The sequence below is a fragment of the Panthera tigris genome, chromosome F3 (genome assembly GCF_018350195.1).
Source record: "Panthera tigris isolate Pti1 chromosome F3, P.tigris_Pti1_mat1.1, whole genome shotgun sequence".
Lineage (NCBI taxonomy): Eukaryota > Metazoa > Chordata > Mammalia > Carnivora > Felidae > Panthera > Panthera tigris.
Genome location: NC_056678.1, coordinates 31,345,279 through 31,596,995, shown reverse-complemented (window position 1 = coordinate 31,596,995; position 251,717 = coordinate 31,345,279). Strand labels below are relative to the sequence as shown.

General features: G+C 40.4%; 2 protein-coding genes and 2 long non-coding RNA genes across 11 annotated transcripts; 3 read left to right on the top strand and 1 right to left on the bottom strand.

Moving 5' to 3' along the window:
- Positions 1-30,970: 30,970 nt before the first annotated feature.
- Positions 30,971-62,016, top strand: LOC122235941. Of its 2 annotated transcripts, none has more exons than XR_006214085.1 (5): positions 30,971-31,048; positions 31,819-31,912; positions 32,499-32,566; positions 58,795-58,882; positions 61,028-62,016. It is a non-coding gene; the product is annotated as an uncharacterized LOC122235941 (long non-coding RNA). The 2 variants fall into 2 exon arrangements; XR_006214084.1 differs by having other exon boundaries at positions 32,499-32,570.
- A 12,802-nt stretch (positions 62,017-74,818) lies between these two features.
- On the bottom strand, positions 74,819-166,481 carry INTS7 (integrator complex subunit 7). The gene is made up of 20 exons (XM_007096162.3): positions 166,264-166,481; positions 154,638-154,767; positions 153,674-153,820; positions 146,199-146,336; positions 138,811-138,857; positions 135,067-135,266; positions 134,238-134,360; positions 117,288-117,405; positions 112,503-112,637; positions 109,428-109,525; positions 106,662-106,901; positions 104,958-105,095; positions 103,679-103,885; positions 93,546-93,740; positions 92,944-93,047; positions 91,828-91,896; positions 84,384-84,516; positions 80,653-80,751; positions 79,186-79,371; positions 74,819-76,094 (listed from the first exon to the last, which is right to left on the bottom strand). The coding sequence occupies exons 1-20, from the start codon at positions 166,355-166,357 to the stop codon at positions 75,807-75,809; spliced, it is 2,889 nt and encodes a 962-aa protein (XP_007096224.1). The 5' UTR covers positions 166,358-166,481; the 3' UTR covers positions 74,819-75,806.
- LOC122235786 lies at positions 136,171-141,253 on the top strand. The gene is made up of 3 exons (XR_006213828.1): positions 136,171-136,340; positions 137,906-138,001; positions 141,130-141,253. It is a non-coding gene; the product is annotated as an uncharacterized LOC122235786 (long non-coding RNA).
- Positions 166,482-166,632: 151 nt separating the features above from the next.
- Positions 166,633-215,218, top strand: DTL (denticleless E3 ubiquitin protein ligase homolog). 7 transcript variants are annotated; one of them, XR_006213827.1, is made up of 16 exons: positions 166,633-166,860; positions 171,661-171,786; positions 172,812-172,910; positions 174,171-174,232; positions 174,317-174,437; positions 177,325-177,390; positions 178,574-178,686; positions 179,910-179,983; positions 181,525-181,628; positions 181,915-182,019; positions 185,202-185,314; positions 191,752-191,841; positions 194,428-194,563; positions 204,005-204,837; positions 206,745-207,050; positions 214,945-215,218. XR_006213827.1 is itself a non-coding variant. In XM_007096164.3 (16 exons), the coding sequence occupies exons 1-15, from the start codon at positions 166,809-166,811 to the stop codon at positions 206,841-206,843; spliced, it is 2,193 nt and encodes a 730-aa protein (XP_007096226.1). In that variant the 5' UTR covers positions 166,633-166,808; the 3' UTR covers positions 206,844-206,855; positions 214,945-215,218. The 7 variants fall into 7 exon arrangements, 6 of the variants coding, with proteins under 6 accessions (XP_007096226.1, XP_015399348.1, XP_042831757.1 ...); XM_007096164.3 differs by having other exon boundaries at positions 206,745-206,855; XM_015543862.2 differs by lacking the exon at positions 214,945-215,218 and having other exon boundaries at positions 206,745-206,855; positions 206,958-208,778.
- The last annotated feature ends 36,499 nt before the right edge of the window (positions 215,219-251,717 follow it).

Sequence of the window (251,717 nt, the reverse complement as noted above, 5' to 3'; positions counted from 1 at the left end):
AAATCAATTCATCTTAAGGGTCAGAATTCCTGTTTCTAGAGAACACCCAGAACAGTAATGACAGTTCCAATCGCCCATCCACGTCCCCACCCCCATCCCCCTAAAGAAAAAAAAAAAAATAGGAATCCAGTGGGAATGAGTGAGTGGTCTACCCAGAGACACTGAAATTTAGTTAGTCAAGGAGGGAAAAGCACTTAGGCAGAGCCTGCCACTGAATAAGTGCTCAAAAAATAGTGGCCATAGGTACCCCTGGGCAGACCAGGTCACTCCTGGGACACTGGAGCTGCATTCTGTTTCAAATTCTGGACGGCCATAAGGAGAGTAGACAAAATGACCCAATGACCTGCCCACTTGAACATTCTCAAATGGCCTACCTAAATTTCAGCTTAAAAAAAAAAGGGATGATATCCCTTAATCAAATTTGTTAATGGGTGGGGAGCAGTTTTTACATGTCCCTAAGTGAACTGCCACGTTTAAATCAGAATGCCACCTATTCTATTTTGATGATATTTGTTACTGTGTTTGCTTGGGACTCTCAACTATTTCTAATTCCCTCCTTGGTCCACAAATGAAAGAAAGAAAATTCACTTTTATGCCATATGAAAGAATGCCTTCTATTCCCATTCCCTCCATTCTATTCCCTCTATTCCCATGCATGAAAGCACAGAGCCTGGCTGAAAGAATTGATTAGAATTCCTTTCCACCTATTATTAATTTGTTTTTATTTATAGATGTTATTTATCTCTTTCACTAATATATACAGTTGTGTGGGGCATAAAAAGGGGTAGACCCTATCAGAGAACTTTCCGTATAATTTCAACTAATGTGTAGCAAAGAAAAGTTAGATATGCCCTTTCTATTCCTTTGTATTTTCTCTGAGAATATAGGTACCAACATAGTAACATCTTTAAATAAATCTCGTGAAAGAAAAAATATTCATACTGTAGATTATTGTTGTTCAAAAGATACCATTATATTCTTTTTTATTCAAGTATAGTTAACATACAGTGTTATATTAGTTACAGGTGCACAATATAATGATTCAACAATTCTATACATTACTCATCCCAGTAAGGGTATTCTTTTTTTTTTTTTTTTAATTTCTTTTTTAACATTTATTTATTTTTGAGACAGAGAGAGACAGAGCATGAACAGGGGAGGGTCAGAGAAAGAGGGAGACGCAGGATCTGAAACAGGCTCCAGGCTCTGAGCTGTCAGCACAGAGCCCGACGCGGGGTTTGAACCCACAGACCGCGAGATCATGACCTGAGCCGAAGTCGGACGCTTAACCGACTGAGCCACCCAGGCGCCCCCAGTAAGGGTATTCTTAATCCCCTTCACCTATTTCCCCCATCTCCCCACCCACCTCCCCTCAGCAACCACCAGTTTCTTCTCTGTAGTTAAGAATCTGGGGTTTGTTTGTTTGTTTGTTTGTTTATTCCTCTGTTTTGTTCCTTAAATTCCACATATGAGTGAAATCATATGGTATTTGTCTTTCTCTGATTTATTTTACTTAGCATTATATCCTCTAGATCATTCATGTTTTCGCAAATGGCAAGAGTTCACTTTTTTATGGCTGAGTAATATTCCACTATAATATATATCTTCTTCATCCATTCATCTATGGATGGACATATGGTTGCTTGCTTCCATATCATGGCTCTTGTAAACAATGCTGCAATAAACATGGGGGTGCATAGATCTTTTTGAATTAGTGTCTTTGTTTTCTTTATACCCAGTAGTGGAATTGCTGGATCATATATGGTAGTTCTATTTTTAGTTTTTCTAGAAACTTCCATACTGTTTTCCACAGTGGCTGCACCAGCTTGCATTCCTACCAACAATGCATGAGGGCTCCTTTTTCTCCACAGCCTTGCCCGCGCTCATTATTTCCTATGTTTTTTAGTTTAGCTATTCTGACAGGTATGAGGTGATATCTTACTGTTTTGATTTGCATTTCTCTGTTGATTAGTGATGTTGAGCATCCTATCATGTGTCTGTTGGTCATCCGTATGGCTTCTTTGGAAAAATATCTACTCATGTGCTCTGCCCATTTTTTAATTGGACTCTTGGTTTTCTTGGTGTTGGGTTGTATAAGTTCTTTTTTATATATCATTATATTCTTAAGTGAATAAGATAGGTGAGGCATGGATTCTATTTGATCTATCCCATTCAGGATTCCTCATATGCTGGTAAACACTGGCTGACACTTAATATGTACAATGGGATTTATACTTGGTTCCTGGATCACTGAGAATCTGCCAGAGCACAGATACACCAGCACTTGCTACTATGTAATTAGTACTAGCCAGCCAGGCCCAGAAAAGGTCCAGAGGTTGAGCAGGACCTTGAATAGTGGGTCTCAAACTTTAGTATGCAAAATACCTTGGGATGTCTATTCAAAGGATAGATTCTTGGACCTCACCCCAGAACATGTTAGTACTTCCAGAGGGGCCTGGAGCCTGCATTTTGAAAAGTATCATAGGTAATTCTGATGTGGGTAATATGCAGACCTTACTTTAAGAAAACCTGGCCTAGAGGTATCCTGAGATAATTACATTCTTTTCTAGACCCTTCATAATTCTACATTATTTGATCATATCTGTTCTGATCTGTATGAGTCAGCTTTGGCTGCTATAACAACGTACCACAGACTGCGGAGCTTAGACAACAGAAATCTATTTTCTCACAATTCCGGAGGCTAGGAGGTTAAGATCAAGGTATTGGCAGGGCCACACTCTCTCTGAACTCTCTAAGGAAGTTCCTTCCCAACAGGGTTGCTTTCTCCTGAGGCCCTTCTCTCTGGTTTGTAGATAGCTGCCTACTTCCTATGTCTTAACATGGTTGTTGCTGTGTGTGCACATGTGTCTGATGTCGGTCTCTTTCTGTGTATCTCAATCTCTTCTTATAAGGACACCAGTCACATTGGATTAGGGCCCACCCTAATGACTCCCATTTTAACTTAATTACCTCTTTAAAGGCCCTCTCTCCAAATGCAGTCACATTCTGAGGTCCTGAGGGCTAGGGCTTCGATATATGAGCTTTAGGGGACACAGTTCAGTCATAGCTGTGTCAGTTCAGTCATAACATCATCCTTCTACTGTTTACACTGCAGAATTTTGCTGTTTAAGTAGCTCCTTATGGAAGGGATGTAGAAGCCCTAATTCTGATTATTTTAGCTGTTCTCCTCTTGACTGGCTCCTGCCTCATTAGACTTTTCTTGAAGTTAAGCAAACAAAGCAATACACCATATTCCAAGTGTAGATATACCCTGGTCTTTTGTTGTCCAGGGTGAATCAAAGGGCTTATTTTTCTAATCGCAGCACATTCAGTTTCAAGCCAATTCAGTACCTACAATGGTTAGGAATCTGCATTTGAGCTGACTTCAGGGAACAATATCAGATGATGCTTTATTTATTGTATTTCAGAGTTCATTCTAGATATAAAATACCTACCTACGTAAACCTTTTCTTTCCCCTGTCGCCTTTCAACCCACTTAGGTACCCTCCTGAGATGTTTTTTGGGTTTGTTTTTTTTTTGGTAGCTTATTTCCAAAACAGCACAGGCAGCCAGATGTATAAATGCTTTGAATGACTGTAACAAGAAGTTTGAGAAAGCCAGTTTTTCTAGAGAGATCTGTAGAAAGCAAGGACCTTCCTCAATAGCTCCCTGCTACCTTAGAGCTATGTTTATCAAAACACAAACATTAAGTCAAGAATTTGAGAGCCTTCATATATCCTCCAATAGGGGATAGGGGAGAACAGACGCCACCCTATATGTGGCTATAGCCACAGGCCTTATAGTTTCGGTTTCAAAAGCCCACATTTGGACCACAAGAAGATGGTCCGTTGGAGGAGAAATATGACTTCTTACATTTCCAGGAGTCTCCAGACACTTTAAAACAATCTAACCACAACATCTCAGAAGGTTTGATTCCACCCATCTGGTCCACATACACCTAACAAACTAGGTTATAACCAGGAAGGGACTCCCTTGGGCAGAAGAATCCCCCCGGGCTCTCTCTTTTCCTAGTAGCAATTACAAAAACATTTCACCTTCCCCGGGCTGCTCTCTGCACTGGAGCCCCTGTGACTATTTCCTGTCTAAGGGGAAGCCCCGTCGGCAGTGTTATAAGTGTAGGATGACTTCGCATGGTTCCTCCCCATCACCAGAGTTGTAAACCAGGCATTAGCACCCCAAGAGAATCAAATTCTGACAGCTGTCGGCTTTAACTTCAAATCAAAAGGGAAATATATATATATTATATTAATATATATATTAATATACATATAAAATATATTTTTTCTTTTATATTAGTGTCAGTAATCATTTTATATAAAATGTATTAGGGATTATAGCCTTAATATTTTTTAGACAAGTTGGGTCAAATCATCAAGACTTGACTACAGTTTGATGTAAGTCATTTCAGCAACTTTTTATTAACAAGGTTGGCCCTAAACAATATTGTGAAGTAAACAATTCTCTCTTCTTGTCTGCACCCCTCTCCTTTTCAACTTCCTTCCCTTTTCCCCTGTTAATACTAAAATGGTCCCTAGTTTCCAGAAGGCACTGAAGACCCTGCCTAAGAACCCCCATACACACATACACCAGACAACCCTCCAAGCTGGAACTTTCTTTCTTACCTGTCCAACATTGCATTTCCTTGTTTCAGCCCTGTCGTTCCTACCTCATGTGGTAAACTAATCCCTGCTGAGCTGCTCGTGGCTACATGTTCCCTCTTCCTAAAGTCTGAACACTTTATAAAGGCCCTCCTAAAATCCCCTGAGCCTTAATTCATGTGCAGTGGTAGATTCTCAGGTACTGTAGTAGATGAGTATTCTTGTAAGATATTTTGGAGAAGGCGATTTCAGCAAGTTCTTATCCTGACAAGACCTAGGAAGTCATATAGTACATCTATGAATAAGACAGATTCAGATTTAAAATCGTATTTTCCTGGGGCGCCTGGGTGGCTCAGTCAGTTAAGTGTCTGACTCTTGATTTCGGCTCAGCCCCGCCTCCTGCTCAGCACTGGGTGTGGAGTCTGCTTACGATTCTCTCTCTCCCTCTGCCCCTCCTCTGCTCACATGCTTTCTCTCTCTCTCTCTCTCTCTCTCTTAAATAAATAATTTATAAAATTGTATTTTCCTAACATAAGAGCCAAAATAATGATGTTATTGCTGATTATGTTAGAATGGTAATAATAGCTGATGTATCGATCACTTTCTACATTCCAGGCCCCGTTCTCAATGGCGTACCTGAATTAATTCATTCAGTCTTCACAAAGACCTTATAAGGACCGTATTGTTAGACATATTTTATGGATGGAGAGAACAGACGGTCTGCTTGGCAGGTGGCAGGGCTGAGACTTGATTTCCAGTTCTCTTGATGGGTTCTCAGGCTCCAGAGCCCATGCTTCTGACCACACACTATACTGCCTCTCTGAGAGAGATCGGTGGAAAATCTCTTCTCCACTGAGAGAGGGAGAGGAAGTTTCAGAGATGCTACTCTTTTCCAGTCCCACCTCTTATCACTCCCTTCTGAGCCCTCCCCTGTTTTGTGTCCCCCCGCCCCCGCCCACCGTACTCTATTATTCTAGCCATGCTAAGGTTCTCACCCTCTTGAAAGGATGCGCAGTGCAACTTCGCACATACAAGTTCATGCATTTTTTTTGTTCACGCTCTTCCCTTCTCTGCATCCATTTGATTATATTCATCCCTTGTGGTCCAGCTAAGATATCAAACAGTCTCCCACCACTTCAGAATTCATTTCCTCTTCCTCCATATGTATGCTTCTGCCTCAGTGCTTACTACCTTCTAACAAGCCTGGATATGTTATATTTCAGGATCTCTGCTCAGGTTAGGAGTTCTACATCATCTTTCTTATTATTTTCCTGGTGTCTAGCTTAGTGCCTTATATATGGTAGGAAATGAATTTAAAAAATTATTTTTAATTGGGGAGGAGAGGGACAGAGAGAGAGAGAGAGAGAGAGAGAGAGAGAGAGAGAGAGAATCTCAAGAAGGCTCCATGCTCAGCACAGAGCACGATACAGGGCTTGATCCCATGACCCTGGGATCGTGACCTGAGCTGAAATCAAGGGTTGTTCGCTCAACCAACTGAGCCGCCCAGGCATCCTGGAAACAAATTTTTTAACTCAATGTTTGTTTGATTTATTCATATTAAATACTTTCTTTTAGGGGGGTGCCTGGGTGGCTCACTTGGTTGAGGATCTGACTCTTGATTTCAGCTCAGGTCACAATCCCAGGGTCTTTGGATCGAGCCTCTCATCAGGCTCCATGCTTAGCATGGAGACTGCTTGAGATTCTCTCTCTCTCTCTCTCTCTCTCTCCCTCTGCCCCACTCCTCATCTCCCCTACTTATGCGTGCTCTCTCTAAAAAAAAAAGTTTAAATAATTTCTTTTCTTTTAATCGACAAATAGGATGGTGACATCATCATTATCATCCAAACCAAGCCAGAAGAAATAAGATTGCTAATACTTCATTCCAAAATGTATTTCAATCTTTTAAACATGATTGTTTCAGTAATATTTAGTAACTACAAGTACTTCAACTGAATCACGGACTATGCAAAAGAATATTATTTCTTTTATTCTAAAATAGCATCCTTTCTCTATTCTCAAACTATCACCTATTCCCAATGCATCCTACATTATGTGGTCGTAGTGTTTTCCTTAAAGTACCATATTTAACATTGCATTTTCCCTTTCAAGTTTTGACAATGTCTCCCAGCGTCATAACAAATCTAGTCTGAATGTCTCTATCTGATTTACTTCAGGGCCTTCAATACCCAGTCCCTCACTCCTTCTAGACTTTATCAGCCGACGGGTTACGCACACCAGTGGGTTTCACTTAGGTTCACGTGGCAGAGCCTGGTGCTGCGAGGGCGGCCTCCGTTTACCCTACATTATTATGACCGTTTTTAATGAGTGCCATACAGTTAAAGGTTGGGAAACACTGTCAGATTCCACTTCAATTCTCGTTTACTTCCACCCAGCCTGCTCTGCTTTTAAACGAGCACATCCCGTAGCTTCACTTCGTGGCTGCTCTTCATACCTAGAATACCGTCCTTCTTTCTTTCGGACCATCTTCGAACAACCACGGGGAGTTTGTCTTCTTGTCCAGGACTCCAGAGTCCCTTCTCTGATTTCCTACTGCATTCACCCAGAGCACTTCACGGTTTTGACTCAATTCTTTGCTTTCACACGTTCCTTCTGCACACGTGTCACAGTGGATAGCCACAATTAACCGCCCACTTGGGAGCCTGCACTTGAAAGAGGTCTCAGCGTTCAAACCGCACAGAGTCGAGAAGTTCCAGGTGCAAGGTCTTGTGGTGTTCCGCCTCAGAGTGCCAACGAGTACCAGCTGCTCCAACTCATCTCTGCTGGTCCTCGTAGCTGTATCCTTTCAATCCCTCTGTCCTTCCAAGCTCCGCCTTCCCCTGTAAAGCCAGATCCACTTTCTTCAGCCTCTCTAGACCCTTCCAAAAGCTGAGTCTTCTCAATGTCCTGGGTTCCCCTTAGTTTCCGCAGAAGACTTCTTTCTCCACGGTTACCTGAATCCCAGCTTGGCAATTTCCCAGGACTCTGTGCACAGAATTTCCCAGCACTGACTTATTTCTGGAAACAGAATCCTGACTAGCTGCTCTGAACTACCTTCTTCTCCCTTCCTCTGCCCTCACCTCCATCCTCAGGAGACCCCCTTGAATCTCATCTCTCGCTTCCTTTCACAACTCCAAGACCTACCACGGACAAGAAGCCCCTAACTTGTTCTGGAATCTTTGATCCCATAAATACCCAATGTTTCTGGGCTTTCCCATAAATTAAAAAAAAACAAAAAAACCAAAAACCCACTGGAGCATCTACATTCTGGTGTGTGTGTGGGGTAGAATTTAGTGATGTCTGATAAGGAAGAGGAATTTCCCTGTAGAAAAGGAACACAGGATAATTTCACTTATGAACAGGGGAAATAAGGTGTGGAGAAATGATGTGGCTTGTTCATCATAGAGTGTATCAGAAATAGAGCTAGGGTGTCCTTATGGGGACTAGTTTCTCCTGGTTGACCCAGGACTTTCATGATTTTACCAAAGTCCACATCCCAGGAAACTACTCAGTCCTGGCAAATGGCTGATGACCATATGTCGTCTCCTGACCCCTGGGTCCCCAAGCAGTCCCTTTAGCAGGTTACAGAGGCCCAGCTTCCCTACCCACCCTACCTTTTCTCTATTATACCTGCTCCCTGATGAGCTGATACACCAGAGGTTAGTTAACAAGCCATTCAGGGCTGATAGTGTGTTTAATGTTTCCTTGAAAGCATATTACTTGTCCTTACCAGGGTTAAATTTCCCTCTCTTAGCCAAGTCTTCTGCGATGTAGCTTGGCTCTTTCTGTGGTTCTCATCAGCTTAAATCCTAAGGGGTTTGAACAAAAAATTTCACTCTGCTGATAATCCAGCTGTGTGTTTAAAGTTAATTTGTTATCTTGAGGACTAAGCCTGTTGGCTGAGACCCTGTTGTAATGAAAATTATGCCGCCTTGAATTTCTCCAGTGCTTTGTAGTCAACAAAGTTCTTTCTCTCTCCCCGCCCCCCCACCTCTCATTCTCTCTCTCTCTCCCTCTGTCTCTCTCTCTCTTTCTCACACACACACACACACACACACGCACACACATGCACATACATCTTATTGAATGCTAACAATAACCCCTTGAGGATAGGCAGGTACTTATTGGTTGAAAGAAGTAAGAAGGGTAAGGAAAGAATTTCCTTACAAGTAGTTTCCTCTTGAAATGTTTTTAAGAAACATTTTATAAAACACACTTTCAAATCCTTTGTTTCTTTCAAACTTCATCTTCTAAGCATAAACCAAAATGGAGATCTAAATTGTTTGCAATCATTACGTAGAATAGCCAAACGATGGAAGCAGCCCAAGTGTCCAATGACAGATGAATAGATAAAGAAGATGAATGGATAAAAAAGAATGAAATCACGCCATTTGCAAAACCATGGATGGATCTAGAGGGTACAGGACATAATGCTAAGTGAAATAAATCAGTCAGAGAAAGACAAATACCCTATGATTTCACTCATATGTGAAATATAAGAAACAAAACAAATGAGCAAAAGAGAAAAAGAGAGAGGCAAACCAAGAAACACACTCTTAATTGTAGAGAACAAACTGATGGTTACCAGAAAGGAAGTGGATGCAGAATGGGGGAGATAAATGATGGTGATTTAAGAGTACGCTTATCATGATAACAAACCAACAAAATTTTACAAATGAGTAGAAACACTTTTCTCTGCTCATGAATTGTTTGACTAGTTCCCCTAGAAAAAATGAAAAAATAATTTTAAAACATTGTCTGGAATCAGTTGTTGGCCACCACACAACTTTGAGAAAGCCCAGAGTAGGGCTGGGGGTTGGGATCCTGGACCAGCTTCTCCCTCCCAACACAGCCACCAACAGGCCCTGGAGTTAGGGTCGCACCCTCTGTCACCAAAGCCTGGTAGGCCCTGCTTCTGTACCCCTTCCCTCCCGGAATATTGCTTCTGTGGGGAAACGCAAACTGATAAACCTTCCCCTGAAATACTACCTGGCTGTAAATTAGGAACTGTCAATAAAGAACATCTCATCTTTTGGTTTCTATTGTGTAATCTTGTAGACACAGGTTCCTGTTTTAAGTACCATGAATCAAACAAAGCTCTGGGCAAAAGTGACGCTAAAATGCTGCCTCTTCAAGTATGAGATTTTAAACATTTAGTGCTGTTCAATTCATATTAATTATATAGTTTAAATTCTTACATGAGGCTTTGGTAAAGTTTCAGTAAGTCTCTGTTACACTGAATTAAATGACATTCAACCACCAGCTTATTCTCCTCAGGGGATTTTGTATACAGTAAAGTCTGGAATTAAAAAGAGCCCCAGGAGATTCTTATGGTTGGGCACGTTTAAGAAACACTGAAAGAGAGTAGGTACCATTTTGGAAGAATCTCATCCTTAGACTAAAACCCTTTATAATGGCATATGAGGCTCTGTAAGACCAGCCTCTCCAGCCTGTCCCATGCAAGGCCCCCCCTGGGACTCACCAATCCAGGTACACTGGCTTCATCTTATTTACTGGAACCCATTAAGCACCTTTCCACCTCAGAGTCTTTGCTTTTCATTTCCCTGTGGGGAAAGTACTTTCTGCTTCTTTTCCCTTAGTCAAATCAGGTTCATCTTTCATATCTCAGCTTAATCCTACGTCATTACGTTAGGACCCCCACCCTGACACAAGTCTCTAAACATTCTGTTCCTCTCCCTCATAGTACTTAACCACAGTTTGTCATATAATTGCTCACTAGTAGCTTAATGTCTGATTCTCACACCAGGCTGTAAATTCTGTGAGTGCAAGAATCATGTGTGTTTTGTTTATCATTGTGGCTTTAACCCCCAGAATGTGCCTGGGACAGAAAAATGGGCTCAGTAAGTAGCCGCTTCAGTTCCATTGTTCATGCCATTGGCTGGATTTGAGATTTTTGAAGCATTTCTCTGTTTCTAGTCTATTCATCTTCCAAGCCATGAGGTCCACTACTGCCATGCTAACCTTCTAGATGTGGATAACCTCTGAATGTCCACAGCTGTCCCCGTGTCCCATATTGGCCTGTCAAAATCCCCAGATATAATTAGACAGAGTACATTTATTAAGAATGTACTGTGCACAGTGCTAGATACTTTATATAGTCCATCTAATTTGCTCCTCACAACCACCCTTGAGGAATGTTGTCTTGATTCCACATGTGAGAAGGGAAAGGCTTAGAAAGATTAGGTAACTAATCTACTGGGGTCATAGGGCTTACAAGAAGTGAAACCAAGATGGCAACCTGATGTCTAAACTCTTGCATTCTTGACTTTCAAGCACATGTTTTATTCATTAGAATCAGGTTTGGCTGTGCATGACAGAAAAGCCCAAAGTGCAGTAATGGTAACTTAAGGAAGACATAAAATTACTTCTTTCTCATGTTAAAGAGACCAGGAGAAAGTAGGCTGGGGTTGTCACCCTAGTAGTTACATGATCTCATTTTTCTCTAAGGCTCACATACTGGCTGCTGTATGGAAAACTAAGTGTAGGAAGATAGACCTGGAGTCAAAAAACCAGTAAGATTATTGGGGTATCCAGGTGAGAGAGGATGGTAGCTTGGGTTCAGGTGGTGGCTACAGAGTTGAGAAGAAGAGACATTTCAGAGAAGTTTAGGAGGTAAAGTTGGCAGGGCATAGTGAGAGGTTGGAAATGCTATTTCCAAGACTACATGGATTAACTCAAGTGTAAAAGTCAAATCTGAACTTTAAATTCCGCATAGGACTAGTCTAATGACACTGTTCTAAGCACTGAAACACTAAGGTAGACCCAGAGGATATCATCCCAGCCAAAGTGTAAACTATCTGGCCTGGGCCTTTGTTACAAGAATCAAAGACTATAAAGAAAAAATTATAGCTCCTTAACTTGCTGCCTTAAGCGAGAGCCTTCAGTCAAGGTGTTCCACAAGGAAAACAGTCTTCTTTATAGCCTATGAACCACACCTCATCCCAAATAGACTTGCTGTCAGTGAAGCCAGGAGCTCTCATACCTGGAGTTGCTCTAAAATGTTTTCCTCCTACTAAAAAGTGGTCTAATAGTTACCATGAACTACTTACCTAGGTTTTGTTGGTATGGAGCCGTGCCTCTCGTGGTATTTCCAAATAATCATTTGCTTCTGTCTCCTTTCTTAATACATATTTCTTTTTTTTTTAATTCCCCATGCCCCTCCCTGCTTTCTTAACTCATATTTCTAAACTGAAGATATCTAAGCAAATTATTATCAGGATTGTCATTGTGGCTTTATGATAATTTTAACATCCTTTGCAAATTGTCCCATCTTTTTAGGAGCAAGAGGAAACAGTATATAAAACTTATTTGTTGCTGCTCTCCTTTTTGCACCAGAAAAAGAATTGATGGCTTTAGAAATAAGAGGTGAGGACTGTGAACGGAGCAAACAATGATGAAACAAGCTTGATGTCATAGAATCAAAATTTACACTTAAACACAGCTCTGCTATGTCTTTTTCTCATTTATATTTAACCTCAAGTCTCTAATAAACCTGCAGAAACTTCTTTTTATACATGTAAAGTACATAAGTGTTTTCTTTGCAAAGTAATAATTAGCATACCTTAATATTATTAAAGTATACCCTCTAGGAATTACTAGATAAATACCCAATTATAGCCAAAATTATACCCAAATATTATACCCAAATTTATACCCAAAATAATACCCAATTATGTTACTTGGCTATATTTAGCAGTTTTAACTTAATTTCATTACAAAAGCACTAAAAATAAGGTTAATGAAAAAACTCTGAAATCTTACAAAGGTGGCCAAGATGAGTTTAGATGATCTGGGGGTCAATTGTGTGTGTGGAAGAGGCAGGGATGTTATTCTCTCTCTCTTTTAAAGGTAACAATGAATTCTGCCTCTATCCCCAATGTTGATTGATTCAGTCAGAAAAGCTAAAAGGCAGCCTTAGCATTTAGCAGCTCCAAGGATGCATATTTAGGGATTCTGTAGCACCTACCCACCACCAACGCACTCTCAGGCTCTCCTTGGACCTTGTCAACACCCAAAACTGCTTCAGTTATGATATCTTAAGCTCCATTGTTCCAGGCTCTGATCATGACCTCCTGTCCTTCCAGCTCTGTCCATCCCTCCCAACTTGGAACCCCCCACTCTTCCCTTGTCCCCCACTCCCTCTCTCACTGAGCATCTCTCACCTCATTTATCACTCCAACTAGTACCCTCAACTTGCCCTCCTGGTCATATTCTTATTACACCTGCCCTGCAAAACCAGGGATGGGCCCTAAATCCATTTTTTGTCCAACCCATATTGACGATATTGGGCTCAGTGGAAAAAAAAGCACACAGCCCAGTACAATATGGCATCTGGACTCAATCTGAGCCACTTGGAAATCCTTTCGTATATCCATGATCAGCTTCCGTACCATCTGTTTCATTTCTTTTTTTTTTTTTAATATATATTTATTTTGAGGGAGAGAGAGGCTGTGGAGGAGGGGTAGAGAGACAGGGGGAGAATCCCAAACAGGCTACTTGCTGTCAGCTCAGAGCCCAATGCGGGGCTTGATCCCAAGCACTGTGAGATCAGGAGCTGAGCCAAAGTCAGGAAGGAGTCCAATGCTTAACTGACTGAGCCCCCTGGGCGCCTCCATCTGTTTCATTTCAAACACAATATCCTCTTTACCTTAAACTTCTAATTTGCATTCTCTCCCCTGAGTCTCAGCAGAAGGCCTTGTCGTCTCTTTACACCCCAACTGGAAACCTATCTGCAGCCACCTTCAAGCGCTTTTGATCTACAGAGCTTTTAATTCATGTTTCTCCGGCTCAATAAGTGAAAGAGTTACTAGGAATTTCCTCATTTTGTGTTACTATTTTTAAAACATTAAACTTATAAGCAGTGAAGAGTACCTACCGAGCAACTGCTCTTACTGAGAGGAAAGGAAGAAAAAACACAGACCTGAGGTCCTTTATGAATGTAGGGATATAAATATATGGTCATATATACAAATATATGGGTATATATAGGCACATATATATGTTAAACAGCTTCATTGACTGCAAGTCACATACCATATAATTCACCCATTTAAAGTGTTGAACAGTTTTTAGTATATTCACAGAGTTGTGCAACTATCATCAAAATCAATTTTAGAACATTGCATCACCCCAACAATAAACCCTATATCTATTAGCGGTCATTCCCTCATTTCCCTCCAAACTATCAGCCCTAGGAAATGGCTCTTCTATTTATGTCTCTATGGAGTTGCCTCTTCTAGGCATTTTATATAAATGGAATCACATAGTGCATGGCCTTTTGTGTTTGGCTTCTATCACTTAGCAGAATGTTTTAAGGTTCATCCATGTTGTAGAATGGATTGGAACTGTGTTTCTTTTTATCGCCAAGTAATATTCTATTGTCTAAGTAATACCACATTGTATTTACCAGTTCATTAGCCCGTGGATGTTTGGGTTGTTTCTGCTTTGGGGCTATTATGAATCATTGCTGCTATCGCCATTCATGCACAAGTTTTTGCATGGACATGTGTTTTCTGTTCTCTTGGTTATGTTCCTGGGGGTGGAATTGCTAGGTCATATGGTAACTCTGTGTTTACCCTTTTGAGGAACTATCAGTCTGTTTTTCAAAATGGCTACACCGTTTCACATTCCCATCAGCAATGAATGTGTAAAGGTTCCAGTTTTTCCACATTCTCATCAAAACTTGCTATTTTCCCTCTTTCTGCTCCTAGGCATCCTAATGGGCGTGAGGTAATATCTCATTGTGGTTTTGATTTGCATTTTCCTGATGTTTAATGATATTGGGTATCTTTTCATACACTTATTGGCCACTAGTATCTATTCAGACACTTTACCCTTTTTACATTGGGTTGTCTTGTTATATTCAGGTTGTAAGAGTACTTTACATATTCTAAATACAAGTCCCCTACCTGATAATATGATTTGCAAGTATTCTCTACCGTCCTGTGGATTTTCTTTTCGCTTGCTTGATGGCAAAGAACAAAAATGTCTAATTTTGATGATGTGATATTTATCTATTTTTTACTGTTGTTGCTTGTTCTTTTGGTGTCATATCTATGAAACCATGGCTTAATCCAAGATCTCAAAGATTTACACCTATGTTTTCTTCTAAGAGTTTGAGCTCTAGCTTCTCCAGTTTGAGCTAACTTTTGTATGAGATGTGAGGTGGGGCGTCCAACCTCATTCTTTTGCATGTGGCTCTCCAGTTGTCCCAGACTATTCTTTCTCCAGTGGATGGCCTTGGCACCCTTGTCAGAATCAACTGATTATAAATGTGAGGGTGTACTTCTGGACCTTCAATTCTATCTATTGAAATATATGTCTCTACTTATGCTAGTACCATATTGTCTTGATGACTATAGCTTTGTAGTAAGTTTTGAAATTGGGAAGTGTGAATCTTTCATCTTCACTTGTCTGTTTCAATATTGTTTTGATTATTTTGGGTCTCTTGAATTTCCAGAAGAATTTTAGGATCAGCTTGTTGATTTCTGAAAAAACAACAACTGGGATTTTGATAAGGATTGTGTTGCATCCAAGGTGTCCTGGGGAGTGTACAATATATATTTTTTAATGTTTTATTTATTTTTGAGAGAGAGACAGAGCATGAGCAGGGGAGGGGCAGAGAAAGAGGGAGACACAGAATCTGAAGCAGGCTCCAGGCTCTGAGCTGTCAGCACAGAGCCCAACATGGGGCTCGAACTCACGAACTGCAAAGTTATGACCTGAGCCGAAGTCGGACACTTAACCAACTGAGCCACCCAGGCACCCTGGGACTTGGTGGGGGGGCAGTGTCCATATTAAGTCTCTATTTGTTTAGATCTTCTTGAATTTCTTTCAACGGTATTTTGTAGTTTTCAGAGTATAGGTTTTATATGTCTTTATTAAATTTATTCCTAAGTATTTTGTTATTTTTGATGCTATTGTAAATAGAAATGGTTTCCTAATTTCATTTTCAGATTTTTTTTCATTGTGACTATATAGAAAACGTTTTTGTGTGTGTATTAATCTTGTATCCTGGGACCTTGATGAAATCATGTATTAGCTGTAATAGTTTCTTTGTGTGGATTCCTTAGGGTTTTCAGTAGATAAGATCACGGTCACCTGCCACCTGAAGGTTCTTAGGGATGACAACAACTGCACAATGTTAGGAATAAGCTGGAGGTGGATCTTCAATCCCTTCAAAATAGAGATGTGTTTTTCGCTGGAGGTTCTTCATTATTCCAGTTAGAAAGGATGAGTCCTCAATTACAAAATTCACCACTAATTCTTTACACATTACATTTCAATTAATGCAGCTGAGAAACACAGTTTTGTTTTCTGACCACAAGGGTTGCACTTATCCATCTATGAAAATACATGAGATCATGACTGCAAACAACTGTCAGTGTTTATCTTTTTCATTCAGAACGCAGCCTGATTTCATGGAAAGACCTCCTTGGATTTAGAATTGGAAGGCTGGTTTTTAGTCCAGCTCTGTCCATATAAGCAGTGCTGTTACAGGGTTATTGTTGAGAGTCCAGGGAGGGGCCAGCTGCTTCCTGGGGCTTTCTTCTGTAGGCTGGCTGTTTCCCCTATAGAGGATTGAGCCTTAGCGAGGTGGCAGTGCCCTGGACCAGAGGAGGCAGGGCCGGCTGTGCAGTTTCCTTGGGAAATACCTACCTCTTTTTAGTCACGGCATTTCCCTGGTTTCATCAGGGATAATTCCTGATGATAATTTTTCTTAGTCTAAAACTATTATTGGGGCACCTGGGTGACTCAGTCAGCTGAGCGTCCAACTTCGGCTCAGGTCATGATCTCATAGTCCATGAGTTCGGCCCCGCGTTGGGCCCTGTGCTGGCAGCTCAGAGCCTGCTTTGGATTCTGTGTCTCCCTCTATTTCTCTGCCCCTCCCTCACCCTCTCTCTCTCTCTCTCTCTCTCTCAAAAATAAAAAAAAATAAAAAAAGTTTTAAACTATTATGGCATTTCACCTCATTGAGGAAATCCTCTCAAGCTGAGAGTGGATCTGTTTTTGGTGAAGGTATTTCCAGACCTTCCCTGGCCTGGTACCTGTGGACTGAAGAAGATCTACAAAATGGATGGGAAAGTCACAATAGTGATCTGGAAGAACAAACAGGCTGTGGCCTTATCTTAATCACAGAGCCAAGGCTTGTCACCAGGATGGAGAACTGGCAGGGGAACTTCCATGCCTTATCATAAGGCTCATTGCTTTGGCTGCATCACTGCGTCCTTCCTTAATATGCAATTAAGGACTGAATTTATAGGAGACAAACAACATGTCAGTTTTATGATAGCCAAAGCCTATAATCTGAACATGTGTTTTCCCAGCTGGGCTCAATAGCGTAGTGGCAAGAACGTGGCCCTAAAGACAGTTTGTCCTTAGATTTTAAATCCTGGCTCCCTCTCTTAACAGCATGTGACCTTGGCAATTTACTTAGCCTTTCTATGCCCCTACTTCCTCATCTGTAAAGAGAGCAAATAGTAGTTCACAGAAATGATTGTGAGAATTGGAGAAAATATATACAGTCCTCACCATATGATAAGCACATAATACATTTTGGCTATTAGGTGCAGGAAGAGGAATATTCTTCTTCAAGGCATTTTGTTGATGAAGCTAAGAAAACTATTTCAAGTCCGTTCCAGTGGTGTTCAAACGAACAGTCACCAAGAATCACTTTTTTCAATGAAAATTCCCAGGCTCTACCCCCAGACTTTCCACTTCAGAAGTCAGTGGCAGGGCCCATGCGTCTGCATCTTTAATGACACCTGTACTCCATCCAGTATTCTGATTCAGGTGATCCATGGGCACTTTTTAAAATTACCTTTAACTTTTAAAATATTTTTTTAAATGTTTATTCACTTTTTTGAGAGACAGAGACAGAGTGTGAGCAGAGCAGGGGCAGAGAGAGAGGGAGACGCAGAATCCGAAGCAGGCTCCAGGCTCTGAACCGTCAGCACACAGCCCCATGCGGGGCCCGAACTCACAAACCATGAGATCATGACCTGAGCCCAAGTCGGACGCTCAACCGACTTTACCTTTAATTTTGATGTAACTTTAAGTTTACAGAAAAGTTGCAAAAACAGCACAAAGAACTCATATATGCTTTACAAAGATTCATCAATTTTTATTTTGCTACCTTTACACTATTACTCTCTTTTTTCCTCTATTTGTCTCTATCTAGAAAATTTTTCTCTAAATCATTTGATAGTGGGTTATATATCATACCTTTTTGACTCTTTAAAACTTCAGTGTGTATTTCCTAAAAAAAAGAATATTCTTGGGGCACCTGAGTGGCTCAGGTGGGTAAGCAACCGACTAAAGCTCAGGCCATGATCTCATGGTTCATGAGTTTGAGCCCCACATCGGGCTCTCTGCTATTGGTACAGAGCTGGCTTGTATCCTCTGTCTCCCTCTCTCACTGCCCCTCCCCAACAGCTCTCTCAAAAATAAATAAACATAAAAAAATTTTTTTTTGATGTTCTCTCTACGTAAGCACTGGTCAGTTAACAAATTCAGGAAATTTAACATTGATAAGATACTTTTATCTAATATACAATCCATATTCCAATTTTATCAATTGCCTCAATATGCCTTTTATCACAACTTTTTCTCCCCATACAGGATCCACTCCAGGGGCCACATACATATTGTATTTAGTGTGACATCTCTTTTGTCTCCTTCCACCTGGAACAGTGCCTGAGCCCATCTTTGTTTTTTTATGACATTGACATTTTTAAGCCAATTATTTTACAGAATATCCCTTATTGTGGGTTTGACTGATGTTTTCTAGTGATTAGATTTGGGTTATGTATTTTTGGCTAGAATCCTACATAGCTGATGTGTCCTTTTCAGAATATCTCCTCTAGAGGCGATACATGATACCCATTTGCTTCTTATTGGTGAGATAGACCACACTTACAGTAGCCACCTTCTGTTTCAAAGAGGCTTCAGAACCTAAAGTGGTCAGAGAAGGGATCAGGACTTTTACTGTTCTGAATTTTCTGATTGTGGGTTTGTTAAAGGGCTTATCTGTCCATTGCCTAGGAACTTCAGAAGATCATATATTAAACACACTGCTGTTACATTCAAAACCAAATCCTATCTTTATGTTTAAACTTATACAGTTCCCTACCTCTCCTTTCCATTTCTTTGATTTTTGTTGTTGTTGTTGTTGTTGTTTGTTTAAGTAAGCTCTATGCCCAACTTGGGGCTTGAACTCACGACCCTGAGATCAAGAGCCACGTGCTCTATCAACTGAGCCAGCCAGGCACTACTGCACCCATTTAACTCTGGATCATGACTTCTGTGTTAATGCAGGTAATCTATGTGATGTATCATTTAACATAACGGGACACACCCGTGCTGGTGATGGTAGTTTGAGGCTAGTAGAGATAAGTTAGTTTCTTGCATCACACGTTTTACAATGACATATCAGCTTCCTCTTCGATGGTGTGCTTGAAAGTGCTCACTTATCCTTCCATTACCTCTAAAACACACTTAGGCATGACCTCTAACTGCTGTTTTACTCTATTACTTATGCTTTCATGTAAAAATCCCTGGGCTGCTCCCTCAGTATATCTACTTCATTGTAGACAATATAATTCTCTTGGCATGCATGCATGCATGCATTCCTTCATTAATTCATTCGTTCATTCTACAAGTAGTTTGAAGACTAAGAAAGACTATGCTTTAAGTCTTTAAAAAGCTGGCATTTCTTGAGACCAGCTCCACGTCAGTCACCACGAAGTGCCTCACAGCCAGAGAGGAATCTCTTTGTTGCTACCACTTTACGGACAAAGAAACAGAATTAAATAACTTACTTGACACCAAGCCACTAAAAAGTGATAGAACTAGGATTTAATCCTAGGTCTAATAAGCTCTAAACATACTGTATATGGGCACCACCAATAGAATTGCAATGGTAGGGGCGCCTGGGTGGCTCAGTCGGTTAAGTTTCCGACTTCAGCTCAGGTCATGATCTCACAGCTCGTGAGTTCGAGCCCCGCATCGGACTCTGTGCTGACAGCTCAGAGCCTGCAGCCTGCTTCAGATTCTGTCTCCGGCTCTCTCTGCCCCTCCCCAGCTTGTGCTCTGTCTCTCTGTCTCTAAAATAAATAAACATTAAAAATTGTTTTTAAATAAAAAAAAAAATTTTTAAATGATAAAATTGCAATGGTAAAGATAGAATGAGCAAATGAAGTTCACAAATTTCAGAATGTCAGAATTAGGTATGCCTGTCAACATTGAAAGGGCAACTTCATGTCAGATGAGAGCATTACCTTCCAAAATGTCCAGGAAACTTAAGGAACTATTACCCCGCAGGACCCTTCAGGAGAAAACCAGAAGTATCATAAAAGATTCTTTTGAAAAATTTGAAAATAAAGTTGAAGTCTCAGTGTTCTTGCCCCGATCCCACCCACCCTCCTTCTTCCTTTCCCATAGGTTACTATTATTGTGTTTTTATACTTTGCATAAATGATGTCATTAAAAATATAAATAAATACAAATGTATGCAAAAATAGCATACTATATACAATAATGTACACTTGATGTTGCCACTAACCATGTTTTCAAGACCTAGCACTTCTTTTTAAAAAAAATTTTTTTTCCAACGTTTTTTATTTATTTTTGGGACAGAGAGAGACAGAGCATGAACGGGGGAGGGGCAGAGAGAGAGGGAGACACAGAATCAGAAACAGGCTCCAGGCTCCAAGCCATCAGCCCAGAGACCGACGCGGGGCTTGAACTCACGGACCGCGAGATCGTGACCTGGCGGAAGTCGGACGCTTAACCAACTGCGCCACCCAGGCGCCCCTCAAGACCTAGCACTTCTAGTAATCATGTAATCTAGTAATCGTGTAATCTAGTAATCATCTAACACACAATGTCTAAATATACATTTTAAATGCACTTATTTTTTTATGTTTATTTATTTTGAGAGAGAGTGAGAGAGAGAGCATGCATGCGTGCAGGGGTGGGGCAGAGAGAGAGGGAGAGGGAGAATCCCAAGTAGGCTCCATGCTGTCAGCACAGAGCCCGACGTGGGGCTCAATCTCACAATCCATGAGATCATGACCTGACCTAAAATCGAGAGTCAGATGCTTAACCAACTTAGCCACCCAGGCGCCCCAATGAATTTATTTTAATGACCATATAGTATGTGTATACCATGTGGAATGAATTCTCACATTTATTTATGTGTTCTCCTAATGAAACATATTTGGCTTATAATGGGTTCTCAGGGAACCTAAGATTGATTGAAAAATGCCTTTAATGTTTGAGATTAGCATTGTGAATAAAGCCCTAAAAGCCAAAGAGGATAAAAGTTGTCTGGAGTTGCATTTAGCATTAGGAAGACCGTTTGGCTTGAGCCTTAAGGTTTCAAAAAGACACACCTTATTTCAATAACTACTATGTATTAGGAAACAAGAGACAAATGTAAAGGAGAAGCTATATTAAATACTAATTAATGTTATATGTATTCTCATATGTGCACATTGTCCTTGTTTGTTTGTTTGTTTGTTTGTTTAATAAGCTTTATTTTTTAGAACAGGTTTAGGTTCACAGCAAAATTGAACCTATAACCTATAACCCCCCACCCCCTCACACATGCACAGCCTCCTACACTATTAATATCATGCACCAGAGTGGTACATTTGTTATAATCAATGAATGTATGCTGATACATCATTAATCATCCAAAGTCCATAGTTTATATTGGGGTTCACTTTTAGTGTTGTATATTCCATAGGTTTTGATAAATGTATGATGATACATATCCGCCACTGTGGTATCAGACAGAATAGTTTCACTGCCATAAAAATCCCCTGTTCTCTGCCTGTACATTCCTCCCTCTTCCCAAATCCTGGCATTCACTAATCTTTTCACTATGTCCATTGTTTTGCCTTTTCCAGAACGCCACATAATTGGAATCATACAGTATGTATGTAGCCTTTTCAGATTGGCTTCTTTCATTTAGTAATACCCATTTAAGTTTTCTCCATGTTTACATGACTTGATAGCTCATTTCTCTTTAAGTGCTGAATAATATTCCATAATTGTCTAGATGTACTACAGTTTGTTGATTCACCTACTGAAGGACATCGTGTGTCTTCCAAGTTAGGGCAATTATGAATAAAGTCTCTATAAATACCTGTGTGTAGGGTTTCCGGTGTACATACGTTTGCAACTGCTTTCAGTCAATACCAAGGAGCATGATCTCTGGATTGTATGGTGAGAATGTATTTAGTTTTAAGAAACTGTCAAACTGTCTTCCAAAGTGGCTGTGCCATTTTACATTCTTACCATCAGTGGATGAGAGTTTCTGTTTATCCCCATCCTCACCCGCGTTTGGTGCTGTCAGTGTTTTGGATTGTGGTACCTCTGATAGGTATTAGTGGCTGTCATTGTTTTAGTTTGCAAATCCATAATGCACATGATATTTAGTATATTTTCATATGCTTACTAACATCTGCATATCTACTTTGGTGAGATATCTGCTCCAGTCTTTTGCCCAATTTTTAATTTGGTTGTTTGTTTTCTTTTTGCTGAGTTTTAAAGTTCTTTGCATATTTTGGATAGCAATCTTTTATCAGATGTGTTGTTTGTAAATATTTTCTCCCAGTCTGGCTTGTCTTCTCTTTCTCTTTACATTGTCATTCACAGAGCATGAGTTTTTAGTTTTAAACATTTAAAAAAAATTTTTTAATGTTTTTATTTTTATTTTTGAGACAGAGAGACAGAGCATGAGCAAGGGAGGGGCAGTGAGAGAGGGAGACACAGAATCCAAAGCAGGCTCCAGGCTCTGAGCTGTCAGCACAGAGCCTGAGGTGGGGCTCTAACTCACAGACTGTGAGATCATGACCTGAGCTGAAGGCGGATGCTTAACTGACTAAGCCACCCAGGCACCCTGAGTTTTTAGTTTTAATGAGGTCCAGCGTATCAATTATTTTTTCAGGGATGGTGCCTTTGTGTTGTACCTGAAAAGTCATCGCCAAACCCAAGGTCATCTGGATTTTTTTTCCTATGTTATCTTCTAGAAATTTTATAACTTTGTGTTATACATATAGGTCTTCGATCTATTTTGAATTAATTTTTGTGAAGGGTGTAAGGTCTGTGTCTAGATTCACTTTTCTGTACCTAGATGTTCTGTTGTTCCACATTTATGGAAGAGACTATCTTTGTTCCATTGCATTGTCTTTATTCCTTTGTCAAAGATCAATGTATGTCTACTTGTATAGGGTGTCTATTTTGCTTCATTGATCTATCTCACTATTCTTTTACCAATACCACATTGTCTTGATTACTATAGCTTTATCATAAGCCTTGAAGTTGAGTAGTGCCAGTCTTCTGACTTTCTTCTTCTCCTTCAATATTGGGTTGATTATTCTGGGTCTTTTGCCTCTCTACATAAACTTTAGATTCAGATTGTTGATATTCATAAGATAACTTGCTGAGATTTTGATTGGGATTTTTTTTCTTGTCTAATTGCTTTGGCTAGGACTTCCTCTCTACTAAGCCACTTATCATCACCTATCCACTTTCCATCAACAATAAAATGTTGTTGACATCCCTCATTTGCTGTGGTCCCCATTCTTTTCTTTTTCTTTGTGGATTTGTATCTTTTTTAAATCCCCCCCCTTAACATTTTAGTGATATTTCAGAAGAAACAGAAATAAATAAATATGATTAATTCGTTAGGTTACCCAGAAGTGTATTTATTTTTCATATATCATCACTTTAAAAATTATGGCTAAGGGACCAAAAAAGCTGCAAGCTGTAGGGCTTCTTTCAACTTTTAGGTAGGTCTGATAGCTACAATCTTCATAAACTCTTCCTAGAGACAGAATCCCAAATGAATAATAGGTCTGACACAATATCCACATTTTCACATTTTTATGTACAAACACAAATTAGTGGATGATTATGTGCTTTGCAAAAGGATTTACTATGGGACATAGTTAGCTCCCCTAGGATATCTAGAGTAAAATTTTATGTGCAAAATCTCAATTTATAGCTAATGAGAATATAATCATTATATATAATATAGTGTACTTCTATCTTTCTGCTAGCCATGTCACTAAGCGTATTCTTTAATTTGGAAGCTGGAGTTTAGTAAATGGCGCCAACATTTAAATCACATTCTCATAGACCACAAAGAAGTGGAAACTGTAAAGAAGAGGACACACAGAGAGAAAACAGGCTTTGAGAAGGATTGGACAACAAGGTAGGATGACAGCCACAGGTGACAGAAGGCCATCTGAGTACCTGTACCTGCGGAAAGGTACCACTAAGATAATGTAAAAACAATGCTGAGTTCTCACTCATTGTAATGGAGATGGTAATGGAGAGATTAAGGGCAGGGAGGTGGGAGGTTGGAGCAAACAACTGTTGCAGACATGAACCTAGTGTCAAGGGCATGACTGTTGTGAAACCAAGAGTTTCCAAGTTATAAGATGTACTGGCTTTGAATAATGGGTTGTGTATCAAGAGTGTTCTAAATTAACAATAACGGCCAAGAGAGGCGACCTAGAGAATTGAAAGGGAAAAAAAGTAAAGAAAAAAGACTCAGTGAGGATCAGAAGGAAGGAATCTTTCCAAGTCGATTTCAGAATGTCAAAAATATTGATATTCCAAAAGAGGGGGAGAGGGAAGACATGTGGCCTAATTAACAAGGAAACAGTATATGTGATGACATCAGGGACAAACCAAACAAAAACATAGTGAAGAGGGCCTCATAAAGCATTAATATAATAACCAACGTATATTCAGCATTTACTACATAAGAAGCACAATGCTAAATATCATAGCATTATCACATTTAATCTTCACAGCAGCGCTATGAAGTAAGAACTGTTGCCTGATTGATAGATGAGGAAACTGAGGTTTTGTAACTTTAAATACTTGCTCAAGGTCTCATGAACTCAAGTCTGCCTGGCTCAAAGTTGGAGCATGTGTTTCTAATTCATAGCATCAGTAATAATTACTATTTCATAAATATCACTTATGTGTCAGGCACATTATATACTTATCTTTATTCCTCACTTCAGCTCTGAAGTAGATTTAAATAATCATGAAGTTTTAATAAGGTATCATGCCTTATTAAATATTAATGGTAGCCTTAAACCAGTCCTGTGAGGTAACTGTACAGATATTTATAGGATATTATCTTATCAATTATTAATAATATTTTGATGGAGATTTACATTCAAAAGTATGAAAAGCTGATATTGAATTCCCTCAAAAGCAAACCACCTTTAGCCTCTGTGTCCTCCTCCTCCTCCTCTTCCTCCCCAGTTCCTAGCACATCTTAGCTTACTCCTGTACCCAGTTCTAGCTGCTGCTCCTCACACCCAGGCTGGAGCCCATCCTAACTGAGGCCGGGAGTCTGTCTTAGTTTATTCCAGCTGCTATAACAGAGTACCATAACAGGGAAGTCCAAGATCAAGGTGCCAGCAGGCTCAGTGTCTGGTGAGAGCCTGCTTCCTGGTTCGTTGAAAAGCCATCTTTTCCCTGTGTCCTCACAGTGATGGGCAAGGTTGCTCTCTGGGATCTCTTTCATAAGAGCACTAATCCCATTTGTGAGAGTGGAGCCTAGAACCTCCCAAAGGTTCCACCTCCTAATACCGTCACATTAGGAATTTAGGATTTCAACATGAATTTGAGGGGTGGGGGGTGGGGAAGGACACAAACATTCAGTACATAGCAGGTTTCGGTATTTACAGGCTTAGCCTGTCCCCATAACCTCATCTCATGGAGTTCAGAAGTAAGTCTAGTCTCTAACACCTGGAGTCGGACTCCCTAATTATGGCTGCTGGGTAACCACTGCCCTGTTTCTTTAGTTTCTGGGAAGACCTGGGATTCAGTGTTCCTGAGGAATGCACAGAGGGTGATCGTGTTGATCTGTGAGGCACATGTCTCACTGCTTGGCCCTCGGCACACCTAGTCCTGAATTTTGACATGTATCCTGACCAGGACCTCGGTGCTGAGGCTGCAAATCAAAGGTCAGCGGGTTGGAACTATGCATTTCATGGCCAGGGTCACTGTTCTCCAGACTTTGAGTTGTTTTTTGCTGCAATCTCAATTTCATTTAGCTGTACTCCCTGCCCACCTCCAACCTACCTTCCAGTGCCAAGTTTTCTGAAATTGTGATTAAGGTAACTAGGCCTCATGGGCTTTGTGCCTTCTCTGCCCAGCCGGGCCCCTATCCAAAGCAGTATGCTGCAGCAAGGAAAGACCTGGAGACAGATTTTCCATAGCACTTGCTCAAGATGCTTAAACTTGAGGGTGTCTGTTAGCAGTGGGAGGTGTAGAGTATTCTAGGTGGGGAGAGAAAGCAGGTTGTCATAGAGAATTTTTTGCTGGTAACTTGTCTACTGTGATCTCAAAAGAAAGGTGTATGGGGCGGGGGGCTGGGTGGCTCAGTCGGTTAAGCGTCCAACTCTTGATTTTGGCTCATGATCTCATGGTTCGTGGATTTGAGCCCTGAACTAAGTGCAGGGCCTTCTTGAGATTCTCTCTCTCCCTCTCTCTCTTCCCCTTCCCTGCTCGTGCACGTGCATGTGTGTGTACTCTTTCTCTCTCAAAATAAATAAATGAATAGACTCAAATAAAAAAAAAAGAAAGGGATATGAATCTCCAAGACACAAGTATTTTGTTGTAAATTATTTACTCATTCTAAATGAATATTCACTTCCAGATCTAATTTTTAAATTTTTATTATTTTTCTAAAAGAAGGGCCCCCAAATTTTATAAGCTTCAAGCCCACAAAACCTGGATCTGCCTTTGGGAAGACTCATACCCAAGCCTCATCTCCAGAGACTGTGATTTCATTGATCTGGGGCAGTAGATCTCAGCTGAGGTAAAATTATCCCGCCATGTGGATATCTAGCAATGTCTAGAGACATTTTTGGTTATCACAACTGAGAATGGGGGAGGTTTGCTATTGGCATTAACAGATAAATGCCAGAGATGCTGCTAAAGATCCTACAAGGACAGGACCGCTCCACAACAAAAAATTATCTGACCAAAAATGTCAATGGTGTTGCTCTGAGCATTGGCGTTCTTCAAAATCTTCCCAATTAATTTGAATATGCAAATGGGGTTGAGAACAACAGTTCTAGAGATAACAATAGCTAACCTTTATTACTGAGTACTGTGTGCCAGCCACTGTTCTAAATGAATTAACTTATTTAGTCTCTGGAGTAAGCCTATGAAATAAGTACTATTACTATTCCCATTTTACAGCTGTGGAAACTGAGGTACACATATTAAAAACACATCCTAAAATTCAATCCCAGACAGTTGGGTTCCAAAGTCTGAGCAGTTGACTAGTATTGCACACCTGAGCCTCCTTGACTGACTTATTTCATCCAGCTAGAGCTCTCTAGGGGAAAAGGAGGGAGAGTGCCTGGTGGCTCCCATAGCCATAATCCTGCCTACCCCCAACACTCAGAAATGAAAAGGAGCAAAGGTCTCAAAGTAGATACAGCTGAGGAGGCAGGGGGTGGGGGCGGTCTAGATCCACTCTGAAGTTTATGTCAACAGAGAGCAGTTGGGGGTATGGGTATTTGTTCCAGTTTCTCACATATGCCTGTGCCTTGTTCAATTTGATGAAATTTCTTAAAATGAAAGTTTAATCTAGATATGGTAGACCCTTGCTCGGGTACGAAAAAAAAAAGGTGCCTTGGCCCATTAGACGGTAAATAAGTAATAGTAATTGTTGCTCCCATCACCATCTCTTGTACAGTAATGAGCTGTGTGGCAGTGTACCTTTCACAGATGGCCATATTTAATTGAAAGCCGGGTCCAGCAGCTGCCAGAAATGCTGGCTACCAGACTGGGAAAAGGGCTGCCAAATGAGAGGACTGCAGACAAGTTCTGTGGCAAAATGGTAGAAATATATAACGTGAAATGACTCTCTCTTTATTCACTGTTACAAAATGCTCAAGCAGAAAAGGAAAGTACCAGCACACTTGGACATTGTCGTTGAATTCCATAACACCGGGATGATGAAGACAGCTGCTGCCTTCAGGGCAGGGGCTGTGGTGGGGATAAGGCAAAAATGCAAGTATTTCTAAAATAAAACGGGCTATGGAAAGAGGGCTAGCCCATGCTTGGAAGAGAACGCCAAGCCCCACATGGGAACTACAGCGATGGCCAACTCCTTGATTTCAGCCCAGTGAGACCCTGAGCAGAGGATCTAATTGTGCCATGTTTGGACTTGTGATTTATAGAAACTGTGAGATAATAAATCTGCATCGTTGTGAACTGCTAAGTTTGTGATAATTTTATACACAATAACAGGAAACAAATACAATGCATTCTAATGGTTGATTTTTCAACGCCAAACCAACTTTACATTCCTGGCATGAGCCTTATTTGGTCATGATGTGTTGTCCTTTTATATACTGTTAGATTTGATTTGCTAAAATTTTGGTCAGAATTGTTTATATCTGTTTATGAGAGACATGGCTTGAAGTGAAAGTGAGAAGAAATTTGAAAGAGGAAGAAATGGAAGTAAGCTGAGAAAGGAAGACATGACAGATGGGAGAACAATGAGCAGAGGTGGGAAAATGTCGGAATAGGTTTTGAAAACAGTCCAGCAATTCATCTGGCTGGATAGCCACATACAGGAAGTCAAGTGGTGGGGAATGCAGCTGGAAACCTAGGGAAGAGAATGCACACTTAATTTGGGAGATGAAGTCAAAAGCCGCTGAAAGTCATTGTTGGACATAACGGGATGAGCGAGCCAGAAGCAGTGTGTCATTTGAAGTGTACCAAACAGAACCTAGAGAGCAGTAGGGAGGCCCTTGCAATCGTCTGGTTAGAGGTCACTAGAGCCTAAGCCTGCACGTGGTCAGGGGGAGGAGAGGAAGCAAGGGACAGAGGAGGAGATCCAGCCCAGATGTTAGATTATCTCCACCTCCTCTTTGGACACCTGAAGAACACCAGCAGGACTTATTCTATCAACTGGTGATTGGAACCGAGTGCTGAAGGCAAATCTGAAAACTACTGGTCGTCTGCAGGTTCAGCTCCCTGTGTTCCCGCTGGATCCAGGCCTGGCTGGTTGGCCCCAGACAGTACACAGCTATTAGCGGGGCACAGGAGGACTCCAAGCATCTGGTTTGAGTCTGATGTCTACTCTGGGATGGGAGGTGGTTCAGCTTAACAGAGGAAACGTGGGAGAGGGCCAAGGGGGTTCAGGGAGCAGAACTGTGCTCACTCAGTAGGGGCTTGAGGCATCTCTTTTGGGTTTGTGGTCGCAATGCGGGATCAGAAGCAGAAGCTGACAGGAAGGACCTTCCTGGAAGGAGCCATTGCCGGACCGGAAGCTTATCCCACCACAGAGGTTAGAAGGGAACGGAGAAGGCTTGAGGAAACATGGCATGTTGGACATTTATTCTTGGTCCTTTGCCTCACACCGGCTCCCCAGGTGTGTGAGAGGCCCTATATTCGTGAGTACACCGGGCAGTCGCCCACAATGTCCTCCTGGGAGTTGCCCCTCTAAATTCATTCTTCCTCCAAGAAGACAGCTTTTACTTTCACAGCAGAGGCAGGTGGCTCTAATGAGATGCTGGCATTCCCTGGGAGAGGATTAGTACGTCAGCGTACCTGACCATCTTGACAGGGGCACGGATATCTCTGGGAAGAGATAACGTAGTGCATGGGACGGACTGACGAGGGGAGGAGAGACTACATCTGAGACATTGGGCCAAGGAAGTGAGGATGGGTGTCGTGAGAGCACTGGGGTGGGTGGCATTGGCAACAGAAGGAGCCCCCAGTTCACAGCTTCGCTCCAGCCTCACCCTGTAGCTTCGTACAACTCTCCTCCACGTTCCCTTCTGTGGTGGCTTTCAGTTAGGTCCACTAATTCTTTGATCAACCACCGTTCAGTCGGCGAAGGGGGTTTGATTCTCTTCCCCTTGGTTATGGGCCAAACTTAGTGACTACTAATGGACAGCGTATGGCAAAAATAACTGTGTTACTTCCAGGACTAAGTCATAGGGCTTTCCTCTTGGTTGCTCTCTCTTGGGTCCGTTGCTCTGGGGGAAGCCAGCTGCCATGTCACGAGGAGAGGTCCACGTGTCATGGAGCAGGGACCTCCTGCCAACAGCTCTGTGAGTTCAGCCACCGTACGAGTGTACCCTCCAACCCCAGGCAAGCCTTAAAATGACTGCAGCCCCTGCCGACACCGGGCTAACCCTGAGTAGAACCCTCCTGCTAAGCTGCTCTCAAATTCCTGACCTAAAGAAACCGAGATAATATGCATTTGTTATTTTAAGCCACTGGACGTTGTAGTAACTTGTTATTCAGCAAGAGATGACTGTTACACCTTCCAGTATACAGTCTCAATCAGCTGCTTCAGCAAATATGATTCAGTGGCCCTTAGCATGGAAAGGCCTAGCAAATAAAGATTGTTGCGTGAGACCAATCTCTGTATTTTACACAGTTAAGGAAAACGAGGCCCTATCTGGAATAGGGGCTAGAGTGCTTTGCTTTGTTTAATTTTGCCTACTTGAAGTGATACTTTTGAACTGTGGCATGGAAAGTTGTATGTTGGAGTGTACCGATTTATGCACAGCCTGAGACAGAATTCATTATTCGGCTTATAAACACCAGCTTTTGGCCTTGCCTATGATGGAGAATTTAAAGGGGCATAACACCAGAATTATAAAGTGCGCCATGAGACACGCTGACTGGGGAGTAAATCCATGGAAAAGCTGTTTCCGTCAGCCTGGAGGTGTCTCAACGAGAGGATAAATCTCAAAACTGGTAACAATCCCCACCGACTCGCCAGGGTGGAGCAGTGTACCCTTTCTCCATCTATTCTGATCCCAGGAAGGTGGCTCTAGGTCCACTGACCTGACCCCCCACCCCGCCTGAAGAAGGGAAGAACAGTCTGGCTTGATAGGAACGAAAACGAGTGAAAACGGAAGGCACAGTCTGAGGAATTCTCGGATGCTCAGAATTCTCGGATGACCTGGACCAAACAGGGATAGCTAGGGCGGGATAATCAAGTCCATCAGGGCAGTCCGTGGACATATCTGAGAGGTCCCTGAGGGCAGCCCTCACCAGTGCTGTCAGGGGCTTCCTAACCTGAGCCCGTTGAACGTTGGAGCTAGAAGCGATTGAGAATTAGGACAGCAGCTCCGAAAGTGCTGGGGAAGGAGGCAATTGCGGACATCTCTTCTCTCACCTGCTCTCTTCTTCCCCAGCAGCTGGGAGCATGCGAGTCTATCACCTCTGCTCTTCTAAGGCAAGGGTAGGAGGCTGGCACAGACCCAGAGACCTCAACTTCCTCAGGCAGCTTTCCCTTTTCCCTGTTTCAGATGTGATCCCTCCACCTTCTGAGAGCTCACTCTACTGCACCTGTACCTGCCTTCCAGCACCATGGTGTCACATCACACTTGGTATTTTTTTTTAAGTTGTTCGTTTATTTATTTAAGTAATCTCTACACCCAACGTGGGCCTCCAACTCATGACCCTGAGATCAAGAGCCACATGCTTCTCCACCTGAGCCAGCCAGGCGCCCGCCGGATTTTGTGTTACTGTGTTATATTCCCTCATAGCGGATACTGTGGTGTGCCACCCAGATCCCCACCTCCGGGGCTGAGGAACAAATCCCCCCAACTTCTGGGGAGGTCGCCTGCCGAAAGCTCATCGCTGAGTCCCTCCCCAGGAATTTCCCTCCCCCGAAGGGAACCGTCTTGCCCGAGTATTCTCCCTCCCAGGAGGGGGAGGCCCACACCCAATGACATTCTACAAAGGCACATCTCCCTCGCCTCAATTCTGGACCTCTCTGAAGGGCCTTCTCACTTCAGAGCTTCCTATGGAATCACATTCCACTTCAGCTCCCTCTTCTAAGTGATTTTTAGTGGCAGTGTCTATAGCCTTATTGGAGCTGTGTTTCTGCTCTAATGGGTCCCAGTCAACTTTCCCAGCAAGAGGTTGTGAGGCAGGTCCTCCAGTGGGTTGGCATTTTACTCTTCCAACAACCTTCTGCTCTGCTTGATCAGCCTTGTAGCCACCCCTCCCCTCCCCCCGCCATGTTATAGCCGCCTTCCTAACCCCCTGGGGAATACCAGAGGACATCTGCGGCATTGGGTTCTAGATTACACAAATCCAGGAGGTCAAAGTTCTTAGCTGGGCTCCTTGTTAACATTTATTTTTGTATCCCCAGAATCTAGCACCAAGTCTGGCTCGAAAATGTTTGCATGAAAGAATGAATGGACAAAATGATGACTCTCACTCGCTGGGATGGTGAAAGCCCACAGGTGGGTTAATCTGGCAAGCATGTGCCTTTGGTCATTCTCTGCAGACAAGAAGCATCAGCCTGAGATCCTTAATTCTTCACCCAGAGCACAGCGACCTTTATAGATTTTTCTCTCCTGTACTTTTTCCCTTTCAAATGCAAACACCAACACCATGCTTCCAGGAGCGGAGGATTCCTACCCTGAATGACTCTATTATGTTTGAGCCCCACATCGGCACTAGAGCAGGTCACACAGAGCCCTCCCATTCTCCCAGGTGGGCCCTGCCCCCACCCCTGGGGTTTAGTTCCCATCAAAACCTCCCAGGAAAGGCCCATCTTCACCCCCAGTGCGGGCACTCTCTAAGCCAGGCTCGGCTGACAAAGGCCCCTCAGTTTTCCCTTTCCTAACCAAAGTGTCTAGGGTGACAACCCCCACTCTCCACCCCAGCCCCAGGGGAATTCATTCCGTATTCAGTTACGTTCGTATATTCATCAGATGAGACTCCTGTTCTGTAAATCCAGGAGATATTCATTTTTTTGATTGATTTAAAGTGACTGCCTATCTCTTCTCTGCTTAACTGATTTTAATTTCATTTCTTTTATTTCAGATCCATGATGCCCTCCTCATGGCTCATCTCACTGTTAACTTCTCGCTTCCTCTGGGGCCCCCAAAACAGTATGTAAGGATGGCTTTCCTTTTAAATGCTCAGTACTGTTGACCGCTCACGGGGCACAGCCTAGGCTACAAGGTAGCTAGCGAGCCACTGCTTTTTTTGTTGTTGGTTTCAGCTTTATTGATATATGGTTGAAGTACAACATTGGAAGTTTAGGGTGCACAGTGAGATGATTTGATACATGTAAATACTGTGACGTGATTACCACGAGATTAGTTAACTCATCTATCACCGGACACTATCGCCATTTTGTTGTTATGTTTGTAGTAAGAACATTTAAGATTTGGTCTCCTAGCAACTTTCAAATATAGAATACACTTTTGTTAACTAGAGTCACAATGCCATACAGTAGGTTTCCAGAACTTCTTCATCTCATGGCTAAAAGTTTGTGCCCTGACCTACATTTTCCCCATTCCCCAGCACCCCCACCATCGTACTCTGTTTCCATGAGTTTGGCTTTTTAGGATTCTACCTATAAATGAAAATATGCGGTATTTGTCTTTCTCTGTCTAGATTATTGCACTTAGCATAACACCCTCTAGGTTCATCCGGGTCACAAATGGCAAGATTTCCTTCTTTTTTATAACTGAGTGATATTTCAGTGTGTGTGTGTGTGTGTGTGTGTGTGTATGTGTGTATACAGTATCTTATTTATCCATTCATCCATAGACACTTAAAGCTGTTTTCATATCCTAGCTGTTGTTTTTTTAAGCTCTTTAAAACATTTTTTTCTGTTTATGTATTTTTGAGAGTGAGAGAGAGCGTGCATGCGTGCATGAGTAGGGGAGGGGCAGAGAGCAGGCTCCAGGCTCCACGCTGTCATCACAGAGCCCAACGCAGGGCTTGAACTCACAAACCGAGAGATCACCACCTGAGCCAAAGCCGGACACTTTGCCAACTGAGCCATTCAGGTGCCCCTCATAACCTGGCTATTATAAATAAAGCTACAATGAACATGAGAGAGAAGATATCTCTTCAACATAGTGATTTCATCTCCTTTGGATATATACCCAGAAGTAGGATGGCTGGACGATATGATATGGTACTTCTATTTTTAATTTCTTGAGGAGGCTTCACATTGCTTTCCATAGTGGTGGCACCAAGTAACATTCTCACCAACAGTGCTCCCTTTCCTCCAGATCCTCACCAGCACTTGCTATCCTAGTGAGCCAATTCTGATCCTTCTCTGCCCTTCCCTTTTCCCCAGTTACTGGCTCATTCAATAATCAAGTATGGAGCACCCACCAAGGTTCAGGTTCAGAGCCATCTGCTTGGGATACAGGATACATATGTCTTGGTGGACCCTACCTTCAAGAACCCACAGTGAGGGAGGCATGGAAGTGTGATGTGGTCAGGGCAATGAGGGAACAACCCATTTAAGAGGATGGAAGAGGATAGTGACCTTGGGAGGTTTCCTAAGGGAGGAGATACCCATTTGTCATAAAAGATTAGTAGGTGATGGCCTCATGGAGAGGAGAAGATGTGAATATCCATTTATGATTCGATCACTAAGTGTGTTTTGGGACCTGCCACCTACCAGGCAAAGTTCTAGGTGCTGGAGAGATAGCAATGAACAAAATAGAAAGTTCACACTCCTGGGAAGAAACAGACAATAAGCAACATAAATAAGTAAAATATATACTATGTCATAAGGTGATAAGAGTTATATAGAGGAAAATAAATCAGGGAAGGGGATTTAAGTATGCATGTGTGTAAGGGGGTGACTTTTAAAAATGGTAGTTTTGGGGCACTTGGGTGGCTCAGTTAGTTAAGCATCCTAATTCTTGATTTTGACTCAGGTCATGATTTGAAGTTCGTGGGTCTAAGCCCTGCATTGGGCCCCACACTGACAGCATGGAGCCTGCTTGGGATCCTCTCTCCCTCTCTCTCTGTCCCCCTCCCCCAAAATACATAAATAAACTTCAAACAAAATGGTAGTTTAAAATACGGTAGCTAGGGAATGCTACTCTATTTTTACCAATCCCTTTTGTCTTCATGGTGGTTTAAACTATTTGCAAAGTGCTCTTACATCTATTAGCTTATTCAGTTCTGAAAATAATCCCACAAAGGGGTAGGAAAAATTGGTCTCCTTGTCTCTGTTGCTCCCTGTATTTGTTTGCTAGGGCTGCTGTAAAAAGCACCACTTAGTGGCTTAAACAATAGAAATGTACTTTCTTATAGCTTTGGAGGCTGGAAGTCCGAGGTCACGGTGTGGGCTGGGTTGGCTCCTTCCGGGAGCTATGAGGGAAGCACTGCTCTGGGCCTCTCCCTTTGGCTTGTACATGGCTGCCTTCCTCTTGTATCTCTTAACCTAGTTGTCCCTCTATTTGTGTCTCTGTGTCCAGATTTCTTGTTGCTATGATGACTCCAGTCATATAGGATCAGGTCCCACCCTAATGCCCTGATTTCGACTTGATTACCTCTTTAAAGGCCCTATCTCCAAATCAGGCTACATTCTGAAGGACTGTGGGGTTAAGATCCAACACGTGAATTGTGATGGAGGTAGGAGGTGAGGGACACAGGTCAACCCATATCACTCCTCAAATTACTGACCTTTGCATTTCACAAGATACATGGAAGCTCTTATCGAGCTGGTTAGCTCGAGGCTAGAGGTACAAGACAGCCTACGCTATGCATGATCACTCTCAATTCATAAGCCTACTTACCTAAGACCATTTATCCAGGAGTGAAGTCACTTTACATGAAGGGTTCTACTTGACTCATTTGGAAAGCCAAAAAAAAATTTTTTTAAAGGACCCAACAGATCTAGGTTGAATTAGATTTTGATTCCGGGATCAGCCACCTCTTTTAACTCTGAGTAACCCTGAAAAATCCAGACTAAGCAGGGCCTTGAGTGAGCTGCTAAAGCTAAGAAAGCCAGCAGAAAGAACAAGAGAGAAAGGACTGATTAAAAGGGATATGAACCCAAGAAGGAAGGAGAATATTGAACAAAGGGGAAGTAAAGAGGTCAGGGAGCTGCAAACCCTCTGGTCACGTCAGAAATTATACCTCTTCGCTGGAGATTAAGTAACATACGCGAATGTATTTTGAAAGGTTGAAAGTGTTACAATTGTAAGGCATTCTCTTCTGAGGTAGAAAAACAGGGCATTGTCCCCTCTGGAGACTGGTACAGCCAGATTTTTCTGGCAGACTGCCTCCTAGTCTTGCCTTCATTTAATTTCTTCATCACAAATAGAATATCATAAATCTGGGAGTTGCCAGCATCCCTCGTCATTGCTTTGAGGAGGTTGCTCTTTTTAATTAACAAGTGTGAAAATTTCCAAGTCACGCTGACCTCCATGCTAACTTAACTGGGAGTGTCAGGTTGGAACACTCTGCTTTCTCCTGAGGTCCTGGCTTAACTCTTACTGTAGAAGTCAAGGGAGTTGGAATTAATGTCCCTGGCTCTCATATCTCACTCCTGCCTTGTCTAAGACCCCGGCAAATAGCAATTAGCTGTGTTGCAGAGCCTTGCTCCCAGTGATTCTCAAAAGCAACCCAAGGCACACCTGATGGACCTCAAACTGACCTGAGAAAGTTCACCTTCTCGTTAGTCCTTTGGGACAAACTATTTATAAATGCATATGATTGCTTTTATGTACATCTAAGACCTACTTAGTAATAGCATGCTAAGTGAATTATGAAAGGTTAATCTAATTTGGAATTCATAAACCAGAATCAACGAGCTACTAAATTCTATTGAGGATTCTAATTTAATATTCCACCAAGAAGTCTGGCTCTCAGAGAAAGTTCTGGTGGACCCTTGCCCACTTCCTCTGGATGGCGCTTTGTCATTACTCCATACTGCCCTGTGTGAGTTGAGGTCTTCAAATGCTGCCATTCTTGCTTCTAATTATAATTACTGTTAACTTTGCTTCATCATTATCAAGTTAGTTGTGATGTGTTTGGTTAAAGCGACTAGCGTTGCATAGTTGTTTCAACTGTATTTTTTGGCTTTTAATTTTCCAGTAATTAGACTCAAAGACCATCATGCGTTGCTGTTTGAATATGAATCATTTATGCCCTAATTGCTAAAGCATGTGTACACTTAATCTCCCAAAACATACTTTGTAATGGCCCCTCAATAGTATTCTTGAATTATTTTTCCATTAGTACATGGGAAAGGAAGAGATTGATTAGCTATGGACTACTTTCCCGGCTTAGAGTGGGCTCAAGGAGGAAAAAGACAAGATTGAAAACCACTGTTTTAGACTCTGGGAATAATCAACTAAATTTACTGCATGTTTTGCAAGTAGCTTGTAAATGGCACGTGCAAACTCATTTCCCTTGGTAAATGCCTGGGAAATAAATATCCACACTTACCTTTCTCCAACCGCTACTCGGCTGCAGGCTCACTGTGGCTGGAGCAGGAAGTACTGCCGTCCAACAGATCAGGCGGCAGAGTGGTGATCGGCAGTGGGGTGGGGCCGACTTCAGAGCAAAGGTTTCGGGGCAACTGTAAATATGATTGGCAGAGTCACAAACAACGCTGAGCTCTACAAACAGTGGCCACTGCTCGAAGCAATAAGTTTCTGTTCAAGTTTGTGATAATTGCTGGTTGCACATCAATGAATGGCCAGTGCCCGTACAAGTCCAAAGTGACTTGAGGAGACCACTCTGGGGTTAATCTGGGCATCCAAGTATTCGGAATCCCCCAAAGCTGGCCCCGGGCTGACTTGAGGCATAATCACTCCCCTGTCCATCCCACTGAATGTTACTTGTATCTACGTTATAGCGCTGTGTTCTGCTTTGCTTTGTAGTGGTTTATAAGGGTCTAACTTCCTTGCAGACTTTGTTTCTTTGGAGCAGGACCAAGTTTTACCCACCTTTAGGAGGCAGCTTGGCAGAGGGCCAGCAGCAGAGGGCCAGGGGATCAGAGAAACCTGGAGCGAATCTTGGCTCACCAGTGACTGACTAAATAAATGACTTATACAAGGAGTGATACCCAAAGGTGTTGCCAGTTTACATTTATGACTTAACCCAGAGACTAAAATAGTTTCAGATTACTTCCCTACCCGCTCTCATAAATAGATAGATGGCTGGCTGGCTAGATGGCTAGATGGCTGGCTGGCTGGCTGGCTAGATAAAGATATCTATCTCAATCATTCTTTCTTTACACACACACACACACACACACACACACACACACACACAATCAGCTCTGCTTCTTTCTGTAATTGCCCTCATTTTCTCCTACTATAAATGAGCTTCCTCCATACAAGTGGTGGCAGTGGTTTCAAATACTTTGATTTCTTTAATTTCTGCTCAGCAACTCAGAGGGAAAGAGGACTTCTCTTTCTCCATATTAGTATATATGAGCCCAAAGAAGTCTCTGATTAGCCATATCTGGGTTATATGACCACCCTTGGGAGGGGAGAAGGGCTTTGTATTGGCAGTCCCACCAGAATCTACTGGTGCAATGGGGAGAGGAAACTCCCTAGAGGAAAGGGTCTTTGTAAATGCTGTTAACAAAAATAAGAATTGAGGTGTGTGTGCGGGAGGGGTGGGGGGGGAGGGGGGAAGGTGCTGAATTTGGTCAGACAAAATAGCAGCCATCTATTTCAATCAACAGGATGCTATATGTAAGGCAACAGGGCCTGGTACCAAAATAGACATTAAACTGAGCCACCCATGTCTTCCATTTTTGGCAGCTTCCAGTCCCTCTGTTCTTGGTGTCTCCTACCTCCTTTCTTAAGTATTTTTGTCCCAGGCACACCCAAAGTTACTTCTGGGACTGTAGGGAAACTGCAGCCAAAGGGGACACAGAGGACCCTGCCCCGCTTGACTCCATCCAGGAGCAGGAGAGAAAATATGCTTTCATTCTGGAATAGAAGGAAGGCTCACAGGGAAATCTGAAAGCTGCAATGGTAAAGGAAAGTGAGCAGAGAGGCCATTATCAGGCCTATTCTCTTAGTGCTTGAGGAATCGTGAGCCGGGGCACAGCAAGTCCCATCAAAATTAGTGGCAGGATGGGGTGCCTGGGTGGCACAGTCAGTTGAGCGGCTGACTCTTGATTCAGGCTCAGGTCATGGTCTCACGGTTCTGGGGATTAAGCCCCGTGCTGGGCTCTGTGCTGGCAGCACAGAGCCTGCTTGAGATTCTCTGTCTCTCTCTGTCCACCCCTCCCTTGCTCACTCTCACCCTCTCTCTAAAAAATCAGTAAATATGGGCGCCTGGGTGGCTCAGTTGGTTGAGTGTCTGACTTCGGCTCAGGTCATGACCTCACGGCTTGTGAGTTCGAGCCCCGCGTCGGGTTCTGTGCTGACAGCTCAGAGCCTGGAGCCTGCTTTGCTTCTGTGTCTCCCTCTCTCTCTGCCCTCCCCTGCTTGTGCTCTGTCTTTCTTTCTCTCTTTCAAAAATAAACATTAAAAAAATCAATAAATAAACTTTTTTTTTTTTAATTACAGGAAAAAAAGAATTAGTGGCAGGGTTCAGGGAAGGGCCAATAGACTGATAGGTGGGGTTTCCTTTCTCCTTCCCCTCCTCCCTCTCCTCCTGCTTCTTCTCTTCTCTGCGGTTTTTCCACCGTATCAGGGAACTCAAGGCAGTGTTTCTCCCCTTGCCAGAGGCTCGGCACAAAGAGTGCCCCACTCAAGGGCTGAGGTGTTTAATCAGGAAGCAGAGAGTGATTTAACTCAGGCCCAGATAAGGCCTGGGGGTGGAGGGCATGCCAGGTTTCAATCCAGTAACCTGCATGGTGGGGCTTTGCTCTGAGTCCGTGACAGAGAAGACACCTGTGGAGGAGGGGTTGCTGACAGACCCAGGCTTGGGTTTGAGCAAGTTGACCCTGGTGACAGACGCAGAGCCAATGGGAACCATTTCCCCAGCACTAGGAAGAGTCAACACCTACACAAGGGTTTGTACTGAGTCCTTGATGATTTTCTGTTTCTGGTTTTGTTTTTGTTTTTCTGTCGGAAGCACACTCCAATAAGACTGGAAGTGCAGAGAGAAAGAGATAATATATGGTTTCCCCAGTTCTCGGTCATAGCTGGGGGCTGAGTGATGCAGGAGGTTGGGGACAGGAGAAAGTAAATGATGGAAGTTTTGGGGCGCCTGGGTGGCGCAGTCGGTTAAGCGTCCAACTTCAGCCAGGTCACGATCTCGCGGTCCGTGAGTTCGAGCCCCGCGTCAGGCTCTGGGCTGATGGCTCGGAGCCTGGAGCCTGTTTCAGATTCTGTGTCTCCCTCTTTCTCTGCCCCTCCCCCGTTCATGCTCTGTCTCTCTCTGTCCCAAAAATAAAATAAAAAACGTTGAAAAAAAAAAAAAAAAATGATGGAAGTTTAAGGACCCCCTCCCAGGCAGCTGTGATGTACAGAAAAGAGAAGGGATGTGGAATCAGGAGATCTGAATTTAAAGTCCGATTCAACTTCTTACTCACTGGGTGATCTTGGACAAGTTACTTGGCTCCTCTGTGCCTCAGTTTCCTCATTGGAAAGAATAGAGACAATAATATTTCAAAGGGTTGTTGTCAGGACGAAAAGAGTAAATACTGCTAATGTATTATTCCATTTCTCTGGGTCTACTAACTTCCTCAGGAAGCTGGAGAATGTAGTTGTTAAGGGCTTCGACGGTGGAATTTGACAGAGCTGAGTTTAAATGCCCATTTTGAATCACAAATAGAGGTATTTACGTCTGGAATGATCAAATACCTGGGATTTGCTTCAAAATAATGCAGGAAGTGGAGAGCCGGCGGGGTCTCACAGAAACCAGGCTGGCCAGAGGTTGATAATTATTGAGGCCGGGTGATGATGGATACATGGGGGTTTATCAGAGAATCGCCCTACCTTGTATCTACAGGCGGTCTTCACTTTGCAGGGTTCTGATATGCATGGATTGCGGTTGCCATGGTTTAGTTAGATAACAACAGTCCATCCACAACACAGTTCAAATTTCAGTTACCGCGGTATATTAACCGTGAGTAATTGCGTAGAGCACACGTTCTGCTGCCAGCTCTTCAGTGCTCAAATCACTGCATAAAAAACCGACGCATGTCACGATCAGTGAGCTGTCACATCACTTCTTTTAAAGGCTGTCGCTTGGTTGTTGGTCACCGCCCATCTGCTGTTGGGCTCATTGGCAGACAGGGAAGCATGTGCTGAGTTGCCTGCCTGTCCCCCAGGAATAAACCCACACGACACTGTACAAAAATGGATGATCGAAAGAGAGCATTGGCCGACAGAGATGGACATGCACCAGAGACATGGAAAGTGATAATACTGAAAGTGAAATGGGAGATCACGACTGTGGGTATGTTGGTGTTCCCGCCACCCGAGACTACAGATACAGCTGGAGGATGTCGGCAAAGGCAAGCTCAGGGACATACGTGCTTGTGACGAAAAGGATGATGGTGTCTGAGAGGAAGTGACACCAGGAAAATGTTCACATGGAAGGCACTCTGGGAGGTGTTTCACAAAATGGAAAGTCCAAATGATAAAATGTTGGAAACTGATCCAATCTTAGAAAGGAAGTTGACAGTTTGCCAAGGCATTAAAAAAATGCTCAGTCGGTGTTGTATGTTACATGAGGAGAAGGCAAACACTGTTCAAACTACTCCTGATATGTTTTTTTTTTTTTTTAGAAAGACATAAAATACTTTTCTTTGTGATGTGTCTAATGTTTTTAAGTTGCAGGGTACTAAATAAACATTAGCATTGCTTTTTTTTTTTTCATGTCCCGATACATTTACAACTGACAGAGAATTTTAAATGTTTTGACAAAAATATTTGAAGGTCAGGGCACCTGGGTGGCTCAGTCGGTTAAGCGTCCCAACTTCGGCTCAGGTCATGATCCCACAGTCCATGAGTTCGAGCCCTGCATCAGGCTCTGTTCTGACGGCTTAGAGCCTGGAGCCTGCTTCAGATTCTGTGTCTCCATCTCTCTCTCTCTCTCTCTCTCTCTCTCTCTCTCTCCGCCCCTCCCCCACTGGTGCTCTCTCTCAAAAATAAATAAACATTTAAAAAAATATTTGAAGGTCACCAAACAATTGTAATTTTTCTCATTGTTTACAAACATCCCTTTGCACGGTTTCAGCTCTCAGGGCCGTTTTAACAGTCCTGCGCACTGCCATGAGTGAGCACGTTTTCCATTTAGACATTTTTCAATACTGAATAGTTTTTTTCTCATCCCTATTACCCACTTTTTAATGCAAACTAACTTTCCTGTGCCTCATCTGTCAAATGGGAACAGTAAGAGTAATCACTTTGCTGTGTTGCTGTGAAGTTTTAACAAGTTAACGCCTGTCGGATACTCAGCGGAGTGAACGACGTCAGTAAAGCATTTAATGCATGTCGGCCGCTGTTCTGTTTATTCGCCTGGACCAGAGACAGATAAAAGACACTGAGAGATCACCAAGTATCACTGTGTTATAATAATCACCGCTGCTACCGTCAGATGTCTCTCAGTCGTTTCCTGTTTACCTACTTCCTTAAAATGCTGCCCGGAGTACTACGCAGGAGATTTCAGACATTTTCATTTGGATGTTTGAATGTTACTATAGACCTAACTAATTTCCTGCCTCCTTCCTCTGAACTGCATTTCCCCTCCTGTGCTCTGGATCCAACACTCTTAGCCTCTGTATCTTTCAAAAATGCATCTGTCATGATTCAGCTCCTTGACCCTCAGGTACCACAAGTGGCCTTCTCCTCTAGTCTCCTGTAGTATTTTGAATCTCTCCTGTCACTCTTTGCTTATTTGTTTGTTTAATTACTTATTTGTTTAGAAAGAGAGAGTGCCTGCACATAAGCACAAGCGGGGGAGGTCAGAGAGAGAGAGAGAGAGAGAGAGAGAGATAATCCTAAATAAGCTCTGCGATCTTAGTAGAGCCCGACGTGGGGCTCGAACTCAGGAACCGTGAAATCATGACCTGAGCCGAAATCAAGAGTGGGACGCAGAGCCGACTGAGCCACCCAGGCTCCCCCCTGCCCCCCGCCTCCTGTCACTTTTCATTATGAGCAGATTACAACCCTGTCTCCCCCTTTCAACTGTAAACTCCTTGCAGAGGGAGACTGTAATAGGAAAATGGCACCGCATCCTTTGTGCGATTCCCTGACACCACCCTGATTTTCACTCAGGTATTTACTTTCTGGCCTATTAGCTTTGGGGAAGGATGACTCTACTCCCCCACCCCAACGAAAAAGATGGGATTTTATTGCCTAGAGGTAGTTCCTGTTGTGCCGAGGCAATTGGTTTAGGCTTAGGTTTCTGAACCAGTCAATGCATGACATTTCTTTGGATGTGGGGATTGGTTTTGAAAGGAGCACATGGTCCAGTTGGACCAATGAAAAATGGAGTTAACTTTGCTAGGTGCTTCTGGGAAAAAAGTGTCTTTGCTTTTAAAAGTGAACCTCCAGGGGCCCCTGGAGGACAGTGGCTCAGTCGGTTAAGCATTCGACTCTTGATTTTGGCTCTGGTCATCATCTCACAGTTCTGTTTGTGAGCTCAAGCCCCGCATCTGGCTCTGCACTGACAGTGTGGAGCCTCCTTGGGATTCTCTCTCTCCTTCTCTCTGTTCCTCCCCCACTTCTCTCTCTCTCTCTCTCTCTCAAAATAAATAAATAAACTTTAAAAAAAATTAAAAAAGAAAAAGTGAACCTCCATGGAAAGCTTTCCTCTCTTTGGGAAATCCTGGCCTTTAGAAGAGCTGTGTCACAACGTGGGAAGCCAACCTGAAGATGAGGTCAGTACGCAGAGGGAAGATGACCCAGGAGCCACTGAATTAGTCCAACACTGAAGCCTGAACTTCTGTAGACATGAGCCAAAAAAACATTACTTATTAATTGGAGCCTCATTCTCTGGAACTTGCCACGCAAGGATACTGAACTGAACTTTATCTTCAACTTTGTATCCACTATAGCGTCTGTGATATGGCAGGCAAGAAATGCTTGTTGGGTTGGATAAACTCCTGATCCTCGTACAGTTCCCTTCTGGCTCTCTGCATCTTGTCTGTAGAGCAATTCTCCTCACACAGGTCTCTGAAATCTCCCCTCCTCACCTGAGCTTCTGATTTGAATAGTTGATTTTTCTAAAACTGAAACAGAGCTGCCTGAAGTGATGGGAACGTTCTTGTGTATCCAGTCCTGCTCTCTCTTGGAAGTTCCTTGATGAACACTGGCAAATCTGAACTCATGGACTCTCCTTTTTTAGACTCTGGTCTGCCACTTTTTAGATTGCAATTGTAGTCACTTCAAAATACTTTCATGAAACGTTAACTGTATTACTTCCCAGCACTAACTTTGCAATCACCAGAATCTAATCAATCAGCTGTCTGCAAATTGCATTTTAGGGTAGGTTGTTGTTGTTAAGTATTCAATCACCAAACACTTGAGTTGCAAAATCCCACACTATGGAATGACATAATTTTTAGAAAGTTTTCTGTTTATTTTCTTCATCTCTGGATATGGATTATTAAGAGCTTTGTTGTTATTAAGTAACATTTCTTAACTTAAATATATTGTCCTTTGTCGAATTTATACCTGTCCCATCAGTTATTGTTTTATTTAATTTTTTTAATTTAAGTTTATTTAAGTAATCTCTATACCCAACATGAGGCTTAAACTCACAACTCTGAGAACAAGAGATACATGCTCTTCCAATTGAGCCAGCCAGGCACGCCTCATTTTTTTTTTTTAAATGGTACTCCCCTACCTTAGGGATAGTAAATAGGCCCAGAGATTAGCACTGATCCTAACACAGACACCTGTAGGCCACCTAGAAATGGTTTTGCGTGAGAGTATCATCCAATCACATTGTCCTATACTATGCTTGGGCAGATAATTAGATCATCTCTCAGACATTCTGAGTATGAACCATAGATAGGGAAATGCACACTGAGGAATTAAAGAAATTAAGCTTAATCACATTAAAATTAAGTACTTCTCATCACCATCAGGAGACCAGATAGTGAGTGAAAAGATGAGCCCCAAAGTGGGAGAAAATATTTGCAACATTATGTAGTAATTAATTGTTACATAAAAGAATTCCTAAAAGTTAATATGAAAGAGATAGACAACCCAATAGTTCTACTCAAAAGTTTTGAATAGGCACAAAAGGGCAAGTCCAGATGGCCAATAAATAATATAAAAAGATAGTTAACCTCATTAGAAGTTGGGAAATGTGAATTAAACCCCAACAACACAACGTCATGCCTCTACCAGTTAGACAATATTAGAAGATCCAGAAATAACACATCAGACAAGGGTATGGGACAAAGGGAACACAAATACACTGTAGGAGGGGCTGTAATTGGCACAATCACTATGAGAGTTTGACATTACTGAGTAATTAATGACCCTTTAATTGTACCCCTAAGAATCTACCCTAGAGAACTCTGTCCACTTGTGCACCAAGAAATATGTAAAAGAATGTTCATAACATGGTAACAAAAAAACCCAGAAACAACCTAAATATCTATAAAAGATGGAATGGCTAAATTATGGTGTGTTCTTACAAAGGAATACCATCACCCAATGAAAATGACCAATAGCTACATGCAAACAACGTGATTAATCCCAGCTGGCAAGAAGTGGTAAAGAGTATGGAAGAGGTATGTCCATTGACCTTCGTGGATGATGGCTTTGCCTTCTTGAGGTTATTCTGCCATCTATTTTTCTTCCTGGCAGCATTTGAAGTGAGCTCTGGATTAAGCCCTCTTTGGTGCCATGCAAATTTCACAGCTGGCTTCCTACTGGGGCATATGTCAGAGACTCAAGGCCAAGGGTTTCTTTATGCCTTGAAGACTTAGAGACTTTTTTTTTTTCTGGATGAGGCTTGTTTCTTTGGCAATGTAGAAGTCTAAAAACCGTAAAAGCTTCAGTCAGTTCCATGAACCAGTCACCATTCCCAAAGTTCTTTTCTGAACATCGTTCGTAAAGCTGCTTTATTTCTTTGCTTCCTTGATTGATCAATAACTCTCTCTCTCTCTCTCTCTCTCTCTCCCTCTCTCTCTCTCTCTCTCATTTTAATAGTGGCTACCTTGAGTCCATCTGAAATGATAGGCTTCAGGGTAAATTCCTAGACCCTTAGTCTCACCTTTGCCACAGGCCTGGCTCTTGGTTCGGCTAAGAAGTATTAACTGACCTTTGAAAAATGCTCTAGACAACTATAGTTTTATCTCTTCTTGTTTTGGGTAGAGAGGCAATTGACTTTAAAGATCCCTATTTCTGGGTTCGTGGCGGTCTGACCAGTGTTTGCCAGCACTCTGTTGCAGTGTATTACTGAAAAACAGGAAGGAGCAGCCAGTATATACTAACAATGTGGTTTTATGCAACGACTTCATGTAGATTTAGGGGCTTAGGCAATTGGTCTGTCCTTCAAATAATGGCAGGTGACAATCTTGACAAGTTTTTGCCCCAGCATAACAAAGACACTGTCTCTCTAGTAAACCACATCAATTATCTTATCTCCCAACTGCTAAGCCAATGCCACATATTTTTGGTTTTTATAATAACAATACCATACTTTTGGTACCAATTTCTGTATTCATTAGGGTGAGGTTAGTTTGCTCTAACAAAGAGACCCATCAAAAATCCCATGCCTTAGAGAAGACAGAAGTTTAGTTCTTTGTCAGGTGACAGTCCCAGGTGAGTGCTCCAGGCAGTGGGGGGCTCTGATCTACCTGACATTTAAGGATCGAAGTTTCTTCCATTTTGTGGCTTCTCCATCGCCTAGGCCTTGATGTTGTCTGCATGGTCAAAGTTAAGTCATGACCTTATTTGGATCCCCGTGTGTGGGAAGAGGGGAAAGAATAAGAACGAGGCACAGCCTGTTCACAGGTAGAGGCCTATGGCATACGGCCCTTCTGCTCACAGTTTTGGTTTTTTTGGAAGAAATTTAGCCACGTGGCCATTATACCAAGGAAGGCTGGGAGATGTGGCAAGGATAAAGGAGAGAACAGATATCAGTAGGCAATTGAAGTTATATTATCCCCAAAATTTCCATCTGGAGCCTTCAAGTTACTTTTCAGCTCTGAGAATAGAATGAGATTACAGATATTGATCATACACTCAGAGCTACATAGAAGATCAGAAAAACAAAAGGAAATTCCCTCGTGTATATTATTAGCTGAAAAGCTGAACAATGTCACAAGCATTTTGCTGAAATGCTGGGCCATTGAGATTTTGAATAATATCTAGCAAGCCAGACATAGTAAAAGAAAATAATTAATTCATTATTAGTAATTGAAGGTACCTAAAATTTCATAGATAGGCTCTTAGAAAGTTGTATTCCAAGAAAGAAAGAAAGAAGAAAAAGAAAGGGAGAAAGAGAGAAAGAAGGAAAGAAAGAGGAAGGAAGGAAGGAAGAGAAAGAAAGAAGAGAAAGAAAGGGAGAAAGAAAGAAGGAAAGAAAGGAAGGAAGGAAGAGAAAGAAAGAAAGAAAGAAAGAAAGAAAGAAAGAAAGAAAAGAAAGAAACAAAGAAAGAAAGAAAAAGAGAGAAAGAAAAGAAAAAAGAGGGAGGGAGGGAAGAAGGGAAAGGAGAGAGAAAGGAAGAGCCTACAACAGTGCCTGGTATAAAGTAGGTCCTTAAATGTCAGTTTCCCTCTCTTCTGTCATATTTATTCCTCTCCGGCGGCTGCCTCGGTTCACCTAAAAAGAAGGTGATGTGATGCAGAGGGGGCTGTTGCCTCCCAGAGAACCCAAAGACTCAGAGGGCAAGGCAGCAGCACCGAAGTTGCATTCAGGGTTGCCCACCGGGGACCAGTAGCCTGGCCACCATGAGGTGGGGGTGGCCAATATAACCCCCACGGAGCTGCTTCTCACTCATGGAGGCCTCTGCTGGCTGGCAAGCCTCTCCCCTCTCCTGTTCTCCCCCGTCTGCTCCAATTCCATCTTCTCAAGCCACTGTCTCTGCCTTGTTGTGAAAGACCTTCAGCAGCTGGGGCCAGAGGCGGGGGAGCTCGCCTAGTGCGCTGTGCGCAGCCGCGGCCTGACTGGTGGGGACGGTGGCGATCTCCCAGTGGCCACTTGGGAGGTTCTTGTTTGCTCTGTCAAAAAGTTCAGGAACGTGATGCGATAGATTTTTCCAAGCTCAATGAGGCCAATTAAATAGATATCTCTATTCCTGGACGTTTGAGTAAATTCCTGTCTGGTTGTGTAATGGATTCATTCACGTTGAATCCAAAGCCCTGTGTTGAACTATGTCCACTGTCAGGAGGGAGCCGGCCACAAGGAGAGGAGGGAAAAGGACAGGACAGTGAAGAAACTGCCATCAGAGAAACTACCTGTGAAAGCATAAGCACGGTATCATTATTTTGAGCTCTGTAAAGCAAACACAAAACATACACCCCAAAACCCCCACGAATCGACACCAGTTGTTCGTAAAGCCTTGTGCTAGGGATGAGAAAGAGAGCGAGAGGAAGGCCTTCGCTTTACAGCCCGTCAGGCAGACAAGGACAAAACAGGGAAGAAAAACTTATCCCAAAAGAAATGATATTAGTGAAGTAAAACAGCATTGCTGGTGTGCCAGCACATCCGTGTGAAGAGACCGTGAATGAAATGAGTCCAGGAGAGAAATGCGTTGGTTTAATGATTCGTCCACAAACGCTTATTAAGTACCAACCATGTGCCATCCACTGTGACAGGGGCTAGAGACACAAAAACAAATAGGACGCAGACCCTGCCCCAAGGCCCTTCCAAGACAGGTAGCTTGGAAGACGAAGCAGGAATATGTCATCAGAGCTCTCACCGACATTGGTACAGGTTCAGGCGAGTCCAATGAGGTGGGGAGTCTGTGGGCAGAGCCAAGAAGAGGCTTTCGAGAAGGTCTAGCAAGGGTGACAGCAGCAGTGTATAGGGAGCAGGTCCAGGGCGAGATGCTGCGGTAGCTGCTAGCGGCTTAGGAACCCAAGTTCCCAAAGCAACTGTTTCTGTGGCGTGCCGTTGAAACCTGGAGAGCGACAACACCATGGGAAAGGTGCACGTTCTGGGGGCGAAGTGATGTGGGGAACTATTAAACGGTCTGAGCGAGTTGAGCAGCTGCTGCACAGCCCTCTCCCCTCATCAGCGCAGCTGGTTATGAGACAGATGACACCTGACGGGCACAGAAACCACCTTGATGAAGCAGAGAGCAAGCCGTCCCGCCAAACCTCCTTTTAGGAAGTGTTACCCTAAAACTGCCACTCTGGAGCAGACAGAAAGGGGCTGGGAGATCCCCATGGACGAACCTAAGTTGGAAGACTGGCCCCTTGGTTAACAGATGGACAAAACACCGTATTAGTTCAAAACTTACTGGTTGCCAGGAATAGACGCTCAAGCTAGTGTATGCAAAAAGGGTCAACTTAACTTAAAGACAGAGGGCTGTCTCTTAATACTGGAGGGCAGGAAGGCATCCAGGTCCCAGGAAAGAGCGGAGCCGTGGAAGTGGTGACTGCTTACCAGGTAGCACGTGGTGCACTCTCCTTGTCTCTTTTTCTCTGCGTATCTGATTTCTCTGTCTGTCTTTCTGTCTCTTCTGTTCTCTGTCTCAGCATAACAGAATATGGCCACACAGTGTCCTTGTGTCTGTTTTACAGTTCACGGGAAGCTTAGATCTCTCCTTGGACACAGTTCCGGATGCCTGGGGGGAGAGCTCGGACTCAGCTGAGGGCAGGAGAGCAGGGTTCATGCTAAACAGATGGCTGCTGAGGCAAGGGGCAGTTCCAAGGTTCGTGGGAGTGAGGCAGGCACGCCAAAGGAGGTCGGCCGTTGCTCCTCCTTCCTCTGGACCCTGATCCCTGAAAATAATAGGCATTGCTCTACCTGGTTACTGACTAGATATGTGAAGCAACTACCATATAGTAGATCCTTAGTAAATGGAAGTGGTTACAATTATAGTAAATATAGAATGTGATCTATTTTTAGGAAAGCCCAACCCAGGAGACTGGCACGCAGCCTTCTTTCCTTCACCAGGGCTGTTCACATTAACACGAAGCTATGGAGCAAGGCCTCTCTTCCTTTGCCTCCCCCCCAACTGTGCCCCCCAGCCTCTCATTTCTCATCTCTTAGTTGCAACTGGAAGGTCTCCCCAACTCAAGCTCTCTTTGCTGTTACAAATCAATCATTTACATTTTGGGCCCCTGCCAGGCCCACAGGTACTCATCTGTAATGACAGTATTTAAGAATGTTAAGTTTATACAGTGATTATATGTCTTTCCTCTTTTATTAAACTTTAAACCTGTGGTCTGAGGGGCACCTGGGTGGCCCAGTCGGTCGAGCAACCGACTTCGGATCAGGTCCTGATCTCACCGTTGGTGGGTTCAAGCCCCGCGTCGGGCTCTGTGCTGACAGCTCGGAGCCTGGAGCCTGCTTCGGATTCTGTGTCTCCCTCTCTCTCTGCCCCTCCCCCGCTCACGCTCTGTCTCTGTCTCAGAAATAAATAAGCATTAAAAAAAAAACCAACTTTAAACCTGTGGTCCGAGAGACCACATCTTAATACTCCAGATATTGTCGTGTATCTATTGTTCACTTGATGATATTTGTTGACTTATCATGTTTTCGCAGCAAGGGCAATATCCACTTATAGGCTCATTAGAGGAATCTCAAGAACTCATTTATTTTGGGCCACTGCCTTTAGCCAAGACAAGGCTGAAGCTTCCTAAATAAATGGTCATATGTTTTATTTTCACTCCCATGTAAGCCTACGGTCATACAGCCTGGGATTTGGAAGGGATTTGGGAAGGGTCTTAGGTCAGGCACCTCCCCAAGGCAGAATTTCTCTCTCTAGGAACCCTGAGACATGGGCATCGGGTCTCTACTTGCACAGGGAGTTTATTACCTTGCTGGGAAGCTCATTCCAGCTTTATTCTTTTACAACCTAGAAAGTTCTTCTTTGTTGAAGAATCTCACATCTGCCTTTGTGTCACTTCCATAAAATGTTCCTACTTCTTTAGGACTAATACTAATGCCTCTTCCCCATGGCACCTCTCCTTGCATTTGGAATGAGGGCTCAGGTCACTGTATCATGACTCCTCTAAGCCTCTTCAACCCAAGTATACTTAAATTCTTCTCCACGAGAAACAGTTTAGAGACCCTTTGTCTCCCCGTTCACGCCTTCATATGTTGTGTTTCCCTTTGTGAATCTTTCTTAGAGTTCAGAATCCAGCACCGCATGTAACACTTCAGTGTGGTCTGATTGCTGAGGGGAGTAGGATTAGGACCTTTGTTCTACATGTAGCTGCTGTGATTTTATTAATGCTGTGTAGATTTGAGCTAGTGTTTTTCTTTCTTCACCTTCTTCTTCTTCTTCTTCTTCTTCTTTTGGTAGAACTATCACAATTTTAGCTCATATTCATTTTAAATCTTCATATATTTTTTCAAAATATGGAAATTACTGGGGCGTCTGGCTGGCTCAGTCAGTGGAGCATGTAACTCTTGATCTCGAGGTTGTGAGTTCGAGCCCCACGTGGGACGCAGAGGTTACTTAAAAATGAAATCTTTTTAAAAAATATGGAAATTACTCTTTTTTATAAATGTAACATACGTTATTCTGGAAAATTCAGGGAGAAAAAAGCAACACGTGAAAGGATAAATAAGAGAATAACAACCATATTGTAACCATCCTCTTAAAGATAACCATCATTTACATCTTGGTATGTACTCTTCCACACATCATTCTCTATGCATAAACATGCATACGCATACATGTGCATGCATGAGCGTGCACACACACACACACACACACTGACAGACATGGAGGTAAACCTCTGTGGTCAATTAGAGATGGCTGCAAATTCTTTGCCGCTCCTCTCATTGATAGGTGAGGTCTATTTCCTCTCCTCTGTGTCTGGGCTGGGCCTGAGTCTGTTTTTTGGTTTTTTTTTTTTAAGTTTATTTATTTTGAGAGAGAGAAAGCAAGAAGGGGAGGGGCAGAGAAAGAGAGGGAGAGAGAGTATCCCAAGCAGGCTCTGTTTGACATGGGGCCCAAACCCACGAACAGTGAGATCATGACCTGAGCCGAAACCAAGAGCTGGATGCTTTTTTTTTTTTTTAACGTTTATTTATTTTTGAGACAGAGAGAGACAGAGCATGAACAGGGGAGGGGCAGAGAGAGAGGGAGACACAGAATCCGAAACGGGCTCCAGGCTCTGAGCTGTCAGCACAGAGCCTGACGCGGGGCTCGAACTCACGGACTGTGAGATCATGACCTGAGCCAAAGCTTAACCTCAGGTTAAGCCTGAGCTTAACCCTGAGCTTAACCAACCGAGCCACCCAAGCGCCCCAGCCAAGAGCTGGATGCTTAACCGGCTGAGCCACCCAGGCGCCCCAAGGGATAGTTTTTTGGGTTTTTTTTTTAACAGCAATAGATAACTGAAACAATTACATATAATGACAGCAAATGTTTCTACAGTATTTTCTATGTGCCAGGCACAGTTATAAATCCTTTATACATATTCACTCACATAATCCTCACAGTAACCCTATGAGACAAGTACTATAATTACATAGCACTGTTCCCATTTTACAGATGAGGAAACTGGGGCACAGGGAAAGAAGAAGCTTGCTCAGGACCACATAGTGAGTAAACGGTAAGGCTGGGATTCGAACCCATGCAGTCCATTAGGTTCCAATGTCTGTGCTCTAATCCACCATACCCGCTGCCTCTCTGTTGCTTTCTCTCATTTTAGATACTGTGAACAACTTTCAGTGTCAATAAATATCAATCTGTAAAATCATACTTAAGGGCCACATGTTGAAATCTGTTGAAATCTCAATTTGAGCATCTAAAGTATCAGTAATCTCTTGCAATTCTGGGGTCCTCTTTGTTGGATATATATGCTACTGAAGTCTTCAGGTTGATAAAATTTGTTGACTAAATCAGAGTTCAGGAGTGAGCCCTCTTGAACCCAGATGAGATCTCCTTCCAGGATAACATCATTTGACAATACTTTGTCCAGATTATTCAACAATGTTTTGTTGTCTCATACACCGGCTCCCAGGCGCAGGCTGGGAGATGTGCCGCATAAAATCATGTGGGCGCTTGTTAAAATGCAGATTCTCAGGCTTTGTGCCAGACTCCCTCATAAGAGACTCTCTGAAAATGGAGCCCAGGAATCTGCCTTCTAGTAACCCTTCGCACATGATGCTGGTAACAGCTAGATTTGGCAACCATTCATCTAACCTCCCTTTCTCCTTTTCATGCACATTGGTAGCTCCATCAAATCCCATGCCAAATTCCACGTACACTAGGCCTGTGGGAACACTCTAATAACTACTTTGAGAGATGTCCCAGCTTGGCTGTTAACCGGCTATATGATTTCATCTCTGGACTTTTTTCGCCTGTAAAATAAGGAGGTGGGATTAATTATTTGTGGGTGCCATGGTGTGCCCACACATTCTTTCTTCAAGACTGAGTCACTCATTCCCTCAGCTCTTGGGAGTGTTGGCTGCTGACAGTTCACAGGTGGTCCAAGGTCACACCTCGTCCGGGAGCAGAGCCTATATCCCTGACTGGTTGATGAGGTAGACAGACCCAGCCCCCTAGCCTCAGGGTGAGCCAACTCTAAAGAGCCAGTCTATGGGGCGGACCTGAGATTTTTTGCATCTGCATTACAGTTCAATCCTGTTTCTATCCCCTTCGCTCGCCCAGTCGCCATCTCAGTCTGTTTCCTACGGAGCTGATTACCACAGTGAACTTTTGCTCCTGATTTGGATTGAATTGATAGCACAGACTCTTTTCTCACACTTTTTCAAACATCCTGGGCTCTCTGTTGAACTCCAAGGGCACTCTCCTCTTTATCCTCCTCCCATTCATTCTCCATTCCCTGAAGAAATTTTTATTGTACTCCTACTGTGTGCCAGATCCTGAGCTCAGCCTGAGCATTCAGAGACCTGGTTGTGTCTCCAATAGAGGAAAGAGAGCAAGTACTTAGGACCTTAGTCTCTCTTCTGTCTCTTTGTCACTTGTTAACACTGTGCTGTTTCCCAAACTGTGGGTCTAGCCCATCTTCTGGCTCTGAACATGACCCAGTGGGCCTTTTTATTGCCCTGGTCATGATTGGCAAGGCCCACCTTTGTAGGAGCTTTAACCTTCCTGACACCATTCTTCTGGGTTTGTGTCTCTCTTTGTATTACCTTCTTTGCTTTTGGGTTCCTCGTTCCAGCTCTTGGCAAGGGCCAACAGAGATATTTCGTTCATTTAAGATACTAGTGTCTATTTCATGGTTACTGGGATTGGGATAGTGAAGGATCTGAGGGGGAAGGATCTTAAGGTCTTCCAGAAGGGCTAGGGTAAAAGTAAGGGAGCAGAGTTTAAACTGGCATCCAATAATCCATCTAGGACCTCCCTACCTCAGGCAAAATAAATCAGCCACGTTTGCTGCTGCCACCCTTCTCTTTTATCACCTCCAGCAATTTCTCCCCACTCCTCTTCATGGATTTACAGCCTCCCTGCTTTCTGTTCTGCACACTCCCCCCTCCCTATGCTGTCAGTCGTTTTCATTTTTCACTTGAAAAATGCATGAGACTGAGTCGTAATGCATCTTGTCTAGGGTTTATCACATTTTAAGCGTGTTCTTATACCACATTGCAACATAGGGACAAAGAATCAATAGACATTAAGAAAATAGAGGGCTCTTTTCAGCCCTTGCAATCACATCATGTCCAAGGGCTATTCAGTGAACAGATATAATAATCTAGAAAGAAAGTAGAAGATGGGGCGCCTGGGTGGCTCAGTCGGTTAAGCGTCCGACTTCAGCTCAGGTCACAATCTCGCGGTCCGTGAGTTCGAGCCCCGCATCGGGCTCTGGGCTGATGGCTCAGAGCCTGGAGCCTGCTTCCGATTCTGTGTCTCCCTCTCTCTCTGCCCTTCCCCCGTTCATGCTCTGTCTCTCTCTGTCTCAAAAATAAAAATTAAAACGTTAAAAAAAAATTTTTTTTTTAAAAAAAGAAAGAAAGTAGAAAGAACCCAAACCCACCATTCTCATTGTATAGATGAAGAAACCAATGAACAGTGAGGTCAAGCAGATTTTCAAACATCCCACAGCAGTAATCACCAGAGCAGGAAAAGTTAATGGATGGTACATTTGGGGAAGGGCTTTGCCTGTAGGAGGTACTCATTTATGGATACTGCCTAAGAGTATTACTTTGATTACATACGGAAGTAGACCTATTCTTAGTCAGGCCTCTTTTCTCTGCTGCTTCTCCATCGTAGGTCAAGACCAAGCCCTAGATGCCCTTTTTGATTGGGTCAGGAGCAAAAGAACCCAGGTTCCAGCCCACCTGGTTCCAGCCTGTACAAGCTGTCTGACCTTAAAAACAACATTTAACCACCATATCCTTAGTTTCCCAGCCTGGTCTTGCCCTGGGTATCAGGCAAGACGAAGCACACAAAATCTCTCTGAAGGATGGAGAGCACTTTACAGCACGAAGAGCTGTTTTCCATTCTGCCTGTGCACTGGAATCCTTCATGGAACTTGAAATAGGGAGTGGGGGGTACTGGGGCTGGGAACTCTTTAAAAAGCTCCATAAGTAATTTTGATGCACAGCCAAGCATGGAAACCACTGACAAAGTATAAAAGACAAATAGGAGAGGAGAAATAAATGATATTAGCCAAAAAGAAGTCTTAGATTATCTGATTAAGGTGGTTAACAGATAACCTAAAGAACATTGAAATTGCCTGCCTTTTTCAGAGCCCCCGGAACCCTAATCTCAGATTCCTTTCCTCCTCCTAGAAAAGATGTCTGTTACTTCAGTGACACTCCTTTTACCTCAAAGTACACACACACACACACACACACACACACACACACATCATGAGTCATCTCAACCCACCTCCATGCTGAAGTCAGATTCCAAGTAATGTCTTATATTCTTTGACCTCTGAGTAACCACGCTGCCCCTGTTCTGTCCTTTCAGGTCCAGGAAAACCATCTGATTAGGCCATGGAGAGAGTAACCCAAATCTCCACAGGGCGATCTATAAACCAGCCTGCTAATGTGTTCCCTGGGGAATATTCTGTCAGAGTCCTAGTTCCTCTTTGAAAGTAATTGAATGGCTCTGAGCAAACTGTCCAATCGCTAGGTCTCTCAGATAATTGTTGTCACCTGATCGTCACCCTCACCAAGCATTTCCTTCCCTGGAGCAGTTCTCTTTGGAATACCAGTTAAGTGTGGTCAGAAACTGGCTGCAGCAGCTATAACATTAAAGAAAATGAACCAGAAGGAGAAGAATGAATTTGGGGGAACACTTCATTCAGTCCCTGAGACACCAATGGAGACAGTTGGTACTTTTGTCTGCCCAGCACATCTCTCCCCTCTTCTGGGAATGGAGCTTCATTCCTTGGGAGAAAGCCTTTCTTCCTCTGCATGGTTCTGGGTGGCTGACCAAAGTACCCTGGCTTGTTCCTCTGAGGCCACAAGGGTGGACCTGTCCCCTGACTTATTTAACCATAATAACATCCTACTCACCTGGTCACAACAATTGGTCTGGGGATTATCCAAGGACTGATCAAAAAAATAATAATAATAATAATAATAATCAGGGATTAAAAAAAATAAAGCTGGTGGCGAAACTGTCTTTTCTTTCTGGTCAAGTGGCTGTATAACTGTGACACCAGAGCTGCCACATGAGAAGGCGGAAAGGATGAGGCTGCCATCCAGAGATGAGGTTGTGAGAGAGAGAAGGAAATGAAAGAGTATGTTTTTATGGGGTCAAGTTTTGTCTGACTTGGCATCATCTGGCAACTATTCTTTTGATTCTTTGAGTTGCCCCAAGATTTTTGCCCAAAGCCTCTTTTTTTTTTTTTTTTTTTTTTTACCTAAGCCAGTTTGTATTAGAATTTCTGTCACTTGCAACCCAGAGTCTTGATGGACAGAAACACTGACAGCATTCCTCTCTACCATCGACTTTTCTGAAACTTCAAAAATGTGTCTGTGAATCTCAGAACTGAGTGTGTTCCTGTCTTTCCCAGATCAGAGTGTGGGATTGCTGGATGGTCACCTTGATTATTCTGGGAACTGTGTTTCCCAGCACCCCCTTCCCTGAATGACTCTGGTTAGGGTGGCTAGAAGTGAAGTGGCATGAGATGGTGAGGGCAGCAGTGAAGCAGCCGCCATCTTGTGCTGAAGGCCACTGTTGGCTGGAGCTGGTGAGGGGCACAGAGATTCAGCCAGGCTCCTGTGTGTCCCTGTTCTTCCCTGCCCCTCTGGGACTGCCAGCCCTGCTGACCAACAGTGACCCCATGCCCACTCTCAGACATTTTGCTGCAAACTCACAGAGGCAAGAGCTGCAAAGAGCCAATCAACTCCAAAGAGTCAATCCTTCCAAAGATTCTGCATGAGCCCTGGAAGGCACCATTCCACAGCTCGACCTGCCTTGCTTTCTGTAAGCTCCACTTGGTTCAGCCACACCAAGGCTGGTTAGTGACTTCCGTGATCTTTTAGATTTTTACTCTCCCAGCTCCACACCCCCATTGTGAAAGAGCTTATTTATTATGATAAATTCCGTATTCTGTACTAGTCATAGTAGTTCTGCTTCCAGAGTTCAATTCTGACTCATACAAGTGGCATCGGGTGGACCCAGACACAGAAGCTTCCCGATTCCTTTCTTTGCTTGGTACCTACACTCAGTCCATCCATCTTTGTAATTCTCCTCCTCTCTGTTCACTACAACTCCTTCATCTTCTCCCGGCTCGCCCATGTGTTCGTGGGAAGACCTGACTCTGTTCCTGATCACCTTACCATTGTGCTATTTGCTGTCTCATGCCAATTTCCCCCCAACCTCTCTCTGACTCACTTTCACACTATTTCCTGCTCTCCCTTCCAATCACAAGACTGCAGGCAGTCTAGAGGTTTAACACACACTGACATCCAGTTAAGGCAAAGGCCAGGACGTCCTACCCAGAGGCTCCCACTCCTGATTTCCATCTAGGAAATGTCATTAAAGAACAAAAAAAGAGAACTTAATGGGTACTGTGTGTTGTCGATAAATCTTTTTAAAATGAATTAATATAGTAAAAACTATTTGAGTTGAAAATTACCAAGCAATATTTAAAAAATCAACATGGCATACTATTGGCCCATTGAACGCTGCAGGCATGGGTTTGAAATTTCCACTGTGATGGGCTCAAGGTCTCTTCCAGCTTTGTGATAATAGCTCAAAGTCCAGAACCACTAATCCCTGCCCAGCCATTGCTCAATGTGCAACCTCTGTTGAGTCAGCTGGCCTCTCTAGGCTTTGGCAAGTCTATCTGGATCCATGAAGTCAACAGAGAAAAATCTTAAAACTGTGGTGTATCAGGCTTGGAAGCAACCTTAGGGGTTACCCGTAATTTGGAAGCTGCTTCTTGCTTATTTCCATCCAGTCCCTCTGGCAGTGTTAACCCTTCCAGCTGGAGCCATGTGGCCATGGGGCACTGTGCCACCATTGTAGGAGGAAGCCGGGGATGGTGGTTTGTGCCTCTGTTGGGACTCTGTCCAAGAGAAGAACAAGTCTAACAGCAGAATTTTCTTCATATAGAATTAGGCATCCTAAATTTTAAAAAGGATACTGTTACCCACTTGACATGGGACATGAACAGCAAGTGAGTACTGAGGGAACTTGGACCATGCGAGAGGAAGAATAATTTATTACAAGCAAGAATAAAGCAAGTAGCTACCAGTATTGAGCATCTACAACGGGGTGTGTTAACATTTAATCTTCACAACGACCCATGAGTGAGGCTGTGCTGCCTCAAACTTACAAATTTACAAATGAGATCCAGCAATTTTGAGTAACGTGCCTCAGGTGGCACAGCTGGTAAGTGGCAGATTTGGGATACCAGACACTTTGGAGTGACCCCAACCTCTGTTCTCTTCCCGTATATAACCCTGTACCTCTATACCTGTCTCTCAGTCATAGTTGATTCAGGGTCCTTTCTAGTTTTTTGGTAAGAAAGGAATTAGAAGCCAACACATTGTATCATTATATTTTATAAATATATATATATATATACATATATATATATATATATATATATATATATATACACACATATATCATATCATATTATATCATATCAGTGGTTGGTTGGGTAAATTTATAATTAAACAATGAAATGCTCTTTCAGTCATTCAGATTTGGTTATTCTTCCCTCTTCCTTCTTTTTGTCTATATACACTCCCCACTGTAAAACTCCTCTGGCTTTTTGGGCTACTAGGTGGATTCTGCCAGGTCATTGAAATCAAGATTGGATATCCCGACCAGGTGAGCAGGGATCTTTATTTAACTGAGGTTGGTTTGACAATATTTGCTTGGTTCACATCCATTCGTATCTGTCCTCAGGACCTCCTGGAGTGCTATGGGCAGGCCAGCAGAGCCCTGACTGCAGCCCAGAGAGGAAAATGACTTGCCCCAGTCAGTAAGTGGCAAAGTGAGTACCAAAGGCCAAGTTCCTTGACTCTTGTGTGCATGTTTTGATGTTTCTTTCATACATGTAGGATGCATTTTTACCCAGGCCTAATGCGGAGCAGGGTTGGGAGATGTTAGCCACCCTCTCTTCAACTCTATCACCACCCGGTCCCTCCACACACTCACCTTTTACTTGGCCATGAACAGCTGATGTTCCCCTAGTTCAGGTAAATTCTGTGCAAAGACGACAAGCTGGGTCCTCAAGCCCACCCTTTCCCAACCAATGAGGGGCCTAAGTCCTTCCTGTATCGAAATTCTGGAGCCACCAGTACATAACTGCCTCTTCTAGGAGACTGTCAGCTTCTTCCCAAGGACAGGAAATAGAACCCCTCCCCCCACCGCTTTCTCTGATGTCCCCAGAAGTATAATGTGAGCTCTGCATAGTGTAGACTTACAATGAATATTTGCTCCCGGGCCTGCTGCTGGAGTGGCCAACTATGCTCAGTCCCAATTAAGGAAGCTTGCGTATTTGAAAACCAGGATTCCTTGCATAGTCTCTCTAGGACAAGCCAGGAGTTAAATAATAAGATGAATTTCAATTTTTCATGGCTCATATCACTTCGATGCTATATATCATGGATTCCTACCCTACGCTGTGGATTCCTCAAGCAAAGCCGCCATGGGTCAGCACCTAGTTGCTACTCCGTGTTTGCTAAGTGAATGACTCAGAATCTGGATACGTGCTCCTTATAGTACCTAATAGCGTACCTAAGGGCAGCACACCTTACTTGAAAAGACGTCCGACTGTACTATCAAATAACAGTGAGTGATTACATAATGCTTTTTACCATCAGAGAGAGATAAACAAATGGAATTTACAACACAGTGTAAAATCTGAAGGCGATCACTGGTCACCTCTGTGCCTTCTGCTTTTCACATTGTAGCGAGGTGACTCTTATAAGAAAGGATGGTACACATTTCAGGACGGCTGTAGACATACACTGGGTTATCTGCTCAGTTGTTATCTTCTCGGGGTACAGTTCAACCTGCCCCAACCCCCTCCAAACACATCCGCTCACCACACCCCTCGGTGTGGTCCAGGCAGCCATGTTTATGCAGTGACCTGCTCGGGTTCTCTCTCCTAAGAATTTGGAATTTGAAATATAGAGACACAAAGAAAGGAGGCTGTCTGGAGAGGCAGACCCATTAGTGGCAGCCCCCCTGGAGGGGAGGTTCACACACACACACACACACACACACACACACACACAGAATTGAAATGGAATCAGAAAACTTGGTAGTTCTCAGGATTCAGTACATAGAATCTGAAAGTGAATTAATCTTTTCTCCCTGTTGCTTTCTACACCTCCATGGTAAAAATAACAATAAAAGCTTGTATTTTATTTCATATTTCGAATGATTCTAGAAGCCCATGGAGGGCAAGAATGCACTTACCTTTCTACTTCCCATAGGCTTAACGAATCCCTGACCCTCCTCAGGCACTCAGTGAACATTGATGTAGCTGAAGTAATTTGATTGACCGTATTGACAAAAACAGTGAATTTGCACGTTTCTGGGGTAAACAGTATTAAGACATTACTCACGTTTAATCACCTATCTGCTTTAACAACGACACCACAAGGATGAAAGGGAAATTCCTGTGGGATGTTTTAGTGGCTTTCTCTGCCCTCAGGCTTCCCCACTGCCTGTGTCCCCAGGGACCCCACAGGGGACACACCGTTGGGAAAGGGTACAGAGAGCAATCGGGGCCTGCAGTCCGTGGATACACCCTGAGCAGACTCTCTCCAGGCCCAGGCTGACCTTGTGAACTTTGGAACCAGCTCTTTGGGCACAGAGAGTCCAGACGCTCTGGAGAGAGTTGAGAATGAGCTGGGGGCGTGGAGCCTGGACAGAAGGTGGGTGGGTGTGGAGGGTAACAGCTCGCCCCTGAGGACACAGTTGGCAGAGACCTTCAGTGGTTGCCTACAGGTGAGTAGCCTCCTGTCTGAAGAGTTTGTTAGTTCACTGCACTGGCCGCCTAAAGTCACTCATGAAAGACTGGGGGATGGTCTTGGTGAGGTGGGGAAGGGTGCAGAGTCAAGGCCGGCAGTCCCAGGGATCAAAGCATTCAGGGTGTGGAAACCTATCCCCCCCCACTCCACATCAGGTGTCCTTCAGTCGGTGCCCTCGTTCCTGCCCTCTGGGAGGCCCTGCCCTGATAAACAGCTATGGAATGCCGACACACATGTGAATGTGCTTGCAGCTGAAGCTCTTGAACATTCAAACGCCTTCCCTGCTGGATAATCTCTGAAAGAAGTTGGACAAAGGAGAGGGGAATGGACCCAGGGAGCTTAAGAAATGTTTTTGTAAACCTGTATCCGGCCACACTAAATATGTATGCAATGTAGGTGGGCCTTGCACTCCGGGGGTTTCCATTCATGTGTTAGGATTTCAGTGATAAGAAAATATATTTTTAAGTTCTTTTTCCATGCCTGTTATGTATCTTGGAAAGTTAGCAGCTGGGGAGATTTTTTTTTCCTACTGCGTCCTATTTAAAAAAAAAAAATGAAAACAAACCTTTTGATTTTTTAAAGTAATTATGCGTACCATTTAGAAAAAGCTACCTTATTAATATTTTGATAGACTTCCCAGGCTCTTACTTACACACCTATACATGAAAAGATACAGCTTTAAGAATATGAGATCATACCATACTGTTTCATAACCTGACTTTTTTTTTATGCAAGAATCTATAGTGAACCTGTGTCCATGGACATCAAAAGATGTACATCATCATCATCAATCTTAATAGTTACATAGTATTCTATTTTATGGAGTTAGTGTAATTTGATCAATTCCTATTGACAAAACTTTATATTGTTTCCAATTTTTGTCTTACTAAACCACGTTTGATGTTCTTTTATAATATCTTTGCTCTGTCTCTATCTTAGGGAAACTTCTTAGAAGAAGTATAATTTTTACATGGATAGGAGAGACATTCTCCTTTCTAGAAAAGTTGTATTGATGTATATCAATACATTAATTGGCAGGGGCCAATGCATTGGCAGGGGCCTTCCAACAGCAGTTGTGTCAAAGTCTTTTAAAAATAATTTTAAGGATGCCTGGGTGGCTCAGCCAGTTAAGCGTCTGACTTCTGCTCAGATCATGATCTCATGGTTTGTGGCTTTGAGTCCTGCATCAGGCTCTGTGCTGACAGCCCAAGAGCCTGGAGCCTGCTTTAGATTCTCTGTCTCCCTCTCTTTCTGCCCCTTTCAAGCTTGTGCTCTCTCTCTCTCTCTAAAAAAAAAAAAAAAAAAAAAAAAATTTAAAAACAATTTTAATTTTGTTTCCATTAAATACATGAAAATGATATTTCTAACATGTGAAGGACATAAAGACTGATAAAACATCTGTGAATTTACCATCTAGCTTAAGAGCTAAAAGATCATAACCATCCAAAGCCCCCATCCTGCTCCTCAGAAGAATCTACCTTCCTGAATTGAGTCTCTACCAGCCCCTTGCTTTTCTTTAGTTTCACCACATATGCTCATATTCTTTAACAATATATGACTTAGTTTTGCATGCTTTTTCCTCATGTAAATGAAATAATGCTTTGTGTGTGTATTCTTTGAGGACTTGCTTTTAAAAAACATTTACAAGTGAAGTATATCATGCATACAAAAAAGTGCACTTATCATGAAGGTTTAGCTTGATGAATTTTCTCAGAATGAACACATCCCTAGATCAAGACACAACATTGTTAGTGTCATAGAAATGCACCTCAGCCCTGACCCGGTTACTACGCCCTTCCAAAGGGAACCAATATTCTGACTTGGAACACCATAACATTTATATAAATGGAATCAGAGTGACTAACTTCATACACTCAACTTCATGCATGTTGCTACCTGTATCTGTAATCATTTGTTGTTAGCATTGTATAGTGTTCTATTGTGAATATATCATAATTTATATATCTACCTATTGATGGATATTTGGGTTCATTCCAGTGTTTGCTATTACAAATAAAGATATTACAAACATTCTCCCATGTGTCTACTTATGCCCAGATGCAAAGTTTCCTTGAGGAGGAATAAGGAATGGAATTGTAGGGTCATAGAATATAATTATAGTTACCCTTACTAGGTAACATTAAATGTGAGTTCACCATATCGCTAAAAATAAAAATCTATGCCAATCTAATAGCTGAAAACAATGAAATCTTTTTGCTTAAATTTGCATTTCTTTCATTACATTTATTTCATTATAACGTTTTTAAAAGCTGTTCATTAGCCATTTGTAATTTTTATTTTGTGGATTCTCTGGATCCTCAACCCATTTTTCTGTTGGGTGCTATTATTTTTCGTAATGATTTTCAAAGACTTTTATATATTAAGGATAGTACTCATTAGTCTATTATGAATATTGCAAATATATCCCCTACCATTTGTTCTTTTTATCTTATAGTTTGGGTTATGGTGTTTTTTTTTTTTTTTCATTCAGGAGTTTAAAATTTTTGTGCAACCAGAGCCACCATTCTTTGCAGATCCTGTCCTTTCTTCTGTCAGAGCAATGCTTCAACATATTTTTCCATGTTGGATGATCTGTTTGTTAAGGGAGCTTTATTTTTCACAGATACAGTGCATCTGGGTGGTTTTCTAAAGTTGCTGCCCAGCGGTAGCAATGGCTGGGTCAAGATGTGACCCAGATGGGACTTCTGCTATGCAGAGTTTAGAAGCAAAAGTGGTGATGAATTTTCCAGTATCTGGAGACCCATCTTCGTCATACAGAGAATGAAAAGTAACCTGAACTGTGCTAAGGCCAATTCTTTGCATCTTATGCAAGGGAAGTGGAAGTAATGGTTGTTTCTCTCCAGAACCCAGCAAATAGGCTAGGCTCATTAGAGCAGGGAAATGTCACCCAAGTGAGAACACCTGAGGGACAAAACTGGGCCGCCTACAATGACCGAATCAACTCTCCAGCAATAGCCTGGCATGGGCTCCCCTCCCACAGGGGTTGTTGACTGCTCAGGCTTTTACAATTCTCAAGCCCTGTTCCAAGGAGCTTTTGTGGTTTAAATCAATGTGCTTCTGGGAATAAGTGCCCTTATTATTCCTAGTTTCCATTATTTGCCGTGCTCTTATACCACTGTGACATAATATCCTTTGTGCAGCTGAACAATAACAGTCCTTTCAGGAATCCCTAAGAGCTTTCTAATTAAGACCCACAACCACATGACAGATGCAGAAACTGAAGCCCAGGGACAGGGATGACAGAGCTTCACCTTGGTCACAAAGGGGCCAAGCCCATGTCTGGCTCCTACCGGAGACTGCAGGGCCCGGGCCACACTACTCATGGAGGAAATGCACCTCTGCAGCAGTGACTGCAGTAATTATCAGGTTGCCCAAGTGCATGGCCGGGACCGTTGGGCCCTTTTAGTACTGCTTAGGCTTCCCCGGGCAGTTGAACTATTGAGTAGAGGACTGAGAACTAGAAATGCCCATTGGGCTGGGCAAGAGCTCTTGAGTTTGCAATCTGTTCTCAGTGGCTTGGCTCCCAGGACCACAAACTGTACCATGGCTAGGTCATTTGAATTCTCAAGAAAGTAAACTTGACCGATGGCCTACCATGTGTCAGGCACCAGGAATGCAAAGATGAACTTCCAATCCCCCCCTTGGATGTTCACAACCTAGACAGAAGAGGAGACAGGTATGTAAGTGGGGAGTTACAAGAAGCTGAGGGCTTTAATGGAGAGTAGACCAGAAGCTAGGGTGGTGTCCAGCTCTGTGGGGCTTTCAGGGAAAGCTTTATGGAGAGGCAAACTCTCCATCTGGGTAAATCTTTAGAGGTGATCTGAACTTGCTAGGCAGAGCCATAGGGAAGAGAGCAGTGCATGCTGAAAGCCAAGTGTGCGCACAGGCTTAATATGTGAAATGCATGGAGGTTCAGGGAACGGTTAGAATGCCAACATGTCTAAAGTGGGGCAAGGTAATCCTATTGTTCTTCCTCTCTTCTATGTTAATGCTTTTTTTTTTTTTTTTTTTTTTGAGAGAGAGAGAGAGATTGGCTAAGCGTGGAGCCTGAGCCTGATGTGGGGCTTGAACTCATGACAGTGAGATCATGACCTGAGCTGAAATCAAGAGGCCATGCTTAACTGACTGAGCCACGCAGGCTCCCCTTTCTCTTCTATTAAAAAAAAAATTTTTTTTTAATGTTTAATTTTGAGAGAGAGACAGAACATGAGCAGCGGAAGGGCAGAGAGAGAGGGAAAAACAGGCTCCAGGCTCCGAGCTGTCAGCACAGAGCCTGATGTGGGGTTTGAACCCACGAACTGTGAGATCATGACCTGAGCTGAAGTCAGACACTTAATTGCCTGAGCCACCCAGGCGCCCCTTTCTCTTCTATTTTTATTGGCCGAACTCTATCTTTTTTTATTCTTGATTATCTTCCCTATGGATGTTAAAAAGACTAAACATGGGTTTTTTGTTTTTGGGTTTGTCTTTGCATTATTGCTTTAACCCATCACTCTTCAGGGCATTGTGGATGCCTCTGACTAGGGAAAGATCAAGTATTGGGGAGTGCCCAGATGAAAAGCACAAAGATAAATGTTTTCCTGAATTATAAGGACACAAGGGCGGCTTACGGAACCTTGGACAGGAAGTCAGCTGGGCTGTCTTCTTTTATATAGCCAAAAACATGGCCCTGGACAGCTCCTGAGGTTACCTGCTCCAGGCTCTGTCACCCAGAGGGAGGTTCCATTTGTGGAGTAGAAGCTGGCAAGAGCACATGGGGATGTGAGGGGGAAACGCGAGATGGCCAGCAATGTAATAGAAGACCCGTACGGGAGTGAAAGCATCAGATTTGAACTGTCGGAGTCTGATTTGTAGCTGGCTCTGGAGTCAGGCTGGATTGGGGTGGCGAGAAACCAAAAGCCACCTCCGCTTCCTCTCCTTCCCCTTTCTTCCTTGGTGCCCTCCATTGCCCATTTCACCTCCCACGGGCTCTTCTGGACGGCACTTTATATACCTCCTGAGTCAATGAGAATAATGATGCAGAGTGCTTCTCAGTGTCCCCCTCTGTGCACGCTTGGCACCTCAGCTAGCCCTCAGCACCACGGACAAACACTGTCACCCTGACGTATGTGACGACTACCCACCAAAGCTTCCTGAGAGCACGGACTCTACCCAGGCAGTGCCCTGCATAGAACAAGCACTCAATCAGTCCACGGAGACGAAAGGCAGGGAGAGAGCAAGGGATGAAGAGAGGATGCACCGGGAAGAACCCGGCCAGAAACCAAAGCTCGCAAAGTATCAACGCATTCTAAGTTCTGACCAATTCCAGCTGCTGCTGGAGGAGAGTGAAGAGGACTCCAAGGAAAGAGCCGAATAAATGATCTTTAAAATTTTTTTTTTACTTGGGGTACGTGGGTGGCTCAGTCAGTTAAGGGTCCGACTTTTGATTTCGGCTCGGGTCATGATCTCATGTTTGTGAGTTCAAGCCCTGCATTGGGCTCTGCACTGATAGCATGGAGCCTACTTAGGATTATCTATTTCTCAATCTCTCTCTCAAAAATAAATAAACATTAAAAACAATTTTTTTTTTTCTCATGAGCTCTAGGCACTGGTCCTCTCCCTCCTGCCTCAGGCCTTAGATCAGAACCTGAGCTGTACTCTGGACCTCTGCTGGGCCCCGTGATACCTGTAGGCTGTGCTCCCACCATTACACGGCTCAGAGCTCAGAAACAGCAGAAAGCTGGTTCCACACCTCTGATCTCTAAGGTGAACAGCGGGCCGGCGGGCAGATCAGACAGGGCCGCTCCTTGCAGGGATGAGTGAGGGCTGGAGGCCAGGGAATAGCCACAGGCCAGTGGGGTGGGGGCGGACAGTGGAGGGAGCCATTTGTTCTCATCAGCAGGACATGGTAACGTTAGCTACGACGTGTCCTCCTTTATGCCTGCCCAAGGGCCAAGCAGCCTGACTGCTTCACACCATATTGAATAGGATACGGGCCATGCAGGAATCCTGCACCTGGCTGGAGAATCTGCCCACGGAGGGATGAACAGACTTTTCAGTGATGCCGAGAGGAGCATTCAAGTGGAGGGAAGATATGAACAAAACCATGGCGGTGAAAAAGTGCAGACTGAGCTCTGGGGATGTCCAAGAAGCCAGTTTTCCCACAGACTGGGCTATCCACGCAAGTGTGGCCAGAGGTGAGGCCCTCCCGGCCGCTAGGCTGACGTCTCATTGGCCGGCGGGGGGCGGGGGGGGGGGTCTTCAATGACACACTGACGAATTGGGGCTGTTTCGAGAACCCAGTGGGAATGAAAGTTTTGGTCCAGACGAGTGAATTGGGAAGCAATGGGAAGTACGGATTCCTGAGGAGACAGAGACTGGCAGCAAGGAAAACAGGAAGTGAAGGTGATATCCAGGAAGACATAATGAGGTTGCGAGCAAGCATGATGGTAGTAGGGACAGAAGGAGAGAACGTTGTGAAGGCCAGTCTCCCTCCCTCAAAAGTAGGGCAGCTCCTCCCTTTGGCTAGACACATATCTCATATACACACACACAGACACTCACTGAGGAGGTGAGAGGAAACATAACCTCTTCGCCACCCCTCTCTTCTCAGCCGTCAAGCCTGACCCCCACCCCCCAGCCCTCCTCCCACCTCGGTTCCCTTGTCCTTCTGGGCAGTGTCCAGAGGCATTTACCCTAAAGCCAGAAAGAGTCAAGCAGGGGTTATTAATATCTGCAGCCGCAGTGCCCGAGTACTGTCTGGAGGGCACGTGCCTGGTGGGGAGGAGGGCCACACCCCGTCTCCCAGGCAGAGCCCTCAGCTGGGGACGCTGCGGCCGCCAAGAGCTCCTGCTGATGGAATGGGCCAGGAGGTCCGACGGTCCATCCTTCTGCCTCCAGAGAGGTAACTGGCAAACACATCCTTCTGTTTGGACCGAATAGCTCACACAGTCCAAATGCCTCCTTCCTTTAGTATTTAATTATTTTCACAGTTCACGAAGTGCTTCCTTCTAGCCAACCTAAACATCTCAATCTTCAGCCTCTGTGCCTCATGGTCCGAGTTTGGGGGTAATGGCAAACTCTGATCAGTAGGAAAATAGTTACGTTCTGTCAGAAAGTGTCCATTGAATCCTGGGGCTTCTGTCCAGTAGATTTGATGGCAAAGAACTAAGTCTGGATATAAGCCCACTTCTTTTGCAGCTGTTAAATAACTCCGAATGACAGAGAAGCCTGGGTTGGCTCATTGCACTGGTGACATTTCTCTATTTTTCCCTCTCCACCAGGCCCAAAGATGATGCTGACAAGGATGCCGATAAATGTAAATGCCCTCCTCCCCAGAGAGAATAATAAATTTCTAGTGAGTCTAAGACATTTTAGTACTTTTAGGTCCTCAAATGCCCTGGGACGTCATCTTCCTTTAAGGTGGAGATGAGATGATCTGAGACAAACATCGCTGTTCCAGAAGGCTGGTTTCTCTTCTTGTTGTTCTCTGGGCCACCAGGCCACGCTGGCCACTTGACCAGAGAGGCCAAAGGCAACATTTGGTGGGTCCTTGCCAAGGAGCAGGCTTGGTACATGTATCATTACATTTAATACTGACAACTCTTCAAAGGGCAGTCATCAGCCCCATTTCACAGATGAAGCACCCAGGGCTCCCAGAGGCAGTATGAAAGGAAACAGAGACCCTGAAAATAGCCAAACGGCTGATGTGGGGCATGGGACAGCACAGGGAGCTGCCTGTTCCTATGAACGGGACGTGGCAACTTTAGCCACCATTTGTCCACGTTTGTGCCAACCCTGAAGGCTGGGCAGCAGACCGTACCCAAGACTGGGTTGGGTACCGGTCACACAAGGGGACCAGCTCTCGTATCTGGCTGAAGGGTCAGGGCAAGGGGGTTTCTGCCGGGTCTGGAGGGTCTGGGATAGCTGGGGTCAGGGGAGACTGTTTTGATTAGAGCTATTTCCCTATGACCGTGGTTTTGGGGAGTTTTCCATTTCCCTCAAACACAGAGAAGCAGGAGGCTGACTGCCATGAGGGGCTTAAGTTGGACAGAAGGAAGAACTTAGCGAGGCGTGAAGACGACAGATACACAAGGAGCCGCATCAGGCTAAGCACTTTACCGAAGGGCCTCCCTGGAAACCTCGAGGACTCTAGCCTCGACAGTCCTGTCCAGACATCCTTTTCCCCTTTCACTGGAGCAAATGATCAGAAGCTCAGATCCACCAGCATAAATCAAGAGCACGGTGGGTTTCTCACAGCCTTCCCTCCCGCGGTCTGCGCAAACACAAGTGTCAGGGCCATAAACCCAAGGAGCTTGTCCATCATAAGCCCAGTTCCGGGTACCCTGGACGCATCCGATAAACATTTATTTGGTGAATGAATAAAAAAGGTCACCCGTTCTCAGAATTGTTTGTGTCCTTGTTGGCTGTGCCTTTGGCACAGATCGGGGGAATCTGTCCAAATTCACAAACTCCAGCTCAGACGAATGTTGCTGACTGAGCTACAGAGCCCTGTGATGTCAGCTGAGGTAGCTTTAGTGCTCAGGAGGAAGGAAAAGTGCTTTCCATCAGCTACTCCTGGCCCCAGCCGCTTGAGGGAGGAAGGAGAGGTACTGCTTAGGACAGACTCATGGGCCCTCTCCTGTGTCAAGGGCCCTCAAGGAGAGATTCCTGATGAGCTCACTCCCTGAGAGACGATTCTAGCCAGGGCCAATATGCTTTTGAGCATCCCAGGGGACACTGTAACCACTAAGTAGGATAGATCTGATGTTGCTTAAGTGATTCTGTGATGACAGATTTCTCCCTAAGGCCCTGATACCTTGGAATGTGACATTGGGGGTTTGTGTCATTGAACAGCCTGGCTAGAAGCAGCAGTGGTTTCTGCAACATGAGACAATATTTAATTCTTTTTGAGTGTAAGCTCCTATCTCCTTGAGGCCAAATACTGACTTTACACTTTAGGAGTGTATCTTTTTTCCCAATGCTCTTGCGTTCCTCTCTGGCTTCCAAGGAATAGGTACCCAATAGGTACCCAATAGGTCTCTGATTATGTCAAGAAGCTGTCTGAGGAGGAAGGGACACTTGCATTTCCAAGTGCTGCAAAAGGAGAAAATGCCAAATGATGGCCACTTTCTAATCGCCTAAGAGCCAGTCCTGTTGCATACAAGGGGAGACACTATTAGAATTTCAGGAATGGCATCTTTTGGGCTCTCTCGATAGCTTTTTTTTTTTTTTAATTAAAAAAATTTTTTTTTAATATTTATTCATTTTTTAAGAGACAGAGACAGTGCAAATGGGGGAAGGACAGAAAGAGGAAGACACAGAATCCGAAGCAGGCTCCAGGCTCTGCGTTGTCAGCACAGAGCCCTACGCGGGGCTCAAACTCACAAACTGTGAGATCACGACCTGGGCCGAAGTCGGACGCTTACCCGACTGAGCCACCCAGGCGCCCCTCTCACTAGCTTTTATAAAGCCCTCTCCACGTTCTGTAGAAATACAAGTCTCCTTCTGTCAAGAGACTACAAGTTGCTTGAGGGCTGTCCCTGTCAGTTTTTTGCATTTCCCACGCCCAGCTCAGAGCCTGGTATAGCGTGGAGCTCACAGGGAGGCCCTTCTCCCCAGGTCCCCCGCTTGCATTTGCACAGTAGGCTTTTCATCTACTCTTGTCCTATGTGTGGGTGTTGGGAGGGTTCAGAACTGACCTTCCTAACACATGACATCTGCCTTTGTTACTGGCTGGGGTGGGAAGGGAAAGCCAGGTGGGGGACACAAGTCTTAGCAATGCGTCATCACTTTGCTCATCTCCCCAGAGTGAGAGGACGAATAAGGCAAAAAGCATCATTAGCGTCACTGCTTCCAGGGATGGGGGTCGACTTGGGGCAGTACTGCCTGTCTTCACCTTCCATGACACACAACTAGACATTGCTATCTTCTCGCGATTCCTCAGCCTAATTTAGCTCTATGATGTCTTGGTTTTCCATTTGAAATATTTTTGCTTCTTGCCACAAAGAACCTTCATCAAAACCCACCCATGAATCTCCCAAGAAAACCAAAAGGTGAGGTAGAGAATATTTTCTCTCTGTAAAACAATCTGATTTTCTTTAATTCATCCTGACTTCTGAGGGTAGAGATGTTCATTTTGCTGACTGATTCATTTCCTAATGCCAAATGAGTTAGTATTATTTTACCTTTATAATTTGCTAAAAATAACTGCAAACAACAATAAAAATATTTTTAGTCTCCGTTTGCCAGCTAAGTACAAGACGAAAGCTAGCCCTTGTAGACAGGATCTGAGAGGAGAACAGTCCCTCAACTCGTTTCATCAAGTTTCAATCTTTAACCAAGCCTAAACAGAGGACAGTTATTGCACAACAAACTTGACTGGACATGACAGAATTGCTTTGGGGGAGATTAGCAAGGAAGCAGGAAGGGAAAAGATATAGACTGAAAAATGTTTTGTACCTGCAGTAGATTTGAAAAAAGTAAATTTACAACATTTAGCATTCTACATTAGAATGTGGAAATCAATGGCTCCAGGCCTTCATATATTAGTTAAGGAGAAAAACATGTCTCATTCTGTTTAAATCCCAACTGCAATTAAAAATTAAACTGCTCATAGAATGAATACGTTAGACCAGGAGATACTACGGGGTAATAATGGCCGAGGTGCACTCAAGCTAATAAAATACACAGCCCATACAGTTAAAGGTCTTTGTGTTCTTGAGCAAGAAGTGAAAAGGGAGACCATGACCTCTGGCTGTTGGGAGGAGATCTAAGCCCACTCACCAGACTTTTGGACCTCATACTTTGAATGTTGATGATTGACAAAGGCTAAATCCAAGGGTTAACTACAGAAAGAACAGGGCTGGGTGTCTGAGCAGCACAGTATTCCTAGGAGCAAAGCACACCCACAAACCCCGAGTACCTTCCTTGTCGTTTACAGTCTTCCATGTGAAACCTTCAGGACATCAAAAAATTCCAATGTAGACAGACCTCTTATCTAGAAATCTATTTAAGAGTTATCTAGGCCCTAAGGGAATAGAGAATTTTTTTTCTTCGCACTCTTGCACGGTCCCAATTCTGCAGGCAGTAGCCATGTGAGGCTCTTTAAATTTAACTGAACTAAAAGCAAATAAAAGATTCAGTCACAGTAGCCATATTTTAGATGTTCAATAACTACATATGGCTAGTGGCTATATTGGAAGGCCAGACTTAGAACATTTCCCTCATCACGGAACCTTCTATCCGACAAGCGCTCCGTATACGCTACATACCAAGTGGCAGGATCCTCTCACTCCCAATGCTGGCCATTGTTGGCACAGAAAGACCAAGGGACGAATCTAAGGATCCATGGCAAGGGAGTCTTACAAATACAACTCAAACTGGCATCTCTGGGACTCTCGTCTGGGCATCTTGGTTTCTTCTTCTAGGAACTATACCACAAGGTGAAAAGTCACTTAGTGCCTCTAGCTGCAAATTACCTGCCACCTTGGTTAGTCTGTGCTAGAAAGGTCATTATCACAAGACCTCTTAGGTCAAGCTGGAATATAACAGTACTTTAATTTCTAAATGGTCAATATACTATTGCTGTCACCATTGAAGACAATCAGCAGCTTTGGAAAGGATTTTCATGATCTTCTTCATACATGTCTTTAAATATTTTAATTAATAGGATTTATAGTATTGGTTGTAGACAGGAATTCCGTTTTGTTGAGGTCAACATTATTTTGTTATTACCCCACATACCCGAATTGAGAATGTGGGAAGATAAGCTTAAATGTGTATTTAGTAGCAGAGGAAGGTAACTTTTATTATGAATAAATAAAATGCTAAAAATAAGAATGGATCTTATGAAAGATCAAATACTGTGAAAAATAGTATTCGGGAGGGTATAATAATAGAAGTAACAATGCTAGTGAACCTGTATATCTGCTTACTATATGCTATAGGGTTGTTCTAATTGCTTTCCTATACTACGTCTATGTTAACTCACTTAATCCTCACACCTATCCCATGAAGCACTATTAAACTTCTCAATTTTAGGAGTAAGGAAACTGAGACAGAGAGATATCAAGTATCAAGTAGCCTGTGCAAGGTCACAAAGTTAGGTACGTAGGATTTGGACCCAGACGGTGTAGCTCCAAAGGCTGTGCTCCGACCCCCCAGGTTATAATGCAAAATGACTAAACACAGAAAAATCAGCCCTGTCTTCCCTAGAATCGATTGGCCAATACCCTTTTTTATCCGTATTTGTAAATTCACAGAACACGCTCACTTCACAATCAGTATACATGTATCTTTCGTTCCTTCATCTTTCTTTTTCATTTATAATTATAGTGTAGAAATTATAAACACAATTTCCCCTTACTTCAAATAATTGTTTAACAGTTGATGCCAGAAATGCAGTAGACATGGTACCAAACACAAAATCAGAATTCTAACCCTGGGTCTAACGGACACACTCAATTAAAATAGCCACCTTTTTTGCTTCAGAGTTATTTTCATACTTTGAACTATTTGGATTTGTTTTTATTAATAATTCCTACAGTGCACCAAATCAAAGAGTTTATAACTACAGCTATCAAAAGCTGGTCTTTTAAGAACATAAAATTTGGGGGGCATCTGGGTGGCTCAGTCGGTTGAGCGTCTGACTCCACCTCAGGTCATGATCTCATGGTTTTTGAGTTCGAGCCCCACGTCGGGCCTTGTGCTGATAGCTTGGAGCCTGGAGCTGCCTCGAATTCTGTGTCTCCCTCTCTCTCTGCCCCTCCCTTGTTCGTGTCCTGTCTCTCTCTCTCTCAAAAAAAAAAAAAACAATAAACAGTTTAAAAAAAAAAAAAAAGAACATAAAATTTGGGCAGGTCTCAAGGGAACTGGGGAGGGCTGGAGGCTTACAAGATTTGCCTCTTGAGAATTCTGCTTCAAAACAGTACCAGAAACCTGACAGCGACATTATAAAATTTCATTCTGAAAATAGACACTTAATTAAAAAAAAAAATTTCTCCCTAATTTAAGAGTCTTTTTTTTTTTTGGTCTTTTAGTCTTTCAGTCACCTGATAAAAACTCTAGATTGACTTGAAGAGATCCAGTCTAATTCAGTCATTTTAGAGACAAGGAAACTAGCCTAGAGAGATTGAGTAACTTGCCCAAGGTAACTCAGCTAATTCATCAGAGCTAAAAGGACAACCTGTGCTTGCTGAGTCAGCTCTTTCCACGCCTGGCAGGTCAAGGGGTCCGTAGCCTCCTCCACACCCCTCTGGCGGTTCTTCCTAAGGCCTGTGCCCTCAGATGCTATCACAACTGTGCACACCGTGCACTGTGTACAACGGGGCTGAACATAAAGGGATGCCATCCACAGTCAACACTGGAGATTCGTACGTTTTGCCATGATGTTCTGGCTGGCCAATGGCGAAGAGGGACAATAGCTCACCTGAGCCTGGCAATCTCAGAGGGACCCGAATCGCCAATCACTTCTCATCCCTGGAGGCAACATGACAAGGGAAAAAGAAATACCAACTCATTTTTTTTTTCTTTGAGCCAATGTTGACTTTAAAGGGAAAAAAAGTGCAAAACACAAACAAAGAAAATGGGAGATTTATTTAAAAAGGGAACCTCTATGAGGGTTGACGGGGGGGTGGGAGGGAGGGGAGGGTGGGTGATGGGTATTGAGGAGGGCACCTTTTGGGATGAGCACTGGGTGTTGTATGGAAACCAATTTGACAATAAACTTCATATATTGAAAAAAAAAAAAGAAAAAGAAAAAGAAATAAATAAAAAGGGAACCTCTAGGGAAGGTGCCCAGCTCCATCTCGGGAACTGCTTCCAGCCCAACTGCCCCACACACGTCATGAACATGCGCAACCCTACGATCCCTGATGTTTGGAAACCATGATCCCAAGCACTGAATGATCCCAAACCGAGAACGAACAGGTAAAATACATCCAGTATACTGTGTTAAGACAAGAAAGTTTATTATTATTATATTTTATATAATGGTTTTCAACCAGTATTGAGATAGAAAAAAAGGGATTTTCTGGCTAACCAGAAAATTTCTATTCCCTGAGCATCCCAACTAATTGAGGTTGTGCTATAGATTGTTCTTTCTAGACAATCAAGTCTAGCATTACATAACTTAAGAAACCAAACCAATCAAAAGATCTGCCCTCCTAATTTAAAAGATTAAGATATTACATGTGAGTGATTTTTTTCACTCTTGGAAATAATGTAAAAACTCTATAATATAAACAAATATTAGAAAACACAAATGATTACTTGCCAATCTTTGTAACTGTTAGCTGGTTTTGGGGGGGGGGTCAATTAAATACTAAAACAATAAATTAAGATTGCTTTAGCACAGAGAAATATAGGTGAATAGTTGAAATAATGTAGCAGGATGTTTCAATTCTGCTAGACTGCTTCCTCTCAAAATCCAGAAAACTGGATGTTTCAGGGGACACACTGAAGTCAGTCTAGGGGAGAACTCAGTTTCTACTCCCACAGACTCCTCCGTACCAACTAGTCAGCACTTCCCAATGCCTAGCTCAGAATGAGAGGTCTGTGCCAGGTAGTGAGTGATGTGTTTTGGTGGACAAATCAGTCAAATATATGAATTCAGTGATCCCAACACATGACTTTTCTTGAAAGAGAAAGAAAGGCTCAGCAACAGAAAAACAATGAAAATGTCAAACAGAAGATAAAGGACATGGTTTGAGAAGGAACAAGGGGAAAGCGTCTTTCTGGCTAGGAATCCAATTATTTCTCAAATTAAATTTTTAAAGAAAAACCAACTCTTTTTTTTCGCCAGAGTATGACATTATAGAAACCAATGAATAGATGGACTCCACATTCTTTTATATCTTAATCCATATGAAAAATCAAATTATTTTTGCCCATTTGATCAATTCCTGTAAAGTCTGTAGTGCATTCATCATGTGGCTAAAACCGTGAGTAGGCATTTCGTTGTTGCTGCTGTTGTAATGGTTGTTGGGCCTGCTGTTGTTGTAGGCGAATTTGCTGGGAATAAGGGTCTTCCAGGGATTTTACAAATATGGTAGTTCTGGGACCCGTCTTCCATACAATACCATTGGCATCTTTCACAGAAGATTCCACTGTAATGTTGTGTGTTCCAAGGATAGCAAAGTTCAACAGAAATTGAGTACTGAAGTAATCATTATGAGGTTCAACCCTCTGCTCCATCTCATTGGTCATATTGTCAATGGGTATCTGGAACGAAAAAATTGTTAAATAATAGTAATAGCTAATATGTACTGAGTGCTTACTGTGAGGTAGGCCCTGTACTAAGCGCTTACTTAATCCCTGCAAACAACCAAGAGGTGTAGGTACTATTATTATCCTTGTTTTACAGATAAAAACACTGAGGCAGAGAGGTTAAGTCATTTCTCCAAGGTCACACAGCTAATGAGTAGTGGAACTGGCATCTGAACCAAGGCAGGTGAACTCCAGAGCCTACACTCTCTATCACTAAGTGATACTACCTCCTCACTACCAGAACAAGCTCCCAGAGCCTGTCTCGACCCCTTCATATGCTGCCTTTCCTCCTTGTGAAGGAGCTCAGGACACGCCTCTTCAAAACAATGCTGCTTTGGCACATTGATTCTTTTCAACTAAAGGCACTTGCGAAACAGAGGATGTAGGAAGGGTCTCTGACCTTGCCATTTTTACCTAAAACAGGCCATAAAACCTCCCATGAGAAAGGTGCCTTCTCTGTACCAAGAGAAGGAGAACATCCTTATCACCAGAGACTGGGAATCAAGGTTGAAATGCACGGACTGCCGCCCCATCTCTCTCCCAGTCACTCCCCACCTCTTTACTGCCCATTTGTCTTAAGTCTCCACAAATTTACTGTTTCTTTGTCTAAAAGTTACATAAGCTTTCTGCTCTGGTCACTTCTCTGGGTTTCCATTGTCTGTGAAGACTCCCATGTATGTGTACAATTCTAACAGACTTGTATGCTTTTCTCCTGTTAATGTGCCTTAATGTTAGTTTAATCGTAGGCCCAGCCGGAGACCTTAAGAGGGTGGAAAAGAATATTCCCCTCTTACACTTGCTTACCCAACCCCAACTCTGATTCCCATCTTTCTTTAGTCTGTAAAGAGAAATTCTGAAGAAACAGGGTACAATCACCTGTTTCAGGGAGTTTAAAATCTAAGAGACTGAAAAAGAACATAACTCTAAGTAAATACAAGTTAGAGTTCCTCCTCCTAGCCAGTCTGATTTTGTATTACTTAATACAGTCAACCCTCCCTCTTTAAAACAAATTAACTTTATAACTTGTACAGTGCTCATTTAATAATCAGTGTCTTGTTCAGATGGGCAGCACAATATATTCTAAAACAGATTTATGGGCTTGTTCACTTATGTAGCTAGACACTCATGCCTTTGTCCTTCAAAGAACAGAGTAACACTTGCTGGTATACCCTGACCTGTACCTAAGATGAAGTATGTTAAGAGAGACACTTATTCTGAGAATGCATACACAGGTAACCTTAATGAATATTTGGCCAGATTGTTCTACATTTATGTGTGTGTTTCTGTTGTATAATTAATGATATAAATGTGCCCTGAAGCTTTGCGACTCAGGGAACAGGTTAATCTTTCCGTAACAGCAATGGAATGAAGTCACTGACCAATTCAAGATCTTAGATTTATAAGCCCGGTTTTGTTTGTTTGCACAACTTCTATAGGGGTTTTATGTCCCTAAACAACATGCCTACCAAACAAGAACTTCCTTAAAAGGACCAGAAATAGGCCAAGGCAACCTGATCGCTCTGAATGGATGATGCATTTCAAGTTGAGAACTCACTGCATGTAACACAACAGAGCAATCCTGTCCTATATAACTTATATCAGCTTCCGGGCATTAAGCAATGCCTCCAGAGGGAAGTCAATAAGCAGAAGACTGGTTTGAAGGTTTTTTTCTTAAGAGTGGAAATCATATACAAGGAACAATAAGAATCATCGTTACTGTTCTCTCAAACTCAAAGTGAGGAGACAGCTGTTGAAAGGGGTAAGTTAACTATGTAAATTCTCACTAGGATCTTCTGTGACAACAGGGATCACCCACGAACATAGCAGTTGTACTCCAAATACAGTAAATGATTTTTTTTTCATCATTCATCAAATATTTGCTACATAAGGCACCATGCTCCGTGTTGTGGGAGTCAGAGAGGAAGAGAAGAGAATAAAGGCTGAGCCATATCAGAGTGGGCAAAGAAGAAGGAGAAAGTTACCAAAGTAAAGAAAGTAAAAACGGCCTAAGCCACACCTTCTCTTGGGTTTTTAGCCTAAAACCACCAAAGAGAATAAAATGCTCTCTTTTTATATTTCTACTAATACTCCTTTCCTTGCTATGGAGCTCAGTTCAAGCGTGCCCACAATAAACCCGGATACAACCAATGTGGGCATCTGAACAACTCCGTCCCTACAACTGTGTACTTGTTCCCTTGTTCCATTTACTGTGAATAAACCATCAAGGAACCAGAAAGAGATGTCCATAGAAAGGAACACTCTGCATTTGGAATACTGGTATTCCACGGTACTCAGCATCCCGGTCTCAGCTAACAAAGCAAGCATGATTTTTGGTTACCTACCTCGTGATTTCTCAAAGCAGCCAATTCCTAGGGTTACACCCTTGAGGAAAGATTTTACTTTATCTGACCATGCCTGTCAATGTTGTATAGCCTTTTTGGGGGAAAATGCTACAATTCCCTTAAAATAGAGAAAAATAATTCGATGTGTGCTTTTTGGGGGAAAGGGAGCACTTATTCCCTCAGTCCTGAGGTTTCCCTCCATGTGGAGGGACTTTTCATTAGATAGGCAGTACTGGTCTCCAGGGAAGGAGGTAAATCCTACTGATGGGGAGTTTCTGGGTAGGAACTGAGCACGGGGAGCTAAGATCTTCTCTTTGCCTTCTCTGGGACTCAGGGCGCTCCTTCCTACCATCAGTTTTACAGGGGCAGGCTCTTGTGTGTGCGGGCTGAGGCTGGTGGGAAAATTCAGTGGTACAAAGCTAGAAGTCCCTGTTGCCAGATACCTGAGCGGGGTTTCCCGACAGCTATAATAATAAAACTCGTATCTGATTACTGTCTGCCTGGATGTTTCTCCATCAGCTGGCTCAGGCAGGGAAAAGAGAAGGGCTGTTCACGAGCCCCCTCAAGCCTGAGAACATACTTTTAACTTGTGTCCGTATCTCATCTGTTAGGAGGTGTAACTGCAGTCTGCTTAGCACTAGAAAACTTCCATTAATGTAAGTTGATAAAATCCACATCATAACTCTGCCTCTTTTCTAAATTACCTTGTAGTCTTGTCCAGATTTACTCTGTAGTGTAGAAGAAACATTCAGACAGACGGACTGAATTTTGCGGAAGAGTCCTGGTTTTGATCCATGTTGAACCACTCCCTCTACCTTTAGTGCCAGCTGCTGGTTATTCTGGACCGCGATGGGCTCTGCAGGGTTCCGGGGGGACGGCGACAGAGCAAGCTAGAATACCAACATTAAAATAAATGCTAACAAGCAAGAGCAAGCTCTCTCCTGACAGACAAGTTTGTGCTAATTATTATTTACAGGTTACAACGTTACACATACAACTAACGACCTGGCTATGCCAGGACAAGCAGGCAGATGTACCTTTAAGGTCAAGGGTTCCTTCTCCTAATGCTTCCTTTTAAATACCACTGTGTTTTCTACGTCAAACCCCAGTTCTGTGTGAGGGTAAAAGAGGATTAGAAAAAAGTGAAGGCACTATTCTTGCCCATTTCTGTGGTGGGGCCTTTCTTTGACAAGGAACCAATTCCAGTACAGAAATGCATCATGTAAATTTTCATATCTAGAGGCTGTCCTCTGGTCTTTCGTAATTTTAAATACACTAAATTCAAAGGCAAACGTACTTAATATTCTAGGATTACACATAAAATCAAGTCACAATGGTATAAAAGTCAATTTCAAACCTCTCATTAGAGTAGTTTTTTATTTAAAAACATATTTAAAATCCCCAATACACTTAAACTACCGAAAGCCCAAATTCTGCTAAATGAAGAGATGGAAGAAATTGGGTCTTTCTGATAATGTTGAGCATTGCCTCAATCAACCCTGCACACATCTTACCTAAGGTAATCAATTTTCCTTATTATTCACGTCATTCTGAAATGCAACCCAAAACATTCGAATGGATATGCAAAGTGCACGGAAGACATTTACTGCCAGGGATAACCTAGAAAACCTCTTGCGGGTGACAGTTTTCCTCCTTTCCCAAAAATTCCATTCTCTGAATCAAAAATACATTTTTGAATGTTGAGTGGCTTACATATTTTCAAATACTAGCTCTTCTCATTGGCCAGCTCCTCAAAATTGGATATTCACAGACAAAAGTGCCCTGGAGGTAGGACTGGTGATGTTTTTATTGGACCTGATTTATTCTGGGTCTGGAAAGTCCAATCACACACGGACTCAGCTCAAGATCCTTGTAGGTGACTATCATGAAACCTCTCAAATTATTCTTGGAGACAAGGGACAGAGCTCCAGGTACCCAAACACCCGTCTCACTGCATCTGGCACTGACAGGTCACAAGGGAGAGGGTTTAATCCCCAAATCCCGTTCCTTTCAGCAAACCACTCAGTAAAGGGAGAAGAAATTCACAACTAAAGGCTGTAAGTTTCATCAAAACCAAAGGTAAGATCCTGAAGCAGAGCTCTATCCCACATATTCTTCAAAAGGTAACTGGGTTTTTAATCAGTATTAACCTCTATTCTTGCTATTATTACCTTGATGCTGGTAGACTGCAGTTTCTGGAAAAAATATCTCTGAAATGAAAGAGGAACTTTCAGCAAGGAAATGATGGCATTGCAGAGGCATGCTGTATGCTGGGGGGAAGAAAAGAAACTAAGTCAAATAAAAATAAATTTCCAAATTTCATCAACAAATGGTACTTTAAGGAAGAAGTTTAAAAAGTAGAAATGGTTGGGGCACCTGGGTGGCTCAGTTGGTTAAGCGTCTGACTTTGGCTCAGGTCATGATCTCGCAATCTGTGAGTTCAAGCCCCACGTCGGGCTCTGTGCTGACAGCTCAGAGCCTGGAGCCTGCTTCCGATTCTGTGTTTCCCTCTCTCTCTCTCTCTGCCCCTCCCCCACTCATGCTCTGTCTCTTTCCATCTCTCAAAAATGAATAAACGTTAAAAAAAATTTTTTTTTAAAGTACAAATGGTCCTATGATTATTGCAAAGGTACATACCTATCAGGAAATAGGCATAACACCCAAATGTTTGCCAAATCTCTCATGTCAAGGAATACAATTGCAGATTTTTACTTTACTTTGAAGTATATTCGATAAAATAAAAAGTAAATGTAGAAGAAAATCCTCAAGGCAAAATAACGCACAAACTTTGCATTTCCATAACACTTAGAACTATTAGATATATTATTATATAATGATTTTAGTTACTACAACATAGAGTAACTATTGTATGTTAAAGTAGGATAAAGAAAATATGGTAAAGAAGCCAGAGCAGTATATCGATGACCGAGGCCAGACACCAAATCCCACGAACCCTGACGTCCTCATTCTTCCATCCCATCTCCATCTCCATCTCCACATGGTGGCTTCCCTGCCCCTATAGCCCCAGAGTGAGCAATGGGGGAAACTTACTGGAATTCAGATGAAGAATGACAATACAGTCCAACTCTATGGAATTCTGAAATTTTAATAGAATACTTTATTTCAAATATCTATTTCACAAATTTAACTGAGTTTTGAAAATCCCAGCATAGCTGAAGAGAATCACTACAATGAATCCTTTGAGTCTTAGTAAGAGGAGCCACACAACTAGAACTTAAAAGAGTTCTGAGATATTATATGTATGTATGTATGTATGTATTTAAAACCACTTTATTGAGGTATGACCGACATACAAAAAACTGTACGTATTTAATGTATCCAACTTGGTGAGTTTGGAGATGAACATACAACTGTGACACCGTCAAAGATACTGCAAAGATCACCCAGTCTAATCCTCAATTCTGCTGATAACACAGGTCACCCAGACAGGTAATGGGACAAGCTGGGACTAGAACCTGGGTTGCTTGACTCTTAGTTCAGTGATGTTTTCTATTTCACCAATGGTTTGCAAACTTAAGAGAAAAAAAAAAATTACAGCACCATCAGAACACTTGTAACTTGAGGTGACCTAGAACTGCTCCTGTTGGTGTACCCTCCCCTCCCCTCCTCAGTCTACTTCCCCACCAATGGCCTGAAGCTGCAAGCCACTCTACTGTGCTGTCTGCCCTTCTGAGCTGCTGATTCTAAGCACAGTGCCGCCTAGTTGCCTATGTTTGTGAACAATTTTAAACAGCTGGGCATTAAGGCTCTAGGCCAGAAGAATCCACTCCTTATTGGTTTCAGGCTGTTGAACATTTCGTGCCCAAGAGACTCCTAATACAAATGCCAGGTCTATTACTTGAGAAAACCACAACACAGATTCAAACACATTGGGTCTATTTCTTCAGGTTTAACTGCTAAGGCAACATTATTCACCTTCCTGCAACGAGGAATCTGGGAAGCACTTGCAGGGACATCCTACTGGTGGTGGAAGTCTGATGCCAACAGTATTTTAGGAGAGAAACCTCTTTAAAGGCTGGACTTAGGGGACCCAAGTGCCCTCAGGCTGTTCTGGGGCAAAAAGGCACCATTCTCTCTTTTAAAAGAATGGAGGCAGATTTTGCAATTCCCCATATGGAGAGTGTAGAGTGCCTCTGAGGCCGATGGCCCCTTGGGCACATGTGCATAGGTGTGTTAGGAGCAGATTACCATTATAGTTAACAGTCTGGAAATATGGAGGCACGTAGTGTAGTTAGTAAGCCAGAAGGAGGACTAGCATAGCACCAACACGCTCTTCTTTGTTGAGTCTGATACTTTACAGCCTTTGTATTTTTTTTAAAGTTTATTTGAGAGAGAGAGAGAGAGAGAGAGAGGGCATGTGCAAGAGTAGGGGGAGGGGCAGAGAGAGAATCCCAAGCTGTGGGGCTTGAACACACGAACCGTGAGAGCATGACCCAAGCTGAAACCAAGAGTAGGATGCTCAACCGAATGAACCACCCAGGTGCCCCCAGCCTTTATATTTTTTGACATCTAATCAATGTCTTGCATGGATGTGTGTATTTCCTTCAAAGAGAATCTTTACTCTGTCCCTTAGCAACCAAGTCTCTGTCAAACAACCACCCAGGTCAATTCAACTCAGCAAATACGTATTGACGATCTTATGTCAGGGAATGTATCTGTCCTGAAAATCTAATCTAACTCTTCAACAACATACCTTACCAATTTCTTCTTAAACACCTGATAACGGGTGAGAGTACAGAGCGAGAAGAGCGGGAGCCAGAAAAGAGCTACAGGGAATGTCAGCATCTAATGGGTAGCCAAGGCAAGGGAAACTCTCCAAGGTATAAGGTCACAGATGGGGTGTTATGGGCTGAATGTGTGACTTCCCCAAACTCCTGCATTGAAGCCCTATCTCCCAATATGTTGGTAATTGGAGACATGGCTTTTGGGAGGGTATGAGGGTTGGATGAGGTCATGAGGATGGGGCCCCATGATGCGATTAGTGTCCTTACAAGAAAAAAAGAGACCAGAGCTCCCTTTCTCTTCCACGTGTGAGGGCACAGTGAGAAGGTGGCTGTCCACAAGCCAGCAAGAGGGTTGTCACCAGGAACCAAACTGGCTGCCACCTTTGTTCTGGACTTTCCAGCCCCTACAACCATGAGAGAGAAGTGCCTGTTGTTTAAGCCAGCCTGTCTACAGGTATTTTGATACGGGAGCCTGAGCTGACTAAGACACTTGGGGAATGGCCAGACAGGGAGGAGAAAATCTGGGTGAAGGTGTGTCAGTCTGTCCTGTGATGGAGGAAACTGAAGGAAGAGGAAGAGCTGAACAGGGCCAAAGGCAATAGATTCAGCAGGCTAAAAGGACATCAGTGGCATCATCTGGCAGGAAGTGATTCACTGCCTTGTAGATGACGAGCACAGTTCTGTTTCAATTGGCCAGTGGTTCTCAACCCTGGTGGCAGGACAGAATCAATCACCTGGGAGCTTTTTATAAATACTAATGCCTGGGCCTCAACTGCAGAGATTCAAAGTTACTTGGTCTGGAGTGGGGCCTGGGTAGTGATTTATTTTTTTAAAAAAACTCCCAAAGCGATTCTAACGTGTAGCCAGGGTTGAGAACTATTGCAACTTCAGTTCAATTGTTAAAAGGAAAAAAAAAGTGCATTCTGGTAGAGCAGATTTGGCACATTAACGTAACTCTATAGCAGTGAGAGATGTGCTAAGTGCTCCATGGATTAGCTCATTTCATCCTCACAGCAATTATTAACCCTTACAAAATAGGCACACAGCAGAAAACAGGCAGAGAGGGGAATTCGATGAATTCACATGGTTAGTAAGTGTTGGATAAAAACCCACTTCTATCTATGTAATGAAAACTCAATAAAACAAATGTCACTTGCCATGTAAGAAACAGGGGTATATTTCCGATTGAGTGATTCCACTTCCTCCAAGACATGATTATACACAGACATCATTCTCCTCTCATATTCACTGTCAGCATGGGCCGCTCCAGTAGATCCATATTCCTGGAAACTGAGGTCAAATCAGTATCAATTAATCAACCAAAATAGTCACTACTTCAATGTCTACATGTGTCAGGCACTTTGCACATGTTCTCATTTAATTTGTAAAATAACGACGTAGGCACGGTTGTTCCATTTTACAGGTGGGGGGAAACTGAGGCTTGGAGAGGTTAAGTAATAAGCCTGGAATTCAAACCCAGACCTGACTTCAAATTCTCTAAGTCTAATCACTTTGGTGTTAGGTAGTAGAAAAATGTTTAAACCCTGTCTGTGCCATGAGGGGAAGGAGACCTAAGACATTTGAAAAGGTAATTATCCATAAGTGCCAAATAACCAGTGAGGATCTATAAATAACAGATCAGCACATGGAGGGAGGGGAGGAATGCCACAGAAGAGACAGGTCCTGAGCAAATTAGCGGGCTAGCAGGATGGAGATGTGGAGAGGTGGAAGTGTGGAGGGCATTTGTGGCTGTGGAAACGGCATGGATCCACAGCATGGATGTGAAAGGCACAGGCATGTTCAGGGGAGAGCTAGTATATAGAGCATGCTGGAAAGTTTTACCGAGATTCCTTCTTTCTTCCTCTACTGCCTCAGACCTAAAAGTGTTTTTGAAAGTCTTCCTAAGTGAAAAAAGAAAGCAAACCTTTTGTATTCCAACTAAACTTCAAGGCGGTTATTTGAAAATGCAACATAGGTAATTCGGCCACACTGGGCATAACTGTTATTATTTCCTTATTATCCTTTTTAAAAAATGTTTATTTGTTTAGAGAGAAAGTGTGAACATGCAAGTGAGCAGGGGAGGGGCAGAGACAGAGAGAGGTAGAGAATCCCAAGCAGGCTCCACGCTGTCAGCACAGAGCCCAACGTGGGACTCAATGTCACAAACCATGAGATCATGACCTGAGCCAAAACTAAGAGTCAGACACTCAACTCACGGAGCCACCCAGGCGCCCCTCTCTTATTATCCTCTTAACATCAAGTGGTGTGTTAAAGGCATAACTAAAGCACTTCCCTTAGGTACTTTAGACAGGTTATTTCAGTTAACCACCACAACCACTCTAGGAGACAGGCATCACAAGTTACCTATAGTTCATGCATATGCGGCTCAATGTGATGAAATCACATGCACATATTTATACAGCTAGGAGTGAATGACAAGGGATTCATGTTTGTATTGGCCTGGCTCCAAAGCTTTGTTTCCTGCTCTGTACTATATCTTAAGTTCCAATAAGACAAGAACTGAACCTCATTTATAGGACTCTAAGGAAAACTATACACAAAAAGCATAAAGAAACTAAAGTCTTTTACGGAGTTACCTGCTACCAAAAGGGTCTAAATTCAGAATATACTGCTCTACCTCCTACTAAAGCATTCATTTACTTAAGAAATGAACTTCATTAAGATGTAAGTTGAAGGACCTTGGTACCTTTGTCAAAAATCAAATGATTACATATGTGAGTGGTCTCTCCATTCTACCATCAAACAAATATCATATAGTCTTAATTACTATAGCTTCATAGTAAGACTTGAAATGTTTATTAAGCTCTCCGCTTCAGCTTTTCTCCTTTATTATGCAATATGGTAAATTACACCGTTTGGTCTTCTATTGTTAACCTGGTATTCCTGGGATAAAACCTACTTAGTTCTGATGCATTATCTTTTGGATATTGCTGGATTCAATCTGCACATGTCTTGTTAAAAGTTTTTGTGTCTGTGTTCATGAAAACTGTTATTCCCTTATTATGGCTTTTAATAGCTATAGGACTTGGTCTGGTGTTTTTGATTTCTGGTATCGGTAATTTGTGTTCCTTTACCACTCAGACTAACTGGTTTTATCAGTTTCATTGTCTTTTCAAAGAGCCAGCTTTTGGTTTCATTGATTTTCTCCACTATTTATTTCTAATTCATTTATCAGTGCTCATATTTTTGTTACTTCTTTCCTTCAAATTATTTTGAGTTTAATTTGCTTTCTTTTTGTAGCATCAGATAAGGTAGAAACTTAGATCACTGATTCTAAACTTTTTATGTTATACAAAAACATTTAAAGCTGTCAATTTCCCTCTAGGCTCTGCATTCGCTGCATCCCACAAGTTTTGATATGTGTTCTCATTTTCATCCTGTTTTAACATATTTTCTAATTTTTCTTCTGATTTCTTGACCAGTTAGGTTATTCAGAAGTCTTATTTAATATTTAAATGTGTGGGGATTTTCCGGAGATCGTTTTTGTTAGTCAATTCTAACTTAATTGTCAGATACCATATTCTGTATGATTTCAACGCTTTTAAAAGTTCATTGAGATTTGTTTTCTAGCCCAGTGTATGGTTTATCTCATTAAATGTTCCAAATGCACTTGAAAAGAACATATACGCTGCTTTTGGTACATGTCAATTAGGTCAAGATGATTGATAGAGTTGTTCAAGTCTTCTACATCCTAAGAAATTTTCTGACAAGCTGTTCTTTACTCACAGAGGAAGTGTTGAAAACTTGATAATTGTGGATTTATTTCTCCTTTCAGTTCTGCCAGTTTTTGCTTCATGTTTCTTTGTACATATTTAGAACTATGTCTTCTTGATGGATGGAATCCTTTATTATGATGAAATGTACCTTGTACTGAGGTCTATTTTGTATGATATTAATATGGTCACTTCAGCTTTTAGAGTTTCAGGATATATACTTTTCTGTCCTTATGTTTACTTTTATCTGTGTCTTTATAATGGGTTACTTGTGGTGAGCAGACAGTTGGGTTTGCTTTTGTATTCAGTAGGGTAATCTCTGATTTTATTTAGAGTAAGACTACATTTACTGTAATAACTGGTATGATTGGGTTTATGGCTACCATCTTGTAATTTGTTTTCTACTTTTCCATCTGTTCACGGTTTCTTTTTATCCTGTCTTCCCCATCTTCTTTTGGATTAACTGGGTTTGTTTCTGTTGTTGTTTTTAGTATTTCATTTTACCTCATCTCCTGGCTTGTTTTATTTTTTAGTGGTTGCTCTAGAGTTTATTCGTCCTTAGTTTATCACAAGTTATCTTCAAATAATTTTCTATATGCTACTTCATGTAAAACATAAAAATCATACAGCAATCCCCTCCCTGTCATGTCTTATTTCCTACATTTTACTTCCACATGTTATAAACTCCCATAGTTATTATTGTTTTGAATGATCAACACTTTAAAAAAATGAAAGAAGTCTTTTATATTTAGTGACATATTTACCATTTCCAGTGCCCTTCACTCTGTTTTGTGGCTCTAAGTTTACAGTGGAAATGGTTTCACTTCAGCCTGAAGAACTTAACATTTCTAGTAGTGCACATCTGGTGGTAACAAGTTTTCTCAGATTTTGTCTGAAAAGGCCTTTATTTAGTCTTAATTACTGAAGGGTAATTTTTACTGAATATAGAATACTGGGTTACCTTTTTCACTTTCATAACTTTAACGATGTTCTAATTGTCTTCTGGCTTGCATTATTTCTGATGAGAAATCAGTGGATTTCTGATCTTTCTTCCCTTCTATGCACTCCCTTTCTCCATTTAAATTTTTTCTCTTCATCATTGGTTTTCAGCAATTTGATTACAATGTATGGCTTGTTATGGTTTTCTTTGTTTACCTTACTTGTGGTTTGTTAAGCTTCTTGAATCTGTGGGTTTACATTTTTAATTAAACATTTAAAAACTTCAGCCATTTAAATATTTCCCTTTCCTTCATTCCCCTCTTTCTAGGATTTGTGGTTACATGTATATATTAGTACAAATGATACTGTTCCACAGGCTAGTTTTGACTCTGTTGTTTTTCAGGCTGTTTCTTATTTCACTGTCCGGTCTGGGTAGTTTTTATTGTTATGTCTTCCAAGTTCACTGAACTTTTCTCTTGCAATATCGAATGTACCATTAAACCTAACCCAAAGTTGAATTCTATATCCATCAAAATTATCTTTCAAAAATAAAGGCAAAATCAAGATACTGTATTTTTTAGCTCTAGAAATTCCATTTGGTCCTTTTTACATCTTTAATTTTTCTCCTAATTATGTTATCTTTTACCTTTAAATCTCTGAAAATATTAGTAATAGCTATTCTAGAGTCCAACTCTGTAAATTCCATCATCTGTCATTTGTTGAGTCTTTTTCCTAAATGACTTAATTTTCTCCTGGTTATGTCACATTTTCCTGCTTCCTCTCATGTCTAATAATTCTTGATCTGATGCTACAAGTGTGGATTTTATACTGTTGAACTTTTTATTTTATTGTCTTTAGAGAATGTTAATTTTGTTTTGGTAGACAGTCAAGTTACTTGTATATAATCCTGATTCATTTAAAGCTTATCTGAAAGACTGCTCTAGACTTAGTTTAGCCCCACTGCTAAGGTGGTGTGACCCTTCTGGTGTTTCTTCTGAATGCTCTCAGTGTTCAATAAGGTCTCTCCATTTGGCTAGGTGGAACTCAAAACATTTCTCAGACATGTGTGAACTCTAGGAATTGTTCAGCTTATAACTTCTGGTCATCATTCTTCCCCCAGTAGTTGTTTTTTGCCTGGCCTTGTGCAGTTTCCCTTACATATGTGTATCTTAGTACACATATGCTAATCTTCAGCCAAAGAATCACAGCCTATGAAATTTCTGGAGCTCTTTCCCTGGAAAGCTGCTTTCTCTCCCCTGTATTCTGTCCTGCAAGTTCTAGCTTCTTCTGGTTCCCTGAGCCCTGATTCCTATCTCTTCAACTAAGCAAGACCACTGTGTTCTGCTGAGTGCTTCCAGGGAAAAGAAAGGAAAGACTATGGTAGGGTTTACCTTATTTGTGTCCCTTCACCAAGGGATGACATTCTTGAATTTCCTATTGTCCAATGTCTGTAAACAGTTAACTGTTTACAGTTTTACATAAAACTTTTATGTTTTATCCAGGTTTTAGTTGTTCGCAGTAAAAGGAAAAGTCCAGTCTATTTATTCTGTCATAGCCAGGAACTGTTCGCTTATCTTTTAGGCAGTAACATAAAGATTAAGTGCAAAGGACTTATTACAAATAAAAAGTCAGAATAGAAAAATGCAATGAACCACCATCTCAAAATATTTCTTCTTGATAATTCTAAAAAGTTGGAATGAGGTAGACAATTCATAATTATAAACATCTACCCTGTCATAATCCATATTTACTGTTATTGGTTCAGGCACTATATTAGGTGCTAGAGATACAAAGCTGAATAGTAAGACAAGATGCCTTCTTCCAAAAAAGCTTCTAGGCTATGAAAAAGATAGACACATTTTTGTAAAAACTACAGTGAAATACCAATGTTATGCCTCCTTTTCTTGAGTTTTTTTAAAATTAACCTTAAAGTTTATATCCAAGTGAGTTAGCATGTAGGGCAATAATGATTTCAAGAGTAGATTCCAATGATTCATCCCCTATGTATAACACCCAGTGCTCATCCCAACAAGGGTCTTCCTTAATGTCCCTTGCCCCATTTAGCCCATTCCCCCACTCACAACTCCTCTGGCAACCCTCAGTTTGCTCTCCATATTTAAGAGTCTCTTCTGTTTTGTTCCCCCCCCCCCTTTTTATATTATTTTTGCTTCCTTTCCTTATTTTCATCTGTTTTGTATCTTAAATTCCACATATCAATGAAGTCATATGATATCTGTCTTTCTCTAATTTTGCTTAGGATAATACCTTCTAGTTCCATCCACGTAGTTGCAAATGGTAAGATTCATTCTTTTTGATTGTCGAGTAATACTCCATTGTATATATATACCATACCTTCTTTACCTATTCATCAGTCGATGGGCATTTGGGCTTTTTCCATACTTTGGCTATTGTCGATAGTGCTGTTATGAACATTAGGGTGCATGTGTCCCTTCAAAACAGCACACCTGTATCCCTTGGATAAATACCTAGTAGAGCAATTGCTGGTAACAGGGTAGTTCTATTTTTAATTTTTTGAGGAACCTCCATACTGATTTCCAGAGTGGCTGTGCCAGTTTGCATTCCCACCAGCAGTGCAAAAGAGGTCCTCTTGAGGTTCTTTTTTAGCTGCAAGTCCTTCTTTACTTGGAAGGCACAGAATATATAATATCGAGAACAGAAGTTTTAGGAGGAAGCCACTCTTAGCAGTTGTATACTATTGAGAATGAAACCCAAAGAACCCTACTTCAAGGTACAAGCTTTCTTTTCCAACTTTTCCCTGCTATGAAGGGCAGAGGCTAGGAGAACTGGTTTGGAGAGTGAGAGGGGGCGGAGAAGAGTGAGAAAGAGAGTAGCAGCATGAGTAAGCTGGCTGGATAACTCCCTTCACCCCATCCCTGCTGACAGTGCACTCAATCTCTGTTAAAAAGTCAATCAAGAGAAAAACATGCCTATCATACCAGTCAACAGTACAACGATATCTGGGTGCTAAGAGGTAAAATGAGTATGGCACAATAAAAAATGGTGTGATGTGAGTCTTGAATCAGCAATTAATTGGCAAAGACTCTGTAAAGTACATGAAAGTGTAAGCACACTTTGAAACTTAAAAGGAAGGGGTTTGTTTTTTTAAAAACAAGCACTGCAGGTCTGAAGGGAAAATGAACACTGGTGAGAACAGGATAAAAGGAAAAATAAGCAAATATTAGTATGTTATGAAAATATTAAAATGGATCAGATGAATGGGGAAAAAGATAGCCAAGCGGCCTAGTCTAGGAGTAGGCAGAATTTTAAGACAGAAGCAAGGACTTTGCTATTGTCCGGAAAGGAAATGGTGAGTGAATGCTTCAGGGTAGAGAAATTTTACCCTGCTTTGTTGATTGTATTCTTTGAGAAAGCTGATCCTGGAATCACAGGCCTTATTAGATTGGAAATTACAGACACCTGAAAATGCACATTCCAAAACAGAATAGTATAATGGGAAAAAAAACAAAAAAACAAACAAAAAAACCAGTGGAACATTCCTGAATAATTAGTTAATGGAAGAGGAGAGAAGAATATTAATGAAGCAAAAATAGGAATATCTTTTTGTTTAGGAAACCAAAGAATAAAAATGTCAAGCTTAATTATATTATTAACCCAGTTTTCCATACCAAAATTTAGTTACAGTATACAAGAAGAAAATATTCAAATTTCAAAGAATTTCTTCTTAGTTATTTTTCCAGGTCAGTGTTTTAAAAATAGGAGGCAGGAGGTAAATAAACAATGGAGTCGGAAAATCCATGTTTTGTCAGTAGCTGTGACCTCAGGTAAATACTGGAGAAGTCCCTGTTCTTTGTTCTTCTGTAAAACCTCTTCCAAAACACTGTTGTGATGACTAGGTAAGATAACATATTTGAAAATGCACTTCAATGTAAACTATTATTAGAAATACCTTGCTGATTCTGGGTCCAAAATGAGGGCTTCTATTGCATGAGATATCAATAAACAGCTCTGCTGCTGTCTGGATGGACGTTAAGGTTATACATGAAAAGAGAGAAATCCACATAGACTTTATATTCTCTGAAGTTCAAGTCGAGATGAGGACCACATTTTAAGTGAGGCAACAATAATGTTATCAAATCAAATAGTTTGGGACTCTATTTTTTCCCCCTTTTATTGTTTATAATAGTGACTCTCACATTCTGTTCCAGGAAGAGTACTTCAGAGGCCGCCTAATGTGGGGTTGGGGTAGGGGGTGGGAACCAAGCAACAGGCCCTGTGATTCAATCACAGAAATGGTTTTCTTCTGCTTAGATGTAGAAGTTTCACTGATAAAAGTTAAAAACAGCAACAACCAAAATGGTCTCTAGATACCCCAGAGGTTCCTAAGCTGGGGCTCAAGGGATCTGTTAACCCTACTGCAACTTTACAAATCTGCTGGGGGGTGTGCATAAATGCATTCTGGAGAGGAGAGGGTCCACAGCATTCATAAGGTTTTTACTTAGAAACCCAAAAGGCCCAGAACTACTGGTTTATAGGCCCTACAACTTAAAATCAATTTATCTCTGCCCTCCTTTCAAAAAGGGTTTGAGGCTGCTAATAAGAAAATAGGGAAAACCCAAGGAAGGCTTAGGGAACAAAAGGGACAATGAAGATTATGGAATAATAGATCATTAGTAAAGGTGATGGGAACCAGGGTTGTTCACCATGAAGAAAACAGAAGTGATGCAAAAGAGAAAATGGTTTTCTGGTGGGAAAATGTGTTACGTTTTCCGCTGCAGCTCAAGTGAGCACCAAGTATGTGACACTGGGGGACCCGGGTTTTGGATGCTCTTCTTAGCGGTGGAGAAAGGCCACCACTGAGTCACTATTAATTTTTAAAGCCTGGCTGAAGTTAAAAAGTACAACTGTACTGCTCATACTAGATTTCAAAAGAGAAGTTATTAATTATAATAAATTTGTAGGCTTATCTACTATATATTTTTTAGTCAAGCACATCTGAAGCATTAACTCTACATTTAAAAGAATACTTCCAGAGAACAAGAAATAACAAGGTGGTTTAGGATATAGTTCCACATTCCTCAAAGTTGCTGAATCAGCATCAAAAGATGCCTGATAAAGATCCCCATATCGGGAAGCAAGGCTTCGGAATTCTTCCATGGACTGTTTCATCTGAAAAGAAGGAAAAGTATCCATTACCAGAAACAAACATGCTATCATTATTGTATAATAACAGACCACAAAAAAAAAAAAAAAAACAACAAAACCTCCTCAAACAAACAAATCCAAAAGTAGTTCAACTCTTTTCATTTCCATTCCATTCATTCTTACAAACGTTGTTAAATAAAATTAACAAAGATGGTAAACGTTCAAGGAAGTATAATAATACATATAATACACAGAAACAAAAAACATTGCTTTTTTAGCTTCCAGTTCCACTAAAACAATTTATACAGTTATAAACATGCAGCACCTACTGAGACATCTTCAATCATTTTGCCACTAAAAAAATGTCAGCCTATTTTGGGCAAGACAGATGAGTTAATAAGCATTTGATAGTTAATGTCTTTTAGTCAAACCGCTGATTTCAGAATTTTTCATCTCACAACTAACCTCAAAAACCTCTAAAGTATAAATAAACACTGCACTGAAAATAAAGTTAAGACACACCTGATTGGAGATGCGACCACACCTCTGAAGGTCATTCCCTAAGGTCATGGCAATGGTTGTGGCAATTGCAGGTGGAGGGCTTGTCTTTAGGCTATTGCAAGTACAGATAAGTTGAGAGAAGGCTTGTAGAAGGTCAATCCTGAGTTTTACAAATTCACACTGAAAACTTAAAGGATTCAGTGGTGTACTGGCAGCCTGGGGGGAAAAAGATATATAAGACAAAATAAACATAAGAGCAAGATGGGGCCAGACAAAAAGTATTCGGCACCGTTTGTGCATAAGAGCAGGAGCTCTAACACTGATGGATAAACAAACACCTACATTATAAGAGGAATGATGTAATATTAGAAAGAAAAACTTAGCATACTTAGCATCAGCTCTGAAAAACTGTATGTTTCATCAGCATTCAGGTTCCTTACTTCCTACATTCACAGTCTCTACAGCATGTGGGTTGGTTCGATCATGACCGGTAGGTTATCATTTGAGGGACACTTCAAGGACATTATCATTCTTCCAAAACCCCCTTATCACCACCTTACTTTCTTTTAAAAGAAAAATTTTTTTTAGGGGCGCCTGGGTGGCTCAGTCGGTTGGGCGTCCGACTTCGGCTCAGGTCATGATCTCGTGGTCCGTGGGTTCGAGCCCCATGTCGGGCTCTGTGCTGACAGCTCAGAGCCTGGAGCCTGTTTCAGATTCTGTGTCTCCCTCTCTCTCTGACCCTCTCCCATTCATGCTCTGTCTCTCTCTGTCTCAAAAATAAATAAATGTTAAAAAAAACATTAAAAAAAATTTTTTTTTAACGTTTATTTATTTCTGACAAATGGAGCAGAAGCAGGGGAGGGGTAAAGAGAGAAGGAGACACAGAATTCCAAGCAGGTTCCATGTTGTCAGCACAGAGCTCGACGTGGGGCTCAAACCCACGAACCGTGAGATCATGACCTGAGCCAAAGTCAGAGGCTTAACCAACTGAGCCACCCCAGGCACCCCACCACCTTCCTACCTTACTAACCTGAAATTCTCATCACTGGAATCATTAATAGGATTTTTAAAAGTTGGGAGGTGAAGGAGGAAAGAAAGATAAGGGCAGAAGAAACATGGTGCTAGACAGTCACTGTTAAAAAAACATGTTGTCTCATAGCTGCATTTTCCCACTGTGAGCCCAGATTAATACTAAAAAGAATTTCTGAGTAGACATGTTTAGAATGCAGAGAGAGGCTAATGGAAGGAAGAACAGTTCAAAACAGACAAATAAGTTTCAACGAAGATGGAGAAATATCAGGGTACTTATCCAGGGTCCTGGATAGTAAAAGCAACATTTGCTATGTAGAGGGGGCAAAAAATGTTAAGTCAAGCCAGAGACTCATTGGCAACGAACCAGGACAACTTTTAACTACTCAGCAACTACTCTAGCAGAGAACTGAGCATGGTGCTTTCAACACAAGGCATACCAAAAATATGCTAAATTAACAATAAATGGAGGCATAGTGAAAATAATTTTCCTCTGATATGACTAGCTTAAAACATGCTGATGCTGTTTGCTCCTTAGATACTACCTCACTTAACACTATCCTTTCAGCAGGAGAGCAACGCATTTGACTTAGGGAAGTCAGGTACAATATTACCATCTAGCCAAGTATCACATATTGACCTTAGTGTACTTCTCTCTACTTTTAACGTCAAATAGTAAGTTTTGTTATTTGGTAGTATTCATATTTTACTCTAGGACTTAGCCACTCCCTAGAACACACACCTGCTCTAGTATCCTTCTTAAATTCCAAGGTCCTTGATGATATTTAAAAGCTACATATAAATAGAGCTCTAGTAGTTAGAGGTAATAATTGTACTCAATATAGTGAATTCTGTGGTTTTCATGCTTTTGGGATGTCTGTTCTAATCATGACACAGCATAGATTAGGAGATCAAACAGATCAGTTCAATTGTTTTTAATTCCTTAGAGATTTAATTTGCTCTTATAAGACCTCCTCTGCTCCTTAAACTACTACCTGCTATTTTTAACTTACTGCTTGTCAATAACTTTACAATGGTCAGGAATATAAGTAGGTGTATATGATACTTTTATATAAATACAGACCATCTGACCAGACAAAAAACACTGGCAATCTTGTCCCAACATGCATTATAAAAATGAAAGAGAAGCAAGATGTAGTTACAATGAGGGAGATTTACCGCAATTCTGGATTTATTTTTGAATATTTTATTGATGATATAAGATGGTCACCTTGAAAGTGACTGTGCATCTTGGATTGTGTTAAACTGAAGGAAAGCAATGCTAGATATAACACATGTTCAAAAGAACATAGAAAAGATAGGTTTGTCATAGAGGTCAGAGGCTTTACGGTAAGATCACCCATGAAAGACAGAAAATGTGTAAGAAATAAAACTTAGATTTATAGCAGTATGCATAATGCTAATAAGGAATATAAAGGATATTATTTACTTTTCTTTGTATTGAAACTAAAGCTTAAACAGAAGTTGGGAATCTAAGGTTAACAGGTAAAGCAAAAATTATATGTAACTAATATTACCCTTGCAACTTCCTCAAGGAGGAATGATATTCAGTGAATTCAACACATGCCAATGAAGGAACAACAGACTCAGAGCTCTCCCTACGGCTTACTCTGAGGCATCAGCTAATTGGGAAGAGCTATCCCCACTATTTGGATTGCTATTTTACTTCCCCGTTAAATAACTATTTTTCTCCTTCCTTGCTTTTTTCCCCTTCCTTCTTTCTTTTCCCCTAAACATTTACAGTTAAATCTTTGTTAGGTATGCAAATAACACTACTTAACTGTTGACTTGTAGTACTTACCCAATTTTCTTTTTTTATTTTTAAAGTTTATTTCCTTTGAGAGACAGAGAGACAGAGAGACAGACAGAGAGAGAGAGAGAGAGACAGAGCATGAGTCGGGGAGAGGCAGAGAGGGAGACACAGAATTCAAAGCAGGTTCCGGGCTCCAGCACAAAGCCCTACGCAGGGCTTGAACCCATGAACCGTGAGATCATGACCTGAGCCAAAGTTAGATGCTTAACTGACTGAGCCACCCAGGTGCCCCCGGGGCCACCCAATTTTCTAAATGGAGCTACCTAAAGAAACCAACATGGCTTAAAAGAAAGCTATCTGATGAGCCCAGTTAAAAAACAGGGTGTGTGTGTGTATGTGTAAGCCATAATGCAGACTTTGGACCTGGCAACCACCATTGTACTTTTGTTCCTATAAATCCAACTTCTTTACATATCTCGTACAAGTGGAATCACGTATCATGTGTCTTTTTGTGTCTGGCTTATTTTGCTTACTATAAGCTCAGATTTTGAAAGAATAAGCCAAGCATAAAGCAATCATGGCCTAGACTGTTTTAGACCAGGCCTCCTGCTAACAACAGCAGTGAAGACTGGATACAGTATTAAGAACATCTATTTGAAAGCGCTGAAGAGCTTAAGGCAAAAAAGGATTTTGAAGTAAAAAATCATGGAGAGATGGAAAATGCAAGGAGGTGAGACTGACATTTGGTAACATTTTCTCCCTTGAGATATTTGCTAACTTGCAAGCTGCTCCTGAGAGTCGGAGAAGCTGAGCAGAATTGCTGGCAATCTCCTAGGACCAAGGGGGTGCTGGGAAGAACATTTCAGGCTTTTGGCTATAACCTCAAAGGGCTACGCCCCAGGAGTCAGGAGAACCCAAAAATGTACTGGCTCTCTCCAGGACTGAAGCCTAGCTTTGAATCAGTTCAGTCCTTGGTTGGATTAAGGTGATCTTACCCTAACTGCCTGCCAAGGGCAAAGAAAGAGATGTAAGGCTCTGGATGATGTAATTGGATACTTTTTCATCCACAGTGTCCAAAACCAAATAAAAAATTACCTAGCATACAAAAAAGACAAAATTCTCCAAACCAAGAGGCAGAAAAATCAGTCTAAGACACAAGCCACAATGGATCCGGAAAACAGAACATCAGACATGAATTAGTTAAAAGAAAGTAAATGGCAAGACAGAGTCCTGGCAGAGAACTGGAAAATATAAAATAGCCAAATGGAAATTCTGGAACTGAAAAAAAAAAAACACAACAAATGAAATTAAGGACCTAATGAATAGGTCTGACAGCAGATTAGACACAATGTAAGAATCACTGAATTGGAAGATAGGTCAGAAGAACATACACAGAGCTAAGAATAGAGAGATAAAAAGATGGAAAATGCAGAAGAGAATGTAAGAGAAAAATGAAACATGGTGAAAAGAGTTATTGTAGATATCTGGAGTCCTAAATGAAAGAGAAAGGGACAGAAGCTATAGCTGAAGAGACAATGGCCAAATGTTTGAAAATGATCAAAGTCATCAAGCCATAAATTCAAGAAACACTATGAACCCCAAAAAGCATTTATACTGGTAAGAGTCTGAGCTGGAAACCACCATGGGAAACTTTTGGTGGTATTTATTAAAGCTGAATCTCAGTATATCTTATGACACAGCACTACCATTCAGAAGAAATGCACATGTCTACCAAAAGATGTACATTAGAATATTCATATCAAATTACTCTTAATAGTCCCAAACTGGAAATAATCCAAATGTTCCCCAGTGATATCAAAGATAAACAAATTGCTTTAACAGTCACCAAAAGAATATCACAGAGCAATGAAAATGAATGAATTACCACAATGTGTAAAAACAATAAAATGAATGAATAAACATAAAGCTGAGCAAAACAAGCTACAAAGGTAAAGGAAGCATGAACTGGGGAAAAAAATTTTAAAACAAAAACCATAAAGGAAGAAGGACCAATAACTTAGACCATTAAGTCTTAGACTACTAAGAACTACTGTTCATCAAAAGATAGAAAGTGGGGAATAAAAGCTACAAAATAAGATATTTGCAACTCGTATCACCTATAAAAAAACTAGTATCCAGAACATATAAGGAACTCTGACAAATCAATAAGATAACCAGCCTGCTAGGAAAATGAACAAAAAACTTCAACTTTCACTTCTGTGAAACATCTTTTCTCTCTCTCTCTCTCTCTCTCTTTCTCACACACACACACACACACACACACACACACGCATGCACGCACGCACGTGTGAGCGCGTGCACACACACACACACACACACAAAATACAAGTGGCCAAATATGAAACAAATGTTCAATTGTTTCAAGAAAATAGAAAGGTAACTACTGAATGGGAGAAAAGATGTGCAAATCCTATATCTGACAAGGGGCTAATATCCAAAATATATAAAGAATTCTTATTAACCCAATAACAAAACAAAACAAAACAAAACAATCTGATTACAAAATTAGTAGATCTGACTAGACATTTTCCCAAAGAAGACATAAAGATGGCCAAGAGGTACATGAAAAGATGCTCATCATCACTAATCATCAGGGAAATGCAAATCAAAACCACAAGATATCACTTCATATCTGTTAGAATAACCATCATCAAAAAGATAAGAAATAAATATTATCAAGGATGTGGAGAGAAGGAAACTCTGATATACTGTTAGTGGGAATGTAAACTGGTGTTAGCCACTATGGAAAACGGTATGGAAGGTTTCTCAAAAAACTAAAAACAGAACTACCATATAATCCAGCAATTCCACATCTGGGTATTCATCTGAAGAAAACAAAAACATTATCTCATATATGCACCCCCATGTTCATTACAGCATTATTTACAATAGATATGGCAACAACCCAAACGTCCATCAACAGATGAATGGATACAGGAAATGTGGTGCATATATATAATGGAATATTATTCAGTCATAAAAAAGTGAAATTTTGCCATCTGCAATAACACCGGTGGACCATGAGGGCATTATGCTAAGTGAAATAAGTCAGACAAAGACCAATGTTGTATGATCTCATTTATATGTGGAATACAAAACAAAAAACAAACAAAAAAACCCCAAGCTCATAAATACAGGGAATAGATTTGTGGTTGCCAGAGGTGGGGAGGTGGGGTGGGGGGGTGGCAGGTAGGTGGGTGAAATGGGTGAAGGGGGTCAAAAGTATAAACTCCCAGGTATAAAATAAATAAATCATGGGGATATTGTGTATAGTATGGTGAGTATAGTTAATAATACTGTATTGCATGTTTGAAAGGTGCTAAGAGAGTAGATCTTAAGTTGTCAGCACGAGAAAAATTTTTATAACTATGTATGCTGATGATGGATATTAACTAACTACACTTACTGTAGTGATCATCTTACAATATATACAAATATTGAATCATTGTGTTATATACCTGAAACCAGTATGTTACATGTCATTTATAGCTAATAAATAAGAAAATAAGTAAGTAAAATGTTTAATTGAATTAATGACTTGAGAAATGTCAATCAGAACTTCTAGAATATACCAAGTCAGGAGAACAATGCAGAGCAACAGAACTCTTATACCCTGCTGGGAGGACTAGAAGTTTGTAAACCACTGTAGAGAGGCTCCTGGTATTAGTTAGTCAGTTGAAGGTACACATAACCTTGCCATTATCCTCCTAGGAAATATATCAGAGCAGTATTTCTTAGCAGAGGCAGGAGTGTCCTGGGCATTTCAGGATTAAAGCCAGTAGCAGTCCCCCTTACCCTATGACAAAGAGAAACATCCCCACACACTTTGGAGCAGGGGACAGATACACCGCTTCAATTGAGGTCTACTGCCCCAGAAGAGGGTTTTCAACCTCAGTGTACCAGCCACATTTTGAACCGAGTAATTCTTTGTTGAGGGGACTTGTCCTGTGGATTGTTGGATGTTTAGCAGCATCTCTGGCCTGTGCTCGCTATAAATGCCAGAAATACCATGACAAATCACGATGACCAAAAATGTCTCTAGACATTGCCAAATGTCCTCTGGAAGGATGAAATCATCCCCAACTGAGAATGACTGTCCTAGAGAAAGCTTTACATAGGTGTATCGAAAGACATGTACAAGCATGTTCACAGCAGTACTGTTATACTAGCAAAAAATTGGAAAAATGAAAATTTCTATCAACACTAGAAGGGGCAAAAATATTCATATGATATAAGAATATACAGCAGTAAAACTGACCTAGAGCTTCACACGACAAGATGAATAAATCTTAAGAACATCATCTAGATGGGGGAGCCTGGGTGGCTCAGTCGGTTGAGCATCCAGCTCTTGATTTCAGCTCAGGTCACGATCTCATGGTACATGGGATCAAGGCCCGAGCCAGGCTCTGTGCTGACAGCGCGAAGCCTGCTTGGGCTTCTCTCAACCTCTCACTCTGCCCCTCATGCACACTGTCCCTTGCACACACTCTCTCTCTCTCAAAATCAATAAAACTTTAAAAAAAAAAAAAAGAACATAATTTAGATAAAGCAAGTTGAATACAAATATGTAGGATTCCTTTTTATATAAAATTCAAAAACAACATAAAATGGTACCTTGTCTAGAATTACAAAAAAGCACATTAAAATTATAAAGAAGGGCGAGGGAACGGTACACACAAGATGCAGGATGGTGGTTACCTTTGTAGGGTAGGAAATGGTCTGCAAACATGGAGGAATATGCATGAATTTTAGAAGCTATGGTAATGTCCCATTTCCTGAAGATGACAGGTATACTTGGATATTTGTTACATTTTTATATACCCTCTACAATGCATATGGAGATGTTATACATATTCACTCTTTTAAAATAGATAAAGTTAACAATCCACCATCGTAGGCAGAATGCTAAGATGGCTCCTCTGGTTCATATCCCTTGGTATCCACATCTTCAGTAATCTCTGAGTGTGAATGAAACCTGTTACTTGTTTCTAACTAATGCAATATGACAAAGGTGATGAATTGGGGGGATGTAATTTAGATTCTTAATGAAGTTACTTTGTATCAATCAAAAGAGAGATTCGTATATTCTAGATGGATCTCCCCTAATCAGGTGAGCCCATTAAAAGACAGTCTTGAAGGTGAGAGATCTTCCTGCTGGACTTGAAGCTTCCACAGATTCTACAGCTGTGAGGAAATGAATTCTGCAAACGTGAGTTCTGAAGAGAACCCTGCGCTTCCTTGAGCCTCAGACAAGACTGGCCCTGGCAGACACCATGACTGCAACCAGGTCAATATGAGCCGAGGACCCAGCTAAGCCATGTCTGGATTTCTGGCTCATGGACACAGTGAAATAATAAATGAGTGTTGTCTTAAGTCACTAAATTTGTGGTGATTTGTTACACAGCACAGAAAACTAAAATACTTTTTACAATTTTTATTCTTAAGTAGCAAGATAACTGTATCATTAATCACTGTGTTGGGAAATTAGCTACCCAGCGTCGCTGTAGGGTCCCCATAAGCACAGAATGTTGAGCTTCTCTTGTTTAGTTTGGCTGAAGGAGGTAATTCACAGAGCTGTACAATCTCACATCAGCTCATTCACGTGGCAGGAGTAGAAGGGCGTCTGTGCTCATATCTTCTCAGTTACAAAGATGCAAAGCTAGTATCAAATCCACACTTGCCCAATGAATGATAAAAATAAAATCTTTACAAAAACCCTGATGGTATAGTACAGTAAGAAATGTGGAAAGTTCCAAATGACTGTAAGGATCATACTGCTTTCTTCTCTAACCTGTTATCAAGAAGAGAATCATTTCCTGATTTTTTTTTTTTTTAACCTCAAAGCAGCGTCTGGCACATAGTAAGTGCTTATGGTCTGTTGAATAAAAGAACTCCATTTCAAAAGGAGATGATGTGAGGCCCAATAACCTGCCTTAGGTCATAATATGTTAACGGCAGAGCGGAGATGAAGACAGGGGCTTTCTGTCTGTCAACTGAGTACTTTCTGTCTATGTCAGAATTCAATCCTTAATTACTGCCAAGCCTCATTAAATACACATACCACACAAATCATTAAAAGACTATTAAATATTCAACAGGATTTTCATAATATTAATTCTGTCTGCTTCACTGTTCTCTGAGCTTCTTTCACGGATGGAACCATTTTCTGTGCTGAATAAACAAGCCCCATGTGAACTAGAAAATGAAATAATTTTACTGATCGCAACCAATAACCATACCTTTTGATTTTCTGAGGCATTTATTAGCCTGATATAGGTAACAACACTCTTTTCCTGGAATAATCAAGAGGAAAGAATCACAGTAGTCCCTGCTACTGGGAGCACCATGAGCCAGAGAGAAGCCATTTGTGTGTTCCTGTTTTTAAAACAGCTGCTGATTAATCCTAGCTAAAAAAGAAATTATACTTCAAAAGATATGTACCACAAGAGTCTGAATATTCTGTCTCTTTTGTGACATCTGTTTACTCTTTATTCTACTTCGGAGCATCTCTTTTGGGATGGCCCACCATTAAGAATAGTTTAGATTATGTGATAAACATATGTAAACAGGTACCAAAAGTTTTATGGTTCCATGTAAATATATACAATCTTAAAAGTTGGGTGACAATACTTACAAATTGTCTAATTTTGATTATATAAACTCTTTACTCTTGAGGGGAAAAAAATCTTTGCATTAATACAGAACACGCTCCTCTTGGATATAGGTTCTTACTTTGGAATACGACTCATTTCAAGGAAATGTAAGAAATGTTAATGGTCTGCCCTTCCTGCAACCCCTTTACTCTCCTGGCAGAGAAAACAAAAAACAGTAGCTGGCTGACTATTAATTTGAATAGGAGGATATCACAAAGGGGTAAAAAATGGGACGCTAGCATCCTTGATAATTCCTTCTTTGTCTACAAAGTAAGAAACTCTAGTTTCTTAGTGAGCAGCTTCCAGGCATGAAATAGGGGGCAGGGAGTTACATGTGATGGTTGGTACTGAGCCAGTACGTCTTATTACTAGGAGTCTAGAGAGGAAATACCTATCTCCATGTGTCCTTTCTGCATGGATTCAGTAATCCTTCTTCTCTGTGGTACCTAGTACTTGGCAAAAACAAAATGATAAACTTCCATCAACTTATGAATATTAAAAAGTGGGGGAGGGGTTAAGGATTTACTACCACGTCCTATTTATTGTTTTAATATTGCTAAATCTATTTATCAGCAGATTTTTCAAGGTAGTTAGAACAGAATAACCCAAAAAGAAAAGGGAGACCATTCTCACACGAATCAAGTTATCACCACCAAAGGAGAATTAAGAGTACTTACTGTTAAGGAAGCAATCCCTTTGTGGTAGAATTTTAAAGACTCAGCAATGCAAGAAAGTGCTGAACTATAGTTCTCCTCTTGCAACCCGGTGAGGCACTGTTCTGCATGTGAGAACTCCTTCAGACTATTCAGCCAGAAGTAGAAATGTTCTGAGGCAACCTGAGTCAGCAAACTCTGATAAAGCTCTCTGGCCATGTCATGGTTACCCTAAAAAGGGGGGGGGGGGGTGTGCACATGATGAGATTCTTACACTTGAATTAGGTAGTGAGGCAGCTAAAAGACTAACTCAAACCTTGGATAAGTTTTAACAACCATTCTTCACATTATATAATTCTTTGAGACTCAGTCTAAGTATTTCTTCAGAGAAAATATGCTGAGCTGCTTTTATATAACAGAATGCCTGAAGTTCTTTTCTAAAACAGTTCCAAAGAGAAAATAAATGGAATGAACTATAACTCACATCTAGAATTTTAGTTCAAACTATAGAAAGTATGAACACCTACTGTATGTCATTCTGTATGAGCTAGTTAGTGCAGTGGGGAGGTGGGGTGTGAACTCCAGGAAGTTCCCTGAAGTGATTATTAGCAGCACCGTGAATGCCTCTCGAAATGACCGAGGGAGGGGAGCTGTTGGGGGAAACGTGAGCTCGGTATCCTGCAGTGCCTGGATGCTTGGGGGTATTGACTATAACAAAGAATTGTTCTCTCGATAGAGCTCCTCCCCACATTTGAGAAACACCGTAAAATGAGAACATGTGTTACAGTATCTAGGATAACACTTCTCAAACTTGCTCTCTGGTCTTATCCCCAAAGGATTTCTATACTGTCCAAGCTCTATATTTCTCTCAAACAAAATAAAAATTGTTAGGCTTTTCATATGGCCGAGAAGGGAACAGCCTACTAAAACGTGCCCCTATCTCCAAATAAGAATGACAAGGTTGGAGAGAGAGAAGGAAGAAAGATCTGGTGTATTGATGATGGAGGATGAAAGTGGTGGGTGGGAGGCAGCTGTGGTTATGAGAATACAGGGCAAAATGAAGTGGCTGAAACTCTTCAGCCAAAAAGAGTTCATATTTTTGGAATTCCCGTGGAACTTTCCCCATCACAACACACGAGAAAAGGTATAAACTAGGTCCTTTCCATTATCATCTTTCAATCCCGTGACTAAAACATACTTCCATATTTACTTTCCATCTTGACTAGGGGTGACAATCACACAATCAAAGGTTTGTAACCTGTCACTTTCACCAACCCAGTTCACACAGAAGGATAACACGTACCATTCTGGATGCCTGTCTGGCAATTCGGTAAACAGTCCATCCATTGGAGACACTTTCGAGCTGCTGCTTAATTACTGCCTTTACTTCAGCGGATAGTGCTTTCTGACTTGCTACGAATATCACAGTGGCCAAACTCACCTAACGTTGAGAAAGAAGTAAGAAAAATAAGGAAGAAAACATGTAATTCTATCCAATGTCATAGATAACTTTAACCAAAAGGGAGAAGAATTAGAACCCATCAAAAAAGAACAAAATTTGTTTTCCTTTGACATTTATTAATTTTCCACTTCGAAGTCATTAAGCAATTTATCCCACTGCTCAGAGTATTGTTTGTAATAGCAAATAATCAGAAACAATGCCCATAAATACGGATTAGGAGATTATGATATCACACAGTGAAATACCATATAGTAGTGAAAGGGGTAAACCAGAGATACCCTTATCTATTAGATGGCTCCCACCAAACAGGCAAAGAGACAACATGCAAAAGATTTCATGTAGCAAGATAACCTTTATATAAAGTTAAAAATATGAAAAGAATATTGTTTATTACTTAGGATATATACCAAGGTAGTAAATGTATAACATGCATGGGAACGATGAACACCAAATGCAGGACAGTGGTTAGCTCTGGGAGAAGGAAGAAGATACTATTAGGGAGGTACATAGGGAAGTACAATTCAACTGTACTGGTAAGATTTTTTTTCTTAAGCTAGGTGACGGATGCAACTGTTTTCATATTATTCCTTATGCTTTAATATTATGTTTCATAATTTAAAACTGTCTCACAGTAGTACTAACAAAAAAGGGACAAAGAACATTAGTTGAAAATGCTGCTTCAATAAAAAATAAACTTGGCTAACTGTGTCTTAGTATTCTGAAGCTGATATATACAAAGGTCCACATAAGCTGGGATAACTGTATGATGTCATTCCCATGGCTACTGCCACTTGGTCATCAAGGGTAACTTTTCCTGGTAGGAATGAAATGGGGGTAATCTTTTACACAATTTTCCCCGGAGGATTAAATATAAAATGAGCTTGAGTAAGAAATCTCATTACACTTTTCTCCAAGCCCTAAATTCAGATGACCACAATATGAAGCAGCCAACTTAAGGCTTACATCTCATTTATGCTTATTTAGAGCGAAGCCTACTCTCAGCCCTGGAGAACTTCCAACTACACGTTATTATATAGCTTCCCTGTCTTCTGTTTCTAAGCATGCACCTTTCCCAACCCCAGGACTATACTGAAACCTAAATAGGATTCTAAACAGCTACAGAGGTCCTGAATTGGAAAAGAGGAATTTGAGCTAATTTATGGTCACTGTTATCATTACGTCCTTAACTTACATTTTTGAAAGTACAAAATAGGGTTTAGTTCATTACTGCTTTGCATTAGAAAGGAAAAAAAATTATTTTCACTTTGAAATAAAACAAAAATATCAGACTGGAGGCTTGGCTACACTAAGCAACTTGACAGGGCTTGGGAAGAATGCGGTTTTAGATTTGAACTAAACAGAGCTTTGTAAATCAAAAGTGGAAATAGTCAAAAGCTCACAGTTCCAATTCTGTTCTGACTTCAGCAGACTCTTGGTCTTACATAATTAATCTAAGTAGAGTCAAACAGTAACGCTGACTTCCTAAAGTAATTCCCACTACACCAGATCTATTCATCCCTGGCAGTTTCAAAGGTGGCTCTTTACCAGAAGTTCCTGTTGCTTGTCTGTGGCTGACCGTCCGATCACCTTGTAGAGCTCCATGAGGTCCCCAAGCATTCCGTCGCCCAGCACTGGCAGCTGCATGGCAATGGCCGCCAGGCAATGGCACATCAGGATCCGCGCGGCATCCTGAGCACTGTGCAGCTGGGTCAACAAGGTCTCAACCACTGACTGGCTAAGATGAGGCCTGCCCTTGGCTAGCTTCACCATACAATTCAGAGCAATCTGCACATTGAATAGAAGATGGACCAGTTACATGCTGAAGGTATTAACTGAAGCTTTAAAGAAAAGAACTTCGTACAAGTGATTAGGAAATATCAAGGAAAAGGTTTTCTGTGGGCATAACATTTTCCTGCCTAAGAAACACACGGCATACTGAATCTTATTATCAGGATCTGAAAGTGAGCCATGTTTAAATGAGAGTAAGTCGGGACTGTATATTAACCACTCATTTCAATGTAGGCCTATTTAAAAAAAAGACTTGAGATGAAAATCACAACAAGGAAGAGGCCATATACATGCCAAATGGGATATCACCATGCTGCACTTTCGTTACTTTTCAAATACTGCTTCTGAAGTATGGTTTGTAAACTTCCCTATACCAGCATCACCCAGGATGCTAACGAAAATACAGATTTCCGAACCCCACCTGTCCCAAACTTAATAGATTAACTTTTTTTAGTATTTGGGTTACTAGGAGTTTAAAGTTCAAAAAAGGTGTCCTAAATGACACTGAGGCACACTGAAGTGGGAAGAGACTTCTAATTTTCTTTCTTTCTTACTTCTAACCTGAAATCCAAAAATCAATTGGCTTTAGAACTTCCATTCGGTCCAGTTAATGGCATCGACTAATATCCCAGCCACCAAAACCAGAAACCAGAAGTCCTCTCATTTTTATGTAGCCAAATGACTGCTACATTTAGTCATTTCCATTTTCGCCAAATCTTCAATATCCACCTCCTTTCCATTCTCTCTACCACAACGTAAATCTCTTCCTAATTTCCATCTCTTGAAAGCATGGGCCCGTTAACCCACCTTCACACTACAACCATGTAGCTTTCAGTACGTGTTAGGAAGACACAATGAGGTCTTCAGAACCAGACAGGTCCAAAGTTGAAGATCAGCCTGCCCTTGATCAGCTAGGTATCTTTCAACAAGTTATTTTATCTTTATGAATCTTAATTTCCTCGTGAGCATTAAAGAGGGACAAATTTCACTAGATTGGTTTTTTGTAAAGAAAAAAATATATATACAAGTTGTCAACAAAGTATGGCACATAGCAGACATATTTAAATAACAATAATAACTACAACAAATGTTACAGCATGTCCATTACTTTAGAAATTTTAATATTCCCTCAACTACCTTGAGAATCAAGACAAAGTTCCTTGGCATCAGGTCTGGTAACCTGCTTGACAGAGCAGATCTTCCAGATCTCCTAATTGTGTCATGTAGCCACAGGGGGCTATTCACCCATCTTCCAACATGAGAGGCAGATTGCTGTTTTCATAACTTCTATAACAGTCATCACTTGGATTCAAATGATCTTTCCTCAATACCGAAATTCTACCCCATCTTTCAAGGTTTAACTCACAAGACAGCTACTCGTTCAAATCTTCCCTAACATCCTTAGTTCAACTGAATCACTCTTAACTCTGTCCTCTCATTAGAACTGCACTTTGATTCGTACTACCAGGGAACTTAGTGCATTCTGTTTGGTATTATTGTCCCTTAGATAAATGTCAGTGTGTTCTAGATGGGGAACTCCTCTAATACAGAGACCTTTCTTGACCATCTATGTATGTCCCATGGTGCTGAGGCCAGTGTTTTATTGACACCTACAACTGGTAAGAAAAGGATTTGGTTTGTTTTCTTTCTCTCTTTTTTAAAACTTTTATGTAAATGTATTGTGGCTCCAAAGGGATTCTGGGGATGAATCATTTGCCAAACACATTTTTATTTAACTAATATCTTCACTGTTCATCACTGTGACATACCTTTTCTTAACATTCTAAACTAAGTTATGACTTACTTCGAACTGAATCATAACTTAGACAAGCTATCATTCTTATATTCTCTAATATCTACCTAATAGCCTTTTACTTCTATTAGCCCCACCTTTCTTAATTTTGTACCATCACAAATTGTATTTCATATTTCACTCCAATAAGAGTAGGCTCATTTCACATCTTAAAAGCCTTAAAAATCTCCAGTGTCATAATAAATTTTAAATATCTCTTTTAAAATCTCTTATCACTGTTACCTCAGATTATAAACTTCTGTAAGTACAGGGGCTCTGCCTATTTAATTTTGCCTTATGTTGCCTAGGACCTTCATATGTATTTGCTTCAACTAAATAAACACTGTCAACTGAAGGCAAAATAGGCCAAAGTTTGGGTTTTTACTTTGTCTATTCTTTGGAATAACAATGGTCAAAGCGATAATTTTGAAAGTGAAGATCAAGGGCAAATTGTGTGTTTAAGCCAGAGTTGACAAACTACTGCCCTTTGGCCAACACCTGCTTGGTTTTGTAAATAAAGTTTTACTGCCGTACCACCACACTTTCTTTCTTCCCCTTATGCACACCATCCATGGCTGCTTTGTCCTATAACTGTAGAACTGAGTAGTTGTGACAAGAGTGTATAGCTTGCAAAACTTAAAATATTTACTATTTGGCCCTTTATAGAGACTGCCAATCCCTAGTTGAGGCAATAAAAACAGGCATTATATTAAAATAAATGATATTTTCACCTTTAACGTGGCTTGAGCACCTGGACTATCATCTTGACTACAAAGTACCAAAAGGGATTCCAGGCCAAAGACAGCATCTTGTTCCAGTGCCAAAAGGTCTAGAGGAAAAACACTAAGTTTTACAATGGTCAAATGGAGAAGATTAAATACACACACACACACACACACACACACACACACACACACACACTTAGAAGAAAAAACATTAAGGACTGAAAGATATAGGAAACACTGTCATGTGTAAAGCTAACCTTCCTGAAAAAGTACATGCACCATTACTTATGAAATGTAAAGGCTATCTTTAGACTTCCACTTTCCACTACTTTACTAATGATTATAAAAATATATACATTACATCAAACTAAAAACTTTCTGCACAGCAAAGGAAACCATTAACAAAATGAAAAGGCATCCTGCTGAATGGGATAAAATATGTGCAAATCATGTATGTGGTAAGGGGTTAATATCCAAAATATATAAAGAACTCATATGCAGCAGTAAAAAACAAACTATCCGATTAAAAACTGGGTAGAGGACCTGAAAAATCATTTTTCTGAAGGACACATCCAGAGGGCCAACAAGTACACGAAAAGAGGCTCAACATCACCAATCACCAGGGAAATGCAAATCAAAACGACCATGAGAGATCGCCTCACACCTGTTAGAATGGCTACTGTCGAAAAGACAAGAAAGAACAAGCTGGTGAGGATGTGGAGAAAAAGGAACCCTTGTGCACTGCTGGTGAGAATGCATATTGATGCAACTGCTCTGGAAGGCAGCATGGAGGTTCTTTAGAAAACTGAAAACAGAACTAGTATATGATCCAGCAATTCCATTTCTGGATATTTACTCACAGAAAATAAAACTGATAACTCAAAAAGACATATGCACCTTCATGTTCGTTACAGCATTATTTATAACAGCCGAGATATGGAAACAACCAATAAGATGATGGATAAAGAAAATGTGGTATTGATACACAAAGGGTCATTATTCAGCCACAAAAAGAAGGAAAACCTGACATTTGAGACAACATGGATCGATACTGAAGGCATAATGTTAAGTGAAATAAGTCAGAAAAAGACATATGATCATATGATTTCACTTATACGTGGAATCTAAAACAAACAAATACACAAGCAAAAAGCAAAAGCAAAAGCAAACAAAAACCGAGCTCGTAAGTACAAAGAACAGACTGGTGGTTGCCAGAGGCAGGTGGTAGGTAAAAATGGGAGAAGAGAGTTGAAAGGTGCAAACCTCTAGCTATAAGATGAGTAAGTCATGGGATGTATTGTATAGCATGGTTAGTATAGTTAATAACGCTATATTGCATATTTGAAAGTTGTTAAAAGGGTAGATCTTAAAAATTCTCATCACAAGAAGAAATTTTATAACTGTATATAGTGACTGACATTAAACAGACTAACTGTGGTGATCATTTCACAATATATGCAAATATCAAATCACTCTGTCATACACCTGAAACTAATATTTAAAAAAAGATATATATACCCACATTAAATCAAGAGCTAAAGCCGTAAAGGTATAAATAAAGCATAACTGAAACAGGGTCACCAGCTTCGCTGAGGAAAATACTAGGAACGGCAAACCATGTCTTCCTAACTAGACATAAATCTTTAATCTTCTTTCCTAACTGGACAGATTATGCTTGTCTATTTTCACCTACAAGGTAACTTTCTAATGAAAACTGCACCCCTTTTAGGAAGTAATGAAGATGCCACATAATCTTATTAATGTTATAAGTCAGACCACAAAGAACAAATTCCTTAAGATGTCTCATGTAATAGAGTACTACAGCATCTTTCCACTGCCATGGGGCTAAAATTTCTCTAGAAGTTCTAGAAAGTTCTGAATATATTAGTTAACCATATTTAGGTTAATATGTATGAGCTTTGAGAACGCACAGTTTTCTATGTTACATGGTAGAAAACACTCATAACTATTTAAAAAATAAAACAGGTTTAATTATTCAAATAAGAACAACATTTAAAGAACAATTTAAAGAAATGTTATCTGAATTAGTATAAGGCTTGACAAACAGTGTTAAGACTACTGAAGGTCAGGATGCTAGAGAAAAAAAATAGGTACTAAGAATGAGCAGTGCTGACGTTTTGTGGGGCTAAGATTTCTATTTATGATCCTTAATAAAGATCAAAATAAACACTGTAATAGAAGAAATATCCAAAATGCATTTCTGGTTTTGAACACCAGCATGAACTTATTCAAGCCTTTATTTAGATCAAAGATGTTAGGAATATAATAAAATGTAAACATTTTCTTTCTTTCTTTCTTTCTTTCTTTCTTTCCTTTCTTTTTCTTTTCTTTTCCTTTTTTTTTTTTTTTTCTGAGAGAGAGAAAGAGCTCCAGCAGGGAAGAGGGGCAGGGGGAGAGATCTAGAGTGAACCTTAACCAGGCTCTACGGTCCACAGAACCCCAAGTGGGGCTCAATCTCAGAACCCTGGGATTACGACCTGGGTCCAAATCAAGAGTCTGCCAACCACTTAACCAATTGAGCCACCCAGGCACCCCTAAGCATTTTCTATTCATATCTTAAATTATGCAAATCAGTTTAACTTTAAATACCCAGAGACAAATTCTATGCCAATTTAATTCATATTACTCTGTTAACTCATTTGCCCCTAGGTGAAAACTATTTGTTACTTAAGCCCCTTGTTAACTTAAAGTATTTTTTCCTAAATTTCTCAGGCTTTTGTACAGGTGAACAAACTGTCATACCACAGGGCAGTCATAAGCGATTCCTACCCACAGCACCATCCACACAAAGTTCAGCACTGAGAGGAAATGGGCAATGCTCCATGAAACCTTTCAGTTTCACAATCTCAATCCCAAGGTCCTCATTTTCATATTTTTATTTTTCATGGGATTAAGTAGTCTTGAGAAAACCTGCTCTAAGAACACTTCAGGAGGCAACCAGTAGGTAAAAGCACAAGTGCTAAAAATAATAAGGGATTAAAAAACCAAAGACACATACACAATTCCACCAAAACTTCAATTTGAAAGTTTATATAGAGTATCAGTCCTGATCAAACTGACCTTTTTCTTGACAGGAGACAGTTATATTAGTTAGGACTCGCACTCCATGAGCTGCAATGCCCCTGTTGTTATGGTAACAGCATTCTTGGGCTAATTGGACCAAGTCAGAAGATCTGGGGGAAGAACCCACGTTTCCTAAACAAGAAGAGAAAAGCAGCACCGATTTAATTCACTCATATAGTCCAAAAGCAATTCAATGTCTAGGTTCATTTTTCTCATTTTCAAAGGAAAATTTCTACTCCATCTACTTCTACTCCATCATCAATAAAAACAATCATTCCTGCTTCTCCTGTCAAGGTACTTAGAACAGGTATATGCGATAGTCTGTAATGATTAGGATCTAAAATAATATAGGACTTTCCCACAAAAATATTAATAAAAACTGACTAAGGAGCACAGCAAAAGCCAAAACAACTAAAGATTGGTTCTGGGGAACCAATTGGTTCTCATTAAAATTAGGATGTCAATACAGGCTTCTAATCAGGTAAACCTGACCTTTAAGAGAGGAAAGAAAAAGAGAAGCAAAACTTTTAAAGTTTGATTTTCTTACCTCAATGGCTGGCATAGAGTTAAGGTTTACACAGAATTCATGATTTTAGAACTGGAAAGGATTCTGACATCACATAATTCGATGCTTTTTACAGAAGAAACTGAAGCCCAAAGATTTTAAGCATCTTGCCCCTGAGATCATAAAATCTGTTACTTATGTCCTACCCCTGTGCTTTATACCTTATGCTCTCTGCTGTAGATTGCAGTGACTTTTAAAATTCACACTTGAAATTCTGTAACGTAAAATCCGTTACTTATGTCCTACCCCTGTGCTTTATACCTCACGCTCTATGCTGTAGACTGCAGTCACCTTTAAAATTCACACTTGAAATTCTGTAACGTAAGGCTTATGTTGCAAATATTTTTACATACAGTAGAGAAGCTCTCAGGTATAAGTGAGTGAGCTTCAAGAAGATTAAAGCTTTTCAACTTTTTAGCAGTCTCTTGTTTCTGCCTTCCTTTTTCCATTCTTGCTTATTTTCCATGATTCCTATCAACTTCAACCTTGCCTCTCCTACCAAGGTTGATCATATCTTTTGAGGCTGAAGGGGGACATCATTACTACTTACAACAGGCATAAACCAAGACTACCTCAGGCAGTGTGGGACATATGTCGCCTTACTGATTCGCAGTTTAACATAAAAATACTAGCTCAGGTAAAGCCTCAGTGTTTTTAAAATATTTGAAAAGCTTTTCAAAACTATGGCACTTGTATTTCCTCCATTCTTTTTCTTTCCTATGTGATTTGGACAAAACAGACTCATTTATAAATTTACAGATGTGTTCTGCAACTTACATTTTTCCTTTTTTTCTATGAAGCGTCATCATAGGACATTTGGCAAAAAAACATAAAGATCCAAAAAAAAAACCAAAAATCATCCCAAATCCCACAAATGAGTGTGGCATTATTTCATTAGCTTTCTAGAGTGTTTCCTTTAAATAAATTTTTTTCCCTTTACGCACATCAACACAATTTAAAAATTCACATATACTCATGATAAGTAGATAGTGGCCAATACTCTGCCTTTAAAATATAGTATTTTGTGGCATTTTTCTGTTAACTGTTTCAGGGAAAATATTACTTTTAAATTTAATTTTTTTATTTACTTAGAAATTATTTGCTAAGATAAATCCAACTGGTTCAAAAGGTTCAACAAATATTAGAAAAATGTATAAAGTCAGTGAATGAGAAGTCTTCTTCATGCACCCAATGCTATCAGTTCCTTGTGTATCATTCCAGGCTCTATAAATTTGCAAGTGCACATATTTTGCTATTGCTTTCTCCTTTCATACACTTTTGCATCTTGCTTTTTCTTTAAACATTGTATCATGGAGATTATTCCATGCCATACATTCTTTTTAATAAATTACACTGACTTCTATTGCCGTTGTATAACATTATTTCTTTAATGCGGTCCCTACTGACGGATTTTTTTATGCTCTTACACCCCTGCTGATGGATAGTATTTTGCTATTACATATAATGATGCTATGAATACCCTTGTACATCTGTCATTTGTCAAATATGTGACTATACTAGTAGGATAAATTCCTAGAAGTGAAATTTCTGGCTCATTTATAATTTTGATGAGTATTTCCAAATCACCTATGCAGACTAATAATTCACAACCCATGAGCAATGAATGAGAGTCGTGGTTCACCCACACCCCTGCTATCAAACTTCTGAATCTATGCCAATCTGATGGACTGGTAAAGTATTTCAGTGTGGCTTTGTTTGGCATTCTTCTTAGGTATGTGCGACACTGAACATCTTACATGCTTACGAGCCATTTGTTAGTGATTTAGATGCAAAATTTAATTTTGTTTTACAAACTATCCTGCTTACGTTGAAAAAATCTAAGCAATGAAAACATACTTAAACATTTACCATTGCTTACGGGAATAGTCCAATTTTGTAAAATCCCTGACTTTTAATTTCCTATAAGCATTACCTAATGTGGTTATTTAAACCTTTTGCTTAATTCCATATAGAAACTGCAATTTAATAAAATTCAACATTCAATAAAAGGACAAAGCTCAAGAAGTGCTTGAATACTATAACCTGACAAAGCTTATACATGACTTTTAAAAAATAAAGAAAAAGAAAGTCATTTTACATCTAGGTCATTTAGTATAAAACTGCACCCTAAGTCAGAACTTTTGGGTTCTGGCCCAGGCTAAGGCTCTTTATAATGTGTGCCTTTGGACATATCACTGCAAATCTGTAAGCCTCGATTTTAATACTTATAAACTCCTCTGCATGTGCCTTACTTGAAAGGCTACTTGTACAGAAGCAATGAGACCTTGCATGGGAAGGCACTTGTAAGTTATAAGACACAATTAATACTCTGCTTACCACAGCTTTCTTCAGGAAGGATGTCGGTCAAGGATAGTAAGTATCAGCTGAGAAACTGAGACTGGCTGACTCATGTAGAAAAAGAACTTAGGGAAAGCATAATGGGCATGTGATTGTTGATAAAAAAGGCTGTAATAATACATCCCTTGCAGGCAAGCCCCTTTGCAATGCAATTTTCTAATTCCTTGCCTCAAGAGGTGTTTATTTCTCCACTTATTTAGACTTGGCTGTGTGACTTGCCCTGGCTACCGAGACATGAAGAAACATGTGCAAGCGCAACGCGAAGAAGTGCTTATGTGCTGGTGGCCTGCCTCCTTTTGGCAGCTGTGAGGACCCTGAGGACACGATGTTAACAAAGCTAAGCTGGCCTGCTGAGAGTCCCATGCAGGAGAACCATGGTGCCTCTGCTGAAAGCCTTTCACGCTCCAGCTGGTGAATGAGACTACCTTAGACCGTCCAGTCTGGTCCAGGTTCCAGAGGACTGCAGTTTTCTGAGTAAAAGCCAATCAAAATTGCTGATATACAGAATCAGAGCAAACACGATGGTTTTAAGCCACTAAGTTTTGAGGTGATTTATTTTGTAGCAATGGATAACTGACATAGAAATACCTCACAGAATGGGGCGCTTGGGTGGCTCAGTCAGTTGGGCGTCTGACTGAGGCTCAAGGTCTGTGAGTTTGAGCCCCATGTCGGGCTCTGTGCTGACAGCTCATGGCTTGGAACCTGCTTCTGATTCTGTGTCTCCCTCGCTCTCTACCCCTCCCCCAGTCACGCTCTATCTCTGACTCTATCAAAAATAAACAAACATTAAAAAGAAAACTTTTTTAAAAAGAAATACCTCACAGAATTACTGGAAAGGCTAGAAAACTAAGCTTAGAAAATAGGAAACAGGCAAGGCTAGAGACCAACCAAGATCACTGCCCAAATCATGCACAGAATGAGTTCAGTGAAGATATTGCCACCACTGGCACTGATTCCTCAATGTCACAACTTACACTGCTGCCAAAGGGACCATGCATGACACAGCAAACGCCCACTGCCTACGGCAGATCCTAGAAACTGGTTGTGGCCGTGGTCACCGCTGTATCACTAGTATGTATTCTCCCACTTCCCAACTTTTTTTTTTTTAATTTTTTTAAATGTTTATTTAATTTTGAGAGACAGAGGCAGAGACAGAGCACAAGTAGGGGAGGGGGAGGAGGGAGACAGAGAGAGAGAGAGAGAGAGAGAGAGAGAGAGAGAGAGAGAGAGAGAACCCGAAGCAGGCTCCAGGCTCTGAGCGGTCCGCACAAAGCCCAATGGGGGGCTCGAACCCACGAACTATGAGATCATGACCTGAGCTAAAGTCAGGTGTTTAACTGACTGAGCCACCCAAGCACCCCAATAAAGGCATTCTGAAGTTAAATCATCTGGAATAGGCAACTAGGAAATCATTATTGAACTGGGGTAAAGTTTTTATTTTAATCATTTTCCAGAGGGATGACATATACCTAAAAGAGGGCATGTGACATTTGCTTTTAAACATCACCACCATTTGGCCTTTGAAATGTACTTAAATCCAAAGGGCACTTTGAGTCAGAGGCATACAAAAGCAAACAAGCTATGTTAAGTACCTGCAAAAATACTGTTTCACCTACATATAATTCAAAACAGGGCAAATCTAGAAAACCAATATCCTTGAATTATAATCAAAGGTGCAAGATTTTATGACAACAGACATTAGTTAAGAAATCCTTTTCAAATCAATCACTAGCATATAACAGAGTATGAGATTGGAACCGTCCTGGATTCTAAGGCTTTACAGAAGAAGCAACATGACCCATCAGCATGAAAAAGGGATTACCACATTGTCCGTATGCTCTCCCCTGTCTTCGCCTTACCTGAAGCTATGCTGAAGTAATGTTTGATGGCAATGGTCCCTGACAGTGTGGAAAGGACAGACAACATCCCAAGTTTCAGGCTGTCATAAGGAGTCTGGAGGGCACATTCACAGAGTGCCTGAAATACAGAGGAGTAAAGAACGCAGAAGTTGAAATGCCAATATACTTTAAAATTGTCTAGTTGTTTTAAATGTCCTAGCTTTTAGAAAAATTGTATCTTTTCCCCCCCCATGATAAAAACTTAAGTCAAACTGCCACAGCCAAGAGGACCCTAAGGAAACATGTTAGCTAAATATAATGTCGTTTCCTAGATGGGCTCCTGGAACAGAAAAAGGACACCAAGTAACAACTAAAGGAACCAGAATAAGGAATGAACTTTGATTAATAATAGTAATGTATCAGGGCGCCTGGGTGGCTCAGTCGGTTGAGCGTCCGACTTCGGCTCAGGTCACGATCTCACGGTACGTGAGTTCGAGCCCCGTGTCGGGCTCTGGACTGACGGCTCAGAGCCTGGAGCCTGCTTCTGATTCTGTGTCTCCCTCTCTCTCTGCCCCTCCCCCGTTCATGCTCTGTCTCTCTCTGTCTCAAAAATAAATAAACGTTAAAAAAAAATTTTTTTTAATTAAAAAAAAATAATGTATCAACAGTTTATTAATTTTAACAAATGTGCCATACTAATGTTAATTACCAATAATAGGGGTTAACTGGATGTGGGGTGTGTGGCGATCCTCTGTATTGTCTTTCCCATTTTTCTGTAAATCTACACCTATTATGAAGAATAAAGTCTATTTAAAAAAAAAGGTCATCATGACTGATTTTTTATTAAGCCCAGTGTATAAATTACGTACTATTTGGTCCTCACAAGCAGAACCTCTACCACACTCTGCTTACTTGAGAGATACCTATGTTAGTTCATGTATGTATATTTTAAAAAAAATAGAATGTGGCAATTCTATCTACTATACAAGTGAATGAGCTGTCTCTTCTCCATTTCGGGTCATCTACTCTATGCCTGAGATGATCTGAAGAATTACGAAAAAGAAGATGCTTTTCTTTCAGCACAGTCAGCTATAAATATAAGCTTATACTACAGGGACTCCTGCCTCATCCTGTATATTTACTCTTGGGACATGTCTTGTAAGTAGTCAAATAACTGCCCTGCTAAATTCAACTAATTCCCATTCTCCAACAAGGGCAAAGGTTCAGAAAATGGCAAAACTTAAAGACCGGGGGAAAAATAAAAAATAAAATTCCAGAAAGGGTTAATAAACTTTACAAAATATAAAATCAACTTAGTATGTCCCAGATAAAAATATCAAAATCTTGGGAATGGGGAGATTTAGATCTGTTTCTAAAGATAATATGGAAAAATAAAAATCAGAAAATATCCAGAAAAATTCTGATAAAGTATAATGATGGACAAAAATAAGCCCTACCAAATATAAAATGTATAATAAACCTGTAGAAGTCAAAGTTTTTCATACTCATGGACAGAGAAATCAATCAGAGAGAACTGGTCCCAGAAATGGATTCAAATACACATAGAATTTAATATACGATAATGGCATTTCAAATCAGAGGGGCTTTTAAATCAACAGTTCAAGGACAATTGGCGAGTCATTTGGGTAAGATAAAACTAAACTCTTGTTTCTTTTTTGTCACAAATAAAAACCAAAACTGTAAAAACTGCTAAGGGATCAACATGGGAAAAGAAAAAGTAAAAAGATAATTGACAAACCTGGGAAAAAAAATATTCCCATCATGTAAGGTCAATGAAGGCCCAATAACCTCAATATATAAAAAGTTCTTACTAATAAATAGACAACCCAATAGAAAAATGAGTAGTTCACAGATAGTATTTATACAAAATGGTTTTTGTATACAAAATGGCTTTTAAATAAATATAAGAAGTTAAACCTCACTCATAATTTGAAAAATTTAAATTAAGAGACTTTTTTTCACCAGATTAGACAAGTTTAATAAAATACAATACTGAAAACAGTGTGGGATACAGGTGTTCTCATGCATTGCTGATAGAATGGTAAAATGGCGTAAACTTCACTGGTGGGTAAGTGGCATTAAATATAAAAATTTTAAATGTACATATCATTGGACCCAAGGACTCCTTTTTTAGAAATGGTACATTCATAAAGGTGATTTTTTTTTTTTAAACCAACTAGTCAATGTAGCAATGTAATCAGTAACAGTAAAAGTACTAAAAACAACTCTAACGTCCGTCCGTCCGTGGGACTGGAAATATAAAGGGAGTACCACACAGCTGGTAAAAGAACGCAGTAGATCTAAGTGCTAACATGAGATGTTTCCCAAGATGTACTATTGATAAAAGGTTCAGAACATGTATATACTGTATTTCCATTTTCGTACAGAAAGAAGACGGGACATACACATGCTTGCATATGGATGACAAATGACAAAATTCAGAAGGATATGTAAGAAAATAGTAACGCTGACCACCTCTGTGGGCGAGGGCTGGGGGAAGAGATGATTTGTATCTCATTCACTGTGCACTTTGAACTCTGAATTTTTTATCATGTGCACATGTACTTTTTCAACTGAAACAAAAACCTAGTTAATAAGAAAAGCAGCAGCAGCAGAAGCAAATAATCCCGGGAGAAATGCAAATGGACTTGAAAGATAAAGTAGTTTCTGGTCATGGAAGGGAAGACTGTGATTAAGATGAAGCAAACAAGAACTGTGGCAATTAGATCTGAATATGGAGTATTTATTTGTGACCTATGAGGAGGTATGACCAAAAGAGATGAAGGCTAAGAGAGAGAAACACTGCATAAGGAAGATTAGGTCAGATTAAGGATGACGTTGAAAGTTAGGCAGAGTAATTTAGACTTAATGAGAAAGGTAAAAGGAAGCCACTGGAGAGGAATAACTTATCAAAAGCATTAGGGAAGATTATTCTGGCAATGATAAACACAGTTGAGAGCCAAGGAGCCAACCTACAGACTATGGCAGTAATCCAGGCAGGTGGTGATGGACAATAGCCTGAACCACAGCTTGGTGGTGGGAATGGAGAGTGGAGTGTGAATATGAAAGACGTTTTGAAACAGATTATGTATGAGGGAATCAACAAGGACTCAATGACTACTACAAAATTTCAAACCTGATGACAAGAGCATGTTGATTCCATTTTTGAAGATTGAGAATTTACAGGAATAAGCTAATTTCAGAGGAAAGACGGAAATAGGAAGAGATATGAAGTCCAAGGAGAAATATCTACCAAGCATTTGGAATCTGACAAGAAACAGATTTTTAACTGGAAGATTCACACTGGAATTCTGGCCCTGCCACTTACCATCTCTGTGATCTGAGCCAATTACTGAAATCTTTGAGTCTCAACTTCTTTGTCTGCAAAATGGGGGTAAAGATGTATACCAAATTGCTTTCATGTAAAACATCTCTGGAAAAACATACAAGAAATTAGGCATTGGTTGCCATTGGGCAAAGGAGCTGAGGGGATGGCAGAAGAGTAAGTGGGAAATATTTTACATATACATATAGATAATACATATATATATATATATACACGTGTGTGTATATATCTATATCTATATCTATGGATCCTTTTGCAGCTTTTGAATTTTCACACACGAATGTATTGGCATAAAAAGAAGTAAATGTTAAAATAAAAGGGGGGTGATGTTTATTGTCTATAATAATAGAAAGTCCAAGAATTCTGTAAGCTCTACAAGCTATGATGCTGGAGAGTAGTTCAGCTCCAGGAGAAGGACTAGAATGCCCAGGCTGATGTGAAGGGGAGCAGTCAGACTGGCACAAAATAAGTGGGAGGAAGCACCCAGCTTCAACTCAACCCAAAGACTCAACTCCAAAGAAAAGGAGGGGTGAAGAATGCAAAGATGATACAGTTTCAAGGGTGGAAAAACTGAGTGAGGGCAGTTCAGTGCAAAGAAGCCAAGAGAAGGGGCAGGCTGAAGGGGCCATGACGAAGGCAGAAAAGCCTCCGGATTTAGCATTAAGAACACTGGCGACGTTTTTAAGTGCCTAAGCAGAAGCAATAGGGAAACATCTAAATGCAAGTGTATGAAAGAAAGAGTGAAGGATTAAGAAATAAGAGAAGACACAGACGCTGTTTTTGAAGTACAGAAGAAAGCAGTTTTTAAAAAAGTGATTGTGGTTAGGTAATACCACAGTCTTTTTTTATTTATTCAAATACTTAAGCCATTTCCACTTATCTATGTCTTATTCCCTAAACTGTCCTGCCTTGTGCTATTAACTTACTTGTGCTTAAGAATAAAACCCTCAGCCAAATAGCCCCAGAAGTTAAGGATTATGTCTTCTATTTCTATGTATTAAAAATTATGCCTTGTAGAGTGCTCTGTGTATTAGGAGACATTTAACCTTTCGGGACGATCAAGAAGGCATATGTGAGACATTTATGAAAACAATATTAATGATTTTTAAAAAGCAAGAAGAATTTTACCATTTAAAAAATTGAGGGAAAATATTAGAAAATTAATGTTATCTTCTAATTTCTGTCATTCAGCACAGTACTGGGTACTAAAATGCTCCCAGTAAATACATACTGATTTCAAGGTTCATTAATTCAGATCAGTAAGCTTAACAGAGCACATCACGAAGTTCCCCAGGGATGGCACATCAATCCTATGTCAGTGATGAAGTCTGGCTCAAGTTTCGGTTCCAAGGACATAGCCTATTACAAACTGTTCTTACCAGGGCCATTTTCACATTGACAAAAAGGAAAACTAACTCTTCAAACAGAGCGCCCTTTCTCACTCACCACGACAATCTTCTTCACTATTTGGTCTGAATTTCTCTCTCTAGGCTGGCTTACCTCACTTCTCAACTGAAGCTCTGTCCTGAATTACCGTTTTCTGGGTCAGTTCCTAAATAGGGGCTTCTCCTCTACCCTAGAATGGGACTGGCCACCAGGGATGTGTTCCAGAAAAGCATGGCAAAAATTTTATAATCTTTAAGGTACAGAAAAACATTATGTTTCAAAGTACTCTGCCAGAGACATAATCTCTCAAAATGTCTCCATTCTACTAACCACAAAGAAAAAGATGTAAAAGAACTAATTCTCAGGCTTAACTTATCATTCCTCCTAGTATCAGATAAGGTACAAATCAGAGCTCTCAGGAGATATAAAACCAAAAATAAAATTATGTCTTTGAAAATATCCAGAATTATCTTTTGCTTCGTAACAGACAGGTTGTATAAATCAACTTCTTCAGATAAGATTATAACATCAAAATAAGTGTAAGCTATTAACATAAATTAACACCAACTAAAATGGATATTTATATTAGCAAGCATACAAAATCCAAACAAAAATATAAACACATGAAAAAATATTTTTGTTCTTATGAAATTAATTCTGTTTTTGGCTATATTAATAAAAATACACTATATTAGGCCTTCATTTTGTGTTTTTAAAACATTTAGAATGAAAGGATTTCCTTTAAATCTGGAATATATGATTCCATATGTTAATTATAATACCTACCATCACACCAGCAAAAGTAGCAATGAAACAGACACAATCACTCTTGAAGTACCAAAACCCAAAAATTAATCAGTGGTGGATGCGACTGGATGAGAGGCAGGAAAAAAGGAGGGAGGGAAGGGGGGGAAGAAGGAAGCCCTAGAAAAAATATAATTACTCTTGGTAATTGGGAGTAAAACTCAAATTTGAAACCAACAAATATCATTATCACTGTTTTCCTCTGTTCTATTTCAATATTTTCAAAAATATATCTAGGCTGTGAGGTAGTGATTATTTGACCATATCTATTTAATTAAGATCAATATGCTCAGGTTTCAGGCACAGGAAAAAATTCTTTGTGAGAGAAACAAATATTAAAAAATACATATTTTCAATTAAAATTAATCAAAGAAAAAAGTTAGTTAATCAAAGAAAAAAGAAAGATAAATCAGAATTAAAAACTCAAGGGAAGATGTGGTAAAATGAAGAAATACTAGCAAGCTGTGAAATCAACAAACTAGTTAACATTTAAGTGACTGTTCATGTGGCTGTGAAGTTCAGTGCATATATTATGAAAAAACTTATTACAAAAAAAAACCCACTGTATAGCATTAAAAAAAAAAAAGATTGATCATTAAATTCCAGATTATTTTAATAAGATATAGGAAAGAGTGAAGGGGAGGAAAAAAGAGAATTCAAGTCTGCTAAAATTTGCAACATTTCAATGACCACACTTTTCATTCTTAACAGACACACATGTTCTTACATTAATATATACTGAGTACAGACATAAGTAAAAACAAATGTTTAATTAGCATCTAAAAATCTTTTTAATTCACTAGAACATAAAGGAATAAAGAAAACAATCAAAGTAACAAAGGAAAGTAATGGAGAAAGGAAACAAGAAAGAATGTATAAGAACAATAGGAAGATGGGGAAAGTAAGCAAAAACATCAGGTATATCAATAAATGCAAATAATTTATATTACACTATTTAAAAAGACTCAGATTAAGTCTAAAGAGGTAAATTTAACTATGTGCTATTTATAAGGATTAAACCCAAATGACGGAGAAAAGTCAATAATAAAATTGACAGACTAATGAATACATGCAAAGAAAAACAAGTAGCAATGTTAATGATATATAAAGAATCAGAGACAAAAAGCTTTAATGTTTTATTTATTTTTGAGAGACAGGGACAGACAGAGCATGAGCAGGGGAGGGGCAGAGAGAGAGGGAGACATAGAATCCAAAGTAGGCTCCAAGCTCTGAGCTGTCAGCACAGAGCCCCATGCGGGGCTCAAACTCACAAACTGTGAGATCAGGCCCTGAGCTGAAGTCAGACACCTAACCAACTGAGCCACCCAGCCCCTAGAGGCAAAAAGCTTTAAATAGGATAGAGGATCCCTTTACATTAATAAGTTCTATTTGTGCAATAAGAGCATTAAGATAAAAAAAATTCTTTTGTTACCGTTTATTTACTTTTAAAGAGAGAGAGTGAGAGTGCACACGTGAGCAGGGAAGGGGCAGAGAGAGGGGGAGACCCAAAATCCAAAGCAGGCTCCAGGCTCTGAGCTGTCAGCACAGAGCCCAACGCGGGGCTTGAACTCACAGACCATGAGATCATGACCTGAGCTGAAGTCGGACACTCAACAGTCTGAGCCACCCAGGCGCCCCTAAGATTTTTAAATTAAAATACAAATGGGTGTGAGAAGAGAATAAATATCAAAACTCCATAGATCAAAAGAAAAAAAAACTAATTTAAGATGGTATACTTGAGTACTATCAATAAAGTAGATTCAATATAGCTTTATACTAAAACGCTATATTAGTAATATATATAGTATATAGTATACATATACAATATGTAACATTACATGTAATATGTAATATTAACGCAATACATATATATAACACGTAACATTATATACTATATATTTGTCTACATATTTTACTACAAATAACATATCTGGTATAATTAATATAGAAAATATACCTTCTTTTTAAATCCTTTGAACTACAGTTGACACAGGGGTGAGGGTGCTGACTCCCTACACAGTAGAACATGGTAGTCTGACAGATCTATACATAAAATCCATGTATAAGTGGACCCATGCAGTTCAAACACATGTTGTTCAATGGTCAACCATATTTATAAAAAGTGATCCTACACTGGGTCTCAAAGAAACTTTAAAATTAGACATTAATAACAGAAGGTTGGCAACAACAAAAATTCCATGAATACAAAAAACTGATAACTTCAAAAACAGAAACTTCCAGTTATAAGATCAGTTAGTATCAGGTGTGGAACATACAACATGACTACAGTCAACACTGCTGTGTGATGTATATGAAAATTGTTAAGAGAGTAAAGCGTAAGAGCTCTCATCGTAAGAAAACTTTTTTCTATTGTTCCTGCATGAGATGACGGACACTAAGTAAACTTACTTCGGTCATTATTTCACAATAAATGTAAGTGAAAGCATGCTGCACGCCTTCAACTTATACAGTGATGTGTGTCAAGTATATCTCAATAAAACTGGAAAAAAACAATATGAATAAAGAAAAAAATTAATTTCAGGGTCACAGAAGAAATCAAAATTGCTCTCTTGGAAATCTAAGAAAACAATCATTTATAATACCACCAAAACCCACGAACTACTTAGGAATAAATCTAACAGAATGTTACAAGATTTGGATGCTTTAAACTAAGAACTGCTGATGATAAACTAAAACCTAAATAAACAGAGAGAGATATTTTGTTCGTGGATCAGAAAACTCAATACTATTAAGATGTCAGCTCTTTTCAAACTGATTTATAGATGCAAATACCAATCAAAATCCTAGCAAGGTTTTTTGCAGAGACTGACAAATTGATTCTAAATTTTATATGAAAAGGCAAAGGACCTAGAACACCGAAAATAATTTTGATACATACAAAGGTAGAGGACTCACACCACCTGATTCCAAGACTTACTATAAAGGTACAGTAATCAAGATAGTGTGCTATTGGGGTGCCTGGCTGGCTCAGTCGGAAGAGCCTGGGACTCTTGCTCTCAGGGTCGTGAGTTGGAGCCCCACATTGGGTGTAGAGATTACTTAAATAAATAAAACTAAAAAAACCCCCAAGACAGTGTGCTATTCATTTAAGGATAGACACATAGATCAAAGAAACAGAACCCAGAAACAGACTTATGTCAACATGGTAAAAGAATTTTTAACAAAGATGCTAAGGTAAGCCAATGAAGAAAGGACAGTCTTTTCAACAAAAGGTGTGGGATGATTGCCTATCTAAATGCATATCAATCCCTACCTTGTACCTGAGTAGACAACAGTCAACTCAAAATGGATCACACAGAGCTAAATATAAAACCACAGTTATAAAACTTCTAGAAAAAAACACAGGGCAAAATCTCTGTGACCTTGGATCAGGTAAAGATTTCCTAGATAAAACAAAAAACACAACCTAAAAAAGTGAAAAAAAAATTGATAAACTAAATTTCATCAAAGTAAATAACTTCTACTCTCTAGAAGATACTGTAAAGACACATACTGGCAGGAAATACTTGTAAAATACATATCTGATCAAGTATCTGTATTCAGAATATATAAAAACCTCAGTAACAAGAACACCATCTTTAAAAAATGCATAAAAGATTAAAATAGGTACTTCACCAAAGAGATATAGATGACAAGCCTGTAAGATACTCATCATTAGTCATTAGGAAAATGCAAATTAAAACCATGATGCGATACCACTGCATACCTAATAAAATGGCTAAAATTACAAAGCCCTATGATAGAAAGTGCTAGCAAAGATAGAGAACTAGAACTCTTACATACTGCTGGTGGGAATGTAAAATGGTACAGTCAGCATGGAAAACAGTTTGGCAGTATCTTACAAAGTTAGTAATATATTTACCACACAACCCACCAGTTCAAGTCCTAGGTATTTACCTCAGAAATGTCTCCCAAAGACCTGTACAATAGTAGCTTGATTTATAATAACAAAAACTGGAAACAATCCAAGTGTCCCTCAACCTGTGAATGAATAAGCAAATTGTGGTACGTCCATACACTGGGATGCTACTTAGCAATAAAAAGGAACAAATTACTGCTTAATGCAGCAACATGAATGAATATCAAAAGCATTATGCTAAGTAAAAAAAAGTCATATCCAGAAGGCTACATACTGTGTGATTGCATTTATATTCTAGAAAGGCAAAATTATAGGGACAGAAATCAGATTGGTGGTTGTTAGGAGTTGGGGGAAGGACTGACTACAGAGGAGCCTGAAGGAACTTTTGGGGTGATGAAAATGTTCTATATGTCAATTGTGGTGGTGGTTATATAACTATACACACTTATTAGAACTCATTGATCAGTATACCTAGAAAGGTTTCTGTAAATAAATTATACCACAATAAACCTGACTTCTAAAAAATGCTTTTCAAATTAATGGCAATGAGAGCACTAGAAGCCATAATTTATAGAATTTAGGCAATCTGCACTACGGGGAAAATTAATAGCCTTAACTGCTTTCATTATTAAACAAGAATAAAAATAAGTGTTCTAAGCCCTTGAAAAAGATAAGAAAGCCATGCCTCTGCAAAGTCAAATCAAGAAAAGGGGGATATAAACACAAAGAGTAAGAAAAAATAAAGATAAAATTTCAAATACAAGAACACTAAAAATTATAAAGGTTCTCTATATTGATACTAATGAATCTGAGAAGTGAATTAAATGGAAAACATCAAAACTGGTTGAAGAAAAGGTAGAAAAGATAGGGCAATACCTATATAAATAATTGGAAGTATTCTCAAAATACTATCCCTGGAGAAAGTTCCAGGTTCAGATGGGTTTCTGATACCTTTTAAGCAGTATCCTTAGGAGACAGAAAATTTCTGTCATAGCTATTCACCATTCCAGAATAAAGAAAGATAAAGATCCCAATTCATTTTATTAAGACAGCACCACCCGAACCCTACAATCTGTCAAAGTATACAGGAAGAAAATGATAGAAAAATCTTACCTTTTAATATAGTTTTTTAGAGCTACTCTTACAATAGCATTTTTTTTCTTTTTTTTTTTTAGACAGAGTACAAATGGTAGAGGGAAAGAGAATCCTAAGCAGGCTCAATGCCCAGCAAGGAGCCTGACACAGAGCTGGACGCCACAACCCCCAAGGTCACAACCTGAGCTGAAACCAAGTCAGATGCCCAACCGACTGAGCCACCCAGGCGCCTCTTAAAAAAGCACTTATATATATATGCCAGAAACCATATGTATATACACTGCTTTGCTCAAATATCTTATCTGGCAATCCTCTATTACCCTAGCTTAATGGCACTTCTGTTTCTTTAAACTCCTCCCATGATAAAAACAAAAAGCAGACAACATACACTTTAGCAGTACAGTCTCAATTCTTTGCTCTTTAAAGCAGAACTCCTGTATTTTTTATTTAGTTTTTAGTTTTTATGTAAATTCCAGTTAGTTAACATACAGTGTAATACTAGTTTCAGGAGTACAATTTAGTGACTCAACACTTGGTGCTCATCACAAGTACGTTCCTAAATCTCCATCACCTATTTAACTCATGTGCCCCCCGCCATCCTCTCCACCGACCCCCTGATAACCATCATTTGGTCTTTATAGTTCAGAGTCTGTCTCTTGGTTTGCCTCTCCCCATTTTCCCCCTATGATTATTTGTTTCTTAAATTCCACCTGAGTGAAATCATATGGGATTTGTTTTACTCTGACTGACCTATTTTGTAAAGCAGAACTCCTTTAAAAGAACCTTCTAGGGGCACCTGGGTGGCTCAGTTGGTTGAACATCCAACTCTTGATTTCAGCTGAGGTCATGATCTCCCGGTCCTGAGTTCAAGCTCCACTCCACACTGAATGTGGAGCCTGCTTAAGATTCTCTCTCTCCCCCTTTCCCCTCCCCCATGCTCGTTCTCTTGTTTTCTCTCTCTCCCTCTGAAATTAAAAACAAAACAAAAACCTCAAACTTAAAAAAGAAATAAAAAATAGGGGCAGCTGGGTGGCTCAGTAGGTTAAGTGTCCAACCCTTGATGCGGGCTCAGGTCAAGATCTCATGGTTCGTGGGTTCAAGCCCCACAATGGGCTCTCTGCTGTGTCAGCTCGGATCCTGCTTGGAATTCTCTTTCCCTCTCTCTCTCTGCCCCTCCCCCACTCGTGCACATGCAAGCACTCTCTCTCAAAATAAATAAACTTAAAAAATTTTTAAATAAAAAATTTTTAAAAACCCACTTTCTATATTCACAGTCTGTATTTTTCCTGTTTTCCTCCAACCAGTCTTGTGCCCACAATACTCCAATAAAACTGCTCTCATGCAGGTCATTAATGACTTCGTTTTGCTAACTGCAAAGGTAAATTATCAGTCCTATATCCTGAAGAATACAAATATAGTACAGTATCCCTCATGGTTGATTATAACCTTCTTCCTATAAAATAATACTATCTTGACTTATCTCCTGCCTCACAGACTGCATATCAGGTTGCTTTGCTGGTTCTTTCTTATTTCATCGTTCCCTGAATCTCATCTATACTCTCTCCCTAGGTGACTCATCTGGTCTCATGAGTTTAAATACCATCTATAAATTGATGACTCCCATATTTACAACTTCAGGTAGATCTGTTCACTAAACTCCCAACTCCTTGACATCTCTACTTGGATGTCTGACACTGTAAACGTCATTTGTTCAGAACTGAACTCCTGATCTTCAAGAAAAAAGCCTCCCGGAATCTTACTCAATCCAAGTAAATTTGTTGAAGCCAAAAACCTTGAGTCATTCTTTCTTTCTCTTACACTCTACGTATAATTTGCCAGTAAATCCGTCAGCTTTGCCTTTAAAATATATCCAGAATATTACCACTTCTCACTGCTATCTCCACTGCTCCCCCAGGTTCAGATAACCACAGTATTTTCTAACTGGAATATTTACAACTACCTCCTAAATGTTCTCCCTGCTTCTGCCCTTGTGTCCCTATAATCTAGTCTCGATATATCTAAGTCAGAGAGAGTCTCTTAGAACAAGTATACTAATGTCCTCTGCACCCCACCCCCATCACCCTGGTAACCACTGTTTTAGTTTTCCTAAGTTTGGCCTTTTCAGATTCCACAAATAAGTGACATCATAGAGTATTTGTCTCTCTCTGTCTAACCTGGGGGTGGGAGGATAGGACAGATGTTGTGTAAGGGTACAAATTTATGAGTAAATAAGTCCTAGAGATCTAATGTATCATACAGTGAATATGGAAAACAATGTTGTATGATCATCATCAAGCTTGCTAAGACTCTAGAACTTAACTATTCCAAACACTAAAATTAAGAAATGATAATTATGTAATGTGATGGTGCTAATTATCACAACAATGGCAATCGTATTACAATATGGAAGTGTCCCATAATAACATGCTTAAATTAACACAATGTGATATGTCAAATATATTTCAATGAAAAAATAATAATGGCCTGTGCTAAAGTCCTTCCTTACAAAGGACTCAAAGGCCCTAAATGATCTGCTACCCCCTCCACCCATCTTACACTGTATGTACAGCCACACTGATCTCACACTTATGAATGCTCTCACATCAGGACCTTTTTCTTGCTGTTCTCCCTGCTGGTAATGTTCTTCTTTCAGAGGCTCACAAAGTTGGGATCCCTCCTTTACGTCCTTGCTAAAGTGTCAGCTTCTCAGTGAGAGCTCCCCTGACCACCCTACATAAAACTAGAACCTCCCTCTTCCTCACTCACTGATCTTCTTCCCTGACTTTATTTTCCCCACAACATGAATCACTACCTGGTCTCTCCACCCAGCAGAAGCAAACGCAAACCTTCTCTAGAGAAATTATTCTTTAGAAGATTCCCACACACACTTCTCCAAAGAAAATGAGGAGCTCAAAGTAAAAAACAGCCAAGTATATAAGGAAAAAGGGTACTACAAAAGAGGGCCAAGAGAAATAGAGAGCAGAGACAGGTCTGAAAAGACCTTAGATAAGCTGGAGAGATAATTACTGGACTAAAACATGGACGGGAGAAATTATTCAGAGCACGGCACAGAGAGTTAAAGAGGCGGAAAAAAGATATAAGATTACGGGGGGGATTACGAGAAGGGCTAACATACATTTAACTGGAGATCTGGGAGGAAAGGCAAGATAGACTGGCAACATCTGCAAAAATGATGGCTGACAATTTCCCAAGAGTGTTGAAAAACACCATTCTTATGTTTCAAGAAAATCAATAGCCGAGACAGTTTAAACAGAAGAAATCCACAGATGGTTCACTGTGCAGACCGTCAAATTAAACAGAGAAAATTTAAAGCAGGAAAAAAGTTCCTTCCAAAGAGTACTGCCATTCTCAGCAGTAATAATGAAAATCAGTAGACGGCAGAATGGTATCCTCAAGGCCCTGGGCATTATTCTACCCCCAGAGAAAGTATCTTTCAAGATGGAGGGCAAAATAAAGACATTTTCAGACAAGCAAATACTGGGAGAGCTTACCACCACAGACCCTCACTAAAGGGCTTCCCAATCAATCAATCAATCAACCAACCAAAAAAAATCAATCAATCAATCAATCAATAAAGGACTTTCCAAAGGCAGGAAAAAAAAGTGTCCCAGAGAGAAAGCCTGAAGAGCAAAGACAGTGGAAGGTCCAAATGATCAATGAATTGATAAGACAGAATTAAGACACATGACAACAATACGTAAGAGTTTAGAGGAATATAAATGAGTAGTGTGTTGTAAAGTCTTTGTAGCAGAATTAACATAAGATATATCTGAAACATACAGATAAAGACTAGAAGTAAAAAGATGATACTCTACCATGTAGGTACATCCTGAAGAAAACTGAAATAATATATTAGTATCAGACAAAACAGACTAAGGTAAAAGATAAACTGCAGAAAACTAAATAAATGCAATGTATTTATTCATGTATTAGAAGACATAACACTGTAAAAACATCAATTTCTTACAAATTGATCTTTCCATTCAATGTAATCCCAATGAAATGATCAGCTTTTTTTTCAAGTTTTATTTATTTTGAGAGAGAGAGAGAGAGAAAGAGGGGGGGGGGGAAGGGGGGAGGGGCAGAAAGAGGGAGAGAGGGAGAGAATCCCATGCAGGTTCCACACTGTCAGTGCAGAGTCCCACGCATGGGGCTAAACTCACAAATCATGAGATCGTGACCTGAGATGAAATCGAGTCAGATGCTTAACTGACCAAGGCACCCAGGCGCCCCTCTCAGCATTTTTTTTTTTTTTAACCTGGAACTTGATCAGCTGCTTCTGAAATTTATATAGAATGCCAAGGACCAATAAAGTACAAGTATCCAGAATATACAAAGAATGACTACAAATCAACAGAAAAGTAATCAAGACTTGAATAGCTGTGTCACAAAAGAGGAAATCCAAATGATCAATAAACATATTAAAAGGATGTTCAACTTCTTTAGTAATCAAGGAATTACAAATTAAAACTACAACTTCTAAACTGGTAAAAATGTAAAGGTCTGGTAATTCTAAGTGTTGGCAAGGAAGTGTACCAATGGGCACTCACCTTATTAGGAATGTAAACTGGCTCAATCAATTTGGAACACAGTTTGACATTAACTGGTAGAGCTGAAGATCTACATATTCTAGAAGTCAGCAGTTTCACTCTTAAGTATACAAAGAAAGCCCAGCACATATGTGCCAGGAGATAAAGAATGCCCATAGCAGCACTGTTTGCAAGTGCCCCGTGTTGGAAATAACCCATCAAAAGCAAATAAACTGTGGTCCATTCGTATAATGGAAAACTACACAGCCATTAAAGGGAAAAAAAAACAAACATGCAAACACATGGATGAGTCTCATCAGTACGATGTTAAGCAAAAGAAATAAAAACAAAAACTAAACATTATTTTTCAGGGAAGCATATATAGGTGGTAAAACAATAAAGAGTGAAGAAACGATTATCACAAAAGTCAAAATAGCAGTTTCCTCTGGGTAGGTGTTCTGGTTCTGATCAGGGAGGACTGTGTGAGGGAAGGTGGCAGGAGTCTGTGAGCCTGCAGTCCTCTATTTCTAGCTGGATGGTGGCTACATTGCTTTCATTTACAATTATTTAAACCATTAAGCCATATTTTACATACTTTTTTGTACGTGTGATGTGTCATACAATAAAGAGGCAAATGTGAAGGAATAATACAACACTTTCACTGGGTTTGCTTCCCTGCTGTAGCCGAGTACATTCTCTTCTTGGAAAGACAGTATTATTTAGTGGAAAAAGCATTAGAGGACAGAGCTCTCTTAATTAAAATCTCAATTAAGTCCCCTTAAGAAGCCCTCTTAAGCATATTAAGTCTCTCTGAACCCTAATTTGTTCACCCCCTAAATGCAAATACTAACACCTGCCCTTATCTCTTGGAATAGTCGGGCCTACCAATCACAACATACGGAAACGTGTTTAGAAAACTGCAAACAAAAAACCCAAATTAACGCGGCACCTTAGCTTCATGATCTGAAATTCAAAGGTTTTTGTTGCACTGTAGCTATGATGACACCAAAAGATAATAAAATCCATGAAAATAAAGGTTACATTCTAATAATCCTCCATTTCACTTCAAACATTTTTTAGAAAATGGTGCATCTGTTAACAGTAATGAATAAACAAATTTCTTCTTTTGAGAAGAAATATAAAACATTAACTTGACCTAAAAAATGTTATAAAAGATGCCACATTAAAAGTCTAGAGATTGACTGGGGCGCCTGGGTGGCTCAGTCCGTTAAGTCTGACTCTTGATCTCAACTCAGGTCATGATCTCACGGTTCAGGGGATCGAGCCCTGAGTCAGGCTCTGCACTGATGGTGTGGAGCCTGCTTGGGATTCTCTCTTTCCCTCTCTCTCTCTGTCCCTTCCCTGCTCTCTCTCTTGCCCTCAAAATAAGCAAGTAACCTTAATAAAAGTCTAGAGATTGAGACCTGCTCCTGCATTTACAAAATAAAACTTAAGAATGTCCTTCCTCTCTATAAAGAGGAAAAATATACTTTGCTGAGTTACGCTTCCAGTACCTTCTCCCTAATAAATCACAGCTGGCACCAACTGTTCTCCCTAAAGTGAGTAAAGGAGACAGGAATTAAATAAATGATTTTACTGGGCTTCTCATGTAGCCTTAGTGCTGCTATGGGAAAAGTAACAGGAAACTTAGGGGCAAGGTCTAACTCACTAAAACAAACAATGCACAAAAGGATAAAAGTTTCAGGTATTTATTTTGCCACTTAAAAAATAACTTCTGCCATACGTATCGACACTGCTCTTAATTTTTTTTTTCAAATTCAAACATTTAAAAGATGACAAAGATGGTACAAAAATGCAAAGCAGAACAATTTATGACAATGTTGCATTATTTTTCTATATAAAATATTAATGTTGAAAGTTCTACATACCTGAATATTTTCCCTACTCCAAGTGTGTGGTGTTTTATTGGCAAGTAATTTCAGATCTTGAATAGCAAGTCTCTTTACTGCCTTCCTAGGGTCATTCTTCAAATACTGCAATAGTAGCTGAATCTATGAAAGAAAGGTCATTCATGAACAACACTGCCACCGAAATTACCATTAGGGATGTACTACCGTTTAGTGAAGCTTTTAGATCTGAGACAGGACTCATTTCAGATTGCAGCCCTATCATTAGCTATGGGTCCATGTTTGGGCCAGTTTCTCCTCGTGCATAAAAGTATACTTATATTGGGGCGCCTGGGTGGCTCAGTCGGTTAAGCGTCTGACTTCGGCTCAGGTCATGATCTCACGGTCTGTGGGTTTGAGCCCCGCATCGGGCTCTGTGCTGACAGCTCAGAGCCTGGAGCCTGTTTCAGATTCTGTGTCTCCTTCTCTCTGTGACCCTCCCCCGTTCATGCTCTGTCTCTCTCTGTCTCAAAAATAAATAAACGTTAAAAAAAAAAAAAAGTTTAAAAAAAAGTATACTTATAATCCTTTAACTCGTAAGATTCTAGCACAGGACCTGGCCTTTTAATCTTTACTGCCAACTCCATGCTCTGCCAAGTGCCCTCACTTCTACTTCATGTTCTTAAAGGGCTCCCAAGAATTACTACTGTGGATGCAGAAAGAAAAAAGCAAGCAAAAGGAAATTAAGTCATCTTTATCAGAGAAAGGGACCTTAATATTATCAAAGCTTAGGGGTTACTTAAATTTCTTGGTTTATACTTAATAGGAAAGTTTACTGAAGAAAAGGCAGTTTAAAGAAAACTGAAATTACCTGCTTAGGCGTATCAACCAAAGATGAAGCGGCAAGCAGAGTAAAAGTGTGCAAAGAAACAATCACCATCTTGGTGGAGGGATAGGATGTGACCAGCTGCTGTAAAAGCTGACGTGCGCTGGACGCCAGGATCGCATCATGGTGCATGTGCTGAAGGATGGGGATTAACTTCAGCTTCAAGTCAACTGGTGTGGCTAACCCTGGATGCAAAAGGAATCGTTAGGGACAGATTTCTGATTATCATCCTTGATAATATTTCACATTTAAAAGGTCTGATTCGGGGCTCCTGGGTGGCTCAGTCGGTTGAGCATCCAACTTCAGATCAGGTCATGATCTCGGGGTTCAGGAGTTCGAGCCCCACATCTGTCTCTGTGCTGACAGCTCGGAGCCTGGAACCTGCTTCAGATTCTGTCTCCCTCTCTCTCTCTGCCCCTCCCCTACTTGTGATCTGTCTCTGTCTCTCTCTCTCTCTCAAAAATAAACATTAAAAAAAAATTAAAAGAAAAAAAGGTCTGATTCACTTAGCAAAATGACCATTTAAAAACAAATGGTATACTAATGTTATGTTTACGACATCAAAGATAATTATAGTAAAGCTAACCCCCAATTAAGTTTGATAGTTTTCTTTCAAAGCATTTATCTTAACATTAATTTTTTGGTGAGTATGAAACTACATGCTGACAGTAGAAAATGCCTTTAAAAGGCACAGCAGAAAGCAAAGTTTATTATTTGCTGTCTATTTCTTCCCACAGCATACTAAAAAGATATATGCATGCAGGTACATATACATATGTACACACATACTTAATGGCTACAATTTAATTATATTTACAGTTTTAATTATTTCCTTCAACACTAAGTCAAGACCTGGATGTGAACAGACTGTGTGTGGAGGGGTTCTGAAGTTCTCTGAACTTAGTGTGGCAATGCCTTTTTTTTACCTCCTCCACGGCAGGCATTCCATGAGGATTAAGTCCAGCATATCTTTTGCTGTCAACACTGTAGCTACACAAAAGCATGTTTTCTTCTGCAGCATGGCTTTGTGATGATAAAGAACAAAAACCTGTAGATCATAATTCACCACATATATGCCAAAAGCTAATTCATACTCTGCGGAACACTGTTTTCCCATTGTGAAGTCACCGTTAGTGGGAATATATAAGAACATTCCAACATCCAGGGGTGCCTTCCATCGACAACTCCCTTGCTGTGTGGCCTCTGTTTAGGTCTGGCCAAAGCAGAGAGCCCCAGGAGATGGAGGGGAGAAAAATGAGGTCAGAGTATGGACTCCCTGGTTTCCTTTCTGTAGCCATAACCTGCTTATGTTATTAATGTTTTGATCCTTATAGCACCAAATGCGTTTGACACTGCTGGCCATTCTGTCTTTGAAACTCTTCTCTCTTGAAGGCATACTCTTCCTGGCTTTTGTCCTTCTTCTGGCTATTCCTTCTCAATCTCTCTGTATTCATCTCTTTTAGCCACACTTTAATTTCTGGTATTCCTTGGGGTTGGTTAAGACACTTTTCTTCTCACCCTCAGTACTTTCCTTGAGTGAGGTGATATAATCCCATGGCTTCCATTATCAGCTATATGCTAAAGACTACCTCCTCCTACCCCTCCACCCTGCCCCTGAACTTCAGATACATGAATCCCATTACCTCCTGTCACCTCCACTGGGATGTCTGGTCAGAAGCATTTTGTACTTACTGGGGTGCAGAGAACTTCTGGTCTTCCCCACAAAAAAATGGGAAAATTTTTCCCATTTTAGTATATGACAGGTGCATCATTATAGAGCCTTTCTTGATTCTCTTACTTCTCTCACACCCCACATCCAAATTTATTAGCAAATCCTATTGATCGTAGCTTTAAAATACAAGCCACATCTGACAATGCCATTCTGTTCCCATTGCTGTCCCTCTGGCCGACTTCCACCACCATCTCCAGACTGAATTACTGCAAAGTTCTCCTAAGTATTTTCCCTACTTACACCTTTCCCCATGGCAGACTCCTATCTCATATCCCTCCCTCCTTCCTCTGCAAATCTATGCTCAACCCAGCAGTCAGTGGAATTTTTCGCATTGATAGACATTTTTACTGGTTTAGGGACACTCAAGAGGTTTTCCTTGGCAGAAACACAAGCAACTTAAACTTAAATGTAAGGATGCTTTTATTACTAAGACTCCCCTGCCATTTCCCTATCTTGGGCTCCAGCCTTCCTCCACCCTACTCCTGTGCTTTTTTTCCCTCTTTCTCTTTCAACCCCCTAGAGTTCCTGTTCTTTTGCTTAAATTTTTTTATAGATAAAACTTGAGAAACAATAATGAATCTTAAGTGTGCAAACTAGTGGGTTTCTACATGTGAATAAACCCAAAAAACTATCACCCAAATACACACAATACTCCCGCACCGGCATAGGAAGGTCATGGGCATAGCTTCCACCAACTCCCTTGCTATTTGCCCGCTGTCTGAGTTTAGCCAGTGTAGAGCCCCAGCAGGGTATAGGAGGAAGAAGAAAGACGTCAGGGTATTTATTCCCTGAGTCCCTCTCCACAGGGCCACATCAGGTCAAGCACACTGAAGGTCAGTTTTTCAAAGTGGCCCTCTTGACATGACTTCACGCTTCTGGTAATCACTCCCTCTTTGCACCCTTGGGTGCAGGACTACATTATCCCCTACAGTTCCTCCTGCCCACAACTTTATAAATCGCTGCTTCCTTAAACCCTCCTTGGATTATTTTAATTCAAGTGTGATATCTGTTCCCTGCTGAGCTCCTGTCTGACAGAGCAAGCGTTTGATAAAAACTACTCAACAAATGAGTGACGCATCCTTTTAATGATAGCTTTCTGCAGTAGAGCCCTTTTCTGGCAGTGAGAAAAAACCACAAAGGAATAAAGGAGAACAGGACAAAGCTCAACCATTGTATCCTGGTCTTCAGGTAATTTTAACGTGGCTCCATTTCCTTTTCTGTAAAAGAGACCTAACAGCATTACCTGTCGACGTCTGCCAAGTTGTACAACTCAAAGGAACGTCACTTAGAAAAATACAAAGGACGTGGTGCTCTCTAGAGCTGTGCAGTGCTGGAGCCCCAGAGCCCCCTTTAATGAGCAGGAGGGTAAATGGGGTTAATACACATGAAGCGTAATATGGAAGATGAGATTAGAAAACTAGGGCCTTGTAGGCCATGGTAAGGAATCTGGATTTGAGTTTAGCTGCAACTGGAAGAAGACACTGGAGGAACATGAACAGAGTAAGAAACGAACTCCAGAACTTCTAACAGCCCTCCGCTCCCCAGATCAGACTGTTCTTCCCCTAAATATCTGCATCTCTCACACAAGTATCACTCCACTAGTGGCCTTCCTTGACCAGCATATACAAAATATAAAGCACCCCCTTCCACCCTGGGGTGGGGACTCTACTCTGGGAGCTCCCTGTCCCTACCCTGCTTTTTTTTCCATAGCAACTGTTATATTTTATTTTTATTTGTCTATTGCCACCACCCCCCCGCCCCCCACTTCTGCCACTAGAATGTAGGTTACAGGAGGGCAAGGACTTTGTTTTGTTCATTACTGTATCCTAAGCACCCAGAACAGCTCTGGCATTTAGAAGACACTTAATAAATATTATTTAAATGAATAAGTAAATGAATGGTGACAAGCACACAGTAAGTACTTAATAAATGGTAGCAGCTATTATTAATACAAATCCCAGTAAGTCACTTCATAATACTAAATGAAGCACACATACCTTGAATCATTTCACTGATTTTGTTACAGATTCCTACAGCAAAATCCCTTTGAAAAAAGAGAGAACAGCAACAACTTTAAAACCAAGAAAAATTACATTTGCTGACGTTTTCTTTTTTTTTTCCAATTTAATACATTATTTATTTTATTGTATTCATTATTGATTTTTTTTAAATATATGAAATTTATTGTCAAATTGGTTTCCATACAACACCCAGTGCTCATCCCAACAGGTGCCCTCCTCAATATCCATCCCCCACCCTCCCCTCCCTCCCACCCCCCATCAGCCCTCAGTTTGTTCTCAGTTTTTAAGAGTCTCTTAGGCTTTGCTGACGTTTTCTAAGGACTTAAAGAGAACAAAATCAACACAATATTACAAATCGTAACAAGGGTCTGGTACAGGGGGTGGGGTGAGAACTGCAACTGACACCTAAACTTCCACCAGCAAACGGCTCTGTCAACACTATTCACCAGCGAACGGCTCTGTCAACACTATTCTCAAGTGGCGTTCAAGGAACGATGCTCTGACATACGAGTGCTGCTGCACGCATCCTGCATCACCAAGCCCCACTGTCTAAAAGATTCGAGGTCACCATCTCAGTTTGCAATGTTTTAGGAAAAACTTTTAATTATGAAAAGCTTTTAATACCATAAGCTGACTATACAAGGAATAAAATATATTTTAAATATTCTAAGTTTTAGAAAAATAGACTAATTATGAAATAGAAAAGTGGTAGGAAATATGGGCAGAATCTTACCAAGAGCCGAACTATTTAAAGTTAGCCATGTTTGGGTTGTTTTTTTACATTATATACATGTAAAGTATTTTCCAAGGGGCTGCTTTTGATTCTGCCTTAACAAAAATATAAGTGAGTGTTGCAAAAGTTATTAATAACATGAATATTTGGGATAGGACATTACATCATATGTAAGGAAATATGATACAGATAATATGATCAAGCTTGGCTCATTTAGCCATGATAAATGATATGTTAAGACATAAAATACTCCCCCTCTGCAGTTCAGTGGATGTCCACATAAAATATTTCCTGCCATTAAGATATTTGCCATTTTCAGTTTCATTCTCTCATAAGCTCAGTGTTTTCCAGAGGCTACATGATGCATAATGACACCATCTCTTGACAGCTAATGGAATGTGTAATTGTGCATTCTTGTGTTTTCTAGAATTTTCCAAGGTAGTAGGTTTAGTATATGAATACATTCTCTGAGATTAACTCAGTTTGTTCTCAATTCTCCTGTGTTGTTACTATATTTGACTGTATCTATTTTTTTTAATGTTTATTTTTGAGAGAGAGAGAGAGAAGCGAGCACGAGGCAGGGAGAGGCAGAGAGAGAGACACGGAATCTGAAGCAGGCTCCAGGCTCTGAGCTGTCAGCACAGAGCCCCATGCAGGGCTGGAACTCATGAACTGCAAGATCATGACCTGAGCCAAAGTGGGACACTTAACTGACTGAGCCACCCAGGCGTCCCTTGACTATATCTATTATTATCTTTAGAATCTCATTATCATTCATCATTATTTTGAAATCCTGACATTTTCCTTATGTTTATAGAGAAACATATCAGGAAGTACACATTGTCATGTTCTGCATTAAATTTTGGAAGATTTTCCTAAAATTTTATCTAAAGTTGCTTTTGTTTTAGAATTCAATAATATTTTATTCCAAAATAAAATAAAGTTTATTTGCAAAGTCTTTTTTTATAATTAAAAAAAAAAAATCACTGGCTAGAGATTAGCAGGCTCGTTTTCTCAACACACAGCTGAACTGTCTAGGTCTAAAGATGCTGAAAAAAGCTAAAACTGACATATCAGAGAGTTTTCTAATGTGTGGAAAGAAAGAACCTATTCTAAAGGAAAGCAAAATTGTAAATTAAAAAAAATGACTAAAGCTATCCTTGATTTTTTTAGATGTTTATAATTTAACTTATCGTGCCTCATGATATAAAACATTTCAAAATGTATTATGGTACCAGTTAACTCGTGGTTTCATTTTGAGACTATTTAGCATTTTTTTAAAAAGACTATTTTAAATGGGCTCTTTAAAAGCAAAATATTGATTTTCAAACCAAAAATAAGAACAGGGTGAGTTATAATGCACTGGCTGGAGAAGTGCACCTAACATAAGAGTCATGTGCAGCTGAGCACTGACCATGCTGAAAACCTGGATGAAAAGTCAGTGAAAGAAGTCAAGGCACTGCCACTTTTCAACATTAGAGTAATTTATGAAATAAAAGATTTAGCTGCAAACAGGAAGACTAAGTAACAGCTCAACTGCAGAGTTTTATTTCTGCATACAGATGGACAAATCAACAGACATGGCGAGACATGCTCTTCTGGTTGTATCAGCATCACCTAATCATAAAACCTCATCTCTTATGTGAACTCTGGGCAATCAACATGATTTGTGCCGAAATTTTCAAAGTGAGTAACTTTTTTTTGGTTGTTTTTAAATTTTCTGGTTTTTCTGGAACACCAATGCTGCCATCTTCACCACTGGTACCAAAGTAACGATTGAAATTGCTAGCACCTCACCAAGAGTCAAGGCAGTGTCCCCAAACTGAACTACGGTCATTGCACTGCTGACCGCTGCACACTCACATGAAAAGGAAGAAAGGAAGTCAGATGTGCTTACAAATGTCCCTGATAAAACAGTGGAAATTACTAATTTTATTGAATTTCAACCCTTGAGCAAGTGTCTTTTTAATATTATCGGACAAAATGGAAGGCACACATAAAGTACACACTGGATGTCTCCAGGATAAGTCCCCAGCAACTGTTTCAATTATGATATGAACTAGCCATTTTTTTTCATAAAACTTCATGGTTATTCAGACATGGCTATTTGGTAGACATTTTCTCAAAAGACGAATAAAGCCAGCTTGTAAATTCACAGAAAATAACGGGAAAATTTTTTGCCAATCTGAACTTCTAAGCAAAAATCAGGATTTCAGAAAACTTGCAACTATGGCCGTGAGTTTGACAGCTTAATATTTAAAGACTTTCCTGATGAGATCGGTGGTGAGAGTAACAAATGTGAACCTCTGATATGATACAGTGAGGTGCATCAACATTTGGATGACGTGCATAACACAGCGAACCAATACTTTCCAAAAGACAAATGCATAAGTTATAAAAACGGACACGGGTAAGAGATTCCAATGGATTTCAGCATAATAAAGTACAAGTTCATGGATACGGTTCTAGAGCCCACACTGCAGTTTAACTTTAAGAAACCATACTTGTCTGGTTTTGGTATAGCATCAAAGAAAAATATCCGTAACTACCTATCAAGCCTTTAAAAATATTCCTTTCTTAGATACCATATGTTTTCACTCTTATGTGGATCCTGAGAAACTTAACAGAAGACCATGGGGGAGGAGAAGAAAAAAAAAAAAAAGAGGTTAGAGAGGGAGGGAGCCAAAACATAAGAGACTCTTAAAAACTGAGAACAAACTGAGGGTTGATGGGGGGTAGGAGGGAGAGGGGGGTGGTGATGGGTATTGAGGAGGGCACCTGTTGGGATGAGCACTGGGTGTTGTATGGAAACCAATTTGACAATAAATTTCATGTTTAAAAATAAAATAAAATAAAATAAAACCCCTATAATAAAATAAATAAAAAATAAATAAAAATATTCCTTTCTTTTCCAACTACATATCTGTGTGAGGTTGGATTTTTTTCATACACTTTAACCAAAATAACATATTGCCAGCAGAAATGTTGAGTACAGAAACAGATATTAGAATCCAGCCAGCCATTAAAGAGATTTCCAAAAAAGGTATAACGATGCTACTCATCTCACAAAACTGCTTTTTTATTTTGGAAAATAATTATTTTCATAGCAGTATTTTTACATTAACATCTTCAGAGAACTGTTATTTTAAAAATGAATTAATAAGTACTTTAAAAATTTAGACATTTAAATTTCTAATAGTGTAAATATCAACCACTGTAGTCCACATAAACAAGCTCTTTGAGGACCTCGATAATGCTTGAAAAGTGTAAAGAGACTCTAATACCAAATAGTTTGAAAACTACTGTTCTAAGATAACAATTTCACATTTGATAAGAAAACGTTAAGTTATAAATGTCTTTTAGGTATAAGGTAAAAGGTGTATCAGGTCTGTATATACAACTCATCCACATTTCAGAATGCTCTCATACTTGTTATCCCTTCTTCTTAGAATATTCTTCCTCTCACTTGCTGCCTCTTTATCACCCAGTTTCAGCTCAAATGTCATTCGTCAGAGAGGCCTTCCCTGATCACCCTACTTAAAGCAGTTCATTCAGGTCATTATCACAATGATGAAATTATTTTTATCACAAAATGGTTTTAGTGTTTCATATATTAACACGCATCTAAAACTATTCTGGGTTTACATAACAATAGGGCCATGATCTTCTCTACCCCTGTATTCCTGGGTGCTTAGAATAGTTATCTGGATATGGTGGCTATTCAATAAGAATTTTTTTCACTAACTATATAACTTTTATGCAACTCAAAATTTAAAAATCTGTTACAGGGCTTTAGGGCCAATGAACTGCAAATTAGAAGCCTGCAGTTTTCTTATCTTTTCCTTTCTTTTCTTTTCTTTCTTTCTTTCTTTCTTTCTTTCTTTCTTTCTTTCTTTCTTTTCTTTCTTTCTTTGCTTTCACTTATCCAGTAACACTTTTTAAAATTCTTAATGTCAACACTAAGAATGTACGTTAAAAATATATAGTCTCATATGGTAATAAGATTATAAACAGAATAATAAGATTTTCCAGCCCCCCCCCCCCAAAAAAAAAGTCAGATCTCACAACATTGCACCTACATTCCTGCCCTGTCACAATCAGCTGGGGCCAAGGGGCATGCAGCTACCACTTTTAAATGGCAAGTGCACTATTCAGTTCAGCACAGTGGCCACAAGAGGGCACCTTTCTCATTGACAATGCATCCCCATTCTCTGAAGGCATTTGGGTTTCCAACTCCTGCTTTGTGACCCGGTGACTAGCTCTTTAAATATATAAAATCCCAACCTTTTTTAGAACAAGTGAGATGTGATTATGATACTAGACAGGGGGAGAACAGTGTTAAATAAATTCTTAAGGTCTTATTTGGCCAGTTGCTCTAATCCATTTAAGATCCAAAATTGATAGAGATACTAAGACAAAAACCCTTCAGTACTGGTTGAGCTATCTGATCTCAGGCCAGGTCTGTCATCATTTCAGAAGAGGTAAACGCTAATCTCAAAAAGATACAGTTCATCATACAATTTTACACTCTGATACATTTTGATAAGCCCTTCAGCCTTCCCTACTGTGCTATTTTGGTATTTTTAAACATCACAAATTATATCATATTGAAACCTTTTACACTAAAAACTGCTTCTACATAAACTGTCAATTTAAATGTTTACTGGTCATCAATTCTATAAACAAAGAATCATGTTTCTATGTTATTTGGTCTTAATCTTTTCTAAAACAGATTAGAAATTCCATAGCTGGTAAAATTGGCTTCTGATTATAACATAAGAGAAAATCTGAAGTAAAGATGATTCTCGTTAAATCAAATATAATCGCTAAATTACAAATCTATCATCTAAATTTAGAAACTAAATTTAGAAAACTATTTTGGAGGGGCACCTGGGTGGCTCAGTGGGTTAAGCGTCTGACTTCGGTTCAGATCATGATCTCTCAGCTTGTGAGTTTGAGCCCCACGTCGGGCTCTGTGCTGACAGCTCAGAGCCTAGAGCCTGTTTCAGATTCTGTGTCTCCCTCTCTCTCTGTCCCTCCCCTGCTCATGCTCTGTCTCTCTCTGTCTCAAAAATAAACAAACATTAGAAATTTAAAAAAAAAAAGAAAAAACTATTTTGGAGCTACAGAAAGTAGCAAATTTACTCAGATTATAAAGTACTGGCACTTTGTCAGTGGTAATCAGATAACCATTCACTAAATATAATTCTTATCCAATAAAAATAATTTTTAAAAAGTTCTCTCAATAGTAATTACTCTCAATAAGAAAAAAAACATTAGTTTTCAAAAGCACAAATAAGAATTGTATTTACTCAGATATTTCTCTTCCTCAATTACTGCCACACCTACTAATTTTGAGCAGTACATTAAAAATTACATGCTTTCTATTCTCCATTCTCCTTTTCCAATGAATAATCCTATGATTCTGAAGGTTTGATAGGAGCAGCTGAAGAAATGAATACTCATATGGCTAAAATCTGAATGAAGAAAATTGGTGATTATTTCAAGTTTTATCCAAATTTAGCAGAGATTCTTAATAGGAAATGCTATTTTTTAATTTCAAAAATAACATCATTCATCTGATTATAAAGTCCAAACCTGCTCCTGACAGTATATACAGAAATTTATAAAAAGTAAAATTAAAATAAGATACCAATTTATCACCCAGAGACAATATTTGATCTATATATCCTTTGTCTTTTTCCATTCCATCAATACAAACACACGTTTCTTAAAAAATATATTCTATACTATCCCATAAGCTATGATGTACCCTGTTTTCAAATACATTTCTAAAATATATTTGTTAAGAACTGATATAACACTTCATTATATGATCATATTTATCTACATACATTGGTTAGAAGTTAGGTTGCTACTAATCTTTTTTGTTTTTATAACATTGCAACTAGCATCCTTGCAAATAATTATCAGTACACTTTGCTGATTCCTTGGGGTAAGTTCTCAGAAGTGGACTTCATAGGCCCACTTAAGGAGAAAAAGGATGGACATGTTTAAGGCAAAATGCATACTACCAAAATGTCCTCCAGAGCAATGCTACTTTTGATTATCAGTCAGTAAAGGGGATAATATATTTTTTTAGAGAAAGTAATTTAACAAGTCAAACAGTAACATAATCATGGTCAACACTGCATCCAAAAAAAAAAAAAAAAAAAACTGTCCTACAAGATAATAGTGTAGGATATGACATCCCAAATAGGTTAAACCTGGTTTCAGCTCGAGTTACTATCTCTGTCAAACTATCCACAGCTCTAATGCCAAACAGCCAACCTTGAAGAGACAACAGAAAGTAGCAATTGAGCATCCGAACCGTGTATGTTTAGGAGGGTGCCTCGGTGGACAGAACTTCGGTTCCTCAATGGAGCCCTCCTTAACTACCCCAATCTGTGCTGATCTGTCCTTCTGGAAATTCTCATTTATTACAGTTAATGCCAACATATGTACTTTTCTATTACATGTACTGAGGTTCTGTTTCCCCAACATGATGTAAACTCTCTTGGAAAATACGCCTCGCCATTTATATTTTCCTCTTAGTGTTTATGTACAGTGATGAGTTATTCCTTCAAAACCTCTTCTCGGGAAGCCAAATTATTAAAAGGCTGATGCTTACTTTGACTGTGCAGAAAAGTTTGCAGCAGCAAAAACGGCAGCTTCAACTTCTACGTTATCATGTGAATCCAGACTCTGCCGGATACTGTGATGAGCATTCTTCCTCTCAGGAATTATTGATGCCAGACTTCCCAACATCCTACAGAGAAAAAGAAACCCAAGAATAACAGAAATACCTTAAGCTAAAAATCAAGAGAGGAAGAAGCAAGGCAAAGCTAGATACCAAAATTAAAATTTGTAGGTAAATCCTTAAACCTCAGGTTAATAAAGCATCAATTTTAGGAACCAAGCAGTGACTCAAATTCTAAACACTTTTCCATACTCCAATATGTCAGAAAAATTAAGATGGCTTATCTAACATAAGCAAAATTTAAAATTATCATCCTGAAGTACATTCCAGGTACCAAGTGGAGCCCAGAAACTTCTGAATTATTAAAGCATCAAAATACCAATTTTCCAATGTTCTATAAGTAAGTCCATTTTAGCAGAGCAACATTTTTGCTATTAAGCAGATCCACAATGTAAAAAAAGTAAGATTTCCAATTTTTTTTTTCCACATCAGTAAATACTGATAGCATGATCTTCAAATCTGTCTTCAACACCAAGAGAAAAGAGGTAGAGGATGTTCCCTGGGGCTCATATCGGAGTCTGCGAGGGTAAGGAAGGTAGAGTCTGGAAAAACACAGGCTACTTTATAATAAACTGTCAATCTGGGAAAGGGAAAAAAAAATCTATTGTTTGTAACATAAACTACAGAAGGTAGAGCTTGAAAGATGTTTTCAGCAGAAAGGCGTGGATGTTAGAGGGCTGCAAAACACTGCAATGAACAAAACAGAGTTCTTACAGGGACAACCTTTGTCTAAGTCAATGTCCTAAGTACCTTCCAACTTGACACGCCATCACTATCTTATGGAGGTTTGACTGGACAGAAGTGTTAGAGTTTATACAAAACAAAATACTAAAACGGACTAAATATGTGATTTGTATTCAATTTGAAAATAAAGTTTTGAAATTACATAGATATTTTTCAAAAGAAATAAATGGCTTGTGATATATTTTATACAAGAAAATGAGATTAGGCTAATATTGACACATTTGGATTAACAGTTTGTTGCTATTTAAATATAAAAGGGCAAAACAAGCATAATCCCACTGGTCACTACTTTCTGAAGATATTTCTGGTAATATAAATAACTTGTAGCACTACATTTCAAACCTTATAAATACCTTCCAGCTTCTTCTCCTTCCATTTGCTTTGATAAGTCTAGATTTTTTAAAAATATTTTTGAGAGAGAGTGAGAGCAAAAGTGAGAGAGAGACAGAATCCCAACAGGCCCTGTGCTGTCAGAGCAGAGCCTGACCCGGGGCTCAAACTCACGAACCGTGAGATCATGCCCTGAGCGGAAATCAAGAGTCGGATGTTTATTAACCAACTGAGCTACCCAGGCGCCCCTGTTTTAATTGGTAAGTCTAAAGTAATGGGTAAAAAAAGAAAACATCTTTGAAATATCATCTCTTCCTTGTCCTTTCTCCTTTTTAAGTTTAAATCATTCTGACTCTAAAAACTCCTTAGCGTTTGAGAGACATCACTTTTTGCTTTTCTTCATGAGTTTAATCTTATTAATACATTCTTCTAGAAAGCAGTCTCCTTGAGATCAGAGTTCTCACTTAAATCTATGTTCCTTAAAACACACAACAAACTTTCTACTCAACGGGTACTTAATGTTGATCTATCATTTACCAGCCCCATCTTTTCTTTGTAGACTTTGTTTTTCTCAACAGACTCGTTTTTCAGTTTTTCATTGTGCTATTACCAGGCTCTTCAATGAAAAATCATGTTCCTATAAAATGTTAAGATCATTTCTGTATTATATCTTTTTATTTATAAAAAAAGTATTATAATCAAGCATTTCATGATAGAAGGAATGAATATATAATCACTAATATGCTTCATACATTTCAAAGATAGATTTTTTTTTTTAACGTTTATTTATTTTTGAGACAGAGAGAGACAGAGCGTGAACAGGGGAGGGGCAGAGAGAGAGGGAGACACAGAATCTGAAACAGGCTCTAGGCTCTGAGCTGTCAGCACAGAGCCTGACGCGGGGCTCGAACTCACAGACCGTGAGATCATGACTTGAGCCGAAGTCGGCTGCTTAACCGACTGAGCCACCCAGGCGCCCCTCAAAGATAGATTTTTAACAGCCAGTTTCTTTACATTTCTATGGTGACTGAAAACTTTTTTTTTTTTTTTTTTGGCATGTGTTGCATTTTGCCACATAGGAAATAAGTGAATCCATTAGGGCAGGTATCATTTTTCTCATTTTACACCAGGGAAAGTGATTTATGAAATGTCAGCACATCAGAATGTGAGTTGGGACCAAAACAGTTCTCCCTATGCATACAGCCAAACTTCTCTTCAGTTGAGCAGGCCACTATTTCCCAAATGGGGTTTCAAAATGCTGACATCTTTTTTTTTTTTTTAATTACAAAAGTACTTAAATTACTTTTCCATTTTAAAAGCAGAATATTTTGAAGACCTTGTGGTATGAACTAAAAGCATATGTACAGTGGTTAGTGGCTATAACATAAGCACACTCGCAGCCTACTCACTTGGCTTTACACTGCCAGCATCTGGGGTGGTTTTGACAGTTACCCAGTTTGGAACTTTCTTTATTCTGAGGCATACATTATTTTAGTTACAGACAGAAAACATAAGAAACAATTATGTTGAGACATAACTTAATGAAGAGTATAAAAAATGGTAGTAATTCTGTTCATGGCATTCAGGCCCTAAAAGAAGTTTCTGTCTATTCTTAAATATGATATGTAAAACATGCATCTGACAAAGGACTGGTATTGAGAATATATCAAGAAATCCTACAATTCTGTAATAAAAAGACAAGTAAAATCTTAAAATCTAAACAATCTAATAAAAGAAAATGGGCAAGTGATTTGAACGACTACTCCCCAAAAAGAGAGAGAAAAACCGTGAGAAAAAGCTCAACATCATTACCATCAGGGAAATGCAAATCAAAACTGCTACACACCCATCAGAATGGCTAATGTAGAAGATAAGACACACCAAAGGCTGGCAAGAAGGTGAAGTAACCAGAACTCACATACTGTTGGTCAGAATATAAAATGGTTAAAATCGCTTTGGAAAAAGGCTTGGCAGTTTCTTATAAAATTAAATATACACCTACCCTATGGTTCAGCAATTTCACTCCTAAGTATATATTTGTCAGAAAGGGAAGCATGTTCACAACAGGTCTTGGACAAGAAGGTTCATAGCAACTTTACTTATGATAGCTGTAAATTGGAAAGAGCCTAAGAGTTCATCAGTAAGAGAACAAATAAACTGTTACTGTCACACAATGGAAAAGTACTCAGCAATAAAAACAAATTAATGACATACAAAATGGATTAATATCAAAAAACGAAAAGAAGCCTTATACAAAAGGATACCCACTGTATGAGGCCACTTATATGACATTTGAAAACAGATGAAAACTTATCTAGGTAACAGGAAAAACTCAGACCAGCAGTGGCCTCTGGGGAGGTGGACGAGAGAAGTGAGTAGGATGGGGCGTGAAGGAATATTCTGGAGTAAGTTCTATACCTTGATAGTGGTTGGAGTTACTTGAAGCATCTGTCAGTACTCAGTAAATTAACTGACATTAAAGAACCAGATAACCCTGTAAACGAACTGAACTCTAGCTAATGATACGCATGCTAAAGTATCCAAAGGAAAGTATATGGTCTGTAATTTACTAGGAAATGCATTAGAAAAAGTTTTTTGCTCTTTTGTTAAAATTTATAGTAAAGTGTTACTGGAAAAGAAAGGAATCTACATTTTAATATATTTAGTCCCAAGTCAAACATGTGATTTAAATTTTTTTATTGACAAATCATGCTTTTTCTTACATAAGCAGTAAATGATACGGTGTTTGTTACTTGCTGAAGCACAAACTTAGTTTTCTTTATAATTTCTAAAAGATTGTATTTTTATATTTTTTTATTTTTTTTAATTTACATCCAAATTAGTTAGCACATAGTGCAACAATGATTTCAGGAGTAGATTCCTTAATGCCCCTTACCCATTTAGCCCATCCCCCCCCCACAACCCCTCCAGTAACCTTCTGTTTGTTCTCCACATTTAAGAGTCTCTTATGCTTTGTCCCCCTCCCTGTTTTTATATTATTTTTGCTTCCTTTCCCTTATGTTCATCTGCTTTGTCTCTCAAAGTCCTCATATGAGTGAAGTCATATGATACCTGTCTTTCTCTAATTTTGCTTAGCATAATACCCTCTAGTTCCATCCACGTAGTTGCAAATGGCAAGATTTCATTCTTTTTGATTGCTGAGTAATACTCCAGTGTGTGTGTGTGTGTGTGTGTGTGTGTGTGTGTGTGTGTGTGTACCACCTCTTTATCCATTCAACCATCGATGGACTTTGGGGCTCTTTCCATACTTTGGCTACTGTTGATAGTGCTGCTATAAACAGTGGGGTGCATATGTCCCTTCGAAACAGTACACCTGTATCCCATGGATAAATGCCCAGTAGTGCAATTGCTGGGTCGTAGGGTAGTTCTATTTTCAATTTTTTGAGGAACCTCCGTACTGTTTTCCAGAGTGGCCGCACCAGCTTGCATTCCCACCAACAACGCAAAAGAGATTCTCTTTCTCCGCATCCTCGCCAATATCTGTTGTTGCCTGAGTTGTTAATTTAGCCATTCTGACAGGTGTAAGGTGGTATCTCATTGTGGTTTTGATTTGTATTTCCCTGATGATGAGTGACGTTAAGCATTTTTTCATGTGTCGGTTGGCCATCTGGACGTCTTCTTTGGAAAAGTGTCTATTCGTGTCTTTTGCCCATTTCTTCACTGGATTATTTGTTTTTTGGATGTTGAGTTTGATAAGTTCTTATAGATTTTGGACACTAACCCTTTACGTGATATGTCATTTGCAAATATAAAAGATTGTATTTTTAAAACTTTATAATGTAATATTAAATAATACACTAAATTAAAAAATACTTTTTTACTTTAAGTCATTTCTTATATGATGAAAAAACAATGAAATCATGAAAAAAATTTCTAAGGCTATTCAAAAATGTTCTATTTTTGTGAAAAGTGTTTGATATTCTCATATTGTATTGATACTACAATTTCAGTTTTGAGTTATTATAAAAACACTTTTTTTTTTGGTTTGGTATTTACAATTCTGCAAACTTTACAAAACGATCTGATCACCCCTTATTCCCAATCATCAAGCTCTTTATCCTCTTCCTAAAGTGCCTACGCCAAGAATGTTTTCAAAACAGGTCCTTGTATTTGGCAAAAACATCTGAGGCCTTATCTATCTGAAGACCTTCTTATTGTACTACATTTTAAATGGCAACTGGATTCCATAACATTCTTAGCTCAAATTTCTTTTAGTACTTTTTGCATCAAGTGTTATGTTGAAACCTATTACTTCAATCTGAATTTTTTCCCTTTAAAGTGCTCTAAATAAGTAAATCCTCTCTTTCTGGAAGCTTTCTAGAAATCTCTGGTTATTCAATGAAGAACTGTGGCAAAGCCCAGTTGCCATGACTTAGAAAGGGCAAGCATGCAAAATGAATGGAATATTCAAATATTAATCTATAGTCTTCTCAAAATATTCAAACTAGGTCTAAATTATTTATGAAATCATTCCCCTATTTACATTCTATTTTTTCTTTTTTTTTTTGTCTTCTGATCAAAATAAATAAATAAATAATGTATACATGTGGAAAATAACTCAAACATTACAAAACCACTCGGAAGTCTCTTGTAATCCGTAGCCCAATGACCCCTGACAAAACTCATCACTGTTAACAGTATATATTCCTTCAGATTTTTTTTCTGAGCCTGTATAAACACATATATTAATATTATAGACAAAAATGAGTTAATAAAATGAACATCACTTGACTGTTTTTTTTTAACTTAGTATCTCTATGTTAAACACATACATACTTCATTCTTTAAAAGTTATACAGTGGTCCATAAATTAACTATTCCCATATCGACACATCATTTTTCACCTTTTACAAAAATGATACTATGATCATCTGTATACATATATCCACCAACTTTTAAAAATGATTTATAGCAAACAATTTCTGTAAGTGAATTTGCTGAATCAAAAGGTAAGAATATCTTGGGTCTGGGTAGTCAGTTAAGCATCCATCTAACTCTTGATTCGGCTCAGGTCATGATCTCATGGTTTGTGAGACTGAGCCCCACATGGGGCTCTGTGTTGGCAGCGTGGAGCCTGCTTGGGATTCTCTCTCTACCCCTCCCTCACTTGTGTGTGAGTGTTGACTCTCTCTCTCTCTCTCTCTCAAAAATAAACAAACAAAAAAAAAGGTAAGATATCTTTAAATCTTTTATATATGGTTTTTAAAAGATAAAGCCAATTTACTGTCTTTAAAATATCACACTGTGCTCAAAATTTAATCACTCAAAAGGCAGAGGAATGACAAAAGCACTTAATCCTGAATAAGAGGGAAGCGCTGGCTCCTAATGGAAAAACTTAGGGAAAAAGTGACATCCTAGACTTCATGGCTAAAAAGAAGATTGTCTGAACAAGGCAAGTCAGAAATGAGCCCTATAATTTAGGAAAGTCAATTTCAAAAGTCTAAACATTACACATACATTCCATAGACGGCAGACCTAAAAAGAAAATATGGTTGGAACTGGATAGAAGGCTTATAGTATAAAATTCTGACGGAATTAAAAAAAAATTTTTTTTAGATGCCAAGAAAGAAAAGGCTGAACAAACAACAGTAGTTGTATCTGGCATTCTCCAAGGGGTTCAAATACAAATGACTGCGTATAAAAATGAGCACATAACAGGGGCGCCTGGGTGGTTCAGTCGGTTAAGCATATGACGTCAGCTCAGGTCATGATCTCACAGTTCATGAGTTTGAACCCCATGTCAGGCTCTGTGCTGACAGCTCGGAGCCTGGAGCCTGCTTTGGATTCTGTGTCTCCCTCTCTGTGCCCCTCCCCAGCTTTCTCTCTCTCTCTCTCTCTCTCTCTCTCTCTCTCTCAAAAATAAAACATTAAAAAAAATTTTTTTTTTAAAATGAGCACATAACCACGGATGAATACAAAAACTGACTTGAAACAGAACAAAGTCAGGAAGAGCTCAAAATCAGCTGAGGCTAAGCTAGATTCAGATCCAAGTTATCTGATCAGAACACCAACTTAGGAAAAGGAATGTTTCAAACACACAAGTTAGGCAATAAGTCACAACCAAACAGTATCATAGATGGTAACTGAAAAGCATGTATAGAATGGGATGGTTACCATATTTCTGCCTGGAGTCTTAATTGAAAAAATAAATTAGTACCATCCAAAATGAAAAAAGTACATATACTGCCTTTCTTGAGTACATAATTACAGCCCAAACAATCTTGTGGTTTCATTATAGCAACAGAGTATACCGGAGTGTGATGGCTCTTGCCACAGGATCGTTACTATGAATCACAGAGAAAATTCTCTTCACAAATTCATCCACGTTTAGAATCTTCTCCAAATGCTTCTCACTCTGTTGAGTAACTTTAAGGACACACAACCTCAGGAAATTGTTTCTACGAAGAAGCAGAGAAAAGGTAAATGAGACCACCTTAGGAAAGTAACATTTAATTAGGAATCAAAGCAACACATGATTTTAAATGTTAGCAACGGGGCAATGTTTTTCAATCTTATCATTTTTTTGTCTCATCACTAAAAGAGTTGAAGCCTATGCTTTGAATACAAAGCATAAGCAGTTAGCAATGCCTACAGTTCTGAGGCCAGACACCAAGAGGGTAGAGTCAGAAAGAGAAGCTGTGGAGATGAACCTCATCTCTTCAATTGTATTATAACCATGGCCGGGAGCTCAGATGGTCTTCCTCTTCTAGCAAGCTAATTCTACAAATCTCTTCTCCTTCAAGTCTGACTCGGTGTGTATATAAGTACCCGAGTGCATGAAAAATGGTGGAAAGAAGTAGGAGGGACTGGTGGGGAGAAAACAAACCAACCAACCAGCAGGGATTTATCCAGGGCTTCCATGTTTTAGGAACCTCACAGTAACATGCAATCTTGTGTTACAAAATATTAAGTCAGAAACTTCTCAAAACAACCTGTGCAAATCAGATACTTCCAAAATATACAACAATACATTAAGATCATCTTAATTTGATTTATCCTGTTCCCCAAAGAAGTACCCTCTGACTTGTGACTTCATTTGTGCTTAACACACCACTATATTTCACACCAAAAAGTGTTGCAAACTGCCATGTGCATCCACTAAAATGGTCACTGACCACGTGGAAGTCCTAAAGCGCAAAAAGAATAAAGACCACGATATTAAACAAAGAAACGTGAACAAATACTTTAGGATGCCGAGGCTTTAAAAAGACTTACCCAACTCTGAAAACGTCAGCTAACTTTAGGAATGCGGAATTGATGAGAATAGGGAATGGATACTTCTGAAAGAGCCTGGGAAAGCGAACAACTGCTTCACATTGCTCGCCAAGCTTGCCAGATCTTAGACCTACGAAAAGCCATGAAAACAGAAGAATAGCTTACAAATCTGTGGTTACAACAAGGCAAAAATAGCAAATACCAACACAGCATTACACAGTAAAATTACTTATACCATAAAATAACATTCACAACAATTAGGTAAGGTACAATTGTAACTCATGATCTTTTATAAATAATAGGCCAGATAGTAATTTGGTAAACTGTCACTTTTAGATATAAACTAATGAAGAAGAAACAACTTTTTTAAAAAAGGTTGAGTAGTTTAAGAATATTTGGGGCCATAAAATAAGTCTCAACAAATTTAAAAGGACTGAAATCATACCTTGTTATGTTCTCTGACCATAATGGAATTAAGTTAGAAATCTCTAAGAGAAAAATATCTAGAAACTTCCCAAATATTTGGAAATTAAAAAACTTATAAATAAGCCATGGGTGAAAGGGAAATTAGAAAAATATCTTGGGGTGCCTGGCTGACTGAGTCGGTTAAGCATCCAACTCTTGATCTTGGCTCATGGTTCATGGGATCAAGCCCCACATTGGGCTCTGCACTGACAGCACGGAGCCTGCTTGGATTCCCTCTCCCTCTCTCTCTGCCCATCTCCCGCTCATGTGAGCGCCCACAGGCACTCTTCCTCTCTCTCAAAATAAATAAGCAAAAAATAAACAAACTTCACAAAGAAATGTCTTCAACTGAATGAAAAAGAAAGCACAACCTAAGGGAGGCAGCTAATGCAATTCTTCAAGAAACCTAACACTAAATGCTTTATATTAGGGAAGAAGAAAGGTTTCAAAGCAATGATGTAACAAAGGGGCCAAGATAATTCAATGTTGAAAGGATACTCTTTTTAACAAACTATCCTGGGACAACGGAATATCCATATGCAAAAATAAATAAATAAATAAAACCTTGATCCTTAATTTGCACCATACACAAAAATTAACTCAAAAATGAACCATAGGCCTAAATGTAAGAGCTAAAATTATAAACCATATGAAGAAAATACAGAGACAATCTTTATGAGCTTGGGTTAAGAAAAGACTTCTTAGATCAAACACAAAAAGCATAAACCATAAAATAAAAAAGTATTAAACTCCATCAAAATTAAAAACTTCTGCTCTTTGGGGTGCCTGAGTAGCTCAGTCGATTAAGCGTCCACTTTGGCTCAGGTTATGATCATTCGGTTCATGGGTTCAAGTCCCACGTCAGGTTCTAACCCGACAGCTGGGAACTTGGAGTCTGCTTCAGATTCTGTGTCTCCTTCTCTCTCTCTCTGTCTCTCCCCCACTTGTGTGTACTCGCTCTCCCTCAAAAATAAATACACATTAAAAAAAAAAAAAACTTCTCTTCAAAAGATACTGTTAAGAGAATGAAAAGACAAGCCACATACCAGAAGAAAATATTTAGAGAACACATATCTGATAAAGGACAATGTGGAGGCCACTTTTAGGCAACAGGCTCGACCAATGGAAACCTGAGTAAGGTAAAAGGGTCCATGGTGACTATGGAGCTGAATGCAAACGGGAAGACCCACCTCAAAATATCCATAAGCCCTAGCTGACCAATGGGCTGCTTATGACGAGGCCCAAGTACCAAAAAAGGAAAATTCCATATGTTCCCATGCCTCTTCACTTCCCACCCGCTTAAATCCAGTCCCCCAACTTTGCCTACTCGCTTGTCTCTCCTTTGCTATCCTGCCCCGAAGTTCTCTTGCAGTGTATTCAATAAACTTCTATCTCCTTTGTTCTGCCTTGGGTGAATTCTTACACCACCCACATCTCCAGCCTCTACCCTATAGGGTCACTCCACAGACATCATCCATACTTCTTCCGCCTCAATAAGATGACAACACGATTTTTAATTTTTATTTATTTAGTAATTTTAACGTTTATTTATTTTTGAGAGACAGAGAGACAGAGAGACAGAGTGCGAGCGGGGACGGGGCAGAGAGAGGGGGACACAGAATCTGAAGCACGCTCCAGTCTCCAAGCTGTCAGCACAGAGCCCGACGTGGGGCTCGAACCCACGAACTGTGAGACTGTGATCTGAACTGAAGTCACATGCTTAACTGACTCAGCCACCCAGGTAACCCTAGAAGACAACCTGATTTATTTATTTATTTATTTATTTATTTATTTTAATTTTTTTTTTAAATTTTACATTTATTGATTTTTGAGAGACATAGTGAGACAGAGCATGAGCCGGGGGTGGGGGCGGGAGGGGGGGGAGAGAGAGAGAGAACAAGACACAGAATCTGAAGCAGGCTCTAGGCTCTGAGCAAGTGTTCAGCACAGAGCCCCATGCGGGGCTTGAACCCATGAACTGTGAGATCATGACCTGAGCTGAAGTCAAATGCTCAACCGACTGAGCCACCCAGGCACCCCACAACCTGATTTTTTTTTAATGGGCAAGATATGAAGAGATATTTCATTAAAGAACAAATATAAATGGCACACACATGCAAGTTAACAGATGTTCAACACGGCTGGTCATCAGGGAAATGTAAATTAAAAACCACATTAAGATGGCAGTACATACCCACTAGAACGGCAAAAAATGTTATGACAGACAATAGCAAGTGCTAATGAGGCTATGGAGCAACTATAACTCTCATATATTGCTGGTGGGAATACAAAACTATACAACTCCTTGGAAAACAGTTTGGTTGTTTTTTATAAAGGTGATCATTTACCTACTGTCCACTCAGCAATCCTACTTCTAAATATTTACCCAGGAGCATTGAGAATATTCGTCTGTACAAATACCTGTATTCAACTGCTCACAGTAGCTTTATTCATAATGGCCGCCAATTGGAAAAAACCCAAATGTCCATCAACTGGCGAATAAATAAACAAATTGTGGTCTATCCACACAAGGGACTACCACTCAGCAATAAAAAGGAAACAAATGCTGCTTCATGCAACAACATGGGTAGATCTCAAAATCACTAGGCTAAGTAAAAGAAGTCAGACCCAAAAAAGACTACAAAACTTTAAGACTGTTTTATATGACATTCAAGGAAAGGCAAAACTTTGGGACAGAGAACAGATCAGTAATTGTCAGGGGCTTGAGAGAGAAAATTGACTGCAAAGGGGTACAGGGAAAGTTTTTGGGGTGAAGGAAATGTTTTATATCTTTTTTTTTTTTTAAGTTTATTTATTTTGAGAGAGAGAAAGAGAAAAAGAACAGGGAGAGCTTGAGCGGGGGAGGGGGGAGAGAGAGAATCCCAGGCATGCTCCTTGTTGTCCATGCAGGCAGAATGTGGGGCTCGAACTCACTAACCGTGAGACCACAACCTGAGCCGAAATCAAGAGTCAAATGCTCAACCAACTGAGCCACCCAGGCACCCCAGAAACATTCTACGTCTTGACTGTGGTAGTGGTTTCATGACTGCATGCATTTGGTGAATTTAATTATACATAAATTATACCTCAATTAATCTGATTTTTTTAACATAAAAAAAAAGCAACCAACAAATTATAAAGTTAATGTTCAATTCCTGAAAAAATATTCATTTAGAATGAGTATCTTAATATGGTATTAATATAATCAGCTTTAAATAATTCTTTTTTTTAGTATTTTAGCTTTTACAAAATGCTAATTATATATATCTAAATCTGGGCAAGAATAGGGGCGCTACAATCTCTCTGTTCAGTAAAGTCTGCTCGCTGTTAGAAAATGACAAAGAAAATACTCATCTGAGGACTCTTTACTGGGTGTGACTATGCTTCAATACAAAAGACAATCAGAGTAAATCTGCATAGGCAATTCCTACAACGTATTAATGGTTTGAGTTTTGTAAACGCACTCTTGTTGGTTATTTGGTACTTGGAATATATTTCCTTGTAGGAAAAAAAAAAGCACTGTCAGCACTCATCATATTCCAGAATCCAATAACAACTTATAATAAAAGTTCCCATGGGAAAATTCAAATTTCTAATTGAGATATTTAGAACATATCCCTTCTTTGCCTGCTCCCCCTTTCCTCTGCCCCCCACCTCCATACATATAAGAACTGCCATTAAAGCTCTAGAACTCTTCTCCCAACCAAACACACCTTGCCAATGGAAATGTTCTAGGTACCTGGCAATGGCTCATGTAGGCTTAAAAGCTTTTCTAAAGGCCTGACTTGACAGAGGGTTCCAGAGACACACACACAGGGCAGTAAAGACAAAAGGGAAGGGGAGATAAGGAAGGGCAGGTCTGAGGATGCAGGTGAGAGAACAGAGAAGTAACAGATCTGTTTGTGCATGTGTGCTAGGGGAACCTATTGGGATGATGCACAGCCATTGAACTTTTTTCCTCCTCTTCTCTCTGCCAGTAGTTCAGTGACGCAAAAGGGAGTAAAATTCTGTTTGTAATGAATTAAACCTTGGTTGGGATGAAAAACGTAAAGTAGGAGACAGCCCATGTAGAGGGAGTTTCCTGACAGAATATGATCTGTTTTACATTCCCTTAAAAAGCAAAATCACAGATTACACTGATTTGTTTAAACATGGTGATTTAAAATGCACCAAAGATAATTTTGAATTTGGCCAGAGAAATGTTTTGATTTCTCTAATACTGTCTAATTTTATTTCTTTAAGATAAAATATACCCTCATTCCTGTAACAGAGCCAACCAAAATAAGTAAGTAAAAGAAGAGTCAATTTCTTGCTTATTTTCTGATGTAAGAGCTTTTGGAAAAAGGAAACAAGAAGCTAGGTTGACTCTGAGGGACAGAAGCTAAGGTTCAAGGGAAGAGGAAAATGCACAAAGACCTAGGATTTGGCAACAATCCTAAGCTGGGGCTATGGTACCCATCTTGCTTGCTCTGGGCCAGTTTCAATTTCATAATAAACCAAGCACCTGAAAATGGGCACTCAGCACAATCAGATCATGTAAGAAGGGCTGTTCACTTTATTTCTGTTGCTAGCTACAACCAACCTGAGGAAGAATGCCCTGATCATAAGACCAACGATCGTGAGAATGCCACTATAAAAACAGATATTAAGGTGTAGGGATGTGATTGCTGTTTCTACATCTTTCTTTGTATTCTCCCACCAAAGAAACGGAGCTCTCCTTCTTTTTTATTTTTTAAATGTTCATTTTTGAGAGAGAGAGAGCGAGTGTGCACGCACGAGTGGGGAAGGGGCAGACAGAGAGGGAGAGAGAGAATCTTAAGGAGGCTCCACACTGTCAGCGCAGAGCCCGATGAGGGGCTCGATCTCATGAATCATGAGATCATGACCTGAGCTGAAATCAAGAGTTGGACGCTCAACTAAATGAGCTACCTTTTATCTCCATTTTAAAGATGACACAAGCAAAGACTTGTTAAGCAACTTGCCCAAGGAACAAAAGCTAATAAATGGCAGATGCGGGATTCAAGTCCTGGCAATCTGGCTCCAGAGCCTATGGTCCTAAACTATGAAGCTAAAATACATCTGTAGCACGCAACTAGAGAGTAGAAGTTAAGATTTAAAAAGGGATTCTTTGATTATGATTTTAGAGTGCTCTAATTCTGAGGGATAACAAATTCTAGGGAACTGAGGAAGAATAACATAAATTATGGTAAACTTGGGGGTTGTTATGTACATGAATCAAGTCTTCAAAACAACACACATTTCCAGGCAGCATGTATCAGTCAGAGTTCTTAGCTTCAAGCCACACAAGCTAACTGGCTGATTAGGCAGAACATGAGTTTATTAAAAACCTAATAAACAGTTTCGAGGCTAAACAGCTAAGAACACCTAATACTGCACTGCCAGACTGATGAGATGCGAAGTCTTGTTGCTGGGAAACTCAGGATACAACTATTAGCTCTGCTGTCATCCAGGAACGCTGTAGCCATTGCTGCCGTTACTGTCCACTCACACCACAGCCACGGTCACTGCCAGGGCACGGAACTGTGAGTGTGCCCTCAAGTACATCTTCGTGCATTGCTAACCTCCTGTATCACAGAGCCTGGAGGAGGTCTCTCTGACTGGCAGAGCTGAGTTCACATCTCGCGCTTTGCAAAGTTAACTAGAAAGGTGAGTTTTGGCTTCCACTCTGGTGAGACAGGGCTCTTGGTGTGAGTCATTCCTCAAGCACAGGAGGAGCGATCACAAGATGTTAAGTGACCACCAACATGACTAATACCCACCACAAAGAACACTGCTAATACACATTACCATCCAAGCACGTTTTAAGAGAGTTTGGTATGTACGTTCGCTTTAGCTGAGGGGTGAGGATGATTTAAAATGGAACCATAACACGTATGTATCTTGAAGTGTATTCATTAAAAATGGGGGTAGGGAAGAAGAAATACCAACATAAGTATGCACCACACATTGTAAGATAACCTAACATCCCACAGCTTAATAAATTGATCACGGCAAGTCTCAGTAAATTATATTTAAAAAGCGGGAACAGAAACAACAGAAATGATAGTCAACTCAACTGATAATGAACAATAAAACATCCTTCACCCAAATTTCATAAATTGTCTATAACTGTGTATGGTGGGATGTATGCAATACCGTACAGCCAGAATAGTGATTCGGAATCATAAACAAATTAGCTTTATTTTATGAATACCAACTTTCAGTAATATTTAAGGATGCAGTTTGTAAGTTACAAAATCGTCAAAACAGTAGCTCTTACCCACATATAAAAATGAGTCTATGGATTTCAGTAAGAACTGAGGAAGGGCCTTGGGTTTTTGGAATAGTTCACGACCCATCAAGTAATCACCAATCAGGAATTGAGATGTTAAGACTTTCAATTCCACGTGACCTTCCTACAGGTCCACCTCTTGATACTCTCAGGCTAAATATGGTCTGATGGTACAGATCTCAAGAGAGAATCCGGTTGACTCAGTGTGGGTCACATGTCCCCTTCTGAATCAGTCAGTTCTGGCATGGAATGGGTCACCTGGTACAGACTTTGTCGCAGAGGCCTCTCTCTTGAGCAGGGGATATGGAGATACTTCCACAGCCTCGTGTTTGTTTATCGTAACACCAACTACATCTGTGCCAAAATGGACAGTGTAATAGCAATCTGTGGTTTTCAGTCTGAGAACTCACAGGTTTGGAATACAGGTGAGGTGATAGCATCTAAGGGGAAAATAAGGGAAGATAAATAGTTGTCCTGATTTGTATCAGTTTTCTATTTCATAAATTTTTCAAAGAGCACGCCTCAAAATTTCATGCAGCAGTAAGTTCACCAACACCTCAAGCAGCAACTCCATCTCTTATATTTCCTCTCTTCCCATAGCCCAGCTGCAAGAAAGGGAACCACTCCCTTCCTGGTTGCTCTTTCGCCTCATCCTTTCCAAGGCCAACCTTACAGGAATCAGGCTGAGTGATGTCATTTAAAGGAGACTCCTTTTCACTCAGGGTGAAGGAGATCTTGCATAGGTTTTCCTAAATCATTAGGACACTTTCTGTCAGTTCAGACTATGCAGAAGTTATAGTAATGAGAAAGTTATACTGATCAATGTAAACGAGATATGTCCTTTATAATGCCCGGATTAATGATTATCCATATTCTGAAATGTGGCAGATAAATTTAAGTTATACCTGATTGTAACATTTAACTCCGTATGTGCTTAGTCTTCACAGCTCAATCAGCATGGTTATCAGCTAAAAACTCTGAAAAAGAGACATACCACCGAAAGACCTCTACAAAGCAGCTAGACTGATCACTAAAAATGTAAACCAATCTCATGTCAGTCCTCTGCTTAAAAATTTTCAGTGTCTTCTCAATGCACTTGGCATAAAATCCAAACTTCTTGTCCTGACTAACAAGGCCATATATGATTTAGCCCTGTTTCCTTCTTAAAGCTGTACTGTTCACTAATATAGCCCCAAGTCCAAGTACAGTGACTAACACAATGTAGGCGATCTGTAAATATTTGCTGAGTGAATGAATGGCTATCACCTGATTATTTTTCTGTGTTACTAACTACATCTGGAAGGAATGGACTTGTGTCAGCTTCAAAATGGCATCCATTTATTCCTAGAGAGATCAGAAACAAATGGCTTAACTGCCATGCTTGCTCAAAAGGCTCAGAACAAAGTGCAAGAAATCATAAATGACATCTCCCAAGCGTGCATCTTAGGACACGAGTGCCACAGACATTTCCTTATAATGGAGTTCAAGTGTCACATCTGTACATCTAACTGCCTACACAACATCTCCATTTGGATGACTAAGAGATGTCTCAAATTTAGCAGTCCCAAACTGATTTCACTTTCATCCACTCAGTAAATGGCAATACATACTTCTAGTAGATCAGACCAAACACCTCTAAGTTTTTTCCTGACCACTAATTCTCACATTCTCATCACATTCATTAGCTAATCTTATTGGCTCTACCTTCAGAATATATCCAGAATCTCAGCACTTCACATATCTTCACTGAAATCACCCTGGACCAAACCACTATTGTCTTCTTCCTGGATTGTGACAATTGCCTCACTAGCTTCCTCACTTCCATCCCTGGCTCTCCCACTTCAATGTACTCTCAACACAGCAGTCTGACTGATCCTTCTCAAAATTAAGTCAGATATGCCACACCTGTGCTGAAAATTCCCTATGGTTTCCCATCTCAGAATTAAAGCCAATCATTTCAATGGATTGTATTGCCCTACACAAACTGGCTCCTGGCTATCTTTTTATCTTCAATGTCTATCACTCTGCTCCAGAAACAGCATGCAAAACAGGCTCCAACCTCAGGGCCTTTGCACTTGCTGTTCCTCTATTTGACCAGTAAGGCCTGTCCCTCACTATCCGACATAAAATAACAAACCAGGGGCACCTGGGCAGCTCAGTTAAGCATCAGACTTAGACTTAGGTCATGATCTCACAGTTTGTGGGTTCAAACTCCACGTTGGGCTCTGTGCTGACAGCTCAGAGCCTGGAGCCTGCATTGGATTCTGTGTCTCCCTCTTTCTCCCTGCCCCTCCCCCACTCACATGCTGTCTCTCTCAAAAGCAAATAAAAGTAAAAAATAAATAAATAAAATAACCAGCCCCAATCCCACACCCAGTTTTCTCCAGCCCCCTTCATTAGTTTCACTTTTCTTTACAGTATGTATCACTGCCTGTCACAATATATGCTTAATATATTTGCTTATCGCCTGTTTTCTCTGTCCCAAATATAAGCTCTACAGATGCAGGGGCTTCATTTTGTTTTGTCACTGTTTCCCTAGCACAAAGCCTGATGAAATAAGTTGTGTGTGTGAATATGAGTGTACATTTTGGGGGGTGCAAGGGAGGGACATGAAGAGGGGCTATGGACTAAGAACCTCCTATTAAAATACTTGAGAAACTATTCCTTGGAATACAATTTGGGGAATTCTGGTCTAGACGTTTGGGAATTAAAACAAAGTCAGAACTTATAGCCTTCTGACCCTATGACCTTTGGCTCATAAAACAGAAATACTTTTAACAGATACAGGATGAAATGACTCAATAGTTAAAATACTAAACTATATTCTAATGAAACTGGCCATTCCTGTAATCTAATTTCATAACAGCTTTAAAAGGGGAGCATGGTGAAGCGAAAAAGAACAAAAGTTTTGTTCTTTTTTTTTTTTTAATGTTTATTTATTTTTAAGAGAAAGAGAGATAGAGCACGAGTGGGGGAAGGGCAGAGAGCGAGGGAGACACAGAGTCCGAAGCAGGTTCCAGGCTCTGAGCCGGCAGCACAGAGCCCGACGCGGGGCTCAAGCTCACCAACTGTGAGATCATGACCTGAGCCAAAGTCGGACCCTCAACCGACTGAGCCACCCAGGCGCCCCCACAAGTTTTGTTCTTATATTGTTCAAATTATCTTTCTGAGCCTGAGACATCTGGGGAATACTCACCTGGGGTACTGCTGGGAGACTGGAACACGATCACTTGCTTAATACCTAGGACTGACTGCCGGTTTATAGTTAAACACTCAATAATCATGCATTTATTTCTTACAGATATGAAATACCGTATGCTATATCAACTTCTAAAAAGCAAAAATTGTGTTATATATTTTTTAACACAATGTCAAATTTTTAGGAATTCTAGATTTCTCAACTTCTTCAGAGCCTGATCCTGATCTTTGTTCTACAACCACTGTCCTACTGTCATGAAATGAGCCCACCTGGACCAGAGTGGTAGAAAATGTCTTCAGAATTGGTAGAGTTATGAGATATCCAGACCTGCAACTTTCACTGGGAAATAGGAAGGAATTTCCAGAATGAAAAGATTATGTGGTGTTTAAAAATCACATTTACTATTATAATTTCATATTTCATAGGGGAAACAGCTCACAGCTTTGGTAAGAGAAAGCAAAGCCCAGCATCATTTTCTTGGCTGATGAGGATGTACTAAAGTTAATGTGACTCAACCAAAGGAATATCTCATTGGAGTGCTGTGACATCTTTATGTTGATCAAAAGAAGTTAAAAGCTTTTTCTGGTAAACTCTTATCTAGACCTACCTACTAGAAATGTTTACAGGTTAAAAAACAAAAAAACAAAATCCCATAAAGTTGACAGAGTGTCCACGTTAGAGAGCTGGGAAATGGCTCAAAGTGGACTTAAAGACACATCCTTCTAAGCTGTAGTCCCAATCCTCGATAAAGTATACATTGGCTCTGGTCAATGAAGAATTAACTGTATACCAGGTGACAAAACGTTTCCTCCATTCAATAAAAATCACTGAAGTACACTGAAAGAAAGGTTTAATACTTTAGTTCTTTACCGTCAAATATTTGCCTTTGCCTCCCACATCCATCTCTAAGAAGGCTTATCTCTTTAGCATTTAATAAAGGCTTCCTTTGCATACAATTACATCAATATTTACAACAGTCTTGCCAGCTCAATGGTACTGAACCCACTTTGGAGACAAAATACCTAGGTTAGGTGAACTTAGGTGACCTGTCCATGATAATAAAATTAGTGGCATTGGAATTTGACTCAGTCTAACTCCAAAGCTCCTTCGACTACACCAAACAGCCCTCGCACCTCTCACCCCTTCTCCGACAGGAAAAGAGAACTCGTGGAATTTACAAAAAAAGGGGCGATGCTTTTTGGATTTTTTTTTAGCCATATTTAATCTGCCTAGTAACCCGTAGGTAACAGAGTTACAGAAATAAAATACAACGCTATAAAGTGGGTGTAAGATTATTATTTAGCACTCCTGGTGAAGACCTTGTCTCAACTGAACGTACTGAAAAACAATTTCACAATTTAAATTTAGCATTTTTACAAACTGCTTGGAAAAGCGGGGAACTGTGCCCTCAAGTGATCAAATCGGGCCCATCACTGGAGCTCGCTACTTGTTCAACTGGTGCAAAGCCAAGCCAGCAACGTTGCAATTTACCTGCAATCTACTAGGGCTGCAAAAGCTCTGGATTCACCAAAAGCATGGGTGCCCGCCCCCACCCTCTTTCCCTCTCCCAGGAAAACTAGGCGCATGCGCCTGTCCGGCGGCCACCACCGCCTGGTGGCGCCAGTGCCCCCCACACCCGTTTCACCCGCTCAGCCCGCTCTTTCGAATACCTTTGTCTAATTCCATAAGGGCAGAGTTAGCATCCAGCTCCTGTTCGCCATAGCCGGCATCTGCCAGGAAAGACTTAGTTGAGTTTGACGCCATGACCCGAATAGTTACTCGACTAGCCTATTTAAAAAGATTGCAAACTCTGCCCCAGCACCGCCATCTTCTTCCACCACCTCGCGGATTTTTCCTCCGCGCTATGTCAAGCCCTGTTACGCATGCGCCCTGGTCTCCCCGCCGTTCGCCAGCGCCTCTGCGGCCCCCCGCGCAGGCGCTCAGGGAGCTCCAGAACTCTGGGTTCCCGCGGCTCGGAGAAAAGGAGGCGGGGATTGGAAGGGGGAAGTGACTCGGAGGCGCCCGGACGCCGCGGCGAGAGCCAATCAGAGGGCGTGACGTCAGTTTGGCGGGGAGTTTGGTGGCCGGGGCTTACAGTGGCGGGAGTTGGAGGCAATAACTAGTCGTGTTCAGAGGGGCGCAAGCTACGATTTCTGCAGAACCTAGGGGCATTTCCACGGCTTTTCCTGCAGTTGAACCTTTTCCTCTGGCCCAGATGCTTTTCAATTCGGTGCTCCGCCAGCCCCAGTTCGGCGTCCCGAGAAATGGTGAGTAACGGCCCTAACCGCTACTTGTTGCTGGCGGGCTTCACCTCCCCCGAACAACACCGCGGACCAAGGCCGACTCCAACTCTGTTTCCCAGCCCCCGAGTTCTCCCACGGCCAAAGTGAGTTCGTGTTAGTGAGAACTACTGAAGAAAGCTGCACTTTCCTGTCCTTGGGACACTTTTAATCGTAATCGGGAGTTTTTAAATTGTAATACGGGCCGACGGAGGGAGGAAAGTTGAATCGGCTGGCCTTCTTTACGGCTTCTGTCTATATTGCACATTAACTGGACAATGCGTGCATTTGAGTGTGTGTGTGTGCGGTTTAACAGCTTTGTGAGATCTTCAAGACTCATTTACGGATCCATTTGTTAATTCATTGATTCATTTGTTGTAGAACTTTAGTAAGCCCTACTGTTTGCTGTATATGCTGGTGAATATGATTCGCTATTAAAGAACTCAGTCAAGCAGAGAAGACAGAACATCTGCTTCCAGCATGGTCAAAAAAAAATGTTCCCCCTGATTACTGCATGTGCATAAAAATTCGAAATTACACAGTGAAAAATGCCCTTAACCACATCCCCCAGAGATAATCACTGATAGTAGATTAAAGTATATTATTACAAATGTTTTTCGATGCCAAGGTAGTATGTATTGTTGTTTACAGAAATGGGATTAAAATGCTTTGTTTTGTTTTTCACTGTAGCGGTATAACTTGGGGATGTTTCTGTGTTAGTGGTATGTACAAATCCAACTTACTCGCTACAGTTGTTGGGGTTCCTTAGGTTAAAACATTGGCAATAGGAGTTTAGAGCTCAGGTTTGAGTATCATCAACCTGAAACTTCCTGGTAAGTTTCTGACCAGGGAGTTACTACCCAGACTGAGGTTGGATAGAAATGAAAGCCCATTCATTTAAAAGGGGACTAGGTCTTCTTTCCCCCTTGACATCATGTGGAAAACAAAAAGAATCTGAGAAGGGAACTTTTTATATTATTAAGGCAAAGGTCTAGGAAAAGGATATTGAGAAGTAGTAGACTGAGGAATAGTCCCTCCGTTTCTTGCCCCCATTCTGAACTTTGTATCATCCTTACCTACTGCCCCCTTGTATATTTTTCTGATGGTACTCGAAATGACCCTCTCTGACTCTCCTGGGACCTTGCTTAAGTACCTTCTCTGTGCCCTGTGTCCTGAGTGGCAGTACTGCCCAGTGGATAAGAGCTCTGTCTTTGGAGTTAAACTGCCTGAGTTTTAATTCCAGCCCGAGTCCTTACTATCTGTGAGACCTGAGGCAAGCTATTGGGGCTATATTTAGCCCCTATTTTGTAACAGATTTTTTCCTCATTCTCTCAGTATATCTGTCTACTTCCCCTCTCTCTCTCATTCACAAATACTCATTTATTGTTATGTGTCAGACTCTGAAATTCATTCATTGTTACATACTATGCCCTGAGTTTTGTAGGACCTTCTTCTTTCCCTTTCCATGTTGGCGTTCCATTCTAGGCCCCTTTTCTCCTTCTGCCTACTCCTATGGATGATCATAGCCACAACCAGGCCTTCTTCCCCTACTACCTGCAACCTTCCATTCCCTATACTTTACATCCATTCCTATAAAAGCTGTGTGAGTATCTTCACCCGGCAAGTCAGTCTCACAAACATCTCAGACTCAAGTACTCAAAACAGAACTTTTTTCCCAAACCTGCTCTATTACCTACTTTAGGGAGTGGTCCCATTATTTGAAACTAGTCTTCTTAGCCAGAAACTTGAGTCAATCAAAATTCCTCTGTTGTCCACAAGATACAGAAAGTTCTCTTAAAACCTCTTGAATCTGTCCTCTCTATTCCCACTGATTTTGCCTCATCAGTGTATCTTGGATCTGTTCTATGCTTACCATTCCATTTCCACTGGGTCCTGATAACTTCTTGTCTGTACTAAATAACAAGTTTCCTAAATGGTCTCTTAGTTTCTCTCTCTCCAGTTTATGCTCCACATTGCTGCTAACAGTCTTTCTAAAGTGGAAATCTGATTACTCCTCTATTTTTAAATTGTTATCTAAAAGTTTTTATCATAGGTTTAAACTTACTGAAATTTTACAATAAAAAATTAAAATGTATCTAATAGAATATAAAAACTAGTGATTTGATGATCACATCAATCATTTTTTAAAAATATGAACAAACTCTTTAACTGCCATATTTTGCATGTACAGTTGAACCTTGAGCAACATGGGGGTTAGAGTCATCAATGCCACGCAGTCAAAATTCCACCATAACTTTTGACTTCTCCACAGCTTTACTAATAGCCTCCTGTTAACTGGAAGGAAGCCTTACCAATAACATAGTTAACGCACGCTTTCTATGTTATGCATATTATATATTGTATTTTTACGATAAAACTAGAGAAAAGTTATTATTAAGAAAATCATTAGGAAGAGAAAATTCATTTACAGTACTGTATTTGTCAAAAAAATCCACATGTCAAGGGACTCGCACAGTTTAAACCTGTGTTCAAGGTCAGCTATAGTTGCTTTTTCTCTTGATTTTATTTCCACTGTCTTTCACAGGATTTATCCTAATGTAATTTGATTCTAGGCTTGAAAAGTTATTTTACTGACCACACTGTCAAAATTTTCTGTAATCATAAGGCTCTAAGTGTCAAGAGTTTCTTCTGAATTGTTACATTTATTAGTATGCAAGTTATCAAAACAATATGGACTATTAATTTTGATAAGTAATTATGAAGCAAAAAATAAAATTTCATTGGAAGTATATCTTAAAGAGATGGATTGGGCTATTTATGATGCCTTTATTAAAGGAATTATCCTATTGTCTCTTAGTTGGAGTCCCATAAGTTTTTATACTTTGGATCAACACAAGTTTTAAGATTGGGACATGGAAATGCCTTTCTTTTGAAAAGTAGAAGAAAGACCGTGATGAAGGGAGAGGAGGGAAAAGAGCCACAACCTTCTCAGACATTATAGAAATGCACATATATCAAATGATTCACTGAAAACTCATATCTTAGATACTTCTTGAAAAATTGGCGTGTAATTCTAGGGGCTTAAATTGTACATCGAGGAAAGAACAGGCTTTTCCAAGTGTGTGTTATGGGGGAAAGAATTATACATTCGTATTGGAAACTGCAAAGCACAATAAGGATCCAACAGTTGGTTAAGAGAGCCGTCTACAACTGTTTGTTATAGGGAGTGCAGAAATGTAAGGGTGGATAGGGATAAGTTACCAAGCCCTGTTAGGCCTTTTGTGCATATTAGTCCATAAGCAGTGAGGTAGAGTTTGAAGGAGTCCCTGTGTAATTGCAGAGAATTGCATCTCCAGAGCTTATCCTGTTCAGTTCTGCCTAAATTGTTCAAGACTTGGTCCTCTAGACTCTTTGTGTTGCAATCATTAGATTATTATATTTTTTATTCCCAAACCACAAGTGTACATTTACATGACTTTAGAATACAGGTTTTTGTTTTAAAATTCATCCTGTAGATGTATATTTTACAACATAACTGTTGTATTCTTCCTTTAATGGTCTTTTAATGGCTTATTTACCCTGATACCTGACCTTGAGGTAATATCCCCGGGAATAATGACTAAATCTGGATTGTATTCTTTGCTTCTTTTGTACCGATTCTTTCCGGTTATCTCTAGGAACACCAAAGCTAGATGTGTCTGAGGTATGTCAGACTAAGAGGTCTTCTCCAAACAGTATTTTTGATGAAAGTGGAAATTAAAAGTACCCTAAAATGTAAGAGGGTTTATTAATTATTTAGACAGCTCTCAATAGAATGTAACTTCATTGTCCTCTGGTGCTTAATAAACATTTAGTTCTCAGTTCTCAGTTTAAAATATTTAAATATTTTAAATATTTTAAATGTATTGACCCCTATATCTAAATGATAAAACAAATCTTTGAAGATTGCTTACTATTTATTTAGGACCTAGTGCACATTAGATCTCTGACCCAAGTCGAATAAATTCTCCCTGTACCCTGAATTTCTTCCTCTCTCTTGTATATTCAGTGAAAACTTACTCATCTCTCGACTTCTATTTCTAAAGACTCTAAAGACTTCCCTGACCCTACCACTACCCAGGGTTTAACCGATTGTACTCTAGGGGTAGGTACCTAATGCCTCACATGAAAACTGCTCTAATGTACTTTAAGATACTGTGACTTGTTGCTGTTAACATTTTAGAATCCTAGAATTTCAGCACTGGTAAGGAAAGAGGAAATGGAATTAGAATTTACTTGTGAATATGTTAGTGGCTAGGTGGGCACATTTACCTACATTATTTCCTTTAACTCTTTGACCATTGGATTATGTACGATATTTCTAGTAATTTAAGAGTTTGCGGTGATGTTGATTTAGAAACCCTGGAAACAATTTTTAATTGAAGAGAAGGGCAGTTTTAATGGTTGCGGTAATCTTTGTGGTTGTGTTTTGTGGTTGTCACCAAAGGGTGGAGGAGAGGTAAGATCTGTTTTAATGTGCAGAGGCCACTTGCTTTTTAAAATCTCCACTGTACAAAGGAGAGTCTCCATTTAAAATGGATTAAGACTCCATTTAAGCCTAAAGCTGTACCTCACCAGAAGTTGAGTGCGCTCTTTCATTTCCACCTTTCTACCTCAGATTCCCTTAGGGAAATATCAGAAACTGTATTCTAGAGGATCCTGGATAGTGAGTGGATCTATATAAAGTATGTAAAGCTTTTAAAAACAGATATGTACCTCTGTGCTTGTTTAAAGTACTGATATGTGATGATATATTGGAATTCTATAAGGAATTGTGTCTTACTTTAGGATGGTCTTCACAGTACCCTCTACAGTCCCTTCTAACTGGTTATCAGTGCAACTGTAATGATGAGCACACTTCTTATGGAGAAACAGGAGTCCCAGTTCCTCCTTTTGGATGTACCTTCTCTTCTGGTAAGAGAATTACTATCTAATCTACGCTTGCTCAGAAATAATCTGTTTCACACTTAGAGAAGAAATAATACTGGCTGTCCCCCTTTCAAGAAAAAGTAAGTTAGATAGATGGTAGAGTTTTTCTATGTTTTTTTTTTAATGTTTATTTTTTATTTTTGAGACAGAAACAGAGCATGAGCAGGGGAGGGGCAGAGAAAGAGGGAGACACAGAATCTGAAGCAGGCTCCAGGCTCTGAGCTGTCAGCACAGAGCTTGACATGGGGCTCGAACTCGCCAACCGTGAGATCATGACCTGAGCTGAAGTCGGTCACTTAACGACTGAGCCACCCAGGTGCCCCTAGAATTTTTCTAATAACTGTTCTATGATTTATGAAATAGGCTTTTCTTAATCTCTGTGCATAATTATAGATTTCCTCTAAAGCATAGACTATTATAGCATTGTTGGTTTTGTTGTTTTTTAATTGATACTGGGAAAGGATTGCAAAGGTTCAGCCATCATGAAAAACTGTTTTGCCCAGTAGGTACACCTTTTGGTCTGATGGAATCTCTCTCTTTCTATAATGCATTGGGGAACGTATGAACAGAAATAGAAGTACTTGTCCCCACGGTTAATGGTTTAAGAGAGGAAAAGTAAAAGGGTATGAAAAGGAAATTTAACTAGTAGACTCAACTTGCTGGTGGCTTGTATCATATGCTTTTCTTCGCCATTGGTTAGTACCACTCTTACTTTGTTTAAGTACTACCCTTCTCTAAATAAGAGACTATCTGAAGATAATTTTGGTGGTTTTGAGTCATTCACTGAATTAGATATTATGGCAAATTTTAAGCAGTCTTTAATTCAAATAACGTCTCTACCATATCAAATGCTATTTGGGTAGAATCCTCTTCCCTCTGTTCAAACAGATTCTTTGTGTTTAACTAGTACCATTCAGTTAATCTATATTGTATTCTTTTTAGAGCTTTATACTCAGCTTTAAAATTTTTGTGTTACTTTTCATATATTTTATTTTTTATTTCTTATTTAGCTCCCAATATGGAGCATATACTAGCAGTTGCCAATGAAGAAGGCTTCGTTAGGTTATATAACACAGAATCACAAGCCAATCGAAAGAAGTGTGTCAAAGGTAAGTCTAGGTCTAAACTTGTTGTTTTAACATTATTCTGAATTCATAAAGCCTCGTGTAAGGTGTTATTTGGATATATTACCAATTATATTCACTTCTGTTTTTTTTTTTAATTTTTTTTTTTTTTTTATGTTTATTTCTGAGACAGAGATAGAGCATGAGTGGGGGAGGGGCAGAGAGAGAGGGAGACACAGAATCCAAAGCAGGCTCCAGGCTCTAAGCTGTCAGCACAGAGCCCGACGCGGGGCTCAAACCCACAAACCGTGAGATCATGACCTGCGCTGAAGTCGGTCACTCAACCGACTGAGCCACCCAGGTGCCCCTATTCACTTCTGATTAAGTCTGTTCAGGGACCAGGCCGAAAGTAAATGGTGGACTGCCTTTCTGTCAATATTATTAACTATGGCAATACCTTTACTGAAAGTTTAAAAAACACACACACACACACATTTTAGGATTAAAAACAGTTCTTCTTTTAAGAAGTTAAATCTTTTACACTTAACGTGGTTGGAGGAAACATCACTTTCAAGTATTTATGTTGCCCAAGCATTTCCCAAGGAAAAGTTCTGCTGACCTTAAGAAGCTAATAGTTTGGAACTAGTTAAGTCAAGTGTGGAGATAAATAAAACAGGCTATAAATGATGTAGACGTACAAGAAAAATGCCACAGTGTCAAAAGGAAAGCTTTCGTGTAGTAAAGATGGCAAGGAAGATTTTTCATGAAGTGTAGGATATTTGAGTTGGACTATGGTATTTAAACCAATGGAGGTGGAATAGGACACGCCAGGTGGAGGCAAAAGCATCAGCAGAGCCCTAGAGATAAGAAAGCATAGGCTACAATCAGGGAATAGGGAGTGATCCAGTTTGGTTGGAATAAGATATATGGAGAACAGTGAGAGATAAACCTTGCAACAGAGATAAAGACCAAAGTATGCAGAACCTTGAATGTCAAACTAGTTTAGATTGCATTCAGAGAGCATGATGAAGATTTTTGAACTGGAAATGTTTCAGAAACATTCCATTTTAGAGAGTATAATACTAGTCACCTCATGGAAAGGAATTTGATATCAAATGGTAGTTCTCTATAGTAGTAAAGGGAATGTATAATGTCTGTGTGTACGCAAGTTCTCTTTGGCCCATGGACTGTGGGGTGCTGATGACTGATCTTTTCACAACAGCTTTCAAGAAATTCAGACAGCTATTGATATGGCTACCCCGAACATAGTCTAGACATTTCACATTCACCATTTTCTTTGTTTAGAATGGATGGCTCACTGGAATGCTGTCTTTGATCTGGCCTGGGTTCCTGGTGAACTTAAGCTTGTAAGTGACTTTCATTTTATTGGAATTTGGGTAAACACTGGTAAAGCGTTTCTTTATTAAATTATGATACCTTATTTTTGAAAGGTTACAGCAGCAGGTGATCAAACAGCCAAATTTTGGGATGTAAAAGCTGGTGAGCTGATTGGAACATGCAAAGGTCATCAGTGCAGCCTCAAATCAGTTGCCTTTTCTAAGTTTGAGAAAGGTAGGTTTGTACCTTTCCCCTTTCATGTCCTTAACCTTTATAGTGAGTTAATAAGAAGCTGTGATTGTTTCCTCCCTTTCCCCTGTCAGAGTTGCTACTTTACCTACATAGATGATTGAGAGTCTCATGACTGAAACCCATGAAATAAAGTTGGCTTTTAGTCCCGTTCTTATGGACATTATCTCCAGCTTGTCCCTGTTAAGAATCTTCAGATAATTTTTTTCTATAATCTTGCAGATAAGGTAAATACTTATAAACAGCCACAATACCTCTGTACAACTTCGAGTGTCCTTTAAAATCAAAACCTGTACTGGACACTGGTTAACTCTATTTATAAATTAGATACTTTTTAATTTTAATTAAAATTTTAATTAAATGGGGTGTGAAGATAGAGTGGGAAACTTGATAAAATGGGCATGATTCTCTACCTAAAAATTTACTATATAATTACTTTAAATGGCCCAATTCTCTAATATGTTTTCAATTATTTACTCGCAATTGATCTTTCTATATTTATTTTGCTGTTATAATAGAAAAAGAAGATATAAAGAGTGATATAATACAGAACAGTGCTGTAGTAGCTAGGGAAAAACAGGATTGTCTGAATGAGCTCTTCATTTCTGTTCACTTCTTTTCTCCTTCCTCTATTAGTTTCTCACTGAAGTTTTATTTTTCTTTTTTTTTTAACAAAAAGACCAACAAACAATGATCTCAAAGAAGTGGCTGAACTAATCTGATTTTTACCTCAGTGGTAAAGACAAGCATTGCGGTTTCCTTTATCGTTAAGAAATATTCTATTTTTAAAAGGAACATTTTCATTTATTCACATGAGCACTCAGGAAAATCAAACTGAGTTGTTGAGCTGATTTGTACTCAAAAAAATGTCAATTTTAATTGACTGGTTGCTTTTGAGAGCGCAACCTTGAAGAAAAATAAATGGCATAGTTTTTACCTCTAAGTTTTCATTCATACATCTATTGTATAAAGTTAGGTGTTTGTGTTCTGATTTACTGCTGTGTCAGAGTTTACTGTGAGTTTATAAAAATAAGAGGAAAATTTACCTTACAAAGTAAATTTATTTAAAGAGTGATAGGAAAGGGAAACACTGTATCTTTTGGTCCCTTCGCTTAATTTCTTTAAAACTCTATACAGTAAGTCTATGCCAATGTGGTCTAGTAGAAAAAAGCACTGTGTTAGAAATTGGGGCTGATGGCTTTTATCATGGCTCCCAGTAGTCTGTAGGTGCTCTAGCATGAATTATCTGGTTGGACACTGCCCCCAAGGCCACATAGTTTGGTCGGTAAACACAGATTAGATTTTAGATCCTTCAGCCAAATGCCTTTGTACAGGGCACACTTTTACAACCATACGTAGAACCCCTGTTGTAATGTGGTTTCTGCCTCTAAACTCTTGGGCGAAGTCATTTTTATTTCCCTGGACTTTCATTTGTTGATATTTTTGTTTTAACAGGCAATTAACTCAGTAGTAGTTAGATGGCAGGCTGTTAGACATACAGAAGGGTCAGACCCCATTTTCAGTTCTTCAACGTAAGCCTTAGTTACCAGCTGCCTTTGGTTTTCCCTTGCATATATGGTTCAGGGGTCAACCAGAGACTTGTGCTAAATTTAATTTTTTTAATGTTTATTTATTTTTAGAGACAGTATGAGCAGAGGAGAGGCACAGAGAGAGGGAGACACAGAATCTGAAGCAGGCTCCAGGCTCTGAGCTGTCAGCACAGAGCCCGACACGGGGCTCGAACTCACAAGCTGTGAGATCATGACCTGAACCGAAGTCGGAGGCTTAACCGACTGAGCCACCCAGGTGCCCTGTGCTTTAAATTTAAACACAGAATTAGAGTTACCCTTTCTCTGGCTCTCTCTGGAGTTCCCCTCTCACTCTGGCAGCTCTTGTTGCCTCAGTCTCCTTTTCCTAGTTCCTATGGCTTGAAAGATGGCAGATATTTTATTGGCATCTTAGCTGCCTGGTACTGCTCGTGCAACTGTGGTCACCTTCAAGGCAAAACTACAAAAAAAACCGTAATTTAGCCCAGGCCAACCATTTGCTTCAGGTATAAACTCCCCTCCAAAAATTGCATGTTTTTGTTCATTTTCTAAACAGCCCTCAGGTAGTTGGTTTTTATATTTTGTCCAAAATTTATAGCTAATGCAGGTAAAGATTGGTTCGGTAAGGGCTCACTCTTTCACACAGGAAACAGTCTTTTAGGTTTAGTTTTTAAAGAGTAAAACAGTACAGATAAATTGAAGTTCCCCTATGTTCCCTTCTCTAATCCCATTGCCCTTTTTTCTAACCTAGAGGCAACCTCTTGTACCATTTTGTGTAGATCTGGTCCATATTTTAATACTGAGACAGTATAGCTTGGAGATTTGGAGAGTGGGTTCTCGATTTATTCTAAGAATATCTTTATAAGTTACTTATCTTCTCTATGCCTTAGTTTTCTTATCAATAAAATGGGGATGGTAATAACCCCCTAAGAGGGTTGATAACAAGGATTGAGATAATTTGTATAAAGCACATGGGTTAGTGTGTAGCACTTAGTAACCTCTCAGTATATTTTGGTTACTGTTTGTTTATCATTATTCTTTCCATAAGCGTACCGTATATAGTGTTTTGTGTGGTTTTAAGAATATTTACACAGAGGGATTGTTCTGTAAAGTGTTTTTTTCAGCATAAACCTTTTGAGTTCTTTGTAATCTTTTCCCTTCACGGCTTTGTTTTCTCTTATTGTTAAGCCATGTATTTTTTTCGATTTTAATCTCCTCTGCCAATTACAGTGTGTAGCATATAATACATGCTCTAGGAAACTTAAATTGAAATGCATGCATTATTGACTGGTTTTGTTAACTTCTTATAAACTATTTCCCCATAGCCGTCTTCTGTACAGGTGGAAGAGATGGCAACATTATGGTCTGGGACACCAGGTGCAACAAAAAAGGTAGCCTAGTTCCATTTTAGTTTTGATAAATGTAGGATCACCCCATACTTACGTTGATTGAGTTAGTGGTTTCATATAGTTACCACCAGGGGGCACATGTTCACAATCCCCCATTTCTGCTCACTGTACAAATTCTCATTGTGTTGCAAGTATTACCCTCCATATTTACTTCTGTTGTCTTCTGAACTGCAATAATTTACCTAAACTATTGATGGAATTATTAATACATGGGCTCGCTGGGAGATGACCTTTTAGTTTAAAAATTATTTGGCTTTAAAGAATTGGATTAAACATAATTATGCTCACACTGCCCCCATGATACCATTAAGCAGAATGCAATGATCGTATCTCTGCTTGCTTTTTTAAAAATAACTTATTTTTTTTTAATAGACTATTTTTCAGAGGGCTTTTAGATACACAGCAAAATGGAGCAGAAAATCCAGAATTTTCTCTGTACGGGTCTACTCCCTATCCTTACAGCCTTTCCCACTGTCAGCATCCCACAGCCGAGCTGTGGACATTTGTCAAAATTGATACACCTGCACTGATACATCATTAGTACCCAGTGTCCCTCTGTACTTTACATTAGGGTTCACTCTCGGTATTGTACATTCTGTTGGCTTTGACAAACATATGATGACATGTATCTATAATTATGGTATCATGCAGACTAGTTTCACAACGCTAAAATTCCCCCGTGTTCTGCCTATTCATCCTGACCCTTGGCAACCACTGATCTTTTACTGGCTCCATAGTTTTGCTTCTTTCAGTATGTCATATAATTGGAATCTTACATTTGTAGCCTTTTGAGATTTGCTTCTCTCACTTAATATGTATTTAAGGTTCCTCTATGTCTATTCGTGGCTTGGTAGCTCATTTCTTTTTACCAGTGAATAATATGCCATTGTCTGGATATACCACAGTTTACTTATACATTCATCTCCTGAAAGACATCTTGATTGCTTCTAAGTTTTGGCAATTAGGAATAAAGCTGCTCTAAATATCCCTACGTTTATTTCTTTTTGATATATTATAATCTCACTGAAAGAAATGTAATGCAGTAGCTCCCGGCTTCTTCTTTCACTTTTAGGAATACAATTTTGGGATCTTATACATAAATGTTATATTCAGCATGGGAATAAAGTTCTGAAACCTAAATCAGTTTGTTCGGAATATCTTTCAGATGGATTTTATAGGCAAGTGAATCAAATCAGTGGAGCTCACAATACCTTAGACAAGCAAACCCCTTCAAAACCTAAGAAGAAACAGAATTCAAAAGGACTTGCTCCTTCTGTGGTAAGGTTTTATAGCTGTGTACCTGTGTGCATCTTAACAGGATAGAATCTCATTTTACAGAACTTCTTGGGCATAAAATAGCTATAGATTAAATGAATGAGAATCTTCATTTCCTCTTGGTATCAGTGGTTTATTGCTTAATACTCAATACCTACAGTACTACAGTAGTAGTTCTCAAACTGTAGGGTGCAACACAGTCACCTGGAAGTATAGTAAAAAGTCATCTTCCTGAGCCTCATCCCTAGAGACCTCCATACGTACACGTATCTAGAGTATAATGTAATTCATTAGAAAAGGGGGGATGGTTTGAAGAAGCATATTAAGTACCTTGATAGAGTTTTCTTTAGGAGGAGGGAATCCCTGTTGTTTTCATAACTACAGGAAATATGTAGGTTTTTAATATTTTTTTAAACATTTGGTAAAATATTAAATATATTGAGACATTTAAGTAGAATATAGTATCTCTGAAAATTTGTAGTCAAAGCTTAAACAATGCCCATAATATACCTTTTCTCTTTCAAAAAAAAAAAAAATCTCCATTTTTTTGGTGGGTCTTATTGTGTTTATTTTGCTAATATTCCTGGTCTGTAGGATTCAAATTAATATGTTAGAGAAATGTGTTTACTAATTAAAATTGTAAACCATGAATAGGACACAGGCATGAGAAGAAACTGACAGGGTTAACGTGATTTTTGGAGGCCAGATGAAGTTAAAATTAATATCATTTTAGACAATCAGATTCTGAGCCAAGGAAATTTGTTAATGACAATTAGGAGGTAAAACTCTACTGAGCTCCTTTTAATTTTTCAGAGCGTGTAGTCATTTTTTATCCATAATTCTTTAGACACTCCTATATGATAGTTTAGGTAGACGGTGACATTTTATAGATGAAACAGGCACAGGGAAGTTAAATGAGTTTTCTAAGAATACACAGCTTATTAGTAGGGCTGATTTTAAGTAGAACCAGTTTGTTTCTTGAGTACAAGGCAAAGTCAACACTACATACTATAACTTAATGATGTTTAGGTCATTTTCACACAAAATTACTTCTTGGTCAGGATAAATATCTGATTTAGGATTATTGGAAAGGGAAAATTTAGTCTAACTCAGAGTTTGGGTGAGGGGGAAGCCATCATTTTAGCATGTTGGTTTCTTTGTGGTAAAGATTATGATACCCAAAATAGGACTTTCTGCCATTCTTTTTCTGCCTCTGGTGCTGTTAGGATTTCCAGCAGAGTGTTACTGTGGTCCTCTTTCAAGATGAGAATACATTAGTCTCGGCGGGAGCTGTGGATGGGTAAGAGCCTTGCTTCTTTTGATGAGATCTTTTTCATAAACATAGGGAAGTCACCTAGTCCCGTTAAAATTGAATGTGTGTGCTTTTAACTTTCGACGTAGTGAATATCCAGCTGAGAACTACAGATGACACTGAAAAATACCTAGTTAGGACTTTTGCTCAAAAAATTAAATGAGGTAATGTATCACACTGAGCACATTACCTAGCACACGGGAGCATTGTTGGCTGCTATTGCTGTTGTAGAGAAGCTGGATGGGTAGCTCACTTGTCCGTGTGGTAGAATTTAAGCAGTGGGTCTTATTTTGAGGAGTAAGATTTCTGTTATTTTGGATTTTATCTTCTCAGGTTTAGTAATAACCCTAAAAGAAGAAATCTGATTCTGGGTATATAATGGGCATTTCAAGGAGTAATAAGGCCTAATGACTTTCACATACCTACCATCCGTGATTGGTCTGAATGTTTGGTTTTCAAATAAGTTTGTGGTGGGGCGCCTGGGTGGCTCAGTCGGTTAAGCATCTGACTTCGGCTCAGGTCATGATCTCACGGTCCGTGAGTTTGAGCCCCACGTCGGGCTCTCTGCTGACAGCTCAGAGCCTGGAGCCTGTTTCAGATTCTGTGTCTCCCTCTCTCTCTGGCCCTCCCCTGTTCATGCTCTGTCTCTCTCTGTCTCAAAAATAAATAAGTATTTAAAACAAAAAAATAAATAATAAGTTTGTGGTACTTCTTGATTGGTTGCTTTGTTAGAATAAAAATTCTTTGAATGTTTTTTTAAGCACCCTTCTTTGCCCTCTTATTTGCTCATTGTATCTCTGAAGACATCCCTACCTTCGAAACTAATTTAGGATGATGGCTTAATGAACTAGGATTTCTGTTGTCTCTTCTGGACACCAAAACTTGTCTGTGGACCAAATTCTCAGGCACAAATGAAGGATTATCTGAAGGTTATTAGTAATGCTTCTGAATGGCTGTGAAAGCTTGCTCTGTTTCCAAGGATACTGCCCTTTTTTATACCAAACTTGGGTTTTTTTCAGGTTGCCTATAAACTAGATGTTGAGGATTAAGACAATTATACCAGTAAGTGAAATGAAGAAATACTTCATTTCACGGGAAAATTTATTTAGATTACTTAAGGATTTATACAGAGAGATAACCATAGGGACAGGGCTTATTCCTTATGATGTTAGAGGTTACATGCAGAGTGTTAATGGCTTAGGAAGCATTTATTTTGTTTTGTTTCTGAAAACAATGAAACAATGACCATCGGAACCCAACCTTCATCTTCCTTTTCCGCTCCCTTAAAGTAAACTCAAGGTAACCCATCACTGGGTCAGATCACATCTGTTTCCGTTCTGCTTAAGTTGTTAGCCTGACATTGGAAATAACAGTATGAGATAGTTCAATCTGTTTCCCAGTGAGATATCCTCATTACACCTGATTGATGAGCCAGAGGAGTCAGATTAAAAGTCATTTCACATTCAATGTAGTTGAAACTGGTTGGAGTTGGGTGGCTACAAAATAACTTTCTTTACCTTGGTTTTTAGGGTAATCAAAATATGGGATTTACGGAAGAATTATACTGCTTATCGACAGGAACCCATAGCATCCAAGTCTTTTCTGTACCCAGGTAGCAGCACTCGAAAACTAGGTAAGCCTTTTTATAGCCTGTAGGACTTTTAGATGTGCGAGTTTTTGTTAAAATTTTAAAAATAAATATCAGGCTAGTTTTCAGCAACACAGACTTAAAGCTAACATGTCATTGTATCTTTTTGAAATTAGAAAGATAAACACTCTGAAGAATATTTTTGGTTTATATATATTTGGGGGAGGACAAATTCTGATAATCTTGTGGAATGTTCCTTTTGCCTCCACATTTTCACTTCTGTTCTACTCACTGTCATCAGGACATGCTAACTAAAGTTTCCTTTTTCTAGGATACTCAAGTCTGATTTTGGATTCCACGGGCTCTACTTTATTTGCTAACTGCACAGATGACAACATCTACATGTTCAATATGACTGGATTAAAGACTTCTCCAGGTAAGATCTTAGCAACTTCAAATCTCCTACCCAAAAACTAATATGGAAGTGTTTGTTAATGATAATTTAATATTGGCCTTTTTTCTAAACCAAATTTATGAAGACGTATGAGGACTTTGAGGTCTTTGATTAGTTCTAGTGATGTTTTGATAGATACATTTCCCTGTGGTAATTGTACAAGTAAACAGAATCCTGCTCTCTATGGTGATTTAATTTTATGTTAACGGTGAGTCTTTCCTGAAATTATGTCCCTTTGACTATATTTAGATTTATCTCAATTTTTGTGATACAGAAAGCTGTTCTGCTTAGCTTTTGTCTTGTTTGGGGCTTGTTTGTTAAAATTAGGGGGCTGAAGTTTTTAAGCCCCTAAATAGTTTTTATCTACTCAGCCTCCTTAAATATCTCTAGTTTTCCCCAACCTCGCCTTCTTTTTGTCTTCAAGAAAATTAAAATTGGAATTTGGTGTTCAAAGTTGATACATGACATTTTTTAAAAAGAAGTGAAAATTTCTTAGACATCATCGAAAAGGGTTATTTGGGTTATATAATTTTAAGAATATTATCAATTACTTAGGCAAGCTACATATTCGTAACCTGGTTCTTGCTCAGGTCAGAAACAGACTTTGAATTCTATAACCAATCCCCAAAGTTACCTAGTTCCCATTAAAGTAAGATGTGTTGATAAATAAGGAACCTTAAAATAGTATAGAATTTAGCTGGGCTCCTACAGAAGTTTCCAAAGACTGCCCCAAGCCATTATTAGGAGTTTGAATTCTATGACAGCTTCACAGTTGGTATTTCTAACACCCTGGATTGGTTCTGGTGTTTGTCTAAACAAGAACAAGATTATTTGGAAAGGGGAAGCGGTATATAACTTCTTTTCCTATTTTCCTGAGTAAAGCCAGAACTTGGATAGCTTTTAATTTAAATAGCCATATAAAATAGACTTTTTAAAATCTTTCTCCAAAAAATAAAAATGTAATCCCAATTGTGTTATCAAATATACAAGAGCTCCTTTTTTTTAAAAATTTTTTTAATGTTAATTTTTGAGAGAGAGAGAGAGAGCGCGCGCGCGCGCGTGATGGGGGAGGGGGAGTGAGAGTTGGAGACACAGAATCTGAAGCAGGCTCTAGGCTCCAAGCTGTTAGCACAGAGCCTGACGTGGGGCTCAAAGTCACAAGCCGTGAGATCATGACCTGAGCTGAAGTTGGACGCTCAACCGACTAAGCCACCCAACGCCCCACAAGAGCTCTTTTTGTGTCATTTTTTTTTATGGTGTGGCCCTAAAGGGGGGCTTGAGTTTAGTTTGTCCCTCTGTCATCGAACAAATATGCCCAATGCTACTTTACTAATAATTTAGTGACCTTTTTCCTGTGCTCCTAAAATAGTATTAGATAGATAGATAGGTAGATAGATAACGTTCCTTAGAAATTGAGTGACAGATGTGTGTGTGACATCTGGTAATTGCTTATCTTTTTCAAAACTTCAGAGGGTCCTGGGGCCCCTGGGTGGCTCAGTCGGTTGGGCGACTGACTTCGGCTCAGGTCGTGATCTCACGGTTTGTGGGTTCGAGCCCCGCATCTGGCTCTGTGCTGACAGCTCAGAGCCTGGAGCCTGCTTCCAATTCTGTGTCTCCCTCTCTCTGTACCTCCCCTGCTCATGCTCTGTCTCTCTCTGACTCTCAAAAAATAAATGTTAATAAAAAAATTTTTTAATTAAAAATACTTCAGAGGGTCCTGGGCTTAATATTTCATTTCCCATGCTTTTAATTCACAATATTTCATTATACTAAGTGATGTTCATAAGGATGACTCTGAACTACTTCAGTAAAGCATTTTCAGAGCCCAAATTATTAATTTAAATTAAGCTAATCAAAGCCAATACAGGTTTAAGGATTTTTCAAAAGGTTTGAAGCATTTACAGTGTACATTATTAGACCAGCAGAGGGCAGTAAACACTTACTGGTTTAGTGAGAAATTTGGTCTGTAGTTTTCCATTCATAGTTCGAGTTGAAAAAAATAAATATAGTTTTGGAGTTGGATTCAGAACAAAGGAGGCTATTTTGTGAGGATTTATCCATCATAATAAGTGAAAAGAAAATTATATCTGAATTGATTCACATTCTACTTCCACATTGAGAGTGTTGCAGTGGAAACTATTTAATATGTAGGCTTTTTCTTGAAAAGCAAAAACTACAAGATCTTTTTCCAGTTTTATTCTGGTAAAAGGAAGAGGTTTCTATGACCACTTAAGGAAAGCTATTAAGTCCCTTAATAATTCCTATTTCCTTTCTGTTAGAAGATTGGAGTGAATTTTTTTTCCTGTTTATATGTATCCTTAAATTCTCCAATAAGTGAGATTATTTTTCTTATATTTCCTATTAGTGTTCTCATACCAGAGGCCTCAGGTTTTGGTCTGAGGGTAGAAGAACCTGTCAAGCACATTGTGCTAGATTAGATTACTTGCCCTTTTACCACAGGTAGTAAGAAGTCTAAACCTGAAGGCTAAAACTAACCTAGTTGGAGTATCTTACGTGTGAACATATAGTTTACCCCACTAGCTTTTTCTTTCCAGCCTTTTTAAAGTGTGGAATTAAAAAGACTCCTACAAAAAAATTAAGATAGATTCCTACATCCCAAATGACCTGTCCCTAAATCTTAACTCTTTCCACTGATTACTGCTTATTCATGCAACAAATGTTTGAAAATCTACTCTGTTCAAAGCACTGTGAGGTCTAGTGAGGAAAGAATAAAATAGGAAATTTGTCCTTGAGATTTGAAGTCTTAGAGGAAGAAGGACCAATGTATTATACAATGGAAAAGCCCTTCCTCAGGGTGGGGAAAGAGGGGTCTAATAAAGGCATTTAACTAAAAGAGTGGAAACTGGTTCCATTCTTCTTAGGAATGTTTTTCATCACTTTCTCTTCTATAGCCAGCTCTATACCAAGTATTTGGGCTTAGGTCATGAGAGTGCGTCTGATATAAAACCTCTCTCTGAGACTTCCTTTACTTTTGTGACAATGTCCAATTCCTTTTAATTTAGTGAAAATAGCTTGACTACCTGTTTGAATATTCAATAGTCAATACACTAATAAAACTTGTTAGAACATGTATACTGTCTGCATTTATTTGAATACTGGAAATAATAAGAACCAAGTAATTCTATTTTTTCCCCCTCTGGCAGTGGCTATCTTCAATGGACATCAAAACTCTACCTTCTATGTTAAATCCAGTCTTAGTCCAGATGACCAGTTTTTAGTCAGTGGCTCAAGTGATGAAGCTGCCTACATCTGGAAGGTAAGTTGCCAAACTTCCCTCACAAATGTGAGACTAAAGTGTTCTTACAAATATTTTTTCTAAGATGAGCAAGTTGAATGCAAACATGTACTGTTAACTTTCTTTACATCAGATGTTCAATACAAGTTGCTTCTTGCTTCTTAACATAGCCAAACCTCTCTCTGTCAGAATATAACACACTTTCATGGCCAGAGCTGCTCAGAAATGACAATCCATGTCCTCCAGGAGTTTCACAGATTATCAGGAAATTGAGAATTCAGAAGACCGGAGAGAGTCTTAACTACTTTGTCCTACTTCCTGGAAAAACACGTTGGACTGCCTTTCTGCCTTGATCATGAGATCAAGCCCCATGTCAGGCTCTGCGCTGAGCATGGAGCTTCCTTGGGATTCTCTTTCTCCCTCTCTCTCTGCTTCTCCCCTGCTTGCACACACACTCTCTCTCAAAATAAATAAATAAAAATTTTTTAGAAATATCTTCAAAATACAGTGTTTTAATCCCCAGGATCCTATACTCAAATTAACCATAGAGCCTTACACAAAACACTCAAAAATATTTGTATGGCAATTGTATCCTTTACTCTTTCATAAGTGTTCAATCTTAAGGTTACTAGAATAGAATAGATGCTTTATCAAGTTTATATATATATATACATTTTAAGTTTATTATTTTGAGAGAGAGAGAGAGAGAGAGAGAGAGAGAGAGTGTGCGGGGGAGGGACAGAGAGAGAGGGAAAGAGAGAATCCAAATCCCAAGCAGGCGCTGCACCACAGTCAGCACAGAGCCCAAACTCACGAACCATGAGATTCACGCCCTGAGCTAAAATCAAGAGTCAGACGCTTAACCAGCTGAGCTGTCCAGGTGCTTCTCACTTTTGTATATATTTAATAGCATTATTTAATTTTTTTATTTTACTGATTTCCCATTTCACAAGTTTATAATATTTTTTTACTTTTTTTTTTTTTTAACGTTTATTTGTTTTTGAGAGACTGAGAGAGCATGAGCAGGGGAGGGGCAGAGAGAGAGGGAGACGCAGAATCCGAGGCAGGCTCCAGGCTCTGAGCTGTCAGCACACAGCCTGACACAGGGCTCTACCTCATGAATTGTGAGATCATGACCTGGGCTGAGGTCGGACACTTAACTGACTGAGCCACCCAGGTGCCCCAATATTTTTTTACTTTTTAAATAACAATGATACCTAAATGACTACTATAAGCTAAGAAATTTAAAGCTGCTGGGGTCATCTGGGTGGCTCAGTCCATTAAGCGCCTGACTTCAGCTCCAGTCATGATCCTGTGGTTCGTGAGTTCAAGCCCCAAGTTGGCTCTGTGCTGACAGCGTAGAGCCTGCTTCGGATCTCCTCTCTCTCTCTCTCTCTCTCTCTCTCTCTCTCTCTGTCTCTCAAAAATAAACATTAAAAAATATATTAAAAAGAAATTTAAAGCTTTCCATTTGACATTAGTGGAGAAAACTGAAATACTACACAAGTAGCACTTGCTGACCACTGAAAAGTAGCTCTTGTGGGACTAATTAATTATAGAAGTGTCTGGGAGTTCAGAGAAATAAGAGTAATGTGGCATTGTTTTCCTAGGGCTAGAAATTATCTTCTAGGTTGCCCTGTAATATCATAAATGTCCCTGACATTGGTGAATTAAATGATCAGAATTCACACATTTTGGATCTTAGAGTCATAATGTCTCAAACTTCATAGACCCAGATTCAATGTCATCAAATCCCTTCTTAGGAGGCAATTACATCATTCGTAAGTCCTGCCAACGTATAGGAAGTCGTATCTTTAATGTTGGCTTAGGACAGGGTAGAATCTGTCAGGTATGAAGGATAATTCTTCAGCTTATTTTCATCTGGTCCTGGGGGACACACTAAAAAATGATTTCTCTGAATACCTAGAAGTACAAAAATGCAACACTACCTTAAGAGTTTTTAGTCACAATATCCTAGATGGTCACATGGTGGAGACGTTGTTCTATCCAAGTTGCTTTTGTGTTGTACTTGCCTCTTTTCCTACAAACACGTTTCTTTTTTTTATTTATTGTATTTTTTTTTTTAATGTTTATTTATTTTTGAGAGACAGAGCATGAGCAGGGGAGGCGGGGAGAGAGAGAGGGAGACACAGAATCTGAAGCAGGCTCCAGGCTCTGAGCTGTCAGCACAGAGCCCAAAGCAGGGTTGAACTCACAAGCTGTGAGATCATGACCTGAGCCAAAGTTGGATGCTTAACCGACCAAGCCCCCCAGGCACCCCTACTTATTGTATTTTTAAATGAAAATTTGCTTGTAAAATATATGCTTGAGACCCTGATTCATAAGAGTTTTTACTTAGTTTCTTGTCTATAAAATTTTCTGATACAAGTTTTAAACTTTGATGATATAGGTTAGCAACACTAATGCTTTCTTCTAATATTTTAAGTTTTGAGTTTCAAATTTGGTCTTAATGCTTATTTTTCTTTTTGTTTTCCCTTTCTCCTTCTCTCACTATCTTATCTCCATTCCTTTTTCTATTTGACTTCCAACTTAGCAGAAAGATTTTATTCCTACCAAAGTCTGTATCTTTTTAAGTTTTTTAATTCCTTAAAAGAAAATTACACATACAAAAAAGCATAATAAAAGATTATGCAAAAAATACTTAATGCACTGATCATTACTAAAAATCTTTTAAAATAAGTTTTTTATTACATATATGTAATTATGCATATAATTGTATGTTATACATGGGTGTATGTGTTTACAGATATATTTTATTGTCAATTCTATTTCCTTTAGTACACAAACTGTTTTGTTTCGTTTCAGGGAATAAGGGTGGAGGTATAGTTTCTTTAGAGACATGCAGTAAAGATACTTGACTGTTGTTAGTAACCCATTTTCAGATGTCTACTCAGTGGCTATCACATACATGGGTGACCCTTTCTAAATTCCTAGGCAGGGTCACATGTCAGTGCTGAATGATGTGGTTCAGACATGATGTTCTCCTGCCTGTCCACACATAACTCAATGTGCAGGCTCTGATATTTGAGATCCTGGCAAGCTTACTGCTCCTAAAATTGAATTTGCCTAGTGACGTGGCTCAGTTTCTCTTTTCCATGATTAAAAAATAAGATGGGGGTGTAGTTTAAAACCATTCCATGCAAGCTGAGTATCCAGGCTGTTAGGTTATCTTATAGCTCTGCTGTGTTTCCAGCAGTCAGAATTCCTTCAAGTGTTGGGATTTTTTCTATGTTAAAAAGCCCATGGGCACAAGAAAACAGTGAAATAAAGGAGTTCCAGATCTTAAGACAGAAGAGAATAGCCTTCTAATCTTTACCACTGCTCAGCAAAGGGGAGATATAATATATAGTTAGGCTCTCTGATACTGAGGCCCAAGACTTCAAAATACAGTTAATATATTTTTTTCTTTTTAATTTCTTATCCCTCACCTCCTTTTCCTGGTTCATTTCTGTTATAGCCGCTGAATAGTATTGAAGTGGTTATAAATAAACTCATTTGGCACAGTCAGTTCTACCGCTGACTGGCGAAACATTGAGCCTGACACTTTAGGAAGTGTAAATGATCTCATGGCAGAAATAAAGATGAGGTTTGGTTTCTCACTGGGCATAGTAAGGAGATTTTGGGGGGAAAGGTGCTCATCTTTTTTGCACGTTTAAGGATACAAAATGTTTATTACATGCATAGCTTAGAGCCAGTTCTTTCTACCTCTTGCGTTTATATATAGTTCCAGGAGTTTTACCACAGGGACTCTTCATGCCTTGAAGCAAAGTCTGTATAACAGCTAGAATATGTAAGAGAGGGCAGTTTTCCATGGTTTGACCCTCTCCAGGATGCACAGGTGTAAATGTCTCTTGGACTTAGTTTCCTCTTCCTACTTAAAAATAGAGAGAGGCTTTTAAAAAAATGAAATCATGTAAAGGCAGTAATGTTTTATAAAAATGAAGTGACCATAAATAAAAACTTACTTGAATAAAAAGGAAGGATTTAAAAACAACTTGAGCTTCACCAGAGGACATTTTATCTCCTTCAAGTAGTCAGCAAGGGTACTATACATGCTAGTATAGTCCTAAACTGCGAAAGCGCTTGTAACTACCATTCAGATAAACTTGCTGGACAGTACCTCTCATTTCAGCCTACCTCATGTCCTTCTCTCCACTTTTTTTTTTGTTGAGATAGAATTCATAGAATATAAGGTTCATCATTTTAGTCATTTGTCAATGTACAGTTCAGGGATTTTGAGTATAATCACAATATCATGCAACCACCATCACTATTCATTCCCAGATGTTTTCATTACTCCAAAACGAAACACTATACCTTTTAATAAGAGTTGCTCTCTGTTCTTCCCTGCATTCGGCCTCTGGCAAGCACTAACCTCTCTTCTGTCTATGGTTTTGCCTCTTCTGGACATATCCTACACATAGAGTCACACAGTGTTTTCAAGATTCATCATGTTGTTGCAGGTATCAGTACTCCATTCCTTTTTATGGCTGAGTATTCACTGTATGTATTGACCACATTTTCCTTATGCATTTATTAGTTGGTAGGTATTTGAATTCTTTCACTTTTTTGGCTTTATGAATAAAGCACCTATGAGCGTTCATGTGCAAGTGTTTGAACATACATTTTCAGCTCTTCTGTGTGTATATCTAAGAATATAAGTGCTGGGTCGTCTAGTAATTAATTCTATGTTTAACTTTTTGAGGAACCTTCTCCCCCCACGTTTGAAGCTATGTAAAGTGCCTGGCTCAACAAATGCTGACTTTTATTGTCATTATTATTCCTATCTTATCAGTTTGTAAAAAGTTTTTCCAAGGGATCTTTTGTTTTTTCTCTTAGATCCTATAGGTAAATGCAAAAATGTACATGGATTCTATTGGCGGATATTTGTTTGTTTTTTAATTTATTTTAATCCTTTGTATACACGTTTAGGTTTCCTTAGGTATTATAATGCCTAGGAAATTGAAGAAGAGCCAGTATCATGAAATGACAAGCTAGAGGCCATAAGCAGAGTAAACCAATGCAGTAGAGTAATGTGTTCCTACCAGGGAGGGTCAAAAGAACATTAGGGTTTTCTCTCCCTTTTAATTTGCTGCTACCCATCCTGCTTGGGCCTTGGGTGAAGAGAAACTTAGTGGGCTGGGGCCATCCCAAAGAGAGAAGGATGGAGAATTTCTGTGACTCCTGAAAGTCTTTTCCAAAATATGCTACCTTGTGAGAGAATGAGTTATTGCTCTCTGTGCCATTGTAGGAGGCAGAAAGTGAGATCCTTTTTGTTAATACTCAGGAAGAAGCTTTTTCTGTGAAACTCTAATTAACCCAGCAAGGCAAATTAGACTCTGTTCTTTCTCTTCTTTTGCTTTTTGAATCATTACCTGTGCCATTTAACCCAAGAGAGGAGTAGTAATGATTGAGTTGGAGAACCTTATGAATCAGTGTGTTGAATATCTTCACTCCAATTGAAGGAAATCTATTAAGTTTACTTAGTCATTCTTGCAAATATTCTTTCCAGAGTCGCCTCCACTTTCTTCATACAGATGAGCAATGATTCAGAGCCTTGGGAAAATGAAAAGGGAATAATTTCTCTTTTTCAAGCACATGTGCTAATAATAGTTAAATGAATTTGTGCCATATTGTGCTGATTAATTCCCATGGCCTCTGAAAGGGATTGACAGCTCTCGAATGAATCAACTGTCAAATGCAGATCACTAATGGCATCCAGTGAGGGGGGGAATCTGATCCTTAGTCATGTGTGTTGTACTGCATAATATGACCCTTGATTCATTAAAACATAGCAGAACTTAACTGAAAATTCAAGAGTTCTTTAATCAAATTAACCAAAATGAAATTGTAAAAGATTCTTTTTTTCCAAAAAGGATACCAAAGTGCCATGTAAAAGTATATGGTTTATAGTCCTTCAAAATGAAGGGATGACTTTGGTAAAAATCAGTGAGTCTTTTGGATGAAAGACTGTCCTCTTGTTGCAGGAGAACTGGTAGTATGTCTGAGATGCCTTCAGGGTTTAGTTAATGCAGTACTCCCAGAAGTCACTGATTAGAGAAGATCTGAAAATGCCTAGGCTATGTAAAAACAGGGCTCCCTTGAAGTGCACACTACCTAGCAGCCGAACCCCATCCTTGTAGAAAGTTACCAGCTAAGAAGTGAGGAAAAATGTCATTCTTGAATTTTAGTCAAAATATATATAGATAGTTAGGTAGGCCTGTCCTGGTATCTGAGTTCATATCTGTTTTCTCAGATCGGTGGCAGAAATATTTTGCCCATTGGAACTCTTTTCTGAGCTATAACTAGGCATACTTAAGAGACGTTTGGTAACAAAGCTATCTAAGGCACAAATATGGAGAGATTCAAAGGCTCTATCTGGGAGACCTAGCACTGCTCTGCTGACTTGTTTTTTTCTTTTTTTGATGGTGTAATAGGTCTCCACACCCTGGCATCCTCCTACAGTACTCCAGGGTCACTCTCAAGAGGTCACATCTGTGTGCTGGTGTCCATCAGACTTCACAAAGGTTTGTAAATAAATCTCTGTAGTTGATTTAAAAAGTGGATCACAGATTTGTAGATTTTCCCAAGGTTATTTTGAGTGTTATACAGACTTCAATGTTTAAATAGAGATCGAAAGAACTAGAGGCCGTCCAGGATCTATGTCAGCATTAATCATACACATTCTACTTTTCTCTACCAGTAGAGAAACTTACACTAAAGAATAAGAATGGATTTCTTGATTCCTTGGAAGTCATTGTTTTCCTAAACGTAGAATTAAGTTTTTAACGTCATTAAATTTTATCCGAAATTCTAAAGTAAAAAGAAAATTTTAAGGTGAAAAAACTAGTTTTATTAACTATCTACATATTATCAATGTGACATATTAAAGGTAACATCTCGACTGTTCTTCACAATCCAATTTAGTGTTCACATGCCTAAACAATGCTTGCTGTGAAGTCTTAATGTGCTAGGTTAACTATAGCAGAACTACATAAGTAGCTCTAAAATGTTTTAGACATTTCTCACTTAAAAAAAAAAAATTTAACAGTAATACTTAAAAACAAAATCCTGAAATGTAGAAAGACCAGAAACATAATCATAATCTTTATGTACATGTAGGGCTTTCATACAATAGCGGCCCAAGTTCCAGTCACTCTCCTGGCCTGTACTTCCCCTGGTCTTTGGGTTATTGGGATTTACAAGAAATATCACTTCTGTGGAGATCTCCCCTTTCACGTATGAAGTTTTGAGGTTTTGTTCCCATCTGTTTTTTATCTTCCAGAAACTTTTTATGGTCTGCTCTACTCAAGGCATCTCTGCTAGCTTTCCAGTACTGCTGTGGATTTCTTTTTATTTCTGTATCCCTATATAACCATTTCTGTGGTCAGCCTCGTGATAGGCCTTTTTTTTTTTTTTAACTTAATCGTTTTAATCACCAGTAATTATATCCCAATGACATTTTCCTTCTGAGATTCCATGTAACTTGCAGTGAAATATCTGCTTTTAACATATTTTCTATTTTGTAGAATTGGGATAGTTTTTTAATTTTTCAGTTGTTTATGTCATCTTTTTTCAACCACCATATATTGTCCTCATGTATATGCACAGGAAAGACTCCTAGGAAATGACAGGGCTGTTTACCTATACTCATCTAGTGACAACCCTTTTAAAAGTTTTTTTTAAATAATTTTGCTCCTAGGGGCACCTGGGTGGCTCAGTCGGTTAAGTGTCCGAGTGTCCGACTTTGGCTCAGGTCATGATCTCACGGCTCTTGGGTTCAAGCCCCACGTCGGGCTCTGTGCTGACAGCTCAGAGCCTGGAGCCTGCTTTGGATTCTGTGCCTCCCTCTCCCTCTCTTCCCCTCCCCTGCTCATGCTCTGTCTCTCTCTGTCTCTCAAAAGTACATAAACATTAAAATAAAATAAAATAATTTTGCTCCCAGCCTAGAGTTAGGAAGGTAAGTATGGTATAAAAACAAAAGGTTCTAGCCTCTGAAATTGGAAAAACATAATATTTCAGTTCTAGCTTTGCCACTTAATTGTGGTGACATTGGGCAAACAACTTTATTCTAATCTGCAGATGAGGTTATTTGAGTTCAAGGTTTTTTACATTGTGAGTATTAAACAAGTTAAAAAATGTAAATTGTCAGATGCACAGTAGGTGCTCTGGAACTAATAACTCTTATTAATAGACCGTAGAGTAACTGGGGATTCCAGGCATTTCTTGTTGAGCAGTTAAATATGTGTGTCTTCTTTTGGCCTCCCAGTAAGGAAAGGAAAAAGCTGCCAGTCTCTTGGGGGCCAAGACTTAAGAGAACGTGTGTTCTTTTTTTCTCTCTCTTTAGTGACTGAAATAGAGAAATTATATAAACAAATGCTGGGGAACAGCTCTGGTACCAGTGGCCATTTGCCACAAGCTCTTCAGGCTGGACTTTCTCTGCCATAAAAGGCTGGGACCAAGATCGGGAATGGTCAGATATTTTTAAAGGGGCAAAGGTTATTTTTAACTTCTTTCAGCCTAGTGAACTTGTTGTTTTCCCAGATCGCTCCTTTACCTATTTAAAAAGAATCTCAAAGGAATGGTTTCATTCTACTTGTCACAGCTTCCTAGAGTCCTGAACTAAGCCTGATCTTGGAAATGATCCCATTACTTTAGCAGTAAGCCAGATCCTGTATAATTCAGAAGAAAGTGGTAGAAATTGAATGGTGACGTGTACTGGTTTATCACTTAAGAGGGAGAGTAAAAAAGGTATTATAATTATATATGTCATAGTCCTATAGAAAGTTATAAAGATAATGACTAGCCCAAGTTTTTAAGGCAAAAATGAAATGAACTTGGTTTTATAGTATGGCATTAGGTCAGGTAATAAATGACTGGTAATGAAAGACATACCAGCAGAATTATTAAGAAACTATAGAGAGTCCTTTGGAAATCTGGAGTGATTCCTGAAAGCAAAGAATGGAAGTATATGATTTTTCAGATATCATTTTCTATATCCTGGTGTGTCAGACAGAATAATTCTCCTTATGAGTCCTTAAGATCTACAAAATTTTTCCTTTGTTGTAAGTCTTTGATTGAAACTTCTTGACTCCCTTCCTGGTTCTCACTAGATTGCTACCTGCTCTGATGACAATACACTGAAAATCTGGCGTTTGAATAGAGGCTTAGAGGAGAAATCAGGAGGAGATAAGCTCTCCATAGTGGGTTGGGCATCTCAGAAGAAAAAAGAGGCGAGAGCTGACCTAGGTAAGGATCCCATGCATTTTTCTAAGTTGTTCATGGTTTAATTGGTTTCATTCTACAGTACAGAGTGATAAGCTAGATTTCATCTTGTCTTGGTATATTTTTAAAGGAAAGCACCATCTTTTTGACATTCATTCTTTTCAATACATATTTTCTGAGCACTACTATGTTTATCATCTATACGAAGCACTGGAATACAGTGGTGGATTTATTTTCAAAATTTTTATTGAACATTTACTATGTGCCAGGCACTGTTCTGAGTTGCTGGAGATTTAGCAATGAACAAAAGAATCAAAAAACCCAAAGACATAAACGAAGCTTACAGATTAGTATGAGCGGCATAGAAACAAGTTAAAGTAAAATATGTACTATGTCAAATCATGAGTACTTGAGAAAAAAAAAAGAACACTGGGAAATTAGGTGCCCAGGGAGGTCTAAGTGTTTAGATGACATTTGAGTAAAAGAAGTGAAATAGTGAGCCACGTGGACGTTTTGAAGAACATTCCAGGCAGACAAGTGCAAAAGCCCTAAAGTAGGAGCAGGCCTGACATATTTTTTTGTTCCTTGAAGGGGCTAATATGGCTATAGCCCCTGTGGCTGGTGCAAGCTAAGGAGAGAGGGAGGGCAATAGTAATGGGAAATGAGGTTCTTCTACAATTTGGCTTTTATTCTGACAGACAAAAAGCTATTGCAGGGTATTAAATAGACGAGTATCATGATCTGACTTTGCTTGATCATTCTTACTCCTGTGTTGAAAACAAATCGTAAAGGGAGCAGTATAAAAGCTGGAAGCTAATTTTAATGTCGTTTTGAAATAATCCAGGAAGCCATGATGGTGACTTGGACAGAGGGGTAGCAAAAGATATGGTAAGAAGTCTTCAAATTCTGGGTATATGTACAAGGTGGAGCCAACAGAATATGGTGTGGAATCAGATGTGGGATGTAAGGGAGAATTACTAAGGATGACTTCAGAGCTTAGGGCTTGTAAAACTAGAAGAAGGGAATTGCCATTGACCTAAACAGGAATCACTGCAGAAGGAACAGGTTTGGGAGGGAATAGCAGAAGTTCCCTTTGGGTATTTGTTTGATATGATTATTAGACATTCAAATGGAGATGTCAGAGAGGCAGTTAGATGTTAATTTTGCAGTTTGGGGCTAAAGCTATAAATTTGGGGTCCATCATCATAGAGCAAGGAAGCTATAGCTAAGGTAGAGAATAGGTCTGGGGTCTGAGCCTTGGAACACCCCAATGTTTAGAGATTAGAGAGGTGAAGAAACAGACACAACCAGAGAAGTTAGAGAAGAAACCAGGAGAGTACTGTATTTTGGGACCCAAGTAAGTAATGGAGAGGGGGGTCCATTTGGTCAAATGTTTTTAGCATTCCACGTAAGACAAGGACTGAAATGACCTTTGGATTTGGCAGTGTGGGGATTATTTGGTGACTTCCATGAGAGCAATTTTGGTGGAGTGTCATGGTCTGATGGATGTTCAGGAGGATCAGAGAAGAGAACTTGGAGACTACAAGTATAGAAGGCTCTATCAAGGAGTTTTGCTAGAAAGGAAAGGAGAGAAATAAAGTGGTGGCTGAAGGAAGAAGAAGCATTTGTTTGTTTTGTTTTAATAGGAATATAGCATTTTGGAGTACCTGGGTGGCTCGGTCAGTTAAGCGTCGGACTTTGGCCCAGGTCATGATCTCACACTCCGTGAGTTCAAGCCCCATGTTGGGCTCTGTGCTGACAGTGAAGAGTCTGGTTAAGATTCATTTTCTCTCTCTCTCTCTCTCTCTCTCTCTCTCTGTCCCTCCCCCTCTCCCCCTCTCCTCCACTCTTGCTTGCACTCTGTCTCTCAAAAGTAAATGTTTAAAAAAAAATTTATTTAAGCAGTGTAGCATTTTGTATGTGATTGGAAGGATCCTATAGAGAGAGAAACTTGATGCAGGGAAATTTACTAGAGCAGTGTTCTCAAGTAAGTGTGAAGTGATGGTATTGAATTCACAAGTAGAAGGGTAGGACTTTGCTAAGAGTGTGGGTAGTTCATCCATAATAATTAGAGAGAAGGTGGAACATACAGGCACAGTGAAGGTAGGTCAGAACCTATGGAAGTTGATAGCTTCTATTTTCTTAGTAAGATAGGAATCAGGATCATCAACTGAAAATAAGGGTAAGGGAGGAAGTGGTTGAGATTTGAGGAGAGATAAGTGAGTCTGAAATAGTCACGCAGAGAAAAGAAAAGAAAGTGGACCAGGGAAATACGGTTGTTGGGCAGTGGGTCAACTTGAGGCTAGTGGTCATGAATTGCAAGTGAGCAGTGTCTAATGGTTGTCTGCTGCCCAGGTACAGATACACTATAGGTGCGGAGTTGCATTTAACCGGAGGTGTGGTTTAAATCCACAAGTGTAAAGTGAGAGGAGGGCCAAGGAAGTTGAGGGTAGATATGAGAGGATGGTTGTAATGGTTGACTGCAGGATTTAAACTGGGTAAGGAAGGAAGTGAGCATATAGTGGCACTAGGGGATAGTGTCAAAGTGGGAAGATAAATGAATTGAGGATCCCCTAGAGATGAGGGATTTTGGAGATTGATCACTAAAGTGAACTGTTATATAGGTGGTGGTTGAAACTGAGATAACAGGATTTGCAGATTGGTAGTAATAAGGTCAAGGAGTAAGTGGCTTGAGTGAATTAAAGGACAAGGCTATAGAAACCAAGGCATTGGAAAGACCATGTATGTGGATTTTATAATAACCATGAATTGACAGAGACAGTATTGAAGAGAGTGATAGTACACCAAGAGCAAAACTCTTCCAAGCACTGGACCAGCCAGAGAGGATTCTCATGTTATCAACAGATATATAGTAGTAAGCTGGAAATTCAAGCTTAAAGATTCATTTTACGTTAACCATCAAGGCCTAAGCTAATGGGGAATTGAAGATGAGACCGAATATATGCCCATTTTTCTAATGACTTAGTTCTTTAGTCTCTTAAAAGATGCTATAAGCAGAACTGGATTCCAAGGGAGGGTCTTTTACTTGTAGGTCTGCTTTAGTAAAGCCTTTGATGCCTTTATTTTTTAGTTTTTAGTGTTTCCTCTCTTTAAAAAAATTTTTCTTTTATTAGTATTATATAAGTTTAAAAAGCCAGCGAGTCCTTCAACAGTGAACGAGATAAACAGTCCCCAGATGCCCTGCCCCATAGTTCCCTTTTCTCAGGGACAGCCACTCTCAAATCTTCTAGCTGATTCTTTGATATGTGTGTCTATATCTCTAAATAGTATTTGTGCATTTCTGTTTCTTTTGATTTTTGTTTTCTTTTGTTTTCAACTTTATCTACTGACGTCTGACTTTGTGAGATGAGGATTTCGCTCTCTGTGTCCCCACCATTACCAAGCCTCTGCATGCTCCGCATTCCCCTATCTTCCCCATACAGGATCATAATTTTGGTTTGAACAGGAGTTAGCTTTTTGTTTTTGGTTTTTTTCTATTCAGAAGGGAGTTAGATAGTAAACTGCTGTTACTTTTTACTTCCTGAACTTTTTTTCCCCCTTGAGGCTTTTTTTTTTTTTTTTTTTTAAGAGACTTGTCAAGATGTATTTACCTACCATAAGTCCACCCATTTAAAGTATACAGTGCAGTGGCCTTTAGTATATTGAGTTAGGCAGTCATCAACACAATCTCATTCTAGAGTATTTTCATTATCCAAAATGAGGGTCCCAATTTCCCTATATCTTTATCAGCACTTGTTATTGTCTAATTAATTACAGCCCTCCTAGTGAATGTGAAGTGGTATCCATTGTGGTTTAGATTTGAATTTCCCTAATGGCTAACAATATTGAGCATTTTTTCCTGTGCTTATTATTTGCCATTTGTATATTTTCTTTGGAGAAATGCCTCTGCACATCTTTTGCCCAAATTTTAATTGGACTATTTGTCTTTTTAATGTTGAGTTGTAAGTGTTCTTTATATACTCTGGATATAAGCCCTTTGTCATATAACGATTTGCAAATATTCTCTTATTCTGTAGGTTGTCTTTTTACTTCCCTAATGATGTCCTTTGACACAAAATTTTCTAATTCTGATGAAATCCAACTTACCTGTTTTATCCTTTGTCAATTAGTGCTTTTGATGTTGTATCTAAGAAACCATTTCTTAACCCAAGGTCACAAAGAGATTTTTAGTTTTAAGCCATCTGGTCCATTTTGTGTTTGTTTTTGTGTACGATGTAAGATAAGGATCTAAATTCATTCTTTTATACATGGATATCCAGGTTTCTCAGTATCATTTTTTTTTTTAATTTCTTTAACGTTTTTTATTTATTTTTGAGACAGAGAGAGACAGAGCATGGACGGGGGAGGGGCAGAGAGAGGGGGAGACACAGAATCAGAAGCAAGCTCCAGGCTCTGAGCCATCAGCCCAGAGCCTGACACGGGGCTCGAACTCACGGACCGCGAGATCGTGACCTGAGCTGACGTCGGACGCTTAACCGACTGAGCCACCCAGGCGCCCCTCTCAGTATCATTTTTAACAGAGACTATTCTTTACTCCATTAAATTATTTTCATACCCTTGCCAAAAATCAATTGACCATAAATGTAAGGATTTATTTCTAGATTCTCATTCTGTTCCATTGATGTATATGTCTATCCTTAGGCTGATACTACATTGTCTTGATTACTATAGCTTTGTAGCAAGTTTTTGAAATTGGAAACTCTGGGTCCCCCAATTTTCTTCTTTTTCAAGATTATTTTGGTTATTCTTGGTCACTTGTATTTCTATACAGATACTAGAACCAGCTTGTCAATTTCTACAAAATAGTTCCCTGAGATTTTGATAGGCATTATATCAAATCTATAGTTCAGTTTGGGGAATACTGCCATCTTAAAGATGTGTTAACTTTTGTGATCCGTGAACATAGATGTCTATCAGCTGCCTTGTCTTTATATTTACTTATCTATCCCTAATTTGGGAAAACAAAAAAGAGAAGAATCATGTGTTTCTACCACTCACAAATAATTTTAATTAACATTTTAACTTATTTTTGAGATTTTCCTCCTTTTCCACAGAGATTCTTATTAATAGAATCATGTTTATACTGTAAATACATTTGGATTTCTTGGGGATGTCTTCCCTGAACATGATGTTCTAAGCACTTTCTGTGTTATCTTTTTAGCAAAATATTTAAAATAGTCCACTGAGTAAATGTTCCACAGTTTATCTAGCTATTCTCTCGTAGTTGGACATTTTGTTTCCAAAATTTTGTGAAACTTTTTTCTGAATTTAGGGTTCCCTCATCCCATTAAAATAGATTCCCAGAGGTGGCATTTCTATGTTAATTGCTGTAACCATTTTAAGAGTGTTAATGAAAAGTGAAGTTGCTTTTAATTATTTTTAGTGTATCATTAATTATTCTTGGTTTTGGAAGCCAAGTCACAAAAAGAGTTATACATGTTGACCAAGTTTGGACCATAATAATAGCGACCACATTCAGCCATTATTGAGTAGGAGACAATCTAAAGACCCACTTGGATTATCTTACTTAGTTTCCCAAACAGCCGAAACTAAAGCTCAAGGAAGTTAGGTTCGCCTAAGATCCCGCACAGCTGTGAAGTTTGTAGTAGAACCAGACTTCAAACACTTGCAGTCTGGTTTTAGAGTGCGTGCTTGGTCTGTGCTGACAGCTCAGAGCCTGGAGCCTGCTTCAGATTCTTTATCTCCCTCTCTGTCTCTGCCCTTTCCTCACCCACACTCTGTCTCTCCTTTTCTTAAAAAATAAATACACATTTAGAGTGCATGCTTGGAAGCACTCTCCAGTACTGCCTCCTTTAAAACCCAACACAGGAAAGCATAGTTCAAGTTAAGACCCAACCAAGATTTCTCCATTCAGGGTGCTGCTAGAGTTACTCTGAAGAGCACTAAAGAAAATCAACCCCACTTGAATGCTAAAGGTTGGCACATTGGCTATTCAGCCCTGTAATCCAGCTTCCAGCAACAGAGTGGCTGCTGTTAATCACACCACCAGTTTGAAAATGATGGTCCTCTGCTTTCCCAAGCTTCTAATTGCCACCCCAATCCTTCACTGTTGTCCTGGGCTTCGTATCTTCTCTTCTGGCCCTTTTAACACACCAACTAGAAGGCTTTAAACCCGAGGCACAGCGCCTTTTCCCTCTGCCCTACTTTTCCCAGCCAGCACCTGCTCTATCGCTTACTATTGTGTCACTGTTTCAGCCAGCAATCTCAGTACTGTCAAGGCAAACGGTTCTCAACCCTGGCTGTGCATCTTAACCAGTTGTGGAGCTTTTTAAAAGTTTGTGTGTCCCCAGAGATTATTCAGTAGGTCTGGGGTGGGGGCCAAGTATTCTTACAAAGCTTACCTGTATTCTTACCTGTATTCTTACAAAGCTCCAAGTAATTCTGGTATGCAGCCAGGATTGAGAACCTCTGGTCTAGGCATTATTGAGTGACAAAGATGATTGTCCTTATCTTGAAGAGAAGGAAACCTTACCTGTACTATCTCATGTGCTTGCCATAGTCTTGCAAGTGTGCAGAATGCTTACAGAGTCTGTTTTTTGATGCATGGAACCTCACTGTCATCCCTCTCAGCAGTAATGAAATTTCACAAACATTGTTTAATGATTCTTTGCTGGGTACTACAGGGGCCCTAGACCTAAAAATGAGTAAATCATCATCACCTGCCTTCTAGGTGCTCACAGTCTAGTCCAGGAGGCAGATACAAAAGCCCTGTAGTACATTGTAAACATTTCTCTTAGCTGTATAAACAAAAGGAGCCTACTTCCTGTGGGAAAGGAGGAAAGAAGTTTGTGAAATCTTCACAATGAAGTTAACGGCTGTCATCAGAGCCTGAAACATGAGGAGAATTTTTACCTGGCCAAGAAGGGGCAGACTTGGCAAGAAAGCCACATGAACAAAGACAGAGATGTGACAGTGCACAGCTTGTTCAGGAAGCAGTGAGTAGTCTCCTGTAACAGGATCCTAAAGTAGCAGTACATGATATGACTGGAAAGGTAGGCTGAGGCCAAATGGCAAACTCTTATACAGAAAGAAGCTGCAAAGTGACTGATTATTAGTAAGCTTTCTATAATTCCTCAAAAGAACTGACTTGCAGGAGGCCCTTAGGGCAGTAATGCAGTCTATGATACCGTGTCCTCAGATCTCACACAGTGCTTCGGGTCAGTGGGGGTTCAGTAGATGATGTACTACCGGCCATGTTATATTTAAATCGAGGGACCATATAGTGACATACTGTGTAGCTGTTAAAAAGAATGCAGTGTGTCTAAGTTTATAGAGACATAGAGAAAAAAACACTGTTTAGAGAAAAGAAGAAATTGCAGAATGTGTGTATGTGGTGTGTGTTTGTGTAATAATCCATTGTTGGGTTTTTAAGATCTGATATATCTTTGTGTGGTAATAGGCATCTAGAAAATTGTAGGATGCACACGAGTAAAATGAGGTTGAAAAGAGGGTTTTTTACTTTTCGCTTAATTTCCCTTTGAAACTGAATATTTTTTACCATGAGATTTTATTATCTTAATAATCTTATTACTATTTTTTTTAAAAAGATTGAAATTTGGTGCAGAGTTTTGTTAACCTTCAAAGTTAATAAAATCTTCTCTTTGAAACCCCATGGTCCACTCCTTCCTCCATTTAACATCCTAAAGGAAGAGAAATGCCCCAGCTTTCCACCACATCAGATCTCCCTCTGACCCTTAGTAAACACTTCAGATGTCTGCTACTCAGGTATCAGAAACTTAGATACCTGCTTAGCCCAGGGCCCCGCTTTTCCTTCTCCCCTAATCCTGTGTTAGAACGTGCCTGTTCTAAGACCCATGCCATTTTAGGACTTTCTGCCTTAACCCTACCCTTCAGCCCACTCTCATGGAACTAATAACTGTAGGGACTGTGCAGTGACTGTTGATCTGTGCTGAAGAGTGAAACAAATGAAAAGTTTCTGTCCTCCTGAAATAATGACTAATCAAGCTCTAGAATATGAGAACTATCACCAGATGCTTCAGGGACAGTCCCTGTCACTAACTCTCCTTCTGTAGCACGTTACTCCAGAATGGGATTTTCCAGTAAAATGATCTTAATTGAAAGAGCAGTATCACTTTGGCCATTTCTGAACGTATAGTTGATGGGGAAAGTTTAGGCAAACGTCAGTTTGTAGAATTTCTCTGTCTCAGGGCAAAACTGCTTGATGAGTAAAAAGCACAGGGTAGAACATACAGGGTAACTAAATGACTGAAATTAGTGCTTGTGAATCTGTATTCTAGTGATTGTCTTGTGTCAGCTCATCCTAAATTCAGTTGCATATAAATGCAATTCAGTAATTAAACTGAATTAAATATCAGTTATAATTTAAAGAGTTTGTGACTTAGAAATAATTGATGGCCTTTCCTTGTTACTAGAGACAGGAACACTATTTCAGAAATCTAGAAAGCTCAGAAGGAAAGTAAGAAAATACAGAGTTGTCTATGGCGGGGCCAAAGTGGGAAGAAGCATGAAGTTTATAAGAATTTTCCTCAAGGGCTTGCCATTGCTTGTAAACAAGGGACAAGACACATAGAGAAGAGTTCTGTCCACTGACTTGCTTTACCGAGAGCAAGCATTTGGTTTTAGAAATGTTCTTTGGCATTCTTTGACTTGCGGAAAGTAGCCATTTATAAATTAAGGTGGAAAGCCAAGTGAGGCCTAATAACTTTAACAAGCAATTGATGGGATTATTTCCTGTGGGCATTAAAAGCTCTCCATTTCACAGATATGGAAACTGAAGCAGAAGCAGAGGAGGTAAGGGGTTGTGTTCAAGTCAGTAGTAAATGGTCGTGCCAAATCTTAGACCAGTGCACTTATGTTTGGGAACCACTGTGCAGTGCCCCCCTGCCCTCACATTGCTCCAAAGCATATACAGGAATTGTAATGGCAACTTTACTTGTGAAAACAAAATATCATTAACAACTTAAATGTCTTGCTGTTACCTTAGAATACTTGGTAGCTAGTAAAAATTATAATGTACATCTATATTAATGTGGGGAAGGTTCATTATATGCTAAGAAGCAGGTTACCGAATAGTATATACATTATGGTCTCTTTTGTATAGAAAAAATTTGAGGTGTATAACGTATATATCACATGCACAAGTATAGAAAAAATGCTGTAAGTGGTGTACCTGGACGCTTTAAAATTTTCCCTTTAATATTTCTATATTTTCTAGATTATTACAAGTAAATGTTTTACAACAGAGTGGTTGGGAGGCTGGCAGTTAGGAAAGGGGAAGGAAAATGCTGAAAGGGTGTGGTAAGAATCAAGTGATTTATGTAATCGACTCACTGGGAAATCCATTCCTATATGAGTAAGTTAGCTCTAATTTTCCTTGGTGAGAATTCAGGGATTTTCTATGGCTTTCTCTTCTGATTTTTGTGACCCTCTGTTCTTTTTCAGTAACAGTGACAAGTAGCCAGAGCACTCCTGCCAAAGCCCCCAGAGTAAAGAGCAGTCCATCTATTTCTTCCCCATCATCAGCAGCTTGTGCTCCAAGCTGTGCAGGAGACCTCCCTCTTCCTTCAAATACTCCCACCTTCTCTATTAAAACCCCTCCTGCCAAAGCCCGGTCTCCCATCAGCAGAAGAGGCTCTGTGTCCTCGGTCTCTCCCAAGCCACCCTCGTCTTTCAAGATGTCCATTAGAAACTGGATGACCCGAACACCATCCTCCTCACCACCCATCACGCCACCTGCTTCTGAAACCAAGATCACTTCTCCAAGAAAAGCCCTCATTCCTGTGAGCCTGAAATCATCCCAAGCAGTGGCTTGCTCTGAGTCCAGAAATCGAGTCAAGAGGAGGCTGGACTCAAGTTGTCTGGAGAGTGTGAAACAGAAGTGTGTGAAGAGTTGCAACTGTGTGACTGAGCTTGATGACCCAGTTGAAAAGCTTCATTTGGATCTGTGCTGCCTTGCTGGTAGCCAGGAAGACCTTGGTAAGGACTCTCTAGGTCCTCCCAAACCAAGCAAGATTGAAGGAGCTAGTATGAGTATCTCAGAGCCTCCTTCTCCCGCCAGTCCTTATGCTTCAGAAAGCTGCGGAACACTACCTCTTCCTTTGGGATCTTGTGGAGAAGGGTCTGAGGTGGTAGGCAAAGAGAACAGCTCCCCGGAGAATAAAAACTGGTTATTGGCCATGGCAGCCAAACGGAAGGCTGAGAATTCATCTCCCCGAAGTCCATCCTCCCAGACCCCCAATTCTAGGAGACAGAGTGGAAAGACTTCTCCAGGCCCGGTAAGTCGGCAGTGGTGGGAAGATGCATTTCCTAACTTGAAAGGAGCCAGTGAGAACATAGATTCTCTAACTTGAGGAGGTCAAGCACAAATCCCTTCTCAGAAGTCAGGATTTTTTTTTTTTTTTTTTTTTTTTTCAGTAAATCTATTTATACCTAGGGTTGCCAGATTTAGCACATAAAAATTCAGGACAAATATTGTGTGGGACATATTTATACTAAAAATTCTTTATACTAAAAGGTTATTTGTTTGAAATTCAAATGTAACTAGGTGTTGCTGTATTTCATTATCTAGCAACCCGATTTACTCCCATTAAAATCCCTTCCGTGAAGGTCCATACCACTCAGCCCTGGTGTCTGTTTCCTCAAAGCCTTCATCATGCTCTAATATATCAATTCAAAAATATCTTCCCTCTTCTTTGTTTGGCATTATTCCCTCCCCACCCAACCCCTGCGTTTTTTGTTTTTTTTTCTTTTCCCCTTTCGCCAGCCCCTGGCAACCAGTTTTTATAGGTTCCCTCCCCTTTTTATAGATAAAACTGACATTCATGGGCACGTTACCAACATCCATGAATAGATTTCCAGTTTGGTCATTATGGTTTATGATTATTTCAAATACAGTGAAACTTAGATACTTAAAGCAATTTAAATGCAGAATCCTTCCAGATTTTTATGATTTTCCCCCCATTTTTTTACCGTCACCTTGCTCGCACCAGTATTTTTGGCAATTCATCTATATCTATACTTTTTAAACATTCAGGTTAGTTTCACTTATCTTTTTAGGACTACTGTTTTCATTGACTGACACAATATTGAAGTTAAATAATTTCAAAAACACATATTGCTGCTAGAAATAGGTTTGTGAACCTTAAAAAGCAAATGACCTATTGAAATGGTGGAGGGAGAAGTAGCTATGAGCATCGAGTGAGTATGGGCACAGATCAGAGGGACTAGAAAGCTTCAGGTAATCAGTTTGCAAGGGGCGGGGGGGGTAGGTTCACAAAGTTTCTGCTCTGATTCATAGTGGTTCTTGCTCTGTGTTAAGAAGGTGGTACAATGATTAAAATTCAATCTAAAAGCTGGAGAGCCTCAAGCCAGCTCTAGTTTAATAAGTGTTCATATCCCCCATCCTACTGTCCTGAAGCCTGTCCCATAATTTTAGGGAAAATAAACTAGAAATATTTTAAAGATTACTTAAAACACAGAATCCAACCAAGATCTTGCTACAGAACATGGGGAAAAAAAACAGCTATCAGGAATCTTTTCTTTCTTCTCCTAAAATTATCTTTGTATCTGTTTTTTGCCCCTGACCAAAATCCTTTTTTTCCAGAACTGATCTCAGCTGTGTGTTATCAGAAAAATAATTTCAGTGAAAAATTGTTTTCACTAATGTGTACATTATAAAGGCTTTTAAAAATAGTGTGCCAGTCCCATATATTTCCGGTTTTATAATTTCAATCTTTGAAGCTAAAGTTTCTTTAGAAGGTTTTTCTTCTTTATGTGCATAATGATAAGACTTCCTCAGAAAAGGGTAGCAGCTGCCATTTGAGTCCCTGTCCCATTTGTAAATTGGGGGGGGGGGGGGAGGTGATTTACTCATTTCTTTCAAAGAGGAGGGTTATTATAGCCTTTGGGTCTTATCAGGAGGTTTAACTAGTAAATATTTTCAGTTCACATGAAAAATCTATGCCTTCCATTCTTACATACATCTGTAAAATTTTTATTAAATTCAGTACAAATCAGCCAAAAGAGACATTGCCCTCAAAGTATTTGGAACTTGAAAGCTGGCTGACTAAATAATCAAATTTCTAGGCATCCCAACTTAAAATACCCTCTACTGATAACTTGCTGAAGTAACAGCTAAACTTTATCTTAGGAAATCTCTGAAATCTAAACTTTCTTTTTCTAGGTCACTATTACTCCCAGCTCCATGAGGAAAATCTGTACATACTTCCATAGAAAATCTCAAGATGACTACTGTAGTCCCGAACAGTCAACAGAATTATAGATTCTAATCTGAGTGAGTTAACTGAACTTTGGCCCCTTAAAACAAGACAAAAAATACAACAGAGTGATTCAGTAACTCTGATCTTTAAGAAAGCTACCATTCTTTCATTTTCAGAGAAAAATCGTTTCAACTCTGAAGCTTACCTACTCTGGTTCTAAACTTATATGCAGCTTCCTTGGGGTGAATGCTGTGTTTAAATTCCACAAAGTAAGTTTGTCACTCTGTAACATTTTGAATGAGTAGTCTTCACTTTTTAAAGTATGCCTCTTCTCTACAATAATGACATCCCAGCTCATAGAGGCAAAAAGTAAGACTTGTCTCTTGTTACTCTGAGACTGTGGGTGCACGGTGGAAAATATCTGCTGGTCACAGTAGGAGGCCTGTCTGTGAAGGCCAAGTGCTGAAGAAGTCTTCTGCTGGGGACCCCTGGATCTGTGCTGCCTCAAACAAATATAATTTCATTTAAAATTTATATAATCTTTTCACTACACTTTTGGTTTTTTGTTTTGTTTTGTTTTTAGTATGTGTAAAAATGTGATATTCAGATAAGTACATTTATATTGATTCAGTGTTAAAATACAGTCTTCTTAAGTTAAAATCATCTTTATTTTCAGAGCAGTGATAAATGTCGACGCTTTGGAGAAACTAGGAGAACAACACTAGAAACCTTTACTTGGCCTTTTTCCCCCAAATATATCTCCCATATGAGACTATGACCCTTATATTTTTTACTAAGCAATTTACTATGTAGCAACCCAACATCATGTTCTATAAGAGGTTATGGTTTTGCCACTTACTAGACAAAGATACTTATAAAATCAATAGTCCTGCATGGAAGCTGGGGTGTGAAATCATCTTCGGTTCTCTAGGGGCTGCAAGTTTTTCAAAATATAAGTCATCAGATTTTAAGAAAAAGTAATCATCTCTGATTGATACTTTTATAAAAGAAGAGAGGTCTGAACTGAAAACCCAGAACCTAAAAAACAACTCTTGGCTTTTTAACTTGATTTTTTGGATTTTCTTCATGTATATATATGAAAAAAACAAAAAACAGTGACCCTCTAGAATAGCCCTGAGCTGAAAAGTCATGGAAATTTCTCTAGATATTTAATGTAGAAGATGTTTAGATTGACTCTAAGTTAATAGTGTACAGAATATCTTGAGCATCTTCTCCTTTAACCAACAGTTACATGTCGATCATCTTGAACTGAACTGTTGTTTTATATTTGTCCCCTTTATAAGCTCATAGAAACAAGTTCCATGTACTTTCTATGTGCTACATCCTTAGAAGGGACTCCCCTAACAATCATGAAACTTGATTCATTTTATCCATAACCCTGAGAAATGTGTAGAGTTTATTCATATTTTTGTCATAATTTAAAAATCTGTTCTTAATGACAACTTTTTAATTCCTTTGCTTCCTATAAGTCAAGCTTGTAACAACCTGCACTACATATGTTGATTACGCGTGGTTTTCTCCAAGGAGAAAAATAAGTAAAGGGAAGCCACAGAATTGCTGTTTTTGAAACAAAGCACTCCATAGCATTAACTGAGTATTTAGGAATTCTACTTATAATTGGTGTTTGATTTTTGAATGTTAGGCTATGGGAAGGTGTTGCTTATGACCATATCTACTAATAATGATATCTGTCTCTTGCTTTGAATGCCAAGTGGGGGGGGCGGGGGGAAGGATAACTAGATAATTACATTCTTTGTATCCTTGAACATCTAACAGCTCTGCTGAGTGAAATTGGGGTAAATGTGGCTGGCAGGAACTGTGCTGAGAGTCTACTGGCTGTAACACGTCCCACTTGGAAAACTAGTACTTCAAATGGGTGCCAAAGGTCAAATGTAATGAGATAATAATTATCCCTGCCTCTGTCAGTGTCAGACTTTGAGCTGATCCTGAATAATAAAGCTTTTTACCTTATCTGATATCCTTTTCTGAACTTTTTGCATTAACCTAGAAGCAGTCTACACAAAAGAACTATAGTAGTAATCAAGAATCCCTTCTACTTGTTCATTGAATAAAATTTGTTTATTCCCAAGGATATGATCTAGTTCAAGCTGAAAGAAGTTTTAATAAATATTGTCTTGCTTGGTCAGACCTTGAGCGCTTAAGATGGCTTGAATTACTTGATGAAGTAGGGTGGAGTGATGTAGTTCTTTTTCTAAACAAGTATTTCCAGCCCAAGCTTTTCCATTTGAATACACTCCAAGCATTATTGCTACAGTGCTGTATTAGAGTTTCCTTTGGCTGTTTCATCACAGGCCCATAATTTACTTTTGTGAGGGTTGACTAATTAGTCCTTTAAAATGTTTCCTTTAATCTGGGCTACACATTTAACTGATGATAAATCAAAACCATCTGTAGCTATCCCTGTTGGACTGGCAGAGGGTGAGTTCAGCTCACTACCCCATCTCTAGCCCTAAAAGCTTAAAACTTCACTAAGACTTTCGGGAAACCCAGTATAGGAGGCATTTTTTTAAAACCTCAGCTGGGCAATATGGATGCCTGGAGATAACTCGTGTGTGTGTGTGTGTGTGTGTGTGTGTGTGTGTGTGTGTGTGTGTGTTGTTTAGTCCCCAGCTTGAAATTAGCCTATGGTCATGATCTTGTATAGGTCATATATCAGTTCACCATGTGCTTTTTGAGAGCCTATCCTAGCAGATAAACTGCTACTCTCAGATCTATTTTTCCTGGACTTCCCTTCACACTGCTCATAAAGCAAAGGCTGAGTAGCCTCATAGAATGAGTTCACAACTAGGTAGCATGCGCAGCATTTTACAGCTGTGCATCAGAAGAGAGATTAGAGGAGAATGTTATGTTGGGGAAACTGAGTTGTCCTCCACATGGCAATTAAAGGGCTGAATATGGGTCCAGTGAGCTCTTGCTCATCAGCTCTCCCTACTTCTCAACAGGTCTCCATAGGAGGTTCTTTGGCTGCCTAGGTTTGGATCATGCCACATTGTGAACTAACTAACCATCACTCATTAAATTCTTGGGAATTATGGAAAACCCTGCTTTATGCATTATTAGCTCTTTAGATACTGGATAAAAGTTATGGGGAGGCCAAACACAACATTTTGCTGGACATGACGTGAGTCTAATGCCTCGTTAGATCTAGTGCTAGGAATACAAGCTCAGCATTGTTCTAAGGAACCCATTTTGTTGTCTAAAGTGGTAGAAAAGCCTTTTTTATTTCTGAGCTATGTTTAAATGCCTGTTAAAAAGTGCAAGGGTCGTTAGGGAATGTGGTGGGGTAAAGTCAGCCTTTTAAAAAAAATCACCTGAGCATATTAAGCAGCTTGTTCAGATCAGTATGCTTACAGCAAGTACATAGAACACAAATAAGAAGTATTATATTATTAAAGAATAGGCTTATTCCATCCCCAGAGCTTTACCCCTCCCATTTCCTGGCTAAGCCAAGAAAGAGGATTTCAAGGATATATAACCAGGTTCTTTATTTTGAATTTCAAAGGTTTAGTATTCCATTTATACTTCATTTCTCTTTAATTTCCTTAACTTGCCACATGCCCCTTCCTGTTTTGACATTCTAAATAATTTGTATTCAAGCCATTTTGTGGACTATGAATAGCACATTTCAAAGTGCCTTTGACTGGAAGGCTTTCAATTCAGTCAACATTTTATTCATCACCTGGGTGCCAAGCCCCGTGTGAGGCACCTGGTCTGCAGAGTTCTTCTCTTTATTTTCGGTTGTCAAAGGAGTCACTTTACCTGTGGCACTTCGGTAGACTAAAGTCAGCATTTGAGAGAAACAGGCAAAGATCGGATTTTCAAGACCTTTGAGTGAAGTTGTTTGTGAGCAGCTGTAAATGTAGCAAGTGCTGTCTGGAAGCCACATAGACTGTTCCCTCCAGGAAGTTCATTCAACAGCTTCTTGGAGCACCTTAACTTTTCAAAGTAAAATGCTTTTCTCATGCATGGTTCTATTATATTCTTTACAATATTACGAATAATGGTTAAAAACATATTCTCTGTAGCCAAACTGCCTAGCTTTGAATCCAAGCCCTAGCTGTGTGATGTTGGGCAAGTTCCTTAACCTCTCTGTGAAGCGGTTTTTCTCGTTTGTAAAATGGGATTGTGTGGTTATTATAGGTATAGCTCTTGGGACAGTGCCTGGCACATAATAGCTAACATTTATTGAACAATTACTGTTAGCTATTATTCTCAAAGTAGAGAGAGCAAGATTCTATCCTTATTTAATAAATGGGCATAAAGGTTTAACTTTTTGTTTCTAAATCATTCCTGTTCATTCCCGTTCCACTAGAGCCATGGTCCTCAAAGGTATGGGAACTAAATAAGAATCACTTGGGAAGCTTTTTTTGTTGTTGTTAGTGTTGCTTCGGTCTTCTAGTCCTGACACTTTTCAAAAGGAGCAAATAGACCTCTGGGTGGGGGGACAAAACCCTCCAGTTTCACAGGTGTTTGATATTCATGAATCTTTCCCACCAGGTACACATGAAAATTACAGAGGTTATTTCATATGTGGCCTCAGCCAATGTTCAAAGAGGTATAATTTGCAAATCTGTATCCTGCACTCCTAAGCAAGCCACGCATTTGCTCACACAGAGCCCATCCTCCCATTTCCTGACTGCTGCCCCCAGCTCTGCTATACTGTTTAACACGTGTTCACCCCTAGGGAGGAAGCCACAGCTGGCTCGCCATTAATGCCGACTCTTGATCACTTGTTAGGCTGTTGTGTTCCCTGGCCAGTGGGAAGGCAAATAAGACATGAAGCTCAAAGCAGGCCGTGTGGCTGTCTTAGTTGGATGCAAGATTCAAACATTTGACTGAGGAGTAATGTGTAGACTCTAGATTCTTTTTTCTCACTTAATGAGATTCTTCCCTGGGCTTCTGTTTGGTGCCAGTGATACCTGTTGCCAGTGTCACACCAGTGCCAAAATACCAGTCGTGAAGGTTTCAGACTCAACATTGGGGTTTCTCTTGGCATCTGAGCACCAGATTATGCTGCCACTGCCACTGCCGCTGTTCAAGACTCTGGTTTCCAAATGGGAACTTGTAGTTCTAGAATGGGGCATTCTTTTATTAGCTGGTATCTGCACCTCTGCAAACAGATGATCCCACCATGCTCAGCCCCCTTCATGGGTTGGTGCCAAAATTATCAATTCAAATGAAGATGATAAGGGCTACTTTTTTTTTCCTGTTATCAGCCTTTTAATCTTTCTTAATGTTTATTTTTGAGAGAGAGCGCAAGCAGGAGAGGAGCAGAGAGGGAGACACAGAATCCAAAACAGGCTGCAGGCTCTGAGCTGTCAGTGCAGAGCCCAGTGGCAGGGCTTGAACTCATGAACCGCGAGATCGTGACCTGAGCCAAAGTCAGCCACCCTGGGCGCCCCAGCCTACTCACTTTTAAAGTCATAGTGTAAAAGTACCGTAATTGTACAAATCAGCCCTTCCCCTAACAATATACTACCAGATAATATATGTTACTGAAACAACAAACTATAAATAAATTATCTGGCCTTGCTATGTTGACCTGTAGTTAGCAAATATTGTCATAACACATCATTCAATAATCATTCCAAACCACTCTTCCCCTTTTCAATTTCTTTTCTACCTTTTTTCTATAACCTACAGTGCACTCACAATATTCCAAGAATTATTTAATAAGAAGCATAATATGGCTTATTAAGCATAACGGTGAAATAGTAATGATACAGGAACTGAAATAATTAAAACTAAAATCCAGTAAGGCATTGTTGCCTCTGTAATGGGTCGTTGTTTGGCCCACCAGTTGATGTCGAGTTGGAAATGCTGCTTCCTCAAAAGCCTTATTGAATTTAGATAACTTTATGTGGAAGTAAGAGACTCAGAGCCCAAAAATCACTGTCTTTATAAGGGTTGACTTAACAGACAAGTCGAAGCGAATGTTAATAACTTCAGGGTAGGGGTAAGGAGAGGATGGCAATGCTAAACATTTCTCAGCTCCCTAATGAGGTGATTAGGTATTGGCCTTGAAGTGTTGAACCTGTAATTAAGTTTCTGGCTTTGGAAAACTAGGTCCTAAAACCAAGAGATACAAGCAACAAAGTCTGGAATCCTATATGGAGAGTCTAGAGGATAAGGAAAATTAGAACGTGGTTTTTTGACGATTGGGAATGGTTTCTGTTGCAGCCAACTCTCTTGTACAACAAGTTTCACAAGAGGGTGCCATTTAGAGCAGCTTGTTAATTTGAGCTATCCTCTGGTGTCCTCTTGCCTTCCTGTTTACTTTGACAGTATTTCTAGTCCCATTCACTTTTTCCTTCTTCATGTTATGTTGCCCACTGAACTCTATTGAATAGTGCTTAAAGTCAGGGCTGTGTATTTGATTCCCAGATGGGCCAATTCACTTCACCCTGTCCTGTGGCCACAGGCGGCATCCCACTTGCCTACCCTAGCCAGCTGCTCCAGCAAGGAGCGAGAAAAGTATTTAGGCTCAGTATAAACACTGGAGACAAACTCATAGAATATCTCCTCACTACATTTTGAAAGCCTGTCTTTCTCCTTAAAGACCAAGTTTATAAACCTCTTTTGACCAAATTTATATAGATTGTTTCATGTAATACACAAAATTGCCCTATAGGTAGGTATAATTTGTTATCCACATTTTGACAGATAAAGAAACTAAAGTACAAAGAGGTTAAGTAATCAGCCCAAGGACACATAGCCAGCACTTTGTGGATTTGGTCTGACTCAAAGCCCACAGTCTTAATTCCCATACTATAATGCCTCACAGAAAGAAACTTGTCCCTGGCCCTCTATTAATCAAATACACGCTTTCTATTTTGCACACTTAGAAGAACTCTCAAAATGTTCCAAATATATTTTCTCTTTGAGTAATAAATGAAAAAATGTTACTTCTTGGAGAGGAAACCATTCTTAACTACCAGAGGAAGGTGATGCGCAGCACTAGAAGCTAGCATCAGTACCGATAATGTGTGTTAATAGGAACCTAAGATTAACACGATTGAAGGTTGGAAAAAAGGAGCGAAGAATTCTGAACAAAATTCTTCAGAAAAGAAAAGTAGAGAAAGGCTTGCTCACAAATGTAGGGGAGAGACTGAAGAATGGAGATGAGGATATACATACCCTCCGACCCAGCAATTTCACCCCTGTACTCTAGGGAAGCTCACATGCCCAGGGCACGAAAACGGAGATGGTCAGAGCGGCATTGTTTACACTGGCCAAAGCCTGGAAACAACCCAGATAACCAGCCAGGGTAGAATGGGTGAACTTGGATACTCATGATAGAACACTATGTAACCATGAAATGAAAAAGAATAAACTAGCTACACACAGCAAGAATGAGTGTTAGAACGGTGAGCAGAAGAAACAAGCAAATGCAGATGATATGATTTTGTTCATGTCAAGTGTTAACAAAAAATGCAATACTGAACTAGTATGGAAACGTACATACATGGGCGGTAAAAGGCCAAACAAGGATCATGATCACAATAAATCAAGACGGTGGATCCCTCTGGAAGGTTGTATACTTGGAAAGTAACAGGGGGACTTCCTAGGATGTGGCAAGGTTCTCTCTTCCCCAGCTTGGTGGTCACATGGGTGTTTGCTTTATAATTATGTCTTGCATTTATGTTATACACATATTTCTGGATGTTTTATGATTCATGTTTTTAAAGGCTTTTGAAAAGGAATGAAGATTAAATAGTTCTATAGAGAAGATTAGGCAAGATGTGGGGATAGAGAAATTCTAGATAGATTTTGATAATAACAATTATTCAAATGGAATAAACTACTAGGGAAGTCTGTGGGATCTTTTTAATACTCTGTAAGGAAAAAGGAGAATCCTCTGTTCCCTCAAAGCAGAAGGATGAACTGACTTGCATTCACTATATTCATTCAGTTTAAAAGAAAAGAACTGATCCTTTAGCAAACCATGCAATTGCTCAGATATAGGGTTGGGATTTCCATAATTGGGACTGAGCCAGAAGCTAGCAAGTAGGACGAGTTAGAAGAGAAGGTCCTGCAGCATTTGACCTTCTAAAAGTTTCACACTAAGTACATTTTTTTTTTTTCCTTCTTCCCCACTCATATTTTCTTTCTCTTTCCAAGATTCGTCATCAAATCAAGACAGAAATGGGCCATGGAAATCAAATTCTTACTTTCAAATGAAGAAACTGGCCTGGGGAAGTTAACCAGTTTGACTAAGGTCACAAAACTAGATAGTGGCAGAATCCGTTCTGGCACCCCACATTCTTTGTACCCTAGTCTTCCCGATCTACTAGCCATTTCTCTGCGTACCATTTTTAAGATCCAGTTCGAACCCTCCCTCCTTCCTATAAGAGGTATTCACAGATTTTCCTAAATAAACCTTCCTTCCACTCAGCCTCATGCGTGGTGCCTTGTTTTAATGCCCTCAGTAGTGCTTATCACATTTGTCTCAGAATTATTTCTGTCTTCCCTCCACCAGATTGTATCCTCCTAAATGTCAAATTGGTCTAATTGATTTCTACATACCCAGCGTTAGGCTCGTCGGAGCCAATTATTAAATACTCAGGAATTGGGGTGCCTGGGTGGCTCAGTCGGTTAAGCGGCTGTGCTGACAGCTCAGAGCCTGGAGCCTGTTTCAGATTCTGTGTTTCCCTCTCTCTCTGCCCCTCCCCTGTTCATGCTCTGTCTCTCTCTGTCTCAAAGATAAATAAACGTTAAAAAAAAAAATTAAAAAAAAAAAATAAATACTCAGGAATTTTGTGAGCTGGTCGTTAAAACGTAGGTAGCTGGAAATCGGTCCTGGTGAGAGTCTTTGCACCGTGGAGCAAACAAAAGCTGCAAATCAGGGCTTTCCCCACCCCACCCCCACCCCCCAGGGAGCCAGGTTACCAGCACATCACTGTACGAATCCCACCACCACCAGCAGCCACCTCTAGACTTGCTGTGATGCAGAGCAGTCGCAAGGAGCATGAAGAAGGAAGGATCCAGTACAAGTGAAGACCAAAAAGTAACAAGAATTCAAAAAGCATCAGTTCAGGAGCCCAAGGAAGAGAATGTTTTGAGAAATAGGTGATTCATTCTGCAGACAAGTCAGGAAGATGAGAGCTTGAATAAGGCCAGCACATCTTTGTCCTCAAGAGCTTTTTCAGTAGCATAATAAGGATGAGATGTGGCTGGGAATGAAAAGATGGGGGTGATTAGGAAATAGGCGGTGAATGTAGATGCCTTTAAAAAAAAATGGCAGTCTTCCTTATTAAGCAGCTATTTCTGAATACCTACTGTGTGTCAAGCCTTGCACTAAACAAAGATGACATACAGGCCCATCTTCAAGCTGCTCCCCGGTGCGTAGGGCAGACAAGAGAACATTGAACACGCTGTGATGAGGGCTCTGATGAAGACAGATGTGGGGCCTGTGGGAGCACATCAGACTGAGCCTGTGCATTCAGGGAAAGTTTCATACCAAAGCTGACCGAGCTGGCCTTAGAGAAGAAACATTTTCTAGATGGTAAGTGAAGGAGGGACATTCCTCACAAAGGAAATAGTGGTCTGAGGGTGTGAGGAAGAGTGGCGTGTCTGAGGAACTCTTGAGTAGTTCCCTTTCCTGTTAGAGCTGGAGCAGAGGGAACATATAAAACACCAGCAGGAGATGAGGCTGCAGAGGCCAGCAGGGCTCAGGGCATAGACACCCCTACAGTGCCGCCATACTGAGTTTGAACTTTATGTCAAAGGCCCTGGACAGCCACTGAATGACTAAGAAGGGGATAAGCACAACCGTTTTTTTGTTTTTTTGTTTTTTTATTTTAGAAAGATGATTCTGGTAGCAATGTGGAGGGTCCGTTGGAAAGGGACCAGACGTCAGGCAGTTCACCCAGTCAGAAGGAGACTAGTAATCTAGGCGGTAAGGAGGGTGGGCCTGAAGTGAAGTAATGGGAGTGCATAACAAGGATATTGCCGATTTGAGAGATACTCCTGAAATGGCAAACTAGTGTTTTCATAAGTGGGTAAAAGAGGAATCCTGAATCCCAGGATCCTGGCACTGGCAATGGGGTAACAGTGGTATCATTTGAGGAAGGGAGATACAGAGGTGATAGGATTATAAGATTGTTTTCCTTGGGGACACCTAATGGACAGCCACTGGAGATGCCCCATCGGTAGTTGCATGTATACAATTGGAGCTCTGGAGAGCCGTCTGGAGTGGAAAGGATTTTTGGTGTGAAAAGAATAGTTCGAAGGGGAGCTCACAGAGATCAGCCAGAAAGACAATGTGTAGCATGGTAGCTCTCAAACGAGCAAGTTTTTGATTCAGTTTTTGATTCAGGGTGTCTGAGGTGGGACCTGAAAAATACACATTTCTAACAAGTTCCCAGACTGTGCTGATGCTGCTGGTCTGGGAATCACACTTGGAGAACCGTCAGTATAAAGAAAAGCCAGCATTTGGGGGTGATTAAAGAAAGAAGTGACAGAAGTGAGTGAGGAGGAGTCATTTTAGGAAGAGATGGTCAGGGTAACGTTTCAGGAAACAAAATTGAATAAAGTCAGGCAATAACGTCAACTGCATTTGGCAATTTAGAGGATCCTACTGGAGCCAGGTGGCATTATCAGGGAGAAAGGGGGAGATGGTCATTGTAGTTTACTCTCCAAGGAGTCTGACTGAGAAAAGTGAGAAAGGATAGATGCTGGGGGGCAGGTCATGATCAGGAAAAGATCGGCTGATGGGAAAAATGGAGTAAACGTATAGCTAGGCAAAAGGAGGGTGTGGAAAAGAGAAGGAAAAGGAACAAATGCTTTGAGTGCCTAATCTGTGCCAGGCTCTACGCTAGGCTCTTTAATAAATACAACCCTTTAAGTGGATTATTATTATTTCCATTTTACAGAGAAAGAAACTAAACCTCTAAATTTAAATAATTTGCCCATAGAAGATAACCAGTAGTAAAGGAGGGATTTAAATCCCAGCCTCCAAAGCCAGTTCACATGGACATGGCTGGAAATAACCATTATGAGAATTACAGTGTCTTCCCTCCCTAGAGAATGGAGACCAGGACACTGCAGCCCAGTTAAGCCCTTAGAATGACCCAGGGCTATGGTAAATGTTGTCTAGAGGGAAGCTATATGGGAGCTGATTCAATCAGAAATGAGGCAGGAGAAGATAGAATTCCCTGAGATTCTAGATATTCACTGGGACTTCTGCGGCGATGCCTTTGGTCTCTGATCTACATTGACCAAAAATAATGAAGAGTCAGAGTTGAAATGCACATACGTCCAATTAGGAGTGAACAAAAGTTGACTTAAAAGATTGCTGAACTGCAGCAGGAGCTCTGATGAAAGTCAACTGACTTTGTGCAGAGTTAATGATCATCTTATGATGAGACATGATATAATGTCTCACCCGGATTGCCTAATCTTGACTGCTACTTGCGAATTCTGTGACTTTCTGCAATTTACTTCATCTTTCTGAGCCCCCATTTGCTCACCAGGTGAGAGAAGTATTCACAGTATTGTCCTCATTGTTATTGGGTAGGGGTTGAATGAGTCAGTATGTGTCAAGTGCCTAGACAAGTGCAAGATGTGTGCTAAGTTTTAACTTTTTGTAACTTCCGGGATGGCAAAATTCCTACCTTGAAGAGCACGCAGTGGGGAAGAGAATCAGACACACATGCTCTTAATGGGATGGTTTGTCAAGGGCTCAGGTACACAGGAAGCTGGTCAGTTTCCAGCAGAGCTCAGCAATCTGGTAGCAGAGGCAAAGAAAGCTGAGCTGGGGATTAGCCAGGATGGGAAGGCAGCAGCAAGGAAGCACCCAGGGAAGAATAAAGAAAGGGATCCATGAGCACTCTGGGACAGCCAGTAGGTCCAGGCTGGATATGGAGGAAGTGGGAGATTCTGGGGACGGTGGAGGAAGAAATACCTCGACAGGTAGAAAGAAAGTCGCTTAGGTTTTGGTCCAAGTAGGGCTGTGAGAATTTGAGATGACGGGCCATTCTGGTACCCATCTCCAAATCACGTTCATCACAGTGACTCATAGGTTGGGCAGAATTTAGTCGTGTAGTTTTTCAAAATGATGGTGAACCCAGGGTATCTGAAGGGTCCCCCTCACCTCACAGGGATGCAGTGGCCAAGAAAGCTGTGAGGCAGGCATTAAGCCACTGAGGAGGATAAGAGTGCAGGAAATCAGGATACGGTTGGATGGACAAGGTGGCCAGTAAGATGGGATGCTGTGCCCAAGAGGGATGGGGGAGCATGGTCTGGGGAAACAACGGGAACTTGGAGAATGCCAGGTTGTTCTCCTGACCTTGAAAACCAGGGGAGGGAGAGAAACTGCCCTCTCTGGAGAGGGCCAGAGGGCAGAGCAGGGCAGGTGTTCATTTAGGACAAGAAGGTGGAAAGAGTGTGTGTTGAAAAGGTGGGGAAGGTAAGGAAGTGTGTTCACCGGTTAACACGCTGTACCATCCAGGGGCAAGGAGACACATGTTCAAAGGCCTAGGAACAGTTAAGTAAAGCCCCGTCCTGTGGTAGGATTACTGCCTGGCAGGAGGTGAGAGTCAGAGGCCAGGCCATGCAGCTCTGCCTGGGCCCACCACGCCAGGACAGGACCCTGCCAGAAGAAAGAACCGTGGCCTCCTGGGTCAGTGCACTCGGCCTATTTCTGTACATTCAGGCTGCTGAGTAATGGCTCCAAAGGCAGTGCCAGCATCTCACAGGGCGCAAGGGGAAAGTGAGAAGTAGGGCTTGGCACCTTATTTTGGGACCTGCCGTCACAGGCCCAGCCCTCCAGTTCTGTGTGCCTGACACTCAGCTACAGTTCTCACTGTGAGTCTGGATGACCAGCCCTGCAGGTCTGGCTGAGATGCCCAGGCAGCCCTCAAGAAAGAAGAGTTGTGCGGTTTCCCCAAAGAGAGAGAATTCTGAGTACTTACTCCCTGAAGGAGAATTGCCAGTCATTCCAATTGGTCAGCCCACTAGGCTAGTGCCTCAGCTTGAAGACCCTCAGAAGTGAATCCTCAGAAGTGAATCTTCTCTCCCTGCTCACATGGTCTTCTAAATACCATAAAATGACAATGACCCTGCTCTAAACCTGAGGTATCAAGGTGTGTAGTTTGAGCCAGAGTGTTCTTTGAGCAAGATTCCAAAGGGGTTGGGGGTGGGGGGGGGAAGCGGAATCCACCTGTCCTCTCCCAGCCAGTCCCCTGTGTGTCTCTGGTGATGTACATGTGTGACTGCCAGCTAGGGCTAGGGCTCAGTCTAACGTGGGGACAGTTACACATATACAGAGGTCAAACCTGTGATCCCATGAGCACAGGGCTCTAGCAACTTGCACTAACTGGCCCTGAGAGCCCTTGGGACAAGACTTTGGGTTAGTTGCTGCTGAACAGATATGTCCGAAGACTCCCCTGGAGATACTTGTGGCTCCTTTATTGTAAATCTGGTTGCCTCAAACCCTCCAACCTCCCTTAGATCCATTCAAGGCCCCCAAGTCTGGACTCTAGGTGAATCCCCATTAGTATCTTGACTTCCTCTATACCTCCCCCTTTTCTTTAAAAAAAATTTGTTTAAGTTTATTCATTTTTCAGAGACAAAGCGTGAGTGGAGGAGGGGCAGAGAGAGAGGGAGACACAGAATCCGAAACAGGCTTCAGGCTCTGAGCTGTCAGCACAGAGCCCAACGCAGAGTTCGAACTCACAACCGTGAGATCATGACCTGAGCCGAAGTCGGCCGCTCAACCGACTGAGCCACCCAGGCGCCCCTATACCTCCCCCTTTTCTTAAAAAGTAAACCCTGTTCACTTCTGGGGATTTCTTCTTATGCATTCAAGTTTCTTTTCTTATATTAAATACTCCTAAGAAATAAAGGACTTGGTATCCAACAGGTTTGAGTGGTTTGCAGTAAACTCAAGAACTCTGCAGCACAGCAGGGATTAGAGCCCAATGGGGGCTCTGCCTCTTTCAGTTGACCCACCCCCTGCCTGCTTGCCTCTGGATTTGTGCCAATCTAAGAACCAAACCATGGATGGCCACAGGTATGGGCTCCTTCTCCATCACTGCCATCTGTCTCTCTGTGACAGGCTTAGACATCACTGCATCAGGTAGAGATTATCATACTAGGGGAACTTTTCTGACACAGACCTCTGGCAACTGCTTTCTACTCTTTCTACGAGTTTGACTTCTTTTTTTTCTTTTTTTAGTTTTTAGATTCCACATGCAGTATTTGTCTTTATCTGCCTTCCCTGAGCAAAATGCCCTCAAGCCCTCAAGTTCCATCCATGCTGTAAGACGTCCTTTTTCCTTATGGCTGAGTAATATTCCATTATATATATCTTCTTTATTCATTCATCTATTGATGGACACTTGTTTCCATACCTTGACTATTGTGAATAATGCTACAATGAGCATAGGAGTGCAGATAATGCTTCAAGATCCTGTTTTCCTTTCTTTTGGAAAAATAATCAGCAGTGGGATTGTTGCATCAAATGGGAGTTCTATTTTTAAATTTTTTGAGGAGCCTCCGTATTGTTTTCCATACTAACTACAACAATTTATATTCCCACCAACAGTGTACAAGGGTTCCCTTTTCCCTACATCCTCTTCAGTACTTGTTATGTCTTATCTTTTTGATGATAATCTTTCTAACAGTAACTGGCATGAGGTGCTATCTTAATTGTGGTTTTGATTTGTATTTCTCTGATAGTTAGTGATGCTGAGTACTTTTTCATGTATTTATTGGCCATCTGTATATCTTTGGGGAAATGTCTATTCAGTTCCTCCACCCATTTTTTAATTGAATTGTTCGGGGTGTTTTGTTTTGTTTTTGCTATTGAGTTGTGTGTGAGTTCTTTATATATTTTGGATATTACCCCTTATCAGATATATGATATACAAATATTTTCTCCTGTTCAGTAGGTTGCCTTTTCTTTTTGTTAATGGTTTCCTTTGCTCTTCAGAAGCTTCTTAGTTTGATGTAGTCTCACTTGTTTTTTTTTGCTTTTGTTGTCTTTGCTTTTGGTGTCAAATTAAAAACATCATTACCAGACCAATGTCAAAGAGCTTACCCTCTATGCTTTCTTCTAGGAATCTTATGGTTTCAGGTCTCATGTTTAAGTCTCTCCTCTATTTGAGTTGATGTTTGTATATGGTGTAAAATAGGAGTCTAGTTTCATTCTTTTGCATGTGGCTACCTAGTTTTCCTAGCACTCTATTGAAGAGACTGTCCTCCCCATTATATATCCTTGGCTCCTTTGTTGAACTGTAATTGACCATATATGCATGGGTTTATCTCTGGACTCTCTATTCTATTCCCATTGATCTATGTGCCTGTTTTTATGCCAGTACCATATTGTTTTTGATTACTATAGCTTTGTAATACAGTTTTAAATCAGGAAGTGTGATGCTTCCTGCTTTGTTCTTCTTTCACAACATTTCTTTGGCTCTTTGGGGTCTTCTGTGGTTCCATATAAATTTTAGGATTGTTCTATTTTTGTGAAAAATTCCATTGGAATTTTGATAGGGATTGCATTGAATCTGTAGATTCCCTTGGGTAGTACAGACATTTTAACATTAATTCTTCTAATCCATGAATATGAAATATCTGTCCATTTATTTATTTCCTTGATATCTTTCATCACTTATAGTTTACAGCATATGGATTATTCACCTCCTTGGTTAAATTTATTCTTAGGTATTTTATTCTTTTGATGCAATTGTAAATGGAGTGGTTTTCTTAATTTCCCTCTGATCATTATTAGTGCATAGAAACGACTGATTTTTGTATATTGATCTTTATTGAATTTGTTTATTAGTTCTTACAGTTGTTTAGTGGAGTCTTGGTGGGGGGGGGTCTATATATAATATCATGTCATCTGCGAATAGAGACAGTTTTACTTCTTTCGTACTGATTCAGGTGTCTTATTTCTTTTTCTTGCCTAATTGCTCTGGCTAGGACTTCTAACACTGTGTTAAATTACAGTACTGAGAGTGAGCATCCTTGTCTTGTTCCTAATCTTAATGGAAAAGCTTTCTGCTTTTTACTGTTGAGTATATTAGCTATGTGCTTGTCATATATGGCCTTTCTTATGTTGAGGTACATTCTCTCTATACCCTGTTATTGAAATTTCACGTAATCTTTACAACAACATAGCTAGGGGGTACTTTTATCAGCCCCCTCTTAAAGGTCAGAAAACTAACCTCACAGTTTACAAAGGTTGAATAACTTCCCCAAAGTTTGCAAATGGCGAAACCAGAACTGAACCCAGCAGTCTGACCCCCACAAAGCCCCTTGTGAGAGCTGAAGTAGCAGAAGGCCATGGGGAAGCAAGCTGTAACTGTGGCTTCTCCAGCCTGCAGCTTGCCCAGAGAGAGCCATCCTGTGGTGTCTGTATTATTCATTTGGCCATGGATAATACTGCATGTTATACTATACTTTCCTGTGTGTGTGGCTTAGTATTTTTAAAAGTACATTGTGAGCTCCTTGAGATAGGGATCATGTTCCACTATAGCGCTGCACAAACACCAAGCAAATAGTTCAATAAATACACTGTATTTATCCACTGGCGCTCAAAATTACCTGAGGAGAGAGAGACATGCAACAAGAAAATCAGAACTACATCTTAAAGATCTTCTAGGCTTAGAGTTTGAGTTTGTAGTTGAGGAAACTGAGGCCTAAAAAGTGCAGTCAGAGCCATGGAGGTTCAACACTTTCTTCAGAGTGGAGCCATCCTAAATTATTCTCTCTCTCCTCTGACCCCCTCCTCTGGAACCAGTGCTGGGACTCTGTGTGTATCATCCAATGTGTGTTAAGACCTCAGGATCCAGTTCCCATAAAACAATTAAAATCTGGTATCATTCCAGTTCAGTCAGATTTATACCCAGACTATACCAGACTTACAATCAGAAGAAGCCTTAGAAATCATCCCGTTCAACTGTCAGGTTGTAGATGAAGTAACAGGCCCAGAGATGGCAAGTGATATGCGAGTCCTTGTCAGCTGGCCAGTACCTTATTTAAATGAGGTTCATCTGTCTAGAGGGAGCAAAGACACATAGGAAACACACATTGGCCTTTTTCTAGTTGGAGCATGTATGTCGGGGGAAGGGAGAGGCGGGAGTGTGACTGTCTTCCCAAGGCCAGCTTGTTCCCAAAGCCAGTCTGCCTGGGAAACATTGTCTACAATTCAGCAGAACCAATAATGGCTCACCCTGTGTGTACCCTTTCGCCTCTCTCCTCTATGCAGTAGAAGTTACAGCTGAATCCTGTGCAGGAGCTGGAACCTGATTCTTCCACTCCTTCCATCCCACCAGCCCTTCCCTTCCCAGCGCCAACTCTGGCCTGGCGACCAGGTTAGGAATGTCACACATGCACAAATTATAACTTGGCTTCCATGTTTTCTCCTCCTTGGGTTAAAAGCTTAGAGCTGAAGAAAATCAGTATCTCCATTCTATTTTGCTTTCCACAGAAGCCAAGGGCCAGAGGAAAGAGAAGCCCCGTTGCTTCTGACAGGCAGTACTGGCAACAGAGTATTGAGTGAGTAGGGTATTAAAGAAGGCTGTTTGTCCTCTCACTGGAGCTCAACAGTGACCTTCCTCAGGGAGTCAAGCCCTGTCCCTCCCATGCACTCACAAGCACAGTATGGATCAAGAAGCAGCACTTATAAAAAGACCTTTCTGAAAACTGAAAGGGATTGTTCCTGACAAGCCTACAGAAACAGCAAAGAGCATATATGGAAGGCTGAGCTCTACATGGGGGAATCTGTCAGGCTAACAAAAGACCCGCTCTCCCAGGGACAGGAAGTTTGGAAGGTGGACTTTAGGGATACTCATTTAGTGGGGACAGAGGAACCTTCTTCCCATTTCCCTCTGGCTATGCTTCCACAGAAGAGCTGGGCAACAGCCACCTAGGCTCACAAGCAGGTGGGAGAAATTTTCATCTCCTGTATGGCCAAATCCCAACAACAGGTGAACCTTTCTATCTGCTTCCTTCTTGCCTGCACCCAAGAAACCAAATACTACTGAAGAAAGTCTGACTGCCAGAGAGATGGGTTCCACTACAATTCAGGATCGCCACCCCCAAATGGGACAAAGCGTGATTGAAAGTTTACTACTTGTCTCTGGTCAGCTCACACTCCTACTATCCACAACTGTTTCAAACCTTCCCCACTCCCCTGACCCTTCTGACGCCCTCTACACAAATCCTCGTTGTTGAGTCCTTCCTTTGTATTGCCAAATGTTTAAAGCTACCCACACGTTTACCCTTCCTTCATGCTTCCTTTTACAATTGAAAAGTGTTTCTTCCTACTAACTAACCAAGAAAAATTCCACCACTTGTGTTTTATAGCCCATCCTCACCCATGTTTTCATGAATCTCATCTGTAATTTATCCGGTCTTACTCTTGTGTATCTAGTCTTTCCCTCTTTACTGGATCCAAACAAACTCATATCTCTCTCAATAAAAAAAGAATCCCTGGGGTACCTGGGTGACTCATTTGGTTAAGCATCCGACTTTAGCTCAGGTCATGATCTCACGGTTCGTGAGTTCAAGCCCCGTGCCAGGCTCTGTACTGACAGCTCAGAGCCTGGAGCCCTTCTTCAGATTCTGTGTCTGCCTCTCCCTCTTCCCCTCCCCCACTTGTGGTCTCTCAGAAATAATAAATGAATAAACTTTATAAAAAATAAAGGATCCCTGAACATACATCCTATATCTGTGGCCTTCTGTCTCACATTCTTTACACAATCTAATTCCTAACAGTAGTTCCACTTTCTCACCTCCCATCTACCTTTCAACCCACTCCAGTCTGGCTTTTGCTCTCATTAATCTGCTAAAACAGCTCTTGCAATGGTCATTAGTGGTATCCATGGTCAATATAATGGTCATGTTTCCGTCCTCATCTTGCCTCTTCAACATTGGACTCTATCGAATGGTTGAATGACCATTCCTTCTTTCTTAAAAAAATATCTTCCCCTGCCTTCTATGACACAATACTTTTCATATATCTTTGACCTGATCTTTGACCCTGATCTTGCTAAGTCTCTTTTGCAAGCTCATCCTTCTCTACCTAGCCATTAGTTGTTAGAGTTCAAGGTACGGAGTTCTCGTAAGTCTGTTTATTCGAGAGTGCTTTTAAACACCACACTGTACTGCCTTGTTAAAATGTTTATATCAGCAATATATATTGTAAACATCTTCCCATATCTGCAAAATTATTTTACTGAGTGCTTACCATTGTTGTACATACTATAACTTATTTATTTCATCTACTGTTAGGCGTGTAGTAGGTCATTTCTAATATTTTACTTTTATAGATAGTGCTATGATAAAATTCCTTATCTAGTCCTTTTTATGTGTGACTAGATGAATAATGTTAATATTGATTACCACTCTCCAGTCAATAATAAATTGCTATGGGGAAATTGAAGATATTTGGGAAATATGCACTTAGTGTTTTGAGGGCAAAGGCAGAGTACAACAACCAAGTTTCTTACACAGTAATACTGTGCAGGACAGAATCTTTGATAGAAGAAACTGGCTTTGTCAAGGATTATATGAATGCTACTTCCCTGTTCTTCTGAGCTCTCAATATGGGATTTGCTATCACAGATGATAAGAGGGTTTGGCCACACCACTGCTCACTGTGGAAGTCATGGCATTCGCCTTATTCCTACTCTATACTTTGGCAGGAATCAATCCTGATGGAGCCAGATGGATCTCAAATGACTCCAGAGTACTCTGAGGACATGGATTGGCTAAAGCAGTTTCTAAGGCCCAATACAATACTGATCTGTCAGGCCCGGACTGGAAGGGCCACAGGATAAAACAGGTCAGCAGAAGTCAGAGCCAGAAAATCAGCAAGACAGGACGGGGCATAGTCATGGGAGTAAGAGAGAATCATGGGGATGGGGGAGAGGCAGAGTTAGCACAAACAATTTCAGGTTTCCTCTTCATCTCCCCAAATATTTAATATTGGAGTGTCCCAGGACTCAGTCCTTGGACTTCTATTTTCCACCCACTCTCTTCCTGGGTGATCTCATTCAGACTCATGGCTTCTCATGCCATCTATACAGAGACAGTTCCCAATTGTATATTTCTAGCCTGATCTCCAACCTGAACGCCTGACTCCTATATCCAATTGAAAAGTTGACATCCCCACCTGGATGTTTAACTGAACTTCTAATTTTACCCCTCCCCCCACCACACACACACACACACACACACACACACACATACACACACCCTATTCTGATCTAACCTCAGGTAACAGCAATGCCACCCTTCTAGTTTCAGGCCAAAAACTTGAAGTCATCCTTGACATCTCTCTTTTTCTCACAACCTGTATCCAACTCATAATCAAATGCTGTTGACTTTATCTTCAGAATATATTCAGGCTCTGCTTCCACCTATGAAAAAATGGGACTTACTCTCTCACCATAACCAACTGAAAAACGGGCTCAAAGATATGAAACAACCATTTTTAAACATTGGACAAGAGTCAAGACAGGACTGTGATCCGTGAAGGAAAGGAAACAAAAGAGATGAACCCTCAATTGTGGAGGAAACTTTTGGATTCCTCAGCCTCCATTACAGCACCAATGCAATTTTACAAATTGCTTTGGAAAACCCTAACAGAGCCCAGTGGTCTTGCTGAACTGAGGAGGCAAATTAGAGTTTGTGGAAGCCGAGTCAGCTAAAAATTTGTAGATAAATGCCCAAAAGGAAGGAGCTATATGGAGAAAGAGCTCTGTATAAGGAGTTGAGTCTTTGAATGAACACCAGTCTGTGCATGCACAGGGTGACATTTCACAAGACCAGACAAAAAAAAAAAAAAAACTGCTGCAGAAAGGCTAATTCCTGGGAACTATGAGCTGAAAAATTCCTAGGGCTCATTCATGACTGGGAATTATTCAAGTTCTTACCAGCCTGAGTAGAGAGACCTTGTTGTGGCAGATTGTACTTTCCAAAGATGACCCAATATCTCCTATACCACATACTCTTCTAAAGTGTGACTTGCTATTCCCACATCAAGTAGAGTCTGATTTTTTTTTTTTTTACCTTTAATCAGGGAAAGTTTGTGACTTTTCCTACCAATTGAACAAGGTGGTGATGCTGTATTGACCTTGAGGCAAGGTTGGAAAGGCTATGTAGCTTCCAGGCTCGCATGTTAACTACCACATTTCCCTCAGCTCATACTTGTGACCACGTGGTGGGGCTCTTCCAATCAGCTGATAGAAGAAGAAGAAGCTAAGATTGGGTCACAGATGGGACAAGCCACAAGTGGACTGGTGCTGCATTACAGCCTATCCAGGAGCAGCCCTGAAAAACAGTGGTGAGGAGAAACCTTCATAATAGAGCTTTCATGCACCTGTAACTCTCTTGTAAGAAAAGAGAAATAGTCTAAGGTAAAGAATATACAGATGGTGGTGAATAGCTTGGCTGTATTGACCAGGGGCCTGGGAAGGACAAAGCTTAGGAGATAAGAGCCAGGAAGGTCTGAGGGAGAGGCATGTGATAGATCTATGGAAGTAGGCATGAAGTATGAAGTATTTTGCCACATATTAATGGCCACCAGAAAGCAACTGCCACTAAACCCAAATAGAATGTCTCAGCCAGTTGACCTCAGATACTTTCTGTCACTGGCTAACTCTGTGCAGACTCCAAGTTACAAAGGCTAGTCTAGCTGCTGCCTCCACAAACGACCAACCTACCAGGAACAGAAGCTAATGCTCAGCCCCCAGTACAGCACCATCCTCTGAGGACACGAGCCAACCACTTGTGGCAAGTTGATGCCCTGGAGCTTTTTCATCTTAGAAGAGGAAACCATTTGACTGGCCTTAAGACATATTTCATTAACTCAAATGCATGTACATAACTCTTACATTGACTCAAAATGGATTATGGGCTTACATGTAGAATGTAAAGCTATAAAACTTACAGGAAAAAAAAAAACAGGAGAAAATGTTTAGGATCTAGAACTAGGCAAAGAGTTTTTTACTTGACACCAAAAGCATGACCCACAAGGAAAAATTGATAAATTTGACCTCATCAAAATGTAAGACTTTTGTTCTGTGAGAGACCCTATAAAGAGGATTAAAAAACAAACTATAATTGGGAGAAAATATTTGCAAAGCATATATCTGACAGAGAACTAGTATCTAAAAATATACATATATAAAAATCTGAAAACTCAACAGTGAAAAAAAATCCAATTATAAAATGGGCAAAAAAATGAACAGACATTTCACTGAAGATCTACGGATGGCCAATAAGCATGTGGAAAGATGTTAATATCATTCGCCAATAGAGAAATATGAACGAAAGCCACAATGAAATATCACTACATGCTTACTAAAATAAAAAAGTGGTGACATCAAATGCTGGTGAGGATGGAGAAAAACTGGATCACTCACATATTGCTGGAGAGAATGTAAAATGGTCCAGTTGCACTGGAAAACAGTTTGGTAGTCTTTTTAATAAAACTAAACATATAATTGTCATATGGCCCAGCAATTGCACTCTTGGCCCTTTATCCCAAAGAAGTTAAGACTTAATGTTCACACAAACAGCCGTATACAAATATGCAGAGGAGCTTTATTCATTATAACCAAAAAAACTAAAAACAGCCCAGATGTCCTTCAGTGAATAAATGGTTAAACAAAGGATGGTATATTCATATCATGGAATACTTGGCAATAAAAGGAACGAACTATTAATGGATGGGACTTGGATGAATCTTCAGGGAACTATGCTGAGTGGGGAAAAAAGCCAATTCCAAAAACTTGCGTACCGTATGATTCTGTTTATAAAACATTTTTGAAATGACAAAATTTTAGAAATGGAGAACAGATCAATGGTTGTCGGGCATTAGGGATGGGGGAGTGTGGTTATACAAGGCCAATACAGGGATTCTTGCAGGGATGGAACTGTTCTGTATCTTGACTGCAGTAGTGGGTATACTAACCCACGTGTATGATAAAATTGTGTAGAACTAAGGGTGTGTGCACAACCACACACACATACACACACACATACACACATACACACACACATGCACACAAATTAGTGTAAGTAAAATTGGGGCAATCTGAGTTGTATCACAGTTGATATCCCAGTTGTGACTTTGTGCTATAGTTTTGCAAGATGTACATTGAGGGAAACGGATCTCTGGTACATGGATCTCTGGTTTAATTTTAACAGCTGTGTGTGCATTTATAATTATCAAGTAAAGATTTAATTTAAAAACAGTATATTCCTGGTTGATATTCCATATTTGGTTTTGCCTTTTCTACTGATGGAGCCTTGGCCAATACCACAACTCAAAGGTTTACAGAACATTAGACCCACTGACATGGGATTGAGCATGACCTTGCCTTGGACCATGGGCCTTGCTTTTTAGCAAAGGAGATATGGGAGTGGGTATCCCCTCCCATATACAGGACCACGGTATCCCCTAGTGCTATACCCAGAACTGCTGGCCTGATAGAGTGGCAAAGTGGCTGCTTAAAGATGCAGCTCAGGTACCAATTTGGAATTGATATCCTACAAAGTTGGGGTGTTGTCCCCCAGGAGGTGATCTCACCCTGAGCACAACCATTATATGGTACTGTGTCTTCAATAGGCAGAATACATAGGTCCAGGAACCAAGAGGAAGACCCATTCACCATCACTCCAGTGACCTGCTTGAGGAATCTGTACTTCCCGTCCCTGCAACTTACAGCTTTGTGGGTCTAGAGGCCCTGGTTCCCAAAGGGAGAACGCTTCTACTAGGAGGAGGCACATTAGGGGTTCCAGTAAGCTTTAAGCCACAGCTTCTGCCTGGTCACTTCAGGCTCCTCCTGCCAAGAGACTGACAGACAGGAAAGGATCACTACATTGGCCAAGGTGATTGACCCTAATCAGCAGGATGCTGTGTTACACCCTGGGGGAAGGGAAGACTATCTTTGGCACTCACGTAATCCACTGGGGTGTCTCTGGATACTCTCCTGATTATAAAGGTAAATGGAAAAGTGCATCAATGTTGATCTAGGAAGGACATGGTGACCCACTGCTCAGATCCCTTAGGGATGAGGGTCTGGGTCACAACACCAGGTAAGCCACTTGGAACAGTGTGCCAGCCCCGGATGAGGGGACTCTAGAATAGGTAGTACAGGAGGGAGATGATGAGTATTGGTTGTGGCCTCAAGACTAGCTGAAGTAGTGGAGACAGGGAGGGATGTGGCTAGTTCATCCCACTAACCTTCCATAAGTTTCCCAAGGAAACAGATCAGCTATAGTTCTAGAGAAACTATGCCCAGATGGAGTGGATTTGAACAGCACAAGAGGTGATTTATAGTGGATACTGTGAGGTAGCATCCAGATCCCCTCCCTTCAAGACTAAGACATGGATTCCCTCAGCATCCATGAGTGTTACCTGTTGATGGCCCCTAGCTCTGTCCCTCTCTGGACAATGTTGTCAGCTAAAGGGAGCTTCCGTGGCTTATTTCCACACCCCTTGCTGGGGGCAGGCCACATCTGAAAACTGGTCACTGTGCTTCAGTTTGGAAATCTCTAAGAAGCTTCTCAAAATTAACTCGTTCAAAACCAAACTCTCAGAGTCTTCTCTAAACCTGTCCCCTCTCCCCATTTCAGTAAACACCAATTCCATGCTTCCAATTGTCCAGTCTAAAACCTTGGGAGTTTTCCTTGACTCCTCTCTTTTTCTGGTTCCCTGGACATCTTAATATACCAGCAAATCTTGGTGGCTTTACCTTCATATCCTCAATGTAACCACTTCTCAGCATCACCTTTGCTAACCTTCTGGTCCAAATCCCTATAAATTCTCTCCTAACTGGCCTCCCTGCTTCTCTGCTTGCCTCCTCCCATCTATTCCATGCAGGCAACCAAAGTGGTACTATTAAGAGCTAAGTCAGATCATGTCATTCTTCTAACAAGTTCTTCTAGTGGCTTCTCATCACACTTGTAGTACAAGCTAGAATCTTTACAACAGCCTACAAAGCCCTACATGATCTGGCCCTGCCACACCTCACTTCATCTCCTGCCACACTCCAGCCTCTGGCTTCCATTCTGTTTCTCACACTCGTGAGAAGGCTCCTGCTGCAGGGTCTTGGTATTTGCCTTTCATTCTGCCTGGAATGCTGTTCCCCCAGATAGCTCCATGGCTCTATCCCTCACTTCCTTTGGGGCTCCTCTTCAATATCACCTTATCTAAGACATGTTTACTGATCACCTTCTAGGTAATAGAAACTCCCCTCTCACCTTATCACCACCGGCTCTCCCTACTCATCTTTCTTAGCACTTATCACCTGATGTACATTGTTTGTTTCTTATCTATTTCCCCCCACTAGAAGACAAGCTGCATGAGGACAGGGACTTTGTCCTTTTTGTTCATTGTAGTATGTCTCCAGTTCTTATAACCGGACCAGGTTCCTATAAATACTAAAAAAAAATATATTTGTCGGATGAACCAATAAAGTTTCAGGCACTTTATAATTTAGGCTTTCATACTACCCTTCCCCCACTCCAAAGCAGCTACATCCTAAAGTTCAGACACACTGAGGCCACCACAGAAATACCCAGTCATGTGTGACACACACCCTCACTGATCCAATAAATATCTTAGGGGGTAAAAACCCTCTTCAATTGTGAATTCATTCTTCTGAGTCATTTTGGTTGCAAAGATTCAAGAAGAAGGAAGGGGGGCTCCTGGGTGGCTCAGTTGGTTCAGCGTCCGACTCTTGGTTTCGGCTCAGGTCATGATCTCACAGTTCATGGGTACGAGCCCCTCATGGGGCTCTGTGCTAAGAGCCCAGAGCCCGGAGCCCGCTTCATATTCTGTGTCTCCCTCTCTCTCTGCCCCTCCCCTGCGCACTCTCTATCTCTCTGTCTCAAAAATAAATAAATAAACATTAACAAAGAAGGAAGAGGAGTGCCTGGGTGGCTCAGTTGGTTAAGAGTCTGACTCTTGATTTCACCTCAGGTCATGATCTCATGGTTCACGGGTTCGAGCCCAGCGTCGGGCTCTGTGCTGACAGCATGAAGCCTGCTTGGGATTCTCTGTCTCACTCTCTGTCTCTGTCCCTCCACACGTGCACATGCTGTCTCTCTCTCTCTCTCAAAAATAAATAAACATTTAAAAAAAGGAGGGGGGAAGAAGGAAGAGACCCAAGCCTGCATGAATAGCTTATGGCCTGACACCATATCCAACCTATCCATTAGGCACAGCGTTGAGGGCCCATGATACTTCTAGGGGCCACAAAAATATAATTTTAATTTGTTAGAATCAGAAGAAAAGTGAGTATAAGAATAATAATGAATATAATAATAAATCCAGATTGGATTATATCCATCTTTATACCAATGTAGTCATAAAATAGAATTTTAATACTTTTTTATGAAAGAAGCAACCCAGGAAGACAAAAGGGACCCATGAGAGTCATAATGTGGCCCTGCTTGACACAGCTCACCTCTAAGGCTCTGGGGAATATTGAGGGCCAGCATGACAGGAAAGAGAGGAACTGATGTCCAACATGCTTTCTCACTTATTTGTCACCCCCACTTAGCATTACAGCCCCATGTTATCAAAGGGGAAACTGAGGCCCTGAAAAGTTAAATGACTAGGATTTGAGCCTAGGCCATTGGAGACCAAGCCACTGGTGAACTTACCGCCCTGCTAATGGTGCCTGCAAAGCCGCAGGCACAGAGATGCGGTTAGACACTTTCCTCAGATCTGCCCCTGCCTGCCAGAGGCTGTGCCCCACACTGGGTCCTGCCCCCTGAGTCACCCCAGCTCCACCCTGCTCTTTGCGAGCCTGAATTTCCCTTGTCTACTTTGTAGATGCCAAGCCCCTGCCCCACCCCGGCTCCCAATCTTAATCATGAAACTTGGGAAAAACAGGGTCAAGTTGTATTGCCTCACCCTGTGAACAGGCAGGCCTGGTTGCCCTCTCCTGCCCATCAGTACTTCCAGAGAATAGTAACTTAGTCCTGAAGGAGGAAAGAACAGCCTAGGAGGGATTCGTCCTTCCTGCCGCAGGCTGTGTGCCTTCTCCTCCATCCTTGTGCCCATGAAAAGGTCTTCAAAGACTCTGAGGGCCTCTTCTGTCTGTACCTAATCCTCCTCAGCACAAGCTTAAGGGTGAGTTCTCTCCTGAGGCCCAAGCAGAAGTTCTCAAATGGAACCCTCCTGTTATTCTCCCCTCCACCTCTGCCCGTATTTGGTGAACCCTCAAATAGGAGTGGCTGGGTCATAGGCAACATCCAGGAGGAGGGCTAGAAAGTGTAGCATGGACTCGGGAACAGAGGGGCCTAGCGGAATCCCAGCTGCAGATAAATAATCTGACCTCTCCAGATGTAACTAAAACTTGCTAAACACTGACAGTGAACAAGATTCATCACATGCTTAATACGCAATCTGGAATAGAGTTGCGCCGACAAATGTTAGTGATCTTTCATGCCTGCTGTCTTCCACTCTAATTTGCCTGGTTCTGTAGTTAACCTTTTCCCGGTTTGCATCTCATTAATGCATTACACGTTTATTGAACACTTGCTATATGTCAATCAATATGTAGGCATTGGAGACACAACGCTGAACAGAAAATATCTTTGCCTTTGAGCATCTTGTGCTCTGGTGGGGATTGCAGAGAAGTGAACAGTCAGCTACAATACAGTATGGTCATTGTCCAGCTCTAGATCTCAGTCAATGGTGTCGCCAATTAGGGAACCAAAAACTCAGATGGCAGAGAAGCAATTAGCCTTTAAAAATTGGGTAGTACAGGGGCGCCTGGGTGGCTCAGTCAGTTAAGCGTCCAACTTCAGCTCAGGTCATGATCTCACAGCTTGTGGGTTTAAGCCCCGCATTGGGCTCTGTGCTGACATCTCAGAGCCTGGAACTACTTCAGATTCTGTGTTTCCCTCTCTCTCTGCCCCTCCCCTGCTCACGCTCTTTCTCTCTCTCTCTCTCTCTCTCTCTCACGCACATACACACACACACACAAATAAGTAAATAAAAGTGAAAAAAAAATTTAATTGGGTAGTACATAGATAAACAAGACACCAAATCATTGGTACACAAGATGGACCAGGACGGATAATAACAGGACCCTGTAACCTAGCATTTGGCCATTTTATAAAGTAGACAGCGTAAACCTAGTTGTTCCTGGCTATTCCTCCTAAAAGTGAAAGCCCTATTAGGGTCCTGGGGATTTAGCCCTATGAGTTTTCTATTTTTTTTTTTAATTTTTTTTAACATTTATTTATATTTGAGAGGCAGAGAGAAACAGAGCATGAGTGGGGGAAGGGCAGAGAGAGAGGGAGACACAGAATCTGAAGCAGGCTCCAGGCTCTGAGCTGTCAGCACAGAGCCCAACATGGGGCTCGAACCCACAAACGATAAGATCTTGACCTGAGCCGAAGTCAGACACTTAACCCACTGAGCCACCCAGGTGCCCCAGCCCCAGGAGTTTTCTAAATTGATAATAGATTATTTTTTAGCAGGGCTGGTTTTATGAGTAAATAGAATAGGTTGCCACCCATGTGTATGTTCTGAGAGAAATGGGAGGGACCTCAGCTGCATACCAAAATGCCTCCTTATGTCAGCATTCCTAGAAGTCCATCATTAGAGTCAGTCCTTAGGGATGGTTTTAGCTCTCAGAGTCTTCTTGTAAAGGCATGTAGTCCATAGAGAAATGAGCCATTGCTCTCGCGGTTTCTTTTCCTAGGTTGCTCTTTTCCATATATTCAAATCCTATCTGTCATTCAGTCCCAGAACACTTCCTCAGTGGTTTTGTTCTAGCCTGGCCTTGTCTTTAGGCTTTGAGTTGCTGGTACAAGCCTTTGATCCAGCAGGCATGACTTTATGTGGCTTCTTGGTTGGATTCTGTGTGTGTGTGTGTGTGTGTGTGTGTGTGTACACTCTTCCTAATTAGTGTCTATCAACTGTTAGTTCATTTGTCTATTGCATTATAAACCACACCAAGGGGCGCCTGGGTGGCTCAGTCGGTTGAGCGTCCGACTTCAGCTCGGGTCACGATCTCACGGTTTGTGAGTTCAAGCCCCGCGTCGGGCTCTGGGCTGATGGCTCAGAGCCTGGAGCCTGCTTCCGATCCTGTGTCTCCCTCTCTCTCTGCCCCTCCCCCATTCATGCTCTGTCTCTCTCTGTCTCAAAAATAAATAAACATTAAAAAAAAATTAAAAAAAAAATAAACCACACCAAAACTTAGTGACTTAAAATGATTTTTACTCACAACTCTACAATACAGGCTGGGATCAGTTGGGTGGTCCTTTTGCTGGCTCAATGTGTCTCACGTAGCTGCAGTCATCTGGAAGCTCAGTCTTGATGGGAGATTCCAAGAGAGCTTCATTCACATGTCAGATACCTCAGCCGAGGAAATTAGAGCCACTGGGTGCAGGCTGGCCCTTTTCTCCATGTGATGCCTCATTCTTCAAGGCCTCTCCACATGGTCTCCTCTCTTGCTCATTGTCCTGGGCCTCCCTACAGCATGGCAGCTAAGTTCAAAAAGAGAGCATTTCAAGAAGTAGAGCTCCATTATGCTAGTAGTTACCTACTTGCTTCATGTTTGTTAATATCTCCTTGATTGAGAAAGCCACCAGCTTACCCAAGAATCAATGTGGGCTTCAAAAGGGTAATACTAGTGGGAGATGCGGTTTTTGGTGTGCCACCAATGTGTACCACAGTTTATAAACACTTAGAGTAGAGATTGCATCTTTTATTTTTTTAAATAATAGCCTGGAGTATATTGGTAGGTGCTAAATGATATTTGTTGACTGACAAGTGTTGAGTATTGTTAACTGCCAGGCAAGCAAGAACTGGAGGTTGCTCCATGAGGAAAGCAGAAGCCTAAAAGGAAAGGTTTTTGAACACCAAATACAAATTGGTGGGTTTTGGTGAATTTAACTAATGCCTTTGCTGTTGATTTCAAGACCAGAAAAATGTAAGCAACAAATACCATAAGAAACCAAAGTATACTCAGTTCAGCACTATGTTAAGCTTCATAGAGGATATAGACGAAAACAGGACCATTGAGGTCATTCAAGAAATGAGAAGTGAAAACAGGATAACTTAAATATTACCAGACCAAATAATATCCCTAACACAGTGTATGGCACATAATAGACACTCAAGAAATGTTCTGGAAAAAAGGAACAAGATGTGGTCAGCAAGAGAAAGATAGGGAAGTCCAGGGTTTGGCAAACTACAACCTACAGGCCAAATCTGGCTTTCCAACTGTTTTTGTGAATAAGTTTTATTGTAACACTGCCATGGCCTTTTTTTTTTTTTTTAACATATTATCCATGATTCCTTTTGCGTTACAACAGCAGAATTAAGTAGTTGTGACAAAGACTGTAAGTCCTGCAAGGCCTGAATATGTACTAGCTGGCCCTTTACAGATGAAGTTTGCCAACCTAAGGACTCAGTGAATGCTTCCTAGACTCCGTAAAACTGGTACAATTTTCCTTGATGGAGGAGAAGGTAGGTGAGCACTAGGTTAGATGGAAGATAAAATGCTTTGTGCTCAAAAGTGAATAGTTCTGGTCCCTGTGAAAAATGTTTTTTGAGACTGCCCCCCCCCCCCCCCCCCCCCGCCACAGGGAAGGATTTGTGCTGATATGCAATAATCTCAGGCTCTGGGCCCCTGTTTATTTTATTTTTTTTATTTTTATTTTATTTTATTTTATTTATTTTTATTTTTTTTTATTTATTTTTTTTTAATATATGAAATTTACTGTCAAATTGGTTTCCATACAACACCCAGTGCTCATCCCAAAAGGTTGGGCCCCTGTTTAGACTAGTGGTCCAGGTAATTCCTTCTGGCTTTGTCCTCCTCTCATCACCCTGTTTTGCACATCTTCCTCTACATTTTTGACTTGTGGTGAGGCAAAGTATCCAGATATTGAACTTGGACATCAGGGAACCATTGACAAGGTAGATGTACTTTCCATTTGGATACATACCTGGGTTCACAGGAGGAAAGGGAACATCTAACTCAAAAGAGAAAGGGCTTGGTTCCTTAATCCTTATTTCTTCAGCTTACATGGGCCTCAAGAGGTCATCTTGGTCATTCCTCTGTTCCAGACTGGGTTGAGCTTAAATCATCTCCTAGATCTAAATCACACACACATATGGATATACACGGATACACACCCCTCTCTGTGCCTCACGCCCACATGCTTAAAAATAGCATAGCCCCTCTCCAGAGCTCACTTACCCATAGGCACAGTGCTGAGGGCCCATGATATTTTAGGGACCAACAAAAATGGTTTTTTTTTGTTTTTAATGTTTTTATTTGTTTTTGAAAGAGAAAGAGGCAGAGTGCAAGCAAGGCAGGGGCAGAGAGAGAGGAAGACACAGAATCTGAAGCAGGCTCCAGGCTCTGAGCTGTCAGCACAAGAGCCCAGAGTGGGGCTGGAACCCATGAACCCTGAGATTGTGATCTGAGCCGAAGTCGGACGCTTAACTGACTGAGTCACCAGGAGCCCCAAAATGTTTTAACTTCTTTTAAAACCAGAAGGAAAAAAATATATATAATATTAATGGACATATAATAAGAATCCAGAGTGAATTATGCTAATCCGTATACCAATTATATAAAACATAATTTTCAATATTTTTATATGGAGGGAGGAGCCCACAAAGGCAAAAGCGCCAAGGGCCAGCGAAAGCCATAATGCAACCCTCTTTTCCTCAAATAACATGTTTCAGGGCCCACAAACTTCATGAAGAGAGAATGCTTTGCAAGATCCGAGCGGAGTTCCTCATGACCATGTCCTTCTTTGGCACAGTCCTTGGGAGAATGGAACACAGCCGGCTTTGACCTTTGAGTCAGAATAAAAAACAAAAAAGCTCTCTGGGAAGGAAGCAGAGGCTTGCAGCTAGACGAGAAGAGGGCTGGTGTTGATTCAATTGGCCCCAGGGCCTGGCAAGGCCAGACTGCCAAGCAGTGCGCCCGTCACCAGTGTGTCCGCTCTCAGCAGAGCAGAGCCCAGCTCAGACCCTTCATAAATAAATATTGCTTCAGGCCCAAGTGTGTTGACTTAAGAAAGCTTCACCTTTCCCTGGCAATGCAGATTGTTCTGGGGGGAGCAGCACTCCAGCTAAGAGTTCTCCAGGGAGCGAACACAGCCTGGAATTTGCTTTCAAGCTTGGTCAAGCTTTTGGAGCGCTAAGTGCTCCATCTTTCAGAAGCCAAGGTTTCCGTTTGTTGATTAACCAGCTGCTTTAATTTTCCTCCAATCCCCCAAGTCCCCCCTACTTCCCTTTGTTTTTGCCTCACAGCGGTCCTTTATGGAAGAGTGGGGTGACTGAAATTTGCTTTCCTTAGGGCAGCTGGTGCCACTTAAAACACAACTTAAAATTTACCTGGACGGTCTTTGTTATGGGTTGAGTTGTGTCCCCTCTGCAAAGGTGTGTTGAAGTCCTAGTCCTTCTTAGTCCCTCAGAACATGACCCTATCTGGAAATCGCCTCACTGCAGATGAAATTGAGTTAAGATGACATTGCGCTAATCTGATGTGACTGGTTTCCTCATGAAAAGAACATTACTCTGTGAAGAGACAGAGACACAGAGACAGAAGACCGTCATGGAAAAACAGAAGCAGAGAAAGGAGTTCTGCTGTGAGAAGCCAAGAAACAGCTGGGGCCACCAGCAGTGGACAAGACAAGGAAAGATCATCTTGTAGAGGCTTTGGAGGGAGCGTGACCCTGCCAACACCTTGATATCAGACCTCTAGCCTTCAGAACCGTGAGAGAATAAACTTCTGTTGTTTTAAGCTACCAGTTTGTGGTACTTTGTCCCGGCAGCCCTAGGAAACCATACAGTCTTCAAAGCAAATAATCCACACAGCTAGAGCCTCAAGAATCAGTTGACTGATGTATAGTAATCACACTGAGCCCTTGTTCAGTGTAAAAACCTTACTTCTCAAAGTTCTTCTTTCCCCATTATCTCACTTTTGCCTCATGAATACTTTGTGACCCAGGGCAGATTTTTATGATCCCTCATTTTACAGATGACAAAATCTGGAACTCAGGATGTAAATCATTTACCCCAAGTCATACGTTAAGTGTCTCTGTGGGTTAGAAGAAAACAATGAGTAATAGACATTCAAAATCAGCCCTGCCTCTGACTAGACTTATAGGGCCTTTGGTGAGTTACCTGTGTATCTGAACTTTGGAATTTCAAGTACGGTCACTACATTTGTTTAAAGAGCATTAAAAATTACCTTAAACATGAAAAACAAGAGAAGGTCATAATATCAGAACAAAAGACACATCTTTCAAATTCAATAAATTTAGTTAGTTTTTTTTTTAAATCACTACTTTGTCTCCCCTGAGCCCCAGAAGACAGATAAAAGGATTGGCATTTGGGAACCACTTCTGAAATCTCTCTAGGCCTCATTTACCTTATCAGAGAGTGTTGGATTTCTCCTTGAGTCCCTTCTACCACTTCACGTTTTATGATTCTCTGACTCAAGCCCAGATTCTCTTTGTACTGACACATCTGGAAACAAGAACCCCTGGGTGTGCGTGGCGACAGCCAGAGTTCCCTGATCAGGGGAACCGGTTGAATGAATGTCTAGCTTCTGTCCTGAGACCACAATATATCCTGTGTTCTCTGAGAGAGCAACCAGGGGTGGCTGTGATGGCCTCAGGTAAGCTGTGGGAAGAACTGCCTTCCTCTGAGAAAGCGACCCCTTCCAATTTGAGGCAAAACAGTTTGGGATTTGATGTGCAAACTGCAGCCAGCTTTCTCCCTGCACCTCCTGCCAGCAGGCTGGCTCTGGCTGGCTTTGCTCTCCCCCTCAGCTGGAGAGCCCCTTGGGCTACCAGGCCATCAGTCCCCACGGGTCACCTGTTTGGAAAAGCCAACCTAAAGAATCCCAGGCCTCCACCACAGGCTGCCACTGGGCTAAGCCTGAAGCTTGAACGTGCCCCATGGCTAAGGTCAATGATTTTATGCTCATCAATGATAATAATAATCTTTTGCACACCATTTCTGAACTATTTTTTAAAATGCAATAGCTTTTGGGGTGCCTGGGTGGCTCAGTGGGATAAGCGTCCAACTCTTGATTTCCACTCAGGTCGTGATCTCACAGTTCGTGGGTTTGAGCCCCACATCGGGCTCTGCACTGACAATTTGGGGTCTGCTTGGGATTCTCTCTCTCCCTCTCTCTGCACCCCCTCTCAAACATAACTAAATAAGCATTTAAAATCCAATATCTTCTTAGCATAATATCACTGCTCAGGGAGATCTTCATGAAAGAGATAGGACTGGAAGGGCTCCCCGAAGAGGCAGGTGGTATTTGATGGGAGAGTAGAGGTGGGAAGGATGGTGTGGTCTGTGGGGGGGACTAAAGGACAGCCTGGAGGGTGGGAGGAGTGGTGTTTACAGCTGGGGAAAGCCCTGCCTGAAGGGGACGCTGAATTCCCACAGGGAGAAGAGGGGATGAGCCAGAAGTATAGAGATGTCACAGGCTTCTGAGGCAGACAGACTGGGTCAAACCCTAGTTCGCTAGTGTTATCTGCCACCGCCTGCCCCCTCACTGTGAGGGAAAGCTCTCCAAGGCCGGAAAAGTTAAGTGATCATGAAAGATCCGGACAGGGCAGGAACGGAATGAGTCTGACAGGCAGGGGTTCTATTAAAACGTCCTTCAGGGAAACAGTGAGACAACCTCCACCCTCTCAATCTTTTGACCTGGTTGTGTTTAGTCCCTCCTTTTCCCTAAGGGAAAACTGCCAGGGTAACAAAAATCCAAGGAAATCAACAGGTCTTCAGGCAGACTTGACTCCTCTAAGGCCCTCTGACCAAATGACCAAGCCAAAGAACCATCCTTCTTCCCCTTTGCTCTCAGGCAGGGTCCACAACAAGGGCTGAGGAAGTGACCTGCAATTCAGCCCTTCCCTTCTTGGAAGGAGCTTATCATGTCAAGGAGGAAAGCTTTAAAAATGCACTCCTTTTTCAGTGCAGAAGGAAAAAGGAGTGGGGGGAAGAATTTACTGTCCTGCAATAGTTTTCAAAATATAGAGGAAAAATATTTTCTACAATAGGGCACCTGCTCCCTCCAATCTGAGTGGAGAGTCTGCAGCCTTAAAGAGACCTTTGTCTAGAAAAGTTCGCTTCTACTTTTATAATTGTCCCAATTGGAAACCTAGAGGAATTTTTATCATACATGATGTTGATGTGTTTATTTCTTTACTATGTTTTGTTTGCCCACCATTTCCTGTTGCACCTGTTGAGATCCAGATTTGGTAGTGTGTGAGGAAGTGAGGCATGCCAACCTAGGAACCAGAGGAAGATTGGGAGCAAACACCTAATTAAAATGTATTTGGTTTTCCATGACTTTATTTAAATTTGCATTTTTTTTTATGAAAGCAATATATGTACCCTGTCAATTTGGCATTTTTACTATGAAAGTAACTTAAGTACCCATTGTAGAGTTTAAAATGAGTATAGGCTCAAAATAAAAATTAAAATAAAATAAAATAAAATAAAATAAAATAAAATAAAAATGGTTCCCATATGATCTTGTTCTCCCCATATCTGACTGCGGTAATTAGTTCTTTATACATTTTATATAAAAAAGCATTTATGCATATATAACTATGAGATATATCCTTTCTTTAAAACAGAAACACAAATGGAACCATGCTATGCATAGTGTTATATAACTTGCTTTTCTCACTTAAAAAGCTTCCTTGGAGAGTCTTCTTTTTTTTTTTTAAGTTTATATGTTTATTTTGAAAGAGAGAGAGCAGAGGAGGAACAGAGAGAGAGAGAATCCAAAGCAGGCTCTGTGCTGACAGCACAGGGCTTGAACAGACAGGGCTTGAACCCACGAACCATGAGATCATCACCTGAGCCAGAACCAAGAGTCAGAAGCTTAACTGACTGAGCCACCTCAGTGCCCCCGGAGATTATTATTTATTGGTAGTATGATCATATGTCCCATACCAGACAGTCCTGATTTACACATTCTAACCCAGCATACTTATCAATAGAATCCCTTCCACTCTCAAGAAAGTATCAGTTTGGATAAAGCTTCTGGTCACTCTACATGTCAGGCCAAATGGATCTTTTTTGCTTTCCACAACATGGAATGTCATACCATGGATGCCTCAAATGTAACGAATCACCCATACGTGAACATTTATTTCTAGTTTTTAACAACTAGAAACCATTCAACAGAGGGCCTCCTTGTACACTTATCTTTGAACTCCTATGAGGACACACGTACACAGTAAGTTCCCAGCAGTGAAAATTGCTGGGCCTAAAGATTTATGTCTTTTACATTTTTTTTCTGCAAAAATATTTTTATTTGCTTTCTAATTGAGGTATTATATTCTGTTGTATAAATATACCACAATTTATTTATCCACCTTTTACATTTTGAGCACTCTCGCCAAATACTTCTCCAAAAAGAAGTAACTATAGGCATAGGGACCAGCCCAGACCCTCCCACACCTCTTCACTGGACTTCTGATGGGCCAGGTCACAATCCCCCACCCCTGGTGACAGCAGGTTCTCATCTGGCTCCTCCCCTTCTCCTGCGGGTACCCAGCCCCTTCCTCTAGAAGGCACTGCCTGGCTCCCCCACTGAGGCTGGGATGGGACCCCTTCCATACAGTCCCAGCACCTGCTACTTCTCTGATCACTGCACTCATCACATTGAACGATAATATCGTCTTTAATTCCCATCTTCCCACTTGAACTCTATGTTAAGTAAGAAATTAACAAATGTTACTGTAACAAATGACCACAAACTGAGTGGCTTAAAACAGGACAGATTTACTATCGTACTGTTCTGGAGGTCAGAAGTCTAAAATAGGTTTCCTTGGGGTAAAAACAAGCTGCGCGTAGGGCTGTGTTCCTTCTGGAGGCTCTAGATAGAATCTGGTTTTTTGGTTTTTCCAGCATCTAGATTCTGCCCTCATTCCTTGGCTCATGGCCGCTTCTGTCTTCAAAGGCAGCAATGACCAGTTGAATCTTCCTTACGTCACATCTCTCTGACACCAACTCTTCTGCCTCCTCCTCCTCCATTTAAGGATCCTTGTGATCACATTGGGCCCACCTGAGTAACCCAGGATACTCTATTTAAAACATTTTTTTTTACATTTATTTATTTTTGAGAAACAGAGTGAGACAAAGCGTGAGCGGGGGAGGGGCAGAGAGGGAAGGACACACAGAATCTGAAGCAGGCTCCAGGCTCTGAGCAAGCGGTCAGCACACAGCCTGATGCAGGGCTCGAACCCACGACCCGTGAGATCGTGACCTGAGCTGAAGTCGGTCGCTCAACCAGTTGAGCCACCCGGGCGCCCCTACTCTCTCTATTTTAAAGTCAGTTGATTAGCGACTTTAATTCCATCGGTAACCTTAATTCCTTTTGCCATGTTGCATAGTATATTGACAGCATTCAAGGATTAAGACATGGACATCTTTGGGATCCATTATTCTGCCTACCACAACCTCCAAGCTCTGCGAAGACAGAAAATGTTTCATAGTCTCTGTTGTATCCCCAGTACCTGGAGCAGGGTAAGTATTCAATAACTGTTTCTCAATTCCCCGCTTCCTTCCCTGTGCTATTCTTGCAGGTCCGGTAAAGAGGGCTGGCACTAGGGCTCCACAAGAAGGCACTTTGGTGTCTACTCATCAAAGTGGGCTAGGGGCGCCTGGGTGGCTCAGTCGGTTAAGCGTCCGACTTCAGCTCAGGTCACGATCTCGCGGTCCATGAGTTCGAGCCCCGCGTCGGGCTCTGGGCTGATGGCTCAGAGCCTGGAGCCTGCTTCCGATTCTGTGTCTCCCTCTCTCTCTCTGCCCCTCCCCCATTCATGCTCTGTCTCTCTCTGTCTCAAAAATAAATAAATGTTAAAAAAAATTAAATAAATAAAATAAAACAAAACATAAAAATTCTACAAAAAAAAAAAAAGTGGGCTAGAAAACCTCATTGTGGAGGTTGAACAGCCCTTTTCCAAAAGATAGGAGCCATATCATAGATGTCATTCAAGGCAGGGACCATGTCTTCTATATGTGTGTTCCCTAGCACGGAGAACCTGGCATACTTTTCGAACTCAGTGTGTGTTTGTTGAGTGGGTCACGGTGGGACAGAAGTCCAATTGGGGCAGAAAAGCTAGTAGCAAGGTATCCACTAGGGCAGTGAGTCAAGGTGAGAGAAGTAGAAGTCATTTGGGGGTCACTCCCATGTGACCACAGGTATCTGAAGCTGACAGGGGTGTATCAGTGAGGCCCAGATTGCTAGTGTAGAGAATCAGATCAGTGAGGAAATCAGCAGCCAGAGACAAGGCAGTGTGACAGCAAGAGAAGGGGCAGGGGACAGCAAGAGAAGGGGCAGGGGACAGCAAGAGAAGGGGCAGGGGCTGGGTTCAAGAACGTGGGTGTGGGTGGAGGTTAAAATTGAGGGAGAATATCAGGAACCTGCTGGAGAGTAGGAGCAAGCTTAACCATGCCAGCTTCCTGCTCCATACCCCCAGGTATTTATATCATTCCTCTGGGCCAAGAATCTTGACCTAGCCACACGCCCCTGGACACTGGATGGTGCCCATGGCATGGGAGCAGGAGCAGCAGCAGTGAGGGGCTCTGTCCCAGACATGAGCTGGGGACAATACAACAAGTGGCGGTCACAGTAGATACAGAGCCGAATATGACACAGTCACCATCCTTGGGAAATCACAATTTCGGGCAACAGTCAGGCACTAACCCACTATTATGCAAGGTAGTAGATTAGAATAAAAGGGGACTAAACTGAAAGTTCTTTAAAAAAAAAAAAAAAAAGGCCTCATTTACTCTTCGCAGTAATCCATGTGGTAGATATTATTTCCTCCATCTTATAAACGAGAAACAGGAGACTCAGAGAGGGAAGGTACTTTGCCCAAGGTCACACAGGTGGTAAATAGTAGAGGCAAGCTACAACTTTTCGATTTCTCTTACTCTCTCTGTTTTGCTGTATTGCCGAGCAGAGCACCAAGCACATAATTCTTAAGTTCTTGTACTTTGCACACATTTCTATTATAGCTCTATTTTAGCACTAAGCTCTTGGTAGAATAATCACATCTCGCTCATGCCAAACGGGACTTGCAACAGGATAGTTATATGTTTCTGAACCTCCTTTGCTACGAAACTGTGAGCTCCTGGAGAGAGGAGCTTCAGTAGTCGCTCCCTTTGCTGTGGTTTTGCTTTTCATGGTTTCAGTTAGCTGCAGTCAACCGTGGTCTGGAAGCAGACGATCCTCAGTCTGACATAGCCACAGAAGGTCAGCTGTGGCCTAATGCTACATCACAATTCCTTCATCACTCGTTTCATTCCATCTCATAAGGTAGGTATTTTATCATCTTATATTATCACAGGAAGAGTGAGTACAGTACAATAAGGTATTGAGAGAGAGAGAGAGAGAGAGACCACATTCACATAACTTTTACTTTAGTATCTTGTTATCATTGTTCTATTTTGTCATTGGGTAAGTTGTTAATCTCTCATCATGCCTAATGTATATGTTAAACATTATCATAGGTATATAAGTATAGAAAAAATAGTATATACAGAGTTTGGTACTATCCACAGTTTCAGGCATCCACTGGGTGTCTTGGAACTAATCCTTCATGAATAAAAGTGAGCTACTCTATATCCTCTTTACCTATTAGCCTCACACATAGTAGGTGTTCAGTAACTTGGAGTATGAATAAGTGAAGTTTAATAATCTATGCTATTATAATCTATGGACAGGATGGAGAACAAAGAGGTTCTGGGCTGAAATGGTGGGGACCCTCTTTTTCTTCTCAATGTTAGTATTGTGCCTGGCACATTAAAAGTACTCATGGGACACCTCGGTGGCTCAGTTGGTTAAGCGTCCAACTCTTGGATTCGGCTCAGATCATGATCCCAGGGTTGTGGGATTGAGCCCTGCATCGGGCTCTGTGCTGAACATGGAGCCTGCTTAAAATTCTCTCTCTCTGCCCCTCCCCCCACTCACGTGTTCTCTCTCTCTCTGTCTAAAATTTTTAAAAAGCATTCATAAACATTAGTTGAACAAACGAACAAATGAATGGATCCTGCATTTACATTCCTGCATTTTAGAATCCTAATTCTCATTATAACAGTAAAATCCTATCCACTCTGGGCAGTTCTAGAACCAGTAGAGATACTGTGTTACATTCTGGGGATCCTCCCAGCCCAAGGAATTTCACACTGTGTCTACAGAATACCCCATCTCCAAAGAGACTACACTTCAGTTCCAAGTAGTTGCACCACAATCATAAACACAACCACAAAGGGATAGAAACAAACCTCTATGAGTGGGAGGCCCCACTCCTCCCAACCGGGGGAAAGCATTTCTAAACAAACACAAAGGGGCTTACACCTGCTCCAGATCCTGCCAAAACAATACAAAGCAGACCCATGAAAGTCAGACTGTCACCAAGTGAGAACCCAATGGGGCCAAACAGGAAGTTTCCTGGAGAAGAAGAGATTCCAGGGATTAATGGTGGTCAGAGATTGATCTAATTCTACTGTCTTCAGGAAATATTATTGCACAGTCTAATGAGTCATACAGTTCAGGCACATCATATAGTTTTAAGCAGAGATGATAATAAGAATAACTGACTTTTACTGAGTGATTACTGACTACCAGGTTCAACACTAAGCACTCTTTAACATGAGCTCACTTTTCATGGCAGTCCTGAGACCTGAGACCTGCTAACACCGGACAGGGTGGTAATCAAGTCATGGGACCAGCAAGGTAGGTGAGAGAAAAGTTAAGGCGAACACAGTACGACAGCTCAGGGCAAGAAGTCCAGATGTCCACCGGCAAGAGACCCGGCACAGGTGTCTGCCAGACCCGACTCCTTAAACTGACGACTCCCAAGACACCAGGGTTATTTGAGGAAGTTTTCAAAAGACAGCTTTTTTGGGTCCTCCTAAGATTGACCAAATCTGAATTCCTTTTTTTTAAAAATGTTTATTTATTTATTTTTGAGAGAGAAAGAGAGCGAACACAAGCTGGGCAGGGGCAGAGAGAGAGAGGGAGACACAGAATCCGAAGCAGGGTCCAGGCTCCATTCTGTCAGCACAGAGCCCTATGCAGGGCTCAAACCCACGAACTGTGAGATCATGACCTGAGCCGAAGTCGGATGCTCAACTGACTGAGCCACCCAGATCCCCCCTAAATGTGAATTTCTAAGAGCAGGGCTTAGAAATCTGTATTTTAACCTATATTTTTAAATATATATATTTAAAAATCTCTATTTTTAAAAAAGCACCCTGAATTAACTCCAATTTGTGTGGATGTATTTAATACACATAGGGCCTTAAGGAAAGTGCAAATGTTGAAGTAACTCAGGACTCTGTGTTGGCTTATTCCCAAACTGCTTTCCTTTAATACCAGCTCTACCTGGTCCCATGGCTCTGAAACCTCAGCATTCTGGTGTTTCTCTGGACTACACTCAGTCTTTGAATCTGAGTCAGTCTGCAACTCCCTAGGATTAACTTGACTCCCTCTGACATTTAGTGCTACCCCAGGTGCCTATGTCCTTCCACCCAGTCTTTGCATCCAGCCAAAGCTGTGCTGAGCCTCATTAGTGAGGGTGTGGGAAGGGACACTTTGGATTCAGAATACCAACAATCAGAGCATCACATAATAAGATGAGGGCACTATAAGGTCTGTCCCAACCAAAGACTTGATATCTACTTTCTGTTAGGAGAGGAATGAATCCCTTACGGTCCTGAGCCTACAGATAAGAGGATACATGTGAGGAGGAGAATGAGAGGTCTGAGCTTAAAGGTGGAGGTAGGATCATCTCAACAAGTTCTGAATCCTGTTCATGGGCCTTCCTTCTGCATCAGTAACCATCTCCACCAACCCCTGTCTCTGGTCTTTACTGCAGGCAAACCCCTCTGCTCATTTTTGGCAACCATCCCTGATACATAGACAAAAATAGGCCAGCTGGCCTCTGCGAGCACTTTGCCTTCACTGATGAGAAACAAACGCCCATTTGGTTTACTTTCCCTTCAAATGTCCAGGAAGCCTCTTGACAGAAGATACTGGGAAGGTTTAGTAAAGGCCAAGGGTTTAAGTTTTGAAATCTAAACCATTTGACAGGCCCTGCGAAGGTGATGAAAGCCAAGAAACTTATGGTCAAGTTGAAACCCTCCTACTTTAGGTCTCGCTAGATGTGGTAAGACATTCATCAGGATTGCTTAAGTGCAGAAAAAAAATCAAGTACAGTGAAACAGCTTTGTGCTCTATAGAAGAAAGAACTTTCTACCAGAGCCTTTCATCAAGAGGAAGAGTAGGCCCTGGGGAGGCATGAAAATATTTTCACTGGCTGTGACTCCAACTCATTATCTATTAGCCATGCCATAGGTGTGAGGTTGGAACAAGATGACCTTTAAGGTATCTTCTAATCCCTAAATCCATAACTGTGATCATTATTACCATAAACCATGAACTTACAAAATTTTAATCCTAGGAATATTTTTGGATGTTTCAGTCATTGAGAATCCAAGCAGCCTCAGCTCTGAGCAATGTCTGCTAATCAGCTTTCTTTTTTAACACAGTATCTGGGGGCACCTGGGTGGCTTAGTCAGTTAAGTGTCTGACTCTTGATTTCAGCTCAGGTCATGATCTTATGGTTCTTGAGATCAAACCCTGTGTTGGTCTCTGCCTGCTTGGGATTCTCTCTCTCTCCTTCTCTTTCTGCCCCTCCTCTGCTTGTTCTCTCTCTCTCCCTCCCTTTCTCTCAAAATAAATACACATTAAAAAAATAAAACAGTATCTGTCTTGTACACATTTTTCCCTCTGTCTGAAACACTCTGACCCTAGTTATCTGCATGTCTTGTTCCCTCTTTTCCTTCAAGTAGTCGTTCAGTTGTCACCTTTGCAGTGAGGCCTTACTAGACCATCCTATTTATCCAGCCTATCCTTTAATTGTAGTGTTTAGATCATTTATATTTAGTGTAATTATAGATACAAGTGAGTTTAAGTCTACTGTCTTGCTATTTATTTTTAATTTATTCTAGCTCTTCTCTGCTTCTTTTTACCTCCCTTCCTGCTTTTATTTGTATATAGCAAAACATTTTTTAGTATTCCATTTTAGCTATTTCTCATGGGGTTTTTGTTTATTTTAGTGGTTTCTCTAGAAGTCAAAATATATATTCCTAACATCACAACCATATTTTGAAGTAATATTATAATATTATATCACTTCATGTACAAGGTAAGAAACATACAATAATATATTTACTCCCTTTCTGGCTTCCGTGCTACTGTTATAATATGTTAATTATTTCTACATGTTATAAGCCCCACAAATTCTTAATTTTTGGTTAAAAGTCAATTGTATAGACTCACTGAACTCCTATTCAATGACTTATAATGTTACTATTTTTTTTTCTTTAATCTTCAAACTGTCCCCCATTTGGTCAGTAGGAATCCCTTCATGTTATCTCCTGTGTCCTTTCGATATGTTAGTACTTTGTTACTTCTGGTAACAAGCCCTAGGCTCATCTTATACTTCCCTGCCCTTACCCTGAAATCAGCCATTTCTCCAAGAAGTTTTGGTTCCTTTTAGTGGAAGATGATCATCATAAGTGAGGATCTGGGTGCTCAGTGTGCTCCTTCCTTCTGGAGTGTCATTTATTGCTTCTAGGCCTTTGTCCTTTCAATGGATAGAACTCGGAAATTATAAATGTAAATGTAAATATAAATAAATATAAATAATATAAATATACATAAACATGCACATGTGTATCTATTTCCATATCTATCTATCAAAAACCATGAGATATAACCAATGCCTCCAATTCCAACCCAATATCGCAGGGTTTATCTTCCCCATTCCATACTTGTAACTCCCTTCACTAACAGGATTGGCTTTCATTATCCTGAATATATTACATATTTGCTTAGTCCACCTGTATGTAACCAATGTCCTGGCTGTTCTGGGCCCAGTCCTTGGTCCTTAAGTCCCACTGATTTCCACCAGTGACATCAGGGCTGACTTTTTGTCCTTTGCCCCCCTAATCTCTGCTGGCCATGTTGGGGCAAAAACCTAGGCCCTGATGAAGGACTCAGTAGCCCTAACATAGAAGCAAAAGAGACGGCTGGATTGATTCAAGAGTGGTGGCCGGTAAAGAAGATGCAATGGGAAAAATCAGGGACCTTGGATGCTAAGAAGGCCACGGGATATGTCACAGGTTTCATGCAGGATGTAGAAGAAAAATATGTCAGGAGGCATGCTGCATTGGTTGAAATGGAGGGGTGAGAGCACTGGAGAGCCTGATAAAATCAGAGAATAGGTATGGTGGGAATCTGGGAAACCCCGTCATTTCCAACTAGTTAGCCAAATGTCTGATTATATCTACACGTGAACCACACTACAGTGATTGCACTGGAACTTTTACTGTCAAGTGGGTCACATCCGGGAGAGCTGCCATTAAACGTTTTTCCAAACGGGTTGCAGGTGCTTCCCCTCCAGTAAATTAAATCCCTAATAACAGAACTAAAGGAAGCACATGTACACAGACTGAATATAATACTGGCCCCCAATCAAAAATCATCAGGAAGTCAAACTTCAAGGCAAGCCCCTGTCCTGAAATGACTCTTTCATGATCAGATAGCACAGGTATCAAAGAGAAAAGGCATAGATGGACCTTTGGCCAGTTCCTGAACCCAGAAGGTCTGAGGTTCTGAGAGACCACCTGGAAATTGGATTGGTTAAAATCAATAAATGAGTAAATAAACCGGAGCTGGGCTTTGCAGACCCAGTAGGATTTCTGTCAATAAGAGGGAGAAGGAGTAGAGTTCACATGAGAAGCAACTAACTCACGGATCTAAAGCGAGCCACAAACGCACCAGAACCGTGTGACAGAACAGTAGATACATCTGCTCCACTGGATGTGACAC

Bases quoted from the DNA above. Each gene is read 5' to 3' on its own strand.
- INTS7 (XM_007096162.3), bottom strand. From the start codon at position 166,357: ATGGCGTCAAACTCAACTAAGTCTTTCCTGGCAGATGCCGGCTATGGC. The intron at 106,902-109,427 runs GTGAAAATATCA...TTCAATGTGCAG, and splicing joins GTGCTCAAGCCACGTTAAAG to ATTGCTCTGAATTGTATGGT. The intron at 91,897-92,943 runs ATATCCTAAACC...ACGTCCATCCAG, and splicing joins ACTTTGAGGAATGTGGAACT to ACAGCAGCAGAGCTGTTTAT.
- DTL (XM_007096164.3), top strand. From the start codon at position 166,809: ATGCTTTTCAATTCGGTGCTCCGCCAGCCCCAGTTCGGCGTCCCGAGA. The intron at 174,438-177,324 runs GTAGGTTTGTAC...ATTTCCCCATAG, and splicing joins CTTTTCTAAGTTTGAGAAAG to CCGTCTTCTGTACAGGTGGA. The intron at 191,842-194,427 runs GTTTGTAAATAA...GGTTCTCACTAG, and splicing joins GTCCATCAGACTTCACAAAG to ATTGCTACCTGCTCTGATGA.